The 243,793-nt window shown below is 34.6% G+C and overlaps 23 protein-coding genes and 2 pseudogenes across 28 annotated transcripts; 7 read left to right on the top strand and 18 right to left on the bottom strand.

Annotated features, from left to right (window-relative positions):
* Nucleotides 1–1,121: 1,121 nt before the first annotated feature.
* LOC145614265 (uncharacterized) lies at nt 1,122–100,321 on the top strand. Of its 2 annotated transcripts, none has more exons than XM_081669286.1 (15): nt 1,122–1,133; nt 92,837–92,932; nt 93,093–93,429; nt 94,568–94,659; nt 94,774–94,793; nt 95,671–95,908; nt 96,054–96,149; nt 96,237–96,352; nt 96,443–96,523; nt 97,956–98,079; nt 98,271–98,320; nt 99,008–99,098; nt 99,536–99,571; nt 99,691–99,788; nt 99,877–100,321. In XM_081669286.1, the coding sequence occupies exons 3-15, from the start codon at nt 93,098–93,100 to the stop codon at nt 99,991–99,993; spliced, it is 1,491 nt and encodes a 496-aa protein (XP_081525412.1). In that variant the 5' UTR covers nt 1,122–1,133; nt 92,837–92,932; nt 93,093–93,097; the 3' UTR covers nt 99,994–100,321. The 2 variants fall into 2 exon arrangements, with proteins under 2 accessions (XP_081525412.1, XP_081525413.1); XM_081669287.1 differs by having other exon boundaries at nt 1,123–1,133; nt 93,096–93,429.
* Nucleotides 1,909–4,559, bottom strand: LOC145615508 (uncharacterized). Its single transcript, XM_081670584.1, has 3 exons — nt 4,505–4,559; nt 3,646–4,201; nt 1,909–2,756 (listed from the first exon to the last, which is right to left on the bottom strand). Coding segments are annotated over exons 1-3 (1,089 nt in total). The 5' UTR covers nt 4,507–4,559; the 3' UTR covers nt 1,909–2,225.
* On the bottom strand, nt 11,580–15,889 carry LOC145615172 (transcription factor bHLH19-like). Its single transcript, XM_081670240.1, has 4 exons — nt 15,751–15,889; nt 14,398–14,921; nt 12,434–12,913; nt 11,580–11,716 (listed from the first exon to the last, which is right to left on the bottom strand). The coding sequence occupies exons 2-4, from the start codon at nt 14,812–14,814 to the stop codon at nt 11,636–11,638; spliced, it is 978 nt and encodes a 325-aa protein (XP_081526366.1). The 5' UTR covers nt 14,815–14,921; nt 15,751–15,889; the 3' UTR covers nt 11,580–11,635.
* On the top strand, nt 21,660–44,846 carry LOC145615577 (BEACH domain-containing protein C2-like). Its single transcript, XM_081670652.1, has 32 exons — nt 21,660–21,856; nt 22,243–24,280; nt 24,892–25,679; nt 25,789–26,520; nt 26,959–27,093; nt 28,506–28,610; nt 29,077–29,190; nt 29,588–29,664; nt 31,875–31,956; nt 32,769–33,086; nt 33,261–33,880; nt 34,433–34,517; nt 34,675–34,869; nt 35,496–36,041; nt 36,145–36,288; nt 36,411–36,890; nt 38,129–38,274; nt 38,728–38,797; nt 38,920–39,003; nt 39,158–39,214; nt 39,311–39,379; nt 39,483–39,569; nt 39,653–39,769; nt 40,085–40,234; nt 40,665–40,749; nt 40,837–40,957; nt 41,084–41,180; nt 41,292–41,405; nt 41,722–42,091; nt 42,236–43,020; nt 43,235–43,357; nt 44,427–44,846. Exons 2-32 carry the CDS (start codon nt 22,300–22,302, stop codon nt 44,499–44,501), a joined length of 8,952 nt encoding a protein of 2,983 aa, XP_081526778.1. The 5' UTR covers nt 21,660–21,856; nt 22,243–22,299; the 3' UTR covers nt 44,502–44,846.
* LOC145615070 (uncharacterized) lies at nt 50,988–53,931 on the top strand. The gene is made up of 5 exons (XM_081670145.1): nt 50,988–51,257; nt 51,380–51,441; nt 52,805–53,019; nt 53,440–53,572; nt 53,655–53,931. Exons 1-5 carry the CDS (start codon nt 51,095–51,097, stop codon nt 53,790–53,792), a joined length of 711 nt encoding a protein of 236 aa, XP_081526271.1. The 5' UTR covers nt 50,988–51,094; the 3' UTR covers nt 53,793–53,931.
* On the bottom strand, nt 54,041–56,565 carry LOC145615446 (cytochrome P450 704C1-like). The gene is made up of 6 exons (XM_081670515.1): nt 56,255–56,565; nt 55,766–55,981; nt 55,399–55,686; nt 54,833–55,162; nt 54,495–54,698; nt 54,041–54,399 (listed from the first exon to the last, which is right to left on the bottom strand). Exons 1-6 carry the CDS (start codon nt 56,561–56,563, stop codon nt 54,217–54,219), a joined length of 1,530 nt encoding a protein of 509 aa, XP_081526641.1. The 5' UTR covers nt 56,564–56,565; the 3' UTR covers nt 54,041–54,216.
* LOC145614308 (cytochrome P450 704C1-like) lies at nt 57,808–61,371 on the bottom strand. Its single transcript, XM_081669345.1, has 6 exons — nt 60,964–61,371; nt 59,569–59,784; nt 59,188–59,478; nt 58,763–59,092; nt 58,323–58,526; nt 57,808–58,210 (listed from the first exon to the last, which is right to left on the bottom strand). Exons 1-6 carry the CDS (start codon nt 61,270–61,272, stop codon nt 58,028–58,030), a joined length of 1,533 nt encoding a protein of 510 aa, XP_081525471.1. The 5' UTR covers nt 61,273–61,371; the 3' UTR covers nt 57,808–58,027.
* On the bottom strand, nt 71,803–80,201 carry LOC145614443 (dihydrolipoyllysine-residue acetyltransferase component 2 of pyruvate dehydrogenase complex, mitochondrial-like). Its single transcript, XM_081669501.1, has 19 exons — nt 80,043–80,201; nt 79,197–79,290; nt 78,595–78,725; nt 78,417–78,502; nt 78,217–78,257; nt 77,550–77,605; nt 77,395–77,469; nt 77,228–77,320; nt 74,934–75,179; nt 74,757–74,829; nt 74,253–74,347; nt 73,984–74,069; nt 73,810–73,885; nt 72,961–73,028; nt 72,806–72,872; nt 72,633–72,728; nt 72,430–72,532; nt 72,219–72,317; nt 71,803–72,132 (listed from the first exon to the last, which is right to left on the bottom strand). Exons 1-19 carry the CDS (start codon nt 80,046–80,048, stop codon nt 72,062–72,064), a joined length of 1,662 nt encoding a protein of 553 aa, XP_081525627.1. The 5' UTR covers nt 80,049–80,201; the 3' UTR covers nt 71,803–72,061.
* Nucleotides 80,909–84,013, bottom strand: LOC145614619 (cytochrome P450 704C1-like). Its single transcript, XM_081669683.1, has 5 exons — nt 83,468–84,013; nt 82,645–82,929; nt 82,216–82,554; nt 81,626–81,829; nt 80,909–81,442 (listed from the first exon to the last, which is right to left on the bottom strand). The coding sequence occupies exons 1-5, from the start codon at nt 83,987–83,989 to the stop codon at nt 81,251–81,253; spliced, it is 1,542 nt and encodes a 513-aa protein (XP_081525809.1). The 5' UTR covers nt 83,990–84,013; the 3' UTR covers nt 80,909–81,250.
* Nucleotides 84,795–89,064, bottom strand: LOC145615436 (uncharacterized). The gene is made up of 4 exons (XM_081670508.1): nt 88,731–89,064; nt 87,631–88,590; nt 85,497–85,574; nt 84,795–85,405 (listed from the first exon to the last, which is right to left on the bottom strand). Exons 1-4 carry the CDS (start codon nt 88,863–88,865, stop codon nt 85,031–85,033), a joined length of 1,548 nt encoding a protein of 515 aa, XP_081526634.1. The 5' UTR covers nt 88,866–89,064; the 3' UTR covers nt 84,795–85,030.
* Nucleotides 100,322–101,337: 1,016 nt separating the features above from the next.
* On the bottom strand, nt 101,338–102,332 carry LOC145615688 (bidirectional sugar transporter SWEET6a-like). The gene is made up of 4 exons (XM_081670745.1): nt 102,096–102,332; nt 101,820–101,981; nt 101,592–101,711; nt 101,338–101,493 (listed from the first exon to the last, which is right to left on the bottom strand). Exons 1-4 carry the CDS (start codon nt 102,330–102,332, stop codon nt 101,338–101,340), a joined length of 675 nt encoding a protein of 224 aa, XP_081526871.1.
* Nucleotides 102,333–107,753: 5,421 nt separating this feature from the next.
* On the bottom strand, nt 107,754–111,346 carry LOC145614604 (growth-regulating factor 9-like). Of its 2 annotated transcripts, none has more exons than XM_081669667.1 (4): nt 111,004–111,346; nt 110,482–110,864; nt 108,879–109,331; nt 107,754–108,416 (listed from the first exon to the last, which is right to left on the bottom strand). In XM_081669667.1, exons 2-4 carry the CDS (start codon nt 110,615–110,617, stop codon nt 108,004–108,006), a joined length of 1,002 nt encoding a protein of 333 aa, XP_081525793.1. In that variant the 5' UTR covers nt 110,618–110,864; nt 111,004–111,346; the 3' UTR covers nt 107,754–108,003. The 2 variants fall into 2 exon arrangements, with proteins under 2 accessions (XP_081525793.1, XP_081525792.1); XM_081669666.1 differs by having other exon boundaries at nt 107,755–108,422.
* Nucleotides 111,347–112,506: 1,160 nt separating this feature from the next.
* On the top strand, nt 112,507–117,282 carry LOC145614108 (uncharacterized). Its single transcript, XM_081669107.1, has 2 exons — nt 112,507–112,716; nt 112,972–117,282. Exon 2 carries the CDS (start codon nt 113,022–113,024, stop codon nt 116,847–116,849), a length of 3,828 nt encoding a protein of 1,275 aa, XP_081525233.1. The 5' UTR covers nt 112,507–112,716; nt 112,972–113,021; the 3' UTR covers nt 116,850–117,282.
* Nucleotides 117,283–119,463: 2,181 nt separating this feature from the next.
* On the bottom strand, nt 119,464–121,015 carry LOC145613512 (fasciclin-like arabinogalactan protein 10 pseudogene; annotated as a pseudogene).
* A 3,365-nt stretch (nt 121,016–124,380) lies between these two features.
* On the bottom strand, nt 124,381–129,440 carry LOC145614395 (uncharacterized). Of its 2 annotated transcripts, none has more exons than XM_081669444.1 (7): nt 129,049–129,439; nt 127,903–128,360; nt 127,339–127,453; nt 125,660–126,319; nt 125,313–125,396; nt 125,002–125,112; nt 124,381–124,812 (listed from the first exon to the last, which is right to left on the bottom strand). In XM_081669444.1, exons 1-7 carry the CDS (start codon nt 129,370–129,372, stop codon nt 124,531–124,533), a joined length of 2,034 nt encoding a protein of 677 aa, XP_081525570.1. In that variant the 5' UTR covers nt 129,373–129,439; the 3' UTR covers nt 124,381–124,530. The 2 variants fall into 2 exon arrangements, with proteins under 2 accessions (XP_081525570.1, XP_081525571.1); XM_081669445.1 differs by having other exon boundaries at nt 124,669–124,874; nt 129,049–129,440.
* Nucleotides 129,441–130,030: 590 nt separating this feature from the next.
* On the bottom strand, nt 130,031–132,857 carry LOC145615328 (uncharacterized). Its single transcript, XM_081670394.1, has 4 exons — nt 132,529–132,857; nt 131,565–131,804; nt 131,218–131,435; nt 130,031–130,494 (listed from the first exon to the last, which is right to left on the bottom strand). The coding sequence occupies exons 1-4, from the start codon at nt 132,805–132,807 to the stop codon at nt 130,311–130,313; spliced, it is 921 nt and encodes a 306-aa protein (XP_081526520.1). The 5' UTR covers nt 132,808–132,857; the 3' UTR covers nt 130,031–130,310.
* A 1,414-nt stretch (nt 132,858–134,271) lies between these two features.
* LOC145614811 (peptidyl-prolyl cis-trans isomerase CYP18-1) lies at nt 134,272–138,472 on the top strand. The gene is made up of 5 exons (XM_081669874.1): nt 134,272–134,316; nt 134,426–134,500; nt 136,446–136,607; nt 137,759–137,917; nt 138,157–138,472. The coding sequence occupies exons 1-5, from the start codon at nt 134,314–134,316 to the stop codon at nt 138,238–138,240; spliced, it is 483 nt and encodes a 160-aa protein (XP_081526000.1). The 5' UTR covers nt 134,272–134,313; the 3' UTR covers nt 138,241–138,472.
* A 502-nt stretch (nt 138,473–138,974) lies between these two features.
* Nucleotides 138,975–142,056, bottom strand: LOC145615376 (uncharacterized). The gene is made up of 2 exons (XM_081670453.1): nt 141,897–142,056; nt 138,975–140,381 (listed from the first exon to the last, which is right to left on the bottom strand). Exon 2 carries the CDS (start codon nt 140,248–140,250, stop codon nt 139,192–139,194), a length of 1,059 nt encoding a protein of 352 aa, XP_081526579.1. The 5' UTR covers nt 140,251–140,381; nt 141,897–142,056; the 3' UTR covers nt 138,975–139,191.
* Nucleotides 142,057–143,859: 1,803 nt separating this feature from the next.
* On the top strand, nt 143,860–152,524 carry LOC145613506 (uncharacterized). 2 transcript variants are annotated; one of them, XM_081668627.1, is made up of 13 exons: nt 143,860–144,311; nt 145,921–146,105; nt 146,296–146,405; nt 146,560–146,640; nt 147,439–147,542; nt 147,680–147,766; nt 148,532–148,734; nt 148,997–149,198; nt 149,285–149,335; nt 149,491–149,589; nt 149,698–149,757; nt 150,046–150,167; nt 150,927–152,524. In XM_081668627.1, exons 1-13 carry the CDS (start codon nt 144,048–144,050, stop codon nt 152,083–152,085), a joined length of 2,727 nt encoding a protein of 908 aa, XP_081524753.1. In that variant the 5' UTR covers nt 143,860–144,047; the 3' UTR covers nt 152,086–152,524. The 2 variants fall into 2 exon arrangements, with proteins under 2 accessions (XP_081524753.1, XP_081524752.1); XM_081668626.1 differs by having other exon boundaries at nt 150,043–150,167.
* A 4,691-nt stretch (nt 152,525–157,215) lies between these two features.
* Nucleotides 157,216–168,617, top strand: LOC145613330 (kinesin-like protein KIN-UB). 2 transcript variants are annotated; one of them, XM_081668416.1, is made up of 19 exons: nt 157,216–157,701; nt 159,345–159,439; nt 159,571–159,693; nt 160,492–160,677; nt 160,836–161,057; nt 162,445–162,592; nt 162,805–162,954; nt 163,138–163,226; nt 163,562–163,765; nt 163,905–164,027; nt 164,232–164,366; nt 164,450–164,581; nt 164,839–164,974; nt 165,907–165,999; nt 166,126–166,251; nt 166,370–166,495; nt 167,023–167,166; nt 167,788–167,916; nt 168,004–168,617. In XM_081668416.1, the coding sequence occupies exons 1-19, from the start codon at nt 157,548–157,550 to the stop codon at nt 168,162–168,164; spliced, it is 2,676 nt and encodes an 891-aa protein (XP_081524542.1). In that variant the 5' UTR covers nt 157,216–157,547; the 3' UTR covers nt 168,165–168,617. The 2 variants fall into 2 exon arrangements, with proteins under 2 accessions (XP_081524542.1, XP_081524541.1); XM_081668415.1 differs by having other exon boundaries at nt 159,339–159,439.
* A 3,314-nt stretch (nt 168,618–171,931) lies between these two features.
* Nucleotides 171,932–173,282, bottom strand: LOC145614938 (AT-hook motif nuclear-localized protein 22 pseudogene; annotated as a pseudogene).
* Nucleotides 173,283–198,256: 24,974 nt separating this feature from the next.
* Nucleotides 198,257–201,896, bottom strand: LOC145614598 (NADH dehydrogenase [ubiquinone] 1 alpha subcomplex subunit 2-like). Its single transcript, XM_081669656.1, has 4 exons — nt 201,761–201,896; nt 201,282–201,377; nt 200,984–201,090; nt 198,257–198,674 (listed from the first exon to the last, which is right to left on the bottom strand). The coding sequence occupies exons 2-4, from the start codon at nt 201,365–201,367 to the stop codon at nt 198,571–198,573; spliced, it is 297 nt and encodes a 98-aa protein (XP_081525782.1). The 5' UTR covers nt 201,368–201,377; nt 201,761–201,896; the 3' UTR covers nt 198,257–198,570.
* A 1,120-nt stretch (nt 201,897–203,016) lies between these two features.
* Nucleotides 203,017–204,084, bottom strand: LOC145615272 (putative calcium-binding protein CML18). The gene has a single exon (XM_081670335.1). The coding sequence runs from the start codon at nt 203,982–203,984 to the stop codon at nt 203,298–203,300; it is 687 nt and encodes a 228-aa protein (XP_081526461.1). The 5' UTR covers nt 203,985–204,084; the 3' UTR covers nt 203,017–203,297.
* A 1,509-nt stretch (nt 204,085–205,593) lies between these two features.
* Nucleotides 205,594–221,083, bottom strand: LOC145615579 (brefeldin A-inhibited guanine nucleotide-exchange protein 2-like). The gene is made up of 11 exons (XM_081670654.1): nt 219,220–221,083; nt 214,538–214,855; nt 213,855–214,200; nt 213,034–213,456; nt 212,648–212,937; nt 211,629–211,902; nt 210,295–210,794; nt 209,887–210,208; nt 208,722–209,100; nt 207,694–208,379; nt 205,594–206,565 (listed from the first exon to the last, which is right to left on the bottom strand). Exons 1-11 carry the CDS (start codon nt 220,464–220,466, stop codon nt 205,957–205,959), a joined length of 5,394 nt encoding a protein of 1,797 aa, XP_081526780.1. The 5' UTR covers nt 220,467–221,083; the 3' UTR covers nt 205,594–205,956.
* A 2,348-nt stretch (nt 221,084–223,431) lies between these two features.
* On the bottom strand, nt 223,432–227,880 carry LOC145615038 (LOB domain-containing protein 30-like). Its single transcript, XM_081670118.1, has 2 exons — nt 227,405–227,880; nt 223,432–224,238 (listed from the first exon to the last, which is right to left on the bottom strand). The coding sequence occupies exons 1-2, from the start codon at nt 227,750–227,752 to the stop codon at nt 223,831–223,833; spliced, it is 756 nt and encodes a 251-aa protein (XP_081526244.1). The 5' UTR covers nt 227,753–227,880; the 3' UTR covers nt 223,432–223,830.
* Between the last annotated feature and the right edge of the window lie 15,913 nt (nt 227,881–243,793).

The raw sequence follows: 243,793 nt of genomic DNA, 5'->3' as shown, positions 1-243,793 counted from the left end.
TTCGTATAATGGTTGTTCGGAATTCTTCAACAAATCCAGAAAATGCTTAGCTTGTGCATTAGGCTCCTCCTCTGCAGAAACACTCGCCTCTTCCGAATGCCCTCGGTCTTCATCTTCATTATGACCAAAAGTATCGAAGACCATTTCACGATATTCATTTACTTGTCGTTCAGGAACTCCTGGAAACCCTTCCCCATGACACATCCACTCATAGTAATTAGGAACAAAACCGTTCCGGTACAAATGAAGTTTAACCGTTTCCGTGTCCCAAAGCTTTTTGTTCTTACATTTAAAACATGGACACCTAACTTCATTGGGGTTGCTACTTTCGGGATGATCTTCCACGTATTTAAGGAATTCATCTACCCCTTTCACAAAGGCCGGATTAACAGATTGTCCAACTTTCCTTTCATACATCCAGCTTCGTTCAGTTCGTTTCATGATTACAACTTCTACACAACTCACGCAAATGTATAATCACATTAGTCACAAAATGTGTTGAATATTCATTACCCATCAAAGTGTCATGGGAATGCAAATAATATGTTATTCTCGTTTAATTAACTAAAATAAACAAAATGGCAATTAATATTTTTTTATCAAAGTAAACTAAACTAATGCTTATTATAAACCAAATAAACTAACATACATAATTAAACAAGCTATTTACTAAACTAACATATTATTTTTTCCAAAGTAAACTTAACTAACAAAAAATGTTAACATTATAAATTAACATATATCAAACTTAATTTAACTAAGTTAACATTTTTTTTCATAATAAACAAAACTAATGTCTATTTTTAACCAAATAACCTAACATACATAATTAAAATAAACTAAACTAAACTAACAAAAATGTTAACATTATAAATTAACATGTATAATTAAACTTAATTTAACTAAGTTAATATTTTTATTCAAAATAAACAAAACTAATGCCTATTTTTAACCAAATAAAATAAACTAACATATTTCTATATACAATTAAATTTATATATTTCACTAACATGTCATTCATCAACTAAACTAAGAATTTTAAGTTTTATAATGTCATTAAACTCTAGATCTACCCTTTTTATTGACAATTACACCAAAAAAATCCACACTTATAACAAATAAATTTAATTGACATATAATTTAGAGTGTGTAATGTGAGATTCAATTAATTAAAGTGTTTTAAAAAATAAAAAATTAAAAAAAACAAAAAAAAAACAGAAAACAACCACAAAACTTACCACCTACGCACAGTGGCCGGAGGTTGTGGTCGTCAACCCAAAGGTGGTGGTTGTGGCGCCTGTCAACCCAAAACAGGTAAAGGTTAGTGTTTAAAAAAAAACAAAAATTAATAAAAACCACAATTCACTTACCGTCGGCAGCCAAGCGGTGGTGGTAGAAGGGAAACGGGCGGTGGCGGTGGCAGAGAAACCTCAGGGGTCAGTGGCGGTGGCTGGTCCATTAGTTAAAAATAAAGCAAAAATTAAAATAAATTAAAAATCAGAAATTAAAAAAAAAAAAAAATTACCCCCACCCCACAAACCACCAGTTCCCCACCTAAACCACCCCATCCCCACCCTTTCCTCCAGCCCCCACCCCCGAAAATACCCTCACCCAGCCCGGAAACTCCCCCCACCCCCCGACCTCCACTCCCCACCCTCCCCCTCCCTTCCCCCACCCATGAAACCCCTACCCTCCCTTCCCCTCACCCCGTAAAACCCCCTCCCCCTCACCCCGTAAAATTTAAATTGCGACGGAAATTTCCGTCCGAAACCAATTTTCGACGGAAAATTCCGTCGCAATTTAATTTTTGCGAGGAAATTTAAATCCGTCGGAAAATTTGCGAGGAATTTTCCGTCGTAAGATCTATTTTACGACGAAATATTACGAGGCACACATTTCCGTCGTAAATTTCAAACTTTCCGACGGAAATTAAGGTCCGTCGGAGGGATTCCGTCAGAAATAAGGTGTTTTCTAGTAGTGAATATCTTTAATTTCGCAATGAAAAAATTGTGAAATTACATATTAATAAAAATACACATTATTACGAATTTAATAAAATCTCACTTGATATATTTTATCCTTACATATTATCTAACACTTAAAGTCAAAGTTTGGTCAAATCAAACAATAAGTTCGGATCAGATCAGACCATAACAGATCAAATCAGATATAAGGTGAACTAAACCAGGCCTAATTTAACTTAAAAAAAATGTTATTATTTCCTTTTATTTTGAGAATGTAAACGAAAAAAAATTAATCAGCAGGTGGTAATATAAGAAAGGGGAATTAATTACCTGTGCAACAATGGTAATGTCTAGGGTGCACCTCTCAAATGGTATGACACCATAGTTAGTAATGCTCAAATAATGCATGTCCACCACTGCCATTAACTCGGACAAAATCCCTTTACGATTTTCACAAAAGACTTTTAAGAGAAGGGTATTAACCACCATCTTAATTTCGATTTCTGGAAGTGAATTCTTAATAAGATTATAATCTGCTTTATTATTGTTACTACCATCATCATTGCCACCACCGCGGCCACTAGCGCTAATGACGTCGACAAGAATGGAGGAAGAACCATCATCATTATCGTTGTCTTCATCGTCGTCATTCATTGGCAACTTATATTTCTTAACCACCACCATTGACTTGGTAGTATTATGTTGAGCAGCAGCCACTTCAAGTTCTTTTACTTTCTCTTGAAGCACCTTCATGTGTTTGATTGCATCTCCTAAGATCGTTGTTTTATCCATCTGCATCATATATACATACTATTACACATTTACACTTTATAATAGTTAATATGATTTTTGTTAATAATTGTTTGAATTGCTAATTTTCTATATTTATTTTGATACTCAAATAATGGTGCAATATGATGATACTCAATTAATCAAGTTAACAAGCCAAGGTATATCCTGCACTAAACAGTATTTAGGGCCTGTTCTCATTGACTGAACTGAACTAAACTTATTAGAGCTGAACTGAATTTAAATGAATATTTTATAAGAGAAGGAAATTAGGAGCTGAACTGAACTGAACTAAACTTATTAGAGCTGAACTGAACTGAACTTATTAGAGCTGAATTGAACTGAAAATAATCGTATGATGAGAACATACCCTTAGATGGCGTACTAACAAAACTAATTGATAAAATTGCAGATACTTTAATTTTTACATAGTAAATAGCTAATTAAGTGAATAAACATGACCCAGCTATCTTTTAAAGTTACTTAAACACATGCAATTTACTTAGTACTATGTAAAACACTAACCCAGCCACAAACTCAATTAACTACTCCCTTTGTCTTAAGTATAATAATTTGACTTTTATCACCATATACTATAATAGTTTTACTAGACTCTTTTGATAGTACGTTTAAAAAAAAAAAAAAAAAAGTGTCAATGTATGTTTAATATATAGGATATACTTCGTATATATGTTGTTGGAATAGCTACAATTTGTACATTAGTAATATCATTTTATTATTAATACATAATTAGAGAGATTAATGGTTAAATTTTGCATATATATAATTTTGATCAAATTGTAACAATTAAAAAAGTGAGTATATATCAACATAAACAACAAATCTAAGCTAGGGTTAAAACAAACGTAAAATTAAAGGACATAGAGAGTACCTTTTTAAGACCAGGAATCATGGTTGAGAGTGTAATGAACATATGGCTAAGAACTTCCCGTCGCTTCCTCTCAGCCAAGATGTGATCATACACTTGGGTTGCTTGCCTTTTCCTCCTCGGCCTACCTCCGGATCCACTCTCGGCTTGCTTTCCACTCTCTTCTCCCTTATGCTTCTTGTTGGACCGTCTGGGCTTTTGGACGACACCAGAGTCGCCTAACAAATTTTGGACATTTTCATCATCATCATCATCATTGTTGTTGTTGTTGTCGTTGTTGTTGTTGTTGTTGTTGTTGTGGTTTCCGTTGGAAATATAGGAAGGTGGTGGCGTAATGATTTGGTCGAAGAGGTCGTAAGCAATATCGGCCCATTGAGGATTAAAGGTGTCGTTCTCGTTCTCGACAGAGAGAGGATAAGAGAAGTCATCACTGAATAGTACATCAGCTAGTTGTTGTTCATCAAAAGCTGCAGCTTCTTCCATTGTTTCCGTTTGGTAAAATTGAGGGTGAGAATAGTTGATTAAGGTAGGAACTAGGTCCATGTCCATGTCCATTTTCCTGCATGCAAAGAGTTCATATATGTCAATAACGTAATAAAATTGTGAAAACTCCCTCCATCCGTTTCTTTTTTAAGTACGTGTTGTATACACCTCCAATTTTTGGTGTACTACTATATCTACTTTATATATTTGCATCTATCTAACCGGAACCTGTAATTTATTCAGTGAAAATCTTCTAAATATGTGTGACAGTCACAATATAATATATGACAGTCATAATATAATACTTAAAAAAATTGGAGGAAGTAATGTGCAAAGTAATACAAAGTAATGAATTGAAATTATAGAGAGTGGGAGATACATGTTTAATGAATTGAAATTATAGAGAGTGGGAGATACATGTTTAATGAATTGAAATTTCAAAGCATTTGTTACATAGTTGATTTTATATGATTTTATCTCATTTAATATGGAGCTCTTTAAACGAACTAATTAAAAAAAAAATAAAAATAAAAGGGTTAATTGCATTTAACAATCGCTATTATGAAGTACATTAGAAATTGTCATTATTCGGGGATTGGATGGCCTTAAATATGATATTTTGTGCATGTATGATCTACTTCTTACACGTTGATGTAAACTTCTTAAACATAAAAGCTAAAGTTTTTCTTTTGTTAATAAATCTTACATGAACTTCCACTATTTATTACATAAATTTGTTTAACTTATGAATTTACAGAAATACTTGTGTGGACCTGGTCCACAATAATATTATTGTGGACCCAAGGTTTAAACACACGCAACTGATATTATATTGAACATAGTGACCCTTATTTTTAACATAGTAACCTTATTTTTAACATAGTAACCTTTATTAAAAGTTGTATAATGTTTAATACTATTGTGAACTTGAAGTATGACGTTATGACCCTAATTTGAACATAGCGACCTTTATTATTTATATTGACCTTATAAAATATTTTATTAAAAAATTTAAACTCTTATAGCCTATATATTACCAAAATGACTTTTATTTTCAACATAGTGACCTTCATTTTATTATAGTGACATTTTTTTTTATTAATAAAACAACTATTGTTTCTCTAATGTTAGTGGTCCACAATAAATTAGTGTGAACCGGGTCCATTTAAGAATTTGTAATGAATTTAAGCATTCTAATTTACAATAATTATAATACAAAAAATAAAATAAAATAAAAAATAAAAACGGCAAATTCTTGTATACACATTCAAAGCTCGGTTAGGAAAAATCCTTATTAATAAGACTAGTATTTTAGGCAAAGATTTTACTCTTCTGTTTCCAAACAAGTTGGAAAGAACGACAAATTGTTAGCTAAATAAAGCCAACGAATATAAAATAACTCTATAAAATCAAAATATTACATATACATATTAAAAATAATGATTAATTAACCCCTTGGTTTCAAAAAAAAATTAATTAACCCCTTATGCGCCAACTTAATACAAAACACGTTTTTTTTTTTTTTAATCTACACACTTTTCAATATGAAATTTTACCTTATTCGTTCTAAAAACACTTTAAAACCGATAAAACAAATTAAGTAAAATAAGAACAATAAAATTAAGACTAACCACGCACTAATAAAGAAATTGAAATTGAATGTAGCAACGAGAAGATTAGTTGGCTATGTAATAAATTGCAGACAAAGGGAGTACGTACTTCTCTTAGTAAATAAATGAGTGACTTATTAATTAAAGTTTAGAGGAATAGTACGTACTACTCCATAACATATACAGAGTATATATACTAGGGATAGGGCTAAGTGAGGTAACTGTGAAACAAAGATGTAACCGTTGAGGATGAATGCAGCGCATGACAAAGATAGACCATATTTGTCTGACCTTGAGTCATTGAGTGTGACTTGGCGACGATTTTACAAGAAATGTTCGTTGATTGGTGATTTTTTTACATTCTTTCTCATAAATATCTTTGATTTTTTTACTTCCTACTGGTAATCTGGTATAATTTAGTTCTCATTGTATACCATAGGGATTGCAAGAAGGGTACATAATATTGTCATAAAAATTAAAATACTCCTTTTGTTAAATTACGAAAGGAGTACTACTCATAGTAAATAGATGAGTGACTTTGATTTAGATTTCATGTCATCATCATATTAATGGTAACGCTCACTAACGCTAGTCCCTCCTCAAATACTGTGAGATAAAAGCTAATTGTGCAATGTATAAACTATATTAAGATAAGTAAAATTAAGAAAAACTAGTAATAAAATAGTAAAACCTAACTATAATGCTCCTAAATTTTCTACCACTATTTATTTAGGATGAGTTTTTCCTATATTAACTGTATTTGATATCATTTTCAATCTAAGAGAATATAATAAAAGAAAACATATTCTTCAACATTATTTCATTTCAAAAATATATATATATAAGTAGGTGCAGCAGCTCTACTCATTTCTCATATAGTATATAAATATTTCTTATTAATCTGATCTAATCACTCATTATACTTCCGCTGTCTCCAACAAATACTTACATACAAATTTATTACCATACGTTCTCTTAATTTACTTATGACCACTTACTAAAATTTCGCTTGAACATTTTTGTTGTGATAATCTCTAAAGTTCAAATCCATCCCAATTACTTATAACCATAGTCTTAATTTGATTGCATTTGTGTGAAGTAGGCAGAATAAGCTTAAAGGCACGAAAGCAAAACACACAAAAGAGTGAAGCCAATGTTTAAGTGTTAAGGAATCAGGAATGTATGTGGAAATGCAGTAAAGTTGTAAGAGTGCACAAATTAAAGTTGTATGTATAATAAAGTAATGAGAGGCAAACGTATATACTTAAAAATGACTTTGTTCAATATTTATTTTAATTGATATTCTGTTGGTCCACCCATTATTAACATGCGACCCACATTGGCCCGACCCGTTATTGACCTTATAAATTGTGAACCCTCTTTGACCAACCTGCAATCGACCCGACCCGATCCTGACCCAATCTGCCCATTATTAGAGGGATATTTGTAAAAAGTGTCGTTTTAGATCTGGACCAGGTAGAGATAACTGGACCATGGTCTACCCCAAATAAGATCTGGACCAAGTAGAGATAACTGGACCATGGTCTACCCCAAATTTGCGTTCGTATACGTGGTATGCAGACGTGTTTCAATAATTTGAGTATAACATTCAGCCCACATTTAAATTGAGTTTATAGTTATGTGGTTAAGAGGATAAAGAGAAGTAGAAGGTCTTGATCCTATCAATAGTTGAGAGGACCTGATTTTTACTTTGTGCTAGTCTCTACCCACAAATTAAAACTTTGGACCACTTTCTACTAGGGTAAAAAACAAACGCATTAAATTGGTTTCAAACAATCAAATCTCCATTGTTAATTACTCCCACCCATTTCTTATCATCAATTGGCTAAAATACTAGAATTCAGATTTCTTAAAGATACTAATTTACTTTATATTTTGCAATTGAATGATTGTAGGGTATAATTATAACTGACGCTTGTGTAATGCGGTAATGCCATGTCGGGGATAATAACAAACGCATTAAAAGTGGTTTTCTCACTCTCAAATTAAATCTCCAATGCTAAGTGCTAACTACTCTAGTACTCTCACCCATTTCTTATCACCTATTGCCTGAAATTTGGAAGTTTGACATCATGAAACCTTTTGACATTATGTTAAAAGTTGACATCATTTGAGCTGTGTCTTTCTTTGTGTGTTTCTTTTCAATAAAAAGTTTGAGTAGTGCTAACACCCAAACGAATAATTTATTGTGAATCTACATCATCATTAAGAGTTGTGTCTCTTTTTGAAATAAAAAATACTAATATGGTTTTCAAGTGGTTGAGCGTATTGCATTGTAGATCGTACATACACTGTTTAACACATTTGCTGTTATTTCCAATTATTGAACTATTGTAGTGTAGTTGTGACTCTGTGAGGCTGTGAGCGTTTATTTAAAATTAGCTAGCTGACCTATTCATCTATATCCTTCTTATTAATTCTAAATATATGAGATTAAATTCTCGATCGATCATTCATGTCGACTTCCCATTGCAATACCTTTCTTGTAAGTGCAATTAAATGATTATTAAGCCCCAAATACCATTTAATACTCCTTCAATCCCTTTTTTAATTGATTGTACTATTTGCTGTTTAGAATCTTTGAACATTTTAAAATTGATGGAATCTAATATTTGGGATAAGGATATAATTCAAAACATAGCTAGTGGGATTTTGCTAGATTTATCATCACACAAATACATAATTTTCTTATAATACATAATTTATACTCCATTATATTTTAATTACAATATTTTGAATACATAAGGGTAAACCAAGCTAGCCTTTTGGCCCAAAGTTGAACAAGTGCAGAGCTATGAATCACGATCTCCATTCGATGCTTGGTTTTGGGGACTAGTCGATTGGATTTAGAAGGCAGAGCGAAGAATTCGATCAAAACACATTGTTGTTAAAGCCCTCTTCCATCTTTACAAATAGAAGTACGTACGAAATAATAAAATTTAATTATGTAGCGTAATTGTAAATACTTTGCACGTACTGTACCAACTAGCTAGTATCAAATTTTTCGTACTAGTTTACCTAACTATTGTACTTTTAGACTTAATTCTTATTTTGGTATAAGATAAAGGCCCTGTTTGGAAGAAAGCTGAAAGCTAAAGCTGATTTTGACTAGCTGATTTTATTAACTGATTTGACTAACTTATTGTATTAACTGATTATATAAAAGTGTTTGGTAAATAGCTGATAGCTTAAAGGTGATTGAGTATGTGAAATGACCAATAAGCTAATTGTGGGGTAGGTAGTTTAGATGGGATTTTTAATTAAATGAGGTTATAAGTGTCATTTCACAATAATTAATGAATAAGCTAATTTTAGGAGCTTTTTCAAAAAGAGCTTATTTAGTGGAATAAACTCTTTCAATAAGCTTACTAACAAACACTTGTATTAGCTTGTTTGACTAGTCAATCAGCTAAAGTTAGTCAAATAAGCTAATATACCCCCAATAAGCTTACTACTAAACAGGGCCAAAAGCTATCGAATGATGAATAAATTGAACTAATCCGTAGCAAACTAGGCTAGCAATGAGGGAGCTGAGGCTAATTGATTACGAGTATCAAATATTGAGGATGAAGGGAGTACTACAAGTAATCATCTATTGATACACGTAGTTAAACGAGATAATTATTGAAGTAAAGATCTAGCACGTGTGAAAATTGCATGACCAATATAGACCGTGAATTAAACTTCATATAGTACAAGATCGAAAAATTGGTACCATACGCAGTTATTACGCTCTATACAATATAAATAAATAATAGATGAATGAATTTATGATGTGAGCCCGACTGCGTGAGTGTGACTTAGGCGTTTTATTAATTTTTTTATTTTGACCAAAATAAAAATATTTTATTTTACTTTACAAAGTGTTAAAGTACTTGCAGTCTTGCAGATTGTATGTGTTCGTTCTTGTTCAATCACCTTCAATGTAATGTGTGGTTGGTGCACCACGCATGGTGAACCCGGAAAGAACATTAGGTAGATTTAAAAGAATATGGACAAAAAAAAAAGAACAATATAAATATTTATAAAGAACGCGAGCATAATATGTTCTTTAAGTTTGATTATTATGTTCTTTGAGTTTGAACTATATATATGTTCTTTACGAAAAGAAAAAAAAAAAAAAAAAAAAAAAAAAAAAACCTTAGTAATTAGGAAAAAGAACATGCATGTTCTTTTTGTAAAGACTTTATGTTCTTTGGCTAGAGGTGATCAAAGCTAGACTAGCCCGACCCGATTTTAAGAGAGTGACTGAAACTCCCTTTTTTTTAACGGATTATATGAATAGGGGTAATGTATACTCCCTTCGTGTTTTAATACTTACAGTTTGACTTTTTTCACTATTTCTGAAACGTTGTGTGCCCTTATGATGACATCTTTCGAGTTATGTGTCTCCTTTCAAAAAATAAAATATAGTAACACATTTTACATTAAACAAAAATATAGTATATTCTTGTGAGTGAACATCATTTGGGACCTTAATTATTATTCCTTCCATTTGTATTTGTTGGCAACATACATTCTTCCACATAACATGGTTTATCTCATTTTTTTTTTTATTGAATCTTAGTGGCAATGAAATTTAAATAATGTGATTTTAGGTGGTAGCAAAATAAAGTAAAACTTTAAATGGGTAGCAAAAGTGAAATAGGGGTGTTTGAGTGATAGTAAAAGTGAAAATCTCCTAATTTTAATATCAATTTTTTTTTAATAAATACTTTCATATTAACGATAAATGGTACTCTATTACTCCGTATTAATTAGATTAATGTTTTGACAAGTGTTTTCAGATGAAATAGGTCAATATTCTGAAAAACGAAGTAATAAACATTTTAAAAAGCAAAACCAAAATGTTGTGCTTGAAAATTAAACGTAAAGTAAAACCGTTTTGAATCAAGAAACTATAAATGGCATTTTGTCATCTATTGGACCGAGAATTATGGTCCATCCAAAGGGCGGGTCGAACTTCTAACCGGCCCACTTGATTCAAATTTGTTCACAATGGCTCAATATGCAACCTAGATTTTTTAAAGGAAAATTGTTTCACTGAAAAATAATTAAGTAAATTTCTAACCTATTCAATTCCAACATTGGATCATTGGAGAAAATGAAGTTGTAGCGATCCAAGGGAAGATAGATTGTACTTACAGTTGAAATTAATCAGAGGATTGAAGGAAGATAAATAAAAGCATTGACTAGTAATTTACAGTATAGAGCTTTGAGAATCAATAGATTCTATATCAGCCATAACAAAGGTCGGTCATTATAAATTTAAATAATCCATGAAGATCGTACATGAAAATATATATATTATAATTTAATTAAAAAATCAAATTACCGGAAAAAAATTCATACTCCGTACAAAGAATCATAACCAATACATAGATTCTAGTCAAGGAAAAGGCAAAAAACTTTAACCGGAGTAAATTTTACGAAAATGACATGGGCAAATAGCCAATATGATGCTACACCTCTTTACTCTTGGGTCCTTGGCTCCTTGCAGATTTGCAATATTCAATGTCCCTTTTTTTTTTTTTTGTTTTTTTGAGACAAATATATAGGGTCCATTTTAATCACAAACAAAGAGAGTCCATATAACTTGGAGTGCATACGTACAAGAATGAAAACGTGCTTTATTTCTTCTAGGTCTTATTCCGAAGGCAATACTTAGATAGATGAACAAGTGCTAAGTTATGATTCATGGTCTACATTCAATGCTTGACTTCCGGGATCCATGAAACCAACTCAATAATTACTTTTTGTTTAACAAAGACAACAATTTAACACAAAGTACATATGGGCTTAACGCGGGCCATGACCTGGGTATGTAGGCCCATCTCTGGATACTAAAGGACGAACAGCTTAATTATGAATCACGATCTTCATTCTGATGCAATCGACCCTAGGGCAGACCGAACACTTCTGACTAAACCTTTCACATTGTTGTTAAAGCCCTCTTCCATCTGCATCAAAGTAGGTAATCAAACAAAGCTTTATTATGTACTGTAACTAGTTTTTAAGTCCGAACAATAATTATTACATGTATTACAAGCATGTGTTACAATAGTTTTTGTTTTTTTTTCTTTTTTTTGCTATTAAAGACACATGTTAAGACATAGTTTAATGGTTAGCTTCCCACTAATTAGCCTTTTTTTTTTAAAAAAAAACGAATCCTACTAATTAACCTTGAGATCAAGAGTTTGAACCTTATATAAATTATGTTTCTATGCTTTTTTAAATTGATAGGATGTGTAATAACATGGAATAATAACCAATAAAGAAAGTCGGGAGAGTACCACGCGGCATGTATACTTGATTTGAAACACTTTAGAGAGTACCATGTGGCATGTGGACTTGATTAAAATGCCACTAGCAAAAATTTTTCCATGCACATAATTAATTACTTTTTTTTTGTGTAAACATAATTAATTATCTTTTTTGAAAGAAAACATAATTAATTATCTAATTAACTTTGTTAAAGTAAATAAAAAAAAACAAACAAATAAACACACCAGGACTTGCTTGATTGTTTTGCATTTTACTTGTACATAAATGCTAATTTAACATGATTTTTTTTTTTTTTTTTTATCAATTCATTTATAACATAGCAATTAGAAGAAAAAAATAAAAAAAAAAAATCAGGTAGTAAGATAAGAAAGATCGAGCGAGGAATGAATTACCTGTGCAACAATGGTAATGTCTAGGGTCAAGTTTTGAAATGGTATGACACCGCAGTTAGTAATGCTCAAACCATGCCTGTCCACTACTGCAATCAACTCGGATATAATCCCTTTACGTTTTTCACAGTAAACTTTTAAGAGAAGGGTATTATCCGATATCTTAACTTCGATATCTAGAACTGAATTCTTATTATCTGCATTATTATTATTATTGTTGTTGTTGTTGTCACTACCATCATTGGCATCGGAGCCACCACTGCCACCGCTAGCACCAATGTTGTCGTCGACAAGAGTAAAGGAACAACCATTGTCATCATTATCGTCGTCATTGCCATCATTCATTGGCAACTTATATTTCTTAACCACCACCATTGACTTGGTAGTATTAAGTTGAGCAGCAGCCACTTCCAGCTCTTTTACTTTCTCTTGAAGTTGTTTCATGTGTTTGATTGCATCTCCTAATATCGTTGTTTTATCCATCTGTCCATCAAAATAAATATACTGTTACACTTAATATATAATTACTGTTAATTTCTAATAATAAATTTTTAGAAAGGCTATACAAATTGCAAACATATTTTATAGATTATCCCACTTTTATTTTAGCTACTTTAAGTTCAATAATCTTTTAGTTATGCTTACACTAGTAAATTTATTTATATTGTGTTTTATTTATTTTAGACTTTTCATGTGTACTGTACTTTATCAACTGTGTGACTCCCTGCGTTTTTAAATACTTGCTCCACTTTCTGCGGCCGTATTTAAATACTTGCTCCATTTCCTTATTTGGAAAGCTTTTACAATAATTAATTCATTTCTCTAAACTAGTGGACCCAACATAAATCATATTTTATTAATTTCATATTTATCTTTTCAATTCTCTCCTCTACTTTTTGCTTTTTACAATTCTTATTCTTTTACCAACCCCACTACCTCCATATTTTATTACTTTCTCCAATTTCTCCTAAAACTCCGTACATGGAGAAATGGAGCAAGTATTTAAAAATAAAGGGAGTAATTTTCAATACTATACAAAATTTTAAATTTCAGTACTCAAATAAGTACAGTATAAATATAACAATACTCAAGTTAACAAGCTAAGGCCCAAGGCATCCCTTGTATTTTGGAGTTAGGACCACGCATTGGTAAAAGATTTTTTAAAAATCGAAAATATACAAATGTGATTGCATAAATTCATAAAATTGTACAATAGTACACCATACAAGTGGGCTAACTGATGGCTAAATTTCGTACCAAACTAAGCGAACGAGTGAGCCCCCATTTATCTTCGTGATAAACAAAATTTGTTTATCTAATGACATTTTTGTAAATATATCAACAATTCACTCCACTCAGCATGACATTTTTGTAAGTAAGTTAACAACTTTTATTAATATGCGGGTCCCACAAATGTTAACGTATTTACGAGAATGCCGTGCTGACTGAGATTTTTTGCTGATTTATTCACGAAAATGCCATTAGATAAACAAATTTTGTTTATCATCAAGATGAACTTGTATTTTTTCTGAATAAACATGACCTTCCTATCTCCTAAAGATTTACACATGCAATTTACTTAGTAAAATACTAATACACAAAGACACATTTTAACTAATGCTAGAATTGAATATAATTACTCCATCTTAGCTTCTGTTGTTTTTATTCGGGATAACTCGTTAAAAAAATATATATATCATCGTACAATATGTTGTTTTTTTTTATTTGATATGTGAGACATCGTACAATATTTAGTTAATTAAGTAAAATATATGTACTTTCATAATATCATATAATTATTAATTAATAATAAATTAATGGCTAAAGTAGTATCTTTCCTACTAAATTATTAATTCCCAATTAAGGAGAGACAAAACAAACTTAAAAAGAGTTAAATTATTAAATGCAAATTGAGTGGAGACAAATCAAACTTAAAAAGTGATAAAGACTGTAGAGTAGTAGAGTACCTTTTTAAGGCCAGGAATCATGGATGAGAGTGAAATGAACATATGGCTAAGAACTTCCCGTCGTTTCCTCTCAGCCAAGATGTGATCATAAACTTGGGTTGGTTGTCTTTTCCTCTTCGGCCTACCTCCACTACTCACTGCTTGCTTCTCGGTCTCCTCCTTACGCTTCTTCGACCGCCTCGGCTCTTCGACCACACCAGAGCCTTCCAACGTTTCCACACTTTCATTATCATTCTTGTTGCTGTTGTTGTTGTTGACCTTGTTGTTGTTGTCGTAGTTGTGGCTTCCGCAAGAAGGCGGCGTCGTAATGATTTGGTCGAGGAGGTCGTAACCAATGTCCCAGTGAGGTAAAAAGGTAGTGTTGCTCTCGAGTCTCGACAGATAGAGGATAAGAGAAGTCATCACCGAGTAGTACATCAGCTAGTTGTTTTTCAAAAGATACTACATCTTCCATTGTTTCAGGTTGGTAAAACTGAGGGTCAGAATTGTTCAACAAGGTTGGAACTAGGTCCATGTCCATTTTCCTGCATGCAATCAAAAAGTTTAAGCCATATTCAAGTATAATATTCACTCTATTTTTTTAAAAGTACGTATTTTTGTTGTCAAATACGTCAACTGTTGATTAATGTATGAACTAAATCAATCGACAATTATTTTTTTTGTCGTTAGATTTCCATTTTTGACACACTTTTCTTGTAACATGCATGGTTTTCTACTTTTTTTTTTTTAAAAACTATTATTATATCTATTCCTCCACGTGCATTCCGCTTATTTTTTTTTAATAATTCACCGGTCAAAATATACCAATTTGAAAAATAGAGGGAGTAATGTGATGTGGAGTGACTGTTAATAACTTAGGCGATAGCAGAAATGCAAAGAATGGGATATTTCAAAGCATTTGTGATTTACTTTATAGTTAAAAAATGTATTGTTTACACGATGCATTGAATATTATAAGTTACTTTCCCACCAAAACTAATTCTTTTACAATAAATCTTAGATGAACTTCCAAGATTTCATATTTACTATATGTAAATTTGTGTAACCAAAATGACAAAAACACTTTGTCGGAAAAAGGAAAAAAGAAAAAAGAAAAAAGGAAAAAAAAAAAAAAAAAAAAAGAAATGACAAAATAAATCTTTTAAACACTTTCAGAGTCCCAAAGCTTGGTTAGTTAGACAATTAAACTCCTTGTATAGTTTGTAACTTTGTACAAAAAAAAGCTTCTTTCTACAAAAAAAAGCTTTAGACCCGAAAAAAACAAGTAAGCTTCTTTCTTTTTATTTTTTAAGAAAGAAAAAACAAGCAACTATTAAGCAATGAATAAATAAGAACGAGAGAATTAAGGCTAACCAACGATGAAGAAATCGAAGTTGAACGTAGCAAAGAGGGAGACTAATATGATTTACTATTAGATATTGAGGATGAATGAAGTTCTACTCATCCACTCGAAGTATTTAGAAGAGAGACTGATTAAATGCGTTTGGAGAAAATATGAAATTCTTTGTAATATAAATACCATTGAGAGGGCCAAGAAGGGGTGGTGGTGAATTAAGATTTATTTATCACTTGTGATAAATACATGACAATTTTTTTAAAGGTAAGGAGAAGGACCTTAATCAGACCATAACTCTCAAATTGCCTGATTCGATATGACTATATATATGTTCAGTTTACATGATCTAATCTAATCTAATCTAATTTTCAAATTTGATCAAACTTTAATCTAATTTGTACACTAATTTGGTAACATAAAATAAAAATCATCAAACAAGATGTTTGTTATTCGATTCATATTAATATATATTTTTCAATGAAATTTCCAAAAAAAGATAATTAAAATTATGAAATAATAAAGATATTCAATGGTAAATCAACACAAATAAATAAACAAGATCTTATCTAATCAAATTTGATCTGATTATCTTCCCTAGATTTTAAAAAGTTTGATATAACTCTTATTAATATACTTCCTCCGTTTTCTTTTAGATACAACATATCATTTAGCGCGGTAATTAAGAAATATGGGGTTTATATGATATAATAAACTTTAAAATGGGATGAGTGGTTGTTAGGAGTGTAATTTAGTAGGCCGTTTGCTTTAAATAAGGGACATAGTATAGTTTTTCCCTAAAGTAACTTTCCTTTTAAAGTGTGTTGCAAGTATTGTGCCATTTCCTTTTTAGGGAAGTGTTGCAAATAAAAGAAAACGGAGAAAGTAATAGTTTTTGGACAATTATACACTCTATAATTACTTTTTTGCCCTCATTAATGTTAATTGCCTCTTTTTAATATATATACTACCTCCGTTTCATAAAATCTGCAACAATTTTCCAAAACGGAAACTACACATTATATGCAACAAAAAAAAACTTACCTAATATAGTAAAAAAATTTTGTATGAATTTACCAACATACTCTTACTTAACTTCAATAAATTAAACCACCTATTAACTTATTAACTTAAATTAATTTATTCATAATTAAACCCTAACCCATATTCTCTCTCCTCCCTCATAGCCCACATCCACCACCAGCATCACCAACTTTTCTCTCTCCTCCCTCTCAACCACCAGCAACACTCTTTCTCTCTCATCCCTCTCAAGATTCTCAACCACCAGAAACACAGTCCACCACCACCACTCAGATCCAGCGTCACCTCTTACTCGTGACAGTCGCCGCCCCTTACTCGTGACACTCGCCGCTCGTTACTCATGACACTCACCGGCACTTTCTCCTCCCCGGATCAAAGTCGCTGGCTTCTTGCTTCCCTTATCAAAGTCATCAGTCCTCCTTGAAATTCATATCTAAGCGATAATTGTGATGGGGTTTCGGATCAGACTTGCTTCCCTTATCTAAGTCGCCGGTCCTCCTTCAAATTCAGCCTAAGTGAAAATGGTCATGGGGTTTCAATTCGGATCAGGGTAATTAGGTGGGTTGGGGTTTTTGGTGGCTGCGACTTAGGTGGGGTGGGGTTTTTGGTGGTTATGGTGTGTGGGGGTTTCGGATCTTGGTGGTAGTGCGTGAGAACGTGGTGGGATTTTGGTGGTTTCGGATCTTGTGGTGGTGCGTGAGAAGGTGGTTAGACGGTGTGTTTTTGGTGGTTGTGAGTTGGGTAGGGTGGGTTTTGGGCATGGTTCGGATCTTGTGGTGGTGTGGGGGTGGTCGAACGTGTCGAAGGTGGTCCTGCGGTGGTCATGTTGTTGGAGAATGTGTCGAAGGTGGTCATGCGGTGGTCGTGTTGGCGGTGGTAGGGTGGTCGGATGTGTCAAATGTGATGTTACTAGTGGAGAATGTGGGTGTTGGCGGTGCTAGGGTGGGCACTTTGGTGGGTGGCTTGGTGGGGGCAGATCGAGGTTTTGGTTGTTGGTGGGTGGCTTAATAAAATTATCCCACTTTTTTATTAACCCTTAATAACCTACCCTTACTTTTGTTAATCTATATTTATCAAATTTTGTCTTGGGAACCGTAAATCCCAGTTTGTTGCAGTTTTATGAAACGGAGGTAGTGTATATATATATATATATATATATATATATATATATATATATATATATATATATATATATATTATATGTATTATGAATAGTGTGGGGATTTATACCCAAAAATTATTTGTTTACATGTTTTACGTCACTAATATTGTATGTACAATATAAGGTCAAACCAAAAGAGCTTCTCAGGCATGGTTAACTCTAACGCGTGTTAGCCACACCTTAATTTTTAAATAAGTTGGACTGAACCTAGCTAGCCACCACATGGGTTTGACACTATTAAAGTGAGGAGTACTAAGGTTAAAGGTTCCTCAACTCGCCCTCAAATTACAGTGTAATAGAGATTGTACCCCCAACTTAAAGAAACTTCAAAGGTTGGAACACTTAGAAGGTGCAGTTTTTTTATTAGACCTTAGCTTGGTAATAAATGCATGACATATATAAAGTATAGAACTATAGACCGTATGTATTTTCCTCTTTTTAAAATAATTGTACCAATCAAACTCAATAAACGTAATAATGCACTAGTTTAATTTGATATATATTTAATTTATATTAGTAAAAAATACTTTTAAGTTGATATATTTTATAAAACTTTTACTACTGTATCATGTAATCAACAACATATTTGATGATTAGATTAGTTTTTTTTTTTTTTAATACAATACATTACATAAATAAAAACTTTGGTCAAAGTTAATACTAAAAATACAATACAATAAAGAGTACTCCCTGAGTCCCTTCAAGTACATGCTCCATTGGGAATTTTTACACCACTCCGTTTGGTAAGACGTAAAACATTTTCCCTGAAAATCATCTTCCACCTTATTAAAAACATCCCCCCCCCCTTTTTAGAAGGAAAACATTTTTCATCACAAGTGGAAGGAGAACATTTTCTCTAACAATTGAAACAATTGATTTTCAGTTCAACTAAACAACGAAAAACCTTCATAAAAATGACTTTTCCAATATAAAAGGTATTCATGAAAAGTTATTTTCATCTAAAAACGTTTTACACCCTACCAAGCAGGACCTCATTACTTGTACTATCTTGATTCCTGACCCATAATATTTGTAAATTATACCGTACATTGCATAAGAAATATTATAGTCTTTTACTCTTGTGGATGCTTATGAAAATCATCTCAATTATTGTAATAGATTATTAATATTTAATTGTTACAAGTATAATACTACCTCCGGTCCAATTTACTCGCAACAAAGGGGTATTATTTGTGAGTCATAAAATATTCCTTTGTTGCGAGTAAATTGGATCGGAGGTAGTATACAAGTACTTCATTGTCTATTGATAATAGAGATCAATGGAGTACCTTAAAAAATAGAGGGAGTACTCTATAAAAATATGTCAAATTAATTTACTCTATACTGTACTACGTATTAAACTTCATACAACAATACTTGGTACACCGTAATATACTCGCACGTACCCCAGATGAATCAATTATGATCTATGAGCTTGAGTGTGAGTGGCAAACTTTGGACCGCTTCATCCTTTCGTCCAATTACTTATACAGTTACATTCACTCTTATTTTAGTCAGTATTTATTTTGACTTATATGTAACATTTTTTTTTTTTTTTTAAAAAAAGACATACCTTAATTATACATTAATCAGTTACCCCCTATATTGGAGATATTCTAGTGTATCTAGGATATTATGGTTAGAATATTATTGTGATATTATTGTGCATATTTTAGGAAACATATCTTGTGGAAAGATATGATAGAATATTTGGGGTGTTATTATCCTAGTCTTATATATACATGTATTGTGGGCCTTTGTGGCCATTGTTATGAACATGAGAAATACATGTATTGGGATGTTAGTATCCAAGCATGTCTTTAAATTCCTCAAAAAAAAAAAAAAAAAAAAAAAATGTCTTTAAATTAATCAGCAATATTTCAACTCTAGCATACAAGTGTTGTAAGTGCACTTGCAACAACTTACTCCCTTTGCTTTCTTGTGCGCATCGGTTTGTCTATAACTAAGTTTAAAGATGGAGAGTTGCAAAATAAGAAATAAATAAATTTATCCATTTGCACACTAAAATGCCCACTTAGTTCTTTTGATGATTTTTAGTGCATAATCACTTAATGCACTTGTTTGAAACATAGGAAATGTTTCTTTAATTCTCTATTCCGGAAGTTATATGGCTTTAAATGGCTGAGTTTTTTGCATTGTAAATCTCACATATACTGTTAAACCCATTTGCAAACAGTCCCAATTGAATGAATGTAGTGTGGCCTAGTATTGAAGTGTGGCTGATATTATCTACACCATTATTTTCTTGTAAATCCCAAAGATTAAGCTTGAAATCTTGACTGTTCACGTCAGCCTCTCATTGCAAAACTATTCTTACATGTGAAATAAATGATTTTTAAGCTTCAAATATCAACTTTAATATGTTATCAGTGTAGCCTATGGAAGTGTGGCTAATAATGTCTGCACTATTATCTTACTTGTAAAATCCAAAAGATATGAGCTTGAAATCTCGATTGTTCATGTCAACTTCTCGCAACAAAACTATTCTTGTAAGTGGAGATAATTTTTAAGCCCCGAATACCAACTTAGTATGTTAATTATACTCAAAATTTACGTCACAGCAATAAACAACTGGAAGTTTGGGGAATAATATTCATTTAAGGTCACATGACTAGCATGTGATCGGGTCAATGATGGAGTAAATGGTCAACTCCTCTTTCCTGCACTAGATGGTCACTAACTTGCAACAAATTTTTTTTTTTTTTTTAAGAATTGATTACAATATCTATACTAATCTATTAAAAGGCGTTTCTAAAAGCGTCTATGTGTCACGTAGACTACTCATTGCGCCACGTAATATACTCAATTCCTCAATACGCCATGTCACCAACTTCATTCCTTAATACGCCATGTCACCCATGCAACCAATGATAACACTATATGATGCCTCAACTAAATTAAAAAAAAAAAAAAAATGTGGATGAAGAGGTTTGAACACTCAACCTCTAAGAAGAAACACCATTGTTTAACCATCTAAACAATTATTACTTATGTTATAATCTTGCATACAAATTTATGTTATACCACAAATGTATTGAAAACACTTACAAATTATTAAATGTCTTTTAAAAAATTAATAGTAGTTGCATGACTAAAAAAAGTAGCAACCTGAGGCAACGTTCAGACTATACACTAGTTTTTTTTTTAAAAGGTGTTTTCAAAAAATCAGGGATTTAAAACGTGAATATATCTTTGATAAAAAGTTAAATACTCACTAGGTAGTAAAAGCCCTTGTTTCCTCACTAAAGCCCACATTTTGGATTGGACCAATCGAGCCCATTCCAATTGCTACCCAAAAGACAGTCCAATTATACACTTGTACCCTGCCCGATTTTCCTATCCTATCCAGCCCAGTTGCCCAACCCAACAAAGAAAATAAACTCCCAAATCATCAAATCTATCTCAAACATCGAATCCAATATAATTATAACTTACAATAAACATTTGATCAAGACATTAGCCCAAAAAATCCGACAATAGGTGATAATCCACAAACATCGAGTCAAGATCTAGCTACTTATTTTGTTTTGGCTCCCCTAATTTGGTAAGACTTAATCTTGTACCTCCTAATTTTTGTTCAAAATCGCACGAAAAAAGCTACTCCATACCCAACTGAACGAGAATCTCGAATCCGAATTAACTTAAAGGGTAAATGGGTGGAACACAAAAAAAAAAAAAAAAAGAGAAGAACTAGGAAAAAAAACACGAGAGAGAGCGTGGAGGTCCACTTCGTCGCATTCCTCTTTCATTTCGGTTGCACCACCTTATAATTTTTTCTTCTGTCTCTCGCGCTCATTTTCTCTCTTCTCTTTCTCTCTCCTATTTTCCGATCGATTTATCATCTTCTTCTATTTTCCGATCAAATTCATCATCGGATTCACATTGCCGGATCATTTGCAAAGGTAACAATTATCAGCAATTTCTTTGATTGTTTACTTTGATGCGTTTATTTTTTCGATTTGTTAGGTTTTGATGATTGTGATTTTTTTTTGTTTTTGTATTGGATTTGGTCCACATTTTGATGATGTATATCTATTTTAAGTAATTTATGAGTTTGACTTTGATTTGCGAAGTTTCGTAGCTTCGATTTGTCAAATTAGGCAATGAATTTGGATTTTTTTTTATGGAACTTTAGTTATTGTTATTTCAATTTGCATTGAAATGTAGTATTGATTCATGATTCTAAATTTCTAATCCTGTTTGTCTTAAATCAAGTTGTTAAAAAGTGCAAGTTGAAGTCTAGCTCACCGGAAGTTGTAAATTTTTAACATGATCTCTTGGTTTTCAGGTATGCAATTTTGATTAAAAAGTATGAGTGATTGTTAGGTTATAAGATAGTGATATAATGGAGGAAGAGGAACTCAAACATATAGATATTTCTGAGGAGGACTTAGATTTAGATGGAAATGGAGGTGGTTTAATTGGAGGTGAAGAAGCACAGTCATCGCCATCTCTACTTCCCGATGATAGTGTGTTCCGTCAGGATCGCTTGAGTCACACATCTGATAGCTTTATGGCACTGGGTGTTGAAGAGGAGGGGTTTGAGCAAGTAGCTTTAAACGATCACGAGGATAGTGACAGTGGACTTTGTAATCGTGAGGATTCAGGTGTGTCACTGGCTTCTGAGAATGTGGTAAGTACACCTAGTGGGGTGGAGAAAGCCGAGGAATTATTAGATGGAAGTTTTGTAGATAATGTAGAGTTGAGACAAGAACGTGATAGCCCAAGTGTTAGTCATATGAGAAATTCTTCGTCTACTAAAAATGATGTAAATTCTGAATCTGAATCCTCGCCTACTGTGTCGCAACCAAAATTAAGGCCGAAAGGTTCTATGTCCACTGTGTCACCTGAGTTATTGCATCTAATTGACTCTGCCATCATGGGAAAGCCAGAAAGCTTGGATAAACTTAAGAATATTGTCACTGGTGTTGAGGCTTTTAGTGATGAGGATAGTGATGCAATGTCTTTGCTGGTGATTGATTCACTTCTAGCTACAATGGGGGGTGTTGAAAGTTTTGAAGATGATGAAGGTAATAACCCCCCTAGTGTTATGTTGAACTCTAGGGCTGCAATTGTTGCTGGCGAGTTGATACCTTGGCTTCCTTGTGCTGGTGATAGTATGGGTGTAATGTCCCCTCGGACGCGGATGGTTAGAGGATTGTTGGCTATATTACGCTCATGCACAAGAAACAGAGCAATGTGCTCGACAGCTGGTTTACTTGGTGTTCTTCTAAGATCCGCCGAGAGGATATTTGTGTCGAAGGGTCAGTCTACGGAGCAGGTTGATTGGGACGGTATGCCTCTATGCTATTGTATTCAGTATTTGGCTGGTCATTCTTTAAGTGTGGTTGATTTGCATAAGTGGCTTGAGGTTATCACAAGGACTCTTACTACTGTATGGGCTCCTCATTTAATTCTTTCCCTGGAAAAGGCAATTGGAGGAAAGGAATCAAGAGGTCCTGCTAGCACGTTTGAATTTGATGGTGAGAGCTCTGGTTTGCTTGGTCCTGGGGAAAGTCGTTGGCCATTCACCAATGGGTATGCATTTGCAACATGGATTTATGTAGAGTCATTTGCAGACACGGTAAATACTGCAACTGCAGCAGCTGCAATTGCTGCTGCTGCTGCTGCCACAGCTGGAAAATCATCGCCAATGTCTGCTGCGGCTGCTGCAAGTGCACTTGCTGGTGAAGGCACAGCACACATGCCAAGGCTATTTAGTTTCTTATCTGCTGATAATCAGGGTTTGGAGGCATATTTTCATGCTCAGTTTTTGGTGGTTGAATTCGGTACTGGCAGGGGAAAAAAGGCTTCACTGCATTTTACTCATGCTTTTAAGCCACAATGTTGGTATTTCATTGGTTTAGAGCATACTTGCAAACAGGGTTTACTTGGCAAGGCAGAGAGTGAGCTGAGATTGTACATTGATGGGTCTTTGTATGAAACTCGCCCTTTTGAGTTTCCTCGTGTCTCTAAGCCACTTGCATTTTGTTGCATTGGGACAAATCCACCTCCTACAATGGCAGGGTTACAACGTCGACGTCGTCAATGCCCCCTTTTTGCTGAAATGGGACCCGTTTATATATTTAAGGAACCAATTGGACCTGATAGAATGGCTCGTCTGGCTACTAGGGGAGGTGATGTGCTACCCTCTTTTGGCAGTGGGGTTGGGCTACCTTGGCTGGCAATGAGTGACCATGTACAAAATCTGGCAGAAGAAAGTTCGCTACTGGATGCAGAGCTGGCTGGATTGCTACACCTTCTTTATCACCCGAGGTTGCTCAATGGACGATATTGTCCAGATGCTTCTCCAACTGGTGCTGCAGGTCCTTAAACTTATTGTATATTAATTGCAATTTATTATTTAATTATCGCTGCAGGTCCGTAAACTTATTGTATATTAATTGCAGTTTATTATTTACTTATCAGTTCCTCAGAAGCACTTGAAATCACGTTTCTGTTCAGAGTTTATATGTTTTCTAGCTTCTTTATGTTTTGAAGCTATACAATTAGTTGCTCATTTTTTGTCTAAGCATGAAGTCTTTCGATCATTGTTGCTGTCCTGATTATATGAAAGGCTGAAGTAGTTGGCTTGCCACACTCCTCATTCAGCAATCATAACTTTCAGCTCTAGGGAATTAGTACATGGATTGTCCATATATGACCAGAACTCTAATTGAGTCTTCATGCAGTGAACCTAAAGCATAATGGTTAGACCACTATTGTAGCTGCTCTCCGTGTGGATCATTCTTTTTTCCTAAATAGTATCTCCTTTAGTGCTATTGTTTAGCTCAGCGCCTTTAACCCAGCATATCTGGCTTGCTTGATTTCATTCAAGTTATTGACATTAATAGCTCCTTAGTCCTCAGTAGTATAATCCTCACTGCAATTGGGTAATTACAATAAATGTCTTAACAGTGTAGCATGTATTTTACAGGTGTACTTCGTAGACCAGCTGAAGTGCTTGGGCTAGTACATGTTGCTTCGAGGATACGGCCAGTGGATGCATTATGGGCATTGGCTTATGGTGGTCCAATGTCATTGCTTCCATTAACAGTTTGCAGTGTAAATAATGATAGTTTGGAGCCTGAACCAGGGAACCTTACTTTATCTTTGGCCACTGCTGCTCTAGCTGCTCCAATATTTAGAATTATTGCCATGGCTATGCAACACCCTAAAAACAATGAAGAAATATGTCGTGCAAGAGGTCCTGAGGTTTTGTCTAGGATCTTGAATTATCTTCTACAGTCATTGTCTTCATCTGATGCTAAACATCATGATGGCGTGGGAGATGAGGAACTTGTTGCTGCCGTTGTTTCTATATGCCAAGCTCAGAAACATAACCATGCACTCAAGGTGCAGCTTTTCAGTACACTTTTACTGGATCTTAGGATCTGGAGCTTGTGCAACTATGGACTGCAGAAAAAACTCTTGTCATCTTTGGCTGATATGGTTTTTACTGAATCGTCTGTAATGCGGGATGCCAATGCTATTCAAATGCTTCTTGATGCATGCAGAAGATGTTACTGGATGACTCGCGAAAAGGACTCGGTCAATACTTTTTCTCTAAATGAGGAAACTCGTCCTATTGGCGAAGTGAATGCTTTGATTGATGAACTTCTAGTAGTTATTGAACTTTTAATGGTAGCAGCACCACCTACACTAGCTTTAGAGGACATGCGTTGTTTGCTTTGTTTTCTTGTGGATTGTCCCCAGCCCAATCAGGTACTACAGTGATTCTAGCATTATACTACGTATCTTAAGTTTTTGAATTTAATTTTTATTGGGTTATGTGTTACTGGGTCAGGAGTTGATTGTTACACTAATCTTCCAGGTTGCTAGGGTTTTGCACCTAATCTATAGGCTGGTGGTTCAACCAAAGGCATCACGTGCTCAGACCTTTGCTGACGCTTTTATATCATGTGGTGGGGTGGAAACACTGCTTGTTCTTCTGCAGCATGAAGCAAAGGCTGGTGATCAGGATATGTTTGAATATCCTATTGAAAACAATGAGATGGGCTCGTCCGTACACGGGTCTGAAGTGGCTCATGATGATGAAATATTAGAAAGTAGTGATGGTAGAAATATTGAATCATTAGAAAAGAAGCAACTTGCATCTCTGGGTGAGCCGGGATCTGAGTCCCTTAGCAGTAAAAATGGGGTAGACCTTGAATTACAGAACGCTACTGGGGATCTATCTACACGGAGGTCTGTGGAGAGAATGACATCAGCTTCAGAATTTTTTTTTGCCAAAAATGTGGGTGGAATTAATCTATCAATAAGTGCTGATAATGCCAGGAATAATGCTTATAATTTTGACAAAATCGATGGTGTTGTTGTTGGAATCATCAAACTTTTGGGTACTTTGGTTGCATCAGGACATGTAAAATTTAATTCCAACGCCCCATTGTCAGTTGTTACCGGAAGTTCTGGATTGCCTGATACAGGTGGCTCTATGTTTGATGATAAGGTTTCTCTTTTACTTTTTGCTCTGCAAAAGGCTTTCCAGGCAGCCCCAAGAAGGCTTATGACTGCTAATGTGTACACAGCTTTACTGGCAGCCTCGGTATGGCATTACTTTAATTTTTTTATATTCATATTTCATATTATTCTCCTCTATTTGTTCATTAGTCTTGTTCAGTTTGTGGATTTACTAAACGAATTTGTGCCGCTAGAGTAAAGAAAAAATTGCTCTTTAGGTTATGATAACGTGTCTCTTTGTCAGTTCTGGGAATGTGCTTCCAGAAGATAAGTAGATAACTTGATTAGTCTTTCCATTATCCATGAAAAAAATGTTTCTTATGATACGATATTTTGAGTTGGGTGATTAGTTTTCTATGATTATAATTCCCAAGTTTCTTTGCTGATCTGCTTTACTGCTTGTATAGTTGTATTATGTTATTCTTCCAAAGACGCAATGTAGACAATTTGTGAGTTCAGCTGCTGTTGATTCATACAAGTTTTCACATAAATATTTGACATGGATTTTGTCTTATTCTTTCAGATAAATGCTACTTCTACTGAAGATGGTTTGAACTTATATGATTCTGGACATCGATTCGAACATTTACAGCTTTTGCTGGTTCTCTTAAGGTCACTTCCCTACGCATCTACAACATTGCAATGTCGAGTGCTCCAGGTACTGCTCTCCACTCTTTTGTAATACACTAATACTATATGCTCGTCTTGTTGAAGAATTTAATCCCATAAAAGTTTTAATGGTATTTTCCATACAGGTTAATGTAAAACATGTTTTGGATTCTGGGCTTTGGACCTTGAAATTATTCATTATAGTTTTTGACTAGGAGAAAATAAGGTAGTGGCGATTGAAGGAAGATAAATAGTATTTACAATTGAAATTATAATTGCTTCTTCTTTATTTTTTATCATTTGGTGATTAGATTTAACTGCTTCTTATTTAGGTATTAACAGTATAGTTACTTCCATGTGAAAAAAGAGGGAAGGAATACCTAAGGATACTTTTTTTGGAAGCACAGAATACCAAAGGATTTCGGGTGGATGAGTTAGTGTAGAGATGCCCATTTTTGTTTTAGCCATTTGACCTTATTTTATTTTATTTTTTTGTGATGTTTTTTGATTTGTTATAATAGTACTTAGTCTCATATGATTTCGCACTTTTGGTTTATCTTGGGAGGTTCACTTTTAATTTTGTAAAATGGCACTCTTTTAAAACTCTGTTAAGTTTTACTATGCTTTTTCTTTTTCTCACTTATACACCTTTTTTCGAACTTTTTCAACTGGTTATCTTGATATGTCCTTTTTCCTTCGCCAGATCTTGGATGTCTCGTTATGACAATTCATGTTAGCGGACCCATTTGGGTCTAAGGCTTTGTTGTTGTTCATAGTGACCTTAAAAAAAAGAAAATTAAAAAATAAAATGTTAGTATTTATTACTTCCTCCGTTTTCTTTTAGGTGCAACACACACTTTTTCACGGTATTTAAGAAATGTGGGGTTCACATGATATAATACACTTTAAAATGGGATGAGTGGTTATTAGGAGTGTAATTTAGTGGGCCATGTGCTTTAAATAAGGGAAATAGTATAGTTTTTCCCTAAAGTAACTTTCCTTTTATAGTGTGTTGCAAGTATTGTGACATTTCCTTTTTAGGGAAGTGTTGCAAGTAAAAGAGAACGGAGGAAGTATAATACAATTAAGAGGGTAATTTCACCCAGGTTAGGAGTGACCAGTACTAATTGCATGTAGCAGTAGGTTAGGTGTGAAAGTAGCTACAGATTTGGGAGGTTTTTTGTTTCAAGTTTATGTATTAGCGTTGAGGTGCACAATACTACACATCTAACATGTTCTTTGAATTATATCGTGGTTGTACCTAATTGTTATTTGTCTGTCTATTTACAACCAGCAATATCATAAATTTGCTTTTCAATTCTTGGAGTGCAGTCTTAAGTCCTCTTAACATAATGCTGTCAGTAATTGTCAAATAAAAAAAAAAAACATAATGCTGTTAGTTTAATGCAGCCTTTTACACAAACTTTTAAGGTTTCTAAATTGCCTTCTACATGATTTCAGGATCTTCTGTTTTTGGCTTGCAGTCTTCCAGATAACCGGAGCTTTCTAACTCAAATGGAGGAATGGCCTGAGTGGCTTTTGGAGGTTCTCATATCAAATTATGAGGTAGTGTCTCTATTCATTTTGAAAATGCCTCTAATTTTAAAATTAATTGCACGGAGGTGAAAACTGGAGTGTAAATGGAAATGGGAAATGGCCAATATGAATAACTTACAGACATGTGTAGCAACAAAGTTGCAAGCAGTAATTTGAAAAATCAAGAAACAGGTTTCTATACTCCCAATGAGAAGAAAATCCTCTCTTCATTCCAATTCGAACATTCCCTTAATGTCCTTTGACGATACTTGCTACTCCTTCTCGCATTGTCCTGCCCTGCCCGTGCATACTGGGGATGTTTCAGGAACAGGAAATGTCACCCTCTTGCCCATTTTGTGCTTCATAGCTATAGAAAAGCCTTGCGATGACATTTTCTTACAGTTATCATTAGAAACGGGAAATATTTAACCCATGTGCTTTGTTTATGTGTATGAATCACTTGTGTACTGACGTCGTTGTTCTCTTGTTTGATCAGAGAGCTTCAGCGAAAAGCTTGAATTCTTCAAGTTTGGGAGATGTAGAAGATCTTATACACAGTTTCTTGATCATCATGTTAGAACATTCGATGCGGCAAAAGGATGGATGGAAGGTGGGCTTACTTCGTGCAGTACTTTTCTACCTTTATAGCAGGAATATAATATATAAACTTTTACAAATGTCTTAAGGGGTTGTCGACAGCATACCTTCGAAAAGATGTTGAGTTGAATATGTTGATTTGTCTGATTGTGATACCTTTCACTTCAGTGTGCCTCTTATTTAATATTCAAATACACAAAAAAAGATAGCTTTTGTTTCTATATCTTTTCTTCTTTGTGCTTGAGTGAGTTCTCTGGGTATCAGTCTGTTTCATAACTTTGTTGATCAATAGAGTTAAGTTATAACTTAATATATTAACCACTTTATTAATGACTTGGCCAACAAGTTATCTTCTTATATCTGGTTGCAATAGTATCATTTATGGCCTTGCTATTATTTCTTTTGCACAGGATATTGAAGCGACAATTCATTGTGCAGAGTGGCTCTCTATGGTAGGTGGATCTAGCTCTGGAGATCAACGTATAAGGTACTACCTTAAAGTTATATCTGATTCAAGTTTGATGGCTTTTATTTGAGGATAGCTTGTTTTTGGACCTGTCTGTAACTGTTATACTAGTTTGGTAAAAAGTTTTTTAGTCCTAGTTCTTTGGCTGCCTTTGTGGTGTTTGAACTGCGAAGATTAGTCAATCACATATCATGGTTTTTTTTTTTTTTTTTGTTTTTTTTTTTTTGTTTTAACCAGAAGAACCAGTAAGGAAATTTAATTTTTCTACTTTGGGTATGGCCCTGACAGGCAACACCTTTTTTTGGCATCTTTTCGATACTTTATTTTTTTGGATAAGCATTAAAGGTATATAAGAAAGACATCATGGGTTCTTGGACAAAATGCTCATGCCTTGGGGGCTTTCGTCTTATTGTCTAGCCACTTATCATAAAAATGAAAAAAATGTCTAGGACCCCATAGAACCTAACACCTTGACTCCAGCTATACATTAGCCTAAGGAATGGAACTCAAAATCGGAAAACTTTGCCCTCCAAAAGCCACCAGTTTATCGGTTTCTTTCTTTCCAAGTACACTACTAAACTGGCAACAGAACTATTTTTTTCACTTTAGCCGACCAACCTTTATTTGTTTTATACTAAGTCACAATGACGTCATTTGCAGAATAGGCTTCCTTCTGCTCATCCCAACCAAGGCTTATGATAAGTGCCAAAGCAAAAGAACATAAGAATGGAAGAGAAATAGCTGAAAGAATACTCTTCTTCCGTATGACATATACTATGGTTTGCTAGGCACATTGCATCTTACGCCATTGTAAAGGCAAATCTTTATATTCTTATCATTGATGTTTTCCCATGCAAACACTGAGGAGGGATTTTGGAAAAGCTTTTGCCTTTTAGAAATGTTTAGCAGGGAGATATTATGATCATAATTTATCATCAAATGCCTTGAAGTTGGAGGACATATCACCAGTTGAAGAGTAAAGGGAGAACTGTTGGTTCCGGGTATGTTTTATGACTTCTTAAAGGAGGTAGGAGCAAGGTTGCAGAAGAGAAGAGAGAGGGACCTCCCAAGGGAGAAGGATGTGCAAGCATAGATCAGCTGAAAGGACTGGATGGAGCAGAGAACGAACATCAGCCTTGCCGTGTGGGGAGAAAGAAAAGAGTGAGGAGGAGAGATATAATGAGATGATAGACTTTGAATTTATGTTGAGCGAACACTAGCTTACATGTTTGAGTTTTTAGGTATCACTTGTTTGATAGAATTAAAACCCAAATTTGATACAATTCACAAGTGGTTTACATTGATAACCTACCAATCACCCTCTTGAACAGCTTGAAAATCCTTATTTCTTTTTTCACAGCTTAAAAAAATTTCTCTGTGCTTGCGGCAAATGCAGCCTCTTCTCTGCTTGGGGTAATGGTACGGGTGGATAGGAACAGTAGCTACATTAGCTTCAATAGCTGCAGTTTAAACAAAAAAGAGCAAGTTTCATTCTAGAGGAAAAGCTTTTCTATTTTCAATGTTTTTGACATCACTTATCAAAGACCCCAAGGATAAAGTTTTGGCTTTAGACTGGGTGTATTGAATTCCAAATCTAAAAACCAAATGGAACTAGATTGTGTGATTTGTGTGTTATGTAAGGAGTATAGAATACCTAAAGTTCATATGGCATTATCAACTTTCAAGTAGTTTTCAACTTGGATAGCTGATTTACATTATACATTATTGTAATTTCTGGAGCATAAAAAATTGCTGGTCTGATCTTGCGCCTTGGAAATGCTTTTCTTGTGGTTCTTTTGGCTCTTTTTTATAGGAAGAACTGTTTAAGTTTTCGGAATGGTGCTACTTTGTCTTGCTTGTGAGGTGGAGATATTTGTTTTGCTTCTTTGTCAGTGCATGCAGGCATGCAGCTAGGGAGGTCACAGGGGTTTGTTTATATGATGCAGTACTTAGTGCTCTGGGGGGTTGATGTGTTAATTTCATTGATTAACATAATTATGTAATTTTCCGAGCTCTTGGGTCAATACTTATTACCTAACTTTGAGTGCCTCCAAACTGAAGGTTATGTTGTGCAGACAGATTGTAGAAATTTCTATATCTATATTTTTATGTGAGAATAATTAACTGACTGGATTAAAGGGAATTGCATTTATGACTACATGTCTTGAAAAATTTGCTTCAATTTAACCTCAGTAGAGCTCATTGTTGATTTTTATTGGCATCTTTTCAAGACGTGAGGAATCATTGCCTATATTCAAACGAAGACTACTGGGTAGCTTGCTGGACTTCTCTGCTAGGGAACTTCAGGTTCAGGTACTACATGTTCTTCTGAAACGTAGGTTCTGTGTGCAGAAATTGTTTCATTAATTTATTTTCTTTTGTTTTGACATTTATTTCCTTTTGGTCTTCTAGTAGCTGTTCTCGCGGTCTCACCCCTTTGATATAAAGGATGTTAAACCTTAGTGGTGAACTTGTTCTTATCACCCTGAATGTAGTCTAATAATGCCGATAAACCCAAAATTGTGGTTGACTCGATCTAACTCAAAGTTTGGGTAGGAAGCTGAATGACGAATAACTAATGGTCTCTCTGTCTCTCTTTCGTTCAAAATTGAAATTTTGAAAATTGATTTAGCCTGTACATTATATTTTGACATCTGTTTTATTGAAAGCACATTAAAGATACCTTTAAATGCTCTTAGTTGTTGCGGAGGATTGTTAATATAACTATATTGACTGTTAACTCTAAGATGTCTGGTTTATAGAATAATATAGTGAATCCTCTGGAATTTTGATTTCGAAAGAGAAGTATAATCCCAAGCTTGCTGTTGGAATAAGTTGGAGCAGGATGTCTTTGCCCATAACTTGCATAATACGGAGTATAAGCTATAAGCCTATAGCAGTTATCGTTGCAATGACCCTTGTATACTTGTCCTTGCACTAATGTGAAAGGGCCTGCTGTAATATGTGTTCAGTTCAATAAAATAAGATCTTTTGTTGCCTATGGGAGATACAAGGGGCTTGGAGATCTCCTGTTGCCTACCATAATTGTAATAGTTTCTTTATTCTAAACAGATGCAAACTTATGTTAAGCTTCTTACCTGTGTTGTTTTTTTCCTTCTGAGCAGACTCAAGTCATTGCTGCTGCGGCAGCCGGCATTGCTGCTGAATTTTCCACACCAAAAAATGCCAAGGTGGAAGCTGAGAATGCAGCTCAGCTTTCAGTGGCACTGGTAGAGAATGCCATTGTTATTTTAATGCTAGTTGAGGATCATTTACGTTTGCAGAGCAAACTATGGTGTGCTCGTCATACTGCTAGCGGCGCTGTGCCCTCCCTTTCATCAGCTAGTCAATCACATTCATCAACTGTGGCTGCTGGAGAACAGAAGGATGTTTTGGGTGACCGTAAATCATGGTCTGGTGACACTGGAGGACTCCCCCTCGATGTATGTGCATTTGTTATTTTTGCTGTTGTTGATTTACTGTGCATTTGTGCAAATAGTCTTATCTGACAATACCTCATAAGCCTTATAGGTTAACTGTTAACATTTATTTCTGTGTTATTTGTTATAACACCAATTTAATACCTTTTGTGCATAACCTGTGTAACTATCATTCAGATCCTTACTTCAATGGCTGATGTAAATGGGCAAGTATCTGCGGCTGTTATGGAAAGACTAACTGCTGCAGCTGCAGCTGAACCTTATGAATCTGTCTCTTGTGCTTTTGTGTCTTATGGAAGTTGTGCAAAAGATTTGGCTGAGGGATGGAAGTTCAGGAGCCGGCTTTGGTATGGTGTTGGTGTTCCTTCCAAGTCTACTGCATTTGGTGGTGGTGGCAGTGGTTGGGAGTCTTGGAACTCTGTTTTAGAAAAGGATGAAAATGGTTGCTGGATTGAGCTTGCTTTAATAAAAAAATCTGTTACGATGCTGCAAGCTCTGTTGCTAGATGAATCGGGACTTGGTGGCGGTCTTGGTATCGGTGGAGGATCTGGTACAGGAATGGGAGGTATGGCAGCTCTTTACCAGTTGCTGGATAGCGATCAACCATTCCTATGCATGCTTCGAATGGTGCTTGTTTCCATGAGAGAAGAAGACACTGGCGATGAAAGTATGCTTATGAGAAATTTGACTTTTGAAGATGCGTCATCAGACATGATACATAGACACGCTGGGAACATGACCGTGGATTATAACACTAGATTGTCTACTAGAAAACCTAGATCTGCATTGTTATGGAGGTAAATGGATAGCTTTATTCCGATTACTTTTGCCTTATTTTTTCCACTTCCAATACTGTAGTATCGTGCTGGTGTATTGTTTTTACAGATGGCATGTTGTTAGTTTGCCTAGTTTGTGTCTTGCTTTGTTTCTCAACCATGATGCCAAACTATGTTAAAACTTTGTTCATATCTCTGCATCTTCTGATTTATATTATAGCGTTTTTACCAGCCTACACACATCTTTTTCGGATATAGTAAGGCCTAACATTAATCTCTTCTTTCATTTTCCCTCCTAGTTTCCCGGAAATAGTGGAGAAAAGCAGTATAGTTTTGGATACATATGTTTGTGATCTTCTACTCTATGCCATAATAACATGTAGAGAAAATGACTAATTTCAGGCTCTAGTTTCGGTTGCCTTTTTGCTGTTTCTTTGACAAGTTATTGATTCATTGCATTAAGCTTTTCCCTAATTGCCACTTTGCCTTTTGCTCCTACCCCCTCTCCCCCCCCCCCCCCCCTCTCTATTTGTGGGCCAAATGCATAACAGTTTTCTTGAAAATGGTGTGCAGTGTGCTTTCACCTGTTCTTAATATGCCCATATCCGAGTCCAAAAGGCAGAGGGTATTGGTTGCATCCTGCGTCCTGTATTCTGAGGTTAGTTTATTGTGATTCATCTTACATTCTTACAATATCTTAATTATCATTTTCTGAAATTGCTATTTAGTCCTGTTATATCTCCAATTGATATTTTTCAAGTTGTTGTTTGCCGTCGGTACCTTTTTAACTATTTGATTTTGGATGTCTGGTTCAGATGTGGCATGCCGTTGGAAAGGATAGAAATCCTCTGCGCAAACAATACCTGGAGGCTATTGTACCTCCATTTGTTGCTATTCTGAGGCGGTGGCGGCCATTATTAGCTGGAATTCATGAACTTGCGACTGCAGATGGTCACAATCCTCTGGTTGTTGATGACCGAGCATTGGCTGCAGATGCTCTTCCTATAGATGTAAGTTTTATAAAGTTATATTGTTTCTGTTTCTCTTTTCCACTGTCCTATGGTCTTTGTCATTTTTGATGCTGCTGCTCTAAAGGCTAAAGCTGAAGGTTGTTTCACGTATAGAGTTCTTCAATTTATTCCTGAAAATTTCTTTATGCACTTGTTAGTCGAGTAAGGTTTCTAGCAAGTGCTTTGTGAAAACTGCTATATGCATGCCTGTCATCATACTGTGGATTATCCCATTTCAGCGTATGGTTAAGGGCAATAATGCTTTTGGCTTCCCTGCTGCTGACATGGATAAAACTGTTTTTCCCCCTCTTTTTATGAATAGGATTAAGGTTTAATGCTTATATGCATGTAAGAGTCTATTCTTTAATATGTTTAATTTTTTATTAGCTGGGGAGGTCATGACTGGATGCCGTTTGCATTTGTTAATTTTTTTAGGATACTTGTGACCAGTTGGTGTTCCTGTTGCATGTTTTAAAACCTATTCTGAGTGTATCTTTCACATGTATTAAAGTCTTTATATGTTTGATGTCCATTTCTTAACACAACAGTATACATTCATATATTCCCAATTGTGTACACTTTATTTTTACTGCACACATAATACAAGTTTGTTGGTATGGTTTCAGGGAGCTCTTGCCATGGTATCTCCAGCCTGGGCTGCTGCATTTGCATCTCCACCTGCTGCAATGGCATTGGCTATGATTGCAGCTGGTGCTTCTGGAGGGGATGTTCCTACACGTGCATCAACAACACAGCTTAAGCGTGATGTCTCGTTGCTTGAGCGAAAAGCAGCTAAGCTGCAAACATTTTCAAGTTTCCAGAAGCCACCTGAAACTCCGAGTAGATCTCCAGCTGCTCTTAAGGATAAAGCAGCGGCAAAGGCTGCTGCCTTAGCTGCGGCCCGTGACCTGGAGCGTAATGCAAAAATTGGTTCAGGCAGGGGCCTAAGTGCTGTTGCAATGGCTACTTCTGCTCAACGAAGAAATACAAGTGACATGGGGCGTGTTAAGAGATGGACTCTTTCAGAGGCCATGGGAACAGCTTGGAGGGAGTGCTTGCAGCCAGTTGATACTAAATCAGTCTATGGCAAAGACTTTAACGCTTTTTCCTACAAATATATTGCAGTACTTGTTGCAAGTCTTGCTTTAGCAAGAAACATCCAGCGATCTGAGGTCTGTGCTGACTCTCATCTTGGACGCTTTCACTCATCATACCAGTAGATCATTATATTTTCGAGTCCTTGTCGCAGTCTTTATGTAAATTTTTGTATCGCAGGTTGACAGGCGATCTCAAGTAGATATGTTGGCGCGCCACCGTCAAGCTACTGGAAGTCGTGCTTGGAGGAAACTCATCCATTATTTGACTGAGATGAAGTGTCTCTTTGGGCCATTTGGTGACCATCTATGCAATCCTGAATGTGTACGTAATTAATTGCGTCCACCATGCTATGTAAAAGTTTTACAATGGACTGGACACATTACTTGTTTTTATTGGTTGTCTTAGGCAATAGAGTACTAAAATTTAGTCTTAATATCTTACAGGTTTTCTGGAAGCTAGATCTCATGGAAAGCTCTTCAAGGATGAGGATGTGCTTAAGGAGGAATTACAGAGGCACATCACATGTTGGTGCTGCAGCTGATTATGAAGATATCGATGCTTCTAAGCAAGATCAACCGAGGGACATAAGTGCAACAAATGCTTCTGTCTTGGCAGCTGAAGCAATTTCCGCTGATGCATTAAATGAATATGGTGAGCATGCTGATGTCAATAATAGGATGAGTATTGACTTTGATGGGGAGCAGCATGAGGAAAATCATTCAAGGCAGTCCGTTGGACCGGAATCACGAATGCAAGTGTCATCAGATGCTAATGACGCACCAACTACCAGGGGCCAAGGCATGACAGAGGATACATCAGCAGTTGCTCCTGGGTATGTTCCTAGTGAGCTTGATGAGAGAATTATGCTTGAACTTCCTTGCTCGATGGTGAGGCCGCTGAGGGTTGTACGAGGAACCTTTCAAGTAAGTCTTGTGTGACCTGTGCTGGTTGCAATTCATTAATATATTTTTTCTCTAGTTACCCTCATGCAGTTGTATTTCTGTCAGATGTTGAAGGAAATATCCTTAAATGCCATTTAGTGGGAACCTTTCAATATCTTCAAAATGTTGAGGGAAATGTCCATATATAGAGGAGAAAGGATTTAAAAATTGATGCCTGTTTAGATGATAACATTGAAAGTGTCTAACTGGACAAGATCGTAAAAAGATAGATAGGACTCTGTAGCAGTGCCTGCAATTGCGCGTACTATTACTATTTACGAGTTCCAAAACCTTTACATTGTTACCTGAAACGTAGGCAATTTTGTCCCACTTGAATGCTGAAAGTTTTCACTCAAGAAATTTCTTTCCTTATATTTGTGTCCTGCAGCATCATATTCTAAGGGAAACTGTAAGCTAATTGAAGGAATTTTAGACTTTAGAAGGACTTTTATCCTTTGTTAAAAAAACTATTGGGAATTGTTTTTCCCTGATTGATGACAAGCTCTAATATCTAGTTCACCCATATATTAATCGCGCATCTAATTCAGCCTCATGAAGCCCTGCTTGAAGTGGAATGTATGTAGAATATGAAGATTGCAGTAAATTCATGGTCATTTTTATCTAGATAAGAACATTCATTAGCATAAGCACTAGGAAATATAAGAGAAATGCTCATTTTTCTTTCCAAATGACAATAGACTGTTTTATGAATAACACTTTACTAATTTGTGTGTTATATCTGGTGAACAATGTTTTAGATGAAAGCTTGAACTATAATGAGAACTTTCTAGTTTCCTTTAAGGAGGTTAAAGTGAAAAATGCACTAAAAGGATTCCAACATAATTGTTTGGTAAAAGACTGTCAGACTAACTGTGTTCATTAAACAAGATACAAATGCTTCAGTTATTTTGATATGTGTTGCTGCTTTAATAAAGAGCTGTTTTATGCAGCAATGTTTATATGCTAGGTAATGCTTGATAAGACAGTATCAAAAATATTTTTTTTTTAGAATAACTTGTCGCTTTTGGATAAATATGTCTCATTATTTGACAAGATCTTCTGACACTTATTGTGCTTGAAAGTAATAATTGCATTCTATGTACTTTTAAATTACAACTATCTTCTAGTTTATTGTAAAGACTGAAGTCACAATACATCTGCTAGTTCAGCATGTGTTTTCAGTTTTGTAATCTGTCTTACAAAATAATTGTTGATTTCAGATAACTACAAAACGAATTAATTTTATAGCCGATAATATCGAGACCAGTTCGTCAGGGATTGAACTGGATCATAGTTCAGAAAATAGAGATCAAGAAAAGAATCGTTGCTGGTTAATATCTTCCCTTCATCAAATCTATAGCAGAAGGTTAGTTTGTGAGAGATGATCATTGCCATTTTATTTTGTCATATATATAAGCTAGGATCTTCTTTGATTTCTTTTGTTGTTGAAGATTTTTTTTTCCATGTCAAGTACTACCTTCGTTTCACTAGAGAGGCAACTTTTTGACTTTTTGTCTTTTTCACATCCCATTTACTATTAAATTTTTTGTTTATATTAATTAATAATGCATTGAGATCCCACAGTATTTAATTATTTTACATAAAAATTCTTAATTTTTATATATTTGTAAAAACTAAAAAGTGTAGTCAAAGTTGATAGATAAATAATGCACAAAGTCAAAACGGTGCATCTATTGTGAAATGGAGGTAGTATATGTTTTACAATTCTTTTTGTCCCTTTTGGTATAACTTCAATTTTCATTGAGTTAAAATAAAATTTCAATTCTGAAATGTTTACCACATGATTTTGTATTTGCAGATATCTTCTGAGAAGAAGTGCACTGGAGCTTTTTATGCTTGATCGCTTTAATTACTTTTTTGATTTTGGGGTATTTGGTCTTGGCATCTGCAATTCATTTCCTTTCTTTAATTTATGCTTTATAGTATGAAACCTTTGTTCTTTTTTTTGGCATTTTTTTGTTAATCTGTCTTATTTATATTGGTTTTGTAGACTAGTGAAGGTAGAAGAACTGCGTACCGAGCTATTGTTAATGCACGCCCTCCTCATTTGAACAATATATATCTAGCGACTCAGGTTTTTACTAATGCTTTTTTGATTGACATCTTTTGTTGGAGGATATACGTGACTTCGACCCTTTAAATTTTGTCTTTGACTGTAGTAATTTTTCTGCTGTTGCTGTTTGATTGCCGCATCATAGTCCTTTTGTCTGTTTTTTTATATCCTGTAGAGACCTGATCAGCTTTTGAAAAGAACTCAACTGATGGAGCGTTGGGCTAGATGGGAGGTAAAGGCATCATCCTTGGCATTGTAGAGCTCTTTAAGCAGAGTTTGCTTTGTCTCTTATTTAAATGTTCTAAAAGAATGGTATGCTTATTTTCAGATCAGTAACTTTGAATACCTAATGCAACTCAACACACTGGCTGGGCGTAGTTATAATGATATTACTCAGGTTTTCATTCTGCTGCTACAATATGTGAATTTCTTCTTACATATTTGCTAATGACTCTTCATAGTTGTTGATGTCATTTCTTTTTCTACCTTATTTGATGCAGTATCCAGTATTTCCTTGGATTTTGTCTGATTATACTTCACAGAATCTGGATCTTTCTAGTCTTTCTTCTTATCGAGACCTTTCAAAGGTGAGTAACGCAAGTTAGTTTTTATATTATTGTTATTATTGATCAAAGCACCAGTTCTTATAACTAATTGGCCCCTCTCACAGCCTGTTGGTGCTCTAAATCCTGAACGCCTACAAAAATTCCAGGAGCGGTATTCCAGTTTTGATGATCCTGTAATCCCAAAGTTCCATTATGGCTCACATTATTCAAGTGCTGGAACAGTATGTTTCTTTCTTTTCCATGCTGATGTTTGTGAACCAAATATTTTGGCTTTGCTAGAAGGCATTTTTTATTTTTTTTTTAAAAAACATATGAACAAGCAGCTGGCGAGTTTGCGAACTGAATGAGGTTGAAGGTTTTGGATCATATGGTTTTAAAATTTATTATTCAGTCTCTAGGATATACATTGTTTCATTTCCATTAATTTGTTGACTTCATTATTTAGAATGTGTTTGCTAAAGTCAATTTTGAAATTTCTACCATAATGATGATCTTCCCTTTATAATTTTATTGATTTGCATATTACTTTTTACTAGGTGCTGTATTATCTTGTTCGACTGGAGCCTTTCACCACTCTCTCTATTCAACTACAAGGTGGTAAATTTGACCATGCAGACAGGATGTTTGCTGATATTGCTGCTACTTGGGAGAGTGTTCTTGAGGAGATGAGTGATGTGAAGGAATTGGTATATATGTTCAATTTAGTCAAGAAGTTTTTATACATAATATGTTTGGGTCTTGTTCTCTTAAAATATAATATTAAAAATTATTTTTTGGTTTAGCTCAGTTCAGTTTAGCAAGCATCTGCTTCGACAGATAAATACAGCCCAGAAGGAAATTAAATTAACCTGATTGAAATGAATTTTTGTTGATCAAAACTGAAATCAATTTCAATCAGCTAAAATCAACTTTCCTTATGTGGAATCTGCCTAGTTATCAGTCTAAAGAGCTGAGTTTTCCATTCTAGGGGATGTGAAAACCAGTTTTGTTTGAATAATTTCAGTTCACCAAGTAAAGTAAAAATCAGTTGAAGAGAACATGGCCCGAGTTATGCAATTATTCAAAGGTTTGGGTTTTTTTCCCCCTCTTTGACTAGTTCTTGTCTGGGCATCTTAGGTTCCGGAGCTGTTTTACCTCCCCGAAACATTGATCAATGAGAATTCCATTGATTTTGGTACCACGCAACTTGGTCAAAAGCTAGGTATGTCCTAAGAGATTTTTTGCGCATTGTAATCAGTTTGTGCATTAAAGAGGTTGAGTTAATATGTTACCTTATGCGCTCTTCCAGATTCAGTTAAGCTCCCTGCTTGGGCTAAAGATCCTGTTGATTTTATTCATAAGCATAGGATGGCTCTTGAGAGTGAGTATGTTTCTGCTCATCTACATGAGTGGATTGACCTCATATTTGGGTAAGTTATATTTATTGCTTATTTTCTTCATTAAATTTTTCATTTGAGTAAAACATGCCCATATTCTTCTCAAAGACTTGGCTATATGTAGATATCAGTACGTGAAATGATTAATTGATTGTGTAGGTATAAACAACGGGGGAGAGAGGCTATAACAGCCAACAATGTTTTCTTTTATATAACATATGAAGGAACAGTTGATATTGACAAGATTGCTGACCCTGTAAGAGAATGTTCCGTGTGATTTTTGTTTTCCAGTTTGGACACTAAATTGTCCAATTTAAACTGACATTTTCTTTTACATGCACAATTTGTATTTGATTGTGAATTTAAGGTACATCAACGTGCCACTCAGGATCAGATTGCTTATTTTGGGCAAACCCCATCTCAGCTTTTGACTGTTCCCCACATAAAAAGAATGTCGCTCTCAGAGGTGCTTCAGTTGCAGGTAGCCTGGTTACAATTTAAGCTAGTTATTACTTTACCCTCTCAATCTGTTTATGGATCCACTGCTGCAGTCTCTTAGGATGGCTCAGCGTGAACACCTCCTAAACTTTCCTCCGAGCCTGCCTAACTCATGTGCAAGAATAGCAATTTTCTCCTTGCCCAGTGGCTCTCTCTTCTTTATGTATTTATTTATTTTTTATTTTTAACTAACACTATGCATGTGGAATTTCATCAACATATGTGTATCCTGTAGTTGTTTTTCAATTATTGCACACTTTGATGATTAATACCGTTTTATTATGAAATTTGCTTATCAGACAATTTTTCGGAATCCAAAAGAACTCAAACCGTATGCTGTTCCAATGCCTGAACGCTGCAATTTACCTGCTTCTGCAATGCATGCTTCCTTGGATTCTGTTATCATTGTTGATATAAATGCTCCAGCTGCATTTGTGGCACAACACAAGTGGCAGCCAAATACACCTGATGGCCAGGGTGCACCTTTTCTTTTCCATCATGGGAAAGCCACCGCCAGCTCTTCTGGTGGAGGTTTGATGCGAATCTTCAAAGGGCAAGCCGGAGCTGTTTCTGAAGATTGGCATTTTCCTCAAGCATTGGCATTTCCTACTTCAGGAATCAGAAGCTCGGCTATAGTTTCTATAACCAGTGATAAAGAAATTATAACTGGTATGTGTTTTGCTGCTGTACTCTCTTATACGAGTGTAATGATTTTTTTTTTCTTCAAAAAATTCACTTATGTGATGTGTCTTATACAAGAGTTTATTGAGTGAGGCTATTTGCTTACCCCTTTTGAATCTATCTCATCACCAGGTGGGCATGTTGATAACAGTATCAGAATAATATCAGCAGATGGGGCAAAGACCCTTGAGATGGCCATAGGGCACTGTGCTCCTGTGACATGCTTGGGTCTATCATCTGATAGCAATTACCTTGTGACTGGGTCTCGAGATACTACCGTATTGCTTTGGAGGATACATCGTACAGCTACATCTCATTCTTCCAGTATTTCAGAATCTTCCACTGCTTCTGGTACTCCTACTTCAAACAGCAGTAATGTTTCGGCTAGTATCTTAATAGACAAAAGCAGGAAGCGGCGAATTGAAGGACCCATACATGTCTTGCGGGGTCACCTTGCAGAAGTTATATCTTGTTGTGTTAGCTCAGATCTTGGAGTTGTTGTTTCTTGCTCTGAATCACCAGATATTCTGCTGCATTCTATTAGAAGGGGTCGTTTGCTCAGAAGAATAAATGGTGGGCAGGCTCATTCTGTCTGCCTTTCATCTAATGGCATCATAATGGCTTGGAATCAATCTCTTCATATGCTCAGCACCTTCACTTTGAATGGTATTGTTGTTGCTAGAGTGAAGCTTCCCTTTTCTGGAAGCATAAGCTGCATGGAAATTTCTTTTGATGGACAGACTGCTTTGGTTGGGGTGAACTCTCAGAAGGAAGGATCTCTTGACAGCAGCAGGTCTTGGAAGTCAAAGCAACTGGAAACTGAAGCCCTTTCCTCGGGATTGGATGAGAATCAGGAAGATTGTATGTTGGATATAGCATTACCTTCAATTTGCTTTCTCGATCTATATACCTTAAAGGTATGCACAAATTCTAGTGTTCACATGCTTTCTTGCTTTCTCTTCCCATCTCTCTCCCCCCCCCCCCCACCCGTCTTTTCCCTTTTTATGATGATAATTATAAAGGATTACTGCAGATTGAAGTCTTCTAATTTTTTTATTTTTTTGTTGAATCATAAATTCCAGATGAACGCTTTTCATAAGTTTTTACCTACTAACAAGGTTGTAATGACAGGTTGTACATACATTGAATCTTAAAGCTGGGCAGGATATAACAGCCATAGCTTTGAACAAGGACAACACTAATCTTCTGATCTCCACAATGGATAGGCAATTGATAATATTCACTGATCCAGCTGTAAGTTGAAATTCACTTAGTTTTATTCTGCTTGTTTTAAGAATTTTCAACGAATTGTATTTTTTAATGCCTACAAAAACAGATTACAGTTCTCATTTTCTCCTGCTGTTTGTGGGAGATTTTTACTGTGTTCTTGATGAAAAAAAAGAATAAAATAATAGAAAAGAACTTAAAGGGACTCTCTTTCTGGGCTAACTTTTTCCATGAAGTTTGACATGATAACCTGCCTGACTGCCTTGATACTTGGACTAGAGAAATCTCTTTCCAACTGTTAAATTTTACTTTCTTGAATAGTGCATATTTATATGATCAACAACCCTTAACCTAGCGAAAGGGTCCTCCCTAAATTAGATCAGTGATTCAGTGGTCAGATGTAGAATTCCATACTTCAGTAATGCAGAGGCTGTCCTCTTTACAGCTGAAATGCACACATGTGCAACATTAAAACATACACATTCTTGCTTCTTGCATATGGAATGTTTTTTGATTGGAAAACATAGCTATTGGTACCTTTAACAGGATTGTATTGTCTGTATGACTACTTCCAAAATTGATTATAATCTGGATCGATCAATGATTGATTGACCAGATTCTCCAATGGCTTATAACAGGAAGTCATTATCAAAAAAAAGCAGGATCATTCCTAGAAAGTTTATGCAGTTTTTGTCTGTAGGTGGTACATGTTACGCGGTGATGCATTTTAGCTACCTAGTTATAACATCATATCATTGTGTTTGAATTTTAACCCTTCTTGGCGTTTCTTTGTATGATAAATTGTAATGGATTCTTAGCTTAGTCTTGATTTAAATTATATTGAACCAAATTAGGATTGCAAGTCCCAACCCCTAGAAATCTTGGTTGGAAATTCCATAGACCCCAGTCTTGCTCAGAATGCTTTTTTTTAAAAAAAAATAAATAAAAATTCTGTCCTTTAATCTGGTAAGTCTGGTGGTTACTGTCTTTCGGGAATGAAAATACCGCATATTATATCATTGCTTATGGTCCTAAGGAAGACGGTTTAAGGGTTTGATCCCTGGTTAACCATAATTTTATTGCTTGATACTTACAGTTGAGCTTAAAAGTGGTGGATCAAATGCTGAAGCTCGGTTGGGAAGGTGATGGACTTGGCCCTCTCATAAAATGATTGGGCCATGTATTGTTTGAATCTAAACTATTGGAAGTCTTCTGTGGAAGAGGTAAACTAGAGTTATATCCGTGTAATCTGACTGCCAAATTCTCAGACTTCAGATGCTGTTTTTGTACTTCTCATCTGACAACGTCAATTTGGTTTGTATTGTATGTAATCATCTTCATGTATTTATGTATCAACATGAGGTTACGAAAATAGGTTTGATAAAGGCTAGTTAGGGTCATTTTTGACTTGATTGAGTTGTAAATTCTTCGGTATTCATACAGGTTAGGCTGTAAAACCCTCTGTTCAGTTATACAAGTATACAAATCTACGGTTGCAATTTCCTTTTACATAATAAAATCTGGAGTTGCCTTTTTCTTTTGATAGAATTTTTGTAGTTGCTTTTTTCTTTAGAAATGAATTTTAAGAGTTTCTTCGAACAAAAGCATATCTAAATCCCATTTTAGGATCCTTGATCCTCCCGTTGTATTTGCTAGTTGTACTATATTTTACATCATGCCCTTTCAATTTTAGGGTTTATTTGCACACACCATACACTCTGAAATATCTATTTTAATATGGAATACACTAATAGAAAATTATGGTCACACATACTTTACATTATTTAAACACTAACAAGATCATATAAAGGCTTGTGGCAGCCTTGCGTCAATTAAAAGCCATTTGATTTAGAATCCCCTTTGGGAACCTTAAAAAGCACCTAGATGCATATCTTGGTGGATCAAAAAATACTCTAATTGCCAAATTTGAAGGCTATATAATATCAAGAATCAGACAAATTTCATAGATTTTGGATTCTGATGTAAAAAAAAAACACTGAATCGTAAGGGATGTATTAACATGTCACATAATGTTGTTTTTAACTATTGTACATGCATTAGTCACTCACATGAAGGCCCTTGGTTGCCATAGCCAATGAAATAAGATGCATAAAAACATAGAGCCATATTGATTGATTAAAGACGAAATGGATGATTTGACCTACACGATCTGTTTCTCAAGGTGTTGCGGGGTCCATGAAAAATACTTTGACTTCTTTTCAACCTGGGTCCGAAAACTAATTTGCTTTAAATTTAAGGCTATAATCCAAAATTTTGACGGATTTAGGACTTGGTATTGTAAAATCTTAGAATTGTAGTGGATTCCAATTGGTCTTAGGTGCATCCTTATGCACCTAAGATAGGTCCAACAAGGGAAGAACCAAAACGCGCGACCCAAATTAATAACCCAGACAACATGTCCGCGATCTGTCAAAATCAACACTACGCTCTACAAAATGATATTTCTATTCCTTCAAATTTTTATGTTCATAATTAAATGCATTATATTCATAATAATATTTTATATGTTCATATATAATTTCAAATATTTATAATGTAAATATGTGTTGATCATGAAATATTAATTAAATATGTTTATGCATATGTTGTCTTTCTTAAATGTTTATGTTCAAATTTTTTTACGTATATGTTCATCTTTTAAATTCTTATATTCACTTTAAGAAAACCAATGCTTAAGTTCATATTTCGAAATGTTATGTTCACTTTCTGAAATGCATAAGTTCATATTTTGATGCATATGTTCACTTTCTGAAAAGCTAATGTTCACATTTAAGGGAACCTATGCATATGTTCATATTTTGCATGATTATGTCCATTGATAAAAGAAAATCAGACATAATTCAATTCATTAGAATTGAGAAAATCATATACTACCTCCGTTAACATTTAGTTGCAACTTTGAAATGTTTTATGTCTCTCAAATAATACCCCAAAGTTGCAACTAAATTTTAACGTAGGTAGTATAACCTAATCAATCAAAGTAAATCACAAAGTCACCACATAAGAAATCGAAAATCACACATTTTTATCCTATGTTCACTTTCTGAAAAGCTAATTGGCTAATATTCACATTTTTTATGCCTATGTTCATTTTCTGAAAAGCTAATGTTTATATTGTACTGTTGTTAGTTACACCTATTTCTAGGTTCATGAGTGTGCACCTAAGGATATGCGGGATTCAAACGTGGTTTTATAATGTTATTTAGATCCTTATATGATCAATATTCAATAGTTGGTCGGCCATATAAAAGCCCAGCCTTCAATTTTGGATATTTTTTCACATATTATGACCAGGAAGTATAAATAACCGAAATGCTTACTATGGATCCTAAAACACCCCGTGAGTCTATTTGGGTAGGTACAACGATCCAATATGCCTTTAAACGGTCAATTTATCCGTTTACAACTTGCACCGATTTCATAAACATAAGCATACCACGGACATTTAGGGGTGTCCATAATTCGGATAAAAACCGAAATCCAATCCAATCCAAACCGAATTATCAATTCGGATCGGATCAAAACTTTAAATCGGATCGGATCGGATTGATATTTTTTTGAAAATTCGGATCTTCGGATTGGATCGGATTGACCCTAATTGGATCCAATCCAAACCGAAAACCGAATTGTAAAATTAAGCTTGTGTAAATATGTTTTTTGAAGTTTAGGTCAAATAGTTAATTACTTTTATATAAAATAAATTAGGGAGACTTTGTATTAATTAATTAATGGCTTGATGTTGAAATATTTATTTTAATCATGATTTTGAAGACTTTTATTTATATTAAAGCTTTATTTTTATGATCGTATTAGACGCTAAAAAATAATGTATTATAATTCGGATTTTCGGATCGGATCCAAATAACCGAATTTTAATTCGGATTGGATTGGATTGGATCAAGAGAGAAATTCGGATCGGACTGGAAAATTGAAAATTGATTTATATTTCAGATTGGATCGGATTTGGACTAAATCTAAACCGAAAACCGAACAGACACCCCTACGGACATTTACAACAACATATAATGGTAATAAATGGTTCCAAACGGCATTATATGACCTCGAGATATATCCCCTAATATCTCAACTTTTTTCGACACCGAGAAACTCCAAAATTCATCAAAAAACGTGGATAATAGCCTTCAATTTTGGACACTTTTTCACTTTCTTTGACCCGGAAATAAAAATTGCCGAAATGTTTACCATGGATTCTAATACACCCTGGGATTCTATTTGGATAAGTACAACCATCCAATATTCCTTTAAATGGTCAATTTATCCGCTTACAACTTGCACCGATTTCATAAACTTAAACGTACCACGAACATTTATAACAACATATAATGGTAATAAATGGTTCCAAAAGGCATTATATGACTTCGAAATATATCCCCTAATATCTCAACACTTTTCGACACCAGGTCTCGAAACCTCCAAAATTCATCAAAAAGCGTGAATAATAACCTTCAATTTTTGACATTTTTTCACTTTTTTGACCCGAAATTAAAAATTGTCGAAATGCTGACCATGGATCCTGATACACCCCCGGAGTCTATTTGGGTAAGTATAACTATCCAATATGCCTTTAAACGGTCAATTTATTCGCTTACAACTTGCATCGGTTTCATAAACTTAAGCATACCACGATCATTTATAACAACATATAATGGTAATAAATGATTCCAAACGGCATTATATGACCTCGAGATATATCCCCTAATATATCAAGACTTTTCGACACCAGGTCTCGAAAACTCCAAAATTTGTCAAAAAGCGTGAATAATAGCCTTCAATTTTGGACATTTTTTCAACTTTTTTGACCCGAAATTAAAATTCGCTGAAATGCTTACCATGGATCCTAATACACCCCGGGAGTCTATTTGGGTAAGTACAACCATCCAACATGCCTTCAAACGATCAATTCAACAGTTTACAACTTGCACCGATTCATAAACTTAAGTATACCACGAACATTAATAACAACATATAATGGTAATAAATGGTTCCAAACGACATTATATGACCTCGAGATATATCCCCTAATATCTCTAGACTTTTCGACATCGGGTCTCGAGACCTCCAAAATTCATCAAAAACGTGGATAATAGCCTTCAATTTTGGACATTTTTTCACTTTTTTTGACTCGTAAATAAAAATTGTCGAAATGCTTACCATGGATTTTAATACACCCCGGGAGTCTACTTGGTTAAATACAACCATCCATTATGCCTTTAAACGGTCAATTTATCCGCTTACAACTTGCACCGATTTCATAAACTTAAGCATACCACGAACATTTATAACAGCATATAATGGTAATAAATGGGTCCAAATGGCATTATATGACCTCGAGATATATCCCCTAATATCTCAAAACTTTTCGACATGTGTCCCGGAACCTCCAAAATTCATCAAAAAGCATGTATAATAGCCTTCAATTTTGGATATTTTTTCACTTTTTTTGACCCAGAAATAAAAATTGCCGAAATACTTACCATAGATCCTAATAAACCTCGGGATTCTATTTGGGTAAGTACAACTATCCAATATACCTTTAAACGGTCAATTTATCCGCTTACAACTTGCACCGATTTCATAAACTTAAGCATACCACGAACATTTATAACATATAATGGTAACAAATGGTTCCAAACGACATTATATGACCTCAAGATATATCCCCTAATATATCAAGACTTTTCGACGCCAAGTCTCGAAACCTCCAAAATTCATCAAAAAATGTGGATAATAGCCTTCAATTTTGGACATTTTTTCAATTTTTTTGACTCGGAATTAAAAATTGCCGAAATGTTTACCATGGATCAATACACCCCAGGAGTCTATTTAGGTAAGTACAACCATCTAATATGCCTTAAAACAGTCAATTTATCCGGTTTCAACTTGCACCGATTTCATAAATTAAACATACCACAAACATTTATAACAACATATAATGGTAATAAATGGTTCCAAACGGCATTATATGACATCGAGATGTATCCCTTAATATTTCAAGACTTTTCGACACCGGGTCCCGGAACCTCCAAAATTCATCAAAATTCGTGGATAATAGCCTTCAATTTTTGACATTTTTTCACTTTTTTGACCCGAAATTAAAAATTGTCAAAATGCTGACCATGGATCCTGATACACCCCCGGAGTCTATTTGGGTAAGTATAACTATCCAATATGCCTTTAAACGGTCAATTTATTCGCTTACAACTTGCATCGGTTTCATAAACTTAAGCATACCACGAACATTTATAACAACATATAATGGTAATAAATGGTTCCAAACGGCATTATATGACCTCTAGATATATCCCTATATATCTCAAGAGTACCCCGCGAGTCTATACTATTTGGGTAAGTACTACCATCCTATATGCCTTTAAACAGTCAATTTATCCGCTTACAACTTGCACCGATTTCATAAACTTAAGCATACCACGAACTTTAATAACAACATATAATGGTAATAAATGGTTCCAAATGGCATTATATGACCTCGAGATATATCCCCTAATATCTTAAGGCTTTTCGACATCGGGTCTCGAAACCTCTAAAATTCATCAAAAAGCGTGGATAATAGCCTTTAATTTTGGGTAGTTTTTCACTTTTTTTGACCCGGAAATTAAAATTGCTGAAATGCTTACCATGTATCCTAATACACCCCGCGAGTCTATTTGGGTAAGTACAACCATCAAATATGCCTTTAAACGGTCAATTTATCTGCTTACAAGTGGCACCGACTTCATAAACTTAAGCATACCACGAACATTTATACAACATATAATGGTAATAAATGGTTCCAAACGGCATTATATGATCTCGAAATATATCCCTATATATCTGAAGAGTTTTCGACACAGGAACCCAAAACCTCCAAAATTCATCAATAAGCGTGGATAAATAGCCTTCAATTTTGGACATTTTTTCACTTTTTTACTCGGAAATAAAAATTTCCAAAATGCTTATCATGGATCCTAATACACCCCGGGAGTCTATTTGGGTAAGTACAACCATCCAATATGCCTTTAAATGGTCAATTTATTCGCTTACAACTTGCACCGATTTCATAAACTTAAGCATACCACAAACATTTATAACAACATATAATGGTAATAAATGTTTCCAAACGGGATTATATGACCTTGAGATATATCCCCTAATATCTCAAGACTTTTCGACACTGGGTCTCGAAACATTTAAAATTCATCAAAAAGCGTGGATAAGCCTTTTAATTTTGGATATTTTTTCACTGTTTTTGATCAGAAAATAAAAATTGTCGAAATGCTTACCATGGATCCTAATACACTCCAAGAGTCACTTGGGTAAGTATAACCATCCAATATGCCTTTAAACGGTCAATTTATCCGCTTACAACTACACCGATTTCATAAACATAAACATACCACGAACATTTATAACAACATATAATGGTAAAAAATGATTCCAAACGGCATTATATAATCTCGAGACATATCCCCTAATATCTCAAGAATTTTCGATGCCGGATCTCGAAACCTCCAAAATTCATCAAAAAACGTGGATGATGGCCAATTATAATGTTTCATATATGAAAATTCAAATGACTTCGTGGAATGTCGTGGGGTTCATACAAAGAATCCTGAATCCCCGACCCAATTTATTTTCGAGTCCGAACAAACAAAGTTGGTTTGGAGTCATAAAAACCTATGGCAAACAGCATTTAACCAAGCCATAGTGAAAGAGAGAGTAAAGATGGGTGGCAAAGCAAAGAAGAGAAGAGAGAAAAACTATCTAGCTGCTCATGGCGGCAACAACCGCCTCCCTCCACCTCCCAACACTTCTTCTATCGACGCTTTGCCTTCCAAACTCCGCAAAATCATGTCTTTTGCTTCTTCTCCGCTCCCTGCTAATCAAGGTTTTTCTTCCCTCCTTTTTAATTTACCAATGATTATTGTTATTAATATTACTTTTTTTCTTCTTTAATTTTTCCCTATTTGTGTTCTTATACTTTAAATTAATGGGTTATTATATTTTTAGGGTCTTCGATTGATTCGAAAATTACTCAAAAGAAGAGCAATAAAGAAAATACTGCTCAAAATGTAAGTCCTTTATTGCTAATTTTATGTCTTTTTGTAATTTTTATTGTTGTTTGAAGAAATTTGAGCATTTTGTTTATTGCCCATGTTTTATAAATGTGTTGTGGATAATCTTGTAGCTTGAATTTGATGATATTGTCTTCAAATTACTGTTTAATTAAATTGAAGAATTTTGCATTATAGGAGTGTGGTTTGTATAAAGGAGTAGTGATTCTGTGTAACCATGGTTTTTCTATTTGCGTATGGTAAATGTGGATGCATAAGCTTGTGTGATTTCTTTGTTTGATAGCGTTTCGAAACTAAAAGGCGGTAGCAACCTATTATACCTTGATCAGGGTTTTGAATTTTTTTGATGTTTGTATTAAGTGCTCAGAATTTGCTCATATATTGTGTTCTGGCTTAATTTTGGTGAGCAATTGTTGAACTTTGTAACAAGGGGAAGTTCGCGGCTTGGGTTTTCAAAAGCAATGAATTAGGGTGAGAATATGACTGATAGGTTTGGCTTAATTCTGTTCTACTGCTGAAGTTTATGATTATTATAAAACGTTTTGGAAAGAAAGATGAGAACTTAGTTTGGACTTTTAAGAAGTTTTTCAATTCTTCTTGGAAATTTACTACCCTTTCTGCTCAACTTTTCTTTCCTAGATCGAGATAGTTAAATGATATATGGTGGCAAGGATATGGGACATTCAGGATGTCTGCAAATGATATATGGTGGCAAGGATATGGGACATTCAGGATGTCTGCAAAATTGAGTTTGAGTACCTGTAGAGACTACTTTGCAGTATTCGTCTACACTTAATGGGGTCTAAAACTTGATTTTAGCTGCTTGTTATGTTGTTGGTGGGATAGCATTGGGTTCTTAATCCTGGTAGCAAGCACCGATTACATTTTATGGTTTGACTAATTTCCTCATACTTCTTTGATATTTATTGACACATTGTTTAGGAATATCTGGATTAAATGCCCTTAAAAAAGACTCCAATATTAATTCTACGTAACCTTAAACAAGGAAAGCTTATGACATTACTAATGAAAGGCATATTAGCGTAAGTTGATTAGTGGAGGTTTTGATATCTACTCCGTATTTGGCTTACCATTATGTTCAAATAGAATAATGCGTTTTGTTTTTCTGATTTACAAATTAAAAAGAGCTTTAAATTTCACCCCAGTTATACCTATTTTCTATATGTACTCACTACTGATGATGAAACTGTTTCAAAATTATTTTTTTTATTTAAAAAAAAAAAAACTGATAGGAGAAATAGGATTTTTAAGCCTAATTAATTACATTCATTTATATGTGCCAAGTATAATGATTCTGTTAATTAAAAATTTTGAGTTTAATGATCAAACATATATGCAGAAACCTCACTTAAAATCTGAGGTGGACGGTAAAAGCAAGGGAACTAAAGGAGAAAAGGTGAAAAAATCAACTGCGCCACAAGAAAAAGTGAGCACTGATGCAAATGAAGAGAAAAATAAGAAGAAACGGAAGCGAAAGCAGGCAAATGACCTCCGATTTGAAGCAGAGATGGAAAAGTTGGAGGGTGTTTCAACAAGAAAGCAGCGCAAGAAAGAGTAAGTGTTTTGTTTGTTTGTACTCAAACATAGTTGGATTGTTGCATTTGTCATTAGGAGTGGTCGAGTCAGAGAAAAGAGAAAACAATCTAGTTTTGGACAGAATAGTATTAAGTTTAATCATTTAATCCTCACTCGAGACCCCCCCCCCCCTCTCCCCGAACACACACAGTCACACACACACACAAACAAATTTAAAAATATTGAAACAAAGGGAAAACTCTGGAGTGGAAAGACCGAAAGAAATTAAGTTTATATTGCTGAAATGGAGATTTATTTAAATATTGAGCAGACCAGCTTCCTGGGTAATGGATCAGAGCTGAATGATCTCTGATGCGATTTGGATGCTTTTACTTTGATTTTTGCTTTTTTCTTTTGGTGTGTATGAACGTGTGTAAATTAAGCTATGTTTTGACACAGGTTTCTAAAGGCTAAGAAAAAGAAACAAAAGAAAGGCACTTCAGAGCAGATTCTTGATCTTGATCTCCCAAAGCATGATATAGTTAAATTTGGAGAGGTTGCTGAGGCTCCACCGAAGTTGCCTACTATTCCTGTAAGTAGCATCTCATCTACCTGTTTTTGCTGTGTTTAGGTTATAACATCTATTGACCCATTGCTTCTCTATGCTTGTGCAGGCATTCAGAAAAGCTATGTCTGCTTCAAACGAGAGGCTACGATTACAGGCTATTGAGGCCTATAGGAAACGTAAAGGATGGACTAACAGACCAGGAATTCACCTTCCTCCTGTGAGCACATCCCCAGATTTGTTATGATATCTGCTTTAGTTAGGCCATCTTTTTTACTTTAATTTTATCAGCTCCAGTTTTACTTATGTATTGTGACAATTTTGCGGTCTGATAGAACATGCAAGTGCCATCCATTACTGAGTGAAATGCAGTTTTTGTTATTGTGCAACAATCCAGTCTTTTAAGCCTTATAATTCACCAACTAGTAGAACAATGAAAGCATAAAAGTATGATTAAGATCCTTAAGTAAATACATTACAGTGGAGGATTTAAATCACTTAAGACAGACAAACCTTAGTTGAAAATTGGAACATGACTACTCACCCCTTTAACTTTTTAGACTGAAATCAGGTTCAACTTTTACTATCAAATTATTGGAATTACATAATGGAGCTTTGTAGGAAGAGGATGAGTTATTGGTGGTTATAATACTCTAATTTTTATGGATGCCTTATTCTCGAGGGATAGCACGAACAAATAAACCACCATCAATATGAAGGGTTAAATTTGTCCTGTAAGTTACAGCACTTTCCTCATTATTGAGCTTGAAGATAAAATTCCTCAATAGCACTGCAGAAAAGATCTTCATTTGCTTGTAAGCAAATTCCTTTCCGACACAAATCCGTGGACCTGCCTGTGAACCAGGAAATGCAAGAGTGTTGAGAATTTTAAAGATCACAGGTGTTATTGGAATTTTGAAGAATGCATATACTAACAGTAAAATCTGACCTGGAAGGCTGTGAGCTTGAAGGGACTTTCAGGTTGGTAGATTCCGTTCTCGTTAAGCCATCTTTCTGGTCTATAATCCTCTGCATCATCGCCCCAAATAAATTTCATTCTTCCCATTGCATAGGGTTGGTAAGTCACCATGTCCTTTTTCTTCACACTATAACCATCAGGGAGTGTATCATCTGAAAAGCATATTTTTGCATCCTGTAACAGAATTAAATTAACCATCATGGAGTGTACCATCTGAAAAACTTCTTTTTTTAATAGTTCTTTCTTTAAAAAGGGATTGTATAATTATATGTGAATGAGTGACAATTATTGATTGCCAGTATAATTACCACTGGAACTGCTGGGTAGAGTCTGAGTGTTTCAGTTAATGCTGCTTGTAGATACTGCATTTTGTTGAGCGATTCTTCACTTAAACTGGCTGCAAATTCTGCAGGGTTCTCACCCCCTTTCGTGCCTGTAACTTTCCTTACTTCTTCTGCAACTCTTTCCTGCACTTCTTTGTGTTTACAAAGCATGTAAAAAAACCACGAAAGAGTAGCTGCGGTGGTGTCTTTTCCAGCAATCACAAAGTTGAGTATTATGTCTCTCAGATATTTTGGATCAGTACTGTGCAGCTGCAAGAATCTGGACAAGAGGTCATCTTTTTTCAGCTGCATCTCCTGTGTCAATTTTCAACCATGCATCAACTTGACAATTTTTTGATTTAGATGGTATAGTATAATGAGCTAGTTGCTCATATCACAAGTTACTCAAGCTTGATTCAAGAAATTAAGTCATAGAAAAACTATAATCTCTCCTTAATAGCCTGAGAAATTAAATCATTAGATATTTGGCTTCTTAGTTATAATCTCTCGGTCTATCCTATTTTGGGAGTTTCAAGTAAGTAATCACTTACTGAGTTATTGCCTTGGTTCTGCAGTAGCTCAATTTTGTTTCTAATCAACTTGTAAACAAAATCATCAACTATTCTGATGTTTTTCTTGAGATCAGCCTCTGAACCAATGTTGAGATATCTTTTGATGCGCCAGAAAACGTCGACATATCTGTACAGGCACATAGCACTAGCATTATCAAAAGCTTGGCTAAATTTTTTACCTTCTTCATTTGAGCCACACATACTGTCTAGATCAACTCCAAATGCAACCGTGAATATGGAATCTAATGTCGACCTCATGAACAAGTCCTGCATAACACGAAATCAAAAAAACTATACAAAGAACTGAAGGTTTTCATAGCACAAATTCATCCATTAGACATCTTACTTGCATGTCCATGATTTGATTGGAATTTGCAGCATTAGCGACTTGTTTTGCTAGTTTCCCTGCTTTTTCCTGGAAGATTTTGCTGCTGTAATCCCTCAACACCCTTGTAGTAAACTCGTAGCTTGAGACTTTCCTTTGGCTGCGCCATTTATCTCCGTCAACAGCAAAGATCCCATCACCTAGTAGATCGCTTAGATTGTCATAGTTGTAACCCCCCTGAAAGTTTCCATTAGTGCAAATTCTTTAATTTACAGAACACATAAAATCAAGTATTATAAGTTTATAACCAAATAAATTCTTCACAAGGTCTAATATTTGCTGTTGCTGGTTCAAAACCAATCCCAAATATTAAAAACTTAGAAAACTACAGAAGTTTACGATCTAAAAACTTGCTGATCAAATCCTCAATTTCATGCAACATTCAAGCATTGTAACAAAACCGTAAAATTTCATTAAAGAACAAATTCGCGCAATGCATATATATTATACCTTGCCATAGTTCTGAAAGTTAGTTTTGAGAATATACTCTACATTAGCAGGATCAGAAGTAAAAATCTCATTTCGAAACGGAGCCAACATTCTGTATGTTTTATACTTGGCAGCAAGATCAGTCATGTAATGGTGAGCCCTTTTAAAGTGAATAAGATGGTGGAAAATGGTTCCTGCAATTGGGTGGTATTTCCTTTTCTTCAAATACTTATTCTTAAGAAATAGTTTAATAAACAGAACAACCAAGATTGAAAAAACTGTGAATATTAGAGCAATTGACATGAAATTTGAATTATAATAAGTTTCCATTATCATAAAGTTTTATGCTTTGGTAAGTTGTATGAAATAAAACAGGATTTTGGTTCTAAAAAAACCAGTATATATAAAGTATGAATGGATAAATGCTGCTGTCTTTAATAATTAATCTCCACCTTGAATTATTTTTGGCATGTTTTGTCGCTTATTTCAGTTCATTGAAGCAGGATAGTTTTCATTGAATTGATAAGTTGCACAAATGTAGAGATTAGTACTACAATATGTGTGGATGTATGCGTGGATGCTTAACTGTTTTATCTTCACAGGTAATATTGTGCGCTGTCTACAACAATACCATTTGTGGATAAATGCACCAGATAAAAATGTGGATTTTTTTTTTTTTTTTTTTTTTTTTTTTTTTTTTTTTTTTTTGGAGGTAGTGAGTCAGTTGATTTGGTTATTTAATTTAATTTCGGGTTAGATTAATCTTGGTTTGGATTAATTTTTGTAATTTCGTAAATGAGCTTAATGACGGAACACTTTTAATATAAAATGAGGTAATATAGCTAAGCCTACACCTTCTACGATTATAATTGTGTATGAAACTTTTCAATCAGTATTCTATTCAATATAATGAACTACAAACAAGTAGTCATAAAAATTGTTGTTTCTGTTTTTTCTGAGGCACTTTTGTCACTTGATCAAGTTATATTTAGGGATGTGTGAAGCTCCTTCATAATTGCACTGAATGTCATTTCTTAGGTAACCTAACTAACCTGCACGCACGAAATCTCATAATGTGGTATGATTCAATTGCAGAAAATTTTCAGCTTTTAAAAACCTAAAAGGAAGTGATTGAGGTGCTTTACATAGATTCTATAATACCCTGGGAGGCCACTTAGGGTCTGTTCTCATTGACTGAACTCGGTTGAGCTGAACTGAACTGAATAGAACTGAGTTGAACTGAGCTGAACTGAAATGAATATTTTGTAAGAGAAGGAAATTAGGAGCTGAACTGAACTGAACTGAGAGAAACTGAGCTGAACTGAACTGAATTTCAACGTAAGAGAACAGTCCCTTACATCCACTTTACCTCTTAATTGTCAATTTAGCCGTTTACAAATATGCATCTATACCTCGAATTTACCTTCATTCCTATAAGCACATCTCTTCCTGATTGATGATAGCTGCTGCTAATGTGCTATGTAATGCTGCAGATAGCCTAATAACTATTGGCTTCTCAAATCCTCACTTAGCAGAGCAAAATGCAGTCAAAATTTTCCTCTTGCAAATAACAATAACACTTTTTACCTCCACAGAATAAGGTGGAGATATAATTAAACCTTAAAAAAGAAGGATTTTAGTTGAGTTGGAGACATATACACAATACACCATCTTTACTATGAATTTACAAAAACTTTCACAGTTGAATTTTGACATTTCATTTAGAATATAGTACACTTTATTTATTTCTTTTTTTGAGAAGGGGATGGGAGGGCATTTTTACCTTAATCACACTTATTCTCGATGAAGAGCACGAATGTGTAAACCACCATCAATATGAAGGTTTATCATTGTCCTATAATTCACTGTACTATTCTCATCACGGAGTTTGAAGATGAAACTGCTCAACAGAATTGCAGAAAAGATCTTCATCTGCCTGTAAGCGAATTCCTTACCCAAGCAAATTCGTGGGCCTGCCTGTTAATACCAAAAAAAAATAAACACAAGTATATGATTAAGAATTTCAACTGAAGCTTTAAAATAATCTTAGTGACTCTAAAAGGCTTAGTGTGTAATAGTCGAATCCAACCTGAAAGGCTGTGAACTTGAATGGACTCTCTGGTTGGAAGACGCCGTCTTCACTAAGCCATCTTTCTGGTCTGAAATCCTCTGCATCATCACCCCAAATAAAACTCATCCTTCCCATTGCATAGGGTTGGTAAGCCACCGTGTCTCCTTTGTTCACACTATAACCATCAGGTAGTGTATCATCGGAAAAACACATCTTCGGATCCTGAGGTTATATCAATATAAAACATTAAGCATTCATAATACTCACTTCAATTTCTTGACATCTACAACAGGAAACAAAACCATAAAAAAGGAGAAAAGAAGAACAAACAATGTAAACTTGATAAAATAATGTTCGTTTAGGCTTCATTGTCCAATAAAACCCAATTATTTTCTTCTTTTTGCAAGCCAGGATATTATGAGAACAGGTAAATTTTTTCTTAATGCGACTAAAATTACCACTGGAACTGCTGGATAGAGTCTGAGAGTCTCTGTCAATGCAGCATGAAGATACTGCATTCTTTCAAGTGATTCTTCAGTCAAACTAGCAGCAAATTCTGAAATTTTTCCTCCCCCTTCCATTTTTGTAAATTTCCTTACTTCTTCAGCAACCTTTTCCTGTATATTCTGATGTTTACAAAGCACGTAAATAAACCATGACAGTGCAGATGCTGTGGTGTCTTTGCCAGCAATAACAAAGTTCAAGATTATGTCTCTCAGATACTTAGAATCAGTGTTTCTCAGCTCCAAGAATCTGGACAAGATATCATCCTTCTTAATCTGAATTTCCTGTGTCACAGACAATTCACATGAAAAGGACACATATATGATAAATCCCTTAAACTGATAAAGAAGGTTTTAAGTTAAACTCGTAATTCACTTACTGAGAAACTGCTTTGTGGACTTTTCATTAGCTCCACTTTGTTACTGATTAATTTGTAAACAAAATCATCAACAATTTTGATGTTTCTCTTAAGTTTAGCCTCAGCACCAATGTTGAGAAATTTCTTGATTGGCCAAAGGATGTCTACATATCGGTATAGGGATAAAGCGCTAGCATCATCAAAAGCCTGGCTGAACTCCCTCCCTTCTTCACTTGAGCCACACATACTGTCTAGCTCAACTCCAAATGCAACTTTGAAAATTGAATCTAATGTTGACTTCATAAACAAGTCCTACACAAAGCTATGTCAAGTTAGATACTTCAAAAGCAGCTCATTTTATCAGAAAAAACACTTGACTAATGCATCATGACACCATCTTACTTGGATGTCCATAATTTGGTCAGAATTTGCAGCATCGGAGATTATATTTGCTAGTTTAACAGCATTTGTCCGAAAGATCTTGCTGCTGTAATCCCTCAACACCCTTGTAGAGAACTCATGGCTTGATACTTTCCTTTGGTTACGCCATTTTTCCCCATCCACCGAAAATATCCCATCACCCAGTAGATCACTAAGATGTCCATAGTTGTAATCACCCTGTAATTTTTTAAAGGGTATTACACAAACTGTTGGAGGCACACAATATAATAGTGAATTTTGCAATATAAGCTATTGGTTTAGATAAATTCCACAGGTGCTGGAGACCCCTTACCTTCATTTTTTTGTAACTATACAGTCAACCATTGTGTTGTGCAATCAGGAGATAACCTTTCTACTTCCTCCGTCTCACATTATTTACAACAATTTGACATAAAGTAGAGAAAAAAAATATCTTACCATTGCAAATAATATGAAACGGAGTAGAATAAAAATTCCTAGTCCAATTCAATATTACTGATATGAAAAAGTCTAAACTCTAAAGGCTCTATTTATGTAGCACGAAAACAACTCGGGTTTCAGAAACAGAAACAGCGGGGTATCAAGATAGGAAAAACACAATTCCTAAAAGTTTTTGACCTTAGTAGGGCCCATCATCAACTTACATCATACATGGGACTAAATTAGTTACCAAAGGCCACCAATTTCATTAGTCCTCTCAAGAACTGTTACACAGTACACCCGAGTATATAATACAAGTACAGAATATTTAGCATTTCAGCCTCTTATGCTCGTACACACTTGTGACACCACACGCCCACAAATTAAGAGTTGTTCAACACTTCAACAACAATATAAAGTGCAATAAGAAAGCATATACGAAGTATACAAGATGGACGCTCTCCACTTATTGGCTTAACGGTAAAGACTGAGTTACCAATACGGAATAATTAATAACAAGAAGAGAGTAATAACTATCATACCCTTATTTTATGTATTGAGAATTTTCAGTTCAGTTCCAAGAAGTTAAGTTAAATTCAATTCAGTTCTAAATTTCTTTCTCATATAATATTCAGTTCAGTTCAGCTTAAGTTCAGTTCAGCTCAGCTCAGTCAATCAAAGCATACCGTTAGTAAGGAGAAGGTTCCTATGAAGTCAAAATCTCTCAATTAGCAGGCTAGGTACTTTAGGAGGGGAGGGTAAGATGGAAACTTTCCACAAAGCAAACAAAATAAAAATAAACAAAGAGTATTAAAAAAAATATTCACCAAATCAAAATCATCCCAAAAGAAGAAAAATTACTAAATAAAAAGCATCCCAAAAAAAAAAAAAAAAAAAAAGAATACTTACAAAATCAAAATTATCCCAAAAAAAGAAAATGGTAACAGTGAGAAATACCTTGCCGTAGTTATCAAAGTTGGTCTTGAGAATATACTCAACATTAGCAGGATCAGAAGTATAAATCTCGTTTCGAAACGGCGTAATAATTCTGTAAGTTTTATATCTGGCAGCAAGATGAGTCATGTAATGATGAAGCTTCTTGAAGTAAATGAGGTGATGAATCATGGTTCCACCAATTGGGTGGTATTTTCTCTCTCCATTTCTATGAAACCGCTTGTTTTTCAACAATTTGATTCCCAGAAAAACTAGGATTATTACGATTGTTGGAGTGATTATGTATGTGAAATTTTCGATCTGGGTTTCCATTGTTTTGAAAAAAAAAAAAACAAACAATTTTAGCTGTTTTGTGTGCCCGTAAAATTAAAGAGAATTGGTGAGTGTTGACTCGGTTGAGACGGCTTTAAAAGGATACAAGTATACGACTCATATAAGTACAGCTATGATGAAGTACTCACATAATAAATACTCCCTCCGTGTTTTTTATATACATCACTTGGTGATGCGCGGAGTTTTAGAAGGGTAATATAATATTGTGAGGGGATAAATAATTTATTATAGTATAATTAAGATGGGGACCATAAAAGAGAAAGAATGTGAGGGAGAGTAGATATTTTTATTATATAAGTGGGGACTATAGAGGAGAGAGAAATGATAAAATAATTTACGTGGGGTTCAAAGTAAGAGAGAGAATTGATAAAATATAGTATAAAGTTTCCAAATAAGGAAATAATGCATTTAAAAAAAAACACCCATAAAAGGGAAGTAATGCTTATAAAAAAACGGAGGGAGTACTACGGAGTACTTACTTTAATCGCTTCGTAATAATGCTTCATTTTGATCGATAGTGAGATTATTGTGTATATGAATCTCATCGTGTAATACTATTTTCGTTTCAATTTGATAGTCTTATTTTGACTTTTTATAGTCACTTTGTAAAAATTTTGACAAATTTTTTAGATTTGTCAATATCAAATTTTTATAATTTTTGTTAATATATAATTAAATATACGAAGTATTATTGGGCAAAATTACGCTGTGTAAAGTCAAAATGAACTATTAAATTGAAATAGAGAGAGTAATAAATTATGACATAAACTTTTTATAATTTTTATTAATTATGAATCAAATATAACATTTTTTTTTTGGTGAAATAAATCAAATATAACATGGAATGCTGCATAACAATTAAATTAAAATAGTGTAAAATTATATACTGTATGAAACTTCCGCTGGTACCAATACTAAGTCAAAACATATCTTATGTCGATTCATGAATTAAGTATAGTTTTCAAATGGCTATAATGTTTCATTATAATTTGAATTTTTGATTGCAAAAGAAAACAAAAGGCACATCATATTTTGATAACAAGGTATCTAGGGCTATAAATTGAGATTGCATGTTCAAATATTGTATAAACCACATCAATGAAAACAATAAAACACGGAGATCACCACGTGGCACGTAGACTTCCGTTGAAACATCTTGGCTTAAGTACAGGCTATACTATAATACACGAAATCGGAGCGATTTAGGAGGTGTCGGGAGCTGGTGTTGGAATTTCACGGAACACTACGGGACGAATCCCGGGATCATATAATATTGTGTGGATCCATATATGACCATTAACCGGCAACGTAAATGCCCCGTAAGAGCTTATAGACAATTCGATTTTGTAATTTTTTGACCTTTTTTCGCACAAAAATAAAAATTGCTAAGATGTTTACCATGGTCCCTAATATCCTCCGAAAGTCAAATTAGGTCGGTGGAACCAACCAATTTGCCATTAAACGCTCATTTAACACGTTCACAACTTGAAGTGATTTCGTAAACACAAGCATACCACGGACGTTTATGACAACATATAATGATCATATATGATTTCAAATGGCATTATATAACCCCTATATGTATCCCTTAGGGTTTCAAGGCTTTTCGCCACCGTGCCCTGAAACCTCAAAATTCCTAAAAAACGTGGATTATAGCCTTCAATTTTGTAATTTTTTGACCTTTTTTCGCCTGAAAATAAAAATTGCCGAGATGTTTACCATGGTCCCTAATACCCTCCATGAGTCTCATTGGGTCGGCGGAACCATCCAATATGCCCTTAAACAGTCATTTTACCCGTTCACAACTTGAAGTGATTTCGTAAAAAAAAGCTAACCACGGACGTTACAAACAACATATAATGATCATATGTGGTTTCAAACGGAATTATATGACCCCAAGATGTATCCCTTAAATTCTCAAGGCTTTTCGCAACCGGGCCCCGAAACCTCAAAATTTCCTCAAAAGCGTGGATTATAGCCTTTGATTTTGTAAATTTTTGACCTTTTTTCGCCCGGAAATAAAAATTGCTGAGATGTTTACCATGGTCCCTAATATCCTCCGGGAGTCAAATTGGGTCGGCGGAACCATCTAATATGCCCTTAAATGGTCATTTAACCCATTCACAACTTGCAGTGATTTCGTAAACTAAAGCCTACCACGGACGTTTATAACAACATATAATGATCATATATGGTTTCAAATGGCATTATATAACCCCGAGATATATCCCTTAGGGTTTCAACTTTCAAGGCTTTTCGCCACCGGACCTCGAAAGCTCAAAATTCCTCAAAAAGCGTGGATTATAGCCTTCAATTTTGTAATTTTTTAACCTTTTTTATCCCGGAAATAAAAATTGCCGAGATGTTTATCATGGTCCCTAATACCCTCCAAGAATCCAATTGGGTCGGTGGAACCATCCAATATGAATTTAAACAATCATATTACCCGTTCACAACTTGAAGTGATTTCGTAAAATCAAGCCTACCACGGACGTTACAGACAACATATAATGATCATATGTGGTTTCAAAAGGAATTATATAACCCAAAAATGTATCCCTTAGGGTCTCAAGACTTTTTGTCACTGGGCCCCGAAACCTCAAAATTTCCCCAAAAAGCGTGAATTATAGCCTTTGATTTTGTAATTTTTTGACCTTTTTTCGCCCGGAAATAAAAATTGCCGAGATGTTTACCATGGTCCCTAATATCATCCTGGATTCAAATGGGGTCGGCGGAACCATCAAATATGCCCTTAAACGATCATTTTACCCGTTCACAACTTGAAGTAATTTCGTAAAATCAAGCCTATCACGGAAGTTACAGACAACATATAATGATCATATGTGGTTTCAAATGAAATTATATGACCCCGAGATGTATCCCTAGGGTATCAAGGCATTTCGCCTCCGGACCTCGAAACCTCAAAATTTCTTCAAAAAGCGTGGATTATAGTCTTCAATTTTGTAATTCTTTGACCTTTTTTCGCCTAAAAATAAACATTACCGAGATGTTAACCATGGTTCCTAATACCCTCCAAGAGTCTCCTTGGGTCGGTGGAACCATCCAATATGCCCTTAAACGGTCATTTTACCCGTTCACAACTTGAAGTGATTTCTTAAAATCAAGCTAACCACGGACGTTACAAACAACATATTATGATCATATGTGGTTTCAAACGGAATTATATGACCCCGATATGTATCCCATAAAGTCTCAAGGCTTTTTCCAACCGGGCCCCGAAACCTCAAAATTTCCTCAAAAGCGTGGATTATAGCCTTTGATTTTGTAAATTTTTGACCTTATTTCGCCTGGAAATAAAAATTGCTGAGATGTTTACCATGGTCCCTAATATCCTCCGGGAGTTAAATTCGGTCGGTGGAACCATCTAATATGCCCTTAAACGGTCATTTGACCCATTCACAACTTGCAGTGATTTCGTAAACTCAAGCCTACCACGGACGTTTATGACAATATATAATGATCATATATGGTTTTAAATGACAGTATATAACCTCGAAATATATCCCTTAGGGTTTCAAGGCTTTTCGCCACCGGACCTCGAAAGCTAAAATTCCTCAAAAAGCGAGGATTATAGCCTTCAATTTTGTAATTTATTGACCTTTTTTATCCCGGAAAAAAAATTGCCGAGATGTTTACCATGGTTTCTAATACCCTCCAAGAATTTAATGGGGTCGGTAGAACCATCCAATATGAATTAAAACAATCATTTTACCCGTTCATAACTTGAAGTGATTTCGTAAAATCAAGCCTACCACGGACGTTACAGACAACATATAATGATCATATGTGGTTTCAAACGAAATTATATGACCCAAAGATGTATCCCTTATGGTCTCAAGGTTTTTCATCACCGGGCCCCGAAACCTCAAAATTTCCTCAAAAATCGTGGATTATAGCCTTCGATTTTGTAATTTTTTGACCTTTTTTCGCCCGGAATTAAAAATTGCCGAAATGTTTACTATGGTCTCTAATATCCTCCTGGAGTCAAATGGGGTCGGCGGAACCATCAAATATGCCCTTAAACGGTCATTTTACCCGTTCACAACTTTAAGTAATTTCGGAAAATCAAGCCTATCACGAAAGTTACAGACAACATATAATGATCATATGTTGTTTCAAACGGAATTATATGACCCCGAGATGTATCCCTTAGGGTTTCAAGACTTTTCGCCACCGGGCCTCGAAGCCTCAAAATTTCTTCAAAAAGCGTGGATTATAGCCTACAATTTTGTAATTTTTTGAACTTTTTTTTCCCGGAAATAAAAATTATCGAGATGTTTACCATGGTCCCTTATACTCTCTAAGAATCCAATTGGGTCAGTGGAACCATCCAATATGCCCTTAAACGGTCATTTTACCCGTTCACAACTTGAAATAATTTCGTAAAATCAAGCTAACCAAGGTCGTTACAAACAACATATAATGATCATATGTGGTTTCAAACGGAATTATATGACCTTTAGATGTATCCCCCAAAGTCTCAAGGCTTTTCGCAACCAGGCCCCGAATCCTCAAAATTTCCTCAACAGCGTGGATCACTGGATTGTAGCCTTTGATTTTGTAAATTTTTGACCTTTTTTGGTCCGGAAATAAAAATTGCTGAGATGTGTACCATGGTCCCTAATATCCTCCGGGAGTCAAATTGGGTCGGTGGAACCATCTAATATGCCCGGCCTTAAACGGTCATTTGACCCATTCACAACTTGCAGTGATTTCGTAAAGTCAAGCCTACCATGGACGTTTATGACAACATATAATGATCATATATGGTTTCAAATGACATTATATAACCCCGAAATATATCCCTTAGGGTTTCAACTTTCAAGGCTTTTCGCCACCGGACCTCGAAAGCTCAAAATTCCTCAAAAAGCGAGAATTATAACCTTCAATTTTGTTATTTTTTGACCTTTTTTATACCGAAAATAAAAATTTCCGAGTTGTTTATCATGGTCCCTAATACCCTCCAAGAATCCAATTGGGTTGGAGGAATCATCCAATATGAATTTAAACAATCATTTTACCCGTTCACAACTTGAAGTGATTTCGTAAAATCAAGCCTACCACGGACGTTACAGAGAACATATAATGATAATATGTGGTTTCAAACGGAATTATATGACCCAAAGATGTATCCCTTAGGGTCTCAAGGCTTTTTGTCACCGGGCCTCGAAACCTCAAAATTTCCTCAAAAAGTGTGGATTATAGCATTCAATTTTGTAATTTTCTGACCTTTTTTCGCCCGAAAATAAAAATTACCGAGATGTTTACAATGGTCCCTAATACCCTCAAAGAGTCTCATTGGGTCGATGGAACCATCAATATGCCCTTAAACGGTCAATTTACCCGTTCACAACTTGAAGTGATTTCGTAAAATCAAGCAAACCACGGACGTTACAAACAACATATAATGATCATTTGTAGTTTCAAACGGAATTATATGACCCCGAGATGTATCCCTTAAAGTCTCAAGACTTTTCGCAACCGGGCCCCGAAACCTTAAAATTTCCACAAAAGCGTGGATTATAGCCTTTGATTTTGTAAATTTTTTACCTTTTTTCGCCCGGAAATAAAAATTGTTGAGATGTTTACCATGGTCTCTAATATCCTCCAGGAGTCAAATTGGGTCGGTGGAACCATCTAATATGCCCTTAAATGGTCATTTGATACATTCACAACTTGCAGTGATTTCGTAAACTAAAGCCTACCACAGACGTTTATGACAACATATAATGATCATATATGATTTCAAATGACATTATATAACCCCGAGATATATCCCTTAGGGTTTCAAGGCTTTTTGCCACCGGACCTCGAAAGCTCAAAATTCCTCAAAAAGCGAGGTTATAGCCTTCAATTTTGTATTTTTTTGACCTTTTTTATCCCGGAAATAAAAATTGCCGAGATGTTTATCATGGTCCCTAATACCCTCTAAGAATCCAATTGGGTCGGTGAAACCATCCAATATGAATTTAAACAATCATTTTACCCGTTCACAACTTGAAGTGATTTCGTAAAATCAAGCCTACCACGGACGTAACAGATCAGACAACATATAATGATCATATGTGGTTTCAAACAGAACTATATGACCCAAAGATGTATCCCTTAAGGTCTCAAGGCTTTTCGTCACCGGGCCCGAAACCTCAAATTTTCCTCAAAAAGCGTGGATTATAGCCTTCGATTTTGTAATTTTTTGACCTTTTTTCGCCCGGAATTAAAAATTGCCGAGATATTTATTATGGTCTCTAAAATCCTCCTGGAGTCAAATGGGGTCGGCGGAACCATCAAATATGCCCTTAAACAGTCATTTTACCCGTTCACAACTTGAAGTAATTCGTAAAATCAAGCCTATCACTGAAGTTACAGACAACATATAAAGATCATATGTGGTTTCAAATGGAATTATATGATCCCGAGATGTATCCTTTAGGGTATCAAGGCTTTTCGCCACCGACATCGAAACCTCAAAATTTCTTCAAAAAGCGTGGATTATATTGTATTTTCTTGACCTTTTTTAGCCCAGAAATAAAAATTTTCGAGATGTTTACCATGGTCCCTTATATCCTCCGGAAGTCCAATTGGGTCGGTAAAACCATCCAATATGCACTTAAACGGTCATTTTGCCCGTTCACAACTTGAAGTGATTTCGTAAACTCAAGTCTACCACGGACGTTTATGACAACATATGATGATCATATATGGTTTCAAACGGCATTATTTTACCCCAAGATATATACCCTAGGGTCTTAACACTTTTCACCACTGGGACTCGAAACCTCAAAATTTCCTCAAAAAACGTGGGATATAGCCTTCAATTTTTTAATTTTTTTGACCATTTTTTGTTCGGAAATAAAGATTGTCGAGATATTTATCATGGTCTCTAATACCCTCCAGGAGTCCAATTGGGTCGGTGGAACCGTCTAATATGCCCTTAAATGGTCATTTTACCCGTTCACAACTTGAAGTGATTTCGTAAACTCAAGCCTACCACGGAATTTTATGACAACATATGATGATCATATATGGTTTCAAACGACATTATATGACCCCGAGCTGTACACTTAGGGCCTCAAGGCTTTTCGCCACCGGGCACCGAAACCTCAAAATTTCATCAAAAAGCGTGGATTATGGCCTTCATTCAGTTTTGTAATTTTTTGACCTTTTTTTCGCCCGGAAATAAAAATTGTCGAGATGTTTACCATGGTCCCTAATATCCTCTGGGAGTCCATTTCGGTCGGTGGAACCATCCAATATGCCCTTAAACAGTCAATTAACCTGTTCACAACTTGTAGTGATTTCGTCCACTCAAGCCTACCACTTGCAGTGAAGAGTTAGAGTGAGTCCATGAAAGTGTTGAGAGGTGACTTTGAGGATGGAAAACATATAAGTTTTGTAGTTGAAGAGGGAATTATTCAAATATCAGTTATCACTCTTAAATGCACGTAAGAGAGTTATAATAATGACACTAACTATAGACTACAACATATACATGTCATTCTACTAGATTGAATAAAACTTAATTCATCACTTGGATTAAACCTTAAGTTTAGTAGCTCTAGGTTTGTTTTTCGTTAAATTTTTGAAGGATATCCATATTGATTTAACCTACATTTGCGTAATGATAGATGGCATAGAAAAGACAATAATCTTGTTTTTTTTCTGGGTGATTTCAAATTTTCAGGGGTTAGCGTGCAGTGTATGCTGACAGCTGGCCTAAAAATCTAAAAATAGTCAATAAAATTTCTTGGTATACGACTTCTTATATATTATTTTCTTAATATGTAACCATAAGGCATACATATATCATTATATCTAGTATTTATTGAGATAATTTTTTAGTTCCCACTTCAGTCATTATCATTACGTGTCAAATACCACTTTAAGGAAGAAAAAAAGTGTTTTATATGTAATACTTATAGTGTAAACATTAGTTGACAAAGTCATAGATAATCTACATCCATATAAAAAGGTTATTATTTTGTGATTTTTGTCATCTTCATAACTAATGAGTTTCTGGCCTTTAGGCTACCCATACGAGTCAAAGTCCCTTTGTTGATGTTTGCAATTACTTCTAAGTCAAAATCACCACCACTTCTCTCCTTTTCAACCCCATCTTTACCCCCACAACCAAACTAGCACCACCCCTTGCAGGAGCATTGCCTCACTTTTGCATTGCCCTTAGAGTCGATGCTCCGATGAGACAGGGTAGTGCAAAACTTCCCTCTCTTATTTACCCCCCTCGCAGCCCCGTTCCTGATATATTATGGGCCCTAGGCATAATGTTACAAATGGGCCCCTGACGTAACTAATCTTTTTCATCGAGTATATTTAGAAAAAAAATCAACAAAAAGAAAAATTATACAGTACTTTTTTTTTTTTAAACCTAATTATACAGTACTTTTTTTAAAAGACAAATTATACCGTACTTCATAATACACTAATTATCCCCGTTTCATAGGAAAAAAAAAAAAAAGGAAAACAATTTGTTCAAGCATTTAGTGGCACAAAATCATTATAATTAACTCAAGGCTGATTTTTTCTAGCATATACTTCTCAAATTTCAATTGACAATGCTGCCAAACCATTCAGCATCTCTTGTTCTAAAGTTAAAGCGATTCCAACATACATTATTCATTTATTAAAACGTATAAAATTATACTTGTTAGTTTATGATAATAAAACCATACTGATAATTAAATTGTATACTATAATTAGAGTAAATCAAACACATCCTTTAATCACGGCACAATATTTACAAATACATTTACATAGAAGAAAAAAAGAGTAATAGCTACTTTGTTACCTCTATGCAATCGATCAAGGACTCAAGGAGGGTCGAACGTCGGAGGATGAACATAATTGCCAGAGTAAAGTACGTATAAAGAATTTAAGCAAACCGCAAATGCAAAATTGATCGAAATAATCAATAATATAAATAAGATGGGAGTTGAATAATTGGTGATAGATTTTTTTTTTTATATTTGCATGTATTGTTATTTATCTTGTTAATTGTCTTAACCATTGCCATAATCTAGAGAACTTGAATTTGGGTAATTGAAGGAAAGAATGTGAAGCAATATTATGCGTATATTAAGCATATGAATATAATACTAGTTTATAAGATTGTAAATTGGGAAGCTAAGCTATTATTCAAATAAGGAGATGAAGAGGTGCATTGTAATTTTCACCAAATTAATTGACAGCTATTTAATTAATGCAAAAAATTAATTATAGCTAATTAAGCAATCCAGTCTCCCTAGATTATTCTTCATATATGACTTTTTTAATTTTACTTACACTAATGGAGCAAATTAGAAGCCCAATTACACTTTTTTTTTTTGGGCCCCCTTAAGTCGTGGGCCCTGGGCGGTGGCACTCCCGGCCTACCCTCAGGGCCGGCACTGCCCCCTCGCACCTTTTCCCTTTGTTTTACCAAACACCCCGTATTGTATTCCCCATTTTCATATAGCTACCTACTATTATACCCTTTCTTACTCTTACCCTCATTTTTTCTTACACTCGAATCCCATTAAAAACAAGAGTCCTTGGTACATGAAATAAATAAATATAAACAGGACCGTCTCCGATAATTTGGTGGCCCTGTTCTAATTATTAAAATTAGGTCCTTCAACTTTTAGAGGACTATTTTAAAATGTTAAAAATATTATTATAAAATGGCTTTTTTTTTTCCATGTATAGTACTACAAATTATTATAGAGCTTAAATATTCGTAGTACTAAGTTTAATAGTAATTCAATAAAACAACAAACAAAAAATTTTATTTAAAAAGTGTCATCCTTCTAATATTTTTTTAAGCAAAATCCGCAAATATATCTTCATAATCAAATATGAATTTTTAGGTTTTAGTTTGGAAATGGTGGTCTTTTACGAGGAAAAAGGTGAATATGTAAAGTTATATTTTTTATTTTTTAAAATTATGGGCCCCTATTTTGGGGGGCCCTGTTCCGTGTATGAGAAAAAACATGTCTAAAGACGACCCTGCATATAAAGCAAAAAATGTTATACATAGCACTTAAAAAGCTAAAAGAGGAAAATTTTAGTTAAATATCTTCATTAATTACACGGATTTGAGTATGATTGTCATGCATTTCTAAACTAACATACCAAACAAGAAAAGATATTTAATGCTTATTTATAGCATTACCCAACATTTTTTTTTTTAAGAAAACAGAGCAATTCATTCATTAATTACCCACAAGTAATCTGCACATCTCTACTTCTTTTTATTTCTTTTTTTTTTCAAAAGATGAACACTTTCTGATAGCTTCCTTTTTTTTTTCTTTTAACTTGGTTATTACAAAGGAATATAGAAAAATTAGAAACGTTACATTCAACCAATTTTAACAAGGGGAGAAAAAATATTATGATGTTTTTAAAAATATACGTAACAATTATAAATATAGGTACACTAATTTTCAAAATTGTTTAGGCTAAAGAAGAATTCCACCTATCAATCAACAGAAGGCATTTAAACCTTCGTATTTTGAAGCCTCCTATATTTCGCTTGGGAAAATCAATTTGTCAAATTGCAAAAGATTCATCCCCTCATTATTACAAAATTGTACACGACTGCCACAAGTACTCTGAGCTCCTAGAGCCATGACTCCCTTGCTCCTTTATGTCAAAACAACTGTGAACTCAGAAGATGCTAGTGGAAGTAAAATCACAGCATTCAATCAATTAACTTGAGCCCAAATAAGAAAAAACCATAAACTAAAAATCAAATCTACAGCATCATTGACTCTGGGTTTTCGATGTAGCCTTTAAACGCTTTTAGCCACTCTGCACCCATGGCACCTACATAAAGCGAGTAACAACAGATTAACATTCAATTTTCATGGCGTGCATAATGTTTACTGAAATGCATTGCAAATGTTACTCACCATCAATGACACGGTGATCACAGCTAAGTGTAACGGACATGAAGGAGCCAAATTTGAATTGGTTAACACCATCATCCGCAGGTATAACTCTCTTTTGAGCTGCACAAGTACAAAGCAGATTATTAGTAATTTATCGCTTGAGTTGACGTCTACTATGAATATTTGCTATGCCAACACTTGTATGTATATATGAGCATGTATAATTGTGTACCAGAGCCAACTGCAAGAATGGCTGCCTGAGGAGGATTAATAATTGCGCAGAATTGTTTGATTCCAAAAGGTCCTCCCAAGTTTGACACAGTAAAAGTGCCGCCCTACAATAAAAATATAAATATTAAAGAAAAAATTAAATGAGAACACCCACGAGGCCATGATTATAATAAAATTAAGTTTTACTCCGTAAGTTGTTTTTACCTCATATTGTTCAGGTTTCAGGCTATTATCCCTTGCTTTTTGGGCCAAAAATTTAACTTCTTCAGAAATTTTGGATAAACCTTTCTTGTCAGCATCCTGCCAACAAAAAAAAATCCAGTTAGCATTAGCTTTCAATGATGGTTCCTAAAGTAGAAGTAGGAGTCATCATATACCCGGACAACTGGAACATATAAACCATTCTCAGTTTGCACTGCTACATTGATGTTCACATTGTGATACCTGAACAAAACAAAGAATACAATTAATTCGAATCTATAACAAAGAGGAATGCACCAAAATGAAATCGACATATTAACACAGTACTCACTGGCGAATATAGTCGTTGTTCCAAGAGCTATTGCATGCAGGAACTTTCTTCAATGCCAGAGCAGCAGCCTACACAGTACACAGGAAGAGATACATTTATATTACATCTAATAAATTCGAAATTAATATGCACCCAAAATTGCATTAAAGTTGACAAGAACTCCAACTAGTTGCAGCATGCAGTGTCAAATAGTAAAAACCAACATGAAACAACTCCCATCTTATCACAGAACAAGTGGACAACAACCCTGGTTTGCTTTCAATTTGAGATATACATATAACAAGTGAATTCAGAAAACCAAATTCATCACCTTCGAAACCACTCACAATCTTGACAACGTTTGATAGAAATACTACCACCATCAAGTCGTCAACATTTCAACTCTTTTCAATGAACCAAAACACTAGTCATGTATCGATATAAACAAAAGTACATAAAATTGGATAATTCTACATGGCGATTGGATGAGAACGTAAAAAAGCCTAGCGGGAGTATATGCATGAGCCACTTATAAGATCTTAGTCAAGGTGCTGCACAAAACAAACAAGATACTAAAAGGACAAGGGCACGTGTACACTAAGGGTACATGGAACATTATATTTCCTCTATTAATTGAATTTCCAAAATCTTTCCTGGCTAGATTTTTGTTCAAATTCAAATGTATTTGTGAACAATTAGAATTGTTGAGAATGGAATATTCCATGTACACCTAGTGTGAATATAATATAGTCCCTAAAATACACAACTATAATTTAGTAATAGAATAATTGGCATCCAAAACAAAATTTACAAGTACATTAATAGCACAAGATAAAGATATTGGCATCTGAGAATATATAGTGCAAATACCTTGATTACAAGATCATTAACAGAAATCCTCTTCCCTCCAGAAGCTTCTTGTAATGAATTCAATTGGCTTCGCAATCTGAAGGTCGTCAAAGAGCACAATTAAGACAATTAAACAAGATTTTGAAACTGAGAGAGAGATAGAGAGGAGAAAGAGAAAGCCAATCAATTACTTACTCCATAAGTTTGTCCACACAAGTATCTACTGTCAGATAATAATGAGGAATGGTCTGCTTTGACATTAATAAGCGTGCAGCTGTGACCTATCATGTTGACAAATAAAATGTAAGCCAAAGCAGCTCACTTAGTGAGCATATTAAATGACTTTTCCCCATCATCTATAAAAGTTTCATAATACCATGGCCATAGAATCGGATTAAGAACTGAAGATATTCTGGAATTAAAAACAGATGCCTGTGAGGCAAAGAGGTGAGAAAAATACTTGCCTTTCTTATCTGAGAATGAGGAATATCTGAGAAGTCCATTCCAGCTCCTTCAGCAGCCTTGGGTACAGAAGCTTGCGGTTCCTTGCCCCGAGATGCTATACAAAAGCAATAGGCAAGTGTGAGCCAAGTGTAAGGTAGGATTGTGCTGAAAAGACCTCTAGGGTTATATTCACATCATCACATGAGAAACTCTATATAAAATTTATTCACTAAGTATAGGTTATAATAAATTATACCATAGGCAACAAATTGTATTGAAATCCAATGAGTTCACAATAGAAAATTTAAAATCAATAAACTTATAGACTTTTTAAAAACTTTCTTGGAATTTTCTGTGGTATAAAGTGGTATGAAAATTGACCCAAAAAAAGCTACTTAATAAATAAATCATCACAGGACTAAGAGTACGTAATAAAAATTAATTAAAACACAGAGAATTATAGACACAAATAATGCAGAGTGAAATCATCGAAAGAAAATATAAAAGAAAACAATGCAAATTACCCAAGTAATCTTCAATGTCAGCTTTGATAATGTTTCCATCAGGACCTGTTCCCTTTATGCTTGACAAAGAAACCTTTATTGCACAGAACAAAATCAAGGGACACAAGTTAGAATCATAGCAAATGTCCCAGCGAAATAACTAGGAAACCTGGAACAAATTTCTAACGAATTACCCACATTGTGGTCTTCAGCCAATTTCCTTGCAAGGGGACTAGCAAATATGCGATCCCCTCCAGTTGATTTTTGACTAGATGGAGCATTCTTCTCCTTGGGTACAGCAGGAGGAGTCTGAGCTGTTTTTTGTTCAGAAGCTTCAGGTTCAGATGGTTTCTCGGGTTCAGGAACAGCAGTTTCTGTTTTGGAGGGTGTGTAATCTTTGAACTTCTCAATATCTGCCTCATCTTCTACGGTGATAGCAATCACCTAGTATGAAATCAAGATAACCAAAAGTCAGAGTTTCAGAGATAATAGAACACCAATTACGTTGACAGAAAAAGGTTTTAAAGATAAGATTCTGCCAGCAAAACAATACTGTAAATTTAATGAAATACAGAAAACAACAATTCAATCCCTAATGTAAGTTTCAAGAATCTGACAATATCGCATCATAATTCTCTTAGCTACAGGATATAATTACTCCATGTTTGGGTTTGCTCTCAAAGAAGAATACTTGATAAGGAGAAATACTAGAAGAGAAATGATATATTGCTTAAGAATTACTAATGCTAGTGTGAACAGAAATTAAAAATGCATGAAAACCCTGCAGTCCAGAAGTTTTGCTTGGCATCATCCTAAAATTATTATCTTTAGTCTTTAAAAGATTAAAGACTGCATGTCATTTGCATTGAGTCATGAGGTGATTACTATCACAGTATCACTTTAACAGTTTAAAACTGTAAACCTCAAAGTGACAGTACAGAACTATACACATTGTAGCACAAACACAGTAGATACCTATCAGATGATGCATCAAGTGACAGTGACACAACCCACCATCAACAACCAGCAATACTGTAAATCTGGAATTGAGAAAAAAATATTTTCCTAACTTTTGCTAAACAAGTGCTTGCAATTGGATCTAATTTAATAAATACAAAAGTATCACCACACTTCGCCTTTTTACAAGAGACTTATAGCAATGATGCTAGAAACTAAACTGGCATCTCTATCTATTCTGATGGAGCCTAAGGCAGTAAGGCTGCAACAAAATATTTTTGTTACTCTATAAAGCAAAGCCCTTCCTTGGGTGAGTAATTTTGATTTGATTAACCTTCCCTCAAATTTTAATATGAACTATAAACTCCAAAAACTGTGAGGGTAGCAACACTAGACATTGAATACAACATTCTTTTATTACAATCTTTTTTTTTTTTGACGGGAACATTCTTTTATTACAATCTTACTTGACACGTATGTTACATCTCGTCTGTTCTGATGAAACTTGTGGCTGCTGCAAAACAGTTTATACTGGATAAGATAAAATTCTATGGAAAATAATTACAAATGTATATCACCATGCCAATATTCTTACAAACGAAATCCCAAGGCCACCTTATTATTAACTCACTAAGAGTTCACCCCAGAACTAATCACATATCCTTCATAATGCTCTCTACAAGTCAACCCACCATACCAAGAAAATCCTATAAAACAATGAAAAATTAAGACACAAATAACACTGTATGAGTGTATATGCTGAACAAAATCTTCATAGTAACTCGACAATAAAGAAAGTAAGAAAAATCTCCCCTGCCCCCAGATAAGTAAGAAGAAATATTTAGATGTATCCAACATTGATACACAGCATGCAGGATGAATGTGTGCTGGACCAGCACATTCAAAATTACTGGCCACTTTGTTCCACATTTAGGTGGGGTTATAACACCGAAGGAACTGAGTACAGGGAGATTAAAAGTGGGGAGGGGTGTGTGTGTGTTTGTGGGGGGGGGGGGGGGGGGGGGTAGCGCTTTAGGATATAATTTCAAGGAATTAAGGGTATATTATAAACAGCAAAACTAGATAAACAAAAGTAGCCTTCCGTCCACTACAATAGTAATTTCCATGCTATTGCAAATAGTGTTAAAATTGAAACTAATCAAATAACTTAACAAAAAAGATACTTCGTATAACTATATTTTATACACCCCAATCATATAATTGACTTAAATTGGCCCTATATCAGCTTGAAAAAGCCCAAAAATGTACAGCAAGTTCTATATCTTCAGAGGGAAAAGATATGTGTGTGAAACAGAACATGGAAGGCTCAACTAGGTAACCTTCCCCAAATAAGATTATTAACAAGTTGCATTAAGAGTAGTTACTTTAAGCAATCAGTTCCACATCCGGAATCAAATGCTTGAAATTCTAAGGGAGAAGATAAACAAACCATGCAACTGCTCTCAACTCTTTCCACGGAATTCAAGTCAAACTCCAAATCAAAGCATGATAATAAAAATCAGCCAACTCAGTACCTCGCCAACTTTAATTCCTTGTGCGCCATCTCCTTTAACTATCTGGGCAATATAACCATCCTCCATACTTTCCATCTCAACTGTCGCTTTATCCTTTCAAGATTGAAAACAAAAGCATAAGTATCTTGGGAAGATTAAGGAAACCTTGAAAGAAGCAAAATACGTACTGTTTCGACTTCACAGATTACATCACCAGGAGATACTTTATCTCCTACTTTCTTCACCCATCTAGCAATATTCCCCTGGAATTCCATTATACCATTAAAATCAGTTCATCAAGTCAAGTAAGTCCAGCATGTAAAAAGAGGTGTAAATCACATACCTCTTCCATAGTAGGAGAAAGAGATGGCATGCCGATTTCTTGATGAGGTGGCAGATCTGAAAAACACAGGAGTTGAAAGAATATCATACTTTAGTAATAATTTACTAAAAAACTCACTCTGGGGAATTAAAAGTTGACCAGAATGTGAATGAGATATGAACAAGTAATAATATACCCTTGAACCCTTCTGTCCACAATTCTTTCATGAGTGACTACAACAACCTAATAACAGAATGAACATTACAACATCTTCTGCCTTGTCTATTAGTTTAATAAAGAACATTGTGCTATTAAATAATGCATGTCCAATAGACTTGCTTAAAATGAGTCAAGCTGATACACTAACTGCTAACAAGAGTATGAATTAATAGCTAAGATAAGTACGGGCGGTAATTCTTGTTGTACAGCTATCAAATTTTGGCTGTTAGAAGCTAAAGTTTGCACAAAGTCGATCTGTAAAAAGACTTCAAGATATCCGAACACCCAAATAAGGACAAATCATCAATCTTCATATGCCAACAGAAGACACCAACCAAGCTCAACAGACCACTAATTCAACAACACATATGTAACAAGCTTAACTGAATTGGCAGATAGAATATTAGATGCTTCGTTAATATGTAGAGAACTAGAGATGCAATTACAACAAAGAAGAGGAAATAAATACCTGCACTTGATGAAAAATTCCTTTTTGAGTGCAGCTGCAAACTGGAGATTCAAACAACCAAAAAAGAGAGAATAATCAAATGTGGAAGAAATAGCTGCAGTCCAAAATTTTAAAAGTACCCCAACTGATTATGCAATAGCAGCCCTTCTTCTACAAAGAAAGAAGAGTGGTCAACAGAAGTTCAGGAACTAGAGGCAAACCTGGATCCTCGGGACAGGACTTCATTAGATCTCATCTTTAGAGTCATGCTTGAAATACTTCTAGTGAAGACTCCGGTTGCTGGTGCCTATACATCACACACAGAAATTAAACAAAAAAAACCATATTTGGCTATTAAAGTATGCAAAGACCCACAAGAAACAAGAAATATCCACTAACCATAGCTGCAGGCTTTGAAACCCTAGGAAACTGGCTGGAATTGCCTTTACCGGAACTCCATCCAGTTAAAGAGCTACAAGTTCCATCCCCTTTCTGATAATTCCAGCCAGACTGATGAATCTTCAAAGCATCTGGTATAAAGATAACTCACATTCAAACCCAAATATACAAGATAAATCTAGGTTTGGCATTACGAGTTCCTAACCACAGAAAGCCAGCTCAAGGAATGGAAAAAAAATTAAGAAAACAATATATCAACAATATTGAAGTCTCAGATTCACCACTACATTTTCAAACACAAAACCTGGTTTTCAATGTTAGTTTAAAGGGTTTCATATACAATCAAGCATGTTACAAGCTTACAACAACTAACACAACAACTCTGTATGCAAAGTTATAATAATTGACAAGCAACAATTCAAAGATCAATAATTAATTAATCACAAAATAAAATAAAAAAGAAATTGGCAAGACCATGAACATTAAACACCAATGAAAAACACTAGAAAAATATTAATGAGTACAAGATATATAAACAGGTTTCAACTATTACTCCATGGCAAACAAAAAGGAAATCCAATTCAGAGATTATCAAGAAACACCTTCTACATTTTTTGAGGATGAGCGAACGTCATGAGTGAACTGACGAACCAATTTGGCAGGCACACGGTGCACCGACTTGGAAGCAATCTTGGACTGTCAGTAAAGTGAAAAACAAAAGACAGAACAGTTAACATGAAAATGTTTAGAGCGTCCTACTCATAATAAAATCATCATAAATATGCCAGTTATAATCATATAACATTGTTTTCCTGACATTAGCAATTAGATAACATTCATCAGCTCGTCTTTCGGTGTATGGTTAAACTCTTTAAAGCTCACAAGCACATACCAATACAAATTTGTATGTTTCGCAATTACCAGCTTATAACAAATCTATAACTTTATCAAATACAATACCTCCTAAATACTTGATTATATGTATATTGTATAGATTAATCAAAATTTCACACAGCAAGCATCCAATTACACATAAATTACGGAATTAAATTCAATTAAAATTGAAAAATTAACAGATGACAATTAAAAACCTTTGATTCAGGCAGCACAAATTATTCAAAATTTCTTTTTTATTTTATTACTCGAAATGTGAACAAAGGATTCCAGAAAAACAGATTATTAATAACGAACATCGAGCATAAAATTCAACAAATTACAAATAAACCTATATTCGACTAACATATATTATCTAGATTATGCTTTAGATTATTGACAAAAATACACTGAAAACCCTAAATTACATAAAATCAAATTCGAGGATTATAAAACACATCAAGAAGAAATTGAAATGAAGAAATCAATCCTATGAAAGCGAATCATATTCCAAAAATCGATCAAAATTTGGCAGAAAAAGCAACTGATCTAGAGATAAAAGCGATCAAAATTACCAGCATTGAGGAGAGAGAAAATTAAGCTGATGCTTAATTCGACGACTGTGGAGAAAGAAGATCTCCAGCAAGCACAACGAGAGAAAATGAAAGAGTTGAATGTCAAAGGCTAATTCAGGTGACAAGAAATAATGAAATAGGGTTGGTTTTTTTTTTTTTTAGTTTCTTAAAATGAGATGAAGTAGCGTCGTTTGATTCGAACAAGTTCTCGTGCTTTTTAGGACTTTTCTACGAGTATTTGTTTTAATAAGATACAAAAATCTTTATTAATATTTAATTTTTATTGAATGACATGTAATATGGTAATAGCTTAGTAGCTAGCACGTTGGAGTTTAAACTTGAGATCATGAGTTTGAATGTATTTATATTTATAATAATAAAAACAATAATTTTTAAGAACATAGCTCACCGATGCAAATAAGTTTCTACGTCTTTCTATGCTATTATCTTTATGTTAATTGAACATACATGTATCTAACACTGCTTATGCTTGAGAAAAGTTGCAAATCAATGTATAGTAGTAGCCTTGTAGGTAATTAAAAAAAGGTTTAATTTCGTAAATTTAAATGGAGCTTGTTTTGAGCTATTGTTCAATCTTTGCTAATGTTGATTAAATCAATGTTTAATCAACACTTACATGGATGTCAAAGATGTCATTTGCCTTTAATATCTGCAAAACAATCCTCTGACGAGTTTTGCAGCAGAACACTTCTCCTGTAAACAGCTTCCTCTGCTGCCTCCACTGATCTCCTCAACAACAAAATATTCCTTCCCCAAACAGATCAACAAGGACAGTATATCTCTATTATACTTCTCTTTTGCATACTTGTCAAAACTTGTTTTCAGAATGTGTTCTATGAAATCAGTTGTATAAAATTCACTGTGGTCAGGACTAACAGCGGAAAAGTAGAATGTTTTCTGGCAGTCTCAGTTTGTTGATCTTATATTGTGTTGAAGTACAACAGTTGTTGAAAGAATGTTCATCTCCTAGTGGATATTTCAGACAACAAATTGACTTACAAGAGTATGTTTTGGTGATCGGACATCCTTAAATAGTATATGTGCAATGTTAAAAAGGAGAGAGGATACAATGTAGGAATTAAAACTACAGAAGTACAGGGTAGAAACTAGAAACCCACAAAAGACACTATGAACTTCAGCAGATAGTATAAGCTACTACTGAGCGTCTGAGCAGTACATTCCTTGCGTTAACATATTTTTATCCTTGGCAAAGCATGAACATGGAGACCTCCATCAATGTGAAGTGTAAGCATTGTTCTATAAGTAACCTTTCTACTCTCATCCCCCAACTTAAATCGGAAGAATCGAAGAAGTGCAATGGAGACAATCTTCATTTGTCTGTAAGCAAAGTCTTTTCCTAGACAAATCCGAGGACCAGCCTGCCAATGTCAAAATTTACACATAATGTTAATATTACATACTCATATGTCCTATCAGAGAATCAAGATATGCAATTATAACTTCTGTTTGGTACTTTGGTTGTAATAGTCAACATTATTGATTCAATCTGAACAACTTGTGTGTTTGTTCTGGATGGAAGGTTATAAGATCAGAGCACTTACATGAAATGCTATGAATTTGAAGGGTGATTCTTGTTGGAAAACTCCATTCTGATCAAGCCATCGTTCAGGGCGAAACTCCTCTGCATCATCTCCCCAAATGTAAGTCATCCTTCCCATAGTATAGGCCAAGTAGTTTACGGTTTCTCCCTTATTCACCTTAAAACCATCTGGAAGTACATCATCTTCTCGCGCTGTCCTCCCATCCTACCATTATGATAAGTTTGCATGCCATCAAACTAGAGAAGCTGAGTGTATCAGAAATTACTGCACAAAGCTTAACACCTTATCTACGTAGGGCACATCTTATTCCATGATGTCTTCTAATTTTGCAAATTAAATTAGTCATTGAGCTCAAATACTTGAATCTACAAAGGGTGTGCACAGTATTTAACTAATGATTAACCTAAAAAATATCCAAAATAAGTCTATAATTACATGTAATATATAGTCAAAATGGTAAAGGAAAGTTAAGGAAATTAACAATAAAAATCACCCGAATCAAGTGTGGTCTAATATTTTGGAACAGATGAAATAATGAATTCAAAGAAATTTTGAAATTTCAATACATAAAAGAGATATATGGAAATTACCACAGGAACTCCTGGATAAAGCCTCAGGGTCTCTGTAAGTGCAGCATGAAGATAATGCATCTTTTCTAGTATATCATCACTAATTTGATCCACGAAGTCATCGATATTGAAATCATTGTCTGTTCCAGCAACATAATCATTCACTTCTTGGAAAATCTTTTCTTGTATTAATGGGTTCTTACAAAGCATGTACAGAAACCATGAGATTGTATTTGCAGTTGTGTCTTTGCCAGCAATCATAAAATTCAGAATAATGTCCCTCAGATATTGATCAGTCATTTGATCTGGATCTTTCTTGCTTGCTTCTAGAAATCTATATAGTATATCTTCCTTCACATTCTGCAATAACGCAAAAACAATATCGTTATACAATCAATCATATTATGTTCAACTATATTTCATCATGAATTTGACATAAAGAATGCTCACAGAATCTTGTTGATCAGCCAGTTGTTTCTTCTTTGTGGTGATTACTCCATTAACAAATGCGTCAATGACTTTGATGTTTTTCTTAAGCATAGCCTCAGAACTGATGTTAAGGGCTCGCTTAAGCTTCCAAAACGGATCAATATATCGCCAATACACAAATGCATTAGCATCATCAAAGGCCTTCATAAATTCAATTCCTTCCTTGCTTGATCCTTCAAGGCAGTTCAAGTCAACCCCAAAACCAACTTTGAATATTGAATCTAATGTACATCTCATTAACATGTCCTGCAGAATTTTGAAGTGTTACAAACACGAAGTTATGAACTTGCTGAATCATATACTTTAATCCTAATAACTAAACTGTACTACTACATCAAGCATAAAATCTGTTTTACATCAAGGAAAAACTTTGAGTTTTTATTTGCTGCTACAGCAACATCACTTCAGCATCATTACAAGAGGTCATATTGTACTAGGCATAATAAAATGGAAAATCATTGCTCAAAGTAATTGTCAAAATTTGGAAAATGATACTATACACAATAGAAAACGAGAATCTGTCAGTGAAAATCAAGCATTCAACTTGTAAAAACCAATTTACTCAACATAAAAACAACTTTGATCACAAAATATTGGGTTTAATCAATAATTAAGCAGTTCAGTTGTATTCAGGTGAAGATAACAACTCCTTTAGCTCTTATTATGCGTAGTAATAAATCAAAATACAACCTAAAGACAGTGGATTATTGAGCAAAAATATTGGCATCAATTCTACTCCTTTTAACAATCTAATAAGAATCAATATTAGCAATTTAACACTTACATGGATGTCGAAAATGTTATTTGCTTTTGATATCTGCGAAATAATCCTGACAAGTTTTGCAGCACTTCTACGGAAAACAGCACAACTGAAATCTCTGAGGACCCTGGTTGAGAACTCGACACTCGACAGCTTCCTCTGCTGCCTCCACTTATCTCCATCAACAGCAAAGATTCCTTCCCCAAACAGATCTCCAAGTATATCTCCGTCATGATCACCTTTTGTGTACTTGTCAAATTTTGCTCTAAGAATATGTTCGATGTTTCTGACATCTGTTGTGTAAATTTCACTCTGATCAGGTGTTAGAATGCGGAAGGTGGGATGTTTTCTGGCAGTTTCAGTAAAATAGTCATATAATGTGTTGAAGTGAAACAATTCATTGAAGACTGTCCCTCCCACAGGAGGATAATTTGGATTGCCAATCGACTTCCCGGAGTATACTTTCAAAATTATAGCAAGAACAAAAACTAAAATCAAGAAAAGAGCAGATGTTATGAAGTGAAAGGCGGCTAAGAAAAGATCCATGTTTGTTTTGGTTGACGTTGTGCCAAAACCAACTATACTATGTTGATAATGATAATGAAGAACAAAGTGGGTATGTTCTAAATTTCAATCGTTCAAATTTAAAGACCAATCTAAACCGTTCATTTATTTGTAATATTGTGAGGTACAAATCTTTGAATCTTTCCGTAATTTATTTATGACTGACTGGTTTATTAATGTCAAGAATGTCATTTTCAATAGAAGTCAATGCAAAATGGAGATACAGACGTAATAAAGCAAACTGAACAACTCCACTGAAAACTATGATTAAACTTGGTTTAACAATACTAGTACTCCATTAAACCATGGGCCCTAATAAACAACTTTTAAGCAACCAGCAAAAGTGTTGAATCCAACCAAAAAGATGTATAACACCAGTCACCAGGACCCAGGAACGACGACAAGCGAAAGCAAAAACAGCATACAGTTACGAATAAGAATGTAGCATGCTATCTAAGTACATTGAGTCAATAGAGAGTAGTTAGAGTACAATTTATGTGCTTGAACATCAAATTCATCGTCAAGAACATGATCTGAAACTCCATCAAAGCTCTAGCTGACGGTCACCAAGTGCAGCTGCATGAGTCAGCAATCAACAAAAAATGTGACAATCTCACAGAATAAGCTTTTTATCATGCTTCATCACAACTTGGCGTAAATTAGGAAAAAGGATTACCTTAATACTTGCAAATGGCTTCGACAGGGCACCCCTGCACTATATATCATCACATACATCGTCACTTGCTTTATTAATTGATCATATGCATACTGGGTTATGACATCGAAATTATGATGACTTCCTTAGTATTCAAGGGTTTTTTTTTTTTCCTCAAACCTTCATTGCTATAAAGCAGAAGGAACAAATTTAGCTGTTAAAAGATAATACAGAAAGGGTGACTGAATTCGAATTACACTTTCTTACAAATAACATTAGCGTCTAATTAAGTCCTCTACAAATTTCATCCTCTCTAAATAAGCACTAGACCTAATAATCAACATAATCAACAAGCTTAATCCTACATCTCACAATTGTGCTTCACTTGACGGTATCCAACTAACTGGCTGTTGGGCTTCAATGGTCGGAGGTGGTCCGTACAATGGTGCCGTTTCATTCATTGTGGGTTCAGCTATGCTAAATGGTACAACAGGGGGGACCATAGTTGATACAGTAATATTCTCTGTTTCAGGCACAGATGTACTAGGTTGGACTTGGACAGTCGAATTCACATATGTAGTTTCCATTGGAGGTTCTTCGGGATTTGGAGATGGAGATGGAGATGCAGTAAAACTCATTGTTGATAGATGTTCGAGATGTTGCAATGCAGCCAACGCATCAGATCCATCCTCATTAGGTACAAAGGGCCTAAGCACAACTACAGCATCTTTGATTGTTGCTTGCTGCAAACAAATTACGACAAGGTTTAACATGTAGGTCAAAAAAGGGACAGTTCCAAATATAACAGAAGATGAGAATATACATATGACTTACCATGTTTTCAACCTTCTTCATCAACTCTTCATTTGCTGCCACTTGCTCAGACGTTTGCTTCCCCACAGGTGAAGCATTCTGAAGGTTAAAATTAGTCAGCATGAGAAATTTTAAAGATCACATCACATGCACATTAAGCAAGATAAGGTTTGTGCAACGAATTAGTGTTTTAGTAAGACAGCAAGAAAGCTATTTCAAGAGTAGCAACAACACACCCGAGTGCAGCATGTAATATAAGAGCAGAAATATGTTGCCTAGTCAGTTGATACTTGACGTCAAATCCAATTTTGCCTACATACTCTCAACTCTCATAACCATATTCCCATGACATCAACATTGTCTCTTTAATTGCCATCTATCTTGCTTTGAATTACTGTTTTGTGTTGGGTATCACATGTAGGATCCTCCGACACCCCGTAAGCAAAAACTAAATTAAGAGCTTTTAGAAACAGTTGTATCTTTCAAAAAGTTCATCAAATGTTCATTTACTAGGCTTTAGTAAGTAATCTGACCTTTTATCCCCAAATTTGTTAGGGGGAATATCCTAGATTCTAAGAAACCAATCTTGTCTCAAAAGATTTACAGAACATAGAATGATAAAATGTAAAATAAATCTTTTAATATGAAAGTTACAAAACAATCTTCACGAATAAAGGAGCTACTTTAGACCCAAGCTGACAAATTAAACCTCCATCCCTTTTAATAGCATGCCTATCCAGAATAAAAGATGAAGTAGAATGCATCTTGATTTTAAAGTTAAAAATTACCTAGATATTATACCTCAAACCAAATTACCAAAGAATACATCTCCTGCTATAAGTTACAAATTCTCAGTCTAACCTCTCAACCCACCGGCCTCCTCACTTTCCTGTTCTCCTATTTAACAGGGTTGGACTGTCTTCATATGTTTGTATAAACATCTATTCAACTCTTAAAAAAAAAAAATTCAATGCCTGCAATCTGACAAAAACCGAACTCAAATGGCTCTCAATTTACCCCAAATATAGTATTCTTGTACCAATAAATATGATTGCAAAGTAACAGTAGCATAAGAAGGGAGATTTATGTGGTGGTGGTGGTGGTGGTGGTGGTGGGGGGGGGGGGGGGGGGGGGGGGGGGAAGGCAGGGCTTGTGTAAAATGAAGCTAGCCTTCCATCAGCGTCATATAGAAGACTAGCAGCAATATTACTTCCCATGGTAGCATAAAAACTGATACATTTCAGATAATTAGTCAGTCCATTGACTGGTGCAAATCACTACACTAATGCACTAACTTAGAGCAACCTTTACAATAGCCTATATACAAATCACTGCCTCGCTACTGCAACCTACTTGGATTCACAGGCGATTATGACCATTACTACATTGGAGTATGCTTTCCATGATACTCACAATGGACTAATGGAGTATGCTTCCACAATAATGCTCACAGCAGAACATCTAATGATTCTAATCAAAATTTCTCAGGAAATCCTTATAACAGTTACAAACTTATAACTTCAAAGCCTTACCCCTAGCTGCTGAGAATGGGCCAATCTTTAAGGGATGGAGGGAGTAATGTAAATATAAAATTTTGACTCCCCATTAAAACTCAACTCAAAATTCTTGATTAATTTAACTAATAAAAGAGTCCTACACTCCTACCCAATAAATTAAATATATACAATTTCATGCAATATTAATTAATTAAATTTGTATTCAGATAATAAATTAATAATATGACAAATACTACAAATAAAGATAGTCAAACAACAACATTGATAATTAGAAAACAAATCCAATTTTATCTACATTTAAGAACAAACAAGAACCCAAATTAAAGACTTTAAATTTGATAATAACTATAGCAAAGAAAGGCAAGAAAATCTTATAAAGATAAGATAGTCAAACAAGCTAAACAGCACTCATTTTCTTTCTCCTCTCAAAACTCAGTGAATGGACTCAACAGAACACATCAGCACTTTACTATTCCAATATTCCTCAACAAACTAATTTCCAATTATGCCCCTCCAACAGTCCAACATCCATATTTAAACATTCAAATTATATAAGATGACAATTAACTCAAAGGTGCCAAAATTCAAATTCAAACAAACTCAAACTTTAAGAGGGAAAAAGGTCACAGCACTAATACCTTCCTAGGCCTGCCACGAGGCTTGCCAGTATACTTCCTCGCTGGTTTCGGTGGGGCCACATTCGGCACACTCCCCCTAGGCGGCCTACCACGCCTCTTCCCGCCAGCAACACCGCCACCGGGAGCCACTCCCGCTTGCCTAGGCGGGCGTCCACGCGGCCTCTTCCCAACCGGCTTCGCAACAGGGGCTAATGGACTCCTTCTAGGCCTACCCCTAGGCTTACCACTCCCTACAGCAGCAATTCCGGGGGCAGCAGCCCCCTTTGCCTTAGGCGGTCGCCCTGGCCGCTTCTTCGGAACCCCGGAAACTGTACCATTCACCGGAACAATCGCCAATTCTTGCTTAGCAGGCTGGAATTCACCTTGTGCCTGATAAATCGGCTGCTGTGCCGGCTTATTCTTGAAAGGGCGGCCCCGCCTCTTAATAGGCTGTCCATTGTTCAAACCAACAACTGGTGGTACTGGTGGAGCATCATAAACAGGCTGAACAAACGGCACCTCCGCAACAGCCGGCTGCTGCTGTTGCTGCTGCCTCGGCGGCCTACCTCGAGGCCTTTTACCAGTGGAAGCCCCATTACCAACTCCAACCGCAGGAGCCGGAGATGGGCCTACAGGACCCGGACTGGGCTGGCCCAAAGGCTTAGCCTTTGGCGGGCGACCCGGCTTCCTTTTTGGAGTCATCGAATCTTGTGATTGAGGATTCAATTGCGATGGCGGAGCAGATCTAAGAGGAACAGCAGCAGCAGCAGCAGCAGCAGCAACAACAGGGAGTTGATAAGAATTCTTAATCATAACGAGTTGACCAGAATTCTTCAACCGCTTCAAGTGATGAGTCAACAAGGCCGAGTGAGTTGGAGGAAGATTGGTATAAACTCGGTCAATATACTTTGCTATTGCTCTCTTGCTTGATCCTCCTGCTTTCCCTTGTGAACTGTCCCACATTATTGCTGCTGTTATCATCTGCATAAATTATTAATTACCCATTAAAATTAAATAAATACCCATAAAAATTAATTAAATACCCATAAAAATTAATTGAAACCCCAAAATTAAAAATTAAGAACTTAGAATTAATTTGGGATCTAGAATTAAAATTAAACCTCGGCGTAAGAAGGGTGAGTTGGGGGGAGTTGGGGTTGAGTTGGAGTTGGGTTTGCGACGGCGGAAGGCTGAGCATCGGCGGAATTCACGGCGAACGGCGGCGGAAGACCGCCTACTTGCTGGTGCTGCTCCATGGAAGAGGAGAGAGAAGGAAAGAGAGATTTTCGGGACCCCGAAAATTGGGGTTTTCTTTATGTATTTGTATGATTTTCTGGGTATTTTCTTGAAAGTGAAAAATGAAAATGAAAATGAAAATGGAAAATTAAAATTAAGGAGAGAGAAAGAGATAAAATAGGGTTTTTGGAGAAGGATTGGATTTGTGTAATAGAAAAGGGGTTTTTTATTTTTTATTTATTTTTAATTTTAATGTTTTTTTTATCTGTATAAATCTACAGTTGTATATATATGATGTTTATTTACTTTCTTGTTTGGATCTGAAAATTTTGATCGGACCGTTAGAAATGCTTTTCTAGTGATAGGAACCAAATAGATGACGTGGCTTTATTTTTGAAGGAGGTAAAAAAAAAAAACTAAAAATATCTATGAAGGGTTTTTCACTTTTTCATGAGGAAATGAACTTAATGGATTAGGGTAGGTGAATCAACCCAATAATATCCTTCCAAAAAAAATCTACCAAATAGTAATATAGGTTTTTGAAAAAAAAAATTAGGATGTTTAATAAGAAAGATAATTTTTAGGCAATAATTTGGAAAGAAAAATAAATAAATTCAAATCATTAAGATAGAAAGAAAATTAATTGCTTCAAAAAGAAAAAAGAAAGAAAATTAATTTTTAAGTTATAAATTAAAAAAATAAAAAATGAATGTGCCATAAATATTGTACATTTATTACAAAATTGTCCTTAAATTACCAAAAGTTACATTTGGACTATGAGGTCTATGACAATATGAACCTACCAAGGTTATCTCTAACAATCGAGAGGCCTTGTGTAAATTTCACAATTGGGCCCTAATTCACGAAAAATAGATTAATAGTCTTACAAATGCATCCAAATGGAACAATGTTACTCCCTCCGTCCCCAAATGATAGTCCCTTATGGCTTATTTTTAGTCCCAAACTGATAGTCTCATTTGCTTTTTTCAAGTACCATTAATATCATTTTTTTATCAAAATTCCCTCCAATTGTAACAATATTTGTGCAAATTTAACTTTCTCATGTAAATTTTATTTTTCAATGTACTTTCTCTCTCTACTATTTTACATACCCAATGTAAATTTATCTTTTCAATGTAATTTTACTACGGAGTACTTTTATTTAAGTTTCTTAATTCCCGTGATTTTTGCCCATAAGGGACTATCATTTGGGGAAGGAGGGAGTATGATTTATGAAATTAAAAAATAAAAATAATAATTTTTTAAAAAATCAACTAATTTACTTTGCAAGACTACAACTATTAGTATTTCATATTCTATACTTTAAATGGTGATAAGGGTTAAGCGTTAAGTCGTTAAAAGAGTAAGTTCATCTAAAAAATAAAGAGAGGTTACGAGCAATTGAGCAAACAAAGAAAATTAAAGTGCACTACAACTTTACAAGATTCGACTTAGCAACTAATATTATGAATTGCAATAATTTGGCCCTTAGGCCAATAAAAATGTGAGCATGAACCATTGTGCATTTGTGCTTGGTTAGTTTTTCTATTTGATAGATAGGTTAACCCTTACATGCTATGAAGTAGTAAAATGTTAATAATGGTATAATGCTATACTTTTGGGCCATTTTAATTTGATTATCCTAATTTATCTCTCTACTTATACATAAAAATTCTATTAGCTAGATTTAGAATATGCTACAAAAACAAAATTTTTAGTTCACCATTTTTACATTAATTTACAAAGTACTCCGTAATAACTTTTGAAATTTCATCACAAAATATTTTATAAGATAAATTATTGACATTATTTGGCATAAAAAATTAAAAAGGCAATAGATAAACATATTATGACAATCTTTTTACAATTATTATTGTAATTGATTTTCATGTGATTTGTTGCTCAATATAACTTATATAAGTATTATGGTGTAAGATTCTAGTCCATAGGTCAGAACGATTACAAGTATAAAAGGTGTACAATTGACCATATCAATGCACATCACTCCCATACCATCTTTTCTTTTTCTTGAACAAAAACTTCAGTCATCCATTCTTACTAGGCCTACAAATCTACAATGGCATCTTCACAATACATAGCTCCAATGTTGTTACTCTTACTCCTCGTGAATTCTTCAGGTAATTTATTTACTTATTTTTTTTTTTATTTATATATTTTGTCTTAATTAGGTTTTTAAAATCTACTTTACAAATTATTATATCATTCAATTTGATTGACGTATTATGAGATAAATCTTGTACAATGAGTCTCAAAGATCATTTTATATATCTTATTGTAAGAAAAGTACACCATCATATATCTCCTTGAACCATACATTATACTGGTTGTTATGTTCAAAACAGGTATCTTAGCAAGATCATTAAGTTCAACTGATGAATTATCGCAATGTAAGCCTAGTAAAGCTCGTCCGGGATATAAACTTATTGAATGTTTTGCCGATGGATCTATATGTGACCCGAATGTGTGCCAAGAACATGCCGAACGACTTTACAATACTGCAGAGGGGATTTGCGAAAGTAAAACATGTTGTTGCTCCTATTATACAAAATGATCATAAAAAGATTGGAATCACGTGTCATGTAATTCATGTTGACTCGATGTTATAAAATAATATCTTTCTTAAGCGATTATGTACTTTTATTTTGATTAATTTTCTAAGTTTTACGAAAAAAGTTATGTTATAACACTATATGCCAATCTTGTTTTAGAATAAGTTATTAATTTATAAGGAGTATTATTGTTAAGAAAAAGTTTTAAAAAACACGGTATTGTTGATTTGATAGTTATTGTGGAAGATTTAAACATTCATAACTTAAAATTAGGCAAAAAATTATATAATTTTTTTTTAAAAAAATATGAAATTAATATTAACCATGCTTGCAAAATTCTTGATTTGAAAACTATAATATTATTACTCACAGTGTTCTAAAATCAATATGTTTCATGCCGGTTTTTTTTTTAAAAAAAAAAAATTGAAGTCCGTAATAAATAATTTTGTTTATTCTATAACCCAAAAAAGAAAATGGTTTGTGCTATATCAAATTTAAATTTCAATATTTATTCAAAATATATATATATATATATATATATATATATTTAAGTTTCAATACAATAAATAAATTCCAAATCTGCTATAAATAATTTGATTTAATCTAATTCAATTTTTTTATTTACTTCCTATAAACGAAAATATGAGTTTATTTAGGAGAAAGATTTTTTTTGCAAAGGATACCAATAAGTTGGTTAAACTTAGCAACTCCAAAAGAAAGTTGCTAAGTTTAAATTCTTAACTTTGAATCTCATTTGACAAAAAGTGTGGGCCCTTATCAATTTTTAATATATTTTGTAATCTATTTATTTATTTTTATTTATTTATTTATTTATTTTTTTTGAAAACCTTATAATATGGATTTGATGAGCCATAAATTGAAAGTCATATTAATATACGAGTACTTTAGAGAGTTTCACCATTGAAAATTAGACTTCACATGAGTTACTAAATTAAGAAGTGGGTTGGTATCACCATTGCAGGTAAAAAAAAAACTCATTTTGTATTCAAAGTTGAGTCTCGCATTATACTCTCGGAGTCTCGGGTGAGCAAATAACGAACAGTGCGTCTCGTGTACGGCTGGGCACACCATGTGGCCACTTGTAAAAGAACAAAGGAATCCCTCTAACACTGACCCGGTAATTCCTAAAATACTGATGAATTAATCCCTACTCTCTAGGTAACCCTTGTAAAACTGACCAATAACCTTTGTAAAATTGAACGAGTAATCCCCTATGACACTGACAAAGTAACCATCGCAATCGATGGTTATGTGGCTGACTTTGTGAGTACAAGCAAGGAAATACTCCAACGATCATACGGAGTACGAATAAATATTGTAGGATCGCGTATCTTTCCTTTTGCTTCATTTTCTGCAATATCACTGTTTAATTTAATTGACCTTTCTTCTTTATCAAAAATTTCCGATCATCAAATCCGCCATTTTTATTTCTGTCTTTACTACTCTTCTTCTTCTTCCTTACGATGAACTTCTGCAACAATCTCCATCTCCAGTTGGTAAGCACTTCTCCCCTCTCTCAATCTCTCTTAATCGTATAGTTTAATTAATTTATATTTCTCCTTTATTAATTCAGTCTTTTTTACACAAATTTCGCAATTACAATTCACAATTTCGTTCCGAAAAACCCTAATTTTGCACTGAACTTGTTGTAATTAGCAGATATGAGCTTCTGGAAAGGATTAATCGATTCGTTGAATTCGGTATTCTCAAATTCTGATCCTTTGTATGATTCGAACTATAACGGAAACCCTAATTCTTCAATTAATCGAACGGGGGGAACAATGGAAGTAGGTGTAGATGGGAGTATGGTTTCGAATGAGAGAACTGCTGGTAAATTGAAAGGCTACTTTGATTTGGCGACGGGAGAGATTGATAAAGCTGTTAGAGCTGAAGAATGGGGTTTAGTTGATGATGCAATTTTGCACTATAGAAATGCTCAGCGTATTCTTGCTGAAGGCGCTTCTACCCGGCCCCCGTCGTTTATTTCGCCGAGGTAATGGGGAAATTGATGATCTTTACTTGGCTGTATGTAGTTTTTGTGCTTGATCATGCTGTTATTTACTGGTTTTGCTGGCAATATACTATTTTGGAATGTGCGGAACAAGTTTATATCTTGAATATGGATGAATGATGTGACTGAATTCTATGATCCCTTCAAGGCCGTCTCCGACAATTTGGTGGCCCTGTTCTAATTATTAAAATTAGGCCCTTCAACTTTTAGAGGACTATTAAAAGGTTAAAAATATTATTATAATTTAAAATGGCTTTTTTTTTTCAAGTACAGTACTACAATTTATTATAGAGCTTAAATATTCATAGTACTAAGTTTAATAGTAATTTAATTGAACAACAAACAAAAACATTTTATTTAAAAAGTGTCATCCTTCTAATATTTTTTGAAGCAAAATCCTCAAATATATCTTCATAATCAAAGATGAATTTTTAGGTTTTAGTTTGGAAATGGTGGTCTTTTATGAAGAAGAAGGTGAATATGTAAGGTTATAATTTTTATTTTTTAAAATTATGGGCCCTTGATTTTGGGGGGCCCTGTTCCGTGTATGAGAAAAAACATGTCTAAAGACGGCCCTGGACCCCGTACTTAGATTGTGTGATGAAGAGAGTAAACTCATATTGCATCCCTTAGTATGAGGAGATTTTGAGCGTGTCAAAAATCGTCCGGACCGAGAGAGTGTGCCTGTGTGACCGAGCTTTATTCTTTATCTCAGTGTGTAAAATTCCCTTATGTGCTTTTATGTTTTGCTAGTTATACATATAGTCGATTAATTTTGTAGTTTTATGAAGTTGTACACTTTAGTTATGGTAGAATTCTTTTGTTATTGGCATCTTCTATCGCAAGCATTTAAAAAATTTTGTGATGAAATAATTGGTAGAATTCTTTAAATCATCGAAGGATTTGACAACAAAGTGCTAATTGTTACTACTACTCCTTCCTGCTGAATATCCACATTTAAAAGATTATAGATGCTCGGCGTACCTATTTTTAAGTGTCCATTAAAAATCTTGTACTTTTGAACTGTTTGAGGGGTTGTTGTGTTATGTGATTTGCCTGAGGAAACCAGTTTGTCTTGCATGAGGAAACCAAGTTTGACTAATTCCTTAATATGCTGTAGTGAACAACAGAAAGTCAATTCCTACCATCAGAAGATATCAAAGTGGCAAGGACATGTTTCGGAGAGATTACAAATCTTGAGTGCAAGAATAGGTTCGAAATGTGTATGCTCAGTTCAATTCACTATCATGTAATTTTCATAATATGTTTGATCCTTGTAAATTAATGATTCTAGCTCTTATCTTTTTTCCTTCTCTTGCTTTTCAGGCAGCAAAACAACCAACAAGGTATGTCTTTGTCTATGTAATGTGCAAGTTGATTCTTTCATAAGGTTCTCGTTGGCATGAACTTTTTGCATCATATGGGTCTATGCTTCGTTTGATCGACTGATTTGCTTCCCTTACTCCTCTCTAGACCTTGTATCTGCTGTTTGGTGTGGGACTAAGTTACTTTGCTTCTGGAGAAGTGATTGGTGGTTTTACAGCCTTCAATGCACTTTAAATGATGTGACGTTGCATTTTGCTTGATTTTTTATTTTTTATTTATTTTTCCTGGTATCTGCGCTCAAAGGAACAACCTGAATGTGGAAAGTGTGACTAATGCAAAATCTAGAGTTTGGATACTACAACCTCATAAATCAATTTGATCAAGCATTTTTTTGGGTCTAGTTTCCATCCGGCTTTGTCCTTTGGCCATTTAGTTTCTTTGTGTATCTAATGTGTGCTAATTCTGGTGTTTACCTTATGTTATGAAACTTTTCCCAATCATATAAATTTCCTTGCAAGGCATGTCATCTATTTCGTAAAGATATAGTCCACCTTTCTATTTTAGTTTGTCCCTGCTCGTTGTCTTCTTTGGCTAGTAGATGTTTATCAATCAATCTATTTCTCTAATAAAATATTATCGGTTGATTTCCTCCATACATCATGCGTACTTGTTAATATATTTGAAATGTTAACAAAGAGTGTATAGCATCTTGGTGTATATCTTCTTGTCCATTTCAAATTATGTCTGTTGTTTTTATATTATGTGTCTTTACGAGGTGTATAAGTTGCTTGGAGCATGTTAATTTTATTCCATGTGATCACTTTACGGCTATGTATAATAGCATACACACTAATAATAAATTATTTTTTTTGAGAAATTTTTCTATCCATCTTTCAGATTACTTCTTCAAATCCACAAGCTGCTAAGGGGTTCTCAAAACAATCAACTTTAATAAAAACTGTTCCACAGAGGCCCTCTATTGTTACAAAAAGCAGTTCACTAGCTAGAGATCAAACAGATAAATCTGGAGCATCTAAATCAAACCAAGATACTGGTGGTTATGATGCAAAATTAGTTGAGATGATAAACACAGTAATTGTGGATAAAAGTCCTTCTGTCAAATGGGAAGATGTAGGTAAGACGAGTGGGTTAGTTGCGAGTAATAAACCTGCTTTGTGCTTTGTTTAATCATTGTTGAAAGTTTTGTTATTTGGCCTTGTTTTATAATCTGTAATATGTATTCTATTATCATTTTAAACCTTGTTATTTGACCTTCTCAGCTGGTCTTGATAAGGCAAAGCAAACTTTGTTTGAAATGGTTATCCTACCCACCAAAAGAAAAGATTTGTTTACTGGCCTTAGGAGGCCCCCCCGAGGTATAGTGTTCTAGGCTGTTAATATGAGATGTGATATAGGCTGCCTACTCACTTTTGTGGTGATTTTGAGTATCATTTTGCTTCTAGGTCTGCTTCTTTTTGGTCCACCTGGCAATGGGAAAACAATGCTTGCTAAAGCTGTTGCTTCGGAGTGTAATGCAACATTTTTTAACGTGTCTGCGTCTACCTTAACATCTAAGTGGGTGGGTGATCTAGCCTCGACTGAGTTCGTATACTCCTGTTTTTCTATAGACTGCATGTCTTGATCAATTCCTGTGCTATGTTCGTGACAGGTTGGTGAAGGTGAAAAGCTCGTCCGGACTCTCTTCATGGTTGCTATCTCGAGACAGCCTTCTGTAATTTTTATGGATGAGGTATGTTTCTGTTCTGAATCCCAAAACTGATCTTCTAGCTGGTCCAATTCTTCAAAAACTATGTGAACAACTGTTCTGTAATGTAGTATGTTGTGTCTGGGTGCACCGTGCACGTGATATATATATACATGTTTATCTTTTGCAAGTTAGAGCCCCTAAAAATACCATATGTCATTCAATAGAAAACATTAGAATGTTATTTTGTCAATTCAGATAATTGTTTGCCGCCTTTGGAACTTGTGGTCACCATGTTTTACATCCAATTTTAAACGGGGCAAGTAAGTTGAGTTTAAGGAATACCTTTATTTCTTGTGTGTGGTAGTCATGAAATGGTAAGTTTAATCTTGAAAGGTCTTATTGTGCCATAATGATAAAGAAGTTAGGCCAAGTTTAATCTTGAAACAAGTTTGGTGACCTGGAAATGTCTGGCTATATATAAACTTTAAAAGACTGTGAACTCCCCCTTTTTACGTAGCAAATATGTTTTGCAAAACTTTGTGTATCACAACTGTATTACTGATTGTATTGTTTTTCTTCATTTATGATGGTTATTGATATAATTTTGAAATTCTGCTGCTATTAATTAATTTTGGGTTTGTGGCTGGTAAGATTAGAGACTTTGCTTCTGAATGATTGGACATGATGTTTTTTCACTTTTTGGAATATGTTGCCCATTATCAGTCCATAGTAATAGCAAACTGTATGGCCATCCATACGATAATTCCCCTTATCAATTCAAAATTATACTTTGTAGGAAATTATTTGTATTTTTGATGCTATTTTTCAGTCACTTTTTTTTTTAACTAACTCGAACATGTTATAACATAACAATGTTGTTGTATTACCTGCACAAGCAAATAACAAAAAATTATCGTGTAATAGATCACAAGGCTAAATAAAATAAAACAAAAATTAAAAATAAACAAGATATCCTGATGTCCAATGGTACTTTCTGAGGAAGCCCCAGTTTATATGCCAGATATATAAAAAACATATATTAAGTGTCAATTTCGTAAATAAATCAACAAAAATTCCCAGTCAACATAACATTTGGGGGCAATGTTTGATAAAAAGTTGATTTATTAATGACAGTGCCACTTGATAAATGATTTTTTTGTTTATCTGGCAGATAAACTTGGATTTTCCCTTATTTTCTGAACTTTCATTTTTAGGTCCGTAGATGGTCATATGTGTGTGTGTGCGCTCGCGTTTTAGTTTTTTTTGCCAAAGAGGTCATATGTTTATTTCCCTTATTTATTTGCATTTGTCTTTCTTAATACAGACATTTCATTAAATTGGTTTAATGTATTCTAATTTTTGAAAATTCAATGTGTAAATATTAGTTTATTTTTGTTGCAATCACTTCTATCTTTAATTCTTACCTTAAAGCATTTACTGATTACGGGTCTGTTCTGCCTTTTTCTTTTGGCAGATCGATAGCATGATGTCTACAAGAGAGGCTAATGAACATGATGCCAGCCGAAGGTTGAAGTCAGAGTTCCTTGTTCAATTTGATGGTGTCACCTCAAATCCTGATGATCTAGTGATAGTAATTGGTGAGCTTACTACACTTTAGTAGGTTGAAAAAAAAGCTGTTTTTCAGAAATGGAGAGAGAGCAAACCAAAGTAGTGCACCCTATAAAAAACACTTCACATAGACTTATTTCTCTCCTTTTTTTTTTTTTTTTCCGATGGGATAGACTTATTTCTTTTTTTGTTTCATCCTCTCTTTTCTTTTCCTATACAGGTGCAACTAATAAACCACAAGAAATTGATGATGCAGTTTTGAGGAGATTGGTACTTTTCCATCTGTTTCACTTTATATAATAAGTCTTCTCACTTTGATGAATTGTCAAAATTCGTGATCTTGTCTCTACATCCATTATTGACCTCATTGTGACAGAGATCTTTCTGTGATGTTGTTCCTGGTGTCTGAGCTTGGATTGATTGCAATTATTAGATTATACTTAAACAAAACTCCATTATGTTTGTTTCCAAAAAAAAAAAACCTCCATTATGTTTGTTTCTCTTCTGTTCTCATATTAAGCGGTTAGGCCTGGAATATAGGCATCATATGATTAGCAATGCTTGTTTATATTATGAACTCTTGTGTTTCTGAGATAGCTCCTGATGAAGAAGACATATTTATTGCTTAGATCATTGGGTGGATCTAGGATCGTCAATGACCTGGTTGAATTTATGCAAAGTATTACTTTATTCGATGCATTTACTTAGCCTCCCTTGTTTATCAACTTCATATTACTCAGTTATATGGAATAATCACTTTTGGTTCATTTAGCCGACCCCACTTATGGGATTAAGCTTTGATTGATTGATTGACTGTACTCAGTTGTGGAGTGTATAAGAATCTTATATGTATATATTTGGGGCCCCTTTGGCTGATTATAGTGTTGGGACTTTTTTATCTGTAACACTATCACATCATTAGTTGCTTCTATGCTCATGTTAGCAATCCTTGGCCAGGTCAAGAGAATATACATTCCATTGCCTGATCAAAATGTCAGGCGGCTTATTCTTAATCAAAAATTGAAGGGTCAAGCATTTTCCTTGCCTGGTAAGTGTAATATTACTCCATATAAGACTTTTTTTTTTAGTCCTATTACTCCTATCCTCTCTGCGTTTTATTTTGATTTATAATTATTCATTCATCAAGTATATTGTACAATGCAGATACTTGTATGTTGTTTTAAATTTTAATACAACTGTTTTTACATTAGCTGTATAAATCCAGAAGAGCTTCTTATTTATTCCCACCATGTACAAGTTCTAATAGCGCAAGTCTAGATTAGTTAAAAGAATCTAGTTTGATTATCCAATCCTGTATGCTTTCTTGATGTCTTCCAGACTTCTTTAAATGCTATTACAATGTATTTGTACTCTCTTCTGATTGCTTAAGAATCCATTCGTGTACTGTCCTTTTTTTCCCCCCTTCTGTATTCATTACTTAACTGAAATACTTTTTTGACCCATCTACTGTTTTTTCTATGGCAGGCCAAGATTTAGAAAGGCTTGTGAGAGAAACAGAGGGTATGTTATACTTGAGAGTCTCATCTGTGTTCTGGTTTTATGGCTTCAGTTGTATTACATGCCAGTATAGTTTGTCGATATTTATGTTTTAAGTTGCTTTATGTTTTGTCTATTTTTAGGATACTCCGGAAGTGACCTGCAAGCCTTATGTGAAGAAGCTGCCATGATGCCAATAAGAGAACTTGGTCCAAACATACTCACAGTCAAGGCTAATCAGGTTGCTTGATTGTTATGTAGTCATCATTAAATTGTTTTATATTAAGCAAATGATTCTTAGGTATTTGCTTGTTTATCTGATATAACAGGTCAGACCTCTGAGATATGAAGACTTTCGGAATGCTATGACTGTGATTCGACCGAGCTTATCAAAGAGCCGATGGGAGGAGCTTGAACGGTGGAACAAAGAGTTTGGATCCAGCTAACCCATCATTTATTTGGTTAAATTGTATATTGCTGACCGAGCTTGATCCAACTAAAGGTGTAGCTGTGAATTGAGACAGTGATGAACATAAGACTAGATTCTTTCTTTGTTTACTGTTTATGTACATCTTGTAAATGAATAAACTTTACTGATTAAAACGAAGTACAGAAGAAAATAGGTTGTAGGAGGTTGGCTGTATTGAGCATATTTGGTCCATGTTTCTATTTCCAACATGTTGTAGGAAGTTGGCTGTAACATCTTGAAAGTTGTATAATTGAATTAATGAATCTATTTTTCGATATTATTAGCATATTTGGTCCATATTTCTATTTCCAACAAGAGTTGTTGAGGTTGGCTGTAACATCTTGAAGCTGTAAAATTGAATTAATGAATGGATAACTCGGATACCTTGGACTTGCGCGGTGTGCTCCTTAGAGCCAAAAAAAAAATAGGATAAAGGAAATTCAATTTCTATTTCTTTCTTGATAAGTTTGTAATAGCACACGGATAATAATAATAAGGAACATGCTTCTATAATACATAATCAAAATGCTGAACATCTCATGAAGTAAGTGATTTTCTAAATATTCACTTGCATAGTTTTTGTTGTCCCATATTATCTCAATCTTTCGTAACATTTCAATCCTTTGCACTATAAAAATTGTATTTCAATCCTTTGCACTATAAAAATTGTATTTCAATCCTTTGCACTATAATAATTGTATCATTTACACACCATATTATCGATAAATCAATAAGACAAAAATTGGAAAATTGTTTTAGAATGGAGGAACTAGGAAGTACAGTAAACAAAATTTCCAACTATAAAAAATCCTTATTTTCATGTATATTATGCTGGATTTGTTAGAGGTATCAACAACTAATTATGAATTGAAATAGCATGTTATCCACGACTACCACTTTCCGTTGGCATCTCTCAACAGTCTACATGCATAGAATTTTGCATAGTTTATATATTTCCGATGATCAAATGATCGTTTTGGGCTATAAGTCATTAGGAAATTTAAAAGAGAAATGGAATAATGTAACAAGTAAGAACAAAGGTGAAAGGATAAAAAGGTTTGTTTATCATATCTATGTTCCAACCCTATCATATGCAATGCTTAACCTCATTCTTCTTCAATCTTAAGAAGAAAGATAAGAACACTCGAATTAATTAAGGTAATCAAGAAATTCCTACCGGAAAACACGACACAGAGTACTATTACTGTTTTTAAGCTATAACCAAAATCACTCACTACCTACGCTAGCAAAAAACACACAAGCTAGCCAAACAGAACAGATTAAAATGGCTAAGGACCTAGCTAGATTAAACTGAGTATCTTTAGACGGCAGAAACAGTCATCATCTGCACTTGTTGTGGTGCTGTTGGCTTGACCGGGTCCTTTGCGAGCTTCCCCTCCTTTGGTGTAGAGCCATAGTAGCAAGCGTACAAAATCAGTTGTGCTACGGCAAGTAAGGCTCCAACCCCATTGCCAATCTACGCACAAGAAAGAAACAAAGGATTAGGATACAAATTACAAGCATTATAACGTGCACATTGAGAATGACTAGATGAAATGAGGTATAACTGATTACCAGAATGTAAGGATCAAATCTGATGAAGGCATATGCACTCCAAACGACTCCATTAGACAAACCAGCCAATGAAAGAGTCAATGGCATGTATTCAACACTCTTTGTTTTTATGACCTTGTACTGTTATGCCAAACAAACATTATTTCAAAATTCAGTACATAATGTACATGTATCAACTTGTAATTAAATTAATATCGAAAAATAGAAGTACAGATGCAAAATTCATACCATAATAGTGAGAGGTGCACCATAGAGAATGATCCCAAAGACGTCACAAAAGATCCCAACAAAGGTAGACCTCGAAGTATGAGTGTGGAACGCTAGGAGTGTGATGCAGATCAAGGCAGCCAGAAACACAACCTCCGCGACATAGTACATGAACATTGATTTCTGAATTGCAACAACAGAAACCAGTTATCATCATTAGATCACGAATTGACAGTTCGGCCTGCAGCAAAGAACAGGACTAAAAATTCAGGGGATTTTATTATCTTCAACTCTTACCCTCTTCTGGTTGTTAGCATATCTCAAATATACCAAGTTGTAGCAAATGTACATAACAAGTCCAACACTGTTAACGGTGGTAACAAGGATGCTGTGAGGATGCACGAACGGCATCGAGTAAAACACCCACATGAAACAGTTGATTATACCAGCCACAATTGGATGAAACTTGAATTCCTCCACTGATTTGTTCTTAAAAATCCTCCAAATTGTAGGCCTGTTACATACGTCGTACATAAATTATTTCTCGTGTTAATCAAAATCGTACCATACATTATATATTACCGCGTTACAAAACATGTATACTCGATCTAAACTTCCATACTTTGTCATAAAATTCAATTATTACCTTGTAATGTTTACATAAATTATAGGAAAAGTTAGATTAATCACTAATCTTAATACAAAGTATCTAATAAGCACCATACTTATTTGGTGATATCACACACATCCAAATATCCAATGACACATTCAACATTATTGTGTTTATATCCAGTCCAACTAAATTAATTCAATAATTATATCACAATTAAAGCACTAATTAATATAAAAACAAAAGAGGAAAGAGAAAGTATAATAATAATAATAAAATTAAAAAAAAAATGCATACGCAGGGGAGCAAAAGAGGCAGAAGGATGTAACATTTCCTGCAAAATTAAAAAACAACAAATCAAAATTAGTACTAATTAAACAGTGTGATTAAACAAAATTAGTTATTATCACTAAATAATTAACAGTGTGATTAAAGAAAATACAAAAAGCGTGGTAAAGAAGAAAAACACACAAAAAGCGTGATTAAGCAAACTAAAAGTTGCACTCTAGTACACTCCATAGTACATGCATCAAATTTGGGTAATAAATACAAATTTTAATAACAGAATTACTATTTGTATTTGTATTTATAACAACAAAATAACCTTATATTTCGCCGATTTTTTCGCTTGCCGTTTTACTCACGACTACCTGAACTCTTTAACACGCCGTATTTTTTACTATTTCACTCAATCATTACCAATTATTAACCAAAATTAATTAAATTACACTGTTTTTTCAATATTTTGGAATTTTGATCAAGATTTATTATTCACATTGACTCAATTTTGACGTAGCTTAATCAAGTTTTGGATACAAATTAACTCCTTAATTACGACATTTATACAATTGATTATCAACTAACTTCTTGATAAAAAAAAAAAAAAAGAATATGAAAAAAAAGTAATTAAGAGAGTTTGACAACTGTAAAATTACCAAAAAAATAATACTAAGAAAGTAAGAAATCAAAATCAAAATCAAAATCAAATTGATTTCTAGATTTAAAACAAAATATTAAAAAAAAAAATGAAGCAAGAATTTCATGATGATGACATAATTTTATGCAATTTAAACTACTATTACTACTACTACTATAACCTAATCATGAAAACTAAATCGATGAATTTCATGCATTAAAATGATCGTAAGATAAGTTTGGATTAATTGCATGTAATTAATGGAAGATTTTCAAGAGCAATAATGCTAATTAATACAATTATTTTTTTTCTAAAAAAGGAAGAGCAAAATTAAAGGTAGAGAAAAATAATCATACCAATAATTCCAAGAATACTACGAATAAGAAGAGGATTCACCATTGTTGAATAGCTTCAAGAATCAACAGAAAGAAGACGAGAAAAAGAGGAGAGAAAATTTAGAGAGAGAATTTAGAGAGAGAAATTAGAGAGAAAAAAAAAATGAATGAATTGAAAAGTGAGAGAAAAACTGAAGAAATTGGGCTGAATTTATAGAAAAATGTTTGACTAAGAAAGACTTGCACTTAACCTTTTTTTTGCGTTTATATTTATCGGATTTTAATTAATATTTTATAATTTATAATGGAGTATATAATTGTAAATATTATCCAGTGTGGATAATTATCTTAATGTAAAATGAATAAATCTCATTAGGAAATTATAGGTATCTATTCGTCGTTGTTATCTTATGAATGTAATTAATTAATTTATCTAGTTTTTATACTTATTAGATTAAAATGATATAAATTCTGAACTTAAAGCTTTATCTTTAATACGGGTAATCTTATAATTTACCTTGTTACAGTGTTAATCTTATTTATTAGATAAAAATTTTAAATTAAGATTGTGATGTATAGTAGTAAAAGATTTTTTTTTAAAAATTTTATAAAGATAGATTAATTTTATTGGATTCTTGTTTAAAGTGGATCGACTCTGATGCACGATATAAATGCTCCATGCAACTGATTTTCTGCTCCTAAAGCAATTAATAACTGAATGTACGTTTTTAATTTCTGTTTGATAATCGAGCAAGCGAATAATGTTGTTGCATGCAATAGTAGTGAGCTTGACCGCATTTCTCGTGAGAGTTCGGTTTTGTCCAGCCCGTGTAATTCATGCGTGCATGTTATCATGTGACTAGGTGTTGTATATGTAGTCTCATATGCACTGTATACACTTTACTGTATTGTATATACTATGTAACCCTTATGATCTTATCCCATCGTCGTAGTTAATAGTTGTCGTACGTACATAGATAGGTATTGTATTGATTGAATTAGATGCAATGTAAGAGCTAACTAGCTTGCACATGTTTGGCTAGACGAGTCCTCCCTTAATAAGAGTAGTTATTGATTACGCTTGCATTGAAACACGTGGAGATGCATAGGGTGCATGCAACTAACCCAGTCCAGCGTAGAACAAGCTAATTAAGCAAATTTAAAGGTTCACAATTTGAACGTTATAGTGTGCATTCTATGGATGTTATTAGTACACGATTTATGTATGAGCTTACAGCTTACTAGCTAAACCAATTAACAATAGACTAGTAATGCATGCACTATATACATAAATTAAGGATTGCTTGTAATTCTAAGCTACAAAAAAGGCTTTGTACTTTTTGATGCAGCAATCAATAATTTAGTTTATATACACGTAACAACTTTAATTATTTCGTCGATATCAAAAAAAAAAAATTGCTCCTCCGGTTTAGATTTTTTATTCGTACAAATTCTTATATAATATCGATTGTACGTATTGCGTTTAGCATATTCGATCATAAGGTCGTAAAAACCATGTGTACTCTAAATCATATATCATGCTCATTGGTAGAGAATAAACTTTTATGATAAATCAATTCATTTAGATAACTATTTAGTTATAGTTACGATAATGAGACGTGAAAATAATTATTCGTGAGCAGAAAGAACACTTTATATCTTACGTATTAAACTACCCTCTCTAAAGGAAAAACAATTTTAGTAAGCAACTATTTTGTTTGATATCTAACCTGGCCCCTTAGCTTGTACAATTGTACATTGACCGTACCAATAAAATCTAAGCAAGCAAATATAGATATGGGGTCATTCCGGTCATAGCCTCATATGAGAATTTGGAGCTGAAAAAATTTACTCTGACTTATAATTATATCAGTACTATGTATTAATTGTTATCAAGGTAACAACCATGTTATCTTTTAATAGCCTTCATGTACTTTACATCATCAAAGCTCAATAATTTGTCAAAAAAAAAAAAAAAAAAAAAAAAAATCATCAAAGCTCAATAAGTCAATGCAGGAAGTTATTATTTATTGAATATTTTTTCAGAAATTTTAAAATTTCTATGAAGTTAAATTGGTTCGAAAATATAAATCTACACTACATTTTTTTTTTCCCTGTTAAACTGATTAGGATTATGACATCTATATTGACAATTTTGTGCGAATTACATCAGCATCGACCCAAATTCCATTGAGCGCAAAAATGTAATTAGTGTTTGTGTTAGTTTAGTACCCCAAAAAAATGCAATAAAACTCTTTACTTATCTTATCACCTACCATTGTTCTTTTTTAATTAATGTGATGTGAAGTATATTATTCACAGAAAGCCAAACACTTACCTGCAAAAATTAAATTGAATGCCAAAAACTATTTTAATGTGTTGCCTCACTATAAATATATAAGTAGATACTTTAGCCGTCTTCAAATAAAAGTCTTATTTGCCTTTTACAGGGTTTGGTTAAGTAATGTGAATATAAGAAAGAAAGATAATAAACTTTAGTTTTATTGATTAAATGTGGATATATAAAAAAAAAAAAAAATAAGATGCCGGAGTTTGATTAATTTAGATTCAAGAGCAAATGAAATAAATTAAATGAAACTTTAAATTAAGAATGGACGGAGAGATTGAGAGAGTATTATTTTTGCCAATACGACTTAATAGTTAATACTCCATAGCATCCATCATATACTTTGTCAAATAGTAGGCTTGTGTAAATTTTTGGCAAATTATCCTTCCATACAAATTAAATCAAGTTATCCAAAAAAATTACCAATTAAACTTTATACTATACGATTAATACTCTCATCGACGTAGATGGGCACTTTAATGGTAAGAAAGCACTTTGATGAATTGGTGAGTGTATGATCACTCATTCACTCCTACATAAATTTCGCCCATCATACGCAGACGTAAATGTAATGGTACAATCAAAATTACAACAACCTAAAAATTGGTTAATTATGTAAATTAGCTCCTAATTATTCTATTGTACGTTAGTACGTACGTACCCTCAACAACAATCATTCACAATGAGATTTTGTATTACGCACCTCCTTGTCTTCATAAAAGGTTTTTATATGGAGAGTACTGTATTAAGTATAACAAAATTAATTATGATAAGTTGATAAGTAAAATAAGCTAATAAGATTAATTCATTGTGATAAGTTGATAACTAAAATAAGCTAAGATTAATGAGCAAACTTATTGTGTTACTGTACTTAAATTGTACATTCTCTATTTTTAAGACGCTGTCACTTTGAAATTGACATGTACGATATACACACAACACACATACTAGTCATGTGGGGTCTTATGAAATTCATTCAATTTGTGTTTATCTTGACATATTGATATACATTGTATAGTTGAGGATATTCACGGTTAAAATCCTTAAAGATATACTTCGCATATTGATAAGCATAAAAATGTGCAAGTATAAAAGATTAATTATTTACAATAAATTTATATAACCTCATGCCCTATAGATCTATAATGCATGGCATGACAGATGGACAATTAATTCCTAAAATGAAAGTAAAATAATAATCCACGTCAATTATAACAATATCATTATCCACGATAAGTCGATAATTTAACCACACATGAAGTCCATCAAACCGAATTTCCCAATTACGATTATCAGATCATGTTCTTAGGAATGCTTGAAGGTTGTTCAAGGGTTCAAACAAGACAATGTCTATGTATGATTATGACTAATATACAGTTTAGAAAACAATCAAAGATTGGAACAGCTTATATTGGTATTACTGATAATGTGCCATTTAATTTGGATTCACATTTAGGAGTATAACGATGAAAGTTGAAATTAATGACAATTTTTTTTTAAAGAGGAATGCAAGTAAATGGAACATTTCAAATATTACTCCAAAACACAGAGGCAATAGTTGTCTACAAAATCAATACTAATTGATGGTTGCCCTAGAGAGTCCAAACACGGCCGTGTTCAAATTCAGGGGCAACCGCCAACCGGGCAAGCAATCCTGCATAGCTGTGCTGGCTTAGTGGCTTTAACCCAAACTCACTAACGACTTAAAAGAGGGAGGGGATCAAAATTGGACATCTTTGAAATACTACTGTGGATTTTTTTTTAATCAAAGTAACATTCAAACAACCATAGTACATATGAAGTATGTTTCAATATCAATATGTTCTCCACATCTGATCAGCAACAGCAAATTCATGCAAAATGAGGTTAAACTTTCAGCATTAGTACTCCCTACAAAAAGCTGAATGTAAGCGCAACGATACTGACCTATTAGCTGCCATTTTATATACTAGTATATACATTGTGTTGAGCTCCAAAAACTACGCGTTGTTAATCTCTCAAGGAGAAAGGACAATTATGTCTGAAACATTAGTGCTCTCATCACTTTCAGTAGCCTCAGTGCTTGAGCTACTGCCACCATTCTGAGACATGCTTTCTTTGATGATGTTCCTTGGATCATTTAATCTTGTGGGAAGCGAGATCTTCAGTCCCAAGCCGACTTTGACCTGTTCTGTTCCATAGATTTTGGGGCTGGATGTAGAACCATAGGAAGCTTGGATTTCCCTGGAAGATGATGAGCCTAAAGATTGCTTCTTTGAGCGGAATCTGCCTCTGTTGACATGCTGTGCACAGTACTTTTTATATGGTAGAACTTCCTGCTTGCACCGCCACTTCTTCCCATCTGTTCTCTTACACCTTGACTCAGATTCTGTGTTGCTCTTGCAACTTTGAACTCTCGGGCACCTCATTCCTGTATCTAAAAGATAGACTAATAACATAAACTATGAACAGATAAACAAGAGAAAGAATACAAGAATTATTTAGTAAAGAGATGATTCGTCATAGCCAGATAAGAGCTCCTAGAGTAGACCAATAAAAAAAACATAATCAACAAGTACGCAGTATATATACCCTCAATTTCTCAAATGAACACAAAATAAAAAGATACGCAACTAAATGTCTAACTATTGACCGAAGTACAATATCAACTGCAAGTCGGTATAATAGAGTTGGTAAGGTGCAACATTCTTAACAAATGATAATATGATGCAAAAGCCAGTGGAATATTCATGAGGTGATTGAGGTTAATGATGATGAATCTTGAATTCAAACCGAATCATTTACGAAGTATATTAAAGTGGAACACATACATCAATAATTTGTAACAGAAACAACGCTTCAACACCATAAAAATAGTAGAAAAAATGCTAACCATTTAGAAGAACACTTTTCGGTGAGAAATCCAGTCCTGATGTTTGGTTGATGACAGCAATCCTATCTTTCGCAACGACACACCTTGCCTCATTGTTTTGCTTGTTGTTCCCATAGCTCACTGCAACTGCAGTAGAAGTGACCAAATCTTGAGCTCTCTTCACAACCTTAATTGGCTCTATCGGACCTGTATTTTCTGAGGATTTTGGCCTGAAGTCTTTGTTAAGGTTAATGTTTTTGTTTAAGTTTTTGAGGTTGGGGGTTCTGGAATATGGACAGGCTTCCACAAGCTTTCTTGAACGGTTACTGCCTCGATGCATGTGCTTCTCGCAGTATTTCTCATTAGGAATTACAGATTGGTGGCACCTCCATTTCTTGCCATCAGTCCTCCTGCATCTCCCAGGCTCCGGATCAATCATCTGTCGGTGATGATCAAAACTCCCGCAGGAAAATGCTAGAACCACAAATCATGATAACACCCAAACAAAATCAACAATACTTATACACTCATCGCCTCAAGCACTCAACGGTCAACACTCAACATCAGCCAACAAAATACACTAGCAAGGTTAAATTCTTAGATTGTCTTTATTTTTGTTATTATTATTATTATCAAGTGCAAAAGTTCGATATTGTAGATACAAATGAATGCAAATGTAGCATAACTAGTAAATTCAAACCTCCTACATTCATGATTGCTCAAGTACCTATATAGTAATGTAAAACTTAAGTTATCAGTAATAAAGACATTCGAGTATAAGCAACATTGGACGATGATTTCATAGTACATTCCACAAACTGTAAATCCGTAATGGATCAATCAAACATATCCATTAGCACTTTGTTTTACAAACTCATCAACCAAAGAGTAAATGCACACTAGTACCCAACTTCTATAGTACAAACACTACATTCTTTCCTACCTTAACCTCTAAAAGGAAAGACACAATAGGGTTTTAGCATCCTCTCACAAAAAGTCACCAAATTGACCAATCCCACAAAAGATCCTAGGTCCTCAACTCCTCATCTGAAATCATAACAAGAAAACCCCCGTAAACCTTATGTTAAGGCGCAACTCGATCGAGTCTCAAGAGCATTATTCATTTGATAGTCCCCTACAAGAGACTAATTCTTAAATGGAATAGGAAAATTTGCAATTATAATCCCAACTATTGTCGATCCTCTCATAACAAGTCCAACTAAAGGGAATGTCTTCCTAAAATAGTCCTATGACCTTCTTCACCCAATTTTGATAAACAAATGTACAAATAGATAAGCAAATCAGCTCAAGTCAACACATTTGCACTATATAACCTAAACCAACCAAAGAATTGCATTCCAAAATGCAAACCAGAAACAGAAAACAACAACAATAAAATGAAACATACAAGTATTTTACAATTTATAATCCAAAACTTAAACCATAATTCACATGCATATAATCAAAGCTTCCAAAAACCAGTTCAATGAAAAAGGGAAATTATGATTTATGTACGAAAGCAAATATTAAATATATAAATAAATTACAAATGCTACCAAGTAAGTAAAATTAAATTGAGAACATAAATCAAATAAATTGAAAAACCCAACAAAAAAAAACTTACAAAAAGAAGGAGATGATCTTTTGTAGAGGTAAAAATGGGGAGGAAGAAGATGAAAAGGAACAGGTAAACCACGAACCAAATACTTAAATATTAATAATTGTCTCTTTAATTCTTGAACCTGATCCTCTGTAAACATGACCACTGAGTTTATCCTACACCCTTTTCTCTCCACCACCGCTTGATTATGATTATGATCATGATCATTTCCTTCTTCTCTTCTTTCACCATTAAAATCCTGCCAAAGATGTTACCTTTTTCTCTCTCATCACTTTTGGTGGACCCACCAATCCCAAGAGCAAGACTGATCAACGGTTCTGATTCATCCTCTGTTTTTTTCCCCTGTTTTTCTTCAGTTTTTTCCCTCCACCTGTCCTCCCCTTCTCCTTCACCACAATTCAAAAAAATAAAAAAACCAGATCATTACAATAAATAAAATTAACCAAAGATGTTATCGTTACGGGGTACACCAACAATGTGTTGGCTACGTTCGAGGATAGACTCGAAGAAAAATGGGTTACTAACCTGAAGAGGTGGGGAAAAGGTTGACAATAAGAGGGTTCATTGTGTTAGTTTGGTAAAGGGAAAGGAGGTTGTAGGTGGTTAAATAAAAATGAAGAAGAAAATGACAAAAATTGGGAAAAAAAGGCTTGAAAAACCAAAGTCATTAGAGATTGTCAGAAGGGGTGAGGACATCTGACAACTGGAGAGGATGAAAGGAGGAGAAAGAGAGTAAATTGGGGGGTTTTGGCAGGTATACTTGTCAGAAGGAGTGAGTACTGAGTAGTGAGTGTGGTGTCAATATTTTTGTGTGTTTGATTGATTGCTTTTAAAAATTGGGAGTGGAACGTGCTCCATAAGATAGATCGATGGAGTCTTCTCCTACCTTGATATGTAGGCTTGTGGTGGGGGAAGGATTGGATTGTGATTTTTCTTACCTTCGTCCTTGTATAATCGCAACACGCTAAGTGCTCCTTTGTTTTTTTTATTTTATGAAACAAGTACTTCCTTTGAAAGTAGGATGAATAAATAGTATAAATAAAACAAATATTTAAAAATGGAGAAAGTATTTAATAAGATTTGATATAGCAGGATATTGTTTGAAAGATTTGTCTATGTACTCTTTACTTGTTTCTTTATTTGAAGGAGGGGGGATGAGATGAAATTATGGGATAATTGTGTTTATACTTTGTACTTTGTTATGTTTTCACTAAACTACAATTTAACTTATTTGTCAACTATAACATATGAAATATATATCAATTGTTTTGATTTTAAGATAAATAATCTATTGAAACAACTTGATTAAAACAAGTTATAATTGATTAGTCTTAACCTATCTCTATGGAATCCTATCATAATTGAAATTATGAAATTACAAAAATTTGCTTTGGGCCTAAGTGGGCTTGGCCCATTGATCATAATTGAACAAAACTCATTGTCAGTAATTTATAAATCAGTTGATAGGTCTGGTATAATTTCAACCAATTTTTACAACCTCAGGGTACTCCACACACATTCATTTCAATTTTGAAAAATCTCTTCAAATTAGTACAAAAGTGTAGATTATAGGCTTTAAATTTGGATAAAATCTAACCTTTTCATGTTTGAAAAACATAGAAGACGAGATGTTTATCATGGACCCCACGAAATATAAGGAAGCCATTTGGATAGTTGACAATGCACTTTGCCTTCGAATTGTCAATTTAGCAAAGTATGTACACGTTTTCTTTCATTAACTCAAGACTACCGCGTACCAGATTTATTTCTTGTTGTCACTTGAGTTTTCCCCCACTCCTAAACTCTCCGAAAATGGTTTGATTTCGTGAATAATAACATTCAAATTGAGTCAATAAAGATTATTTTTGAATATGACATAGTCAAGCATTTGAGGTGCTTTTTAGGATTCCCAAAGGGTTTCAACAGTCGTATTTGAAGAGGATATTGGGTATTTTTGACAAGTTTTAATAAATAAATAATTTTCCTCAAAAAAAAAAAAAAGAAAAAACACTAAATCAGTTTATTTACCATTTTACCCATTTCTAATCCTCTCATCACCGCCCTTCCCCTACACCGTCATAGCGCCACCCATCACACAACTAACCAAACCGCCTCATAACAATTACCAAAAGTTTACATCTTTCATTTTCATCTTTTTTTTAGGGGTTTTCGAAACCCTAATTTTTTTCCCTCTCTAACTCCTCAACCATTATCGCTCACTGCATCTTCTTTTTCCAGGTATCTAATTCTCTCTTTAGATTCGTGTTTTTAATTCTTGCTCATCCTTTTCTGATTTGCAATTTCAATTTAATCTCTTGATTGTATGCGTGATTGTTTCTTTTCTTGCAATATTTTGTGAATTTGTGATTTGATGAATTTGATTGTTATAGCATGAATTTTGTTCTTTGATGGAGATAATTTTTTGTGTTTAAATTAATTATCGACTGAAGATTGCTGGTTGAACTCATTAAATTTTATTAATTTTTGTTATAGATTTCCGTTGAAGTGAATAGGAAGTAGGGTTATCAGTTTAGATTTGAGAAATGGCGTCGATAGACCCAGAGATAGCGAAAACTCAGGAAGAGAGGAAGAAGATGGAGCAGGAATTAGCCTCTCTTTCATCTCTTACCTATGATACTGACCTTTATGGGAGTAGTGGGAGGGAGGATTATGTCCAGTCAATCCCTGTCGATGATGATGAAGATAATGCCGATGCTATGGATAATGAGGTGGCTCGGAAATTGGCTTCTTACACGGCTCCGAAGTCTCTGTTAAAGGAAATGCCTGGTGCTGGGGCTGACTATGATGATGGGTTGAGGAAGCCACAAAGGATTATTGATCGTGAGGATGATTATCGGAGGAGGAGGCTTGATCGGGTTATTTCTCCTGCGAGGCATGATGCTTTTGCGATGGGGGATAAGACCCCGGATGTTGGTGTCAGGACTTATGCAGATGTGATGAGGGAGGAGGCACTGAGGAGAGAGAAGGAGGAGACGCTGCGTTTGATTTCTAAAAAGAAGAAAGAAGAGGAGGAGCAGAAGAAGAGTTTGGAAGAGGAGAAAGGAGCTGGTGGTGTTGCTGCTCAAGCTCAGCCTTCTCAGAAGAGGAGAAACAGGTGGGATCAGTCTCAGGATCAGCAAGGGGATGAGGGCGTAGCAAAGAAGGCCAAGTCTTCCTCTGATTGGGATTTAGCTGATTCTACCCCTGGAATTGGAAGGTGGGATGCCACTCCTACACCGGGGAGACTTGGTGATGCTACACCATCTGCTCGGAAGAATAGGTGGGATGAGACACCAACACCTGGCCGTGCACAAGATTCTGATGCTACTCCATCTGCTGGTGGGCTCACTCCTGGAGCCACTCCTGCTGGATCGACGTGGGATGCCACTCCAAAAATTACTGGTATGGCTACACCAACACCAAAACGTCAGAGATCAAGGTGGGATGAGACTCCAGCTACCATGGGGAGTGCAACACCCATGGCTGGGGCAACTCCTGCGTCTATGACCCCTGGTGTGACACCAGTTGGTGGGGTTGATATGGCTACACCTACTCCTGGGCAGATAAATCTGCGTGGCCCTGTAACTCCCGAACAGTATAACTTGATGAAGTGGGAGAAGGATATTGAAGAGAGGAACAGACCTTTGACTGATGAAGAGCTTGATTCCATGTTCCCACCTGAAGGATATAAGATCTTGGATCCTCCTGCTTCATATGTGCCAATTAGGACCCCAGCAAGGAAGCTTCTTGCCACACCCACTCCAATGGGGACTCCACTTTATCAAATACCAGTTGAAGACAGGAATCAGCAATTTGATGTGGGAAAGGAGCCTGCTAATGGGCTGCCATTTATGAAACCAGAGGACTATCAATATTTTCAGGCGTTGTTGAATGATGAAAACGAGGAAGATCTGTCACCAGAGGAGCAGAAGGAAAGAAAGATTATGAAGTTGCTACTTAAAGTGAAAAATGGTACTCCTCCTCAGAGGAAGACTGCATTACGGCAACTCACTGACAAAGCAAGAGAATTTGGTGCTGGTCCGTTGTTTAACCAAATTTTGCCTTTGCTTATGCAGCCGACATTGGAAGACCAAGAACGACATCTTCTTGTGAAAGTTATTGATAGGGTACTGTACAAGCTTGATGAGTTGGTTCGACCTTTCGTTCACAAAATTCTTGTGGTTATTGAGCCACTCTTAATTGATGAAGACTACTATGCCCGTGTTGAGGGGAGGGAGATTATTTCAAACTTGAGTAAGGCTGCTGGATTGGCCACTATGATTGCTGCCATGAGACCGGATATTGATAATATTGATGAGTATGTCAGGAATACAACCGCAAGGGCTTTTAGTGTCGTGGCTTCAGCTCTAGGTATACCTGCTCTGCTGCCATTTTTAAAGGCAGTGTGTCAAAGTAAGAAGTCATGGCAAGCTAGGCATACAGGTATTAAGATTGTCCAACAGATAGCCATTTTGATTGGTTGTGCTGTTCTGCCACACTTAAGATCTTTGGTGGAGATCATAGAACATGGTCTTAATGATGAGAACCAGAAGGTCAGAACAATTACTGCACTTTCTCTGGCAGCTCTAGCTGAGGCTTCAGCCCCGTATGGTATTGAGAGTTTTGACTCTGTATTGAAACCTTTGTGGAAAGGTATCAGATCACACCGTGGAAAGGTCTTGGCTGCATTCCTGAAGGCCATTGGTTTTATCATTCCGTTGATGGATGCTCTTTATGCTAGCTACTATACAAAAGAAGTTATGTTTATTCTTATTCGAGAGTTCCAGTCACCCGATGAAGAAATGAAGAAGATTGTTCTGAAAGTGGTGAAGCAGTGTGTTAGCACTGAGGGTGTAGAGGCTGACTACATTAGAAGTGATATCCTTCCTGAGTTCTTTAAGAACTTTTGGGTTAGGAGAATGGCTCTTGACAGAAGAAACTACAAGCAGCTTGTGGAAACTACTGTAGAGATAGCCAACAAGGTCGGTGTTGCTGATATAGTTGGTAGGATAGTGGAGGATCTTAAAGATGAGAGTGAGCCCTATAGGCGTATGGTCATGGAGACAATTGAGAAAGTGGTGACAAACTTGGGGGCATCTGATATTGAATCTCGCTTGGAGGAGCTTCTGATTGATGGTATTCTGTACGCCTTTCAAGAGCAGACAAGTGATGATGCCAATGTCATGCTTAATGGTTTTGGCGCTGTGGTCAATGCCCTCGGCCAAAGGGTCAAACCATATCTCCCCCAGATATGTGGTACAATTAAGTGGCGTTTGAATAACAAGAGTGCAAAAGTAAGACAGCAGGCTGCTGACCTTATCTCCCGAATTGCAGTGGTTATGAAACAGTGTGGAGAGGAGCAGCTTATGGGTCACTTGGGTGTGGTGTTGTACGAGTATCTAGGAGAGGAGTATCCAGAAGTGCTGGGTTCAATCTTGGGAGCACTGAAAGCAATTGTTAACGTCATTGGTATGACCAAGATGACTCCACCAATCAAAGACCTGCTACCTAGGTTGACTCCTATTTTGAAGAACAGGCATGAGAAAGTACAGGAGAACTGCATTGATCTTGTGGGACGTATTGCAGATCGTGGAGCAGAGTTTGTTCCTGCAAGAGAGTGGATGAGGATATGCTTTGAGCTTCTGGAGATGCTCAAGGCTCACAAGAAAGGAATTCGAAGAGCCACTGTGAACACCTTTGGGTACATCGCCAAAGCTATTGGACCTCAGGATGTCCTGGCTACTCTTCTTAACAACCTTAAGGTGCAAGAACGTCAGAACCGTGTATGTACAACAGTGGCTATTGCAATCGTTGCTGAGACTTGCTCGCCTTTCACCGTTTTGCCAGCTCTTATGAATGAATACCGTGTTCCTGAGCTTAATGTGCAGAATGGTGTCCTGAAATCTCTGTCTTTCCTCTTTGAATACATTGGTGAAATGGGAAAGGATTATATCTATGCTGTGACTCCTCTCCTCGAAGATGCTCTTATGGACAGGGACTTGGTTCATCGTCAGACTGCAGCTTCTGCCGTGAAACATATGGCTCTTGGTGTTGCAGGTTTAGGCTGTGAAGATGCTTTGGTGCACCTTATGAACTATGTGTGGCCCAATATCTTCGAGACTTCACCTCATGTTATCAATGCTGTTACAGAAGCTATTGAGGGAATGAGAGTTGCATTGGGTGCCGCTGCAATACTGAATTACTGTCTGCAGGGTTTGTTCCACCCAGCCAGGAAAGTTAGGGAAGTCTACTGGAAGATATATAATTCTCTGTATATTGGAGCTCAGGATGCTCTTGTTGCTGCTTACCCGACTTTGGAAAATGAAGGAGAAAACATCTATAGTAGACCCGAGTTGTTGATGTTTGTGTAAAGTTAGATGATGCATTTCAGATTTTGCAGATCTCTCGTTCCACCCTTATAAACTTTTGCTTAACAGAACTGTTGTGACCTATGCTCAGTAATTGTTTAGATTGTTCAATATTTCTTTTGCTTTTGATTAGTTTTGCTGTAATTGCTGAATTTTTACTCTTATGCAGAACTCCCATTTACGGAAACAAACGTTTTGTTAAGACACTATTCTCCTGATTGTGCTTCAAATAGGATTCCAACCTGAAAGGATGAATGACTGGATGAGGCTGGTCTTCTTCTGGGAATTAGCCTATGTCTTCAGATAAAATCTACTCCACTTCGTATTTGGATTAATATTTACTCGCATATTATGCTTCTTTGTATGAATAATAAAGATTATGAAAATTTTTCCTTAATTGGACCTATTGGTTATCAGAAATATTATTATTATTATTATTATTATTATTATTATTATTATTATTATTATTATTATTATTATTATTATTATTATTATTATTATTATTGCAGGAAATTTGTTTCATGATTCATATCTGTAAGGCTGTAACCAACTTACAGCATTATATTCCTACCTTATCAATGTTATCATGGATTTATTGGGAATATGGCCTTCTGGATAACGTAATTTCCAGAACTTTTATTCACACTTTTTATCTTTTTTAAAATGATACTCCATATTATTTTCCACTTCCTAAAATTTGGGTTTCACTGAAAATGATTTGGAATCAACTACTGTATTTTGTCAGTTTTATTTTTAATTATCAGAGCAGCACTTTTGATTAAGGGCCTGTTCTCTTCCGTTGAAATTCAATTCAATTCAGTTCAGTTCAGCTCAGCTCAGTTCAGCTCAGTTCAGTTCAGTTCAACTCTTATGTCTAATGATATTGCTAATGATATAAAGCCAAATTTCATTCTTTTAAGCTCTTATTACAACGACGCAACAAATAATAATTATTATTATTATTATTATTATTATTATTATTATTATTATTATTATCAATAAATAATAATAATAATCATGAATAAATAATAATAATAATAACAATAATACTAATAATAATAATCAATAATTAATTATAATAATAATAATAATAACAATAATTAATATTAATAATAATAATAATAATAATAATAATAATAATATCGATACAATTCATTGTTCAAATGGTTCTATTTTCTTATACACATTTCTATTGTTAATCTTATTGAGAAAATTAGAGTACTACACAACTTAAACTAATTTTCATAGTCAGTTAGTTCTTCGTCTTCTTCTTGTCCACCAAGCTCCTCCATTACCTCGGCATTCCTCTGAACTGACTCCCATATCTGATCAGTTATTTCTTGTCGGACAATATCCATAGCTGCTTTTCTGCTACATGTAAGTGTTTTGTGTTCTTTTGTCATAATACTATTTTATTTTAAAATTAAATAGTATATGTGTTTAATATATTTAGAGGTTTCAAGTTTTTAATATATTTTCCATAAATTTATAATTATATTATAAATTTTATAATTATGTCATATGAAATAGTACATTTGTATATACACATAGGTATAGTAATATATAATCAAAGACCACTAATCCGTAGTTAAAAATCACTAATTAATAAGTTCAGTTCAGTTCAGTTCAGCTCAGTTCAGCTCAGTTCAGTTCAGTTCAGTTCAGTTGATTTTAGTCAATCAGAACAGGCCCTAAGTCTCCAAGCTGAAAAAACAGGTTTGTAACAATAGATCCATAATTGTAAGTTGCTTACAATTGTCACCTTATCAATATCTTTACCGAACAATACGTACTAGAATTTGTAATTCAGGTTTGTTAAATCGATTGATCAAGTCAATTTTAGTTCACATAAACACAATTCGATATTCTAGTTACTCTTGGACCAAATCAATTATCAGTTTGTTTTAAGGATACTTTGAATTTTGTAATGAATAATCATATTTCGAGACCTTATAATTCGATAGAATCCTCATCCAAATTTCAAATCGGTACCAAATTTTAATTACCACTTGAGTCATCAATTACTCTCATAACGTACATTAGCTAAAAATTAACATACGAATAATAACATATTCCGTAATACAATATTAACCGTAACAGCAGTAATAAGTACAGTAACTGGAGGCTTTAATTACAGTATTTTTTTACTCCAAGTTGCTTAATTACTGTCCTAAACTCCTTCCAAAATTAACGCATCACAGTAAAAATGCATGGTAACCACGTGGATGACCTTGAATGCATCGTCCCAATATCATTTTTTATCATGTGCGCCTCCACTCACCAACCTACCACCATTAATTAAAGTGTCCATTTTCTAAAATTCGACACCAGCTTACATACAAACTCACATGCCCCACACTGTCCAATAATACCAGTTTCAGCCATTGGATTTCCCCCACTAATAATAATCTTACAATCTTACTACGCAGTAGAATAATCAAATCATTATTTAACTTACGGTTAAGACGAATTGAATCGACGGCTGAATTTCATTGCAACGGTTACTCAATGACTTATAAAGTTATAATATCACAATATTACACATCAATTGAATGTTAATCCTATTATGGGTACTAAATATATTTGCATTTTTTATATTAAAAGATGGAACAAGAAATAAAAGGGAAGAAAAGACACGATTAAATTAATTAATCACAGTATCATGAACAAGTGGAATCTGTCTCTCTCAGTCGAACCCAAGTCCAAACCATACTAATTAATCTCACTCTTCTATTCTAACTTAAACCAAATAAATTAATTAAAAATTAAAAACGGTAATAATAACATTTACTCGTAATTAACAAACCGAGGAAAAGGACGTGGAAGAAAAAGACAATCCTATTCCTAAAGTACCAACGAAATTACGCCGGATGCCACTGACAAAACAACTGCAATAAACAACGTGGAACCTTTTCTCTCACCAGCGCCATTCTTCGGACTCCTATCATCGGCATCGGTTCCTGGACTATCCGCCGGAGATTCACCCGCCGGCGAATCAGCTGACGCCGGAGAAGGCGGTGAAGATGCCGGAGTACTCGCCGGAGAAGGAGAATCAGCTTCAGGCGAAGGTGCAGGAGACGGAGAATCACTCTCCGGAGCAGGTGCCGGCGCCGGCGACTCTCCGAACAACGCCACCGGTAAAAGCACATTATCGACGGAGTAAACAACGACAGGAGTTGAGTCAAGCAAAGTGCCGGCGACTCTAGAAGAATCGACGCCAGTATGAAGCGTAACAGTGTCGCCGGAAGTCGTCGGAGATAGATCGTACTTCCCGCCGCCGGGAGCCAACGTCGCTAACTTACCTTTGGTCGTTTTTAGGGTTCCGACGGGAGAGTAGCTGCTAAGCGCGTGAAATTGGAGGAGAGAGACAACCTCTGCATTGCTCAATTTGCTGAGATCTGGAACACCTTTCGCTTTGAATGCTTCATCAGTCGGAGCAAAAATGGTGATTCCTTTCTCCATTTGATTCTGGAAAATCTTCAAAACTCCACTCGACGAAATCAACGACGCAAATGTCTTGCAACCGGCTTTGTCAAGCACCGCCGTCAGATTCACGTCGGAGCCGGCGGCGGTGAGTAGCGCCGGCGCAATGATCGGAGCACTGATCTCAAGTACAGAAATATTGTACGGAATCTGCTTGATAGATTTTGTGTAAGTAGAGTTTAAATTTGACCCGGATTGACCCGACCCGAACCCGACCGACCCGCCCTTGAGGTCGGTAATATTGACCTGACCCTCTTGGGCGGAGGCGGACCCGGTGGTCTGATACAATGTTGTGGTTAAGACCGTGCCATTGGCGATGGAGTGGAGCTTCTTCGGGTCGTAGTAGTCGAGCAAGACATGGAGTGATAAAATGTTTTTGACAACGGATAGCGGTTTACCGGAGGTGAGGGTGGACATTGCGCCATTATCGAGAGCGAGGACGGTGATGGTTTGGCGGGAATTGATTTCGTCGTCGAGTTTGGTTTGAGTAAGGTATGAGTTGAATTGGGAGAGACTTGGGTCGGAGGAGAGGATTTCGGTGATGTTGTGAGCGTAGCATACGGCGATGACTGAGAGGAGAGAGAAAATGAGAGTGGTTTTCATGGCGGAAGCCATTGTTAAAGGTTTTAGGGAGAAATGGAGGAAAGTAAGGGAGTGTTAGAAAATGAAGGGGTTTTTATAGGAGGGGTTAACTAAGGTTGGGTTTAAGTGGGGTTTAAGGGAGTTTAGTTTAGTTAACTATGGTTAAGTAGATTTGTGTTAGTGAGTGAGTGAAGTGTGGAGGTTTTTTTGTTTAACTTAAACAGCTGGTGGGAAGAGACTGAAGGTAGGAGTGTGTGAAATCACTAATTTGACCTTGGGTTTGATTTAGTAACGGTCAAAAATGTTAATGGTAATAATTTTAATAAATTAAGGGAATTACAGAAAAATATATGTATATGTATATAGTAATGCAAGTTGCAAAAAGAAAAAGGGATGAAATAGGGAGGGATATGATTTAATTTCTAAATGTGGGTAAGGTAGGAATCATGATCATTAAGATGGGGATATAAAACTAGCTGTTATGTGATTTTAGGTTTGAATTGAAACGTTTTTAAGTGGGAAAAATGTTGAAGAAGGAAATAAAGTGTGGAAAGTATATGCTACTAAAAATGATGTGAATTGGGATGGCCCTCAATAATAGTGAGAAAATGGACAAATGTGGTGTCAACACCAAGCCAGCAGATATGAACCATTTTGATGCATATATGCCATAGTTGGCCATGGATTTTTTCTCCGGTGATAATTTTTCTAAGACAATATAGAATTCAATTTTTGATTATTTGCAATGGAAAATTACGATTTATGTCTAAATAGCAATGGCTAATTGGCTATTGTCTTGGAAAATCGACTTTCTTTTTAAGAAAAACTATAAAAAATAATCTTAAGAGCAACATATAAGAGGTTATAAAATTATTAAAATATAATAATAAATAAACATTGATTACACCGATCCACTCAAATTTTTGTTATGAATTTAAATATTGATAGTACCATTTTAGAAAATTCAAGATAATTGAATGTTCTAATTAGTGGCCGGGCCCCAATGCACACTGGCAGATTCATAGTTGTGCATAAACTTCTACAAATGACAAGTGTATTAGATCATTATATAAATCCTAATAATTAAATATTGGCTTAATTCTGATTATTGCTAATATAGTAATTTTAACATTAAATTAAATGAAATGGGATTGTAAAGAGGAAGGAAAGTGAAAACATTTTTAGATAATGCTCGTTTGGATCATCAAATAAATTATAGCATGCCATTTGTTTGGGTTTTATGGATATAAAATTACCTCTATTAGCAATATTTGATATTTATACTCGTATGTGAGAATCAAATTATCAACCCCTTTTTTTTCCTATAAAATACTACTTTTGTTTTAATTTTTTTTAAAATACACAATTACTTCAATTAAGCTATCAACAACCATATTATTATTGGATAAAACTTAATTGAATCGGTAAACTTATAATTCAAATTAAGAAATCTAAAAGTGCCCGTAAAAGTGTATTATATTAAGATGTTATTGTTGTTGTTGCTATAACTTATTTTGTCTCAACTTATGAGTATATATTTAACCTAAACTTTTATCATCTAAATTTAAATAAATCAATGATAAAAGAGAAGCGGCAACCTTTTAGGCAGGAACAGCACAATATATCCCAATAACCCATCTTATTGCTTACTCTCTGATCCAATCATTCAGCAGAAAAGGAAATTGGGCTGGCAAGCACTTATTATCATGCCCTTCCATCAACCAAATATCTCGTTTCTATAAATGTTCATGAATCATGATTTATTTCCATCTAAGTATTACATGACTGTGTTGTACAATATTAGGATTTTCTTTAGGAGAAAGAAACAACGCGATAGGATTAAATTAAGTAAATATATAGGCATTGTTGAAAAAAGTTACCTTGTAAAACTTATAACCCGAAAAAAAAAAAAAAAAAAATCCAACTTGTGTCTTTTAAGAAATATTTTTGTTGTTGTAAGCCTGCAATTATACAATGTAAAGATGTAACCTATAACTTCAATCGGTTTTCATACAACTCTAAATCGCACATTGAACTATCAAAGTTTACTATGTTAAAGGTAGATTAATGAAAATGAGGAATGGATTAAGCTGTTTAAAAATTACTTGATTTAATTGTAAGATAATACTTGTTTTCAGATAAATTTTGTTTAACAAATGGCTTCAAATTCATCACAAGTTTGCGAATACAAACTGCAAAAGAAGAATTGCATTATTGCAATATTTTCTTACACTTGAAGATAATCTAATTTCATCATGATAATATAATAATGAAAACATAAAAACAAAAAAAAATCTACTTCCAACCCCTTAAACACTCCTCTTTGAGAATGAACTAGAAAAGTAATGCATTAAAGAACAAATACAGTACAATAGGTTGCCCTATAAATAATTAAAACTTGTCCGACCCTTAAAATATAAGTCACTTAGCTAAAACTTTGGCCTTTTGCTCTTTGGTTTGTCTAGTGGTCATGGAATAATACCAATCTTTATTAATCTGCTGATATTATTAGTATAGTAAGATTTTATATTTTATAGATACTTTATAGAACAATGACAGATAAAAAAGAGAAAAATAAAGGCACTAAATATATTCCAAAATATATGAGGACGTGAGGTTAAACACTATGATCATGGCAACTAATTTGGTACTTAAATTTATAAGACCATTCAAACAGCCTATCACCAGTTCATAGACAGAAAGTACTTTACTACTAGTATTGATGGTCTGTTGTTCTTAAATGCATGTACACAATTTCAATATCTTGCTTAACTCTAGGAGGATTGTGTCCACGATCTGGTAATCTAAGCTATCTCACTTACCACTTAGTACTATGTAAAACTCGTCCTCAAGGAATTGGGATTTGGGATGGTGGTTATATACTCCCTTAGTCCCTTAAAAATTCCCAATATTTTTTTCACTCGTCCCGAAAGACAAAGAGTTCATAAAAAAAAAATAGAAAAAAAAAATAAATAAAAAAAAAAACAGTCAAAACTACTCTAGTAATTAGGAATTTTTCTTGTAACCCTATAGATATAGATGATTACCGAAAATTCTAGAAACTATGGTATATGCTACACAGTCGTGTAAGGTAGAATGGTAGATCCTCCAATAACAGCAAAAAGAAAAGGAAAGATGAACTATAATATCAATGATGTAAAGGGAGGGCAGATGGGGACCGTAGAGCATGAGAAGCAAATTTCATGAGTAGCCTCGGCTTGTCGCCTGTCGGTGACAAAAGAAAAGAACTAGATTTGCCTTCAACCAAACATATCAACTTCATTACAATCAGCATCATTTGTTTTCTAATGTTTATTTCTTTCTTCCTTTTTAAAATGTATTTTACATCTTTGTCTTAAATATCCGTTGATGTACTGTACTCCAATCAGAAAGGTCAAGAGTTTAGTGTGTTTTTCCTGTAACAAAATGCCAACAACAAGACAGATCTTTCCCATGATAAATCTTTCTCAAAAAAAAATGTGGTATAACTGTAATTGATATGATTGTTTATCTGTAATACATAATTAAATTAAAGCCATTGACATAATACGGAGTAATGAACAATATAGATTGAAATTTCTACAGTAAAAAAGCACTGGGTGAAACTCTAACCAGTTTGTTAACCATCTTCAAGAAATTCTCTGTGAACTTGCATGCATGTTGTGCTGCAGTATTTGTAGTTATACCGGTGGAAAGGAACTTTACCCACCAATGATGCATTACAACAGGAGCAAGCTGTGTCAGTACTGCCAATGTTGGTTTTTGGTTGGGAGGAGCTTGCAGTAGCGGGGTTGCTAGCTCCTTGAGCATTAGCAGCGGCCGCAGCAGCCAAGGCAAGTCTTCTTTCAGCTGCAGCAGCTCTCTTTTCTCTCTCCTCGGTTTGCTTCCTCTTTAGTTCCTCCTAAGCAGAAGGAAAACACAAGTCAGAATTGCAAAAGCCCCGAGGCAGTAATTTGGTTCGTCCTAAGTAGAAGGAAAATACATGTCAGAAATTCAGAATTGCAAAAGTCACGGGGCAGTAAAACAAAAATTCCCTCAAAAATCATGAAATAATGAATGCCAATATGCCATTCAATTCATGAATGTATACCTCTTTGGACAATCTAGCTGCAATCACAGATTGGACTGTTCTAACTGAACGTGAAGCAGCACTTTTGTTCTCTGCGGCCATTGCAATCTTCTGGGATTCTGCAGCCTTGACCTTCATGGATAAACTACAATGTTAGAGAAGGATACACAATGCCAGTAACTGATAGGGCCGTCACATTAAAAAGAAATTCTACGTGCTAATAGTCCTACAATGTGAAAAATGTGCATCTCCTATAACTACACAACACCAGGATCCTGCAGCTGGCAAGTAGGAGTTGATACAACTCTTGTCAAATCTGAGAAAAGAATTACCTCAGCTTTCTTTTCCCTTTCCCTTGCTTTCCGTTGTTTCTTCAATTCCTTAGCTTTTGCTTTCCTCTTTGCATCTTTTTCAGCCTACCCATTGATGGCCGGATCAATATTAGTATAATAAACCATATCATACATCAAGAAACATGCATCAAAAATAAAAGATAACCATAAATCACCAAAAGAACTGAGAATTACTGCTTGAACATGACATACAAAAGGAAAAAGACCAAAGAAGATGACAATGATGCATCAGACTAGTCCAAGCCAAAATGCATCACTTAATAGAAAAAGAATGCAACCACAAATGCACTACAAAGCTTGGCTACTAAATATTTGAAGAACAGTACCTGCTTTGCAGCCTGAGACTCCTCCATCTCTTTAGTCAACGCACTAGGAACATTAGCAGCATGCCAATCCCACTTTTCAAGATTTGAAGCCATAAAGCGTCTGAAAGTATTTCTGACTTCCTTATCAGTAGCCACCATGTAGGGTGTTTTCCCTCTTTCATCTTTAACAGTAGGATCTAAACCCTGCTCTAAAAGTTCCAAAACCTTTTCAGGATTATCAGATTTCGCTGCTTCATGTAATGGAGTTGTAGTGCATCCTATATCTCTATCACCTTCTTCTGACGAGGATTGCTCATCAGTAATTTTGCCACTTCCAGAAACTTCATCCTCCTTAGTCACCTTTACTTCACCCCTTTCGGCACCCTTCAATATGTTTGCATCGCTTAAGCAACTTACATTTAATTCAATCTGCTTTATATCAGGAAGCTCTTCCTCGTTTTCATAAACAACTAGGCTCAACTGGTTATATATCCGTCGTGCTTCCTTTAAGGTAGGTCGCCGAACACTAAAAGGAATATTCCTAGCATCACACTGTTGGTTGCTGAAGAGTGGGCCCTCACTATTATAGAACATTTGACGGTTGCTCGAAGGTGCATAGATAAAAACACAGGAAGATGCATCAAAATAAGGCTTCCAAGAAGCAAGCAACTCTTGAATATCCTGAGCAAAATAAATATGTCAGCCACTATGACATCATGGTTAAAAACCTCACCTCAATTGGAAAAAGAAGAGAGTAAGCAACATCGATTTGATTTCCATCAGATAAGCAAAGATGAAAGCTATATAGAGAAAGCCAAAATCAGAACAAATGCAATTTCTGCTTACAAAATGTCAAAATTAATTGAATCCTCCCTTTTCTTGAAAAAATAAATTAAAAGACAAAGATATGGTTAACCTAAACAGCATCACTTGCAAAAATTTCGTTCATTTATGTTTTATGTTAGGAAGCCTCAATGCGAAACTGACTTGGCCTTGAGTCATTGTTTTATAAAGTCAGGACTGAAGGCCTTGCGTGAAGTTGAGATTGGTCTTACTTTTGCATCGAGAAATTGCACAGTCTTGCAAATCTCCTGCTATTCAGCACATAACTGCTGGGCTACCTAAAACTGAGCCGTCCAAAACATTAGGTACTTCTAGTTAACATTTGAAAAAAGGTTAGCACTAATGAGTAGTTTGACTAAACTTGACAAAAAAAATTATAAGCATAAAGTAGTTTACTTCATATAGGGAGATTACTTCATTTGCGAAGAAATTTACAAGAAGCTAACCTTGCCCGTAAATAACTCAGACAATTATGTAGACTACTTCACTGTATAGGATAGAGGAAATATTTTGATCTTGGAAAAACAGTCAGTGGTCAACTGAATATGCATACAAAAGAATATAAGGAAATGGCCAAAATTATTTAAGGAAATTCTGTAGGGTGAAGAAATAAATTCACAAGGCAAGTGCACCAAAATTTGTGGTAAAAAGCTATGTCCTTAACTTTGCATGTCCTGCTCAAGTCACAAGCAAACCAGAGAGTGGATTCCCATATACAAAGCAAAATTCTATTTTATTCCCAATTATAGTCAAGTTGCACCAAATCAAAATATTGCAAAATATTCAAACAATCAAAACATTGCAAAATGCATCATGTTCATGTACAGCACAGCAATAACCAGTCATTAGGACAATACCTTCTTCAACGCAAGCTCATTATAGCGGCGAAGTGACGCTCCAGCAGAATGTATAGATCTGCCACTTGCATCTTTGGTTGACTGTCTTTTACCGGCCTTGGCCCTCACAACATATCTAATACAAAAAGCACCAATTATATAGCAATAGGAAAGAAAAAGTCACAATAAACATCTAAATTAATAAGAAATACATAATATACATCATAAAGTACAGTTTACAGCTAAACTTCTACCTGAACAATAGAGACAACGGTGACACAAATCAGGTTTAGCATATAAGACAAAATCTAATACACTATATATGAATGCACAAATACAAACATCCATTAGACAGGATAACTAGGGGAGAGCCAGGAAAAAGAGGCATGAAATAAAAAATCAAAGTTTTTCTAAAAGTTAAATTTTGCCTTTTTCTATGCAATCTCAACTGCTTAAAGTTGGCAACTCTAATAGTGACATCAAGTTCAACAGACCCATACATTGAAAATCAAAAGTAATGCATTCAATTAGAAAGGGGAGACAAGTAGTAGCAGCAAAAGTTATTATCATACTAGGGCAAGGTACCTGTGGAACGTCTTGTAAGTAATAACAGTGTTGCCATCAAAAACGCAACCAGCAAAATGTCCTCCACTGGCCAGCAATACAATCCTCAAGTGAGTATTATCTCTTGGCTCGTGAGTCAAAGATTTCAACTTCTCTATTACTTTCAAATCGGGAACACGTCCATTGTCATCCACAACCACTAACTGATTGTTCTCATAAGTGACATCCTCGTTATCCTTCAAAAGAAAGCACTTCCATATTGAGACTTTTTCTCCTGACTGAAGATGGACACATAATTTCTGCTTAATACTTTGAACCAACATGTCCCTTGTATTATTCCTAACACGGGATCCTCTTTCATCCTCATCTTCTGATCCCGATATACTTGAAACATCAAAGTCTTTAGAAAAAGAGTCTGAAGTTAACTCATCAAAGTCATCCTCATTCATAACAACTTTTCCTGCTAGGTTTAATTTTACCTACAAATGAACATTGAACCAATAATCAATGACATTTAGATCAAGTGATACGATCCTCACCCACATACAGACATAACCCTTCAATTTCAGTCTCCCTAGATTTGTTTAAAACACAATATATTCTTTCTAAAATCTTTGTTTCCCGTAATTCAGAAGAGGAAAAACATACCAATACCCCAGTACATTGTACATACTTCAGCAACCTTAAAATCATAAATTCATCACATATTACCTAATGCCAATACTCAATTTTGATCTCTTCTATTGCTCTCTTCTAAAATTTACAAATATAAAATTGTCATTCAACTAATATAAGATATTCTGCCATCAAATTTCTTCATAAAACTCACCTTACATTACACATTTCGAGCTAATCAAACTATTTCTCCACCTACAAATCTCTAAGGAAGTATTTTTAAACTCCCAATTCAGTTATCACATTACTAAAACAGTTTACACTATCAACGCGACTATTAATTCTCGACATACGTATCATCGATTCCAGACAAAACGAGTAAGTTCAATTAACATTTACAAATTCAACATAACTATGGTTATTATAGCACAACAAAATCACAAACTCAATCAAATTCTACAACAAACATTATCAAATTCCACATAATCAGTAATATAACACTTAATTATTAAAACAAAAAAACAAAATAGAGAAAAGAAAAAGGATAATTACATTGAAACGATGAAGGTCGGACTTGAAGTGAGAGCGCTGGTCAAGAAGAGAGTCGAATTCAGACTTGCAAATATTGCAAGACCAAGTATTCATACTAAAATTAGAAGTATCATTCAAAATTTCATCATCTTCTGGAATTTGTTCCTCCAATTGGTGTTTCGAAGTTAGGGCTGGTTCGAGAAAAGGGGTGGATGAAGAAGGAGGTTGATGATGGAGGAGTTTGGCGGGAGGAAGAAGACGACAACAGTCGAAGAAATTGTGAGGGAGTTCGAAGATTGATTGCGGCCGTTTATCGGGTTGTTGGCTGCCGCCGGTGGTGGCCATGGTTGGCGTTTGGTTTCGCTCTCGATTCGACTTCTTGGCTTTTGCTACGGAGTATTTCTAGTTTTTGAAGTTACTTGCGAGGGTAGACCGGACAAAATTGACTCGTATCTGATATTTAAGGGTAGACCGGACAAAATTGACTCGTATCTAATATTTAAGGGTAGACCGGACAAAATTGACTCGTATCTGATATTTAAGGGTAGACCGGACAAAATTGATTAGATGATATATGTATTTACTAGGGCTTCTTTAGAAGGAAAAAAAGAAACACTTAATAATCTAAAGTACTAGTTAATGACAATTTTTGATTGGTAGACGGTCACCTCAAAGCTTAAAAAGATCTAATTTAACATTTGAACATAATTGCACACAAAGGTTAATATTTAATTTCGTGTCATCATTTTGTAATAATTGGTTAAAAAAATAAGTGAGAAAACTAGTACTCCAGTACTATAATACATTTGAGTGTTTGGTACGAAATAATAGACTTTGGTTTAGAGGTGATAATTGGGTGGGCCGGCCAGAAGGTTAAAAAATAAGTCTGGTCAAGTCAGGCCAAGGTTAACCAAAACTCGTAAAATTAGATCAAGCCTAGCAGACTTTTCGAGTTGGGCCAAAAAAAATTAACTTTGAGCCGGACTTTATGTCCAAAACCCATCCAAAAAATAGCAATTTTTATTAAAATACCCAAAATCAATGACAAAAAGAAGATGAACTATACATAGCCTAAATGAGTCATTTGATACCTCACTGTACATCTCAAAAATTGTTCATTTAATCGATCACAACTTTGTCTTTATCAAAATATGTTCACTAGATGTATAGAAATTTACACTTGGAAGAATATCCAAAACTTGGGCGTTATCTCCTAATTGTATCTCATACAATTTCAACGTGGAACTGTGGAAGAAGTGTGCAAGTCTTTGGAGGAAGATCTGCTACCTCAATTGTTGTTGCTCCTCTACCTCTTGAAGTTGTTTCAACCTCCGTTTTGCATAAAACCCAATGGCGATGGTGGATACCGCAGATAAACAGAAGCCTGTGCCATCAAAAATCAAATGGTATTTTGAAACATGAGTATGCTCCTCCATTGCTTGTGCCACTGTGCGAAACAATTTTCCACTACCAAGGAGAAGAACAACAATGTCAACAACAAGAGTGGCAAATGGCAAAATCTTGTATGAGATAATTTCAGATTAATGAAATAAAATTGAAAACTTTTTACTATTTCACAGCAATAAGATAGCGTGAGAAACTTCACCTAAAACTTGCTCGTGGCATTTTTTCCGAATCCCCCTCCCTCAAACAACCTCCATGAGACTTGTAAAACATAAGCCGGTTAGATGTAAGTGTAAATGGAACAGACTCATCAAAATCTGTTTGGTTTTTTAGGTTCACTACTAGTGTACGGATCAAAAAAACAATATGCTCCTAAGCCTAGTTATAATCATAGAAAGAGTACAATTACACAGTCCATGTTAGGAATTATTGTCGATTTAAGCTTTCCAGTTTCAGTACACATGTTACACTTCGCATTGCAAATCATAATTCATCCTTGGATGGAACAGAATGTACAATAAACAAGGTTAAAATAAAGTACATTTGGTGGCTTCAATCAGCTTCAGCCATTGAAAGAGCAGTAAGTAAGCCAATATCAGAAACAGAACACCCTCCATTATATCCTTGATACGTAATTCATAACATAAATTACTAGGACTCTAGAAGGCAGATATGTTTAGCATCAAGAAGTATAATCGACAGGGTTACACCAGAAAATCAACTTGAAGGAATATAGTTCACAGGAATTAAACAAAAGTTTTTCAAAATTATAATACAAAACCTAACCTGTACATTGCAAGAAGTACCTCAGGCACCATCCCTATCCAGGTTCCCACCAGGTAAGCACTATACTTAACACCAGTAACAACAGCAACATAGTTGAACACCACATATGGGAATGGAGAGAGTCTTAGCAGAGTAACAAATCGAAACTGATGAGACCAATCACCTTCACCAGCAAATTTAACAAAAGCAGCTTTTTCAGGATGATCAATCAACCATTTCTGACAAACATACAATTAGCAACAAACAGCTAACAATAGTTAGATAAGCCAATTTAGAAACTTCCTCTCATGAAAAAAAGTTGGAATCGAATAAATCACTGTCAGAAAACACAGGAAATGCTTGCTTACTTCAATCTTGTGAAGAAACAGATGGTAAGCTATAAAATAAGGCAAAGAAACAGCAACAGTTATTGCAGACATGATCAGCAAGAAGCCAGTTCCATAACCAAAAGTCATACCAACAATCCACTTAAACTGCACAGTCGGCAAAAGCAGAAGCGGACACAAGGCTATTGCAGCAAACAAAATAGCTGCAAGCACGGGCGGACTGCAAGTTTGTATCAGCCAGAGTACTACAGGAATAACCTCCTGCGAAAAGACGAATGACAATCTAATTAAGTATCCGGTTTAACAGCTACGAGTAAAACATTTGAGTAGTCATAAGTGCATATCCATGTGACAAATTTGCAAGCGTAACGAATCACGATTTATTGCAAGTGTAGCAATATCACAATTAAATGCAACTGTAGCTATTTCACAGTTAATTGCAAGTGTAGCTATCATATACCTTTACAGTTAACTCAACATTCAACAATATGTCATAACTCAAGGAGTATAATATGACTTCTTATGAAGACCAAGTCTCCTGATATTCTTGTTTAACATCACCATTCATTATAGCTTAGCTTAGAGGGTCCATTCTACAATCGGGTGTATCTATATTGTGCTCGTGTCATGGGAGGATAATTGTGAGATATGTAAATTTACATGGATCATTAAGAACATATTGCAACAATTCCATCAAAAAAAAAAACCTTGCAAACAAGACTTTTCTTCCTTTCCAATTTCGGAATGTCACACTTTTAAAAACACCTACCCTTTCCAAAATTGGAAAGTGGGTGGGCAGTTGTCAATTTCCTAAAATAATCTTCCTGCAGTAAAATTACCTACCCATCACAATTTAACAATTAATTTCCAATAATCTTAATAACCCTTATTCAATATCAAAATCTAACCCTAGAAAACCAAAAAAAAAATCAAATTCATAATTAACCCTAAAAATCACAAATATCATATGAGAGAGAAAAAGGACCTTCTTCGCGAAAGATGGGGCAAAGCGTTTGATGATTACAATTACAGAAATTGCAATAATAGTACCCAGAACAATCATCAACCATGTTAATGGCATATTTAACCACCTTCGATTAACAACACGATTATTATTTTCAATTTCATGATTAATTGGTAAGAACGAAGGAGATTCTTCGTCGTACTGAATGCAATCGTTTTGAAGAATCTGGTAATCAGCGTTGATTACCTCCATCTTTGCGGAATTTGGGGGAGAAATTTGATAGTTTAGTTTATCTTTCATTGCTTCGTTTAATTAAGCAATCAAAGAGAAGAGTTGTTACTCTGATAGAGTTTTAGAACGACTAAATAACTGTAATTAGTTAAGCGGTGATGCCATTAAGTCAATGCGAATATAATACAAGATTTATTAGAGGTGATAAAAATATCTGGTCGGTCCGGATTTTAACATCATATCTCGTGTCCAAATTTACATAAAAATAACGGGCTTTTCGAGCTTTTAGTCGGGACAAATTAGAATTTTGAATTAAAACTACGTTTTTAAGCTTGTCCAAATTCATCCTATTTTCGGCCCGGATGTTGATCACCTCTAAGATTTATGTAAACGAAGTATTTTCTTCCTCTCTCGACTTTATAGTGGAGGGAAGCGGCAATTTTCTATGTAAAATTAAACGTGTGCACATATGATCGATTGTGTCTTGTGTTTATCATTGATTGAATTAAAAGTCTTTTTTTTTTTTGATTTAAAAGTCTTTTTTTTTTATGCGTTATCGTTTTCATATTGCCAATTTTGTTGATTAAAAATTATTTACTACTATAAAATAAACCTTTTTGAGGTGGATTGAACTCATTGAAGCATGTGTCAATGGCTTAATGCTGTATATTGAGTGTGGATTAAACCTAATAATAAGTGAATGTGGGTATGTGTTAATTATAACATTTAGCATTTTTTTTTTTTTTGGAACGGGTAACATTTAACATTTGGTTAATCTAATAGCGAGTGGTTCATGAACAACTATTTCGATTTTCATTTTTAGTGTCATTGATGTGGAATATCCTTTTTGATAGAAGGTAGAGAGTACAATATCCTTTTTGTCTCAATTATACCAAGCCATACATTGTATCTATAGCAATTTGACCATAGAAATGATGAAATGATATCCCATGCAGATCCTAAAGCATATACTGTAATATAAAACACAATGGCTTTTGAATAAGCTGATTTTTAATACTTTTTCCGTTTTTTTTTTCTCCTAAATGCATTAATTGGGCTTGCAAATTTGACGAAGGACAACTTTAAACATTAATATCTCTTAATTTGACATTGATAAAAAATTTACAAAAATTATTTTACAAAAGTAAACAACTAAAACATCATGACTAATCCAACAACATATTACCAGATTACATTTTTTTTTTTTTTTTTTTTTTGAGGACGATTACATTGATTTAGTATTCCGCATATATTAAATAAAAAATTATGTCAAAGCTAATGAATGAACCGAGTAAAATCCCAAGGGTTGCATTTTAAAAAAACAGCGAAATTATTAAAGGGTTGTTTTTTTTTTTTTTAAACACCTATAATTATTTTGACTTTTAAAGAGTTGACCTTAAGCAATCAATGGTCTGGGCCAACCCTTCTCAAACCAAATGGGCCTGTTCCCTTAAACTAAGTCGGCGAAAAACCCATTTCCATCAACGAAAAGTATCGATTAATCTCGCATTCTAAAAAACGCAAAGCATCAAAAGTCGAGTTTCTTCTTCACTCTCTTGTTCTCCTAACATTAAAATGGTATGTTTCTTCTTCTGTATTCATGATTTCGTCGACTTTTTTGCGTCGCTTAAAATTAATGCTTTTTTTCCGGCATTTTAATTGGTGCTTTGTATATTTTTGCTGACAGTCAGTAACACTTCACACTAATCTTGGCGACATAAAATGCGAAATCTTTTGTGATGAAGTTCCAAAAGCTGCTGAGGTATACATATTAAATTTTAATTCAAGAATTTGTTGATTTTTTTTTTGTTTGTACAATTTGGTATGTCTTAGTTTTGCTGGGAACATTTACTTCATGTTAATTAATCTAATTTGATGGAATTATTGTACAAGAGATTGAATTTCTATCTTTGAGCTGAATTGTTTTTTTTTTTTTTTGGGAAATGATGTTATTGTTATACTCCTTTGTCCGTATTTAATAGTGGTGTTGATAGTGTAATTTGAACGGTAACGACTTGGGTAGTTTACAAATTACAATGTTGTTTTAGGGTTTAAGGCGTTTATAAAATTAGTTTTTTTTGGGGTGGGGGGTTGTGAATAGATTGGGGTAGCATTGTTGTTTAGATGAAATTGGGACTTTTTTCAGTACAAAGGTTTTGTTGGAATTTGGTTACATTACAGTGGTTCCAGTATAGAAGTAAATTATGGAGTGTATAGTTGGAGACTGCAAACTATTTGTGAAGTTGTAGTTTTGTCTTATGAGGATGATGTTTCGAGATGTGAAGCCTTGAAGGGCATTGGAAGTTATACAGGCATGCGTGTACGATTTTTGGACAATCAAAGTTTTATTGTACTCTATAGTTATGACCATTCGGACAATCAAAGTTTTATTGTACTCTATAGTTATGACCATTCCAAATGGAAACGGTTCGGGTTGGCATATGGAATATGACTCCATTCAAGCATGCCAATATCGATAAAATTTTCCTATGTAATTGTGATTGGGGTTCTTTGTACTCATCTATAGAGATTAGAGACACATCTTTATTTGATGAGTACTCCTTTTGAGATCAAAGTAGAAGTTTTTAAGTGTTTCTTTTGTCATTTTGTGTCTTGCTTGGCATGGATTTCTGCATGCTATTCTATGTTTCTAGAATTCCATGCTTGAAATTTGTATAAGTTGATACTTAAGCCGTCAAGCGAGTAAGGTGTCCATTCTTTCTCCTACGCATTATTTTTTTATTTTTTTTATTTTTATGTTATATGTTGCATGTCATCCAATGAGCTTAGGAATTAATAGGCTTTGGTAGGGGAGGTTTAGGAAGCGGGAGTGAATTAATTGTTAATGTCCTCATCTCCAAAATCACCTATCCCGTAATAAATAATACCTTTCCTTTTTAGCATTTTTTATAAGAGCTTTCTAGCAAAGGTTTTCCTGAAATCTAGGCCATTCGATGGCTGCATTCTTGCTTGATGAGCTGATCTAAGTATGTATCTAGTGAAGGAGGCATTTTGAGACCCCTTGATGCAATCAGCTCTGAAAGTTACAATGGTAAAAATAAAGCAACTGTTATGAGTAAGAGATTAAGTGGTGAGAGAGAAAGGTGACGGAGGCGGTGAATGAGGTGTGACAGTATGACTGTATGAACAAGAGATGAAGGAGGAAAAGAGAGTCAATGTCCCACAAATTATTTCCTTGGGTAGAGGTATTGTAGATCAACTTATTCAAATGCAAGAAAAGGTTCTTAAAACTTCATATCCTTCTGGTCTTCCTGTACAACAGTTGGGGGTATGAAGAGATGTGTTTTCCTTCTTTCCCTTTCCTCAGTGCTTTTCCTTCCCTCTCCTCTGAGGCCTGAACCAAACAGCTCTAATTAGTTATTATTCATTGTTCATTGTCCTTTATTTTTTATTTTCCAGCATGCTATGTTGGCAAAAGCTTTTGCCCACCTTGCTTTCCTTGTGATAAAATATGTAGGTTCAGCACTTATTGTTTTTGTTTCAGTTTTCCTGGTTCTTTGTATATAGAAGCTATATATTCTATTAAGTAACGTAAAATCCTATTATGGATGAAGTGAATCTGTGAATGTGATAGGTGTTGGAGATCATTAGAACATTAAACCAGTCTTCTTTTACAGATATACTTCATTCCAATTTGATATTGTTTGTTTTTTTGTCAATGATCCAAATGCCTTTTTGATTTCCAGAACTTTTTGGCTCTATGCGCCAGTGGGTACTATGATGGGACCATATTTCATCGAAACATCAAAGGTTTCATGATCCAGGGAGGAGATCCAACTGGCACTGGCAAAGGTGGTACAAGTATATGGGGCAAAAAGTTTAATGATGAGATAAGAGAGTCTCTTAAGGTATTTTATGAACTATATTAGCTTATGATTTCTATTCCCCTTTCATGTTAAATTTGTCATTGTACATGAGCTTGATTGGAACCTCTTGGACGCCGAAATTCTCCATGTGGCTGTAAAGCTTGTTAAACCTTACCTACCTACAAGGCGTGCTGTGTTTTACTCCGTAAATTAACTTCATGTGATTAAGTATTTAAGTTACTCCATTGTTCGAGTTAGAGCTGTCAATTCAGGTATTCAAGTCGGGTTCGGGTTGGGTCAAATCAGGATCAGGTTGTGTCGGGTCAATCTAGCCTCAGATCAGGTTCAGGTTCCGGTCGGGTCAATTTCGGTTCAGGTTATTCCGGGTCGTTCATCCTTTCAGGTGTAGGTCAGGTTCAATTCGAGTCAAATTCATAACGGGTTCAATTTCAGGTTCGGTTGTATTGAGTCGGGTTTGGTCGGGTTAATAGATGGTACATTCGGGTTCGGGTTAAGGCTGGGTCAGATAATTATTTGGTCGGATAATCTTAAAGTTGGATCATTCTTGGTTTTGGTTCAAGTTAAATTCGAATAAATTCGATGTGTTCAAGTTAATTTATTTAATTACGCTCTGCATAATTTGTTCAAGCATTATCAAGATTTTATTACACCTATATACGAAGTAATAAAGAGCAAAAGGTATATAAAATTTTATTAAACGTCCTTGACTCGCTTCAATTACAGGTTGTGTTGGGTTATAAACATTTTCAGGTTCTAATAGGGTCGGGTACTAGTTCGGGTTCGGATTGTTGTCGGGTCAGATTAAATCGGTTGACGGTTACTATCGAGTCGGGTGTGAGTTCAGATTCAGGTCTAAAGTATTGGATAAAATCAGTTGTCAGTTAACATCAGGTTGGTTCAGGTCGGGTTACGGGTCACTAGTTTCACCTCATTATTCGGGTACAGGTCAGGTTCAGATCATTATCGGTTCAGGTCGGTTTCTCGGGTCGGGTTGATTTTTGACAGCTCTAGTTCGAGTAATATGTGTGATATTGAAGCAGAGACTGATTTGCCAAAAAAGCTGTAAATGTCTTGCTTTTTTTTTTCTTAATGATGACAAACTATCGAGAACAAGAAATAGAACCTTAAAACTAATTCCTTTATATTGAATAGTCTGTATTTTTCTTTTGCAGCACAATGCTAGGGGAATCTTGGCAATGGCTAATAGTGGTCCAAATACCAATGGAAGCCAATTCTTTTTAACATATGCTAAGCAACCTCATTTGAATGGATTGTATACTGTGTTTGGCAAGGTGATCCATGGCTTTGAGGTTCTTGATCTTATGGAAAAGGTAATATTGGATACTTGAATTTGATATCTGCTGGTGCTACCATTTGTCATGGAAACTGTTGTTTTAGTATGGTTTCCTATATATTGTTTCTTCATACAAGGCTACATCTTTAGTCTTGCAATGCCCTGTTTTTCCTTCTCTTTTCCTCTTTTTAGGGCCACGATGATGCTCTGTCTTGTGATCTTGTTGCAACTCCTCATGACATCTGTCCCTAATAAGTTTTTTCCTGGCATATGCAGACAAAAACAGGTCCAGGGGATCGCCCACTTGCTGAAATTAGGCTCAACCGTGTCACCATACATGCTAATCCCCTTGCTGGTTAGCATTCAGGGGCAAGATGCGACTTCCTCATCATATACTATGTAGATGACAGTGTATTCACTTTAAACTGCAAATTTAGTGACTAGTTGAACGATATCAATTGCTCTCCTGCACAATGTATAGCACAGTGGGTATTGTAATTTCATTGACTCATAGTTTGTGAAAACTGTAAACTGTTCAATTGGTTAGGATTTAGTACACTGATGATTAATGATAATCTAACATTTTGAGAAATGTTGTTCATGACATTGAGATGTTTCCAAATTTTTATGTTTGTGACTATTGGCAACTGATGCAATGGATCATGCTTCATTGATTATACAATCAATGGTGAGATGCTCCCAGAGTGTTGAGCTTGGGACTAGGGAAAGCTGGAGTACAGACGTCAGACATACAGTACATGAAACTTCATTGTTGAATGCGAGGAGTTTTACTCATACCAATTAGCTTCCCATAATTCAAAGAGGGGTGAAAAACTGAAAATTGAGGTTGGCTTAGTGGTTGAGGATCTTCGTCTCAGTCTTCTAACCCTGAAAGATCTTCGTTTCAGTCTTCTAATCCTGTGATGAGCATAAATTTGAATCCAAACTTTTTTTTTACACAAAATTTGAATCCAAACTTGCCTTCTTTTTTTCATGAACTAGTAAAGCAAACAAAGTTGTGACTGAAAATCAATTATTCGACTTGAAACAAAAAACCCCTGGGCAAAGAATTTGTTGAAGTTGGCTAAATTGGATAAGTAATACAGGCAGATACCCTTGCGCTGTGTTCGTCTGGAGAAGACTGACATTATGGTTCTCTTACAAAATGTAGGACTTCAAAATCTAATCATAACTTTACATGCCCAAGTAATTTTCTATTTTTTTTTAAAAAAAAATATTAGAGTGATTGTAGTTAACACTGCCAACTAACATCTACAAAATTTGTTGATTGACAAATTAACAAGGAAAACATCAACTGTTCATCTTCCATGCTTCAAAATCAGCCAATCTTAGCAGAAATGAACTAGCATTGCGATGTCCACCACCGCCATATTTCTCTGAAATAGGAGTCGTGTCTTCACTTTTGACACTCCGAAGACTGATTTTAAACATCTGGTCATTCCCAAGCTCGGGAACTTTGTAAACAATAGCTCCAATGCCCCTCAAGTTCTGTTCTTGGCTCTTACAAGCCAATTGATTCCCAAGTTCACTCCTTAATACTGAAAGAGCTTCATCTGCAATGACAGCTAGGCAACACCCGAATACCCCACCTCCAAGGTTGATTGTAAAAGATTGCTCAAGAGCATCAGTAATCAACTTTTGCTTATGATCCAAGCTTATAATACCTTGGTTTATAACAGATTCAAGGTTTAGAGAGAGCAACTGCTGAAACACGGAGGGATTTTTCTGAAAATCAAATTCTAAATTCTGGTCCTTCAACCCACTGCTGAAAGCTTTGCTATTCTCAAGGCGCCACTTCCAAAGATCTCCATCCTCGATGTACTCGAAGAGTTTTCTCATTCTTCTGAACTCAGCAAGCACTGACTCATGGCTACCTCCATTTCCATGGCTATTTCCATTTCCTTCACTAAGCTTCTGCTTGAAGTAATCATAAGCAATTGTTGCCCCACTCCTCTCCATATCTAACACCTTCATTACATTCTCACCCAATGAGGTTTCGTCACCTAAAGTCTCGAGTGCAGTTTTATGATGGTCTAGAATGATCACTTTTTCCACCTTGGATGAGAGATCAGCAACAAAACCTGAGGGTCCCACGAAGTCTAATAGATAAACATCGCCAATTTCTTGCAAAGGCAACTGGTCTGCCTTGATAGGACTGTAGACAGTGTTTGGAAAAAATAAAACTGGGGAAGAAGTAGCAGTGAAGTAAAGGTGTGCTGCAAGGGCAGCAAAGGTGCCATCAGGGCAAGGGTAGTGGTAAAGTACAGCAGCTTTCTTCTTTGTGTAATTCATGGCTGCAATAATCGGATTTCTTATCATGGCTTGTGGTGAAGCAACGCTTGAGAGCATGGATTTATTTGTATTAGTTGTATAAGGTATAAAAAGCAGCTTAAACAATGATTCCACACAAAATTCCTGCTGTTCAAAGGCAATCCAACTTTTTGCTCTTTATAATATATCCTCCTCAAATTTCGAAACACCTGGCAGATTATCGAATTCATTATACAAATACTAGTATATTAATAAAATTAACAAATGAGCATGAAACTAATATAACTATATAAGTGATATAGCTAAGTAAACAAAATTATATTTAGTAAAGAGTCAACCAATGAGAATGTAACCAACATTAGTGATGGTAAATAAGTAAAGATCAGAAGTTCAGAACAGATCAGCTTGTACATTCATTTTCATATGCTCAACTTGTTAGAATAGACAAGTAAATCCCTTTCCCTCTCAAACAATACAGGCTTCAAACACCAATATAACCGTTCATATCAATCAAAGATTTGGACTTGAACAAATCTTTTCCTCTAAATGAGACGCTATCAATCACAAGCTACCCCTGCCCTAGGTAAACTCTCAGAAGACAGAACACAGCAACTGGCCTGTCGATCCCATAAACCCATCCTTGCTAATCGTTACAGCTAATTTTTTTTTTTTCATGTTTTCACTTTTTAAAATGATAAAATGAACACCTGTTATTATCTGATATTGGTTCATACGATCCTATATATTTTTATCTACTCATGATCTGACAGCAACCATCTTATTGAACTCTCATTTGCAACTACCCCATCGTTGCTAACCACAAGTCCACACATCGTTTGTGAAAATATCCAGCAACTAAGTGCCAACATTACAAAGTTGGCGAATACAATTAGTTCATTTAGCAAAAATGGCTTCAATTTTTCGAGTTGCAAACCGACCAACTAGCCCTGACTACCATTAACAAAGATTCAATCTTGCCTAAAGAGTAAACCTCTTCAATAATTGTTTAGTAGGCCAACAATAAATCAAATATACTGAATCAACTAAACTTAACAAAGTATGCAAAATTAATTTTCAATAATCAGGCATCGTCAAATTCGTGTGACATAGTGACAAATATTCCGGCTTATCAGTTTCAGTCTTGTTTGAAAAGCACTTCAACTGAGCAAACTTAACACTACTACCCTCACAATTTCCCTAACTTTGCAAACATCAAAAGGTTCAAATATAGCAAATAACAGAAATTGCAAGCAAATCATAGCAAATATAAAAAAAAAAAAAAAAATTCAATCTTTATACGAGTAACAAGAAAAATCACTAGCAACAAAATAACTCAACTACATATCACCAGCAAAGTTAGCCATACACAAAAATTTAGGAATTCAATTGAAAAAAAAAACAAAAAAACTGAATTAATGAGTGTTAATTAGATTCATAACTATAAGTACACCTTAAATTTATGCGCTTTTTAATCTCGTCTACATCAATGTCCTTTGTGGCGGGATTAATGAAAAACAAACAATCTACTCCATTGACGGTGAAGAAAGGAGTGCGGGCATTGCTAGTGAAAATAAATCAATAAGGTGTTGATTTTAATATAAGCAAATCAAGAATTTCACTGTTGTTATAAAATAATCTGGATTTAATGCCCAAAAATTAAACAGTCGAAATACTAGTAAATCAACAAGTACAAGAAAGTGTAAGCTGAAGGAGAAAATTAGTACCTGAAGTTTGAACTCCGAAGAACTGCGGAAACAGTTTCCTAGTCTCTCTTTCTAAAGCTACTCCGTATGTTATGTGTGTTCTGTCTCATAGGAATTAGGTCTCAAAACAAACTTTGTTGCAAAATCAAAACATGTTAATAATTTTTGGACAAAATTGTTAATTTATTGGAGGATTTGGGTGGAGCGACTCCATAAATAAAAAAAAATACTTAGTGCAATATACAAGTATGATATATCTTTATGCCGTTTATTGGAGTCTGGAAGATTTAAGTGGAGTAACTCGTTCTTACTTGGCTCTTTTGTTAGCGGAGTATTTTAGGAGGCATGAAGTTTTTATTTTGTTTTAGTTTTTCCTTTGTTTAGTTTGGTACTTTGGTTGCTTTCATTGTTTTTGGTTTGCCTTTTGTCTTTCTTAGGGGCTTGCCCCTCTCTTTCACAACCTAAAACAAAGGTATTGCTGACATTGACGGTGGAGTTAAAAATTACGGGATAAGAAAAAAAGATCGTAAAGATTTTTATTTTGGGCAATTCTGTAAGGAAATTTGCTCCTAATAATTACCTAGAACTCATCGAGTCCTCCAACAAAAAAAAGTACATCTTGTTTAATTTCCTCTTCAACACCTTTACCAATTCATATTTGTTATCATCAATATCTCTCATTAAAATTACAAAAGTGTGATATTCTTAAAATAAATATCGACAAAAATTTATCAAGTTCCAACAAAATTTAGATTTTATTATATAAGTACGAGTATTGGAAAGAATTGTACTGTTTTTTTTTAAAAAAAAAATTCAATCAAATCACCGATCTGAAAATTTGAAATTAAGTTTTTCTTAAAGAGTTGAGACCGAATTAGGGTTTATTCACATTTACAGAATTGAACTGATTGGAGTTGAACTGAATTGAATATTTTATGAGAGAAAGAAAATTGAAAATGAACTGATTGGAGCTAAACTGAAATTATGCTGAAGTGAACAAACCCTTAGAGTTTTTTAAAGACTTAAAAATCGAATCATAAGAGTTACAAAACCCTAGCCTCCTTTTCTCTCTTCTCTCTCCTAAACCTAGTTTCCATTGTCAATTTTCAAGGGGCTACCATCGGATTTCACCGGTGGAAAGCCCCAATCTTTATTTTGTTTTAAGCCTTTTGTTTTAGGTTACAATAATGTCTCCCTCGAAAGAAAGGGTTTTTCTCCTTCGAAAGACAAGGTTTTTTCGATCTCCTTCGAAAGACAAGGTTTTTTCGATCTCCTTCGAAAGACAAGGTTTTTCGTACTCCTTCGAAAGACAAGGTTTTATTTGTGCTTAATTTGGTCTCCGGTTGTGCGGGGCTACTATTGATAATGGCTCGGATTCGGGTTACGGAATCGGCACAAGAATTTACTTTCTTACAAAATTGTGAAGCGACGACGGATCCACTCAAAAAGTTGTATGAGACAACGAATCGAGAATATGCCGAATTGTTATATTTATGTATTTGGATTCTTAGCCTTTCCCCGATTAATTCTTGTTTGATTTTGTTAAATTCGTTTTCATTATCGTTCATTGTCAATTGTAGATGCCGTATGGCTTATATTAATGAAATTTAGTGTCCTTTAGGATTTCTTTCAAAAAAAAAAAAAAAAACCGAATCATAATACCACGATTTAAAATCAAACACGAGTACAATGTAATGATTTCTCCCTCCAATCTTAAAAGTTCTTCAAACTAAGTTCAAACAATACGAAATCAAATCAAATCAAACCTATAAACCCGAACCAAATAGAACCTCAGTCCAACATAATGAAAAATTCAACCTTGTAATTCAAAAGATTCTTATCAATATCAACTCGATTTTGGACCTGTGTACAACCCTAACCTGCAATCATTGTAAAGTTAGTTTTGGTAGGTGGGGCCCGCCGGCAGGAAATTATTTGGCGGGTAATTTCTCTCTCCTCAAACTTTCAGCGTACGCTTGTCAGTTCTTCCTCCACCCTCTTAAACCGCTGATAATTCATGTTCAAGGGTTCCACTCACTTCTTTCAGCAACACCCTATTTTCTCTCTCCTCTTCAATTCTTCACTCTCAAACACTAATTTTCTCTTCATATTCCCTAATTTCTTCCCCAAATTCGCAAATTAGGGTTTCGCTGAAGCTTACAGTTGATTTCAATGGCGATTGTGGAGGAAAGGAGACCAGGAATTCAAGTTACGCCGGAACAAAATCCGAGCCCTAGGGTAGAAGAAGGTCTAATTGTATCTCAATCTAGCTCCTGTCAACCCAAAGACGAGCCTTCGCCGGTTAAACCTGTTACCCCTAAAGACGCCATTATCGCCGTCGCTTCCAAAATCGCCGCACAGCCTCTCCCTTGCTCTGATCCTGATGTTTGGGGTGTTCTTACTGCTATTTCGAACAATGCTCGTAAACGGCCTCAGGTAATCGATTCGTATAACCGATGTATGTTATTTGTATGAAAATTGCTAGGGTTTTCCTATTTTTGAATGAGGTATTGTATTGATTGCTGAGGAAATGGTATTAAATGTGTGTGTAATTTGAGCTAGAATGTTACAAATATTGCATCTTCACTTGTGTGAGATTGGGTTTCTTCCAATTTTCAAATTTTGCTAGGGTTTTGAATGTTGTTTGCAGGTGGAAAAGGATGACACTGAATATAGGAACAGAACTAATGTTGGAACACTAATGGCATTGGTTGTAAAAGTTTGAGTGTTGTTTATTGGAGGGAAAGGATGAGTGGATGTCGCGATTTATTTTGATGGGAAACTAGTTTGGAGAACATTACTGGTGCGTGGTGTGACCAATGATGAAGAAGATTATATAGGTGTGAGTGTTCTTTACGGATGGTTAACGACTTAACGATGATGTGGAATTTTTAAAGAGGGACTATTTTAGAAACCCAAAGTGAGATTGATAATGAGCTGTGAAGAAGATGAGACGGCATCCATCATGCCTTGGAGAACCTTTCATATAGAAAATTGTTTTGTATGGATAAAGTATGGATTTCAATTGGGAATTAGGGTGAGATCTTTGATGAAACTGCATCTAATTTGTCAATTAAGGGCTTTACGGTCATTGACAATCACTAGTCAGATTATTGACATAGTGAATCCAGGGTGTATTGGGTTTCGGAATAGCCTAATATTTTGGTTTATGTAATGTACTAATATGTATCAGAGGGAATGCAAATGTTGAGGTTGAGGTGCTCTTAAATGATTTTAAAATTTGCAGGATTCTCCAGGAGACAGAAACAGTGGGGTTGACTACTTGACGGAGGAAGCCTTCCTTTCTAAGTTATCCTTCCTTAATCAAACGAGAAAGTGTTTTTAATTTTGGAAGTTACAAGGGGTAGGGATAGAAATTGAATTCTGCAGTATCATAAGTGTCTTAGCATCTATATTTAGTTAGAGTCCTTAAAGATGTTTGCCATCCATTCACTCCACCATCATCCTCATGCTTCCTTCTTTGGAAAAGCTATCACCTTTCCAAATTTAGTAATTTTTGATAATGGATCTCCTTAGACTGTCCCATGTTGAATTGAGAGATGGAAGAAGGATCAAGTATACACCACTTTCGAAGAGGTAGTTCACAATAATAATAATAGAAAAACTGTTAAATCATTAATTATGAGATGTGTGCATTTTATGCACCCATAAAGGTTGTAAGTTTATATTGTAATATTCCCAACATTTTAAAAAAAGAGATTAATATTGTACGATTTGCCACAACTTGTATAATTATTCTTCTACCATTGTTGATTGTTGTTGACCTATATTATTTTGAAAATGTCAGTTTTTTTCCCGTTAATTTCTGACGTGTTTTTGTGGTCATAGTTACGGTGCAATGTAAAATCAAGTCCTGCTATTTCTTATTTACTACCTCCGATTTTTTTTAGTTGCAACTTTGGAATATTTTACCTCTCTCAAATAATACCCCAAAGTTGCAACTAAAAAAAAAAATCGGAGGTAGTATTATTTTTAAAAAATTTGAATCCAACGTTTGGCTGATTAATGGAGTGTCTGTGAACAGGGAATAAATATTCTATTAACCGCCGATGAACATTGCATTGGACGAGTAGTAGATGATGTGCGTTTTCAGATACACTCAAATGCAGTTAGTCAACAACATTGTGCAATCTCTAGGAAAAGAGTACCCAAGGAAGACGTTGAGAATCCTTCTGGTTTCTGCAATGCCGCCTTTCTAAAAGATACAAGGTTATTATTTTTCGAAGACAGGCATTTGATGTAATAAAAATATATACCTCATATATCTAGATGACCCAACACTTTATTTTAATGTGCAAACTGCAAAGGCCCTAAGTATATGAATGTATTGAGAAAGATTTTATATTATGCGAGATTGTGAAGGTTAATGTTCTGACTTAAAATTCTTGAACCTTGTCAGCACCAATGGATCTTATCTGAATTGGGAGAGATTGAAGCGAGGCAGCTCTAAGTTTGAAGCTAAGCTTTGTCATGGTGATATCATATCACTTGCAGCTCCTCCTCAGCATGGTAATGTGCTAATTGTAGATGATAAGGCTTACTGTTATTTGTATTTACTCTCCAGTTATTTCGATCAAGCATTGCACTTCAGTCCTTGAATTGGTAAATATGTCCTGAATTTCACTTTTAAGTTAACATCTCTGATTTTTGGTTTTGGCTGTAGAGCATGCATTTGCATTTGTTTATCGAGAAGTCTCATCATCCGTTCCTTCATCTGATGGTACCATATTGAAGAGAAAAGCAGGTATTAGCTATTACTCCTTTTTAAAAATGTTATAAAAAAAATACTCCCATAAACTTTGCACCCATGCAAAATTAAGAAAGAAAAAAAGGTTTTGAAAGTGACATTTAAAAAATAGGAGAGAGAGAGAGAGAGAGAGAGCGAGAGAGAGAGGGTAGCATCAAATCCTTTAAGGGGGTGTTTGGTTGGCATAATTTAGGAACAAGGGTATGAGTTTAGAGTAAGTGAAACCCATGCCTAGTGTTTTGTTTATGAAAATTACAATTACTAAACCAAACCGAAAACCCACATGGTATTGGATTTAGAGACCTAAGGAGGGAGGTGAGAATGGCTCATGGTATTAAAGAAAGGATTTTGTGTCTGTTCAATTAATCAATCAATCAAAGCCTTAATCCCATATTTGTGTCCATTCCCGAACAAAAATAAACACATGGTCTTCACATACCACCATGGCTTATTCCTGATTACAAACATATACCACTTTACAAACCAGATGCCTCCTAAATTAATGGGTTATGTCTAATAATTTGGAATCACTAGGGGCATTCTGATAAAGAAAAATTGGGTCCATGTCTAACTGTAGGTAAAGTGTAAAAGTTAAAGGAACAGTATAGAAGGAAAGTGAGTAAACTAAAAAAATATAGAGGGAGAATTTAATTATCTCCTATTAGTAATTGGTGTGCTAGTTTTTGTAAAGTCTGTAATCTGTATCCCATTCTTCACTGATGGTAGATAAGTAATTATACATTAAGTTTCTAGGGTGTTTGGATATGAAGTATGTTACTTGTTTATGTTTTCCAGAGGAGTTTGGCCCAGAAACCAAAAGACTTAAAGGCATTGGTATTGGCGCTACTGAGGGCCCTGTTTCTCTTGATGACTTTCGAAGCCTTCAACGTTCGAATACGGTATCACCAGATGCAGTTTACAACTTTGTCTGAAATTAAGATTAGCCAAGACTATATGTAACATGCATACTTTACATGTTTGTTTTTTTTTTCTTGGGATGGAAGACCTTATATGCTTATGGCTTTGGTTTATGCAGGACTTGAGAAAGCAATTGGAAAATCATGTACTTACAATCGATGCATTGCGGAATGAAAATCGTGAAGTCCTTGAACGTCATCAAAATGTATGCTCTATGTTTCCCAATTTATTCCTTATTAGGTATTGTTTGGCTTGTGGAACTGTAGAATTTGAATGTGTAGCAGGCTGAACGTGTAAAGTGTAAAGATGGGATAGAGTGTAGATTCTGTAGGAAAAAAAAAAATTGAACCAAGGTGACCATGTATCTGTGGGCGATGTCTTAATTGTGAAAAGAGAGTGGTAATTCTGCAGAACTAAAATGGGCTGTTTTCTCTTTGCAATACAACTTTTCTCCTATAAATATTGCATGTTTGTATCATAAGATGTTTTCGTCCATTTTTGGTCCTTTGTGCATGAATATCATATAGATTGCCTTTAGATATTCTTGGTATGGATGAAGGTGGGGAGAGTAGGAGACTGCAGATTAGCTTTCTTATGTCATACACTTTTTCTGTATTCATGCACATCTATCTTAGATGGTTATCGTGCATTCATGCTTATGCCCTTCTCATTGAAGCTAATTATTTTTTTAACTTTGTTATTCCTTTTTTAGTACAATTTATAAGATAATGATATTTGCAAGGGCTGCAAATACTTAATTGGTATTAATTTAGGAATGCATAGCAGAAGTTGATTGCTTTAATTATTGTTTTATTTTACTTATATTTCCACATTTAGCCCCTTATATGCTGTCCCTGGGGCTTTATATATCATTTTCCATTTTATAAATATTACTTAATGTTTTTTTTTTTTTTTTTTTTAAATTATTTTTAAATTATTTTTTTTTTTTTTTTTTAATTGGATCTTGTAGGAGATGAAAGATCTCAAAGAGTCTGTTTCAAAGTCTTATGATGATCAACTGAATGAATTAAATGTGTCGTTGGAATCTACCAAGAAGGAATTGACTGAAGTCAATAAAAGTTTTGCTGAACAAAAGCATACTGTTGAAGATCTAAATGAAAGACTTTCTGCTGCTTTGCAGTCATCTACCGAAACAAATGAAATAGTGAAAAGGTATAGTACTATAGTACTTTTGGCAGGATTTTAGATCTAAAATTGAATGACTAAAGTTTTGATGCAATTGCCACTAACTGTTGGTTGCCAAGAATTCCTCTTGATGCTGCTGTTACTTTGCCTTGACTCTGCTTTAACTTGTTAGAGTTGGTTAATTGAGTTGCATCTTGAATATTGTAACTTGTATTATGAAGGAGTGCTATGCAACTCTGATTAATTTCCCAAGATGGAAGGTAACCCTTTTGTGATTTGTTTGTTGCAGCCAAAAGGCAACTATAGCTGAACTGAAAACACGGCTAGATGAAGAGCGTGACCAGAGAAGAGAGGAGCGAGAAAAGGCTGTTGCAGATCTGAAAGCTTCAATTCAAAGGGTTCAGTCTGAGGCTGAAGAAGAATTAAAACGAGTATCAGATGCTGCTTCGAGGCGAGAAAGAGAACAAGAAGAAATTATTAGCAAACTTCAGGTTGCGATGAACTCTTTTTTTGTAACTTCTATTTCATCTGTAGTTTTAAACAATAGGTGATGAACTTGTTTTGTTTTTATTATCAGGAAGCAGAAAAAGAGAATTCATCACTGGTGGAGAGTCTGAGATCCAAATTGGTATGGGTGTCTTTAAGTTTGTATTCTCAATTGGAGAAATTGGCCATAGTGTGATAAAACCTTCTTTTGGGAAGAGGGAGTGGTTACTGAGGAAGAGATAGGTCCTTTTGAGCAGTAAATACATCTTACTTTATTTACGGCTTGGCTCATGACAGGAGGAAACTAGACAGAAATTGGTCTTATCTGACAATAAAGTTCGCCAACTTGAGGTTCAAGTATCAAACGAACAAAAGTCCTCTGCTTTCAGGAAAAAAGTATGTGTTTAAAATCTCCAACTTTGACTGTCACATTGTAGTGCTGATTGATGTTGATATTTATTTTTTAATTAGCTGATTATGTTTCCTTTTGCACTTTTTATTTAGCGAGTGGAAGAACTTGAAATTGAAACGAGAAGCATGAGGAAAGAGCTTGACAAAGAAAAGGTACAAGGGGAAACTTCATCTCTCTCTCTCTCTCTCTCCCTTCCATTCTGTCCTTTTTACTTGATATTGTATGGAGAAAGGAAGGAGGGTGGAGATAGGGAATTTCTCTGGTTAATCTTTATGGTGGTTTCTGCCTTTGATTTAGCTCATTTATGGATAGCAAAGTATACTGTGAAGCATGAGCTTTTAATGGATAATTTGAGCTTATCAAAGCTGTTGAACAGTAGTGAAAACCAAATATGTTTATATTGCTTATATAAAAAGGTGTTATTTTGATGGTGTTAGCAGGCGGCTCGGGAAGAAGCATGGGCCAAGGTCTCCGAACTTGAGCTAGAAATAAATGCTGCTATGCGGGATCTTGAATTTGAAAGACGAAGGTTAAAGGGTGCTCGGGAAAGAATCATGCTGCGGTAAGATCTTAAAGCTTAGGCATTGGGATTGTTAATTTTTTTTTCTGTGCAAGTAATAGTTCCATGAAAGTTGAATTATTTTTGATACGTACTCTACAATGATAGGAATTAAAACTGAACTTCACCAATTTGTGTTGGTGTTAGTAATTATTTTGTTTATTTTCTCTTGTTTTGTCACTTCCATATGTTAGATTATACATTTATACGTAGTTGTAGTATATGGCTGTGTTGTTGTGTCGTGTGTCATTCGCAAACTTTACCGAATATTCTGTATTGTCGCACAAGACTTTCAGTGAAGCTGTTCTGACTGTGCATGCTTATGTCCCTGGACGACTTCATAGTATATCAACTATAATTTGGAAAGTTTAGTTGACCTTTGACGTGTGACTGGCACCTCAGGAATCATTCAGTAGCGTATGCATTTTTCATTATAGTCTCTTAGGGCTTTTATTTTGTCAATCTGAGTATCAAATCGTTGATTCAACACACTTGTATAGTTACCTGCTTTTGATCATGATAATTTACTAGTGATAATCATTTGAGTCATCTCTGTGCTTTCTGATATATTACTCCATATATTATTGCACACATTCCAGGCTTCTTATATATATATATTTGAACTTGTAACAACATTTTGGTTGTGTAGTGTTGGCGTAGTCCACTGATGCTTTCTTGATGAAGCTTAATATATTTTAGAATTGAATTTCTTGAAATACATCATCTTTGAACTTTTATCCCAAGCACATGTTCTCCATGCAGGGAAACACAGCTGCGTGCGTTTTACTCAACGACAGAAGAGATCAAATTGCTGTTCACAAAGCAGCAAGAACAGTTAAAGTCAATGCAGAGGGCTCTAGTAGATGAGGAGGATTATGACAATGCCTCTCTTGATGTTCTCCGCCATACAGCAGAGGAGAACGGTGGTGGAAATGCAGCTGCTGGAATTGAAGCTATAAGTAACAGAAATAATGCTGCTGCTAAGGCCGGCCCTAGCAATTCAGCAAATAGACATGAACAAGGTGTGGTGGCTGAGACTTCCAGCGAAGAAGGTAGCGCCACTGAGAAGCATGACTGTGATAATAGAAACCAAGATGAAGAAGATACCCAAGAAGCTGAATTTCCCATTGATGAGGGCATGGTTAAAGCTGGGTTTGGGTCTGACATTGATGGTGTTGGAACAGCTCCCATGTTTGAAGGTGATGGTGATGGAACTGAGCGAGTTCTTGAAACTGAAAGCCCTGGTGCTGATGGTGAAAGAAAGACAGAAGTGAATAAAACTGGTGATCTTGCTGGGGACACAATGCAGCTTGATGAGGACACAAATGTGCAAGAAACTGAGCAGCAGATTCCTCATAGGTGTGAAGACAATCTTCAGGACCCTCTGTTGAATCACAGAGAGGAAGCAGTGAAGGCTTCTGAGGATGCAAAACCTGGAGGCATCGGAACAGAAGATCTTTTGGCATCAGAAGTTGCTGGGAGCTGGGCTTGTAGTACAGACCCTTCTGTATATGGCGACAATGAATCCCCTCACGACAAGAGAGAAAATCAAGCAGTTACAAATGATTCCATTACTCAGGTGGCTGAGTCTCAAAGTTTACCCTCTGGTGCTCTTGCTAGGACAACGCATTCAGACAAAGAAATTCAAGCATTGAGTAATATGATTGGAATCATGGCACCTGATGTAAAGGAGCAGTTCAAGAGTTCTGTGGGTAATACAAGTTCTCAAGAAAAAAATGCCAAAGTCTCTGATTCTGAGTCGGAAACTGATGATGAATTCGTTGAAGCTAGTAAAATTGTAGATGCAGATGATGGGTCAGAATCAGATGATGAAACACAGGCTCATGACCAAGCTAATAAAAATGAAGACGATGAAATGGATGAAGACGATGATGATACCCAGGAAGACTCTGTGGGATAATTATTAAGGTCATATTTCCGTTTCCCGTTTTCTTCTTCTCATCTCAATTTCGTTTCTTGTTCAATTAGTCATTGCTGATTGGTAAATGACTAATTATTTAGGGATAAATGTAAATATAGTGTGTAAGCTGTAATTATTTAGGGATAGAGGTGTCTTTAGTCCCACTTTTATTTGTTTGGGTGCAGATTGGTTACATTTTTTAATGTCTAATTTTTAATTTTTATTTATCTGAGGAAGATGTTGGGCCTGTTGGCACCTATGTCAGTATGTTTGAGGAGCATTGATTGTTGTTGTAACTAATTTAGGATTCTTAGGAATTATTATGAGTTTACTCAGTTAAGCCTGTAAGGGATTAGGACAATCTAATTACAGTAACTGATATGAATTTGGCCTTTGCTGCTGCTACATTTGGTTCATTCATTTTGGTGCATTTTGTCAATATCTTGTGTACTTGATTATGATTGTGGTGGAGAAATCAAAGAGGAAAAACCTTCTGCCTTCATTATGCCATTGCTGAATATCAGAGTTGTACCTTTTTTTTTTTTTTTTAAGAATATAGAGGGCCGCAAAGTTTTTGATGATACTACAATACCAAATCTTAGGTACCGCCCTCTTAAGACTTTACCAATTAAGTTAGCATCTTCAGTTTTAGCTTGTTCAAAATACTAAGTAAGTAACTTTGAAAATAATATTTTGTTATGAAATTTCTACCCAATTTGCCAAATAATAAGGTCCCTCATATTAATGAAAACCAAAACTAGTACTACACCTATCAATAGTAATGACAAATGAATCATTAACGCGTAGCAATTATACTGGTCTTAACAAGAATGTATTGAAGTTGGCCGTGGCAATTATTTTGTACATTAATTAGTATTAATGCTGTATGTCTTTGTACCCAATCGTGGATTGCAACTGATTTTCTTCATTGGATATTATTGCCCTCATGGATGTTGTATGGCAAAAAGGCATAATGTCTGAAAAAACTCTAAATATAGTATCTTTATCTACCTTATGTAATTAAGACCATGTCTAGAACTCTTCATCTCACCTCAAATACTCTAACCAGATTTCCGACACATTTTTAAAGATTTGGGCACTTTTACAGTTTTTTTGGATCTAAGTCATAGATCATATTCACAAAATAATAAAGTCAGACATTTAGACATGTACTCATATCTAACACGAGTATCCAAATACGAGTAACATAGATACCTAAAAACGTGGGGAATTTAGTTAAGGAGCTAGTAGGAACTAGGAAGTCTATTGTATTGATTACTCCGTACATGCAACTATTCAACCGTTAGATTTCCAACTAAAATGATGATGAATAACATAATGGACGTCAGAAAAGTAGAAAGATAAACGTATGGTGCGAATATATTCATCTTCCAAAATTATAAAAAAAGTAACGTACATGAGCTTTTCCTAATCGATTGCATGAAGAAAAAAGACAAAAGAAGAAACCTAACAACATTGACTTATTATATCTCTTCTTCAAAATCCAATGAATGAATTTCCTTCATTTTCGTTAACACGTGCCTCTTGCGTGGGTGTCCATGTGAAGTAGTATGATGATGAAAATGAAGGTTGCCATTCAATTTGCTCACTGCAAATACAATCAAATTTAGATCAAGAGTATGTGACCCCTTTGCCATTTAATGCATCTTGTCTGCTTGCTTCCTTGGGAAAAAATTGATAGGGATCTCTATGCTATGTTTGATTTGATTAATGTATTACTTGTGGGAAAATCGTTGGCTGGATATACGTACGTAGCTATGAGGATTATGGATATAAAGGTAAATTAATTAAAAGTAGATCAAGCACTCTCCAAATTTAGGGCAACTTAACTCTTAATATAGAAATTAAATTTTAACGCTTGCTTTTTGAAAATGTAATTTAATAATAACCCATTTCGTCATAATTTCTTCAAAATTGACTACTAGTTAATTAAGGAAGATGTATATTGACTTAGAATTAAAGAAGTATTTATAAATTATATAAATCTATATTCGAAATAAAACCTAATTAATTTCAATATAGACTTCACAAGCATATGCATGCATGCAATTTTATTTAATTTTTCAAGTGATTTATGTTACGTATTGTAGTATTTTGTTTCAGGAACAAATAAAAGGAGGTCGGAGGTCGGATTATTGTTTGTTGTGGAGAGTAGATCGAAGAGAGGAGGAGGAGAAGGAGGAGGGGAGATATTAGAAGATTTGGCGTCATCTCATAAGATAATATTATTATACATAATGCATGTATGACATAATAATATATAAACTTTTTTTTTTTTTTTTTTGGGTACAAGACCTTAAATCAATTGTGATTGTATATATCATACTCCGTACTTTGTATTAGATGATTGTCGTGGTTGTGAAGTACGTAAGTTGCCACGCAATCCAAAAAATGACATAAGTAAAAGTAAATCCTTTTATAGTTTAGTCTTCTAGAGAGACATAAATCATAAATGCAAAGTCCTAAAAAAAGCCAAGATGGATAACGATACTACTACAACGATAGCTTTACCTCCCTTGATCAATCGTCTTCTTTCATATTTTTCTTCCATCTTTCTGGCTTATTATCATCATTACTTTTATTGCCATCATTGTTTACAATTACTATCTTAAAGTGGGCACAAAAATAAATATACAACCAAAATCAGACCAAATTATTACTCTTATAGCCTACGTATATACAACTATATATATATATATTCACACAATATATAGAACAAATTAAACCAAAATAAAATAATATTGTATAAACTCTTTCTATTTTCTTCTATCCCTTTATTCAATTTTTATGCTAAATATGTGTATGAATAATGCAGAAATAACCCCATTTAATATCTTGTATTATAATCATCGTAGAAAGATGAGAAGCTGCAATATTCACTGGCTAATCACAAGGAGGTACGTAATTAATTCATTATACATATTAAAGTATTTTATACAATTTCTAGCACATACGTTTTTTTAATTATAAAATCCTAATAATTGTTGATTTATTCGTTATTTTAATATGATAATGGTACAAATGTAACAGGAAGATGAGAAAATCGTCATTGAATAAGATGTTATTAAAGAAGAACATGGAATTATATTTGAAGAACCAAGATATAGTAAGGGAGAATGCCAAGTTAATGAAGAAAGCTGCTCATCTTAATGAAGAAAACAAGGTTCTCCTAGCTCAACTACGAAATTGTCGTCCTCACAACAACAACACCAACAACACCAACAACTTAGTATGATTGTATGAAGAATCTCGCAGAGAAAACACTGAATTGATCCGATATATATGATCCAGTTAAAGTATGAATGAATTGAATTGCATCGAACGGCCAATGTTTTAGATATATGAATGAGCAGCTTTATTTAGTTTGATAGAGTACATTTAGAGTAAGCCAATGTTAAGCTTGTGATGTAAATCATACTACGTACAATACTAGTTCTTTTCCTTTTTTGGTTCTTTGAATAAGTATATCGTTTCAAATAAAAGAGCAAAGAACTTCATACAATATTGAATAGATTATGCTGCCCAAACCTTTATTTTATTTTATTTTATTTTTTTGGGTTTTAGAGAGCCCCAAGGGCAGAGGATGAGTATCAATCCCAAGATCTCTTGAAACCGGGAGGGAAGAACCACTTGAGCTATCCCTCACTCTCAACAAACCTTTATTTTTGAGGTTTAATTTTTAAACAATAATAGTTTTACCACAATATTGTTTGATATGCTTTTTGATTTGTATCTAAGCAACATATAATTCCGACCGTTTATTTAATAGAGAATGCTTATTTTGAAGTTCAATAACAACATATGAATAATATTCGCAATTTTAATTTGCATTGCAAAGTTGAACTATTTTATTTCTCAATCTTGAGACAACTAAGGGCCTGTTCACATTTACTGAACTGAGCTGAACTGAACTGATTGGAGCTGAACTGAACCGATTAGAGCTGAACTGAACTGAACTGAATTGAGCTTAAATAAATATTTTATGAGAGAGGGAAATTAAGAGCTGAATTGAACTGATTGGAGCTGAACTGAACTGAACTGATTGGAGCTGAACTGAACTGAAATTAAGTAAATGTGAACAGGCCTTAAAAGTTCCAATATTGAGTATAGAATATGGATCAAGGTTCTAAATTTCTGAGTTGGGTTTTGTATGTGTTTGTTATATTGGGTATTTGGTTGTGCTGCCATTCTTTGGACCAGAAGGGATGGGCTTCATCTTATTGGGCCTTGGACCTCTCCTACTGTTCTTGGGTTTTGCCATTGAGCAGTAAGCCAATTAGGCCCAAATGTAAAGCGAGAAGAGATATCTTTCCGGGCTTCTTGCTTTTTTAATTCACAATTCCATCCAAACACGAAACACCTACCTTTTTATACTAGGCAATCAAATATCTGATCTGGTCTAAACTTATTCACAATCTTTGTTACCCAAAACCACTAAATCTACTAAAATCTGATTTTGAATACGATCCAAATTTGATACAAATTCTGTTTGACCATACCTTAATGTTTACGACTAGTTCCTTTCCAAATTATTAGAATTCAAGTTATCTAAACCTTTTGATCCACTATTTATGGGCTAATCATCTAAGGGCCTGTTCTCATACGATTATTTTTAGTTCAATTTAGTTGTTCAGTTCATTTCAGTGCTAATTTCCTTCTTAGCTGAGTTCAGTTAATGAGAACAGACCCTAAGAGTAGAGAGGAGGATAGGGAAATCTGCATCACATGATTTAATTCGAAAGACCAAGATATATTGGATAATACATACTAAAAATTATAAGAAGCACCATGATGCATGCATAAATGATACATCTCACAAAGTTCTTATTCAAAGGTTGTCTCACAAAATAAGATTTTGGCGCTTGGCGCAATCCATGTTCCTCAATTATTTTGAAAAATTTATCCTATTATGGATCAATATTCAATACTTGTGGTCTAAATATAAAGAAAATAGATAGTAGTACTCATTAAAAAAAAAAAAGGCAGTGTACTGAAAAGAAAAAGAGACAAAAAGCCGAAAAGTAAGTAATTAACACTAATCATAATATTCATAAACACACCACCGTCAAAATTAACACCATTTTGTACTAAAACCACACTTTTAATTCTCTCACTCACACTCTCTCCATGTCCCCGCAAATTCAGTAACCCCACCATTTCTGACAACACCCATTCTCCTCTCTTTTCCATTCAAAACTCAAAAAAACTCAATATTTCACCATTTTTGTTGACCATCTCTTGACCACCTCTTCCTCTTTTACTTACACTCTAATTTCAATCAAATTTAATCCCAATTTTTAAACAAATTAATTAATTTATTAATTCCACAAATATATATATAAATAAATATATATTTATGTGATGTTTCTGGAATTTCCAGCTTTCTGAAGAAGTATTTATGGTGTAACCTCTTTCTCAACTGTAAACATCTACTTCAATCAATGGCGACTAAAAATGGCGGTTTTCGAGGAGCTTCCTTAAAGCCGTCTTCTGCTACTAATCATAAGTCTTCTTCTTCCTTCAAATCTAAGCCTCCTGTTCGTCGCACCGCTTCTCTTGGTGGTGCGGCCGCCGCTGCTAGAGATGTTTCCGACGGTTAGGGTTTCTCTTTTTTTATAATTTTTGTTTTTCGATCTGTTTTGTTTTCTGTGATTGATGATTTTTTTAACTTAATTTGTGTTTATTTGAATTATATTTTGAAATATGGAGTGATAAAGTTTTGGAGCAAATTAGTAAATTTAGTGTTAATTTGAACAATGCCTTTATTTTAAATTGATTTTGTTGTGAAGCTTGTTTTCTGTTTGTGATTTTTGTGTAGTATGCAAGAATTAGTGCAATGTGATTGGTAGTGGAGCAAATGATGCTTTGATTGGTTGATTGGAATTAGTGGATAGTAGTGGTGTGTGTTGCGTGATCACTGGAATGATCAAGGTTGTGTTTATAAGTGGTGTCGAGGCGGTAGTGTTGAACGAGCTAGGTGAATTACACGTTGTAGTTAGAATTAGTCGAGCGAGGTGAATTATAGAATGTATGACTTCAAATGCGGAATGGAGGTTGGGATGGGATTGGCGAAGAGCTTTTCATTTCCATTATTACAATCTTTTACCTAGATTTTCTTTTCGGATGGGAGGCATGAGAATGTGTAGTATGGTATGAGTTGGCTGATGGTGGCGTGGAATGTGAGGTTATCGTGTGGAGAATGTAAATGGATGGTTTATGACTGCGGGAAGATGATACTGAAGTGCCATTTTACTAGAAACTGTGGAGTATTTGCAAGGAGAAAAGCTTTCATTGCAGACTTAAGGTTTTGTCACTACGGATTTGTGTAAAGGCATGGCCAGAATTGGAAGGATGAGCTGTACATTTGAAATTTGTGTCCCAAAGGGAGTAGAATCCTGATCACCATAGAAAGATGTTCAAATGTAGTTCCGGACTATGTTTCCGGATGATGCAGATTCTGTTTGTTCAATTGCAACTCTTTAGTCCCGCCTTCTTGGTTTACTACGTACGTGAGTTTATATGTATTAGACTCTTGGTTTGTCAGTGATTTCTTGGAAGTAGGATATTGTAAAATGTTGGAATCAGGAGATATTTGGTGTGATAGTTGTTCTTTTCCAATGGATTACATAGCAGGGTGCAAATTTTTTATCTGAGCAGACCAGCTTCTTCTCTTAAGTGAGCAAGAAAACTAGCAGAGAGTTTGTTAGGATATCAGGAAAATAAAATTGGAAAAAAAAAAGAACTAAGCACATTATTTGGCTGTTATTGATTATATCTTCTGGAGCAGCAATTATGTCTCACGGATGAAGTACTATAGACTGATGCAGTTGATAAAGAGGCTGTTTGAAGATGTATTTTGCTGTAGTTCTTGTGTCATTGTCTCGATTTTGTCCCAGGAAAAGCTTAGTGTTTATGATTATAGGGAAGAGGCTAAGATGTACATGTACATCATCAGTTGAATGTCTCATTTATTATTCTTCCAAATTTTTAATCTTTATCTGTTCCTCTTAACAACACCTGTATTATATGATTCTGTTGGGTCCTATGATAGGGACAATTTCACAAGAGAATTCTTGTGTACTGTAGAGTTCTTTATATTCTATTTTATCAGTATTTTTATCTCTATTATCTCCTCCATCATATGGTCCAAAGATTTTCTAATTGCAAGTAAATATACTTCTTTTCTAGTTTTCTCTCTCCTGCTAATTCATTCATTAACTTTATTTCATCAGCTCCAGGCAGAGTACGAGTAGCTGTTAGACTGAGGCCTAAGAATGCAGAGGAATCAGTTACAGATGCAGATTATGCTGACTGTGTAGAGTTGCAACCAGAGGTTTTTTCCCCTCTGTCTATGTCTCTTGCACAAGAACTCTGTATTTTTGCATTAACTTGCATCTCTTTCTTTATCACCATACAGTGTATGGTTTTTAGTATTACTGCTAACCAATTGACATTCTATTCCAGCTCAAGAGGTTGAAGCTTCGTAAAAACAATTGGGACTCAGACACTTATGAATTTGATGAATTGCTCACTGAGTTTTCATCCCAGAAGCGTGTCTATGAAGTTGTTGCAAAGCCTGTGGTTGAGGTGTGTCGTCAATGTGTTTGCAATTTTTAACCTCAATGAAAACCCATATTCAAGTGTTGCATATATATTACTGTACTACAATTGACAAAGTGGCTCTGGTGATTGTGGTGTAGTGGTTTACTTTGTTTAATGAGGAGGACATTTAATATCTAGTAGCTTTGTATGTAGTTTTTTCATTAAAGGGTATCATTGTTGAGAATGAGTCGAAGAGTATTGCATTGGACCATTTTTAGATGTCCTTTACACAATAAATGGCTGGAATAACTTAACTGAAGTCTGAGTGTTTTTGGTTGTTAGGTTTCTCTTTTGTTGCTTAATTGTCATCTTCGATTTTGAATTTTGTAACCAACAAGTAGGCTGCACTGTTGTTTAGCTTCCCATTTCTGATTCCCTAATTAAGCATTACTTCTTGCTGATTTTGTATGGTTTCTAGGCTGATTAATGTGCTTCTTATCCTGTTTTAATCAATAGTGGCATGTTAAGACTGTTTCTTGTGATCTGACTTCTGAGAGGCACAGTAGGTATCTTTCACATATTTTTATCCTTCTTTTATATATTTTTTTTCTCTTCTTTTCTGTTGGGATGAGGTTTAATTTTAAAGCGCTACATATGTGGACGGCTGGACCATATGTATGCTTATCAGTTCATCCTATGTGAGGGATGTAGGGCAAACACTTACGAATTTTGTTTCTTCTTCATGACTTCTGTAGTCTGCACTCCTACTTTATTCTACAGTATTTGTACTTCAATTAAAAATTTGATGTGTGAGTGACTGATTTGTTTTTTCTGCTTTTCTAGAGTGTGCTTGATGGTTACAATGGAACCGTGCTGGCTTATGGCCAAACCGGTACAGGAAAAACTTTTACTCTTGGAGAGTTGGGAGAAGAAGATGTTTCTGATCGAGGTATCATGGTCCGCTCCATGGAGGATATCCTTGCTGATATCTGTTTAGATACTGATTCCGTCTATGTATCATACATACAGGTTGGTTGAATTTATCAGTTGAAAAAGCAGCATACGAAATTAGTAATGTGCATTTTATAGATTTCCTTATGGCTCTTCCAAGCTAGCCAAGCTTTCCGTATAAAAATCTTTTATTATTTTTGCTGTTTTACTTTTACTAATACATAGATTTTATGCAGCTTTATATGGAGACTATTCAAGATCTTCTTAATCCTGCAAATGACAATATTCCTATCACTGAGGATCCCAGAACAGGAGAGGTTTCTTTGCCTGGTGCAACTGTTGTTGAGATAAGAGACCAAAACAGCTTTCTTGATCTCCTGCGATTAGGGGAGGCTCATCGTTTTGCTGCTAATACAAAGCTGAATACAGAATCTTCTAGGAGCCACGCCATCCTTATGGTTATAATATTTTCCTTCACCTGTTTAATGCTAGCCATTTCCCTAGTATCTTCGTGTTCTCTAATGCCATTTTGTTCCCATCTCTATATATGCCTGGAAATTAAACACGTTGAATATGGAACATCTGGTATAAAATGCTGATTAAAATTAATGCTGCTGCTGGTGATGGCAATGATAATAATACTGGCTGACAATATATGAATGACAGTATTTGTAAAAAGTTTGCCAAGTCTTGAAAGAAATGTCTCGTGTATCTGAATGACAGTTCCATAAATCACTCGAATTGTCGCTTCCCGTCCTACTTATTTCCAGCATAACGGTTTAAAATCTTTACTTTTAAAATTTAAGGGGTTGTGCTTCAATAATAATTACAAGTATGTGATTCTGAATATTCATTCGAGTAGTGCTTAAAGCTTAAAGAAAAATTGACGTGCTGTTGTTTCCCCACTACTTCCTGATCATTTGAGAGACACTAAACATGAATTGCACAATATGCCATAGTTTTATTATTGTTGGATGCAAAATTATCTATTGCTATGCTTTTAGTGTGAGATTTGGCGGAGAACTTTATAATGTAATGGCCTGTCACAGATATTGTGGTGCAAAGTTGCATCCAGGATTCCAGGTTACACAATGGGTTATTGTGCAATAACAATTTAATTGCTTCAATGTATGGACTACTAGGCATAAGATGGACTAATTGGTTCCAAAGTGATGAGCACACATTCAGTTGTTGAAGAATTCAAAAATAAACTGAATTTTGATTATTCAATTATATTCGATCCTTGGAAATTACACCATCACAGTGCAAAAACTCTGCATGGTCTAATATATTATTTAGTTAAGAACCAAGAAATTACACCAGTAGAATATAGAGAGATTTTTTTTTTTTTTTTTTTTTTTTTTTTTTTTTTTTTTTTTTTTGGTGATAATATAGAGAGATTACGTACACTGGACTTTGTAAGATTAGGACTTGAGGAGGATTGGCAACACACAAGGATGGAGAAAAGCTTACTATCTAATCTCGTAGAAGTATTAGGATTTACGGCTTGAGAATATAATTGGTGTAGAGGGTGGAACACTGTTTCTTCTCCAAAAGCAGTTAGAGCACTGAGACTCTGAGAGTACCCTGTTTGTCTGTTAACCTGGTAGTCATTGATGTCGAAGATTGCTATCGTCTGAAAAGTGGGTTAAAGAGTTGAATACAAAGTATATCTTTTGCTTTTCTTCCATTTAATATACGTAGTAAAATATTGTATGGCAACTTGTTTGGAAATTCTTTTCTTTTACATTATCTTTTTCCTTCATGTGAGTTGCTCTTTCTATTTGCTTTTAATAATATCCACAAATGTGTTGCAACATGTTTGGTGTTGATGATCCATTTCAGATACAAGTTAAGAGGTCCATTGGAGGAGGAGAGCCTTCTTCTAGTGATGATGAGAACCAATCAGTGAAAAACTGTGATCCACCAATACTGCGGAAGGGCAAGTTGGTGGTGGTAGATCTTGCTGGTTCTGAGCGTGTTCACAAGTCAGGTGCAGATAAAAACAGTCTACTTTTGTGATATTTTGTGGTTCATCTTGCATCAGCATTTCATACTTATTACTTAGTGAATAGGTTTAGTGTTTTCAACATGTATTTATATGTTTCCTGGCCTATATTCATAATTCTGGATTGTAAATGATTACTTTCTGTTTTAAAAAAGTGATCATTACTGAAGTCAATTTCCTTTTTTTTTTGCTGGTAGGAAGTGAGGGCCATACCTTGGAGGAAGCGAAGGCTATCAATCTCTCCCTTACTGCATTAGGAAAATGTATCAATGCACTTGCAGAGAATAGCCCTCATGTTCCAGTACGTGATTCCAAGCTCACGAGGTTGCTTAGAGATTCATTTGGAGGTGAGGCATTATAGTTTCATGTGATATCCATTATTGTTCAGCTATGTGCATGATGCTAGCTGTTTTCACTCAAATGAGTCAAGTCTCTTGGCAAATGTTTTGTCCCTGTTGTGTGTAAATCTAAAAAGAAGCTGGCCTATTGAGATACATCAAAAAAAGTTTTCATGTACTTTTGACATACAGGGTCTGCGAGAACATCCCTGGTTGTAACAATTGGTCCTTCACCCCGGCATCGTGGAGAGACTACAAGCACTATATTGTTTGGGCAAAGAGTGAGCAGCCTTTTTCTCTGTAATTTGATGTGGTTGCACAATGCTATTTCACTACTTCGTTTAATTTCTTACATCTGTTGTGATAAGGTTTTGTTGTGCTCTGTCCCTTTTATATTGATTAGATGAGTGGGTGTAAAGAAAAGGTGGATAAAGTAGGAGAGAGCGAGTACAAAATAGATATGCTTTTATTTTGGGAAAATTTGAAACTTCTGATAATTTTAGGATGATGTAGGGATATTTAAAATTCATTGAAAATGGGTAACATAGATTAACTAATGTATGAATAGTATGATTGGCATCTGTTATGTTTGGTTGCTGAGACTTGTCTGTCACAGGCCATGAAGGTTGAAAACATGCTGAGAATAAAGGAAGAATTTGATTACAAAAGTTTGTCCAAAAGACTTGAAGTACAACTGGACAAACTTATTGCCGAGGGAGAACGACGGCAGAAAGCATTTGATGATGAAGTCCGAAAAATACGTCTAGAAGCTGAGAACCATGTCTCTGAAGTTGAAAGGAAATTTTCTAATGAATTAGAGGTTTGTTGAAAATGTTGGGTACTTTGCTTCTTTGCTACTGCATTCTAAAACCTAATCATCTTTGGAGTGGGTGGCTCTCTGCTTTCCATTCCGTTTGAGGTGTTTATGAACCTTTTGAGTTTGTTCTCTTGAAATCCAGAAAGAAAGAACAAAGTGCCAAATGGATTATTTAGAGTCCATAAAGAAGCTTGAAGAGAAGTGGATTACAAATCAGCAAAACCAACAGAAGAATGGGTTCAGCAATGGTTCATGTGATAGAGAGGTATACTACTGCTGACACTTGTTGCATAGTGTTTATTGATTTCACCGGTATAATGTTTGTTAGTTTGGCTGCCATATGTTTTCTTTTCACAGCAATATATATACTTATAAAATTGGCTTGGAACATAGTATGTACAGCTTATGCTGAATATTGTTTCCATAAGCATGTTAAGTGCATTGATTCCCTGGTGCATCTTTCATTTAGGAGCGAAATGTGTCTCTATCCGAAGAAGTTGCTGAAATTAAAAAGCTTCTTCAAAATGAAAGTCAATTACGAAAGGCAGCTGAAGAGGAGGCCAAGAACTTGAAAAATCAACTATCTCAGTTGACATCTTTAGAGGTATGTTCTCACTTTTGTTTGGTGGTGCCTGTGATCTAGCATCTTTCACCCTCTTCTTCAACCTGATTTTTTTGGATTTGTAGGGAGGTGGAACTGCTGAATTTGTCAGACTTCACCAGATGCTGGAAGATGAAGCTTATGAGAAGAAAAAGCTTCAAGAAGAAATCACATCTTTGCAAAGCCAGTTGTTGCAGCTTACGTTTGAAGCCGATCAGGTTTTTATCTCTCTTTTTACAGCCATGCATCCTTTTTAGTCGTGTGATTGTTGCTGCATATACAAATAACAATGCTAGGCTATTCAACCAAATATTTAACTTGTGATATTGGTGTCACATAGTTTTTAATTGGCTTTGTAATCTCTGGAGTTTGTGTGTTGGAATTGAAGGAGTGTTCTCTTATAGGTAGCAACACTATCTGTCTTTAATTTGGATACTTTCTGACTTGATCACTACTTGGAACTTTGTGTCACTAGATGCGGAAGTACATTGAAAGGCTTGAATCAGGAAATAGATCTCGTCCCCAATCACTCACATCCCCAGGTAGACAATCCCAAAACAAAGACAGAGAAAATGGACCCAAGTCATCATTTAATTCACTCTTTGAACAAGGTGAGAATAAGGTGTGTATTTGATGCATCTGATGTTTGGCATTCTGAATCACTGTGTTTTAATTATCATATCTTGATTGAACAATGACTAGAAATCATAGAACTATCTCCTTGTTTGGTGACCAATATGGGGAAGGGCGAGGCTTTAAGGATGTCTTCTCAAGATTTATCTTCTGAGCAAAGTGCTATCATAAGCTTTTCCGAATTTTTTATCCTATCAGTTTTATGGCTTTCATGAGGACGTTTAGCATACTTTCTTTCTTCTGATAATCTTTGCAGTCAAGCCCTTATGTATAGAAAATTATTGCTTTCTAAATGGCGCTCTTAATCCTAAAATATCTCTGGCTGGTAACCAAGGTAGTAAAAATGTAAAATGCAGGATATGGAGTTCTCAACATTCATTCTATCAGCATGCTGTGATTTCTGACATCTGTGATTGTTAGTAATTTCCTTACAGTCTTACGCTTGCATAGTGACATTTTCAGTATCGTGTATTGTCAGGGTCACTGAAATGTATAGGTAATTAGATTAGAGTCATTAGACAGACTTTCACAAAGGCAATGCATATTAGGGTTCACATAAACATAAGTTCTCACATGTCTGGAAATGTGTCTCTTTCTGATTCAGAACTATGAAGAGCTTTTTTTACAAGGGAACTTTGCTGTTGATTAAGATTATCCTTTCTGTTTAGGGGACCTAGTTATCAGAGTTAAAGCATCAACAATACCTCAGTACATGATAATGATATTTTGGTCATGTAAATGCCATCAGATTCTTTCATTTCTTGTTCTTTTAGGGCAGGGGAGTGTAGAGGATATAATGGTAGTTGAACTAATGAACTACTCCCAAAAAAGGATGATACCTGGTTGCTGTATTTATGTTTGTTTTTTGTCAAGTTAGTTTTATCTGCTCATTGTAAAATCATTATTGCAGTTGGATTGCAAAGAATCTTATCGATGCTTGAGTCAGAGGATGCCAATACACGTATTCATGCAGTGAAAATTGTGGCTAACCTTGCTGCTGAAGGTTGTAAGATTTTACTTATTTCCTTTATGATTTGTTTTGCCGTTCATCTCGTGTGTAGATTTAAAGTAAACATCATATGAATTATATATGAAGTTGAAACCTGAAAGAGTAATGTTGGTTATGTAGAAACAAACCAAGAGAGGATAGTGGCTGCTGGTGGGCTCACTTCCTTGTTAATGCTTCTTAGAAGCTATGAAGATGAAACTGTTCGCCGTGTAGCAGCTGGAGCAATTGCCAACCTTGCAATGAATGGTAAATGTTTTTATTTATTTATTTATTTTTATTTCTATTGTTTCTGGAAAACCATGCATTTAGTTGTTCAAGGTAGTTTTGCTTTCATTCTCATGCTGTCTCTTACTGGGACTTGCAGAAGCCAATCAAGAACATATAGTTGCTGAAGGTGGAATCAGTCTTTTATCAATAACAGCCGATGATGCGGAAGATCCACAGACTCTTCGCATGGTTGCTGGAGCAATGGCTAATCTGTGCGGGAATGGTAATTTATATCATCTCTTGTGTTTCAGCCCATTCAGTGTTATAGTCTCATGCTATAATAAGTATACTATAGGTTCCTTTTGTCAGCTATGTTCAATTTCAGAAGTTGTCTTTTCCTGATTTGGGTACATTTAAAAAAAATTATGAGAATTCAATCTTTTCTCTCCCATTAATTGTAGATCACTATCAAAGGGTATTTTAGTAAATGAAACAAATTAATTGCAGTGACAGTTGTGGCACCTGTATCTCTCACCACATGTAATTTTACTAGCTAGTAGTGTTAGTCTTGGTTATGCTTTGTCAGTTTCTCTTTCATTTTCTCCTTGCCGTAAAAATAGGAGTAACTTCTATTGTCCTACAATTCTACTGTTTAGAAATTGTTGAAGTAGGAATCTTCATAGAGCTATGATCTATCCATTAATTTCACATCAAAAAAGTAATTCCAGTCTGATGTTATTTTCTGTCTAATAGATGTAAGGAAATTATTTGAGCTTTTATAATCTTTAAATTTGAGTTTACTTTTTCCAGATAAGCTACAGGTCAAGCTACGAGCTGAGGGTGGTATCAGGGCATTGCTTGGGATGGTAAGATGTAGACATCCTGATGTTCTTTCTCAGATTGCACGTGGAATAGCCAACTTCGCTAAATGCGAATCTCGGGGTGCAACTCAAGGTATGTGCCATCTTTGCCTTGTTGAGTAACTTTATTAAGCAAGTGGCTAGTCTCTTTCTGACTGATGTATTCTGACTTGTTCTGAGATTTTGTTGCATGAGCTTCCAGAGCTTCCTAAAGGTCAAGGGCTTGTTTTTCTTTATGTATGTTGTTAGAGGACCTGTTGTTATTATCTCATAGAGTCAAACGGTTTCAGTTTTCAAAAGTGAAGCATGGCTTCTTATGTTTAAATTTTTCATCAATTTTGATTACAAAATACTCGCACTGGTATTTTGCTCTAATAGTTGATGGGTAGAATTTATGTTCAATTGGTGACGTGGTGGAATGTGATCATCAGCTTAAGGAGGGAGAAATGAGTTTTTGTTTTGTCCCAATTCCATTCTTCATTCCTGTCAAGTGTCAAAAGAAATTGTAGTATTGGACCTTTTACCAAAACACCTAGGTTTTGAGAAAGCTCTAGGTGTCGTGCACAATTAAATTTCAGAAGTCTTAAAGTCCCTTCGTTGATTGTCCCAGTATCAACGCTGATTCAAACGCTAATTTGAGTATGGAAGGAGAATTTGCTGTTTAGATTCGATAGGTCGTTTGATGTTTCTCATGCTTGTGCCTTGTTTACTCTAGGGTTAAAAATTGGAAAATCGCTACTGCTCGAGGATGGTGCACTTCCTTGGATCGTACAAAATGCCAACAATGAAGCTTCACCGATCAGGCGGCATATTGAGCTTGCATTGTGTCACTTAGCTCAGCATGGTGAGTAAACTACTCTCCTATTCAAACTGTGTAAAAATTGGAACTCAGTGAATTGACAATTGAAAAAAATGTATATCATTTCTGCAGAAGTAAATGTGAAAGATATGATTGCTGGGGGTGCACTTTGGGAGCTGGTACGCATATCCCGGGACTGCTCACGCGAAGATATTAGGACTCTTGCCCGTCGAACCCTTATTTCCAGCCCCACTTTCCAAGCAGAGTTGAGCCGGTTACGGGTGGAGCTATAACTTTGCTGACGATTATACATTCTCATCCATAAAGATTATCCAGATAGGATTCTCCGGATGCAGTGCAGTGCCTCTAGTATGAAGAGGAAATATACGATGCTGAACAAGTCAGTACGGACATTTTTCCAAGTCTGACGTATACAGTGGTGGAGGTCAGTTTTGTAATCCTATATTTAATGTATATCAGCTCGAAGGGGAGCTCCCCTGCCACACCTGAGATGGATAAATGATTCTCACTGAGTTCTTGTGGTTACCTCCATGGGATTCCCAGATTACATCTATGAAGGGAAAAAAAGTAGTGCTAATATCATTATTGAGGTCTCGCCTAATGTATTGTAGCATTTTATCTATAAACGTGTAAATTCTAATGTAAATTGTTCCAATTTTTCCCTATACAAATCTTAAGGTTGTATTCGCTTCAACTAAAATAAGGCCAGCTAATTCTATTTCTAAGTTATATATAGTCTAATCTGATCCCTTAATTTAAAGAAGCTTTGATTGTATTTGTACTTCAATATACTTGTGAAGTAAAATATACTCTTATTAATCAAGTCTAGTTGAATAATAAGTTTATAACGTAATGTGTATTATTTTGTATAGTTCTATTCTATTAAACCAAATAAAAATGTTTTGCAATAAGCAATTGGGAAAAAAATATTGGTCAAACTTTTACCGTATAATTTGTTTAAGAAAAATAATACGGATTAGATACTTGAAAAGTTGAAATAATACGAGTAAAATGGAACACCTCCTACCCCTTACCATGCAGCAACCATTTTCCTGTTAGCTAAGTAACCTTACCAACTTACCGAGCACTGCTGTCGTAGCTTATAAATGTCATTGTCGTTTGAAATGCTTGTACTTCTTACGAAGTATATGTTCGTGGTGTCTTGGATAACAATGGCGTATAGAGGTGCACGGCTGTGAGGAGCGGAAGGAATGTGGCGGGGGTGCGAATGTGTGGTGGAAAGAGCTGGCGTCCGTAGGGTGGATTAAAGAAATACGTGCTATGTTTCGGTATCAGTGAAGGAAGCTGTAAACAGTCGTTCAATCAACATACATTAAAATCCTGATTCCTAATTTTAGAGTAAGAAACATGTATGTGCGTGGTACGCAAGAGATTGAAAATCGAGGTTGGACAAGAACAACAATAAACCCAGCTATATATATTTAGTCAGTACTTGAAGTTTAGTGATCGATAACCCATGCACTGTCGTCAAAGATTAAGACAAAGACAAAGGATAATTATTTTATCTCTTCATTTCTCAAAGTTTACGAAAATGACAAGGGATATAATACAGACAAAGTTGCATAGACAATTAAGGCAGCTCATCAAGGTTAGGATTCACTCAACATAATAGCTAAATTCCTCAGAAAAAAAATAAATAAACAAAACCCTACAATCAAAGTCCATGGAAAGCAAGATAGGGTTTCCATATAATTATATAAAGGCTTTTTCATTTGGTCATTCTTTAATTTGTGCGTAGTAATTATACCTTTTTTTTTTCTCTAAATTTTTTGTCAATAGTATATAAGAATATGTACAAAGCATTAGGACCAATTATCATACAAAATAAGGATCAAGGAGTAGAGGGATGACTAGTCCCTCCATCTCCTCCTGGTGTGACTGGAGTTCGGTCCTCATCCCCATCCCCATCCCTCCTGTGATAGGAGGGACACCCCGTAGTTAAAAAAATAAAATAAAATACAAAAAACGGTGAGCAAATTAAAATGGCATTGAACTCAGATTTAGTTAAATAAAACCATAGCTTAGCCCTTGAGACCTTCATGGAAATGATAAATGACTGTTGTAATTTGCTTAATGTCCAAAGATACTTCCGTAATTCAATGGCAAAGTCTTGTGGGAATCAAAGTATAGCCTCCTAGATGTTCAATTGTCTCTTCTACAACGTACTATATGATAGAAGTATGACACTGAAATCAATACATAATTTACTAACCCCTAAGAAATTAAAAGCTTAGTACCACTCAATATAATACCAACTTATTATACATACATGGAAATTTGACCATGTTATATTGGATGACTGAATTACATATGGCTCATTGACTACCTATGCTTAGTATCATTAATTTAAGTAAATTATTTGCTAACCATGATCGCCGACAAGTAAAGGTTAGCGATCCAAAAGCTAGAGTTAAACTATTTTTATCATGCATACACAAACATCTTAAAACCGAAAAATTAAAATAATTCAATACACTTTAGAAAGATATTTAGAAACAGGAGAAGTAATATACAACATATATGTTTCAACGAGATTTAAAATACCCTATTATTATTATAATTTATTAAACTTTGTGACATTGAAAGTGAAGATAAAGGGTGTATTAAACTGAAATAAATTTAAGAGACAAAAACAGTGATGAGTAGTGAACAACAAGGTTCCACTCTTACACAACCTCTCAATTGCAAACAAGTAAGAGATCAAAAGAAGAGAGAGAAACTTTCACAAACAAATTTGGTTAAAATCTACACTAACTCTCAAGCCGGAGAGGTGCGTGGGTGTTGCTGTCTTTTTTTTTTTTACTTCTGTTTTTTTAATGCTTAGCTGTGAATCTGTTCAGTCTGTTTTTTCTATTTTCTTTTTTTTATTTAAAAAAAAATTTATTTATAAATAAAATTAAAAAATAAAAAATGCCTCGAAAAGGAACTTTTTTAGCTCCTTAAAATTAGTTTAATCAGAGGTTCAGAGTAGCAGCGCACGTGCAAATGTGCAATCCTTCAGTCAGATCACCAATATATTCACTCATCAATCACCTTCTTCTATGCACACTATACTCACTACTTCTAAGTTCTAACCTTCTCCAATCTTCACTCTTAATTCATCATGTATCCCAACCCCCCTACTTTAATAGTAATGCTTATATCCAGCCGTAAAGGCTGACTATGCACAGGTGTATCCATGTAGAATTAATTCCGTGTTTTAAACATAATCATACGCTGTCCATCATTCAATGTTAAATTTTAGCTTCTTATGTACCACTATCCAACAATGTTGTATGTGATGCCCATACTATATTGTCTAGTGTGTAGTAAGTTGATGCTAATCTCTATGATTATGGTCATGTAAGTATGTAACATGTTTAGAATAGTAATTAATTTTTTTTTAATTATGTGATAAAAGCGAAGTTATGGGAATGAATGATGGTAATGCGTGCAGTGAGAAAAAGTTGGTGGGCGCTGAGTTGCATGTGAAGTAAGTACAAAGAAAGTGATCAAAGACTCTCCCTACTTTTACTCTGCTTATTCATCATTTTTTTTCCCTAAAATATACTTGTATACAATTTTATACTCCTTTCATAATTATAATTAAAGATGGATCATAAGTAGTTTAAGGTTTTGGATAATTGACCCACCTTTTCTAAAATTTTTTTTTTTTTAAAAAAAACATTTTATTGATTATTATTAATGATACTAGTAATATTTCCTCCGTTGTATTTTAGTTACTTTGTTCTACAAGAACAGAAAGAAAACTTGATAATTTTAAATGTTTAACTCGGCCATATAACAATTTCATAGAGCGAGGAAAGAAATAGTAGAGGTACTAAAATGTGGAAGTTTGAATATTTCTTTTAAAAAAAATTATAATAATGTTCTTGTACATATGTATATGAAAATGCTAGTGTAATAAGAACTTGAAATTAATCATTTTTACAAATAAAATTTCACACATGAACACTAGCATCACTAATATAAGTTAATGGTTTATCACAAATCATAAACAAAAACAAACCCATGAAAATTATTAACATCCAAAGTAATGTAAGATCAAAGAAAGAAAAACAAAAGAAAATTATCCAAACAAACAAAGATAAGGCAAAAAAAAATTAAAAAAAAAAAATAACAAAGCAAGAGATGATGAGGGATAAACCTTTTCTCTACTTAAATTCTGAGTAGTAAAAGTTTCCAACTTAACAAAGAGCTTCATTCATTCAAACAAAAGAAAAGAAAAACATTCACTTATAATTAATCCATAAAAGGAGTAAAATGTACTAACATTTGATCATCATATTCTCAAAAAGGAGGTCGATTATTTGGAGTACCCCAAAAAGCCTCAGGTGGCAATGAATTCAACAAGTTTGGTGGCAACCCTTGTAGTAAAATCCCTCCTCCTCCTCCTGATCCTCCACCACCTCCGCTTCCATTATTATTATTATTACTGGGATCGCCCATGACTTGCCCTCCTACTCCTCCAGGTGGCGGTGACCCTAATCCACCGCCACCATTATTCCCAGGGCCTACTCCTGGCATCTGGGCCCCACCTCCCTCTTCTTCCTCTAGTGGTAATCTCTCATAGGCCGCGTTCCCAAAAGACGCGGCCATAACCACTACAGGCCCAGATGCCAGAAGAGGCCCTACAACCCCGCCCCCTACCACCTGCCCTTGACCTCCAGCTAGATAAATGGTAAGTCCAGAAGCGGCAGGTGGAGCTGGGGGCGGTAAAAACGACCCAGATAGAGATAAAATTTCAAACCTCCCATGTAAGGTAACAACCGCACCCGGTGCCCCCGGTTGTCGGAGAGTAACATTCGCTACAGTTCCCGTGCCACTTAAGATACAAACCCCTCTTTGCTTACGACGAGCAAAGTTAGTTATACTGTCCATAATATCACATCCATTTGCAACTTCCATAACATGAGATCTAAGAGCATTAGCACTATCTCTTGTAATAATAATTGGTGGTTTAGGTTTGTTCTTGGATCCAGCTGGTCTTCCTCTTGGCCGTCTTTGGATCTCTCTTTCGCCGTCACCTCCGCCTTCGTTCTTGCTATCGGCTGCCCCCGAGTCGTCTCGCTCCCTCTTTAGACTCGATTTAAGGTCGCTACTACTTCCGCTTTGCTCAGCTTCCGAGCTATGATGCTGTTGTTGTTGCTGCTGTTGCTGTTGTTGTTGATGATGTTGTTGTTGGAGTAGATGTTGCGGTTGTTGTTGTTGTTGTTGTTGCTGAAAGTGGTGAAACTGATGATGAGGGTTTAGATGAAGATTATTAGAATGAAAAGGAGGAGGAAGAGGCCTTCCATGAGCAGTTACTTGATCCATATTATCGAAATCGATATCGAAATCAATAAACCCAACCTTAACGATGAAGGAGTTGTATGAATAATTAACCCTAATTAACTAGAACAAGAAAGAAAGAAAAAATGATGATAAGAAGCTAAGAATTATAATTTTCATGGGATGGTAATAGAAGTAGAATATTTGAATTGATGGAAATAAATGATAATTGGTAAAATTAGGGTGAAAAATAAGAATAGAATCACGTAAAAAATGCAAGAAAAAGAGTAGAGCAAGGTTTTAGGTTGAGAATGAAGAGAGAAGAATGAAAGTGTTGGAGAGAAGAAGTTGAAGATTGGGTTAAATTTGAGAGGAGAGAGAAATTTAAGAGAGGTGTGTGCTTTAGATATATTTTTTTTGATCAAATAGGAATCAACAAAAAAAAAAGGGGGGAAATTTGGGAGAGTTGGGTTAGGGTTAGGTCTTAAAGGGTTAGGATTTTTTTTTCTTTTTTCTTTTATTTATATTAATTTTTAGATTATTTATTTATTATTTTAAATTTGTTTTTGTTGGGGTGTTAGAGGGATTAAGGACATAAGGTTGTTAGAAGATGGGTTATGAGAATTTGTGTAAGAGAAAGGAGGAAAGGCAGCATGCGCATGGGCGGTGACTAGTGAGTGAATGTGAATGGAAACAAATTATTAGATGGTGTTGGATTTTTTGAAAATTTTCATGATATTTTATGTTAAGGTTTCTAATTTGTGAAGACTAGAACTCATGTAAAACCATGTAAAAAGGATAGCCTAGGTGGTTGCTGAAGCTTTTCACTTCCCCATTTCAGGAAAACCTAGGATCGATTAAGGTGTTTAGGCATTTGATAGTAATATATTTGATTTATGTATACTAAAATTTCATGAACTTCATATACTCCCTCTGTCCCAAAAAGAACGACCCATTTGGGTTGATTACGCGGGGATTAAGGAAGTTAAGTAAAAAGAAGTAAAAGTATATTGGAAAGATAAATTTACATGGGGTTTGTAAAAAAATAGAGAGAAAAAGTAATAAAATAACATGGAAAATCAAATTTTTATATGGGAAAGCTAATTTTGCACAAATATTGTAGTAAATTGGCGAATGTTTTAATGCAAATGGGTCATTCTTTTTGGGACAAAGTTTTGGCCAAATGGGTCGTAAGAACGGAGGGAGTATGAGGCGAGCTAAGTTTTCTCGAAAGAATTGAAAAAAAGATGAAGATAACAAGCGAAGGTAATCTAGTCTACTTGAATGTCTTGAATTTAAATTAGTCATTCTAATTTAAACTATTATAGTCTTGGGTTCTGTTTGGTTCATCCATTTAATTTTGTCTGTATTTGTTTATTTATTTTATTGAATTTACCTTATATTGTTTGAAATATTTTCTTATATGTTTTGTAATTATTTTGCCTGAAATTATCTTGTCTAAACTTATTTTGTTTGAATTTATTTAAAGTTTTTTTTTTAAAAAAAAAATTAGATGAATTTCTTAAAATTTTTTGTAACTATTTCTTAGTATGAGGAGGAAATTTTGGTCCACAAACAAGGGTGCGGAGATTCCATTCTAAAACCGATTGGCAGTAGTAAGATTAACTCTTCTACTTGATAAAGTGGAACCATCTATCTATCCTATTTCTTCAATGTGGACACTCACAAGTGAGCTATAATGGATTTCAACAATTATACAACATATTGTATGATATACTCTATGATCAAAAACATCTTTTCACTTAATTGTAATGTTCATTTGGTGGAACTTCATATGAACAAAAGGATGAATAATAATGGACATGTATCGTGTGAGTTTGTGTACAAACAAAAGAAAGAAAAAAAGGAAAAGAAAAGAAAGTGCCCCTCATCTCAAATAATGGGACCCCTCCCAGATACACTCCAAATTTGTCCCTATCCTCAAATTTGGTTGAATGATGTTGACCCATTTTATTAATATGACCTAATTTAAACCCTTCCCCCTAATGTATCATCCAATTAAACACCCCATAACCCCACCCCCTTAATAATTTAAATAATTAATTAAATATCTCTCTTTTTCTTGTTCTTAATTTTTGTTCCTGTTAATAATTAGGTTGTACCTTAATTAAATGAGTTACATACATTTAGCAAACTTGTACAAGTACATAATAATATATGTTGTCCCTTTTTCATCCCTCATCTCTCCATGTCTTATGTTACATATATGCACCTTAATTAATTACAGTACCTTCTTTTAATTTTAAACTATTTGTCATACTTCTGCTCAACTCATCACGTACTTCGTAACAAGTTATTGTGTGCCACTTTGCATTGTTTTCAAACCAAGCACTAGTTTAATTCAAAATTCTAGTAGCCAAAATAGGTGGACTAGAAGTACATATACTATTGTGGCATGATCTTGCAGTGTATGACTTTGATTTCTATGGGTATAATTTTATTATTATCATTTCCTTGATTTATAATTTTTGCTGAATTAGTTTGTTAGTAATACGGAGTATAATGATAACAAGTTAGGATAAGTGCATCTCGTACTATATATAAATCTAACAAGATCTCATATTCTCACGTATTCAATCTTATATGTTTATGCATTAAGGATAAAAAGAGTGTCAAATACTATACTTTCTAATAATAATGATAAAAAATCACTCATCACTTAGCTAGATAGAGTCAAACATTGACAAGAAGAAAATGACAGTCCAAACTCTTTGAAGACCAAAAAAAAAAACAGAAAAAATAGGCGTTATAACATACAAATTCCTGATAAAAAGGGGATTGAAATAAAATTGGAAAAACCAGGAAGAGAGAGAGAAGAGAATGGTGCATGTGGAAGAGCTAAGAAGATGATGGGATGATCTGATTATGGGAAATTGGAGTCGTTTTACGGGTCTCAACACCCTTACTTGCTCAGGCCGTGTCTCATGGGCGTCTTCCCTTCTTCTTTATTATTTCTGTGCCCTACCTTTTGAGTTTTGGACCCACTCTCCCAACCCTTATCATATGCTTACCACGTGTCCCTTTTTCCCATTATCATTTACCATTTTTATTGCCATCTAGGGATTACTGTTTCTACCAATAACTCAGTCTGGAGTTAATAGTTACGTTGATTGATTATGTAATTTAAATTATTCATAGTGTGGTACTTTGTGGTTTATTAGATTTATGGAGGAATTACAGTAATTCGTAAGTTAGGGCGGTGAGTTTATGTAATTTAGGGCATGTTCACATTTACTGAATTGAGTTGAGCTGAACTGAACTAAATTAAACTGATTGGAGTTGAACTGAATTGAACTGAACTAAAATGAGCTGAAATGAATATTTTATGAGAGAGGGAAATTAGGAGCTGAACTGAACTGAATTGAATTGAACTGAACTGATTGGACCTAAACTAAACTGATTGGAGCTGAACTGAACTGAAATTAAGTTGAAGTGAACAGACTCTTAGGGTGGGTTTATTCACCTGATTTTCACTTATCAAAACTTAACTTAAATGGACCTATCAAAACTTACTTCCTGAACAGCTCTTGTATGGTAATCCTTAATTTTCTGAACTTAATTTTCAAAAACTTATCTTATTTAGACTTAGGGCCTGTTCACATTTACTTAATTTCAGTTCAGTTCAGCTCCAATCAGTTCAGTTCAGTTCAGCTCAATTCAGTAAATGTGAACAAGCCTCTATTAGAACAAATTTAAAGAACATGGGGTTAAGGTGGTGGATTGATTGATGGTTACAAGTCTGATTAACTAGTGATTCAATCCAAATAAGAAAGATGCTCATATATGAATTATGATTAAAAATTATAAAAAAAAAAAAAAAAATGAGGTTGTACATATTTGTGCTGTTAAAATTAGTGTTACAATGAAGCACTTGTGTTAATAGTTCGTTGTAGATGATACAAAGTTTTCATGTAATTTGAGTCAAAAATTCCATTTTGAAATAGTAAGAGTTAATAATAAGGTTTTATCCGATGAAGATTGTTATACACACTTATGCATCAACACCGGATTTTCTGGTTCATTAACCATCTTGTTGAAAGAAACATACAAGTTTGGACACTGAAATTAGAGTCTAAAGTTTGTTCAACGGTTATATATGGGCCAAAAATCAGTTTGAAACTTTGAATGCAACAATTCCCAAAAGTATAAAAGAAATAAAAATAACTAGGAGTAATTTATCTAGGAAATAATTTCAAAAATAAACCTGATGTTTATTGTATCTAATTGCAAAACATACTTTATTTTCCCACATTTACTTTGATATTTGTTTACAATATACATCCTAGAGTTATAGTAGTAACACATTTAATTAAGAAACATAGTTAAAATTATAAAAAAAAAAAAAAAAAAAAAGTAACATGAATATTTGCTTAAGCTCTATTCAATAAGAAGACAACATTTTATATTACCCAAGACTAATTCAAATTTGAGCAAAACGGATCCTAATTGGCGGGAAAGTTCTTCCAACGGACAAATAATGTTGTTATGCCTCATGGTCAAATATAAGACCTTTTATTAAGCTGAAACAACTCTCTTAACAATCGATCTAAACACTTTGGTGGTTAAAGCAAGAGACAATATGGCAGCATATTTATGTGAAGCATTTGGGTTGTACTGAGTATAGTTACAAGAAACAGTTAAGTCATAACTCATCCACGTGCCCTAAGGTTAAGAGGAAAAAGAAAGAGTTAAAACGCTGCGCATTAATCGTAACACGGTCTTTGACACCTACAAAACGCTGCGTTTGAATGGCGGAATGTAGGGGTAAAGTAGGGGATAGAGAGATAAAGGGGCAATGAGGCTTATCTGCTAAGGAGTAAGGAGTAGTACACATGGATTTGGACATGCTCGTTAAGCTATAATGTCTGTCAGATGCATTGCATTTGCTGCCCTTTTTCTTCGTTCTTCTTATACGCTTTTAACAACTTACTGTACATTGGATTATTCCTAAGTTTTTATTTCTTGCTTTAGACATAATTATTAGATAAATCGACTTCCACCAAGGTTATAATAGCTTGGAACTAAAGGTGTCTATTTGGGAATTTGGGTCAGATCGGATCAAGTTTAGTTTATTTCACATTTAAGGGTCTGTTCTCATTGACTGAATTCAGCTGAACTTGATAGATATTATATTTAGGATAATATTTGTCGCAGATTAGGATATATTAAATGTATATTTTGTATGTTTATCGTATCTAGGTTTCCTAAGGTAATTAGGCCTAGCATTGTAAACTCTATATATTTGATCAATGGTACACACTCCAGATTGAGGAGTTTTCCCGAAATCTAACATGGTATCACAGCTTAGGTTTTAAATCTCAAAATTTTTATTTTTTTCCCAATTTTTTTTTTATTGGTTTTTTTGGTTTTATTGGGACCTTGCCTTCATCACACTTTCCGCAATTCGTGTTCTCTGCCTCTGCATCAAGATTTCAACTCCTTCTTTTTCCTTTTAATTTTTGCTCACTGTCCCATTACCTTAGTCAGACATTAACACACGCTACTCTTAACACCGCCCACCCATCATGACTAAGGATAGTGAGACACCACCACTGCCTCCACCTCCACCTCCACCTTCGCCTGAATTTCACCCGGCACTTACTGTCAACAACATTAAAAACGCTATTCCCTTAACTCTCGATTACGAGAAGGTACAGTATTCCAATTGGGTGGAACTTTTCGAGAACCATGCCTGCGCATATAACGTTCTTGATCACATAGACCCAAACACTTCCCGGCCCTCAACGATTTCGGATGCGCTATGGACGAGGTTGGATGCGATTGTAAAACAATGGATATATGGCACAATATCCACTGATCTTCTTGAGACTATTCTCTCCCGCAAATCCACGGCTCAACAACTGTGGGATCGTATCAGGGAAATTTTTCAAGACAACAAGAGTACAAGGGCGGTGTATCTTGAGAACTTATTCAACTCTTTGCATCTTGATAATTTCTCTAACGTGACTGCTTATTGCCAACAACTCAAGAGTATTTCCGATCAACTTGCCAATGTCGATCAGCCCGTCTCGGATCAGAAGATGGTTTTACGGCTTGTTGCGGGTCTCAACAAAACAGATTTTGACACAGTGGCTTCAATGATTGCTCAAACCGACCCCTTACCTTCTTTCAACACAGCCCGATCTCGTCTTCTCCTTGAGGAAACGCGTCGTGGCACTGACAATTCGAATCCGACCACCGCATTCGTTGCACAACAGCAGGGCACCTCCGACTCGGCTCAGATGAACCAGCAGCAGCAGACCGCCGGTCGAGGGGGCGGTGGTGGCGGAAAGGGTCGTGGCGGCGGCAAAACCACTCGTGGCAAGGGCCGTGGCCGCGGTGCTCAGGGTCGTGGTGGCTCTCCTGCCCAGCAACAGCAGGCCCCGCAACGTCAACAGCCTCAACAAAATTGGCAGCAGCAGCAGGCCTCTTCTAATGGCCAGAATTGGGCTCCTCAAAACCCCTGGCCCAATCCGCCTTATTGGCCTCAAGGGTGGGCTCTTCCACCAGCTCCATTCCCAACTTCTGGGCAGGCTACACAAGCATACAATCGTGGGCCATCTCAGCAGGCCTACACAATGGGGCCACCTCAGCAGTCGTCTTACGGGCCTCCCATGACTCCCACGGAGTTCGGCAGTGCGTACTCTTCCATGAATTTCACACCACCGGATAACGGTTGGTACATGGACTCTGGAGCTACATCTCATATGACCAATAATGCCGGTACACTTCTACCCCTTTTTAATTTGAGCACTAATAATCATATTTTAGTTGGTAATGGTCATCGCATTCCAATCACCGGTTATGGTCACACCACCCTCCCTAATCATACTTTAGCCCTTAAAAATGTTCTTCTTGCACCTCAAATTATTAAGAATTTAATTTCTGTTCGTAAATTTACTTCTGATAATTCGGTGTCTATAGAATTTGACCCTAATGGTTTTACTGTGAAGGATCTTCGCACGGGGAGGGTAATAACGAGATGCAATAGCAATAGGGAGCTTTATCCAGTCACCTCAACTACTCCAAGCACTTGCCTAGCCACTTCTCTAGCTGCAGCTACCCCGTGGCATAATCGTCTAGGACATCCCGGGGCTTCCTCTTTAAGTTTTCTTAGGAGCAACAAATTTATTTCTTGTAATAAGGAGCATGACTCCACTTTTTGCAATTCATGTCAGATAGGGAAACATGTTAGACTTCCGTTTTATGATTCAAATAATAATACTTTTTCTGCTTTTGACATTATTCATGCTGATTTGTGGACCTCTCCCATTAAAAGTATTAATGGTCATAAATACTATCTAGTACTTCTTGATGATTTTACTCATTATGTGTGGGCCATACCCCTTGCATATAAATCTCAAGCCTACCAATCTTTTCTTCACTTTAGACAATATGTGCAAACACAATTTGAACGTCCTGTTAAATCTTTCCAAAGCGATCACGGTCGCGAATTTGACAATGACCCTTTCAAAAAGTTTTGCCTAGACAATGGTATGGTCTTTAGATTCTCTTGTCCCCACACATCCTCTCAAAATGGGAAAGCCGAACGTATGATTCGGACCATTAATAATGTCAAACGCACCTTATTATTCCATGCCTCATTGCCTCCTTCCTACTGGTCACATGCTTTAGAGACGGCCATATATCTTCTTAATATTTTGCCAACTAAATCTCTCAAAAATATGACCCCGGCTCAGGCTTTGTTTCATAAAAATCCTTCTTATGACCACTTACGGGTCTTTGGTTGCCTTTGTTTCCCTAATCTTTCCGCTATGGCACCTCATAAGCTTGCTCCTAGATCCGCTCCTTGTGTTTTTTTGGGATATCCCTCTAATCACCGTGGTTATAAATGTCTTGACCTTGCAACCCGCAAAATCATCATCTCACGACACGTAACTTTTGATGAGTCGACATTTCCCTTTAAAAACTTGGAGCATTTCACTCTTAAAGATTATGAATTTTTGGGTAATGATGAGACATCCCCTTTGCTGACCCATTATTACTTGCGGCACTCCTCACATCAAGCCCAGCCCCATGCAGGCCCAACACCACAAGTCAGCCCAAACCTTGTCAACCCATTACCCAACACTCCCCCACTATCCCCTGTTCTACAGCGAACATCGCAGCATAGCTGCGGCACACCCATCCACACCACACATATCCCGCGGACCCCACTGCCATCACCTCACACGGCCAGCAGTACACCCGCACCTCCAACGCCTTACTCACCGCCACATTTGCGTGGTGTTCCCCCCATCCAGCCCACCACCTCCCTCTCCTCGTGTTACCCGTAGTCAACGGGGGAATTTTTAAGCCTAACCCGAAATATTGTAACCTCTCTGTTCAACACTCGGGTCCCTCTCACCAAAAATCACCTCTTCCAAAATCTTATAAACAGGCCTTAAATGACCAAAATTGGAATGCGGCGATGAATGATGAGTATAGTGCTTTAATTAAAACAGGGACATGGGAATTGGTGCCTAGGCCTACGGGGGTGAATGTTGTTAATTGTATGTGGTTATTTAAACACAAGTACAAGTCTAATGGTGACCTTGAAAGGCACAAAGCTCGTCTTGTATGTGATGGCAGGTCGCAAGAAGTTGGTGTGGATTGTGATGAGACTTTCAGTCCGGTAGTTAAACCGGCCACTATTCGTACTGTTCTCAGTTTAGCTTTGGCTAAAAAGTGGTCGATACATCAACTTGATGTCAAAAATGCCTTTTTACATGGTGATTTGCAGGAAACTGTTTATATGCATCAACCTCCGGGTTTTGTTGATCGGAGGGCTCCTACTCATGTTTGTCGGCTCCGCAGGGCTCTCTATGGTTTGAAACAAGCTCCCAGAGCTTGGTACCAACGCTTTGCAAATTTTCTAGTAAAATTGGGTTTTGTCATTTCCAAGAGTGACACCTCTCTTTTTACTTTCCGGCAGGGTGATGATATGGCATATTTGCTCTTATATGTTGATGATATTATTTTAGCTACCTCATCTGACAGGTTGCGTAATGGAATTATTTCTCAGTTGCAAACTGAGTTCCCTATGACTGACTTGGGTCCTTTGAGTTATTTTTTGGGGATTGCGGTGACCCGCAAACCCTCTTATATGCTACTTTCCCAGGAAAAGTATGCACAGGAGATTTTAGAGCGTGCAGGTATGGCCTCTTGTAAGCCCGCAACTACTCCAGTTGACACTAAGTCCAAACTTAGTGCAGATGCAGGACCACCTTTTCGGGATCCTACTTTGTATCGCAATTTAGCAGGTGCTCTTCAGTATCTCACATTTACCAGGCCAGATATTTCTTATGCGGTACAACAGGTGTGTCTATTTATGCATGATCCCCGGGAACCATATTACGAGGCATTAAAACGCATTCTGCGTTATGTTCAGGGTACCATTGATCACGGCTTACATTTATATCCTACTGTTTCTCATCGATTGATCACTTACACTGACGCTGACTGGGGAGGTTGTCCCGATACCCGGCGTTCTACTTCGGGCTATTGTTGTTTCCTTGGGGACAACCTCGTGTCTTGGTCATCTAAGCGTCAACATACTTTGTCTAAGTCAAGTGCAGAAGCAGAATATCGAGGCGTCGCAAATGTTGTCTCTGAGGCGTGTTGGCTACGTAATTTATTACTTGAATTACATTGTCCTCTACGGCAGGCTACTATAGTTTATTGTGATAATGTCAGTGCTATCTACCTTTCTGGCAACCCGGTACAACACCAACACACCAAACATGTGGAGATGGATATTCATTTTGTTCGAGAAAAGGTTGCTTTGGGGGAAGTACGGGTTCTTCATGTTCCTACTAGATATCAGTTTGCGGACATTTTCACTAAAGGCCTACCACGGGATTTATTTTTGGAATTTAGGTCCAGTCTTAGCGTACGACCTCCTCCCGCTACAACTGCGGGGGTGTGATAGATATTATATTTAGGATAATATTTGTCGCAGATTAGGATATATTAAATGTATATTTTGTATGTTTATCGTATCTAGGTTTCCTAAGGTAATTAGGCCTAGCATTGTAAACTCTATATATTTGATCAATGGTACACACTCCAGATTGAGGAGTTTTCCCGAAATCTAACAGAACTGAACTGAATTGAGCTGAGCTGAACTGAACTGAAATGAATATTTTATAAGAGAAGGAAATTAGGAGCTGAGCTAGACATAACTGAACTAAACTGAATTTCAACGTAAGAAAACAGGCCCTAAGTCATATAAAATTATTGTATTTATAAAAAGCGAAATTATATGTTACCCTCTCTATCTTGTCTTGTACAAGGTTGCCAACCCTCACAGTTACCAAATCTCTTTTCACATAATTACATTCATACTATAATTAGTCAAAGATAGAGAAAAATATCATCCACAGTTCACACACACACAAAGCAAGGGAAAGTTTTGTTACAATAACATATATTAGTTCAATCAAACATCTTCGAAGTCAATGGAACATGATTTAATTTGTTGAATAATAATGAGGCGTTATTCAATCAAATCTATCAAACCTCTAAAAGGCTAAAATAATAGCTTCTCTTCTAATTACAATGATTAATGTTTCTTTAGAATATGAATTTAACTGTTTTATTATATAAAACAATTTTTTCCATGCTATGTAGTCAAAAAAGATTTTATATATACCAAATTGTCTCACAAAATGCTCCAATAACGAAAGAGACAAAATCATACGAAATAAGCTATTATTTAACCATGCAACTCCACTTTTGTTAGTGATTTATATACAGTATTTTTCTTTTTTTGATATTGTAATAATAATAATTTTATCATCAAAATGAGTACCAAGTATATATATTAAAACATTCTCCAATATATATATACCCTCTCGTGCGGTTTTGATGTGACCATTATCTAACTTTCTTTTTTCTTATAAAACTCTTCAAATAAAAGATGGAAAAATAATATCATTGATATTTTCACTTAACAAATAATTAAGGGTTAGAGACATGTATGTAAGCATGAAATCAATGTTAATATTAGAATATTAGTCATTCGTCATGTCATTATTTCAACTAGCAACTTTGATAAAACAATTGGCCAAGTTGATCGAAGAACTTTAGACCAGATTTCACAGTTCGATACTGTCAAACATTTAATTTGGAAATTTCTCCTGCACTATTCGGTATATGTTATAGTCGGTCGTTTATCTTTAAGAAAATAATACTATAATAATGTTGGCATTTAATTATTCAATCAAACTAATCATTAATCTAATAAAATAAACGATGCCATGCTTCACAATCTCTAAAAACAAATGGATCAATTTTCATTGAATTTAGTGAGCAAGAAAACAATTAAAGTTTTGGTGTACAAAAACAGCTAAGAGAGCATACCCTTTGGAGAGAAGTAGCTAGCTTAGCATATAGAGATAGACCTTGAAAATTGTAGCAACTTGCAATTATATGGTGAAATATGCCAACTCAAACAAATTATTTTAATTATTTTGGTAGAAAAAAAGGTGTAATAAACTAACTACTCTAAACCATGTCTTAATCAACTCTCCTTTAATTAATTAACTTTAATTTGTTAGATGATTATCACTACATACACATAAGAGTGAAGCATAAGAAATCAAAGCCCATACTCCACTTACCAATAAATATAGTTTTTATATGAAAGCTACTTTATATTATGCAAAGATACATTACATTTTATACAATATTAATATATAGTTTATGGACCACATTAAGCAAAAACATAGAAATAAGTTGACATGTGATGAGCACCTAATTAAGTTCCCTCGAATCTTGCATAATGTTGCATGTTCTTTACTTCTTCTTCTTTTTTTTTTTTCTTTTTTTTTTTTTTTTTTACAATTTTTTTTTTTTTTAGGGTGGAAAGTGATTTTGAGGTTGTTCCAATTTTCCCGCCCCTAACACTTATCTTCCAATTACAAGACTTAATCCAAAAGTGGTCCTTTAATTATAGGAAAAAACCTTGATTAATTAAATGTAATTAAGAGGATTAATAAAATAATTGGGCACTTGCGTTGAATTTAGTGAATAATTAAAGAATTAAACAACCGACCAAAAATTAAGGTGATGAGGTCTCCATGTGATGGATAGCGATGTGGTAATTGGAATGATTCTAATCACAACTTCAACTACTACTTTGTTCATCAATAATCTCTCTCTTTCTTTGATCTATTTCTTGCTGGCATTTTGTCAACGCTAATTGTTGCTTACTTATCATAGATTCCTTTGTCGTCTTGTTAATTTAACCCCCTTATTATTAAATTAATTGTATTGTAAGTGTTTATCAGAAGAAGTTTTAATGTTATATAGAGTATTCCTTCCTTCTCATCATAATATTTGTTTGGTTTTACGTATTGTTGTTTTGTTACATAAACTTATTATTCTTAGTTCTCTTTTAGTCTATTTTGCTTTTTTTTTTCTTTTTTTTTTCCCATCATATCAAAGATAAATTGATACTCTAATAGTCCTGATAATAGATCCAATATTATGTTATTCAAGTTGAATTTGCAATATCTTAACTACCGTATGCTTAAGTAAGGTCATCGTGTATTGCTCACTTTATATCCACTCAATTTAGAAACACTAAATTTCAATAAGGATTAATAGGCCCTAAATTAGATAGTATTGTGTACAACTAGTTGATGTAGGTAAAATTACTATGCACCAAATGTATTCAAAAGTTTTTGCAGTCAAATTAGGTAAGTGAAACAAAAGAGGTGAAACAATCTCGGATACTTTATCTAGAATAAAAGAGGTTTTAAAGGATCAATTTCCTAAGTCCTCTGATGCCAGATAAGTATTCATGATTTGACCCATTCATAGGCATGATAGCAAAAGAAGTAATAACAAAGCATTATTAACAACTAATTATAATTCTCAACAAGATTAAGAGCCTTAATTGTCTTACCTAAAAGTGTTTGTGTCTCCCAAACTAAATTATTGATTTGATACTTCCTACTGGTGCTAGATGAGCATTAATTAAGACCTAAATTATTTGCATGTAATTGTTACGCACAGGAGCTTAGGGGGGACGGGTGCGTGGAGCCCCCGGCCTCCTTGCTCCTCCAATACAAATAAGATATGTTATAATCCGAGGATAAAATGTGATCAAAATTGTTTCAATAAGATAAATATTGTATTATTATTTACTTTAAAAAATTTCAAATTTTTTGGTATCACCAAGAAGGAAAGTTTTGGCTCGGACCTTATATAGTTATATTAGATGAGTAATTGAGTATTAAGACCATTGATTTAGTACGTGTTATCACTGTTATGTCAAACTATTTAATTATAACAAAAGATGTATGCTCATATTACGGAGTAATTATTATGGGAATAAAAAAATTATTTAAAAAAAAAATGCACAATTTAAATCATCGTACTAGGACAATTATTTGTGGGAGACTAGGCTCTTGTTTAATTATGCAGTTCCAACTTCTTTGGAAATCCCTACCTTATAAAAAGTAGAAACATACTCTTATGAATAGTGTAATGCCAATTATACCCTTCAAAATGTGTATTTACATACATACCCTCATTAATATGTAGATGCTATTTCCCTACCTTATAAAAAGTAGAAACATACTCTTATGAATAGTGTAATGCCAATTATACCCTTCAAAATGTGTATTTACATACATACCCTCATTAATATGTAGATGCTATTTTAATGAATAGTGTTTAGACAACTATACCCTCTAAAATATTTATGTACTTTTGCTTTCATAAATGTTAGTTGTCTTGAACATTTATAGCACCTAGATATAGTTGATTACATATTTTCTCTTATTATTTTTTTTTAGGAAAAATCCCTACCTTATAAAACCTTATAAAAAGTAGAATCCCTACCTTATAAAAAGTAGAAACATACTCTTATGAATAGTGTAATGCCAATTATACCCTTCAAAATGTGTATTTACATACATACCCTCATTAATATGTAGATGCTATTTCCCTACCTTATAAAAAGTAGAAACATACTCTTATGAATAGTGTAATGCCAATTATACCCTTCAAAATGTGTATTTACATACATACCCTCATTAATATGTAGATGCTATTTTAATGAATAGTGTTTAGACAACTATACCCTCTAAAATATTTATGTACTTTTGCTTCCATAAATGTTAGTTGTCTTGAACATTTATAGCACCTAGATATAGTTGATTACATATTTTCTCTTATTGTTTTTTTTTTAGGAAAAATCCCTACCTTATAAAACCTTATAAAAAGTAGAAACATACTCTTATGAATAGTGTAATGCCAATTATACCCTTCAAAATGTGTATTTACATACATACCCTCATTAATATGTAGATGCTATTTTAATGAATAGTGTTTAGACAACTATACCCTCTAAAATATTTATGTACTTTTGCTTTCATAAATGTTAGTTGTCTTGAACATTTATAGCACCTAAATTTCTCTTTATTGTTAATTTAACTAATTTTGTGATTTAAAAGTCAAACCAAAAAAACCTTCAAGATATGGCTAGCTATGACGCGTGCATCGCGCGCATTAGCTGCCCTAGTGTTATAAAAATTGGAACCTTCCATAAACATAGCATAGGTTGTATGCAAACAAATTCAGGTACTTGCATTTTTTAAAGCATTTATTTAATTATTCAGTAGCCATTTATAGGCAAATCTTTCGACAACTTTGTACTGATAAATTAAGAGTAATATATGTTTGTCCAATAGTTTACTACAAAAAAAATATAGTTTATCTCTGAAAAGTTTTATATATGATTATATGAATAAGATAGTCTCTAATCTAGTAATCTCTAAGCAACCAATATTTTTTTTAACATTGGAAAGAGGCTAATCATACCTACGACAACTGTTCAAATTGGAAAGAGGCTAATCATACCTACGACAACTGTTCAAAGTGTTAATTAATTTACTTATCAATCTTAGAAAGAGATCTAATTAATTAATTAATTTTAATCAAAAATTTTATCTGCCTAATCTAATTTAAATTAAAAAAAATTGATCTAGACCTAATCAACTGACATTTCTTACCAATTGGTTATGAATATTATTTCGAGGAATGAATAACTCACTTTCCTTATTTATAAAGTAAGATATGATGTATAAAAATAGAAATATTGAAGATATTTTAGGCAATTTAACTGATTAGATGGTAACCAACCATATGATAGACAATGAGACAAGTACCCTTTTTGTAGAAAATGATCAATTTAATTTTGAACACTACAAGAAAAATGTCTTTTTGTAGCGATTATTTCGTAGCGATTGTACATTCGCTACAATATGCAAGTATGTTTGTGAAATCATTAAGGAAGTCGTATCATTTTACAATCACCATGGTTTTCCCATATAAAATCGATACGGAAACCATAATAATACATATCCACACTATTTTTACACATTTATATAATTTTGAGAAATCGTATCATTTACAATCGCCACTAAATCCCAAAAATCGATACGAAAAGCCTTTTCAACACTAGATATATAAATATTGTTTGACAAAGAATACATAGAATATGTCATAGCTTATTGGTGAAACATTTGCTATAAGAGTTTGAGGTTGCATGTTCGAATCTTATAAAGATCATATCCATGTTTTTTTTTTTTTGAAGAAAATGAGTTCAACATTAATAGCGATTGTAATCGCTACAATAATCACCACGATTGGATGTATTTTTCGTATCGATTATTGAGGCCAACCCCAGCGACATTGAAAACCACTACTAAAGGCTAAGGCAACGGGGGATATTGTATCGAATGACCATTCGTTGGGAAAGCTTTTTGTTGCACTTACAATCGATACTAAAGGTTAAAATAATCGCTACGAAAATGTTATTTTCTTGTAGTGGAATAATTAAGTAAAGAATCACGTTGAAATTAAAATATAACCAACTGGATGATAGTTGATGAAAATCTAGCCAAGTTGCTAGTGGATGTGAGGCAATGTTTGACTACATAAAGTAAATTTTGATTATTGAAAATATTAAAGCTCAATTTTGTTAAAATAGTGTAAGTAATGGAGATGATAATTTATTATGCTTTTAACTAAAATATTCAGAGCCTATTAGGCAAATTTCGTAAGTATAATAGCTTGTAGCTATTCTTTAGGGATGTATACGTACATCCTTATTAATTTGATTTGAGCTTATTTTCCGAGACAAATCTAAATAAATACGAACTTATCAAAACATAAGTATATATATTTTGAAGTGAATTTGATTAATTGCATCATTGCATGAAATTAATTTTTTTAAATTGAGATTATTTGAATTTAATTGCCTTGAAGTTGACTTATCTAAATTAAGTTAAAATAAGGTGAATATAGGAAGAATTTATCCTTGAAAGGCATACCTGCAAACAGCCTAATTGAGTGAAAATTTTCCATTTTCCAAAGGGTAAAACAGGGATCAGTAGGAAAAGGACATCTTCAAGTTTTTATTTGGATAATCATACACTTCATATAATTATATACTTCGTACGAAGCATTTTATAATCTCAGATACAAACATACAAAACCAGTGTATATTCAATGTAAATAGTGAAGGGAGCAATAAACTGCATAAGGTATCCATCAGTTAAACATGGACTAATCACTAGCTCAGATTAGAATGTGGGCCAAACACTTATTCAATGGGCCAGGACAAGAAATTGGACTTGGAAATTAAGCATTGAGTCCTACCCAAAATAACAATCATCGGGATCCGTGTTGGAAATTCAAGGAACACTACGGGATGCATCCTGGGGTCATATAATATTGTTTCGACCCACATATGACCATTATTCGGCTACGTAAAGGCCCTATGAAAGCTTATAGCCAATACAAGAGGCGTATACAAAATCAAGTAAATTGGATACTTAAAGGCAAATTGGATGGTTCCACCCACCCAATTGGACTCCCGGAATGTATTAGAGACCATGGTAAACATCTCAGCAAATTTAATTTGCGGGCACAAAAAAGTCAAAAATTTTCAAAATTGAAGGCTATTATCCACACATTATTAGGAATTTTGGAGGTTGGGACCCAATGTCAAAATGTCTTGAAATACTATGGGATACATCCTGGGTCATATAATGCCGTTTGGAACCGTATACGATCATTATATGTTGTCATAAATGTCCATAATACACTTGAGTTTATGAAATCGATGCAAGTTTTAAAAGGGTAAATTGAACGTTATAAGCAAATTGGATGGTTCCACCCACCCAACTGGATTTTCGGAGGGTATTAGGGTCAATAGTAACCATCTCGGCAATTTTTATTTCTAAGCCAAAAAAAGTCAAAATTGTCAAAAATGAAAGCTATTATCCACGCTTTTTGATGAATTTTGGAGGTTCCGGGACCCGGTGTTAAAAAGTCTTGAGATATTAGGGGATATATCTCGAGGTCATAAAATGCCGTTTGGAACCAATTATTACCATTATATGTTGTTATAAATGTTCGTGGTACGCTTAAGTTTATGAAATAGGCAAGTTGTAAAAGGATAAATTGACCGTTTAAAGGCATATTGGATGGTTGTACTAGCCCAAATAGACTCCTGGGGTGTATTCGGATCCATGGTAAGCATTTTGGCAATTTTTATTTCCGGGTAAAAGAAAGTGAAAAAATGTGCAAAATTAAAGGTTATTTATCTACGCTTTTTGATGAATTTTGAAGGTTTTGAGACCCGATGTCAAAAAGTCTTGAGATATTACGGGACATATCTCGAGGTCATATAATGACGTTTGGAAACATTTATTACCATTATATGTTAATAAATAAATGTTCATGGTATGCTTAAGTTTATGAAATCGTTGCAAGTTGTAAGCAGATAAATTGACCGTTTAAAGACATATTGGATAATTGTACTTTTTCAAATAGACTCCCGGGTGTATTAGGATCTATGGTAAGCATTTTGGGAATTTTCAATTCCAAGTGAAAAAATGTCCAAAATTAAAGTCTATTATCCACGTTTTTTTGATGAATTTTAATTTGGAGGTTTTGAGACCCGGTGTCGAAAATTCTTGAGATATTAAGGGATATATCTCGAGGTCATATAAAGCCGTTTGGAATAATTTATTACCATTATATGTTGTAATAAATATTCGCGGTATGCTTAAGATAATAAAATCGATGCAAGTTGTAAACAAATAAATTAACCATTTAAAGGCATATTGGATGGTTGTACTTACCCAAATAGACTCCCGGGGTGTATTAGGATCCATGGTAACCATCTCAGCAATTTTTATTTCTAAGCCAAAAAAAAGTCAAAATTGAAGGTTATAATCCACGCTTTTTGATAAATATTGAAGGTTCTGGGACCCGGTGTCAAAAAGCCTTGAGATATTAGGGGATATATCTCGAGTTCATATAATGCCGTTTGGAACCATTTATTACCATTATATGTTGTTATAAATGTTTGTGGTATGTTTAAAATAATAAAATCGGTGCAAGTTGTAACGAATAAATTGACCATTTAAAGGCATATTGGATGGTTGTACCTACCCAAATAGACTCCTAGGGTGTATTGGGATTCATGTTAAGCATTTCGGCAATTTTTATTTCCGTGTCAAAAAAAGTGAAAAAATATCCAAAATTGAAGGCAATTATCCACGCTTTTTGATGAATTTTGGAGGTTTCGAGACCTGGTGTCGAAAAGTCTTAACATATTAGGGGATATATCTCGAGGTTATATAATGTCGTTTGGAACCATTTATTACCATTATATGTTTATAAATGTTTGTGGTATGGTTAAGTTTATAAAATCAGTGCAAGTTGTAAACTAATAAATTGACCGTTTAAAGGCATGTTGGATGGTTGTACTTACCCAAATAATCTCCCGAGGTGTATTAGGATCCATGGTAAGCATTTCTGCAATTTTTATTTTCGGGTCAAAAAAAGTGAAAAATGTCCAAAATTGAAGGCTATTATCCACGCTTTTTGATGAATTTTGGAGGTTTCAAGACCCGGTGTCGAAAAATCTTGACATATTAGGGGATATATCTTTAGGTCATATAATGCCTTTTGGAACCATTTATTACCATTATATGTTGTTATAAATGTTCGTGGTATGCTTAATTTTATGAAATCGATGCAAGTTGTAAACGGATAAATTGGCCATTTAAGGGCATGTTGTATGGTTGTACTTACCCAAATAGACTCCTGGGGTGTATTAGGATCCATGATAAGCATTTCAGCAATTTTTTTCCCGGGTCAAAAACAGTGAAAAATGTCCAAAATTGAAGGCTATTATCAACGTTTTTTGATGAATTTTGGAGGTTTCGATACCCGGTGTCGAAAAGTCTTGAGATATTAGGGAATATATCTCGAGGTCATATAATGCCGTTTGGAACCATTTATTACCATTATATGTTGTTTTAAATGTTCGTGGTATGCCTAAGTTTATGAATTTGGTGCCTATTGTAAACGGATAAATTAACCATTTAAAGGTTGCATATTGGATGATTGTACTTACCCAAATGGACTTCTAGGGTGTATTGGGATCCATGGTAAGCATGTCTACAATTTTTATTTTCGTGTCAAAAAAAGTGAAAAATGTCCAAAATTGAAGGCTATTATCCACGCTTTTTGATGAATTTTGGACGTTTCGAGATCCGGTGTCGAAAAGTCTTGACATATTAGGGGATATATCACTACGTCATATAATGCCGTTTGGAACCATTTATTACCATTATATGTTGTTATAAATGTTTGTGGTATGGTTAAGTTTATAGAATCGGTGCAAGTTGTAAACTGATGAATTGATCGTTTAAAGGCATGTTGGATGGTTGTACTTACCCAAATAATCTTCCTGGGTGTATTAAAATCCATGGTAAGCATTTCTGCAATTTTTATTTCTGGGTCAAAAAAAGTGAAAAAATGTCCAAAATTAAAGGCTATTATCCACGCTTTTTGATGAATTTTAAAGGTTTCGATACCCGGTGCGAGAAGTTTTGACATATTAGGGGATATATCTCTAGGTCTAATAATGCCGTTTAGAACCATTTATTACCATTATATGTTGTTAAAATGGTTCGTGGTATGCTTAAATATATGAAATCGTTGCAAGTTGTAAACGGATAAATTGACCATTTAAAGGCATACTGTATGGTTGTATTTACCCAAATAGACTTCCGCGGTGTATTAGGATCCATGGTAAGCATTTCAACAATTTTTATTTCCGGGTCAAAAACAGTGAAAAATGTCAAAAATTGAAGGCTATTATCTACGTTTTTTGATGAATTTTGGAGGTTTCGAGAATCGGTGTAAAAAAGTCTTGAGATATTAGGGAATATATCTCGAGGTCATATAATGTCATTTGGAACCATTATTACGATTATATGTTGTTATAAATGTTCGTGGTATGCCTAAGTTTATTAAATTAGTACCTAATGTAAACGGATAAATTAACCATTTAAAGGCATATTGGATTGTTGTACTTACCCAAATAGACTCCCAGGGTGTATTGGGATCCATGGTAAGCATTTCCGCAATTTTTATTTCCGCGTCAAAAAAAGTGAAAAAAATTGTCCAAAATTAAAGGCTATTATCCACGCTTTTTGATGTATTTTGGAAAATCGAGACCTGGTGTCAAAAAGTTTTGAAAAATAAGGGAATATATCTCGAGGTCATATAATGCCGTTTGGAACCATTTATTACCATTATATGTTGTTATAAATGTTTGTGGTAGGCCTAAGTTTATGAAATTGGTGCCTATTGTAAACGGATAAAGTAACCATTTAAAGGCATCTTGGATGATTGTACTAACCCAAATTTACACCTAAGGTATATTGGGATCCATGGTAAGCATTTCGGCAATTTTAATTTCTGTGTCAAAAAAAGTGAAAAAATGTCTTAAATTGAAGGTTATAATCCACGCTTTTTGATGAATATTGAAGGTTCCGGGACCTGGTGTCAAAAAGCCTTGAGATATTAGGGGATATATCTCGAGTTCATATAAAGCCGTTTGGAACCATTTATTACCATTATATGTTGTTATAAATGTTTGTGGTATGGTTAAGTTTATAAAATCGGTGCAAGTTATAAACTGATAAATTGACCGTTTAAAGGCATGTTGGATGGATGTACTTACCGAAATAATCTCCTAGGGTCCATTATAATCCATGGTAAGAATTTCTGCAATTTTTATTTCCGGGTCAAAAAAAGTGAAAAAATGTCCAAAATTGAAGGCTATTATCAACGTTTTTTGATGAATTTTGGAGGTTTCGATACCCGGTGTCGAAAAGTCTTGAAAGGGGATATAACTCTAGGTCATATAATGCCGTTTGGAGCCATTGACTACCATTATATGTTGTTATTAATGTTGGTGATATGCTTAAGTTTATGAAATCGGTGCAAGTTGTAAACGGATAAACTGACCATTTAAAGGCATATTGTATGGTTGTACTTACCCAAATAGACTCCCAGGTTTATTAGGATCCATGGTAAACATTTCAGCAATTTTTATTTTCGGGTCAAAATCAGTGAAAAATGTCCAAAATTGAAGGCTATTATCCACGCTTTTTGATGAATTTTGGAGGTTTCGAGACCCGGTTTCAAAAAGTCTTGAGATATTAGGGAATATATCTCGATGTCATATAATGTCGTTTGGAACCATTTATTACCATTTTATGTTGTTCTAAATGTTCGTGGTATGCATAAGTTTATGAAATTGGTGCCTATTGTAAACGGATAAATTCACCATTTAAAGGCATGTTGGATGGTTGTACTTACCCAAATAGACTCCTAGGGTGTATTGGGATCCATGGTAAGCATTTCGTCAATTTTTATTTCCGTGTCAAAAAAAGTGAAAAAAATTGTCCAAAATTGTAGGCTATTATCCACGCTTTTTGATGAATTATGGAGGTTCTAGGATCCGGTGTCAAAAAGTCTTGAGATGTTAGGGGATACATCTCAAGGCCATTTAATGCCGTTTGGAACCATTTATACCATTATATTTTGTTATAAATGTTCGTGGTATGATCAAATTTATGAAATCGGTGCAAGTTGTAAACGGATAAATTGACCGTTTAAAAGTATATTGGATGATTGTACTTACCCAAATAGACTCCCAGGGTGTATTAGTATCCATGGTAAGCATTTCGGCAATTTTTATTTTCGGGTCAAAAAAAGTGAAAAAATATCAAAAATTGAAGGCTATTATCCACGCTTTTTGATGAATTTTTGAGGTTCTGGGACCCGGTGTCAAAAAGTCTTGAGATTGTAGGGGATATATCTCGAGGTCATATAATGCCGTGTTTAACCATTTATTACCATTATATGTTGTTATAAATGTTCGTTGTATGGTTAAGTTTATAAAATCGGTGCAAGTTGTAAACTGATAAATTGACTGTTTAAAGACATATTGGATGGTTGTAATTACCCAAATATACTCCCGGGGTATATTAGGATCCATGGTTAGCATTTCGGCAATTTTAATTTCCGGGTTAAAAAAGTGAAAAATAGTCCAAAATTGAAGGCGCTATTATCCACGACGCTTTTTGATAAATTTTGGAGGTTTCGAGACCCGGTGTCGGAAAGTCTTGAGATATTAGGGGATATATCTCGAGGTCATATAATGCCGTTTGGAACCATTTACTACCATTATATGTTGTTATAAATGTTCGTGGCATGCTTAATTTTATAGAATCGGTGCAAGTTGTAAATAAATAAATTGACTGTTTAAAGACATATTAGATGGTTGTACTTACCCAAATAATCTCTTGGGGTTTAGTAGGATCCATGGTAAGTATTTTGGCAATTTTTTGTGGGTCAAAAAAAGTGAAAAAATTGTCCAAAATTGAAGGCTATTATCCACGTTTTTTGATGAATTTTGGAGGTTTCGAGATCCGGTGTCCAAAAATCTTGAGATATTAGGGATATATCTTGAGGTCATATAGTTCCGTTTGAAACCATTTATTACCATTATATGTTGTTATAAATGTTCGTGGTATGCTTAAGTTTATGAAATCGGTACAAGTTGTAAACGGATAAATTGACCATTTAAAGACATATTGGATGGTTGTACTTACCGAAATAGACTCTCGGGGTGTATTAGGATCCATGGTAAGCATTTCGGCAATTTTTATTTCTGGGTCAAAATAAGTGAAAAAATGTCCAAAATTAAAGGCTATATAATACACGATTTCGGGTCAATTTATGACATTTTTTCAAAAAATGAACTAAATGCGTGGGTGACTCTTGTGGCCATATAAGGAGGTTTAAAACCATAAGACACCGATAAAGATGTCTATAAGACCATCTTCAATGGTGAGACTTTGTAGAGTTTTTTTAAGGAGGATATTTTTTGCAAAGGAAATTTATAAGTTAACATCTAAACTAAGCAACTCAACTTTGAGTTTCATTTGGCAAAAAGTATGGGCCCTTTATCAATATTATAAGTAATATATTTATTTATTTATTTATTTTGTTTGTGTGTGAAAAACTTACAATATGGATTTGACGGGCCATAAATTGAAAAGGAAATTTTGTCAGAAACCACCCGTTAAAAACACTTTTTTTTGTCAAAAACCACCCGAAAAAAAAATTGTTGTCTAGGACCACCCATTTTCAAAAAATTGTTGTTAAATGCCACTGAAGTTTATTTTCCGGCATTGACTGAGACTCCGGCGTTGACTCCAGCCTTGAAAATTAAAAAAAAAACCCCGCACCACCGCTTCCAGCCCCCACCGCCACTACGCTTAACCAATTCATTTGCCTTAACCCTCCAATCGCACCACCTTAACCCACCCACCACTCACCTAACCTTAACTCAACACCTTAACCCACCTTACCGGAACCCACCCACCACCTTTCCCCACCTAACCCTAACCCACCACCTTAACCCAAACCCGCCCACCAGATTGAGGTCACTACCTTACCAACCTAACCCTAACCCACCCAACTAATCCAGATCTATCCTCTAAAGTCTAAACCCACCCACCCTAAACCACATCTGTCGCCTAAACCCACACAAACAAAACCCAGAACTACCACCCTAACCCTACCTTTTCCGACCAACTACCCACCAAAAACCATCCACCACAACCGCCCAAAACCACAACAAAGACCCAAAACTTAACAAAATAATTTTTTTAAAAAAAATTGAAAACAAGAAAACATACCTTTAACCGAATTTTGCTTTGAATGTCACCTCGAATTTGGTTTTATATGGTCAAATTCGACCATGAAAACTCTAAATTTAGAGTTTTCATGGTCGAATTTGACCTAAAACCATCAATTTCGTGTCAACCGCACCTCCACGCGACGTCGGTGAGAAATGGCGTCGTGACCCAACCCCTGCCGGCGAAAAAGAAAATAGAAAAGAGAAAGGGAAGGAGAAGAGGAAAAAGAAGGAGATGGAGAAGAGGAAAGAAAAGAGAGACAGAAGAAGGAGAAGAGCAGCAGATTATAAGGAAGAAGAGGAAAGAGAAATCGAAGGAGAAGAGAAAAGAAGAGAACTGCAGCAGATACAAAGGAGAAGAGGAGAGAAGAAAAAGATGGGAAATAAAAGGGGGGAATTGGGGAAGGGTCAACGCCGGAGTCTCGGTCAATGCCGGAAAATAGACTTCAGTGGCGTTTAACAACAATTTTTTGAAAATGGGTGGTCCTAGACAACATTTTTTTTTCGGGTGGTTTTTGACAAAAAAGTGTTTTTAACGGGTGGTTTCTGACAAAATTTCCAATTGAAAATGACATTAGTATACTTTATAGAGTTTCACCAATTGGAAATTAGATTTCACATGAGTTGCTAATTTAAGAAGTGGGTTGGGTATCACCATTGGAGATAAACAAAACAACTCATTTTGTATTTCAATACTCAAAATTGAGTCTCTTCAATGAAGATTGTCTAAAGTACTAAGAGTGAGTTTTGACTATAGTTTGAAATTCATGAAATTTTGAAATATAATGATGTCATATAAGTGAAATAATGTGATGTGACTTGACTATAATGATGTCATGTAAATATAATGATTTCATAAAAGTATATTGAAGTGATGTGACTCGACTATAATAATGTCATATTATGTAATTACATTTAAAATGATGTGATGTCATAATATGATGTGATAACTAGTGACAGTAGATTAACATTTTGGTTAAATTTGCTGAACAAATCCCAAATAAGGTGAATTTATAGGATGCTTATTACAGAAAGCAAAATTTCAACTCTGAAACAGCCAAAGAGGCAACAATTGAACAGTGACTGTAGCTTAATGCCCCTTCTGCTGCTTATGATAGAGGACAGATGCTGTTCATTTCAATAATACAGGGGAAAAAAAGAAGAGAGCGAAATGCAATTCACTCTCTTAAGTATGGCGGAAGCAAATAAGGAAACTGACACAATTCGGCTCATCTTACAGGGGGGTCCAACTGCTCAAAGATGAAGTCTCAAGCTTTAAGAGCTTCCCCAGCTTTCACAAGATCCTCTAGCGCCTTTGATATCTGTCCCTCATTCATGCCATCCAGTCGGACACCTTTTTCAACACCAAAGTCTAACACAAAACAGTGAAATATGTCAAATTTGGTGGTGAAAAACTTCAGAAGTAGCCAATCAAAGAGTGCAGACATATTGCTGGGACCAAAATGTCACAGATGAGAAACATATCGTTCACAAATTTTCAATCTTCCAATACCAGTTTTAGGCATCAGATTTGACAGCAATCCTAAAAGCCAATGGAATTTAAAAGTTCATCTACTGTTGACATATCTACAATGTGAGGTTTCCTAATCTACTACTCCGTACTAAAACAGCATAGACAGCAAAAGGCTTCCATTGTTCATCATGTGAGTATCATGTAAAATTTAACACAAGTGCTTTTAGCTGATAGCCTGAACTAAAAAGCCACTGTCTCATTAAGTAATGCAGATAAACACTATAATTAATAAGAACACTCAATTAATCAAGCAACGTCCAACAAATTTCTAGAATACATAGAAAAGTCAACAAGAAGGTGACAGTACAGTAATGTATCGCAATGCAAGTATAAAGGAGACATTGAAGGTCAAATTATAGGTTGAATTAAAAAGAAAGGGTGGATCCGTGGATGTCCCCAACAGTTAATTTCTTCATAGCCATAATGTACTCTAAAACTCTGAAAGTAAGTATTTACCAACCAAAAAACAACTCTGGACGTGAGCAATTAAGAGGAATTAAATAAGTTTCTTAACTTCATTCCCAACTCCCAAGTACTCCATTGTGAATTAAGATTTTATGAATACAATCTACAGATAGCACATACACCGAATACTCACAAACCACTGGTCCTATGACCTTCAAGATATGTAGTTAATACATGGCCAACTTAGCGGTGAGTTATTCCTTGTCTTAATCAACCAATGAGATACCTTACACCAGCTCAAATCACTTACTCTGGTCTAGGATTTTTCTTTTTTTAAATAAGGAGCTAATCTAGGAGAAATGAGGGTATAAAACTGCATAAATACATGCATTCATGCATGTATATTGCTTTTTTTTTTTTCCCTGACAAATTTGTAAAAAGAAAATTCCAAACGGCATCCACATCCATGTGATTAGATCTGCCTGTGGCTTAAGTTTTTGGTCAGAGGCTCAGAGCTACAATGAAGTCTGGCTCAAACACAGTCACCTAAACTGTGGTCATGAGCACAGCAGAATGCTCAAGAGTTCCACAACTGGAATCCCTAAGTCCCTAATATATTGGAACTTAAGAGCCTTCAAAGTGGAGGGAGCTCATGACCAAAAATATCCTAAAAACTTGAGCTGTGATGAATATTCAAGAGGAGCATCATAATCATTTTAGGGTGATTTGATATGGACTGAGATAAATTAGAAACTGACAAGAATTTATGATAATATTAAGAAAAGAAAGAAGGCATGAGAAAATAGGGAAGCAGAGGCTTTATTTAAAGGTGCAATTAGATCACCAATACAACCCAAATGAATGAGATAAAAGATTACACTCTGGATATCCTTCCTGATTACATACCCCATTTATCAGTACTACTTTCATTCTCTCTCCTTTACATAATTCTGATACCTTTCCCAAATCCCCCACATTCCATGCCCAGCTCATGCCAACAGCAAGGCCTGAGTGCCTGACTGAATTCTGACATTATCAAGGTGGCTTTTCCCCTCCACTTACATAGCACAAGTGAGAAGTAATGGTGGCTGCTGAGGTCAATGTTTAACATAAGGTAGAAACATACAAACGCTCTCTGTGGATTAAATTCCTAAAGGTGCCAGCCCCGGGCACCATCACAGAGCAAACCTAATTCTAGCCTAATTGCAATGTTTTGTTGAATATCACAATTGTAACCAGTGGGGTGTAAACCTGTTGGCATTGACCACTGGTACTGACATAAGGACCATGGACAGGGGCTTCAGTTGTGAATCTTGTGATATATTCACTCAATCAGATTGTCCAGACTTAAGAGTTTCTTCCCAATGTGGTTCATAGAAAAGGGGAAAAGGGCATCAGCATGAAAGAAATGAATAGATGCAAAACAAAATATAAGACATCACAGGAAAGAAATTTGGATTACTCTTCTCAGATCAAACTGCACATGTTCAATGACTTACAAAACCAAGAAGAAAAAATACGAAGTATGAACTATGAAAAGACACTTTCACCATGATAATGAAATAACAGAAACAAGATACTGATAGGAGTACTAAATATCTTCACCAGCATTACACAAGTGTTCAGAATTTCAAAAGACCTACTTATAAACTACAACACTAATGACAAGAATAGACGAGCATGAAATGCGAGGGGAGAAAAGGATACAATTAAATATAAGCACAGAATTACATAATCCTTACCATATCTAGCCCAAAGCTGGGGCTCAACACCACGACTCTCACGGATCAAGATCGGCAATTTAGGATTCAATGTCTTTAACTCCTTGTAATTTTTTTCAACAAAAGTTCTAAGATAATTCAAAGGTATGTGTAAGAAAAAGGATATACAGCTGAAATCCAAATCCACACAAGTGCAGCAGAAATGTGACTTTCCCACAATCATACTCAATATCTTAATACAAAATGCATATATATATAAGGAATCACAAATTTAATAGGGTAAACTAATCAACAATCTGAAAAATCCTCGAAAGCTTACCGTGCTTCAGCACTTGCAGGGGAAGTTTGGCAAAATAGGACCCGAAGCTCCTTCAGGTTCTTGGATAATTGTCCTCTCCAAGCCATGACTATTCAACTACATTGATAAATTCCCAAAAAAATTAGAAAAATTTCATCTTTGAGTCTAAAATCTACAAGAAAAAGAACCCAGATTACAGAAATCGAAGATGAATTAGATGATTCAACTGTAGCATTGTAAAATTACTTAAAATACTGGAAGATTAAAACTTTCAAGGTTCAAATTCATTTATATCAATGCTAGAATAATAAACCCCTAATTGCTATAACAAAATCAATTAGGGCGATATTATAAGGGACGAGATCAAAATCAATAAACCCTAAAATCCAAATTCAATGAAAGACAGTAATATATAGATCAAATGAAATGTTCTTGATGAAATTAAACTAGAAAATGAATATAGAAAAGAAACTAATTCATAATCAAAATCGCAAAATAACCTGATTCGATTGGAAACACCACCACCTGACGAGCTGACTTGACACACTCTCGCTTTCTCTCTCTCTTCTATGTTTAACGTATGCCTGATTTAGAGGTTGATCGAATTTGATCCGGATAAATTCGGGTGGTTGAGTTGTGATCAATTCAAATCATTTGGATACTTGTGTCGGGTTTAAATCGGGTCAATATAGGATTGTCTAGCTTTCAATTTGGGTTTGAAATTTTGGCATTTTTTTTAGGTTTATAGCTAGTAGTAGTAGTTTTTAATTCTGATTTAAGTCGAATTGGCTGATTTGGATACAATAATTTTCTAAACTTTATTTCTATCACAAACAAAGCCGACAATTAACTCTTTCAGATTTATTATTTGTTCTTCTCAACTTAATTCACTTATAAGTTTAAATAAACTAAATTTTGTGGAAATGAGTAATAGACTAATGAAATTTCGTATTATAATTCCCTTTTTTACTTTATTTTTATTTTGGTTAAACGGTCAAAGTAAGAAAATGATAGTTGATGGGTTATCTATTTATTGTTTTTTTAGCAAAGTGTTCGATCCATTCATCTATTGTTTCAATTAGGATATGAATACCTTACTCCGTCCAATTTTTAGGTTTTTTGTAGGCCTATTTTAGTTGGCCTCTCTTATAACAACACTTCTATTATGCACTCAGGTGAATGTAGAGGTATATGTACTCTATCTCTATGGTATAGTTTTAGACATTTTAAACCGGGACATAAGCAAATGCATACAATATGCTCTTTGATTCATTTAGCTTTAGGCGTATCCTAGAGCATAAAAGTTTTTTTACTCTCCCACTGCCCCACATAATATAATTTGGATTTTGATCGTGCATAACGAAGATTGGGCTTCTTTTTTTTTTTTTTTTTTTTTTTTTTGGGACTTAGTGTTGATGAAAATTAATCTATCTTATGTAAATGTGGAACAGCATCCAGCAAATTCAATCAATTTGTAAGGAATTCAATGAAATTTGCGCAGAAGCTTAGTAAAGAAGGGGTAAAGTCCTATTTTTGCTCTTATATAATGTCTTGTCTAACTAGTTAGGAAAATAGTAGGAGCAAAATATCTTAAATTGTCTTAATGAGAAAAGCGTAGTTACGTTATATAGTATTTAAACTTGAGTGAAAGCACACGACCAACAATTTGCTGGTTTCTTACATACTTATATATGCTTCTGTCAAACAAAATGATGCAACCTCAGCATTTGCTGAAAAATAAGCAAGTCTAGTGACATTTAACAAGAAAAATATCATAGATATTTGTCATTTCTCACAATAGCATACCACTTTGACTATCTACAACACTGAATGATATACAAATGCAGTCATACTGCATAATTTCATACCATACATTATACAAATTTCTATACAAAAAAATGAAAAAACCAAGATCATATTAAAAAAAACATAAGCATCTAAATGTTAGCTTCTTCCTTCATCACAATAACAAACACAAAAAGAAGTCATCCTCTTTTGGTTTAATTTGATCATCAATAATCTCATTATCATCAATAATTACCATGCATAACCCATCATCATAAGCCTAAATTCATCAAAATTAACAAACCCATCTCCATCTTTATCAACCCCTTTAATCATAAGATTACATTCCTTAATACTACAATTAGCAAAACCTAACCTCTTTAATACATGATACAACTCCTTAGCTGAAATTAAACCATTCTTATCATAATCAAATACAAGAAATGCATCCATTAGATCATCTTCATCAAACCCACCACCACCATCATCATCATGATCTTCGTCGACATACACATGATCATCATCACCATCAACAACATCATGATCATGATCGCGATAATCACCCATCATGAAAACATTCATGTACTCATTCAAATCAACATAACCATCACCATTAACATCCAAATGTTTTAACATGGTAGCAACTTCATTAGCTACTTTAGACTTATCATGCCCAAAACACAAGAGGAATTCACTTAATTCTTTAGGAGATATCTTACCATCACCATTTGCATCAATAAACTTAAACACTAACTCTAATTGTCTACTCATTTCCATGCTTGCAAATGATGTTTTCATACCATCAAACCCATTAAATCCCCTGTTCTTGGACTTGCTTTTGCATACTTTCATAAACTTCTTGAGAATTTTGTGTTGATAAACAAGGGCTTTCATCGATTTTCGTGTCAAAACCAAGGAATTTTTGATAGATTTCAACATGATTATACAAGAATTAAGGAGGGTTTTAGTAAGAAGATATTTTTATTTTGGGGTGTTTGAGGAAAGTTGGGAGTTTTAATAGGAAATGACAACTTATATATACTATTACAAATTAATTAAAGCAAAAATTATGTTATAAAAGTGGTAATAATATGATAAGATGCTTACTAAGACTAAGGATATACATGTGAAAATTCCATGTGCTGTGCTTTATTCGAGTCTATGTTCTAAAATAATACCAAATGATTTCAAAGATAAGTATGACCCACCATTGGAATAATCCAGATTCTAGAAAAGGTCAGCCACTTAAAAATCTAGTAATAGTTTTGTTCTTGGATCCTCTGTTGTAATCAAATTGTCTATCATAAGAAAGGAAATGCAGTACATTCAATGATTTTTCATGATTATTTGTAACTATTTCCAATTATTGTACTAGTATGATTGGGTTTAGTAATATCACCATTAGGTGGGAAATTCAACTTTTTTTTATTAATAAGAAATTACAAATGTTATCGTCAACCAAATAATGAAATAAATTAATAGACTGGTGGCCGGTGGCCGGTGCGTGGCTGGTGTGGTAGTGCCTAGTACCTACCACATACTGTAAATGATCATGATAGATAGATAACCATAGCCATTTGAAGTCCCACCCGTCTTACGTTGAAGTTAACTTCTTATACGTAGCATTATATCCAACCTACTTTAAACTATGTATAAGTTTCAGATAAAATTAACTTTAATTAAATGTAACAATCGTACAAATTGGCACGCACATTAAGAAAAGAACAAAAGGTTTTGTAGATTGAAGGAAGATTTATCGAAACAAGGAAAAATTTGTCGAAACAAGGGAAAATTTAACTTGGGTCTGTCTCATTCACAGCCTCCTCAATAACACGTCGTATGTGTATACGGACTATGGAGTACTATGATAAATATCCGCAAGTTGAGGCGAAGTTGGCTGAACAACGATCCAAACTCATATTGATGATTTTTATTACGTGTATATACAGTTACGTACCCCTTCCTCTGTTTATTCTTCTTCTCTTCCTAAATAATGTTCCTACTGTATTCAACAACTTGTTAATTATTGAAGTTTAGAAAGAAGTGCATATTATGATTGAATTGTGTATGAGATTTTATGCTTTCGAGCTTCATTATTGGACAATTATTTGATCCCGGCAGTTGGCAAAAGACTAACCTTGCCAACAATTTTGCGGCATATCTAGTTATCTATTATATATTATCAATTTGTAAAAAAAAAAAAATTATATAAGTGCAAACCACAAGAATCAATTAAAATAAAATATACTAAAAAAAAAAAAACTCAATTTTAGTTTGACAATAATAATTATTATAAAAAGTCTTTTAAAAAATTTATCGGTTGCACGTCTACAACAGTAGCAACCCGGGGCAACGCCTGGGCTACTCACTAGTTTTTCATAAATAAGGGTGAAGATTTTGTTGAGGCAAATATGGCGGAGAATACACTGTTATCAAGAAACAATCGTCTTGGATATGATATCGCCTTCGCATAATCTTCTTCCAAGAACTAACGAGTCGGTATTTAAAAAGTTAAGATAATTATATTTTTAGCCATAAAAATGGAAAGTTGCCAAAACCTGTGACTGCTCATTGAAGAAAAATATTTTTTTACACTGAATGTATGCAAAAAAATTAATTAACTAAAAAATCATACAACAAAGCTCCCGATGTAAACCTGTAATCTTAATCTATGAAACCTGATGCCATCCCATACCTTAGCTATATATCACATGGAGTATGGGAGCAACGGGAAACATAAATCGGCCATACTAACTATGATATAGTAGCTAAATAAACTACAATATTGACCTCAGAGCTAGTAATATTCTGAACTTCTGAAGCAAAGATGACAACAAAATCGTAACTGCAGCACCTTGGTGAAGTTGTATAATACAGCTGCCTAACTCTGCTGGAGGAAACCCAGAAATGATCAACAGGATCGCAGCAGCAGGGGGCCGACTGACACATTAAGCATTTCACTCAAGGCTACCTGGACATCCTTAGATCCATGTTCACAGCTGATTAAAGTGGAAAGCAGAGGGAAGAACCGCGCTAGGTTCCTCTCAAATGAAGTTTCTGCCAAACTACATATAGCCTGCAGAGTGGTCACAATAAGAGGTGCACGTCCAGCCAACTCTCTACGTCTTCGAGAGCCCAAGGGAATCTTCCAATGGGCCCCGCTACCAGCAGAGGGCTCAATTTCTTGCCCAGACGAAGCCTCAATGTAGAATTGAAGAACCTCTCGGCACAGATTGACGAGGTAGGATTCTATTTCCTCCTCATTGAAGTCTGCAGGTCTATCAAGCATAAGATTTTGCAGGAGTGTGAGGCACATTTGATAAGACTCGTTTTCAAGGCGTAAAAGTGGAGGATCTTGCATTTGGGTAATGGATCCAATCTCCAGTAGCTTTGAGCATAGATTTGCATCACAGTTTATCTTATGTGCATGTGACGCCACTGCCCGCAAAGCATCAAAAAGTATACTAACATTTTTCGCTGAAATATGTGTCCTATACAACATGTAGATCTCCATGGCAGCCTGCAAATTTAAACAAGGCATGCTTTCAAAAATTCCGCAGTCATCATCATATGGGATTGCAACTAGCTACAACATAAATAAAAATTTGTCCAAGATTTGCCATGTGCCTAGAGTTAACAGTTATTTCTATGTACTCATTTTTGAGGAAAAAAAAAGGGCCATATACTACTAAATCATGCAGCCAAATAAGCTAGAAAAAAAAAAAAAATTTGTCTAAGACAAATAAAGTACCTTTTCATGAACTGCCTTTATTTTCCTAGAGATATTTATTTTTATTTTTTTTACCTTTTCATCCCTTATTCCATATAGTAGCATTTTCATCTAAGGAAAACAAACTATCCCATGCTCTCCAACTAAAAACTGAATTGAGTTTTGAATAAGCAATATGCCCAGCTGTGGGTAAATTGAAGAGGGACTAAAGGACTCATAGAGTTGAAGTTGGACAACATAGAGATAATAAGGTCTAATAAATTGTTAATATTTCGTTGTAGTTTAGAGGGATTGTTGGTATCGACCAAAGCAAGTTCTTCCCCCTCTTGGATCTTTTCACACAGTGAGTTTATATATTAATCTGAATTGTTTGCAGCATGTAACATTTTGGTTAATACTACCAATTACCAATTACAATATTGTAATTTCTAATATTTGGATACACTATTAAGAAAATTAGACCTAAGAAAACTTATAGCCAAACTTACTACGAGACTAACGCATCATATCCATTACCACAAGGTCCAAGACATTATGACTGGTACCACAACTGCATTTTGAACATTTCTGTCTAACCCCTTTTAACAAAACTAAAACTATACCACTATATTTATTAATATCATTAATACTTATTAAATTTCAAAGTAATTTTATTGACATCCAAGGAAAATTTTTGCCATTTTGCGTTTCCTGATCTTATTCTAATATTTACACTTCTCTAGTGCACATTATTATTTCCAACTTTCATTTCTGTGCATCATAAAATAAAATACAAAGAAATAAGCAAAAATGATGGAAATAACCTTTTTTTTATTTATTTATTTATTTATTTATTTTAGGAAAAATAACCTTTATTTTAAATAAGGGAAAAAAAAATAGCAATTAAGAACATGCAACAGGACATTCAAGTATTTATACCTGGATCAACAGGAGCTGGACAGCACAACGGCATTTGACATCAGATACAGCGGCATAAAATTGCTGCGTTCTTAAGCTCTCTGAATCATAATCATGTGTACCAGTCCCGGTAGTTTCAGCAAGATCTTGTCCACCACCAGATTCTTCGATATTCCTAACTGAACTATCCCCGTTCATGATAAAGGAAAAATCAGGAAGGGTGGATAAAGCTGCTTCTTTCAATGAAGAGACCACTTCAAGCCACTTGTCATCCGAGAAGAGATCTCCAGAATTGCTTATCAATCGAACATATGCAGCAATACCAATCCCAGCAAGGCTCTGGTGAGGTCGCTTAATGAAGCTCACTAACAGCATCAGAACTTTCTTTAAAAGAGGATGAACAGTAGAGTAGAACTTTACAAAAAGATCCACAATTAGCTCAAGAGACAATGTACAAGTCTCATACAGCCATGAATCTTGATCAAATTCAGCTATCTCACCATCACCACCCTCTCCAAATGAGTTTTCTGTGGATGGGTCAATGGCTTGGCGAACATAATCGAATATACGAAACAAGACCGATTCGAACACTCGCTCCCACAAAGGAAGCGAAAAGTGCTGGCCATGGTTACGTAGAGTGTCAAACAAAATCTGCAGCGCACTTTTTCTGATTTCTGGCCTTGGATCAAAACTGAGTTCTGACAGGCCTACAAAGGAGAATGGAATAGTCAACTTCCTAAACATACTCCACCATCATAATCACTAAGAACTGCAGCATGAAATACAGTACACCCCATGGACAAAATGAAACATAAGAAAGTTTAATTAAACAAACTCCCAACTCTATATATAATTGAGAATATAAGTAGTAGAGCATCCTTAGCATAGAAATCGATGAACTCAATGGTCAGTTATAAAATTGCTCACAGTTTCATTTTTTCAATTATAATGTTTCAAACTTTACAATACACATCTTTAAAGTATAAAATAGGTTTTAAACAAACATAATAACACAACTCTATACGTTAAACTGTAAACATTTATCTTACCAGCCAACAATGGGAACCAGAAATACAGATGGTCAACCTTGTCACCCAACTCTCCATTTTCCATCTTTCCATCTTTCACTGTTTGCGATACAGATGGAGTGACATCCAAAGTTTCCTTATACTTATCTTTGCCTGAAGAGCCAAGATCTCCCTCAGCAAGCTTCTCTGCACAGTAGCGCAGGAAGCCAATGGCACTGAGACTGATATCCTTGTTAAATCTGCTATTCGTAAAGGCAACGAGGCAATTTACACAATCTGTAAAAGTACTGGACTCTGTCTCAGTAATATACGGGAAGTAGTCTCGAACAATCTTCTCCATTATCTCAAATGCTAACAGAACTATGTTTTTGTGATCATCATATGCGGCTGTGGTAAAAACCTACACATATACAAATGAAGAATAGGTCAATAAATCATACACAACAATTTTTCCGAAACAAAAACAGAATACCCAAATCTTAAGCAGCAAGACTTTATGTAACTTCTCTCTGGGGGTAAAGCCTGTATGGGAGTGGCGTATCAGATGAGTCAAACCATAAGCAACAGGATTTCCCTATTAACAATTGTGATTCCTTTTCAACAAATAATAATTCTTTTCACATCACCAATGTAAAATTAATCCATTTTACATAAGCTTGGGGATATCACGATACTAAACAAAAGATACTGAGAAACAATTGATGGGAACATTGTTGTATACTTGTTTGTAGATTAATAAAATAGTTGCTTTTACTCAAGAAAACGTATTGCAAACCTTTCAGCTATCATAAATCCCAAATTCTTTCCCAAGAATAAATATAAATGGCTGAAAAGGAAAAGCAAGCCACACAAGGTAAGACACAGTCATCAATGACTGCTGTGACCACCAACACAGTTTTACATGCTCAACTAGAGAGAAATTCCAAGACTAAACATCAAGTGAAAATGATATATGGCAATGCAGGAGGCTGTTTCTATCACTATCAATTAAAAACGCTCCCAATTAATGTTAATTTAGGTAGAGCAACCCGAAGAATTGGGCAGAGATATACAAATGAGGCAGTATTGGAAGTGATGATCCACATCAGAGACTGAATCTCCAGAACATGGATCATTAGTCATATTGCTGTAAGAGTAAAAAGAGTAGACAATATGAGCAAATATAGTTAATAGATGAAGCAGATACCATGAACATGCTCTTCCATCCAGACTTCACATTGTTTACTCGAGACAGCACCATCTGAGACACACATCTGATGATTAATTCTCTGATCTCAACAGCACTACTCCTCCGCATCACAATGACAAAGGGCTTCATAAACTCATTTTGAAAATTATAATTAGCCAACTCTTCCCGATCCAAAAACTTCATTGATAATTGACGCAAAGAATCCATAGCAAAAATTGCAATTGAAAGGTTTTCAGAACATCCAATGGTTACAAAGAAGTCAGACAGCACATTCCAAATGCTTGACCATACAAGCCTAATGCGGTTCATGTTGTAGTGCCTGTTTTCAAGATTAAGAACAAATAAAACTATTAGACATCAAAACGATCAAAAGGAATTATGACAGCAATATCACAGGATGCTTACGCAATCTCAACAATTTTTGTCAAGCTAAAAACCCGTGGATCAGAGGCAGATCGTAATTCCTCCATTGAGACCTTGCAGAGTGCCTTGACAAAATCAATTATTCCTTCACTATTTAGCTTTTGACTTCGAGTGAATATACGATTCATTTCACTGCTTCCAACTTGTTCAAGCATGTTCAAATTAGAGACTAAATTATTCATCTGTTCTGATGTAACAGAAGTGTTACCGCCAATACTAGCACTATCATAAGAGCCTCTTCTCACAGCGGCTGCAGCATATTGAATTTTTCCAGCCCCTTTTTTCTTTAAAAGTGGAAGAATATTAGACTTGGCCTGTTTTGACTTATCTTGATCAGTTTGAGGAGCACCAAAGAAAGCTGCATCAGGAGGAGCACCTTCACCAAGTAGGTGTAAATGCTCAAAACGGGAAACACATGTCAAAATATGCTCCCAGGCATCTTGCAAGTAATTGCCATCTTCATCTGCAATTGTAACTATTGCCTGCGAAGCGGAAAGGAAGCACAATATGTGAGCAGATCACCAAAATCTCCTCCAAGGGAAAATGAAGGGGGAAAATGCATTAAAATACAAAGCAAAGTAAACATTAAAGTATATCCTCATTTGGGTGATGCACATGTCCATTAATCTTCAATTTAAGGTCAAATTCCTTTTAACCTATTACAGTCATACTATTAATATGAGCTAAAATAAACAGTTGTGGAAAACCATTTAGAAGCAACTTTTAGCAAGGCAACTCATTTTATTCTTTCTCAATGATTGTGAACTAGAACAACAAAAAGGGTAATCACAAATATGAGGAAAGTATACCATAGTCACCCCAGATAAGGAGTCCAGGATTATTCAAGCTAGTTTGAAGAATAATACTATACAGTCATGCAAAAACATATAGCATATATAAATGAGGATGGTAAAAGGGAAAATCCAATGCAGGAAAAAATTCTTTAAATAGCATGCGCCATAATTCTGGTCAATAGTCTGCATACTTCAGTTCATATAACAAGGCCCTCCATTCTCCAAGAAGAGATAGGGATCTTATATAAGCAGCCATACATCAATTGCAGTCAGCAGAGATGCTGTTTCAATTAGATCCTTAACAAGAAATGTGATCAAAACACCTAATACTTCACAACAGATATTAATAAGAAATATAGTTCTCAATGAGACAATTCATTCAATCCAAAGCTCATTCACTCAATAATTGAAACGTCACAGTATCTAGTCAGTGATGCAAGTACGTAAATGTCAGTGATGCAAGTAGGTCACAGTATCTAGTCAGTAATTGTATTGACACGGGAACCTAAGAAAATAACTAACCTTGATAGCAAATATATTTTTCTGTTTGATTTCAGCCGGAGAGTGTAGAGAAGTAAACTTGGCAAGTGACGTCACAAAAGCATCCCTATGAGTTTTCATGGACATCACTGATGTAACATGGATAGCATAACGGAAACCGTCTAGGCACAAGGTTATAATTTCTTCATCATCACTTTGATCAAGTGGAACACTGAAAGCAGCAAGCATAGGAGCCCAGCATGCTTCAATCATGAATCTGAGGATTACGACATCTGTTGCAGCATAATAAGCTGACCTGCAAATGGCTAAATTATGTAAATAACTAAAACCAAGCAACAATCTTACATACATAAGGGTATCAGCCTAACAGGAACAGATACTGATACAATGAACAAGAAATCCTAAGCTAAATGTATCATTAGAAATGATAAAAGGCCTAGAGGCCCCAGACAGAAAAAACAAAAAGGCAGCTTTAATCAAAAAAAAAAAAAAAAAATTAAGAGCACATCATCATATTGATTATCCACACAACAGAGAATAAGTTGCATATCATTAAACAACATGAACTACGAAACATGGGCTCCCCTCCTTTGGTTTGTGAAAGAGAATAAAATCAAAATTCAATACCATTATTTTTCCCTTTTCCCTTCTTTGAGCAATAGCTTGCTAAAATTCTAAATCATCATTGCACATGGGAAATGAAAATATTCTAATTACTAGCAAGAGTCTAAGCCATTTTAAAAGTTGTGGTTAGATACTTCCCCTCTTGAAGACATTAGCCTTCAACAATGGTAGTGCTGCACAATGTCGATAAGGTAAATAAGCTCAAAAAGAAACTCCAAGAAGGAGTGTATCTCAAACTGTCACCAACACTATTTACATCAAATCTCATGAACCAAGACCTCAACAAGAAAGGTGTTATTACAGATGCGATGATAACTGGACTTGGGTACCAACTTAATTATCATAAAGGACATAAACCTTCAAGCAAGATAATTAATGACAAAACAATAAATATAAAGAAAGAAAGAGACACTTACTCGGACTTGCGAGCTTTTTCTTTAAATTGTTCTTGCATATGCCTTATTAAGTCATCACTAGACTCCATGAAATTTTCATCTCGCTTACGGATCACAATATTCAAGATATTGTCCAAGCCTAAGATTCTGTTGGAATTCAAAGACTGCTTTTGCAAAGAAGCTAGATCTTCTTCTTTCAACTTAATCTCATTTTTGGTTATTCGTTCATACAAGGATCTCATGTAATCCTCAGGAAGATCTTTTCCATCATCAATACCACGATTATTCCTGATGAAATCTTCAGCAGACATCTGCATAATTAGAAATACAATGAAAAGAGGACTTAGTGGAAGCTAACTTCAAACATCAGATGAGTTTCAAATGGGAAAGAAGTTCACATACTATACCTTATTCTTAACCATAGGATTGTGGGCATCAGTGTTGAGCATTATAACTGAATAAGCAAGGACATATGCTGTGTCTGCACTAGAGAATGCCTTAGGATTACATTTACAGTAACGTTCAGCAAACTTCTCCATGATTCGATCAATCTTCTGGGCCTCACCAGGCAACCTGAAGCCTTGCAGGAAGACCCTTATTGATTCATCAAGCGCCTTGCCTTGGAAATCAAAGGAATCGACATATGCATGCATCACTTTCAATGACATATCTTCTCTTTCACCAAGATAATCACCAATTAAAGTCTTGTTTAGATCAGAAGCATCTTTCAGAAATGCTGCTATTTCCTCTGGAGAATTGCCCACCTTATTCGCACTAATAAGGAACTCAATTCCCTTTTTCGGTTTCCTATTAAAAAGAGATATACCTTCCTGCCATATATTATACATTAGTACAAACACCTAAATGCATAAACAAAAACAATGCAAAGAAAATAAAAGCTTCACTTTAGATGCAGAACTAAAAGGAAAAGTTTTCATCACAAATAGCAGAAATAGGTGAAATAAAAATGGTAATACAAGATGATTATATAAAAAAAAAAATACAGTCCTTGTAGTCATATGATTGGTTATTTAGTCAAATCGGTTATTACAGAGAGGATAGAGACTTCCATAGTTCCATCCTGCAAATTAAAACTTGAGCCACTAAACCCCCCCCCCCCCCCCCAAAAAAAAAAAAAAAAAAAAAAAAAAAAAAAAAAAAAAAAAAAAAAACCCTTTTCCTTCCTTTTATCCAATTACAGTGTGCATGGCATTTTCTCATAGTATACCTGAAGTTCCAGCTTGTATGCTCGGCGCTGCTCGATTGTCTGCACATCAGAAACATCATTTGAAGACTCAGAAAGACTATCAGATCCTTCAAGAGGCTCATCCCCATGGCCATTTACCATGTGAGGACTACCAGCTTCAGGACTGCTATCTGCTGGCTCGTATTTTTTTGCTGAATGAGGATCTGGGATGCGTAATTGATGGTTCATCCAGTTCCCCATTGATTTTAAGACAGCAACCAAGCACTTCATCGCTTCAAATTTCAGTGTCTCTTCTTGTGGTGGCAACAATGTAGTGGATAAGCCAGGTGGGACACCTTGAGCTGTTTTAAGAAGGCCATTGACCATTCTGCAACAATAAGGCAAAAGGTTACTAGGTTGCCTCTTAACAGCAATAAAATCAAGACACTTTTCTCTATGGATCAGCATTAAATTCAAGAAGGGAGCAGATTTTCCCAGAATGATACGATCCAAAGGACTTTTATACAACTACATACTCCCTCCGTTCCTAAAAGTCCTTCCCATTTTGACTATGTGCGTTTGCCATGCAATACTTTGACCATAAATATCATAAGTTGCACATTAGTAAAAAAAAAATGTAAGAATTGAACATTAATAAACTACTCATTAAGACGAATAGTGTGAAGATTACAAATGAGAAGAACAAAAAGGAACGGAGAGTATACCTCTCAAATATATTAGACGAGTTGACATCGCAATCATAGTTGATGAATATGTCCACCAAGATCTGCGAATCTTCGCACAGTTTTTCTAGAAAACGCAGTACTATCATCTTCTGCTGAAAGTTCGGCTGAGCAACATTTTCCAAAACTCTTAGAACTATCATAGGGAAAAATACTCCAATCTCAGCCTTCAGCCCAGCTCTAAACCTGGCTACCAAACTCATGAAGATGGAACATGAAAGTTGGAAAACAATCATGAGAGTTGAAGCGCTGTTCTTAAGCAATGATAAACACAGATATTGCTTGATAGCACCCAAAAATCTGCGTCAAAGAAAATAAAATTCAGAAACAACAAATATGAACGGAGAAATATCATATATGAGTAAAGTAAAACACCACACATTATTACATTAGGAGAAAATAAGCTTCAGAAAACATAAGAGAACAAACATCAATGAGACACAGGTAGACGACCACCAAGTAGTAAGTTTGACCTGGGCCTAAATTGTGGAGAGGAAATAAAAACAAAAAACAATGAAACAGAATATAAGAAAAGACGGTCACATAGGTAAAAGTTTTAGAACAAGAAACTTGCAAAAGAATTAATTTGCAAAGCCTGGAAGTAGAATGAAAGATTTTATAGTAACCACAGCTCCAAATACAGATCCTAATTACTATACAATTCAAACCCCCACAAATGAATTTATTAACCCGGCTCTATCTAATGCATAAGTAACAAAACAATACCCTTGGTCAACTATGGCAAAATTGCAATGTACACCAAGAAGTGGTTGCTCAAACTCTCAGAACGAAAAGAGTGAACTATATTAGCCCAACATTGATTTCCACTTAAACAGAAATGATGCATGTGATATTTCAGAAGATTCATACTACTATAGTTTTAACTTTTAAACCAAAACTGTGAACATCACCATTGAGGAAAAATAGAAAATAATAAAACCACTGGTCAGTGGTCACTGAATCATAGGTAAGGACTGAGGACAGATGACTGATGAAAGCATTTAAGCAAATAATTCTGCAAAATTTCCAAATTTCGAACAAAAATTATAAAAGTTAAATGCTTGTAGGATTTAGTGCTCAGAAAATAACTCATTACAAAAAAATGTAAAACTTGAAACTACTAAAACAACATTTTTGATGTGTAATATTTGCAATATGAAAATGAAAATAAAACAAAGCCTTGATCCACTTGAACCAGCCAACTCAAAAAATACAAGTGGCAATTCACTGGTGTTACCAACGATCATATCAAAATTCTGGGAAGAATAAGTAAAAGATGTAGCTTTGAAGTAATGTCTTTCTCTACTCCGTTAGGTGTTTTAAACTTTGAAGTAAGAAAACATGCTCGTAATAAAAGAAACCCTTATGATGTTCTTGCCAAGTTTTAGGCCCTATTTAGCAATTAGTTGATTGGAGTTTATATAAGCATCATTGCAGAAGGATGTAAGCAATGCTCAATTAGCAGTTTAATGTTTTAGTTTAGACTTTGTAAATGAACACGGGTAAATGTACTTTCTGTTTAACACAGTAGTACAAAATACAATTAATATTCAAAGGAATAACAAGGCATATGGGTTTTACACCAAAACTACAACCATATACACGCCCGGTGCCACGAAATGATTGAGAACCAACCCTGTTATGGGCTCTATATGGCAAACAGTGAATAGCAAGTTGCCCAGAGCACATTTAAATATTTAATAACACACATTGCAGAGAACCAGAGATAACTGATGTGATGAGCAGTAGATATTACTGTATTAGATACCAGGTTTTGCAAAATTGTTTGGTAAACTAGCAGTTCTCTATTGGCAGTTTTTTATAACATTTAAAAAATAATATAAAAACACTATGTTACATGGACTCGGGTACGTGTCGGACACGGACATGTGTCCAAGTGTCTGATTCGTCAATTTCCAAAATTTTAGGACACGGGGACTCTGTCCTTATTTGGACACGGGTGCGGAGACACGGCACTTTCATTTTTTGCAAAAAAACATTATACATTACAAAATATTTTAATACTCTTAAATATTTAAAATTAAATTTTTATATCATATTCTTGTAATCTAAATTATATGATTACTATTTCTTGTTATAATTATTCTAGTACTTTCTCTAAAATGAATTGTTTACCGTTTTCAAAAAAATAAAATAAAATAAAATAAAAGAATTGTTTACTGCTGTAAATTGTTTACTGCTGTAAATATTGGGTAATGTATCACAAAAAAGTAATTTTGGTTAAAGTTAGTAGTCAAAAAGTCAAAAGCAAAATAAGTGGTATCCCATTACCCTACCCCCCACCTTTCTGACAGCCCCACTCATTTCCTCTTCCTGCCTTTCTCTCTCTCCTCCCCCTCTTTTCTTTTCACTCTCTGGTTTCAATGGAGTCGAAGAAGATTTCGCACACAGCCCTTGCTCTGAAGTATCCGAGTGCAAATAGCCGAATCTGACACGAATTCCGTGTCCGTGTCCGCGTCGTGTCGACACGGACACTTTGGGATTTCAGCCGAGTCCGATGAACATAGTAAAAACATAAATACACACAAAAATAAAATTTTGCTTTGTTGATCGATGTACTGCTTGTACGTAACTATTTAGATTTCAATATTTTATTTAAATAAAGAAATATTTCTCCTCAAACTGCTACTCTTAATAGCATATAGGAGGGGGAAAATGTGATTTAAGCCCATTCTACTGTAAAATATACACCACCACACATTACTCATTAGTCAAATCTACTATTTTGGGTAGAATGATACCCCACTCTAGTACTCTACTGTAAACCAAATACCTTCATTGGCTAAAATCTATTAGTATCAGCATACTGGAGATTTGTAGATTCATTCTCACCTAGTTTATTCCCCCCACTACATTCTTTTTCAAACACCCTCCTACACATCAACTTGCCAATGGATTGTTACGTTTATAACATGATAACACCTCCGTTATTGTCATTTTTGTTGGTAGGGCTATGCATAGACATTATCGATCTCTATGGGTCTTTGCAATTCTTAATTATTTCAATCAAAATTTTTCAGTATTGCAGAGCTTTGAAAAAATAGGATGACCTTTTTTCAATTCATGAAAAGAGGTGGACCAATGACAGAGAGCAAATGGCAGACCAGAATACTACCAAGCCATGTGGGAATAGAGAAATCTTCATGGAGTTTCTTAACCTGCCTAGGATGGTGTCATGAGAGGAACAGCAACACTAAAACATTTGCATGGAAGCACACTGCACACATGATTCAACTCTATAGAACCAAAACTGCTTATGTACTAGGACACTAGGTAGATGACTTAGCTCCAATTTACAATAATAACTCTGAAAAAATAAAACAGTAAAACATATGATGGCACAAACTATATCCTTAAAAATCAGTAGCCCATTAACTTCAGAGCTAACCATTAAGCTGTCAAAGCAGCCTTCCTAGGTTACATTTTTTTCACCTGAAAACCCCTTTTCGGTGTAGTTGTGAATTGGATTTGGTAGCCCTTACCTTAACTATATAGACCTTACTTAAACTGATCTAACCTTTTTAGAACTTGTTTTTCCAAAACCTTAATTCTTTAGATTACAACCTTTCCGCTCCACCACCAACCAGCAATTATTCCAAAACCACACATCATCTAGGTCCCATTACTAAGCTATAATCCAAACCCGTAAAAAAAAGTATGTTCAATTGTTCACAAAGCAGAGAGGTTAACCTTAGAGACCTAACACATTCCTATTTATATGCCACACCAGCTGTAGTCATAAGCTCATAACTATAGGTTAAATGAATATTTTAAAGGAAAAGGTAGATAAAGTGCTTTTAATCAGGTTTCTCCCCCCCTAATATCACCATATCATACCACATGCATGGATGCACCCATCCCGACAAATGTCAAATCCAATGGTTTTTAAAAGAGGAATTGAAAGAGACAACAAGGAATGGAGGGTACCTGTGCAATATTATTTGTTAAAAAAAATGACAATTTGTGGAACTGGGGATAAGCATATGTCCCTACATACCCTCTAGATTCATCTATAGTTCCCACATTCCCCAAAAGAAAAATCTAGAATTTGATCAGGTAACACTTCATAATTACTCTTGGCTCTCAGGTCCTGCACTTAAAGAAAGGAGCTAAAGGAAACAAATCATCTAAGAAGTTGCCTCTATGAGTCTATGGTTATCAAATTTCAAGAGAAAGCTTCAGCTTGCAAGTCCTTCACAATGGATTGTTGCCTATATACGTGAAATCTTGTTCTTAAATGAGTTGACATGGGTATGCTCGAGATCATCTATCAAATCTACACAACCTTCAGCTATGGTGTTAGCAGTATGCAAGGATATACCAATCTAGATACCCTTTGGCATCGAACTTCCCTAATATCAGGTAAGGCAGCATGCAATTGGGCCACCCCAAAATCCAATGACTGTTATAATAAATCCACTAAGAACATGAAAAAAAAAAAAAAAAAAAAAAAAAAAAAAAAAAAAAGATGTTTCTAAGTTCCGACTTAAGTACAATTCTATAGCACAATGCATGTGTAATAGTTGCATCTACTCATCACCGAGTCATAAGCTCCAAGCATTAAGCATCATTCTACTTTCATTTTTAAGTGCAATGAATAGCATCTCAATCAAATTGGAAAAGTATCAAATTGAGAATGTTACCTGTCACTGGTCCTAAAAACTGTGCCAGCATTCTCCAGCAAAATCTTAAGCAACTCTAGAGCAACAATTTTACCCCTCATAAGCTGAGGGTCTGACATTGCCTCTTTGGGAGGCGTCTTCATAGACAACTTACATAGAGCTCGAAAAACCAAAAAAGCATCCCTCCTCAACTTATTTCCAATCTGAACCTCCATATCATCATCCCTCTCCAAAATCCCAGCAGCCCCTTCCACGGTCTCCCCATCCGCCAACTCCCCTTTCCTTCCTTCCAACGCGGTCTTATACATACTAATCTCCCAATACTTAGCATCCAACATATCCTTGTCCGTAGAATCCAACAGATCAGCAGGATTCGTCCCCTCCACCGTGGCATTCACCTTCGTCTCAAATGCCCCATCGTGAACCGCCCCACCATTTCCACCACCACTCTTATCACCACCTACATTCACTGTATGCAAAACCCCATCAATGTCCTGCATTATCCTAGTAATAAACCCCTGAACCTGCTGAGTAACCCCAGGATCCGCATCCGATTTCTCAGCCGGTTCCATAAGCTCAGCAACTACAATGGGCTGAACAGGAACCGACGACGAATCAGCCTCCATTCTCCTAAAAACAATCACAAGCATCTGAATCAACGACGCTTTCGATGTGGTCTGATTCACCACATTCTTACTCCCTAAATAAATATCATAACAAGTCCTAACAATTTGCAACAAACAATCCCCATGAATCCTAAGACTAGTCGAAGTAACAGCAGAAAGCAAAGTTTTCAACACAACAAGTTCCATATTCTCATCATTACTATTAACCTCAATACACTTACAAACCGAATCAATGACTCGGGAAAGCAACTTCGACTCAGGATTCGACCCAGTTGAATCTGCCTCACCTCGAAGATACCCATGTGAGATTAGCTTCTGTAAACAAGAGATTCCAGCATCTGCGATCTTAGGGTTCGAAGACGAAGCAGCGTTGATGAAAGGAGAGAGAATGAGCTCGGAATCTTCTAGAGAATGCTCGTGGGTCCCACTATCGACAACCGGACCAGCTGTAACAATGGCGGAAGACGGCGATTCAGGAGAAGAGGAGAGAGAATGGAGTTGAGATGAATTGAGCTTCTCAAGAAGAGATTTGCACTCATGAACAAGCTTCGAATTCTTCCGCCATGAACCATTTTTGATGATCTTCTCAAGAGAAGGCACCAGCACTTGTTTCAGCCGGGAATCGGCTTCCGAAGAAGCCATTCCCGATTAATCGTCGAGATCTGGGTGAAAATGGAGGTTGAATTTGGGAATTAGGGTTCCAATTCCCGGCAATTGATCGGAAAAATGGTGATCGGAGGAGAGAGAAATTGGGAAATTTTTGGGGGATTTTTAGATCGAAAAATTTGAAGGATTTTGATTGATTTTTTGTTTGTGCATATTAGTGAGTGAGGAAGTGGCTCAGTTAAAAGTCATACACAATTTTTTTTTTTTATGAATTTTTTTTTTTTGAAATTTTTTTTTTTTTTATGAATTTTAATTTCTAATTAATTTTTTTTGAATGAATTTGTTTTGTTTGTGAATCACTCAAAGGAAAATAATTAAAGTTACATCTCAAAAAAATGAAAGAAGTAATTAAAGATTTAAAGGGTGTTTTATTTTTCTAATCAAATTTGGGGTTTATTTCTCTCTCTTCCACATGGAATTGGGGATTTTTTTAAAGAAACAAATGAAATGATGAATCAAGAAAAACTTTAAAAATTGTGAGAATCATGCATTCTTGTTGGCATTGGATAATTGATAGCTTGGGAAGTTTGACTAATAGGTTGGAAACATAAAGTTTTGCAAACCAATAACATTATCTACTACGGAGTATTTTTAATTTCGATTGAGATAATTTAACAACTAGTAATGTGTGTTAATATGTGTAGTGGTGTGTCAAGGTTTTTTTTTTTTTTTTTTTTTGATAAATTTAGCAAAATTGATAAATCTACTTTTTAAAAACTTAATTCAAAGTGAACTACTCTTATCGACAATTTCTACCTATAACACCATTAAGATAACGGCTATTTCACCAAATGCCACTGAGTAATTTAAAAATTCATCAAATGCCATCGGACTTTTCAGAATTCACCAAATGCCACCCAGTTTTTAAAAAATTCACCGAGTGCCATTAATGACCAACGGCCGTTAACTCCGTTAGTCATTAGGGGTTAATCATGACACATGTCATGATATAATTGGTCAATTTATCTTAATTCATAAAAATTAAAAAAAAAACAAAAAATTAAAAAAAAAAAAACAAAAAAACAAAAAACAAAAAAAAAAAAACAAAACCCCAACAACAGCAGCCCAACACCACGCAAACCACCTACCACAATCCCCTGCTCCCACCAGCACTACACCACCACAGCCCAAACCAGCCATTAATAAGCCCACACTGCTGCTTCACCCCATCAACAACACCAACAGCAGCGACAACAACCATCAACAACAGCAGTTGCAACCACCAGCTCCACCTACAACCTTCACGCAACCACCACCAGCCACAACAACAATAACGATAACAGCAACATCAACAACAACTTCCATCAGCCAACGCCAACAACACAAACTCCCACACACTCCACCCCTGCTTTCCTTGCAACCACCCCGCAGCAACCAAACCAAACAACACCTCCCAACTCCAATCTCTCATCTTCTCACGCATCCACCAACACCAACAGCCACCTAGCAGCCAACAATTGCAACCCACATTCATAACCCCTAACAAAATTCGAGCCACCCTAACCCCTATCCCATGAAAACCGACCACCCCAACCCCCTCTCCCATGAAAACCCGACCACCCTAATCCCCAAATCGACCACCCTAATTTTGGGTGTTACGGGTTTCAACAAAAGGGGATAGGATGGGTTACGATTTTCAAGCGGAATGGGGGATGCGATTTCAGGTGGTGGTCGAGGTGGAGAAAGAGTCGGGACAGGGAGGGGTTGGGGGCCAGTTTAGGGTCGCCGGCGATTGGGATTTGGCGGTGGGTAGCGTTGCGCGCAGGGGAAGGGGATTGGGATTGGGATTTAACCACCACCTTGTGTGGGTGGTTTTGGGGGTCGGCGGTGGGTCAGGTGGGGCGCTTAAGTGTCGGCCGGCCGATTTTTGATGGTTAAGGTGGTGGCCGGCCGTTTTCCGGCGAGATAAGGGTGGGGCTAGGGTTTGGTGGTGGTGAGGGTGGCTGGGAAAATTTTGGGGTTTTGTTTTTTTTTTTTTTTTTTTTTTTTAATTTTTTGTTTTTTTTTTTTTAATTTTTATGAATTAAGATAAATTGACCAATTATATCATGACATGTGTCATGATTAACCCCTAATGACTAACGGAATTAACGGCCGTTGGTCATTAATGGCACTCGGTGAATTTTTTAAAAACTGGGTGGCATTTGGTGAATTCTGAAAAGTCCAATGGCATTTGGTGAATTTTTAAATTACTCAGTGGCATTTGGTGAAATAGCCGTTAAGATAAAGTTGTCCTTCTCCCATTTCTCACTTGTCACACCCAATACTATCGATGCTCACCTAATGGCCAGATTGGCCACATACATTTTATTTATTTAAACACAAATATAATTCATGGGTTTTGCTATACATAGCCCTAAGGGCTATGCATAATAAGAATCAACAATTTCATATCATTAATTCTATTTTTCTTGTTCCAATGGAATCTTATAGTATTATTAATTTAAGTTATTATTAATTTAATGTAATATTGTTTATGGTATAAGTTATACTACCTCCGTCCCCTTTTGATAGCCCCTTATGGGCATTTTTCACGGGAATTAATAAACATAAATAAGAGTAGTAAAATTACATTGAAAAGGTAAATTGACATTGGGTATGCAAAAAAGTATAGAGAGAAAGTAATAAAAGTACATGGGAAAACAAAATTTACATGAGAAATTTAGATTTGCACAAGTATTGTTGTAAATTGGAGGAAATTTTGGGAAAAAAGTAATATTAATGGTTGTTGGAAAAAGCAAATGGGGTGAACATTTTGGGACTAAAATTTGCTCGTGGGACTAACTTTATAGATGGTGGCCTGTTTGCCTGGTCATAAACTCTAGGGTTTTGTAAATTTTTTTTTTTTTTTTTTTTTTTTTCAAGTTTATAATTACCCCTCTTTTGCACATGGCCTTCTATTTCCATCATTGTTTAATTTTCTTATAGTTGAAGATGAAAGTAGCAAGGATCCCATTTCTAATTCTCGAAAATTTGTTAAAATTTAAACCTTTAAAACCATGAAACACTGAAACTAATAAGGCAAATTGAAATAATTTTTTTAAACAAATTTGGAGGTAGCATAAAAAGATAAAGACTACTGAATTTTCTAATATACCTATTTGTAATTAATGAAAATATAATTCTTTTTCTAGAGTTTATATAACATAAAATTCCAATTAAGGCAAGATAAAAGATAAATAGGAAAAAAAAAAAAAAAATTAATAGTAACAATAATAATTACGAAAACGGGCAAATCAGTTATCCAAATTGTACTGATATAAACCCAAATTCCCTAATCTGAACCATTTCAAAACGGTTTCGGGTCAAGTACTTGATGTTAAATTGGAGTCAAATTATCTCATTTAGACATGGATGATGAAGGTGATGGATCATGCATGTGCCCATAACTTGGTGAACCATGTCTATGAAGGAACTCACGTGCCACTGCTTGTAGATCACCTCCTCCAATGTTAGAGGAAGGCCCAATGTTTGGGCCTCTTTCACCTGATCCATATGAGCGTTGGTCTATTGGGCCTCGCTGTTGGTGTTGGTGTTGCTGCTGCATGGCCCATAATGGTTGGACCATTGGGTCAAATAGTGAGGATAGGTCATAGGTGGCGGGCACAGTGGATGCTGATGGAAGGTCGGCGATTGATAGTGGCGGTGGTGGCATTAGTGGTTGCGGTGGCGGTGGTGGTGGTGTTGGCACTTCTAGGTGTGCTAGATGTGCTTGTAAGTACGAGAGCTCCGCTTGTAAATTTACAACCTTGAAGCAAGAAAACATTTTTAAAAGTCTTAGTACAACTTAACTAACAACATAATTCAATAGAGAAACTATCATAAGACATACTCCTTCCATTTCACATATCTCTTCCCTTTTTTTAAACAAAAAAATTTCTCATATATATTAACAATCAAATAGGAAAAGAAAAAAAAATAATGAAAGGATCTTCAAACATCACCTACTCATTCTTTACTGATATAAACATATAAATAATAATAATGCGGAGAAATTCAAGAATATTAAACCGCCTCTTATATTATAAATATATTATTAGAATTACGGGGACTGCATTTCCTTTACCGCCAAGGGTTAAGTCACCGTGACATTCAATTCCAAAGAAGTAATGCATATTCTCCTCAAAATAATAAAATTTATATTCATGATTTATAAAGGTTGTCTATATATGAAACTAACGTGTAAGAAGATAACTCTAAAGCACATATTAAAATTGATGTAGGATAACTAATTTAGACAAGGAGTTTTGTATGTACATACTATTTCTTAATATATTCTAGAGAATCTTAATATAAACTCTAGATCGAGTATGCTTCCAAGTTAATCATATGATTACATGTTTTGTTTTCAATCTCTTTCTCAGCTACTTTGCGGAAAATCTATACAAATTATCTTAACTTGAATGCATAAATACGCTAACATGGTACTTCGATCCCATAAACATATGGATCATCGATCCACCTCTTCTTGAAACCAATAAAAAGTAGCACATAGAAAAAAGCAACATGTATGCAAATCTTACAATCCTAAAACCATATTATAAGGATAAAATTAATTGGAAAAACTCAATTAGAACTCTTTAGCGGATAATTTACAAACTATTGTACATGCATATTATTTCCTTAAGAAAAACAATTGAAATCAACAAAATATATTGTATTGAGTTTAACAACACTTGTTTTTATCTATCGTATAAGTAATGGTTTAATTTACCTAAAGCTAACTTATTAGACTTGAATAGATTTGATATTCATTTTATATTAACACATGATTGAAACTTATCGATCCTGATTAATATTGATTAGCCTGGAACATAGGTTTTTTAATGTGAATAAAATGTACCCTAATTTGTGTGTTTTTGCCATATTCAATGAATAATCGACTCAATTGGGTAGAATGAGTATTTCTCATGTTTAATGGTCCCAAATGGCCAAATCTATCAAATCTTTATAATTTTTCAAAATAAACTATTAGTATTATTATGATGTATTATTTTTATAAATTCAAGGTAACTACTTACCTTAGTGAATACTCAAGACCAAGAAAAATGGGGGAAGAAAATTTTCAGTTAGAAGTCAAAAGGACACATAATGTCCCTACAAACTTAGCCATTGATGAAGCATGTGGGGGATTGGTAAGCCAACATTCACAAAAAATGGTGATATAAATTAAATTAACAAGAATAAAGTTAACTCTTTTTCTAGCAAAATTAATTTAGAAAATAAAAACACATAAATCATCCTTTTTTTGTAAAAGAAAATATATAAATCATTCTAAAGAAAAAGGAGAAAAATAAACAAAATAAAAATAAAGGAGAAACCGACCAATTCCTTATTACCTGCTAAATTCACGTAGCACAAAAAAATTGGCTAACCAACCTTTAACACCACAATACCAGACAAATATTACTAATGCTAGCTGCAGTTTTCGATCCTCCAAACATACTATTTTTCTTTGTTTTATGGCAATCCAAATGTATCCTCAATTTCAGTAACGCAGTTGAATACTTGTTTCCCCTAACCACAATCATTATTATTCCCTCTCTCTATCCCCGGCCCTAAGTTTGTACTAAATTTTTTATTTTCCGTAACATGATCTAACAATGTTATGCTCTCACTGCACATTTTGGTAGCATATAAAATGAAGCGTTTTTATTTATGATTAAAGAAGATGATGAGTAACAGAAAGGATTATAGATTTTTCTTAATCAAGTGGTAAATTACTACATTGTATGGGTTTTTCTAATTGGAACAATATTGATAATTACAAAAACTTTCTCTTTGTAGAAAGTTTAAATTAGTGGGGCAAACAATTTGACAAGTAATATTGTTTACATATCTAAAATCTGAATTTTTTGGAGGTACATGAACAATGTAGCTTAGTAGTATTAGATTGTTATTTCCCTCTTTGGTTAAGTCATTAATTAATGATTTTCTTAATTGTCAATGTTAACTAGAACTTATATACTACATTGAATATATTTCAACTATAGCTAGGTTGCTTAGAAGTTACTTAGTGTAGTTTATTCTTCATTTAATAATGGCACTATATAAGACACCTTAATGCTTAATTGATATGAATTAATATAATAAGATAGACCATATTATTGGTGTTATCCTAGAGTGCATTTTCCCTAATAAGTCAATGTTTATATATACTCCAAATCTATATATAGAATATCCTATAAGAGAGAATTAGATCAATTGCATTTAATTCGATTATATGTATTAGATGAAACTGAACAAAAATGTGACCTGTATGTCACCTAAATGAACAAGGACAATGGACTCAATTTTAATTACTCAATGAATGAAAAAAATGGGGATTGGTCAATTAGCATCTTAATTGATTATGATAAATTAAATCTTGATATGATGAAAATTGAATTGATTATTATTTTTTTTCCTAGAAAAATAGGAATGGAAATGAATCTTCTTAACATAAATTTGCCCGTTGATTTTAATAAATTTGAACAAACTAGTCAGCCAGTTGAATGTGAATGCCACATTTTCTTTTCGTAACTGAACATTATTACATGCAATAGACAACTGTTATTTTATTTCGTTTTAATTCAATTACACAAGAAAATGGTGCAATTAAGCAGATTACTACTCATATATCACGAGACTTTACCATCTAAACGGATCATTAACTAATACAAGTATGTACACAAATCAAATGCTTATACATTAAATTTATTTCAAAAGTGATAGAGCTTCATGAAAATGAGTTTTGAACAACCCATCAAAAAAAAAAAAAAAAAAAAAAAAAAAAAAAGGACAAAGCCACCAAGATACATTCACACCATAATTCATCAAAAAAAAAAAAAAAACTTGAATTTCAACCAATTTAGATTGAAAAACTTATTTAAAATTTGGGGATATAATTAATCAATTAATTAATAAAAAGGTACCTGTTGTTGAAGAGCAAAGATATGAGCAACACAACCATAAACGGGGTCACGAAGCCTAGCTTGAGCCTCATAACAAATGGTAACAACAGCATCAAGCCTCTTATGCACAGGAATATGTAACAACAATTTTGACACATTACTTGCTCCAAACACCTTGTGCACCGCTGCAAAATGAGCAGCCCCTTGTTCCGAATCAAAATACGGGGCGAATATGCACCCTACCACACATTTCCTACGCAAGAATTTGCAAGCACCACACGGTCCGCCACCACCACCTCCTCCTCCACTCCCTCCTCCTCCTCCTCCTCCACCTCCGCTACTACTACTTCCAGGGTTTGCACAACTCATTGTACTCTCACGATCACTTCAATTCAACTCGATTCAGTTCAGATCAATATCAAAACCGACTTTTTCTAACTAGGGTTCTTACATAAATTTTGTTTTTTGGTGATGAAAGAATTAATAAGAGGGTTGATATAAGAGAAGAAGAAGAAGGGTGTATGTAAAAGTAGGTGAGTGTTTTATTGGGTTGGTTGTTTTTTTAGGGATGAATGATGTTTTTTTTTTTTTTATTTTTTTTTTTACTAAATTTTTTGTAAATATTTTTTTGGGGTTGAGAGAAATGAAATGTTTAAGTAGAAGAAGAAGAAGGAAGAGGAGGAGGAAGAAGGAGTACAAATCTTTAAAGCCACGCGAAAAAGCAAAGACACATTTTAGCTGCTTACGTGAAGCAAACATGAGATAAGTCCTAGCTTAGTTTAATTCAATGCACCGCACTTACATTATATTACATGCTTTTTTTATTTATTTAATTTTGGTTTCTCTCTATTATTTTAAGTTTAAGTCTCTCTCAAAGTCTCTTTTCTTTGTAATTGCACCTTCTTAAACTCGTGGACTCGTGGTGATTTTTATTTATGTTGCATAGGTGTGATTCATGAGGTGTTTTTGTTACCGTAAGTTTGTAATACCATGTGACAGACTGACAGTATTATTTAGCTGGTTGTTTAGAATTGGTTTTAACTCACGAGAAATTCTTTTTATTTTTCATATCAGTTGAGGTCTACACAATTATGTCATTTTCGACATCTGTTGTATTATGTATGGCTCTATTTGGTAATCTATTGATTGTTAGGCTACATTTGATATTAATTTTAATGTGTTTTAATAATTATTGTTGATTGGCATGAATGTATCATGAAATTTTTTTAGGAATTTACTAATGACTTAATTGAGAAGCTTTTGAAAACATGCATGGAGCAACATTGTTCTTTTTCACCTTCTTCAATTTATTTTCATAAGTTTAGTGACTTAAATAATACTTGTTCATTAAAAAAAAAAAAAAAAAAAAAAAAAAAAAAAAAAAAAAAAAAAACATTGAGTACTTGAATTAGTTGGATTTTTCGCTTAACCGCGTATAAATATTAAAGAATAAAAGAATACGGTCTTATAGTACGAACAGCTCATGCAATCAGCTAACTTCTCAATTTCAGTAGCCAACTTTTACTATTTCATCTAACTTGCTAGTTTCATCTCTTTATAACTAATTTCGTCAAAGAGAGCATGTAACAGTTATAGGAAATGTTCTATGATGTCATGTGGTAAACCTTTAGCTTTTAAATTTTATTGTTTTAGTCTTTTATACTATAGTTTGTTAGCAAATACTGTTACTAGTACTTCGTATTCATTCACATTTATTTGTTTATAGTACTTAAAAATTTTTATTCAATGGTTTTTCAAAGAAAAGTATGGAATAGGGAGAATGTGGAACGTGTCCATTAGGGTCAATCTAAACTTGCCTGAGTTGCCTCCCTTAGCTGCGTGTTTGAAGCTGCGTAGAGGCCAAAATATGCAAAATCATCTCTTAACTAAGATTATAATCTTTGATCTCTATATTTTGTTGAAAAGGACTCATCTTTTGCTTAATTTATGGATTCTAAGTTTGTGTAATTAGAAAGATTACTATTCATTCATTAAAAGTTTCTAACTGAAAAGCTTCTTGCCAATAGGGGATACATTTGTTGAATGTTGAATGTTGATTATTGTCGGTTGTCCAACTCATGTTTTAGTGTATTTATTGGTGGTATCGCCAGACGCCCACAAGTTATATTAGACACACAAATCATCTGTTACTCTTAATAGAGTGGTTTTCATTTTGGTATGTACTACTTTATATTTGACGTTAGATAAACATACATAGGTTAGTTTACAAATTTTGATCAATATGTTTACTTTAATTTGAATTGGTTTTTTTTTTCATTCAGTAGTAGCTACCTTTTAATGTTTGTTTAAACATTGTTATAAAATTACAACTTGTTTCAAAAAAAAAAAAAATTACAACTAATTAATTTAATAATATATACTTTCCCTTTTAATCCTTCCTAATTTAGTGAATTTTCATTTAACAAAGGCCATTATCATTTTATCACTTCTCACCCCTACCCTTGGCCCAACACTCATCTCTCTTCACATCTAGCTTTTTTATTAAAATAATTCTCCGTAATTGATAACCAAACACCAAAATAAACACATGCTAATACAGACAAATTAATTTAGGACAGAGAGGGTATGTATAAACAACCCATCAAATTATGCTCCGGGAATATATAATTGATCGGGTTGCAAGTTGCAACACATATATAGAGCGTTCATGCACGCGTCAATCACATACATATGCTCGCAAAATGACATATTCCGTGTTGCTAAATAATCTAAAACATGATTTAGGCTCTATGTCATCCGTAGTAAGTGCAAATTGCACATATATGAAAGTGGTAAAATGCTGTTTGTCACTTAAAAATCTTGTATCTTACCAAAAAAAGAAGCGACACATATCATTCAAAGTGGTATGTAATGAAATTTGCTCATTCAACAGAACACCAAAACATTTAAGAGTATCGTACTAATTAGGTGACGTCTAAATTTGTTGAGATAATAAGTAAATTCCCCAATTCAATTCATATGAGGTGGATGGAACGTTAGTTACATGCATATGCATGTTTGTTGCACATATTACCTTATGACTATTGGTTAAACACTTAAACGGCTTATAAAATGCATTGATGATGGTGTGTATCCAAATTTTGGTTTCATATTCATCTCGAATATTAATAGCCCGCACATACAATGATCAAACAGCGACATGATATATACTGATGATCAGTTAATTACTCTTTTTAGTTGATTGTATAGGCGATGCTATGACTTGTTGCATGTCGTATGTTTGCCAAGCCTTAAAAGGGTAACTATTTTGATTAGTAATCGTGGGTTGTATATGACTTACAATTTTAGTAATGAAAAAAATAAATAAATAGTACGAGTAATGTTCTTTCACTGGCATAAATTTTCCTGATCTGATCTAATATTTAAATTTGACTGAACTTTGACATTATTTGTACGTACACTACTCTTTATAAGTTTCGATAAGTATTTTTAAATACTAGTACAAAGTTAAAGATCAATTTAATGATAAACAAACAAAACTAAAATGATTTGACCCGGTCATTATGAATGAATAATAACCATATACGTATAAGCTAAGCTGAACTAAACCTAGCCTAATTATACCGATTAGGCGATCATACTTAATTATATGCTTATATTATATATACTTCGTATTGAGTTAGCTAATACTGAACTGAGCTGAATTAATTGGAGCTAAACTGAAGTAAACTGAAATGAATATGTTATGAGAGAAGGAAATTCTGAACTGAGCTGAATTGAAGCGAACTGAACTGAAATTAAACCGAAGAGAATAGGCCCTTAAATCACCATAAAATGAATAAGGTTAATCTCAAGTAAGATAGATAGAATTTATTGACAAACAATTATAGTTTAGGGCAAACATAGTGATGTATAGTAGAGGAGTAGGCGTAGTACCACGTAAACAGAATGAAGGCAGAAGAAGAAAGTACTAAGTATGGTCTATGGACTATGCTGCTATTAATCTATTATCAACACTTCATTACGGGGTTATTCCGCGCCGTTCGATGCTTGTCCAAACCGTGTGGTGGGTGTGGGTTAATGAAGCAATGTTCAATGTTAAGTTTTCATACTTGACTGCCACGTATCCTAGACTATATTTTAAAAAAAAATAAAAAATTATATTTAATTATTCCATAATTAGTAGCTTACGCTGTTACATGATTTTTTTCATACGACTAATAATAGCAAGTCACTTATTATTTGGGTTAATTCTACTTTTTTTTTTTTTTTTTTTTTTTTTTTTTTTTTTACGGATTCAGATAATCCTTATAGAGGTCGTATGACTGACTATTAATTGCACTGATATCATGATAATATTTAAGAAAATCAATTTCCTTTCCATAGATTGATTATCGCATATATATATACAAACTACTCGTGTATGTTAAATCATACTAAAAACCTATAATCTCATGACATCCCATATAGATCAATGCGTCTCAAATCAATAATCCCAATACTATATATTTGTGATATGGATTATAAAATTGTTCAACCATTTTTGAAAAATAATAGAAGTATGGATCAAACTTCCTTTTTTATTTTTTTTATAACTAAATAAGGATTTGAAACTTCTACAAATCTTATTATTGGTTTTTACGATACATGAAATGAGACCATCTCTCAACCAAATTATATAATGCGTGACTAATGTAAACAATCTAGATACTACTACGTATTTAAGTAGTTGAAATCCCCTCAACTCCCACATTTGAAGATCTTTACATTTGCTTGATTCATCCGCCACTTATTCTTCTAGAGTTAGATTAGAAATAGTAACACTACTTATGAAATATGATAGTGAGTAAAATAAAATAAGTGCGAGTATGCGTCAATTATTTTTCACTTGAAAAACGCTTATCTATCTGATTATTACTTGGTAGCAGATTGCTCCCAAATTTGTATGAAATTAAATTAGTGGATTTTTCACATGTATGAAGTATTAGATTTGTAAAATTTTAGTATCCGTATCACCGTTCATACGATCATCCTTCCTAAATTTAAATCGGCCTTCATCAATTGATTGAACTTTATCTTTGACTAAATAAATTAATTGGACAACGATGCTCAATCATAATACTATAGTCTATAGTAGTATGATATATCATATATGTATATTTATGACCACTCGTGCGTAGTCAAAAACCTAGGAAACACAATTTCCTTATTCTAAGACGTTTGCTTGCTAGTAGCTAGTAATATGCAACTATGATATGTAATCATGCAACAATATATTTGGACTTTAAAACATCACATTTTTATATTATTATAACTAGATACTACATTGGATTATTATTGCTAATCATATCACTAAGCTTAGTATGTTAACAACAAGATGTCACCTTGTGACACGACAAGGGGGGCTCTTTATTATGTTTAATTAGCGAAATGTGGGATTTAACAAGTAAGCAAAAAAATTCTACTATAAAGTTGTAATTAATTAATTAAAACTTGATATATAAATGTGTAAAGAAGCTAGTCAAAGATCGATATCAGCTTTTGGACCAACCTATCATGAAAGCCTATTGGTATACCTACTTTTTGAGTTTATAATCCAAAAGTTTATACGTTGGTCATTCTTTCTACTATAGCTTATTAGCTTACTATTTGGTGTTGAGTAGCATGTAGTAGAGGAAGGGTGAAAAATATCCTTTATTTGGTGTGAAAATTCTTTTCCTATTCCTACATTGTCGGAAATTCTAAATATAATTTTTCTTAATTAAGAGAAAATGAATACTAATTTAAGATTCATTGTGCTAAATATATAACTATTCGGTATTTAGAACATTCATGTGAATGTTAAATAGATTGGTTAAAATCTTGAAGAGTGGTATCTAAGATTCAAGTACAATAACATACGATTCTTCATACACCAGAAAAAAAAAACACAATGTGAACTCTTTAAGTTGGTCATGGAATTGATTTTTTTTTTTTCGTTATTTTTAAGTAAGACTAATCAATAGCTAATTAATTGATAGGGTTCACTTGACTATTTTGAGGTCATGGGTTCAAAACATCAAACTCTAACTAGTAATGGGTCTTAAGGATGGAGAATTTCAAAAACCTGACATATATAACTGAGTGAGTTACTAGTAAAGAAATTCAATCCATTATGATCTTTCTTCGTTCTTACATGATTAAGAATTTAAGTAGAAGTAGCGACCTTATTTATCAATACAATTCATCATAATAATAAAATGTGGATACTTAAAGTATCAACTAAAATTGCCTAATCAACGGGTAAGGAATGTGTTGCTGTAGCAGCTTTAACAGGACAAACAATGTTGTATGTTGTAATTGCTTGGATGTTGTAATACATGACATTGAGTAGTTAGTTGAATAGTTGAAAAGAAGCAAGCAAAAATGTACATCTATATATAGCTAGCTACTTAGCTAGTGTGATCTACTACTGTTGATTGCATCTTCATTATCTTCATCTTCATGTACTAAAACTATTGATGGTTGATTGGATGTTCAAATGTACGTAGAAGATCCAAACTACTTTGTTGTCTTTATTGAAGCTTTGGCTTTATTTTTGGGTGACTAGTCGTTGGCCCGCGCGCTACGCGCGCGGTCCCCCAACGTTATTTTGTTTCCGTGATTAGTGTGTGATGAGACGTAGTTTATGTATTAATGTAGGTTAATTTGGCTAATGATTAGCTTAATTGTAGGAAAATTTTAAAAAGGTTAGCCTGTACAATATCAATTTATTCATTAATTTTTTTTTTTTTGCATTTTATTTAAATTCTATAATAATGTCTATAATATTTTTGCTGCTTAATACAAAAATATTAGGCCCAAAGGCAACTAATAATCCTACAACATGCAAATTTTGGAAATCATGTTACTTTGTAGTATGATACTCCTTATTGATTAAGATGATTTGTGGTTATCTTAATATTAGCTTAGGTGTGAGTAAACTTAAAATATGAATGAATGAAAAGAAACTTAAATTGTAGGCAAATTGTAAAGTAATTCAATAATAACAAAGCACTATCAAATATTTTTTACATGGATAATAATTGCAATAAAGTTTTTTTTTTCTTTCTGAAAAATGCACTAATTATCGAATACAAATTTATATTGATCGTAAATTGCAAATTCTTCATATTACATACAAAATCTCTTTCATTTTCTCCAAACATGCAAATTCCTCAAAATTAAAGGTTTTTACATGTTGGTGCAATTCTCCCAAGTTTTTTGGTAGGAGTCGGGTGTATTTGATGAAAGTTAATTCCATTTGTTTCATGTAAACACCAACTCCATTTGCTTTAACGCTCAACTTGGGCGTTATTAATAAACTCTAATACAAATATATTGTTGACTTAGTCAATTTAACCGGTTGCAACATAATTGGACTAAAGAATATTTTTAGGGAATACGTTACCACGAATTTTGGTGCTAACTCCCTATTCTACCACTAACTTTGCTGCTGACCGTTTATCCAATGATTTTATGTAATGGTATTTTAAGGTAAGTTGAAATTGATCTTTGATTGATGAGAGGAAGGTGAGAGTTATTATTTTGTTTGGTTATTTTTTGAGTATTTTGAAACTTAGGTAATGTGAAGGATATGTATATGATTTAATTTTGGCTTGAGGCTTTTCTTGTGGCTTTCTACTTTGTTATTGCATTATTGTGAATAAGAAAAGCAAATGTTGTATTTATAGTAAGAATATAGTCTTTTCTCCCCCCCCCCTCCTCCCTTACATTACATTGGCATTATTTGATGGTTAGTTTTTTTTTTCGTTTTTCAAAGTTCTTGATTTTATTTGTTTTTTGTGTATAGCTTTGTCGGTCAAAGTTTTAATGAGTAAACGTGCTTATCTACATGAAGTGTACCATTGTGGAGTCAATCATTTATTGGTTTTTCCTATCAAAGCACTATTTTTTGGTGTGGGGTTTTTTTGCTTTTGCAGTAGCTTTAATAGCTTTTTCATTGTATGAGTTATGCTTGTATAGATTTTAAGCATGTTTGTATTATTTTTTCTTTGAAATGAAAATGGTTTGTTCTTTCCTAAAGCTGCCTTAGAGATAAAAAAAAAAACAAAAAAAAAAGCAAATTAAGGTTTAAATTAATGAAGAAAGAAAGTCAATTAATTTAGTGTTTATATTTTAATTAGTAGTAGTGTAATAGACTAATTGGACTAGGGGTGGCAATATCATCCAAACCCGATGGATAACCATCCACCCGATCCAAATATATGGATGAAAACCCGAACTTAAGCGGATGACGGATGGATGATGGATGGGTTGGGTGACGGATCGGGTCGGATACGGATGATGATACATCCAACCCATCACCCGATCCATCACCCGACCCATCCATCCACCCGTTAAATTTATATATAAAAAAATAAAAATAAATATTTTTTTTAATAAATTAATGTCTATTGTAGTGTTAGGAATTGACATTTGTTTTTAATTTAGTAAAAATGAACGAGTGTTAGAAGGATGTATAAAAGTTTTAATTAATTGATCATTTTTTTTCAAATCTCAATTTTTAATTATTAAAGTGCAAAGTTGTATTTATATATATATTTCACCCGAATTATCACCCGATCCACCCGATTCATCCATGGATGACGGATGGATCGGATGTGGATGAAGGAAAATTAGGTGATGGATGGGTCGGGTGATGGATGGATTGTTGGCGGATGGAGGCGGATGAAGCATCACCCGACCCACCTCCGATCCATTGCCATCCCTAAATTGGACCCAATTAAGCTAAGTCTTACTTAATATTTATTTCAAATATACGTTAAACTTGAACGTAACAATATAATGAGATTAGTAACAAAAAAATTTGTCTATGTACACAATTGTAAATGTTACATTCTTTTGCTAAAGTATTTATACATAATATTGATAGAATAGGCAAGTAGGGTATTTTATATAGTTGTTTAGTATGAATTATTGAATAATTCAAATAAAACATATCTTATATTCTGATTAGGAGATTTATATGTACATGATTTTTCGACATTGCCTCCACCGTAGCTTTTAAGTCTCTTTCACAATTAAACACTAAGAATGGTCTCTTGAACTATTACTCACCTCTTCCTTTTCCCATTGTCCTATGGCATCTCTCTCTCTCTCTCTCTCTCTCTCTCTCTCTCCCTCTCCTCTTCCTTTTTCCATTGTCCTATAGCATCACACACTCTCTCTCTCTAGTCTTGTCCTCCTGCTCCCTCTTATGTTTTTAATGAATTTGACAATTATAGGTCATACTTGCTCCTCCCTTACTTAATCCTTCCTTTAATGGCTCATATTCTTTCTCTCACTTTTTCTTATTCCTTCTGATCCTTATTACATCCTGTAAAAAGCTATGAAAATTATAGGTTGCACTTGCTCCTTTTTCCCTTTTTTTGTCCCGCGATCCCTCTTATTTTTCTCTCTCATATTATCTCTATCTCTAATTTTCTTCCAATGTCCCTCTCTTGCTTTTGTTCTCTCCTGGTCCTTCTCTCTACCCATCTCCCTCTTTATCACTCAATCTCTTTATCGGCTACTTTCTTTTTTTATCGCCCTATTTCTTTCTCTTTCAACCCCTTTCTCTCTCATCACCTGGCCCTATTTCTCTTTCTTTTCTTCTTTTCTCTCCAACCTTTCCAGCCATCCCTCTTTTTTCTTTCTCTATCTTTTACCGACCCCTTTCCCCTCTCTCTTATCTTCTTCCCATCCTTTTTTTTTCTCTCACATTCTCTCTTGCCCCCTCCTTTCTTAACCCCTTTCCTTTCTCAGCATGCCCTTGCCCTTTCCTCTCCTGACATGCCCTCTCTCTTTTTCGACATGTCATCTCTATCTTTCATTACTCCTTTTTCAAACCATTTTTTTCTTGATTTCCTCTCATTAGGTCCCTCCCTCTCTCTCTCTCCTTCCCATTCTCTTCATTCTCTATCTCTCTCTTTCTCTCCCTCCTTTTCTCTCCATTTCATTCTCCTAATGTATCTTCCTCCTTTTTCTCCCTCTCTTCTTCCTTTGTCTTTTGCTCTCTCCCCCTCCTCCTGCTTTCCTCCCCATCCCCTCTCTCTATCTCTCTCTTTGTCTCTAAAGCAATTCAAAGTATGATTTTACAAACATAATTAAAAATAAAAAAAAAAAAACTGATGAATTCTCTATATATTAACAATTGACTTTTATTGGTTTTACAAAATTTAAAACTAAAGTATTATTTAGTACTTCTTGATTACATACTAAAAAGATGGTTCTCTAAAGATTTCTACATCAATCTCTTTCTTCTTCGTTGATGAAATAATTCCTGTGATTACCCCCCAATGTGATTACCACCCAATCCTGTGATTACCCCCCAATGTGATTTCGTCTCGGTGATTAGTGTATAATTAGTCGTAGTTTATGTATTAATGTAATTGGTTGCATTTTGTTCGTCGATTTTCTTTTGCTCTGATTGGTTAGTGTATTATTTTATGTGGCAAGCCTTAAATTTAATTTGGCTAATGATCACTTTAACTATAGTAAATAATGATGCAGGCGTAGGGGCAAAGGATCTTGTAGATAACAATTATCACTTTCCCTCCTTTGTTCCCTCTCTCCTTCCTTATCTAATGATACCATAAAATTTACATAGATAATCCATACCCCCCCTCCCTCTTTCATAGTTCTCAACTTCTCATCCTCACCCTTTTCCATCTTCCATTATATTTTCACACTTTACTTATATGGTTTTACAATATTTAGAATCTTTTCAAAATGTACCGGGCTTTTTACCTAATTCTTGATTACATACTAAAGGTGGTCCTCGATTTATAGAGTTTTTCCTCTATCCTTTCTCTTTTCCAGAAGCCCCTCGCAATTTTTATTTCTTCACTTCACATTGTTAATTCCTCTTCATTTCTCTCTTCCATAGCCTCTAAGTCTCTTCTTTAATCAAACACTAAGAATGGTCTTTTGAAGTAGTGTTACTCATCTTTTCCTTTCTTTATTACCCTAAAACATCTCCAATCTCTCTCTTTCCCTTTATCTCCCCCTTAACATGGCTTTGCCTCACTCCTTCTAATTTTAAAATGGATTTTAAAAATTATAGGTCGCATTTACTCCCCTCTCATTTAACCCTTCATTTATTGGCTCAAACTCTCACACTTTCTTTCTTTCTCCTTTCCTATCCATGTTTCATCCTCTAAAAAGCTTTGAAAAATATAGGCCACACTTGCTCCTTTTTTCCTTTTTTCGTTGGCCCCTTTCTCTCTCTCTTTTCCCCTCGGCCCCTATCTTTTTCGGCTTCACTCTATCTGCATCTTTCTTAATTACGACCTCCCTCTCTCGCTTTCTTTCTTTCATGGCCTTTCTATCTCTTCCTTTCCCCCTTTCTCTCTCTCAATCGACCCCTTTTCTTTCCTTTCTTTGATTATGATTATATATTATAATCTTAAAAAAAAAATAGTCTATTTTTAATTAAAGTGCTTTTCATCTCTTTCTCTTTTCTTGAATCCCCTCCTTGTTTTTCTTTCTTCATTTTCACAACCTTTAAGCCATTTACGTAAAGGTCATTAGGCCACTTAATTTTAACACCCAACTGAGGTAGGCCATTGTTAAAACAAAGATCTTTAATAGCTTCTGTAAGTGTAAGAGAAGCAATATATTGCACTAAAGGCACTGTTCGTCCATCCTCCATCTGAAGTGTAAATGAAAACATAAGACAACCTGGTGGAGATTCCCAAACATTTGCTGACCTTCCTGCACATTTAAGCAACAAGTATTATATCAGCAAGATTCACATTCCTTCGTTTGTTTAGATGAAACACTTTGATTTAATTAACATACTATATAATATCAATTTAACAGATTAAAATCGAAGAAGTAACACTGGAATCTCTACAATTAGTACGTAATCCCCCAATTTGGCAATTTCTAATTTTGTTATATATTAGATGATATCATGTGTTTTGATTATTAATAATGTATTAGTGCGCAGTCGCCCAATTATTAGTGAAATTTAATTTATTATAATTACATAAATTGATTATTATTACTAAATTGATGGAAAGATTTAAGTTGTAGTTTCTTATGCTCTAATTATAATAACTATATTAATAATGACAATAATAAAGTTATTTCTGTTATTATTGTTAAATTGAGTTTTAAAAGACTATTAGCATTTTAATAGTATGATGATTATATAAGAAGTGTTTAGTATTCTTTAGTTTGGGCTTTTTTTGAAGAGCAATGGTTTATAAAAAAAAAAAAAAAAAGGTACAAAAAAAAACTTACGTAGTAAAATTTTTATAGCTATAATCATCTAAGTGTTAATATTAAGGATAAGATATCGTGTATATTTATTTGGATACTTTGTAACTTCACTTTTCGTAAAAAGAAAACGAAACAAATTGCAAATATCTTTAAAAGGTTTAGGGGTAAAAGATATTATAAATAACCATTATCACTCTCCTTAGTTTGCTTTCTCCCACCTTCCTTATATAATGATATACGAAGTAGTAAGTTTACAAAGCTAATCCATACTTGCCACCCCCCTCTTATGAGTTCCCCTCCTCACCCTTTTCCATCTTCCTTTACATTTAACACTTGACGTGTATGGTTTTTTAATAATTAGAATCTTTTCGAAAAGTTACAATTTACCAAATTATTGATTAGATACCAAATAGATGGTCTCGAACTCTAAAGAGTTATTCATCTATCGATTTCTCTTTCTTAGAAGTCCGATCCCTCATGATTTTTATTTTTTCATTTCACATTCCTAATTTCTCTCCATTTCCCTCCGCCGTAGCTTTTAGGTCTCTTTCATAATTAAGCACTAAGAATGGTCTCTTGAACTACTTTCTCATGATTGATGAACACATGATCTATTCACACCTGATCAGATTTTTGACAAAATGGAAGCTAGAGAATTGAAGTATCAACTGGACTAAGTAAACATCCCTTAGCTCAAAAATCGGAGAGAAGTAATCTTTCCACTTTCCTGCACTTATTTAAATTATCCCACTTCATCCTGAATAAAGAACTCTTCCCGTTGTTATTCTCACTACTCATAGCACCTCAATCGATATTACAATATCAATTCGATAACTTCACATTCATTCTATTCAATATTGAATCCCTAAACGCTTCCCCCAATAATCCCCATGCCTATCACAATTCATGCTGCTCGTCAAGATATTACAGATTAACTAATCTTTAGATATACTACTTGCATCACAGTAAAAGAACTCCTAATCCAAATAAGGAATTTAATTATTGTACTAATTTATTTATCATAATGTCTTCATTATTATATAAAAAAAAGCTAACAAAAAAATACAGCTCAATTATCAAAATTTCAAACAAAAACCCAATAATGATCATTACAACCAAAGCTTCAAAATTCCTTAACCTCCCCAATAATTTAATTTTCTAAAAATTTAATAACAATAATCACAAAAACAATAATTATAATACAGCAAACAATGCAACAACATTAAAATAAAATAAAAAACAATCAAATAAAACAGGTTAATATGAAGGTGAGCAGTAGTGGACTAGCGATCAAAGGAGTAGAGAGGGAGAGTCGTCTTGATTGCTGATGGCATGTAAAGCACGTAATTGATCCGATTGTATACAATACAACTGTAATTGAAGAAAATATTTACAATTTTATTAAAGAGGAAATGTACAAAGTTCACAGATGAGTGATTATTAGAATATTTGATTTTAACTGATCAAATAGTAGCCAAACCTGAAAATATACAAAATAAATCATTTCAACTTACTTGGAATAATCTAAAAACCACGTTCAATGGTAGAAGATAAAGGAATATGAAGTATCACACTATCACATGCTCATATTCTCAAGTCTTAATAGTCACTTAGATGAGAACTCTATAATATCAATTGACCACCAGAGATAAAACAGACAATCAGAACCTATATTCAGAACAATGCACCTAAGGTTCCAATGTAGCTAAATATAAAAAACTAACATCTCATTCAAATCAAGAGATCAATCAAGTAAATGTTTTAGCAAAGGCAAAAAGAGGATCCGTCTAGCTTGAGTATATTATTAACTAATTACCAAGATAGAGAAGTCATGCCTTGATAAAGCTCGCCAAGGGGAGAATGGCTAACATTGCTTTTGACAAAGGTCTTCCTGTGTGCATCCAAAGACTGATGCTAGGTGATCCTCACTCTCAGACCAGATTCGTGTTCATGCTAGGTGATCCTCACTGCATATATCTGTTGGGTGGTTCAGTCATTCGGATTGATCCTCCTCCATGAATTTCTACTTCAGACGAAGCAGCTTGTCTGTCAAATTAATAACCTTAAATAAATGACACCAAAGAATACAACTTATAGTGTTAAATGCTAATTATCATGTAACTATTGTCGAGATCAATTGGAATAGCCGTACATGGTTCTGTTTTGGGATATTCTGACTCAAAGTGATAGCCGTTTAAATAAAATCATATCCAATAATCCATCATCCAAGTTCAATGCAGCATGCATGTCAATGGCCACATGAGAATCTAATTGATTAGTTTGCTAATAGCAGTGACGAACAATATAACAAGTTAGAAATAGAAATATAGAGAATGAAACATGAAAGAAGAAAAATATCAAATATCAACCTAGACAGAAATTCCCTTGGCTCTCCCTCTGCAAATCTGCAATGGCAAACTCGAGTTCGCATTGTAATAGATCTATGTTGTGCCTTGATCTTCCTTAATAAAAATAACCCTCCAATTTTCCATGGGAACTTAAAAGCTCACTAAGGTCCTTCTTAATGCCATTCTTAAGATCAAACTTGGTGACTTGGGCATCTTCTTTTTTTCCCACAAAGTTAGACTCCTATCAAAAACCAACATTGTACTGTATCCTAGTGTATATTGACTCAAAACTGGAGTAGCTACTGGAGAATCAGTTAGATAAAATACTTAATAGATGTAAAGTAAGCATAGTTAAAAGAGAAGAAAAACACATTTTTGGATGGCAACCGATTTTTTTGCCAGAATAGATAGCTAATGCAAAATAGTTCTTTTCTCAAATTCCTTCTCCCTTGCTAATTTACGCTCCAAGTGCCTCAATTTCATGAATTCTGCAATGTATCAATGATAAAGAAGTGAAAATCACAAGCTCCTTTACCACCGTTAAGTCCATTCATCACCTCATTAAAGAAAGAATAAAAAGATAAAATATGTTTGGGCAGCTTCCAAGAACATTTCTTCTTGAGACATTCATTTCTCTTTATACAGGCTGATAATTTATGTTTCATATGTTAATTACTTCATTCGAATTATAAGTGGATCAGAAAAAGAGTAGTAGGGATAGTTACCGGTAGTCTTATAGTAAATCTTATTGCGGCAGGGCTACATGTAGGGTGCAGAGTCTTGAGAAGGCCAGCAACCTGCTAGGAATTGACATAATTGCTTCCTTGCACAATCCTAGATATATGAGGGCAAGACATGATGTACCCTAGTCTAACGTAAAGGAAACTTTACGCTAATCTAATGGTTCTTCTGTTGGACTTACAGCTTCAGAGTATGCAGCTAAGACACTTACATTTGGTGCTATGATATCAGACTGCAGAGCCACAAGAACAATTACTTCTTTGACTCTTTGATATGGGTATGAATATTGAATGCTCAACACTTCAATTTATATCAAAAAACATGGAATATTCATTCATATCAAGTGTAGTATGATACTAAAAACTCGTGTCATGGTTAGACATTATACCCGAGTCCAAGTAAAATAAAAGCTTAGGACAAATTATTATTCATATGTCCAACTTCAATCAGACTAAAGTTTTTCAACAATGATGAGATGAAAGAAAGACAATAAGATACATGACTATTTTTGTTGTTTGATGGATTTTCTTCAAAGGCATCAAACAGAGCCTCAAAGCCCTAGAAATCATGCACCAGCAAGTACAATTAGATCATTCATCAATGAGCACAAAAGACCATTCCTTCTATCAACTTAAATATAATTGGGTTAATCCTACTTACAATGCCTTTCATGTTAGTGCATTTTTCCAAATCCCTGACAAGTCTCCTAGTATCACATGGGAGAGAAGTTGACCACTTCCCAGCGCTCTATCTTTAATGGTTGAAAAGTTGCTGCAAAAAAACAAGATATTAGAGAAGTACAGACAAACGTAAGTTATCAAACGAACTTTGCATAATACGTAGCTAATGATCCTTTATTCAACCCTCTCTCCCTCTCTCCCTCTCCCTCCCTCCATCTCTCTCCCTCCCTCTCCCTCTCTCTCTCTCTCTCCTTCTTATACCCCTCTCATTCATTCATTCTCTCCCCTTTCCTCTTTCTCTTGCTTATTATGCTTCTCTACACCCCCTCTCTCTCTTTAATGGTTTTAACAATTTTAGTAATCGTAATCTTACGTCCCCCCCTCTCCTCCTCAATGAAATGGAAATCCCTATTATGATATGGAAATTGAGC

The sequence above is a fragment of the Chenopodium album genome, chromosome 25, assembly GCF_948465745.1.
Source record: "Chenopodium album chromosome 25, dcCheAlbu1.1, whole genome shotgun sequence".
In the NCBI taxonomy this organism is placed as follows: domain Eukaryota; kingdom Viridiplantae; phylum Streptophyta; class Magnoliopsida; order Caryophyllales; family Amaranthaceae; genus Chenopodium; species Chenopodium album.
Note: the sequence above shows the minus strand (reverse complement) of the source record. Positions and strands in the feature narration are given on the sequence as shown.

What these genes read in the sequence shown, in the direction of transcription:
- LOC145613330 (XM_081668415.1), top strand. Translation starts at nt 157,548, where the DNA reads ATGGCGACTAAAAATGGCGGTTTTCGAGGAGCTTCCTTAAAGCCGTCT. An exon ending in TTGCAAAGCCTGTGGTTGAG is followed by an intron (nt 159,694 to 160,491) that starts GTGTGTCGTCAA and finishes CTGCTTTTCTAG; the next exon opens with AGTGTGCTTGATGGTTACAA. An exon ending in TGCCAACCTTGCAATGAATG is followed by an intron (nt 166,252 to 166,369) that starts GTAAATGTTTTT and finishes TGGGACTTGCAG; the next exon opens with AAGCCAATCAAGAACATATA.
- LOC145614308 (XM_081669345.1), bottom strand. Translation starts at nt 61,272, where the DNA reads ATGGAAACCCAGATCGAAAATTTCACATACATAATCACTCCAACAATC. An exon ending in ACCAAATTATGGACATCCAA is followed by an intron (nt 59,479 to 59,568) that starts GTAAGATGGTGT and finishes AGCTTTGTGTAG; the next exon opens with GACTTGTTTATGAAGTCAAC. An exon ending in TCTATCCAGCAGTTCCAGTG is followed by an intron (nt 58,527 to 58,762) that starts GTAATTTTAGTC and finishes ATATAACCTCAG; the next exon opens with GATCCGAAGATGTGTTTTTC.
- LOC145615688 (XM_081670745.1), bottom strand. Translation starts at nt 102,332, where the DNA reads ATGTACGACGTATGTAACAGGCCTACAATTTGGAGGATTTTTAAGAAC. An exon ending in ATGCTAACAACCAGAAGAGG is followed by an intron (nt 101,982 to 102,095) that starts GTAAGAGTTGAA and finishes GTTGCAATTCAG; the next exon opens with AAATCAATGTTCATGTACTA. An exon ending in GATTTGATCCTTACATTCTG is followed by an intron (nt 101,494 to 101,591) that starts GTAATCAGTTAT and finishes TCTTGTGCGTAG; the next exon opens with ATTGGCAATGGGGTTGGAGC.
- LOC145615579 (XM_081670654.1), bottom strand. Translation starts at nt 220,466, where the DNA reads ATGGCTTCTTCGGAAGCCGATTCCCGGCTGAAACAAGTGCTGGTGCCT. An exon ending in ATCCTATGGTTAAGAATAAG is followed by an intron (nt 212,938 to 213,033) that starts GTATAGTATGTG and finishes CTAATTATGCAG; the next exon opens with ATGTCTGCTGAAGATTTCAT. An exon ending in CTGGTTCCCATTGTTGGCTG is followed by an intron (nt 208,380 to 208,721) that starts GTAAGATAAATG and finishes TCTCCTTTGTAG; the next exon opens with GCCTGTCAGAACTCAGTTTT.
- LOC145615508 (XM_081670584.1), bottom strand. An exon ending in TGATTCCTGGTCTTAAAAAG is followed by an intron (nt 2,757 to 3,645) that starts GTACTCTCTATG and finishes TATATGATGCAG; the next exon opens with ATGGATAAAACAACGATCTT.
- LOC145614619 (XM_081669683.1), bottom strand. Translation starts at nt 83,989, where the DNA reads ATGGATCTTTTCTTAGCCGCCTTTCACTTCATAACATCTGCTCTTTTC. An exon ending in ATAACATTTTCGACATCCAT is followed by an intron (nt 82,930 to 83,467) that starts GTAAGTGTTAAA and finishes AAAATTCTGCAG; the next exon opens with GACATGTTAATGAGATGTAC. An exon ending in TCAAATTCATAGCATTTCAT is followed by an intron (nt 81,443 to 81,625) that starts GTAAGTGCTCTG and finishes TGACATTGGCAG; the next exon opens with GCTGGTCCTCGGATTTGTCT.
- LOC145614604 (XM_081669666.1), bottom strand. Translation starts at nt 110,617, where the DNA reads ATGTTTACAGAGGATCAGGTTCAAGAATTAAAGAGACAATTATTAATA. An exon ending in AAGATCATCTCCTTCTTTTT is followed by an intron (nt 109,332 to 110,481) that starts GTAAGTTTTTTT and finishes TTGTGGTTCTAG; the next exon opens with CATTTTCCTGCGGGAGTTTT. An exon ending in GAAAAGTGTTCTTCTAAATG is followed by an intron (nt 108,423 to 108,878) that starts GTTAGCATTTTT and finishes TCTATCTTTTAG; the next exon opens with ATACAGGAATGAGGTGCCCG.
- LOC145615172 (XM_081670240.1), bottom strand. Translation starts at nt 14,814, where the DNA reads ATGTACTACTCGGTGATGACTTCTCTTATCCTCTATCTGTCGAGACTC. An exon ending in TGATTCCTGGCCTTAAAAAG is followed by an intron (nt 12,914 to 14,397) that starts GTACTCTACTAC and finishes TTTGATGGACAG; the next exon opens with ATGGATAAAACAACGATATT. An exon ending in ACATTACCATTGTTGCACAG is followed by an intron (nt 11,717 to 12,433) that starts GTAATTCATTCC and finishes ACTTTGATGCAG; the next exon opens with ATGGAAGAGGGCTTTAACAA.
- LOC145614395 (XM_081669444.1), bottom strand. Translation starts at nt 129,372, where the DNA reads ATGGCCACCACCGGCGGCAGCCAACAACCCGATAAACGGCCGCAATCA. An exon ending in ATGAGCTTGCGTTGAAGAAG is followed by an intron (nt 126,320 to 127,338) that starts GTATTGTCCTAA and finishes TATTTTGCTCAG; the next exon opens with GATATTCAAGAGTTGCTTGC. An exon ending in CAGCTAGATTGTCCAAAGAG is followed by an intron (nt 124,813 to 125,001) that starts GTATACATTCAT and finishes CCTTCTGCTTAG; the next exon opens with GAGGAACTAAAGAGGAAGCA.
- LOC145615446 (XM_081670515.1), bottom strand. Translation starts at nt 56,563, where the DNA reads ATGGAAACTTATTATAATTCAAATTTCATGTCAATTGCTCTAATATTC. An exon ending in ACTTTCAGAACTATGGCAAG is followed by an intron (nt 55,982 to 56,254) that starts GTATAATATATA and finishes GGAAACTTTCAG; the next exon opens with GGGGGTTACAACTATGACAA. An exon ending in ATCAAATCATGGACATGCAA is followed by an intron (nt 55,687 to 55,765) that starts GTAAGATGTCTA and finishes CGTGTTATGCAG; the next exon opens with GACTTGTTCATGAGGTCGAC.
- LOC145613506 (XM_081668626.1), top strand. Translation starts at nt 144,048, where the DNA reads ATGGCGATTGTGGAGGAAAGGAGACCAGGAATTCAAGTTACGCCGGAA. An exon ending in TGCAGCTCCTCCTCAGCATG is followed by an intron (nt 146,406 to 146,559) that starts GTAATGTGCTAA and finishes TTTTGGCTGTAG; the next exon opens with AGCATGCATTTGCATTTGTT. An exon ending in GCCTTCAACGTTCGAATACG is followed by an intron (nt 147,543 to 147,679) that starts GTATCACCAGAT and finishes TGGTTTATGCAG; the next exon opens with GACTTGAGAAAGCAATTGGA.
- LOC145614598 (XM_081669656.1), bottom strand. Translation starts at nt 201,367, where the DNA reads ATGGCTTGGAGAGGACAATTATCCAAGAACCTGAAGGAGCTTCGGGTC. An exon ending in CCTGCAAGTGCTGAAGCACG is followed by an intron (nt 201,091 to 201,281) that starts GTAAGCTTTCGA and finishes GAATTATCTTAG; the next exon opens with AACTTTTGTTGAAAAAAATT. An exon ending in CCAGCTTTGGGCTAGATATG is followed by an intron (nt 198,675 to 200,983) that starts GTAAGGATTATG and finishes GTTTTGTGTTAG; the next exon opens with ACTTTGGTGTTGAAAAAGGT.
- LOC145614108 (XM_081669107.1), top strand. Translation starts at nt 113,022, where the DNA reads ATGGCGTCGATAGACCCAGAGATAGCGAAAACTCAGGAAGAGAGGAAG.
- LOC145614443 (XM_081669501.1), bottom strand. An exon ending in AAGGAATTAAAGTTGGCGAG is followed by an intron (nt 75,180 to 77,227) that starts GTACTGAGTTGG and finishes ATTTCATACTAG; the next exon opens with GTGATTGCTATCACCGTAGA. An exon ending in AATTGGCTGAAGACCACAAT is followed by an intron (nt 74,830 to 74,933) that starts GTGGGTAATTCG and finishes TGTGCAATAAAG; the next exon opens with GTTTCTTTGTCAAGCATAAA.
- LOC145615376 (XM_081670453.1), bottom strand. Translation starts at nt 140,250, where the DNA reads ATGCTCTCAAGCGTTGCTTCACCACAAGCCATGATAAGAAATCCGATT.
- LOC145615436 (XM_081670508.1), bottom strand. Translation starts at nt 88,865, where the DNA reads ATGGAGCAGCACCAGCAAGTAGGCGGTCTTCCGCCGCCGTTCGCCGTG. An exon ending in CTCACCCTTCTTACGCCGAG is followed by an intron (nt 88,591 to 88,730) that starts GTTTAATTTTAA and finishes TAATTTATGCAG; the next exon opens with ATGATAACAGCAGCAATAAT. An exon ending in TGAAGAAGGTTGAAAACATG is followed by an intron (nt 85,406 to 85,496) that starts GTAAGTCATATG and finishes ATTTGTTTGCAG; the next exon opens with CAAGCAACAATCAAAGATGC.
- LOC145615070 (XM_081670145.1), top strand. Translation starts at nt 51,095, where the DNA reads ATGGGTGGCAAAGCAAAGAAGAGAAGAGAGAAAAACTATCTAGCTGCT. An exon ending in AAGAAAATACTGCTCAAAAT is followed by an intron (nt 51,442 to 52,804) that starts GTAAGTCCTTTA and finishes ACATATATGCAG; the next exon opens with AAACCTCACTTAAAATCTGA. An exon ending in AGAAAGCAGCGCAAGAAAGA is followed by an intron (nt 53,020 to 53,439) that starts GTAAGTGTTTTG and finishes GTTTTGACACAG; the next exon opens with GTTTCTAAAGGCTAAGAAAA.
- LOC145614265 (XM_081669286.1), top strand. Translation starts at nt 93,098, where the DNA reads ATGAGCTTCTGGAAAGGATTAATCGATTCGTTGAATTCGGTATTCTCA. An exon ending in CCGTCGTTTATTTCGCCGAG is followed by an intron (nt 93,430 to 94,567) that starts GTAATGGGGAAA and finishes AATATGCTGTAG; the next exon opens with TGAACAACAGAAAGTCAATT. An exon ending in GCTTGTGAGAGAAACAGAGG is followed by an intron (nt 99,572 to 99,690) that starts GTATGTTATACT and finishes GTCTATTTTTAG; the next exon opens with GATACTCCGGAAGTGACCTG.
- LOC145614811 (XM_081669874.1), top strand. An exon ending in AAGTTCCAAAAGCTGCTGAG is followed by an intron (nt 134,501 to 136,445) that starts GTATACATATTA and finishes TTTGATTTCCAG; the next exon opens with AACTTTTTGGCTCTATGCGC. An exon ending in TTCTTGATCTTATGGAAAAG is followed by an intron (nt 137,918 to 138,156) that starts GTAATATTGGAT and finishes TGGCATATGCAG; the next exon opens with ACAAAAACAGGTCCAGGGGA.
- LOC145615272 (XM_081670335.1), bottom strand. Translation starts at nt 203,984, where the DNA reads ATGTTGAAATCTATCAAAAATTCCTTGGTTTTGACACGAAAATCGATG.
- LOC145615328 (XM_081670394.1), bottom strand. Translation starts at nt 132,807, where the DNA reads ATGAAAGATAAACTAAACTATCAAATTTCTCCCCCAAATTCCGCAAAG. An exon ending in CCCCATCTTTCGCGAAGAAG is followed by an intron (nt 131,805 to 132,528) that starts GTCCTTTTTCTC and finishes GTCTTTTCGCAG; the next exon opens with GAGGTTATTCCTGTAGTACT. An exon ending in GTACTTCTTGCAATGTACAG is followed by an intron (nt 130,495 to 131,217) that starts GTTAGGTTTTGT and finishes TCTCCTTGGTAG; the next exon opens with TGGAAAATTGTTTCGCACAG.
- LOC145615577 (XM_081670652.1), top strand. Translation starts at nt 22,300, where the DNA reads ATGGAGGAAGAGGAACTCAAACATATAGATATTTCTGAGGAGGACTTA. An exon ending in TTCTCCAACTGGTGCTGCAG is followed by an intron (nt 24,281 to 24,891) that starts GTCCTTAAACTT and finishes TGTATTTTACAG; the next exon opens with GTGTACTTCGTAGACCAGCT. An exon ending in CATCAAATCTATAGCAGAAG is followed by an intron (nt 38,275 to 38,727) that starts GTTAGTTTGTGA and finishes TTGTATTTGCAG; the next exon opens with ATATCTTCTGAGAAGAAGTG.
- LOC145615038 (XM_081670118.1), bottom strand. Translation starts at nt 227,752, where the DNA reads ATGAGTTGTGCAAACCCTGGAAGTAGTAGTAGCGGAGGTGGAGGAGGA. An exon ending in TCTTTGCTCTTCAACAACAG is followed by an intron (nt 224,239 to 227,404) that starts GTACCTTTTTAT and finishes TCTTGCTTCAAG; the next exon opens with GTTGTAAATTTACAAGCGGA.